This window comes from Rhinolophus sinicus, chromosome 3, assembly GCF_057876585.1.
Source record: "Rhinolophus sinicus isolate RSI-liver-muscle chromosome 3, RSI-T2T, whole genome shotgun sequence".
Classification (NCBI taxonomy): Eukaryota; Metazoa; Chordata; class Mammalia; order Chiroptera; family Rhinolophidae; genus Rhinolophus; species Rhinolophus sinicus.
The window spans coordinates 161,904,831-162,193,188 of record NC_142503.1 but is presented as its reverse complement, the minus strand read 5'-3'; the positions used below and the strand labels follow the sequence as shown (position 1 = coordinate 162,193,188).

The window sequence follows — 288,358 nt, the reverse complement described above, 5'->3', positions numbered from 1 at the left end:
GGCGCTGACGGGCGCTGCGGACACCGTGACTGCTGTTTGAGCAAACGCTGGGCACCACAGCCTAGTCAATGTGACACAAAATTAAACATCCCAGTACTGGAAACAGGGTGTTCAGTGATCAGCATTGTCTCAGCCACTGCGGGGAAATGGATATAAAGCCGAGTGTTCCCTGTCTTCAGTTGAGAGACAAATCTGTACTGAGTACCCATGAATTAACTATCAAGTGATTTAAAACAACAGAATGGAAGCCTCATGGCAAGGTACAGAGCACAGGGATTCAAAGCAGGTGCAAAGGGCCTGGAGAGGGGCAGGGCTCAGAGACAAAGGAGTAGGTGGGGTTTAGGGGTAAGGTTTCTGTTGGGCGATGGGACAGGAGCTTCTTCCAGATGAGATCCATAAACTCTTTCCTCTTCCCAGTCTTTTTACTCTTGGGGAGTTTAAAACAAACTGAGACACAAAACAAGCCTGGGTAAGTAGCATTATCTTATAGGGTTTTATGCCCCACTAAATGAGCACCCTTAGTTAATAAACCCAGCAGATTTACAAATAAGCTTTCATACTATAAAGGGCTACAGAATTTAATGTGTGGTTTACAGTTTTCTAATTGTCTTAATTATTTAAATATGTATGTGGGAAACTTTTGTTTGCCTTTAATATGAAAGCCACAGAATTCAATTTTTTAACTTCAGTATTTTTCAGTCTGTAAAAGTTTTTGGACCTTTGAATCTTTATTATGGCCCTATTATTTTATGACTTTGCCGTGGTTTTCTTAATTAAAAACCCAAGCATAATTTTAAAAAGAGAATCTAATCACTATATCTAATCACTAAAAAAGTTTAAGTCCTGACATTATTGCATTTAACTTAAATAAAACTTTTAAAAAGAATGACTCTCAGATGGACAGGAAGTTGTCATCAGAACAACTGGAGTAAAAAGAAGCTTATATTATTAAAGAAGCCCCTTTCAAAATCTCCGCTTAATCCATGTTAACTTTCCAAATTGTATTTGTAAACTCAACCTTAAAATGCAGGAAAAATTTTGGAGTCCCAGGCCTTTGACTCCTTTTGTTGCTGTTGTTAACACTCATAGCCCTTCCACAAGAGAAATAAAAGTTTACGTCTCTACAGGAGACATCAAACCCTCATTAAAATCTGCAGCTCCTTCCTATGCGTCAATAGGACTCACGGAGAAGTCTGCTTATATTACTTTTGCATGTGCAAATAGGGTGAAGCCTTGCCCTACCCAGTTCCTTGCATGTATTATTATTCATCTAACAATCATTTATTATCTCCCTATTAGGTGCTAAACTTTACATAAGTAAAGTTTGGGTCTCTTGAACCAAAACGAGTTAAGGAAGTTGATCAGCTAAGAGCAGGTGAACGCGTGCAGTTTCACAGGGAGCCCAGAGATGCCTCGGAGGACAGTGGGGCAGGATGTCCCCAAGGTGCTTTCAAGCGGCAGGCCTGGAAGTCATGGTGGCCAGATTTCACTGATCAGAAAGGGCATCTGTCAGGTACTCAGGCTACATTTGACACTTTAATAATACTCTCTTGAAATTCTCTCCCCTCAGCTTTTCTGATGCCATTCTCCCTGGCTCTCCTTTCTCTGGCTTCTCTCTCTTTGCCCAATTCCATGTCAAGGTGAGACCAGGCCGCCTTGGAGAGAGACCTCTCTCCTCTCATTCCACACACTCTCCCAGGGTGCAGTCGTCCATGCCGTGACTTCAGCATGGATGATGCTGAAGGCAGGCTGATGACTCCCAGGTCCCTACTGTAGCTCAGACTTCTCCAGTGGAGCCAGGACTCCACCTCTCAGGTATCCCTTAAGTGTCTCAAAGAAATCCCAAATGCACTATGGCCAAGACAGGACTCACAATGACCCTCCCCTACTCTCCTACCAGCTGCCAACATCCCTCTCCCCACCCACCCACCATGGCACCATGATCTACCCAGTTCTGCAAGGTGCTTCGTTGACTCCTCCTGCCCTCTCACAGCCCAGCACCACAAACATCTAGGCAGCCACCTAGCAGTGCTTCAAGACCACGCACTAAACATTTCACGGCCGGGTCTGATCCTTTCTATCCCATGCCTTACTTAGTTCAGGGCCACACCCTGCCCAGTCTGGATTACTCCCATTACCTGACGCTGTTCTTCCTAATTCCAGTTGTAGTCAGGCCTCTACACGAAAGGATCTTTCTAAAATGCAACCGATTTCAATGGTTCCCTATCACTGTCAGGATTAAGTCCTTAAACGGGGAGAGAGACAGAACGAGAGACAGAGGTGTGTGTGTGTGAGTGTAATATAAGCACTGGATCTCCATAGATAGGCCCCCCCACCTACTTTTCAAGGCGGAACAGTATTGCCAGGCCTCCTTCCTATGAGACCTCATGGCACCTCAGGCATATTTCTGTGGATCATTATGCTGTAATCGTCTTAGGTGCATAGACTCTAGAGTTTGAATGCCTGGGTTCAAATTTCAAATTATTCATTTATGAGTTACATGACCTTATGTTACTTAATATGTTGATGCCTCATTATCTGTATTAGTTATCTAGTTCTGCGTAACAAATTACCTCAAAATTTAGTGGCTTAAAACAACAACCATTTATAATCCCAGAGGTTGTTGGGGGACTGGGAATTGGGAGCAGCTTAGCTAGGTAGTTTTGTTTCAGGATTTCTCATGAGGTTGCAGTCAGGGCTGGGGATGCAGTCACTTGAAGGTTTGACTGGGGCTGGAAGATCTTTCCAGAATGGCTCCCTCACTTGGCAGCTGGGAGGAGACTTCAGTCCCTTGATGGCTGTTGGCAGGAGCGCTCAATTTCTTGCCATGTGGGCCCCTTCATGGGACTGCTTCAGTGTCCTTATCATATGGCAGCTGCCTTCCTCCAGAGTGAATGATCCGAGAGAGAGCAACAAAGCTATAACGCCTTTCATGACTTAGTCTCAGAAGTCACAAATTATCACTCCTGCCATACTTATTAGGTAGAAGCAAGCCATTAACCAGCCCACACTCAAGGGGAAAGGAATGAGGGTCTACTTTTAAATGGAAGAGCATCGAAGAATTTGTGGACATATTTTAATGCCACCATAATGTCCTCTTCTGCAAAATGGAGATAATAATAGTAACCAATTTATGGAGTTATGTGAGGATTAAATAAGTAAATACATGTGCTAAGGGTAGAATGGTGCACAGCACACCGTAAGAACTCAGTCAGTAAGTACTATTACTGCTGTCATTACCAAGTTTAGATCTCACCACTCTCTCTCTCTCACCAACTTCCCGCACAAGTCCTGTCTCCCAGGCTTTCTGAACTACTTGCAGTTCCCTGAATAACCAATGAAATCACCTTTGTGACCTGGCCCTCTGTTCTGCCTTCCTGGAAGACTCTCCTATTCCATATTTTCCTCCAACCCTTTGTGGGTCCTCCTTCAAGCACCCTACCAAAACATCTCAGGCTGGGCTAGATGCCCTGCAGCAAACCCCCCAGAGCTCCCATAGCAAAACACTTATCACACACACCTGCCTTCTCCTTCCCTAGATCAAGATGGCAGGAGTATCTACCTCTGGTAAGTATTCCCTCCTCAGGCAGGTCTTTGCTGACATTGCCAGGCCTCCTTCCTATGAGACCTCATGGAGCCTCAGGCATATTTCTGTGGATCATTATGCTGTAATCGTCTCCCACTAACACCAAGAGGGAGTATGTCTTATTCATCTTTGTGGCTTCAGGCACAAGTACAGTGCCCAGGACGCAGTAGGTATCCAACAGATAATTTTTCGTACAAATGGATTAGTATCTAAAACTTCAGAGAATACTTTTAATGTATGTACAGGAGGAAGAGGAATCACAGAAAAATCAATAAAACCGGTCAAGTACATCGTAAATCTCAGTAGCCAAGCTCTGGCCAAACAAGGACACACTATACTATCTGTCTGGGAGGCTCAGAATTCTGTTTTCTCAGCATCTACTTGTGTCTTCATCACTAATTAATATGAGTTAAGTTTAAAATTATAAATTTATGTTATAGGCTTATACCATCACTATGTTTATAAACTATAAATAGCTCTAAGAACTTTAAGAGAAAATAAAGCCTGTTCATTGTTTATAGCTTACAATGCCAAGGCATAGATATTTTCCCTGTGTTTAATACATTTTCATAATCTCTTGCCTGAAAGTTTAATTATTTCATTATCAATGCCGTGTTAATTAATCCATTATTTATTAATAATTATTCAATTATTTCATTATTTATTATAATTAATTAATTGATTAATTATTTGCTTCATTATTTTGAAAGTTTACTTATTTCATTATCACTGCCTTTGTACTTGTTAAAACAAGACAAATGTAAGAAGTTTGCCTATAAAAATATTGATGGCCAAAAATGGAATATGACTCATATCAAAGAAATAATTTTAAAACCAGACACAAAGTAAACCTTAACCTGAAATCTATTTTTCAAACGGGCAAACTGAGAGATGACTTTGTGACTTACCATTAAATCATGGTACACTTGATAACACAGGAATGAATAAAGTAAAACGTGAAATGTGAAGATGCATTGTTCACAGTGTAAGAAGTAGATGCCTTTAACCTCCTGTCAGGAATTATATGTACACCGAAGTCTTTCTTAGTCTGACTGTTACCCTCACCAAAGTTTTAATTTGAACTTGACTTACTGTGTTCTGTGAGGGTCCTGTTCTCCTAAGATGTCTTTCCACTTTTTGAAAGATGTGTTTTTAATGCATTTGTGGTAGCTTTCAAGAGCCAAGGTTAAGCTCACTAACGTTGGACTAAGAAGCAGTGAAGTAGGCCTTTTTGGATGAAGCACCCTGTCTGTGTCCCCTCAATCATGCCTTGTGGGTAGCCAGCTATGTATTCTATCCACTTTAAGGTAGGCCTTGCAAGGAGAGGATTCGAGAATCGTTATACACTAGAGTGTCTGCTAACATCTCCCTGTGCAAAACAGAGGAACACTCGTACATACGGCTGTTGTACCCTTCCAGATGTGTTCATGGTTGCAGCTGACACGAGACATGATTTTAGGAGTTCAGTAGCAGCTACTATGTCCCCAGCTCCAACACTTAAGCACTGCCTTCTGTGAGGCACTAAGAAAACAGAAGAAAACAGTGGCCTTCAAACTATTGGAGCTGGGTGCAAGCTTGAGAGATAAAGGCCCAGGAGTTTCCTGCTGTAAACACTGTTATAAAAGACTCTGAACAGAAAAGCATTTCAGAATCAGCAGTGATTTTAAATATATGGGAGGGGAAGCCAGATTTTCCAATGCAAGCATAATTTCAGATATTCTGCGCCTCTCTCAAATCATGACTAATTTTTTCTCAAGTAAACCATACATTAAACATTTTACAAAACAAATAGGGCGTTAGTCCTGGCTCTGCCTCAAACCAGAAATTTTATCTTAAACAAGACATAATTTCAATGACTCTCAATTTGTTCAGCTGTAAAATGAGACGCATGATCTTTAAGACTCCAACTTCAAAACTATGCAGTCTTGTGCTTATATAAAACAATACACAGCACCACCTAGAGGTAAAAAATAATAATTTTATACATTTTTATTCTAATTAAAAATAAACCTTAAGTCTAAAAAATATCAAGTTGAGGGGCGGCTGGATGGCTCAGTTGGTGAGAGCTCTCAACAACAAGGTTGCAGGTTCAATTCCCACATGAGATGGTGGGCTGCACCCCCTGCAACTAAGATTAAAAACGGTGACTGGACTTGGAGCAGAGCTATGCCCTCCACAACTAGACTGAAGGACAACGACTGATGGGTCCTGGAAAAACACACTGTTCCCCAATTTTCCCCAATAAAATTTTTTTTAAATTATCAGGTTGATAAGTTTTGTATTAACAGAAGTTGCCTGAATAAATGAATACAAATTTTAATAGCCTCTGTAAGATAGGGTAAACCTTTTCCAACATCTGAAAGAATTCTTAACTACTATATAAATTTAGTTCATTTTTTCCCCTACCATCACTGATTTAGGAGATCAACCATTTTCTTTGGCAATGCTTGATAAAATCAATGATATTATCTTAAGTCTCACTCTGAGGACCACAGATGTCATGGTTACTTAATAATATGATAGATTGTAGTACACAATATATATTGGGTATCCTAGATTAATTCTTTACCCTTTGGGGCTTTGTGGACTTGATGAAAACCATGGTCAAAAAATGTCTCTGTGATTAGAAACACAATGTCTTTCCCTGGCTTCCACTTCAGGGAAAAGAATGCCTGAGTTGGAAATGTGGGTTCCATCAGAAAATTCTAGTGGTGGTACACTGAACCTACTTGAACTTGAAGAAAAACTTAACCTATGAAAAGGTTTGAAATCTATAATGTCCAGTTACTGGTAACATCTAGATTGTCACAACAGCTTTGTTTCTATGCCGATGTTAGCAACAGCTTCCTCTTTATAACTCTCTTTGGAACTGCACTATTTTAACTTGTACTTAATAAACTATTCTGAGTGTGTTCTTCAGCTTCATCATATTCAACCGTCTAATTAAATTGGAAGCGCACCAACTGACACTGATTTTCTGATTGTCTTGGATTCACCCCTTTCCCACCCCAAGCGAGCTATAATGTGGTTGTTTGTGTGGACTGAGTGACACTACCTTGCTAGTGACGAGGAAGACACAATTCCTCTGGCAAAGGGGAATGTACAAGGTAAAACGGAGTTCAGGCAAATAAACGTTAAAAAATTGTTGTGACAAAGTTCAGAAAGTGTTGCCTAAGATCTGAGTTTACCCTTGACTGATATAACTTAGACTTAGAAACTGCCTTAAATTTGTATGGTCTCCAATTTCTCACTCATATTTTGGCAAATAGATTCCCTTTGGGAAATTGCATAAGTATAAATTGTTCTGAACAGGGAAGAGAAAAATGGACTAAAAGACTTCCTCAACTTTTTATCCTGAAAGTTTTCAAACATCCAGAAAAGTTGAAAGAACAGTACCATGAGCACCCATAAACATTTATCCATTGTTAACATTCTTCTTTACTTTATATTTATATATAAATATACATATTTACATATAAATGTACATATTTATATGTAAATATAATATGTATATTTATATATATTGAACATTGAAACTAAGTTGCAGATATCGTGACACTTAATCCTGAAATACTTTCTCAAGACTCCTAGATACAGAGAATATTTTGGCGGTTGCCAGGTGGGATGGGGGTTCGGAGGATGGGTGAAAATATGAAGGGATTAAGAAGTACAAATTGGAAGTTACAAAATAGTAAAGTACAGCATAAGGAATACAGTCAATAATATTGTAAGAACTATGTATGGTACCACATGGGTACTAGATTTAGCAAGGTGATCAGTTTGTATAAATGTCTCATCACTATGTTGTACACCTGAAACTAATATAATATTGAATGTCAACTGTAATAGAAAAATTTAAAAATTAGTGTAAAAAATGGTTTTAAATTTAACATCAAGGTGGAAAAGAGTATTTCATTTGTTTTATCAGGCTACAGGCCATACCAAATTTGTACCCAAATAAATTAAAGGGGGCCAATAGCAAATATCAGGTTTAGCATCTAGGCACTTTTTTTCATCTTTTTTGGGGTCACAGTATGTTTAGGACTCAGATTTACATAAAGATACAGATATTAATAGCAATAATATTTTGATCTTTTGAGTTATGGCAGGCTAATCCTGACAAGATATACACAGGCTATTGCAAAAGAGGTGATTAGAGTGCAACAATTTCAATCTAATTTTGGTAAACAATTTGATGAGTATTATCTGATAAGATTGTAAGCATTTATGTCATTTACTGGGACAAAATATTCTGATTCTTTGTCAGTTTCTTTTAGAATCTAAGAGACACATTTGTCAAAGAACTGTTTCAGAAAAGAAAAATGACTGATGATTTTTACCATAAACACTATAATTTTTATGACATGTATGTGAAGAATTTGAAATAATTCATAGTTTCCATGATAAATATTGATTACAGGAATCTAGTAAAGAACGGTATAGTTCTGCCTTCCAGTTGTTGGTTAAATCTGTTCAATAAGCCAACTTTTTGTAAGTCACCTGCCAGTATGTAAGGTGAACAATTGAGTCATTCACCTTATTTAGATTTTCACAGTTTGTTGTGATACTTTTTTTTTGGTTTTGTAAGAAGGAAAATTATTTAAACCTGAATTCAAAGAAATTCCTGCCAGTGCCTTCCTCTCAGCCAGCATCCATCTATTTAAAAGAGCAATTTTCAGTTACTTCTTTGTGTGATAAGGTTGCATAAAAAGGTTAGAATTAATAAGACTGTAAAATTGACTTTCTTTCTTTTTTTTTTTTTTTTTTAAACCATCCCTCTTGACAGACTGAGAAAGTAAAGAGGCACATTCTCTGGGGTAAGGTATCTTCAGGAAGGCTGCATGGAGGTAGCTGTGTTCAGAGTGTGGTGAGGTTCTGGTGGCAGTCTTGTCCACTCTTGCAGGTTTTCTGCAGGGTTTTTTTGCCCATCAGAAAGTTGGCCTCAATTACACAGATATCCGTACATTGTTTTCCAGTGAATGCTGTGCTCATGAAAACACTGACCTTTGTTCAAGATTTCATCACCAGCCATGAAGCATTTTTCAAATTAACATGTCCTCAGAAATATTTGAAATGTAGAGAACAAAGACCAACAGGACCGAATTTCACTAATGATCATGTAGAAGGCCCCTTAGCATTTTTTAGTATAGCCTTATACCCGACCCCCCCCAAAAAAAACTACTTTCCTTTTAATAAACTAGAATACAAATGTCATGAGAACAGAGACTGTCTAGGATCTGTTAGGATCGTTGCTACATCCACAATGCTAGCATACAGTAGGTATTTAATAAATATTTACTAAAGGGATATGTTGAATGTTTCAGCTCTTGAGGCAGCTGTTACCATGTTTCCCCGAAAATAAAACCGGGTCTTATATTAAGATTTGCTCCAAAAGACGCATTCGGGCTTATGTTCAGGGGATGTCATCCTGAAAAATCATGCTAGGGCTTATTTTCTGGTTAGGTCTTATTTTCGGGGAAACACGGTAGTCTCTGGGAAGACAATAGACAACCAGTGGACTTCTCAGTCCCAGCAGTGCCATGAAGTGGGTGCTTCTGCTCTACATAGCTATAACCTGAAGCATTTCCAGAAATCAGGGAGAAACAGCCGAACAGAACCTAACAGGACCTGAAGCTATCAGCAAAGTAAAATAGCAGGTGACTTACAATTCTCGGCCTGTACACTGTGTCACACCACCCACAGGACTGTGGGGAGCTCCCTATGACCAGGGTTGACACTAGGAAAACCCAGATCTACTAGGTGAAGGGTTTACCAGATATTAAGAATTATTTTCAAGCCTTAATAATGAATACAGTTTTCTGGTATGCGTACAGATAAATAGACCAAGTGAGCAAAACAGACAGCTCAGAGCAAGGTTATGTATGGATATTTAATATATGACAGAAGTGACATTACAAATCAATGTAAAAAGGATGGAATAATCAACAAACAGTATTGGGACAATAGGATATCTATATTGGAATAAATTTCGATCTGCACCTCACACCTAAATGCAAATTAATCCTAGGTAAATCAAGGACCTAAGTATGAAAAAAAATCACTTTAAAACTCTTAGAAGGACACATGCTACAACATGGATGAAATCTGAAGACATTATACTAAACATAATAAGCCAATCCCCAAGGACAAAGACTATATGATTCCACTCACATGAGGTACCTAGAGTAGTCAAATTCATAGAGACAGGAAACAGAATGGTAACTGTCAGGGGCTGGGAAAGAAGGAATGGCGAGTTAGTCTTTTAGGAGCAGAGAATTTCAATTTTGCAAGATGAAAAAGTTTTGGAGATGGACAGTGGTGATGGTTGTACAACAATGTGAATGTACTAAACCCACTGAACTGTACACTGAAAAATGGTGAAAATGGTCAATTTTATGTTATGAAATGTCTTCCATTTCAGTAATTTGGCACACTCACTTATTCAGACAGCCCCTCCAATCAATAACTAAATATGCTTAATTAACCTTTAAAATATTCTTTAAAACACCACCTGATGATTCTAACACCCCAAGCAAGATAGTTTTAAAGTGGGCCTGCCCTGGGAGAACGCTATGCACCAGGTAGAAGGATGCACAAGACTCTGAAGGAATTCACCTTCATCTGAGGCCTCACAGAATCACCACAAATAATTTTCTTTTTCTTTTCTTTTTTCTAATTAAAGTTTATTGGGGTGACAATTGTTAGTAAAGTTCCATAGATTTCAGGTGTACAATTCTGTATTACATCATCTATAAATCCCATTGTGTGTCCACCAACCAGAGTCAGTTCTCCTTTCATCACCATATATTTGTTCCCCTCACAAATAATTTTCAGGGAAAAGAGCAGCTTACAGTAAACAAAGAAAATCTATAATTATAACCAAGCACACAAGAAACAGGGCATTATGAGCAAGAACCAGCAGAAATGACAGCAGAAAAGGACTCACAAAAATTGTTATTAACTAAAGGAGTAGTACGGTATGCATAGTCTGAGATGCAAGAAAGAAGTGACAATTTACTGGTAAATATAGGTATAAAATAAAAATAATGACTTATGAAGTACTTGTAAAATTTGAAACACTGGAATTAAAATACCAGCAACAGTAACATAAATCAGGAAGAAGATAAATGGAGTTAAAGCGTTCTAAAGTCCTTATGTTACACCAAACATAAAGGCAATACTTAGCTTAGGACTTTGATAAGTTAATACACGTTAAAATTTCTAGCAACGACTAATGAATAGGAATAGTCTACTATAACTCCCAAGAAATGGTAAAACATGGAATGGTTATTCAAAAAAAACCCTCAATTAATCCAAAAGAATTCAATAAAGGAGAGAAAAAGAAATTGGACATATAGAAATCCCAAAAAAGATTTAAACCTAAATATATAAGAAACGAAATTAAATGACAGTGAACTAAATGCTCCAGTTAAAAGGTAAGATTGCCAGACTAGATAAAATTAAAAATCCAACGACATTTTCATTAAAAGAAAGGCATCCAAAACATGTCAGATAGAAAAGTTTAAAGTAAAAAGATATGTGGTAAATACATATATCATGCAAATACTAACCAAAAGATGGCTAGTATGGCCTATTAATATGAGCCAAAATAAATTTTAAGGCAAAAAGCACTACTAGAGATACAGAGGTTCAAAATTTTCACAAAGAAAACTCCAGTCCTAGATGGCTTACTAGGCAAGTTCTAGCAAATATTCAAGAAATAAATAATTCCAAAATGTTTCAGGGCTAGTGTAATATACACAAGTCCGAACTTTATAGGAATAGAAACAGAAAGGATAATTACAGGACAGTCTCGTTCACAAACACAGATGCAATAATCCTTAGCAAAATAATAGCAAAACAAATCAAGCAATTTATAAAAAGGAAAATCTAACATGACCACGTTGGGTTTATTTCAGAAGTACAAATTGGTTTCAAATAAGAATTAAAAAATCAATGTAATTTACTACATTAACAGAATAAAGTGAAAAAACACATACAAAATCTCAATAGATGCAGAAAAGCATTTGATGGCATTCAACATCTATTAATGACTGAAAAATCTTTGACAACTAGAAATAGAAAGAAATATGTATTCAACATTACAATGAAGCTCTTTAACAGTGAAGTAGGGCAAGGAAAAATATACATAAGGATTGCAATTAAAGAAACAAAACTCTCGGGGCCAGCCCGGTGGCTCAGGCGGTTAGAGCTCCATGCTCCTAACTCCGAAAGCTGCCGGTTCGATTCCCACATGGGCCGTGGGCTCTCAACCACAAGGTTGCCAGTTCAATTCCTCCAGTCCCACAAGGGATGGTGGGCTCTGCCCCCTGCAACTAAGATTGAACACGGCACCTTGAGCTGAGCTGCCGCTGAGCTCCCAGATGGCTCAGTTGGTTGGAGTGTGTCCTCTCAACCACAAGGTTGCCGGTTCGACTCCTGCAAGGGATTGTGGGCTGTGCCTCCTGCAACTAGCAACGGCAACTGGACCTGGAGATGAGCTGCGCCCTCCACAACTAAGACTGAAAGAACAACAACTTGAAGATGAACAGCACCCTCCACAACTAAGATTGAACAACTTGACTTGGAAAAAAGAAGTCCTGAAAGTACACATTGTTCCCCAATAAAGTCCTGTTCCCCTTCCCCAATAAAATCTTTAAAAAAAAAAAAAAAAAGAAACAAAACTCTCATTATTTTTATTTGAAAATGATATCTAAGTGATTCAAAATAATTAATATTTTAATTGCTGGAGAGAAAAATCAATGTACAAAGTTATTGGATAGAAAACTCAATAAACAAAATTTATGTTTTTCCTTTATACTAGCAACTGGTAGGTAGAAAAATAAGAAATTTAAAAGAACACCATTAGCAATGGCATAAAAGTATGAAGGCTTGGGAATAAATCTAACACTAAATGTTAGATTCTATGGAAAGAATTTTTAAAGTTTATTCAAATAGCAAAAAAGATCTAAATAAATATACAAGGATTGGAAGATTCAACGTTGTAAATACTGAGCTCCACTACTGATCATGAAGTAACTGGTGCAGAACTTGCTCTCACATTGTAAACAACTGGAAACCTGGACAAAAGATAAGAGACAACTGTTTTCAGGTATTGTGATAACAGACAGGGGAAGACTGATTTCTGAGAGAAACAAAACAAATAAAATGAGCCTCATAATTGCCCTAGCCTCCTACCTGGTGGCAATTTTGAGATTACAGCACAGAGAAGGAAAATGCAAACAAAGCACAGTGGTCTCACTAAGGTGAGGAGCTAGAGATTCAATTTTGGGGAGGGGAGGGAGCTGGAATTTGTGAACAAAGTACCAGAGAGGAGGGAGCTATACTGCGAAAGAGTTTCCAAAATCTGCACAGGGTCTCCAGAGTCTATGGCCAAATACTAATCTGCATACACATAGACTGAAATTCCACAAGACTGGGGTCAAAGAATTATCACCAAAGGGTGTAAACTGAGCAAATTCTCAGAGCACTTAGAGGGCTAGGAGATGTTTAAATTCTACCCAATCCAAGTGCAGTACCTACATCAGCCGTTGGGCAATCAATAGAAACCCCAGAGGGGTCAAGGCTTAGTATTAAACATAAACTAGCCCTAGGTTTTATATGCACACTTCTGGGCACACTCCAACAAAGTTTTAAATAATGGTCAAAAATGTCAAGTTGATCCACAACTAACCTAACCACTAACCTGTGTGCCAAAACAAACTTCAATACTCTGAAAAAAAAACAAATAACAAAATGCAAACACTTAACAATATAACATTTATAATGTCTGATATAAAAAAAATCACAAGACACAGAAAAAAAGCAACAAGGTGTGAACCAGAAAAGGGCCTGAAAAATGATATACATAACATAAAACATGCATGTTTAGAATATAAAAAACATTATATATAAAATGTCCATATATATACATAAAACATGGCACCAAATTTTCCGATAATGCAAAACTGATCACTTCATGTACATAAAATGTTCTCCCTGTGTTTTATAATCAAACAAAAACAACGTAAATATTAGTAAGTAGGGAAAAGGATATTCCAGTAATTTTGCTTATTCATGTGTATCAAACCTTTTTAAAGTAAAAAAAAAAAAAAGTGCTAAACTTTTTTCTCCCTATATTTCCTTTGGCTTTACCTCTTTCCAGTGCATTATCCCAGGGGTATGGATCCAGTGGTGTGCTGGATTTGACTCTTACCAGCTCATGAAAGCCAATTGTTAAATATTCAAGAATTTTGCAATCCAATTGCTAAACTGTTGGTAGTGTGAAACCACCCATTTTACTGGAAGTATTTACACTACAGAAATCGACAAACAGTGCAAATCAGGACTTTATTTCAGCATGCTGATGTACACAACTCTGTTTTCCAGTCTAAGAAGTATCCCATAGTGAGTCAGAAAACTATTGCCGACCCACCACCTGTTTTGGTAAATAAAGTTCTAAGCCTAAAATATTTACTCTCTGGCTCTTGACCGAAAAAGAAATGGCATGCAAAAGCTATATGTTGAACAGAACTAATAGTCGGACATGCCAAATAAAAATAAGTGATATTTTGAATGGAATTGACCAGAAACTTCCATCTTGAAAAAGTTCTCTTAATACATTTTTATACTCATAAAGCCTAAAGCCTAAAATCTTATAGCCATTTATTTTTTCTATAGTCTCATACATCTAACAACAGTATACATCGAGTAGGATAACCCAGAAAATATAATTATCAAACATAACTTTTCATTTTTGATTTATCTAAGCAGTTTTCTAGACATTTAATATTCTCTAATAATGTATATCCAATGATGATGCCATTCTCTGATTTCCTTGTTTCAAACGTCCTACCAACTATGGTCATATGTAGTTCTTGTTTGTATTTAATTTGATCCAACATTTGTATAAGAGAAGATTTGGCATAAACATTGAAATTCCCAATATCTTTTGAAAAATCAAAACATCTGGCAACATCAGGTCTACCTACATTCTTGTGACAAGATGCAGCTTACTCACTTTGGAAGGGATACACAAAATCCCAATGGACTCATCATTAATTTCTGATACGGAGAACATTCTCAACTCATTTATATTTCTCGTCTCTGTACCACCTCCTCCCATCTCCAAAGGCAACTGTTCTTGTCTTAACTTCTCAGTCTCTTTAACAAGTTCTTTTCCTTCATCCATCTCTCAAACTTTAGTATTTCCTAGGGTCTCATTTTTGGCTCTCTTCTCATCTCCTTTTATAATCCTCAGTAGACAACCTCGTCTATACCCACGACCTGAACCTGAACTACTAGGCCCAGTGATAAGGATTAAGAGCATGGACCTTAAGCTGGTAGGGACCACCAAGAATTTCAGAATCTTTTTTCTCTAGCCCTGACCTCATATCTGAACACATATTCCATATTTCTATCTACAGACATCTCCCAGCAACTAAGATGACATGCCCAATGCTAAACTATTAATCTTCTTCCCCAAACTAGTTCCTCGTGATTTCCTCATCTTGTTTACAGCATTGTAACCCACTCAATTATCTAAGACATACTCTTGGGATTCACCCTAGACTCTTCCCTCATGTTCATACCCATACTCAATTTTTACTAAGTCCTATCAATTCTATTCCATTAATATGTGTCAAAATACCCCCTTTTCATTCCCATTTGAATTAGTATTAGTTCAGACATGCCTCATCTTGGTGTGTATCTATAACAATAGCTTTCTGTCTCCAAGCTTCTTGTTTTGAGTCCCTCCAAGTAATTCACTGCCCTTGTTGCTGGCAGTGGAGTCTTCCTGAGAGTGCAGATCTGACGGGCCCTCCCCTGCTTAAACGCTTCCAGGGGCTCCCCACCCCTTACAGCATCACGTCTAAGTTCCTCTGCATGAAATACAGGACTCTCTGTGATCTACCTTCTGACCATCTTTACAGTTTCATTGCCTACCACTCCCCCAAATGTGCCTTGCCCTCAAATACCCTGCGCAATTTGCAGCCAGTTACTGAGTCTTGACCTTTTTCACCTCCATCCTTGCACTTTGCCTGAAATGGATTTTTCCCCCTTCTCCCATCTGCTTTTTAAAATCCTGCATAGATTTCAAACTCAGCTCAAATGCCACACCCTCCAGTTAAGTGTCTCCTTGTTCCCACCTCTCCTAGCGAATTCTCCACACTGTTCTAACGATTATTAGCTTTAGTAGAGGGAGACAGACAAGCCCATGACACTGTTTTTCCATTCATGGTGATGAGAAACTGTACCAGCTCCACTCTCTCATTTGGTTATATTTCAAGAATTCTTAAACGGGGCTCCTCAATCCCTGATTGCTTTTAAAACAGTTATTTATCACTTATAAACTACTCATTTCTCATCATAACTCACAATTAAAAGGTATTTTTATATAAAAAGATTTTTTAGCTTATTAAGTCAATATTTCTCTGCTGACATATTCTTAGAGGTCTACAAGAGGTGTTTACAGGAGGCCTGTTCATTTCACAATGTTGAAAAACACCATTCTGAATAGCTGGCTAAGATATTTATAACCATGTCAGTTTTCCTCCATGAAAACCTAAGTGACCAGTATAGAGGAAAACCCACCCTATCAACCTCATGGTCACTACAGTAGTTACGGTGCACTACTCGCAATCAGTCGCCTTTTGGGTACTTTAGAAGTCAGTATTAACAAAGTTGACACCTGAATGAAGTATGTCTTACGGATTAACGCTTCCTAGTTCAGAAATTTGAGTACAGAATGAAGTAGAGATGTTTAAGAAAGCAATCTGATTATCAGCATACTAATCTAAACTAATCCTATCAACCATAAAATAGGGCGCTATCATAGTGCAATTAAGAATTATATCACCATATTAAATGAAAATCTGGCCAAGTGCAAAGACTGGAGATCCTTTGGAGAGAGAGAAAAGCATTAGTTATAAATATATGTTTAACAATTTGAGTGTGAGCTCTACACAGGGTGGGGCCCTGGGCATCCCTGTTATCTGCAGAGGGCATCTCACTTGACCACTGTTGAAGTGGAAGCACGTTTCCCTCCTTCTCTATCCCTGGTAGCCAATGATAGAATCCAAACCATTCAGCTAACAAGAGGTTGGGAGAAAGCAGTGGGTGAAGCACACGTCAGGTGTTGCACCAAACTAACTAGCCAGCTAGCTAACTCACAAACCTGTCCCTACCTCCCACACATGAGAAGTGGGCCTTGCTAACACTTTGGAGTAACCCCATGTGGATAAAGCCTCAACCAACAAATTTGCCTTTTCTTCCCTCATCTTGATTTTTTTCTTGAAATCCCACTTCCTTCCTTTCCCCCGAAATTTACAGGTCCTATCTGTTCTGGGGTCTTTAAAATCCAAGGCTATTTCCTACTTCCATTCCAACTTTCCTTTGCTTGGTAAACAAACAAGGGGTCATTCCTGAAGTAGATATTTACTGAGGGCACACTGTGTGCCAAATACTGTGACCAAGAGAGGTTTACTTCCTTCGTGAGGGTGGTGCTAGACCCAAAAAGTAAACAGATAAAAGATTATAATTATAAATTATGGTAAACACCATGAAGGAAATTAATAATACTGGGGCACTAATTTAGATAGCATGGCCAAGGTAGTTTCTCTGAGGAGGTGATGTTTAAGCTGAGAGCTGGAGGATGAGAAGGAGCTAGGTATGCAACGGAAACTGCTCCCAGCAAAAGGAACAGCTTGTCTGAAGGCAAAAAAGATCTTGACCCATGAGAGAAACTGAAAAGTAAGGTTTGGCTAGAGCATAGTGAGAGAGGTGCATGACGCCAGATAAGTATGTATTAGAAAGAATGGGTCCAGCTCACAACAGGCCTCATGGGCTAACGTGGTGTTCAGCACAAGAGTTGTGGGAAGCGAGGAGGGCGACACAAGGTTAAGAAAGGCAGTAGACAGGAATAGAGTGCAAGCGGGGCCAAGGGACTGCAGCCTCAAGGACTGAGCCCAGAATCGGCCAACACATGGCTTTTATTAGTTAGGTGCGGAAGTAAAAGAAGTAAAGCTTGTCAACTCGAGATCTGTGAATCCCATACGTTACAATAGGAAACTGATTTAAGCCAATCACCCTTGCCTGCAGGCAGTTAAGTCTCAGGAATAGTAGTTCACCGAGGGATAAAACCTTCATGCATATGAATAGATGGAGAGTACATCATTGAATCACTTCCCCTGCAGGTTGTGGGAAGAAATGCAGCCACAGAGACAGATGCAGCCCTTCTTAGCAGGGGGAAGGTGGGGGGCTGTGCCCAATTCTATCAACCCCGTGAGTTCCCCAGATGGTCCCCACATGGCTGTGTCTGGCTTGGGTTGACCCCACCATGGGGAGTCGTACCCGTCTTTGACTAGCCAGCCATCTTTCCGGGGCCAAACAGGGACACATAAGGTGTAAGCACAAAAGGGAAGCAAAATCCCTGAAAGGATCTGTCTCACAGACTCTCCTTTCTTTAGGGGCAGGTACGAGGAGACAGACGGGTAGGCTGCTGCGTGGCAACAGGCTAACAAAGGAGTTTGACTCTTCAGAGCCACGGGACACCATCAGAGTGGGGATTTTTTTGTTTTGTTTTGTTTTGTTTTGTTTTTTGCTGGGGAATGACATGATCTTATTTAAGAGGATCACTGCCAAAACAATCTTGAAAAAGAAGACCAAAGTTAGAGCACTCACACTTCCTATTTCAAACCTTACAAAACTACAGTAGTCAAGATAGTGTGGTACTGGTATAAGGATAGACATATAGATCAATGGAATAAAATGGAGAATAAACCCTTACAGTTATGGTTAATTGATTTTCCATAAGGATGCCAAGACTACCGTGTTTCCCCGAAAATAAGACCAGCCAGACCATCAGCTCTAATGCATCTTTTGGAACAAAAATTAATATAAGACCCGGTTTTATATTAAGACCCATTAATATATTATGCAATATAACATACTATAATATCGGGTCTTATATTAATTTTTGCTCCAAAAGCATTAGAGTTGATGGTCCACCTAGGTCTTATTTTTGGAGAAACACGGTATTCAATAGGCAAAAAACCAATCATTTCAATAAATGATACTTGTACAACTGGATAACCACATGTGAATGAAATTAGTTAGACCCCTACCTCAACCATACACAAAATGAATTAAAAATAGTTCATAGGCCTAAATGTAAAAAATCTATAAAACTACTAGAAGAAAGCACAGGATTAAATCTTAGTGACCTTGGGTTAGGCAGTGATCTTAGACAACACCAAAAGGACAGGTTACAAAAAAAGATACATAGGATAAATTGGACTTAATCAAAATTGAGAACTTTTGTGCTGTATACTATAATACCATCAAGAAAATTAAAAGACAACCTATTGAATGGGAGAAAATACTGGTTTTGGGTGGCAAAGAAAGCCCTCTAGCAGAGCAAGAGATGCAAATGCTGGCAGTCAGGAAAGCAATCCCTATTAATATGAATAAGGCTTGAAGGGGTATGGACAGGGCACTAACAGTATCTGCTGCAGATTCCCAGACTTTTCAATAGGATTAGGCAGACCCCACTCTTAGCTTGGGTTTCCCAGAAAGTATATATAACCTGAGGCACAAAGCTTATGGACTATTGCTACTTTTAGGGCCAGCACTTTCAAGAAACCGGGGTAAGAAAAGGGGGTGGGGTGAAGCAGGAAACGACAAAGAACCACTATGAAACTGCATTATGGAGTGGGCCATCATTAAATGCCATTAATTGTTTGATCTCTTGGGATAGTCTTTAATAAGTCTTGAAAAGGTCTTGGACTGTTGTACCCAAAGACCCAAAAAGCACATGAATACGATATTTTAAAAAATGTTTGGTTTCTCTTACACACAGGTAGTTATTTGATCTCTGTAAAGTAAGACTCTCTTAGACCTCATTCATACTTCAGGTTCCCTTTAACCAAATCCAACTCATAATTGGTGGTAAAGGATAGCAGGGATAATTGAAATCCATGGAATAATAGCGACCATTTAGTAAGCACAAGGCAGTTTTATATAATGTCTCATCCTCACAAAGTAGCTTTTGTTATACGGATTTTATTAATGCCCAAACTGAGATTGAGTTAACTTAAGGAACTTGGCCAAGGTCACAAAACTAGTCAGTAGCAGACCAGGTTTTGGAACCAGGTCCTTTTTTTTTTTTTTTTAAACTCCAAAAACAATGCTCTTTCTATTGTACCATGAACCTTTTAGAAGAAATGATTGAGATTCCTAAATCTCGTCTTAGCCAATACTTTTAAAAAATGCCATTTATTTTTTTTAATAGGTCATACAAACATATGGTTTAAAAATTCAAGAAATGTAAAAAAGTATCCAGTGAAAACTCCCATTTTTACCCTGTCCACCAGTCACCAATTCATTTTTTCAGGGGCAATGTTACCAGTTTTTTATTTATCTTCCTCAAAACATTTAAGCTCATTTACAAATATTATTTTTTTACCCTTTTAACAGAAATTATATATCTACACACTGTTCTCACCTTGGGTTTTGTTTTTTTCACTTAACAATACATATTGGAATTCACATCCATATCTCTACATAAAGCTTAGCCAACACTTTGAAATCTCTCATCATTAGAAATGTATAAGATAAATTATACTAAAATGCATTTATTACTTCCCCTTCAATAGTAAATAGTAGTAGTATTGTTTACCACTGAAACAATAAAAAACAAGCAAAATGTTGAAGAGTCAGGCAACAGGAAATGGAGAAACATGAAACACACACAAGCCCAACAGTAGGTCCTACACAAAAGACCTTTCCTATTTTCTTTTAGGTTACTTTGGTGTTAACTCATCTGTAATTTTCACATGTGTTTCATAAAGTAACTTGTTACTCTTCCCTTCTGTAGTTTTTGTTCATAGGCATAGGTGAAATGTGAGTGCATAATTGTCCTTTTGGCAGCTAAGACCATCTGGCCCCAATATTCTGAGATGAGAAGATAAACTTTGTGAAAGTGAGTGGGAAACGTAGATTTGTTCTCCAAATTTCATAGTTCTGAAGTCTCTATCACACTATAGCACTTGATTGTATTTCATCTAGTAGTTTTCACTGGTTGTTTATGTAGAAAATTACATCTCTTAAGGCAGAGACCATATCTCACTCCATAGCAGGTACATGTTAGTAAGTACTGGAAGACAGAAGATAAATATGGCGATCCTTATACTTCCTACTGCATTGACAAGAGGCTAAGATAGTCGGTGGGAAAGGTGAGGATGAAAGTAGATTGGAATCACAAGGAAGATTTCTCAGATATATGTGCTCGTCCACTCCTACCTCAGCACTTCAGTCAGGGGGAGTGGATGGGAGATACATATTTTGAAAAAGCTCTTTAGCTTCTTATATTCCTCCATCCTCATACCTCTAATTCATAATTCTCACTAGTAGAAAGGAGAGGTACAAAGATAAGAGCAAATGTCAAATACCCACTTAAGCTGAAAATTATTAAATGATTAATTTTAAATGGAAGAAAACAGGCCTTCCTTTTTCTTTCCTCCTTTCTTTATGCCTCCTGTCACAGTAGTAGCACACAGGAAGGGCAGACTGTAATAGTGAAAGCTGCCCTCGCACATGATCTCAGAGGCTCACATGGCCTATTTTCGTGTGTCCCAGGTCTTCTAATGTGTTTGGTTAAAGTTCTTCTATCTTCTTTTTCTTATCTTCCTGAAAAATCCCCTCAGAAAGATCCTGGATCCATGATGTTAATGTCCACTAATATTTTCTAATTCAGCAGTTCTTAAACTTAAATGAGGCTCAGAATCACCTGGAGGGTTTGTTAAAACACAGATTGATGGAACCTACCCCCAGGTTTTCTGACTCAGCAGGTATAAAGTGGAATCCAAGAATTTTTCATCACCAACAAATCCCCATATGATGCTGATGCTACTGATCTGGGGGCCATACTTTGAGAACCACTCTTATTCTTCTTATTAGTTCCATACTTTCCACCGCAGGGTAGGGAAGAATCCCGGGAACCAGCCAAGGTAATTGGGAATGGCAATACCAATAAATATTAATAACAGAAGACTTTGCAATGCATGTGTAGGGAGAAGAAATGCTTTTTTAGCACAGTCGAGTCCAGAAGTTTCACTAGCATTTGCATGGGAGTTGATTTGATGTACAAATAGTTCTACTGAGAGCTCTTGACCTAAAATTCATCCTCCCTATGTGAGAATTCTCATTTAAAAGGGTGGAGCGGGGGTGGTGAGAGCAGAAGATTGCAACCCACCTTGATGTTCCTTTTCCCCAAACCAGCATGAAAGATATTTTGGATCCATCTACTGTTCTCCATCTTTATTGCCATGACCCTGTTCTGAATTGCTATCATCTGTCACCTAGATACTGCACAATCTCCCAGCAGCTTTCTACTCAAAGTGTGGGCCATAGACCAACACCATCAGTATCACCTGGGAGCTTAACAGAAAAGCAGATCTCAGACCTCCACACCAGAAACTTCATTTTAGCAAGATCTCCAGGTTACCCATATGCACATGAATATTGAAAAGTAATGTACCTAGCTGTTCCATCAGGTTTCACTTTTGTCCCCTTCCAATCCATTCTCTGCAGCTGCAAGGGCTGCTATCTTTTGCTTTTTAATTTACACTTTTTGGACCTTTTAAAAGAAATCCTTTTGGACCCCAAACCCATCAAATATTTTTCTATATGGTTTCCCAAGAGTTTTATTGTTTGCCCTTCTCGTTTAGACCTTTGATCTATTTGGAATTTATTTTAGTGCATGGTGGGAGGCTGGGGTCTAATGTCATTCTTTTAAATTATATTAATACTTTTAAAAGTCCATTCTTTCTTTCACTGATTTGCAAAACAAGCTTGCTACAAATAAAGTTTCCATATAGGTGGGTTCTGTTTGGATATCCTATTCTGCTCCATTGGTCAGTTTTCTATCCCTGAATCAGTATCACACTTCCTTAATTACTATAACTTTTTAATAAGGTAATCTGTAAGGCACATCTCCACATCTTGTTCAAGAGTATATTTTTGGCTCTTACAATATAACTTATATAGTTTGACAAGTTGTACACAGACACACAAAATTTCATTTGCATTTTTATCGGAATAGCATTAAATCTATAGATCAATTTGGGAAGAACTGATTTAAAAAATATTGAATCTTATAATTGATAAACATGATACATCTCTTCATTTCCTTAGGACTACAGTATTGTTGAGTTTCATAGGTATCTTTTACCTCCTGAGATCCATTATATCTGTTCTCCTTTATTGCACCTGTCTTCTGCCCGAGGTTAAAGAAAATGCTTTCAACATACCAAATTAAGGGTAATGCTGTATTTGGTAGATAACCTCTGTTTGCTTAGAAAGGTCATTTTTATTCCTTGTTTGTTAAAAAGCTTTTTAAAATAAAAATCATAAGTGTATTGAATTTTATCAAACATGTTTTTATCTAATATTAAACTAATCCTTATAATGATGTATTATCTCTTTTATATACTGTCAGTTTCCATTTTCTACCTGAACTCATTTAGGATTTTCACTACACGAATTTGTTTACTATGTCATCATTTTCCCTTCTTATTCTTAGTTTCCTTCCTTCTATTTTGTTTATTCTACTGTTTCTTTTCTAATGTAAGTATTAGGCTCTGAGCATTAATTTTTAGCCTTTCTTTGTTTCTAATAGAAGCCTTTAAGATAAGTTTCCCTGTAAGCTCTGTTTAGCAGGAGTTTTTCAGTTATAGAATTTCCATTCAGTTCTGTTTTCCTAGTTTCTATTTCTCTGCTGAGATACCCCATCTATTCACTCCTACTTTTAAAAACTCCACCTCTTCCTTTAAACACTTGAACATACTTATAGATGCTTTAAAGTTCATGCCCACTTATTCCAACATCTAGGGTCATCTCTATTTCTATTCACTATTTTGTCTCTTGATTAAGGGTCACATTTCCCTCCCTCCTGAGTTACTTGTCTAATAATTTCTTACTGTACATGAAACAATTTTGGCTGCTACATTGTGAGGAACTGTATTTATTGTCTTTCCTTAAAGAGTCTTGAGTTTCATTCTGGCAGGTTGTTAATTACTGTGATTTAACCTTGATCTTATTTTAGTTTTGTCCTTAGTTCTAGAGCATGGACCTTACTAGGGTTTCCGTTGAATTCCCAAGGCACTCAATAAGATCTCTCCATGAACTGGAATTCCACAATCTTCTAGCACTGGTATTTCTGTTAAGCTGTCAGTTCCCTAACAGTCAGTACTGGTAGGCCTCACATGGTCTTGCCTTGCACATGTACAGCCAAGCACTTAGCCATAGTTCTGAAGATAACCTCTGAGAGTCCCCTCTTCACAGCTCTGTCATTTGTCACAAATTACAGCTACCTCCGCAGCCCAAATTCTGATCTTCTACCTAGAAATACTGCTGCTTCCTACTTGGCCTCTTCTCTTCTACCTAGAAATATTGCTGCTTCCTACTTGGGCTCTGCCTCTTCTACCTAGAATACCTCTGCCTCTTCTACCTAGAAATACTGCTGCTTCCTACTTGGGCTCACCTCCCTGCACCTCACATCACAAGGCACTCCCAATTCAGAAAGGCAAAGCAAACATAAAGGTCACCCTGATTCTGTCTTTTATATATCTCTTGAATCAGTCCACTTTGCCTCCTCTTCTCTCCCAATCTCCTAATCCATTTCCTCCAATTGCTTGCTAATTGCTTTACCTACATATATTATTGGTGTGCCACCCTCTCCTCCATTCTGTACATAGTGCCTATAATGAGCTTCTAAAAATGCAAGTGATCATGTCACTTTCCTGCATAAATATATAAAACAAACAAACGAAAAACTTCAGTGGCTTCCCATTACTCTAAGAATAAAGACCAAATGCTTAATGAGGCCTCTGAGATCTGGATCCTGTCTCTCTACACTGTAGCCATGTTGGCTTTCTTTCCAGTACAGATTTCAAAATCAATTAAGCATAAAACACTTTCCCCTCTATTCTTTGCTTAGCCAACTCCTATTTTTCTTGTTTTAGCTTTGATATTGCTAAAACCCACTATGACCCCCCAAATAGGTAAAGTAACCCCCTGCTGAAAGCTCCCATAGCATCCTGCACTACTTCTGCATAAACTCAAGTCTATGACGGTCTCCTCTGCTCTATTAGGAGTTCCCTGAGGGCTGGAACTATGGCTATCTTATTCTGCTTTTTACCTCCAGTCTCTAGCACAGAGTTTGACACATGGTTGGATATTAATATTTGGTGAATGATCAACTCACAAAAAGAATGAATAAATGAAGGATGATTGAACAGAGCATTGGTGACATGATAGAGGAGTATAAAGCAAAGCTCTACTCCTCACCTAGAAATCTAAGGAAATTCTCCCTTGGGAGGAGGACTAGCAATTAACATGGGGAACATTCTTTTTGAGGGTACCATGTGTGGTTCTTTTTATTATTATTTGTTTTTCCACACGCTTGGGTTTCCGCCTGGAAGAACTAGGCTCAGGATTTTGAAGAACTAGGTTCAGAACGTACCAGGAAAATGTAGAAGAAAGATAATCTGTGTCTCCATTTTCCAGATGAGGAAATTGATGTTCAGAGATCAAAATTACTGTTTGTGGTCTCCAAGCAATTTGGAGACCTGTGAATTATAATGAAGCCTTTTCTGTGTTTGACATTGCAGTATGGCCACTCTTTCAAAAATGTTTTTATGATTAGGTAAGGCCTATGGTTAAACAGTTTGATACTAAAAATTAATCATTCCAAATCCTAAAAATGTTTCCAACTGAACGTCAGCCTGATGCAGTAATCCTTCCTTCCTGAGGTAATGACATTGTTCTCAAAATAGAGATTTTGCCTCACATAAAATAGATCATAACTAAGGTGAAATAAAATATGAAAACAAAACTTTTTATACACCGGGCTCCCAAGTTATCTATATCGTGTAAGTGCAATTCTCCCTAAATTTGTAATTCTCTTTTCTTTGGCCACAACTCTTCCAACATAGCTTCCCAGCAGTGTCATGTATTTCCCTTTAAACATTATGTTCTAGCTGTATGACTAACACTGACAAACTTGTCTCTGACAAGCATCTTCCTCACGGATTGAACAGCCTGTCACCACTTTCCCTAAACACAGGGTGGTTCTGCGGTAGGTGAATGATCTTTTAGTAACACTCCTCCTTGGTGTCTGGGCGTGACCTCACAATCTAGCCAAATAAGTTAGAGTTCAGTAAACTCTTTGCACTGAACAAGGCTGATTTCATTATTTTGCTTCAATCATAGTCATCTTATTATTGAACTCCTGGTCATCTTAAGGAAAAACTGACAAAATTTACTCAAAGTGTTTGTGCAATGTAGCCTAGTTCTATGGTAACAGAAAGTAAACTACCAAAAGAACAAATTTTTCAGTGGAAGAATCATGACAAGTATATAACTAAAAAAGGTCTCTATTCAAATTGTACTTCACATCTGGCCAATTACTTGAAAAAAAAACCTAAAATATGTTTGAATCAGGTCTCTAACGCTCAAAACTTAAATTGCTTGTGGGTATAAACTTTTGTGCAGCTTACTTTTTTTTCTTTTACATTCTCAAAACAGTAAAATGCTATAAGAACTGAGGTTAAATTTAATAAAGTCATCACTACATTTTACTTCTCAATCTATAATTTTTATAGCAAATTTATTATATGTTTAATCACTATAAAGGGAATGACAGAAAGGGGTATAAAAATTTTAGCAATTAAGAGCTTAACAAATAATTGGAAAGATCGGACTCACATAAACAACAATTGTGTATGCAGTGACAAACAGCAATCTCTAATCAAGTGCTAGATTGTACAGTAGCCAGAGTTAGTGAGGATGTTATTACAAAACATTGTTTCTGAGGAGGCAAATTGATAAAATCTTTTTATTTTTATTTTTTTAGGAAATTGAGAATATCTATTAAATTTTCTATCATTATTTTTCTTCTCCAAAATGCAGACATAAAATCTGGATGCAAGCTTTACAACCAGGGCTACTTTTGATACAGGAGAGCCCCCCTACTATAGGAATTTTAAGTCTTCTCTTCCCTAGTTTCTTAGCTCCCTAGTTGCTGATCTTAAAAACCTTTCAAATCAGTTTTTTAATCTTAAACGGAAGATTGTTCCTAGCCTGAATCATAGGAAGTCCCCTGCCCCCTGCTCCAGCCCATTCCAGGCCCAATTCCTGGGTGAACAATGCCACCTGAATGACTGGTGAAACCAAAGAAAAAGGCCACAGGCTCCATGAAGCTAAATACTTTCCATCACACAGCCACCTTGCATCTGTGGTTTGGGGTTCTGTTTCTTGGGTGAACACTTTTAACTGTTTAACCAAAATCTATCTTTCCTCATCTAGAGACCGATGGGATACAAATGATGCCCCAGCAAGACTTCTAGTATATCCCATCCAAAGAGGTCAACACAACTTTCCGGGCGGATTCCGAGACTCTTTCCCCTCATCTAAGATCGGACAGGGCAAGAGTTCTGTGAATCCCCGACAGGGAGGGACAACGGCCACATTCAGCAGGAAGCAACTACAAAAGACATCTCATGTCCCTCAACTTCCCATAGAAATTTATGGGGATCACTCTCTCAAGGGGGATGTAAGTCAGGCAGTTAGAGATAGGAATGGGGTCTCCAAACATTCCTACACATTCGATGCAGACTATGGAAAGCAACTGCCCAGAAGACCTCCCCTCCATGCCCAAATCTTTCTCTTATTTACTATAACCTTCAATCACTATGAGGAAGCTAAAGGATACAAGATATCTAATTAGATCAGACTGATCACTCACACCTGAGCAGTAAAGGCCACAATGACCTTCATTTCACTTCGGCCTCATTATAATATTATACATATGCCCAGAAGTTCGTTAATATTATTATAACAGACTGAATTCTGGGAAAGAATATGTGCATTTTAAAAAGATGAGGTAATAGTCTCCTGTCAATCACAGGTGCCTATCGAGTGGACCCACACCTGGAAAGGAGTAGCCCATTCTAGAAGAGAAGGAAATAAAAACTCCCAAGTTCTCACCAGTTGGCGCCATTTGAGCCACGCTTTTGCTCAGGCCCGCTTTTATCCCTTTCGAGTGTACTTTCTCTTATAATAATGATGCCTTTTGAGCCTCATTTTTGCTGAGGCCTGCTTCTATCCCTTTGGAGTGTACTTTCTCTTCTAATAAACTACTCTTTCACCACTGTATTTCTGTGTCTCTTTCAATTCTTTGCTCAAGACGTCAAGAACATGGACACCTCGCCGAGAAGGGTCTGCTCTCTGGTAACATAATTGAGAAGGGTCTGCTCTCCAGTAACATTTTTTGTTATTTTTTTATGGAATATTTTAAACATATACAAAACAGGAAAATGCATCGTCATGTACACGTCACCAAGCCACACTGATACTTTTATTTTTTTGGAATGCTCTTCCTCTAGATATTCACAAGGCTCACTTCTTTGTATCTTTCAGAATTTACCTCAAACACATAGAAGGGCTTAATAAATAGTCAATAAATGAATAAATATGTATTGATATGGGGAAATGTCCATGATATATTGCAATAAAAAAAAAGAAAACAGAAAAACTGCAACACAGTTTGGATAACATACCTTCCTGGGTGGAAAAGAGTGGATTGCAACAGAGGTATAAGCACTCACCAAATATTCTGTACTCCACTCTCCATATTTTCCAGCTTACATGCAGTTGGGCAAAGCTAAGGTTACTAGGTATGGCCAATAAATTGTAATTGGAAGTGGAGTATGTCAGTAATGGACTGAGGCAGTAAAAACTCCAAGTGTGATTTTATAGTCTCTTTTCACTGCTATAACTAAAGGGGCCATTTATTGCAGAATATGACCACAACATGGTAGAGTCTCTAGTACCCTGGGTCCCTGAGTGACTGCATGGATAAAACATCCCATCAATCTGTGTAAAAGATGCAGCATTAGCAACAAACTTTTGTTGTGTTAAGCCACTGAGATTTTACTGTCTGTTACTTCAACATAATCTACCCTATCCTGACTAATACCTGTACAAAAACTAGCACTTATTAAGCACTTACTATATGCCAAAAACTATGCTGAACACTTTACATATTCTTCTTAACACCCTCACCAAACCCTGAAAGCCAGTGCTATTACACTGAGATGAGGCAACTGAGGCAGTGTGAGGACAAATGATTTGCCCAAGACTGCCAGCTAAATGGAAATGCTGGAAATGGAACCTAGGCAGTCTGGAGTAAGATCAACCAAGCTATTAACTGGAGTTATTCCTGAGAGCAAGCTTATGGGATTGATCATTCTTTGTTTTGTATTTCTGTAATGTTACAAATTTTTAAATAATCGTTCATTACCTTTGCAGTAAGTAAAAAACAAACAAATAGATAAACTTTATGTTAGATACTGAAAGTCTATGCATTCAGAGATGGAAGTCAAGTGGCCACTGGAGCTTGGTGTAATCACGGAATGGTTAAAAATGACTTTCTACCATCTATAGGCACACCTACTTTTATAGGTGAATTCCTGCAAATAAGGTGAATCATATTATATTTTACAATAAAATTGGATTAGATTTCTGGAGGAAGAATACTCCTACATATTTTAACTTTTGGCAAGAAAGAAGTTAATAAAATGGCCATGCCCATAGCAGGATGAAGGTTGGAGTTCTAGGGATGTTTTGCAGGTTTTCCAACTTCTTAATAGCACTCCTTAAAAGAAAAGCAATAATAATAAAACTCCTTATAGGTAAAAGTGGCTTTATTAAATGTATATTTAAAATATTCTATTCAGTCATATTTAAACAAAATATATGTGGAGTGTACTTTCCGCATGACATATAATAATCAAATATACCTGTAGCTTTTCTGGTTGCTCAGAATATGAATTCCCCATTTTAGGAATTCAAAAATATATAATTCTTGACAGGAGGAAACTGAAAGGCTAAAATATTGGTTGTCCCAGACTCTGGGCAGACATGTCACCTGAGTGTAGTACTGTGATGGTGAGTATTCTGGGATGGCAATCTAACAAACATATTCTCATAGCATGACCTGTGGCTGTCTTCTTTGCTGCCTAGACTCTCTTAGCCTTTATTATTTTCTGAGCCTTTCCATTGATTCTATAAACTAACAATCCTTCCAGAGTTGGTTTTTTTTTTGCTTGGAAGCAAGAACCTGACTACCAAACAACTGTATAATTTGAAAGCACAATATCTAGGAGAAAATGAGCCACCTTTGAAGTACTGAACAACAAGACCTAAATCTATAATATGATAATAAATACCATAAAAGCACTTTGCCTAGATTAGAGATATTTTCCATACCTCTACATTTCTCCCAAGTTTGATCTTTTGCTTCCTTTCCAGGAATATCTGAGTATTTCCTAACTTCACACATAAATCTCCCTATCCTTAACTCCTATCTTTCATTTTTAAAAAAGTGGCATTATGTAACATTATCTGCTCAACAGTAGAAACGCTCTATATTTGTGGCTTAACGTTATAGAAAACAAATTACTGAACTATTTTATTAGCTTAATTTCAAAAGTCTGTAAAATAAAATATATCCTCATCTATTAGAAAATTAAAATTACCTGAGTTTCATTTGCCGTATGTAAACAATAATGCCCACCTTATTTTACAGTATTCATATGAGAATAAAATAATTTATGAACATGTTTATAGAATTATTATTTTAAGGTATGTCCCATATCACTTCAAATCTTAAGACACATTTACAATGCACCATTAGTTTACATGCCACTAAGAAAGAAACAATGTGGCCAATTAAACACAACAATACATGCTTCCATTTCACTTGGAACTTTTATTTAATAATAAAATAGCTCTTTATACTTAATTAGACATGAATTGTTATATCTAATTCTTGTGCAAACATTAAGTGGAAAATATGAATGAAATAAATTGGTTAAGGTATTCTTAGAACTTCTCATTGAGTCCAACATTCCTGAATCATTTCTGGAATCAATAACTGATATCCATGTATTTCCATACAACATCAGTATCTGTGACATCAAAAATGTTGGTGATATAGCATTTCTTGTAGGAATCCATAACATGTATTTCTGGTTTAAGATGACAATGTAAGAGTCTCCGAAACTCATCTCCTCCTACAGATACACAAAATCTACCTCTACATAAGGAATAATTCCTTCTTAATGAAATCCAGAAACTAGCTGAGTGAATCCTACACAATGGCAAACGAGAAAAAAACCCACATCGAAATGGGTAGCAGAGGCTAAGACACAAATTCACCATAAACCCCACACCCGGCGCAGTAACACACAACTGGGAGGAAACTCAAAATTCCCAGTTTCTCCCTGAGGAGCAAAGGGTACCTCATAGCTGGTACCACAACTTTAAGACTTCTACCTGAGAGAAGGGCTCCCAAAACATCTAGCTTTGAAAGTCAACAGGGCTTTAATCTATAAGACCCACAAGGCTATCATGAAATAAAACACAGTTCTGAAAGGGCTCACAGGAACTCACTATGGCTAACCTCCCAGAGCCCAGTGCAGAGGCAGCAGATCAAAAGGCACTCAGTCTTTCCATGAAAAATGCTATTTGCTTACCTTAGAAGCTTTGGCTTGAGAGGCGAAGGAATTTATGCAGATGTCTGGCACAACGGTTTTTGCATCTGCCACCCAGAGGATGCTCCTTGACTGCTGGCTTTGGTGGCCAACAGGAGTTACGTTTGCAGGTCTCACAGATCTGTAACAAATAACAGCAAAATAATTCTTAACTATCTATCCTTCCAGGTAGCAGTCTGACCCAGTCTTTCTATAAAAGAGGTTACCAGTTTATCTGAATAGCTGCAGCCTGACGGGCAGTCTTCTAATTTAACGCACATCTAAGGACCTACTGAATCCTCTCCAAAAATGGTTAGGCTGGCAGGCATCATCTTTGTGTTCTATCCAGCTCCAGGTCGCTGGTGTGTCTAAGAAAGGAGCTTGTGGACAGTAGCAAAAGAAGAAACAGTTCTTAACTGGCTAGCCTCCCCAGGGCTCAGTACAGAAGGAGCAGACAGAAATGCCCATCTCAAAGTCTTCCCCTAAAAGAGGTATATTGGCATGCTTTAAAAGATATTGCCTAAGGATTTGGCTTCCAATCATCCTGTATCTAGGTGCTGACTGAAATCTTTCTCTTTGGGACACTGACAGGTGTCAACCCTCAGCTACTGGGAGCCACTAAGAACAAAAAAGGCTGTTTGGACAATCGCAAAGGTTTGAGAAACAACCTAGAGCTAGGGGAGAGTAGAACTATAAGTTTCATCTCCTACATGAGACTATTCTTTCAAGACTGAGAGAAGTGGCTTTTTAATCTAACAAATAGATACAAACACAGAGAGTCAAAGAAAATGAAGAAGCAAAGGAATATGTTCCAAATGAAAGAACAAGAAGAAACCTCAAGAAAATAAAACAGATATAAGTGATTTACCTGATAAAGAGTTGAAAAGAATGGTCATAAAAATGCTCACTGAGGTCAGGAGAACAATGCATGAACAAAGTGAGAATTTCAACAAAGAGACAGAAAATATAAGAAAGTACCAAACAGAATCAGAGAGCTGAAGAATTCAATAAGTGAACTGAAAAATTCAGAAGAAGGGCTCAACATAAGACTAGATAAAGCAGAAGAAAAGAACAGCGACTTAAAGACAGGGCAGTGGAATATATCCAATCAGAGGAGCAAAAACAAAAAAGAATGAAAACAAATGAAGATAGCTTAAGGGACTATGGGACAACATCAAGCAGACTAACATTTACATTATAGGAGTCCTATTAGGAGAAGAAAGAGAGAAAGGGGGTAGAAAATTTATTTAAAGAAATAATGGCTGAAAATTTTCCTAACCTAGAAAGGAAACAGACATCCAGATCCAGGAATCCCAGAAAGTTCCAAACAAGATGAACCAAAAGAGATTCACACCAAAATACGTTATAATTAACTTGTCAGAAGTTAAAGACAAGTAGAGAATTTTAAAAGCAGCAAGGGAAAAACAACTTGTTACGTACAAGGGAACCCTTGTAACACTCTAAGCAGATTTTTCAGCAGAAACTTTGTAGTTCAGAGGGAGTGGCATGATATATTCAATGTGCTGAAAGAAAAAACTGCCAACCAAGAGTACTCTACCCAGCAAAGTTTTCCTTCAAAATTGAAGGAGATAGTTTTCCAGACAAGCAAACGTTGAAGGAATTCAGCACCACTAGACTAGCCTTCTGAGAAATGTTAAAGGTACTTCTTTAAGCTGATATGAATTAGTTACAGGAAAACATATGAAAGTATAAATCTCATGGGTAAAGATACATATACAGTTAAATTCAGAATAATCTAATGTAATGGTGGTGGTTAATCATTATAAATCTAGTTATGAAGGTTAAAAGACAAAAGTACTAAAAACTATAACTACAATAATTTGTTAATGTATGCATGAAATAAAAAGATATAAACTGTGACATCAAAAACGAAATGCTGGGGGGAGAGTAAAAATGTAGACTGTTAGAATGCTTTCAAACTTAAATTGTTAGCAACTTAAAACAGATAGTTATAAATATAGGATGTTTTATGTAAGCTTCATGTTAACCACAAAGCAAAATTCCATGACAGATACACAAAAGATAGAGAAAAAGGAATCTAAGCAAACCACTACATAAAATCATCCAATTACAAAGGAAGAAATCAAAAGAAAAAAGGAACAAAAGAATTACAAAAAAGCCAGATAACAATGAACAAAATGGCAATAAGTACATACTTACTTTAAATGTAAGTAGATTGTGTTCTCCAATCAAAAGACATAGAGTGGCTGTATGGATAATAAAACAAGAACCATCTATATGCTGCCTACAAGAAGATTCACTTCAGATGTAAGGACACATACAGACTGAAAATGAAGCGATGGAAAAAGATATTCTATGCAAATGAAACCAAAAGAAAGCTAGAGTAGCTATACTTACATCAAACAAAATAGACTTTGAGACAAAACTGTAATAAAAGACAAAGAAGGTCATTATATAATGATAAAGATGTCAATCCAACAAGAGGATATAAGATTTGTAAATATTTATGCACCCAACATAGGAGCATCTAAATATATAAAGCAAATATTAACAGACATAAAGAGGAAACAGATAGTAATAAAGTAGTACTAGGGGATGTTAATACCCAACTTTCATCAATGGACAGATAATCCAGATGGAAAGTCAATGAAGAAACACTGGACTTGAACAAGTTGACCAGACATTTACAGAACATTCTTTCCAAAAGCAGAATACACATTCTCCTCAAGCACACATGGAACAGCCTCTGAGATAGATCATAAGCTGCATCACGAAACAAGTCTTAATAAATTTAAGAAGATCAAAATCATATAAAGCATTTTTTTTTGGACCACAATGGTATGAAATTAAAAATCAACTACAAAAAGAAAACTGGAAAATTCATAAATATATAGAGATTAAATAACATGTTACTGAACAACCAATGGGGGCAAGGAAGAAATCAAAAGAGAAACAAAAAATACCTTGAGACAAACAAAAATGAAAATACAATATACCAAAATTTACAGGACATAGAAGGGAAATCCACAGTGATAAATGCCAACAGTAAGAGATCAGAAAGATCTTAAATAAACAACCTAAGGAACTAGAAGAACAAACTAAACCTAAAGTTAGTAGAAGGAAGGAAATGACAAAGATCAAAGTGGAAATAAATGAGAGACTAAAAAGACAATAGAAAAGATAAACAAAATTGGTAAACATTTAGTTAAGACTCACCAAGGGAAAAAAAAAGAGAGAAGACTCAAAATCAGAAATGAAACAGGAGACATTACAACTGATACCGCAGAAATACAAAGAATCATAAGTGACTACTGTGAACAATTATTCACCAACAAATTGGACAACCAAGGAGAAATAGATAAATTCCTACAAACATACAACCTACTACGACTGAATCATGAAGAAAACAGAAAATCTGAACAGACTGACTGAATCAATAAGATTGAATCAACAATAAAAAAACTCCCAATATCCAAAATATATAAAGAACTCATACAACTCAATAGCAAAAATCCAAACAATCTGATTAAAACATGGGCAGAAGATCTGAAGAGACCTTTTCTAAAACAGACATACAGATGGCCAACACGTACATGAAAAGGTGCTCAACATCACTAATCATCAGGAAAATGCAAATCAAAACCATAATGAGATACCAACTCACACCTGTTAGAATGGCTATTATCAAAAAGACAGAAAATAATAAATGTTGGCAAGGATATGGAGAATAGGGGACCCTTGTGCCCTGTTAGTGGTAATGTAAATTGGTGCATCCACTATAGAAAACAGTGGAGTTTCCAACAAAAAATAAAAGTAGAACTATCATATGACCCAGCAATTTCACTTCTGGGTATTTATCTGAAGGAAGGGAAATCACTATCTAGAAAAGGTATCTGCACCCCTATGTTCACTGCAGCACTATTTACAATAGCCAAGACATGGAAACAACCAAAGTATCAACAAACAGGTGAATGGATAAAGAAGATGTGGTATATATTATGGAATATTATTCAGCCATAAAAAGGAAGGAAATCCTGTGATTTGCAACAACATGGATGAAACTTGAGGGCATTATGCTAAGTGAAATAAGACAGAGAAAGACAATACTGTATGATCTCACTTATATGTGGAATCTTTAAAAAAAACTCAGATACAGAAAACAGATTGGAGGTTTCTAGAGGTAGGGATGGTGAGTGAAATTGGTAAAGGCAGTCAAAAGGTACAAATTTCTAGTCAATAAGATAAATAAGTCCTGGGATATAATGTACAGCATGGTGATTATAGTTAATACTACTGTATTATACATTTGAAAATTGCTGAGAGTAGATCTTAAAAATTCTCGGAAGAGAAAAACAAATTTGTAACTGTGTGGTGATGGATGTTAACTAAACATGTTGTGGTAATTAGTTTGCAAGAAATACATATATTGCATCATTATGTTGTACACCTAAAACTAATACAACGTTATATGTCAATTATATCGCAATTTTTAAAATTCCATAAAATAAAAATCATTAGAGGACACATCAATGATTCAAGTAGTTGAGATTGTCACCAGGCTACATTGGCTTCCTCAATGCAAGTAAACCAACAGGTAAAGAAGAGGACCACTGAACTGACTGGAGTGACTAAATTGGACTATTAAGAAGAAATTAGGTTCCCATTGTGCAAAGTGGGTAAGAAGGAGAATGTTTGGAATGCAGGAGATCTTTTGGAGTACCTCTTAGAACCTCTGTATTCTGTGATACATTTTATAATTGTTTCACTCTTACTAAATTATAAGGATTCTGTTGCTGTGGAAAAACTCATTGCAAACACAGGGCAAGAAGTCTGGTAAGAAAACAAGGCTATATATTTCTTAAGATTAGTGGTGTTTATCTTTATGTCATATATTCTTTTGTACGTGTAAAAACAAGGATGGATACAGAGGTGGGGATGCCATCTGCCTCACTCGTGTTTTAAGCTTTGAAAATGCATGAATCAGTAAAGAGTTAACTGAAATTTAAATCTCACAAGCAAAAATATAATTTCTGGCAGACTATATATATGGTGTTAAATTCTTTGAACATATTGTTTAAAATACTCTGCAAATTCAGCAAGTTGAAATGTATGCCACAAGGCAAGAAAGAGGAGTTACATAACTGGTACATTACTGAACATCTCTGAACCTGTTTCCTAATCAGTAAAATGGGTACATGTGCTACTTAGGTAAAATGCTTTGGAAATGGGAGCTCAGAGAAAAGTCATTTTTCTTCTCCTAACCCAGGATTTCTCAACCTCAGCAGTACTGACATTTCAGGCCAGGTATTAATAATTAAATAATTATTTGTTGTGAGGCGCTGTCCTATGTATTGTAAAACGTTTATCAGCATACCTGGTCTGTAACTACCTACCCATAATCCTTTATCATCTGGAGAAATGCCAGAAACACCGCCACCCGGGACATGAGGTTGAAAATGCTCCAGACGTTGCCAATTGTCTTCTGGGAGGCAAAATCGCTGCAGTTGAGAACCAGTGTCCTAATCCCATGTTCATCCAAAAAGGATTTGAGGGAGAAATAAATAAAACACCCTCGAAAGAATAGAATGTGGCCTCATGGAGGTTGGATTTGTGACTCAGAAAACGGGGGATGAGGAGCTTCAGCTGCCAGTGAGTAGACGAAGTCCTAATTAATAGATTGACTTAAAGAAAGGGGCAACGAGGGGCAAATGAAGAAGGCAAGAAGCCGAGCCTTTGGTCTCTGAGAATCTGAGGTTCACACTAGTCACCACTTACAGCACTTAGCTGACTCCTAAGTAGAATTAATTACCCTGAACTAACACACCGACGCCGTGGGGAAGGCCGTAGGGAGCAACGTCAGCTTCAGTCTCCCCGCCGCTGAGGGTGGAGTTCCCGGGACGTCTCCGCCCCGCCTCGCGCGCTGACTTATAGCCGCAGGCCACGCCTCTGTCACGCCCCCCGGGAAGCGTCCCCGCCTCCGCTCATCTGCTCCTCCGCTGGTCTGCGCGAGGCCGTGCGTAAGCGGGCGGGGGCGGGGTGGAGGCGTTGGCGCTGCCACGTCTTGGCGGCGGTGGCGGCGACGACGACTGTGGTGCAGGAGGTGGAGGTGGGGCTGGCCCTGAAGCAGGATTTGGATCCTGTGCTGTATACCCGGGTGGGTGAGAGTCCGCCAGGCCAGGAGAGAAGCATAAACGCAGACTGCGGGGCCTCTACGGGTGAGTGGGGCCGGGCTGGGGGTCCTGGGGACGGAGGTGGGCCTGCCTTGAGGTTAATCAAACAGGTGTTCCTCCAGCCCGCGGCGAGGTGAGTTAGGCCCTGGGTGGGTAGCGAACGTGTTCCGCTGGGGGAGCCGGGCTTATCCTTGCCAGCTGGGTGCACACGGGGTTGTAGAGCGCGGTTCCGAGCAAGTTGAGCGGACACGCGCCTGGAGCTGAGGTTAGGGATGATGGCCAGTGGTCCAGCCATGCAAGGGTGTCCCTGGCAGGGCCGGAGCAGCAACGAGGGTCGAAACTAACTCTTAGCTCACCAGGCTTTAGCGTGGGGGATCGAGACAATTCTCTGCCGGCATCGTTTCTGAACGGGCACAAACGCCCCGGGCCTTTTCCCGGCTCCTTTCCGAGCGCACCCCAGGGCGGTCGTGAGCCACTTGAGAACATGCTCCTGCTCTGAAGACCATCTCCTGCACTAACTAGATCGGGGTTTTCACTGCGGGAAGGAGGGACATCCTTTGTCTCTTTTCCCGGGGCTTCTACCCTTAGGAACACTGAGGACTGTGTGTGATTTCCGTTATATACCGTAGGAGAGAACGTTTATGTAAACCCATCTTAAATTTCATACAAAATTGAACAGGCGATTATGGGATTGATTTTGTTAAGATATCCACTCATCACCAAATCCAGGACTGGATCTCAAGAAATCCTTTAGCTTAGTTCTTTTTAGGCATGATTCGCTGACATTTTTTAGCATAGGGGAGACAGAGATACCTGCCTGGTACAATGATGTAAATAAAGGTTGGTGTCGCTTGAATATGGTATTTCCCAGATGGGAAAACGAGATACTAGCATTCTAGTCCAGTTTACTCATGTGTGTGTTAACCTTGGGGTCAACTCCTGAAAGCTCCACCTGCGTCAGTTTCCTCGTCCATAGACTGGGAATGCGTAGATTATAAAGATCAAATAAACGACCAGGAAATACTTTTTAAAAATTTCAAGTGAAGTGTTATTATGGCCGGGCCTATTGAAATCATCAGCGAATGGAGTGTTCTTTAGATTAGAATTTTAGTCAAATTATTATTGAAATTGTTATAAAATGTATGTAGGTGAACCCTAGTCTCAAACAGCACAAGTCTCCCTTTTGCCTATTCACCGTGTACTAAAGTAATGTAGTGAAGTCCCAGGAGTTCTTGAAATATATAAGAGTTTAGATTTGGCTTTAGATTATGTTTTTAAAATCTTTATATAAACTTTAAAATTTTCATTCCAAGTGTTTATTACTTGTTGCTCTCAGTTGCTTGCTTCTAGTAGCAGCTTCTCCCCATTTGTATTCTAGTTATACTATAAAGGGCTATAAAGGCTAGGAAAGCAAATTGTTAGAATTGTGTCCAAAGAATAATCAAGTGAATAAAAACCTGATGTGATTCTAATAAAAATTTAGTGTATGGTTTTTGTGATATCAGTTGTGGCAATTTGTGAATCTTTTTCTTACGGATTTTCTGAAATGTGACCTCCATGTAAGTCTTATACCTTTCGTTATTAATTCACTAGGCATTTATTGAGCTCAGGTCAGGCATATATGGGCCTTGTAAATGCATACTAATTTAGCAGTCAACAAGGAGAGGTTCTTGAGAAATACGGGTTTACTTTTTTAAATTAATCTAAAATATTTAAAATAAGACCCCAGTTTAAATGACGAAATTCATCTTTAAACAACTGTGCACTTACGTTTGCTGAAATTTCCTAGTTTTGCAGTACCTGGGGGCACCTTAAGATGGTAAAATATTTCTTTTGTAAATCAAATAAGTTTACCTATTTTGTTTTTTCTACAATTTTTGAAAATTCGGTGTCAGATCACATTTTAACTTTAGTTTGTTTGGCGTATTAATGGACACCAGCAGAATTTTACTATATGGGGATAGAATAAAAGAAGGTAACCTTAAGTATGGCTGTTTCTATAAAATAGCTCATAAAACATTTTGATATTTCTGATTGCCTGGTTAATGGTCTCTTAGTTCTATCCAGAATGCTTTGTTTAATGTATTTTGACTAGTTTGAAATTCTTATTTTCCAAATATTGGTTACAAGAGCTGCTTTTGACCTCTTTAACTTTTGTGCAATAAAGTAGGGAATTCATTTTCACTAGTTATCTTTAGTACTAAGAGTACAGTCTGGAATCATGCAGGAATGGCTGCATAATTTGTGGTAACCCATGCAAGATGAAAATGCAGGGCTCTTTGTCAAAAAACTATTAAAAATTTTAAGACAGGGCAGCAGAGAATTAAACCAAATATGGGGCCCTGTGTAACCAACTGCACAGGTGCAGTGACCATGCAACTGGCCCTGTTGCCCTGAACCCTAACTCTTCCTTATTGGCTGTTATATTGAGCAAGATGCTGTGCCTGCTTCCTGGTCTGCAAAATGGTGATAATAATGATATGTCTTTCTTATATTTTTAAGAGTTAACATATAAAGTGCTCAGTAAATGTTAGCCAGTATCATTTATTTTTATGATCATTCATGGAGTGGGACCATCTGGTTGAAAAAATGCACAGGAAAATATTAGTATTTACTGTTTAAAGTTCATTAGTTAAGTCTTCATAATCCTAGTTCTTCTCCCCTGTACCTCTCCCCTCTCTCTTGGAAATTATTTACCCTATTTTGCATGTTTTATAGGCTACATTTTATTGTAAAGTCAGGCTACTTTATAGGAAAAAGGAAGCTAGTTAACTTGAAATTGTCTTAATGTTCATCTAAATTCCCTTCTGAGCTTTCTTCATGGTTGCAACTGTATGTAAATAGCATGAACATCAAAATGTTTAAATAGTGTGTTACCTTGAAGAACTTAAATTCTTAATACTTTCTGGCTTCTGCATTTAATGTACACATTTTATTTTACTGATAAATACTTAATCTGTTTATCAGCATACCTGAAAAACGACCCATCTTTCAGGTGAGAGTACACACAAAACCATCAGGGGCCCAGTTATCAAGGACAAATACTAAAATGCATGCAGTAAAATTAACCTATAAAAAATCTGTTTCAAATGGACTGTAAGCTTGTTAAATTTGATATAAATGATTGTTTTAATCAAAATTTATTTCCTTCCTTTACTATTCTTAGAGCCAGGTGTAGTGATTGTTTAGAGTATAACATGATCTGAGTCCTTAAGGAGGGGAAAAAGAGAAAAAACCTCACAGTATTCTACATAATAAACTATGATTTTTAAAAATTTCTTTTTTCCTATCCAAGAATGCTAACTTTTAGTTAGCATTAACATAAACACAATAGACAACCTGTCATTCTTTTTGTAGCCCCTGTACCCAGCATAGTGCCTGACTCATTAATTTACAGGTAAAAAAAATAAGAATTTATAAACATGAATTTTAAATTAATTGCTTACTCAAGGATAGCTTGTCAAACACTTACAGTCTGCCGTGCACCATCACGTGCTTGTATACAGTAATCCATTCCATCCTTCCAGTAATTTCCACTTCATTTTACAAATGAGGAAACATTCTCAGAGTTTACCTTAGCCATGATCACAGTTGACATTCGAACACCCAACCCAGTCTGATTCCAGAGCTCATGCTCTGTCCATGCCTATGTTCAAATCATGGCTCCACCAATTTTGTGACCTTGGGCAAGTTACTTAACAGGTGTGTCTGCATTTCCTCATCTCTTAAATGGAGATAATAATCATCCCTACCCTGTAGAAGTGTTGAGTTAGTGTGTAAGTTATTTGCACAACGCCTGGAACATAAGTGCTGAACAATGTTAACTTCTGTTACACCACACTACCTTCCCAAAGCCTGTTACACTGCAGCATTACCTATATAGTTGCATCAGGTTACACAGGCAGAAATTTAATCAACCTTTAAGGAAAAGTTAAGAAGAGTTGCTTTTAAGTATACTGTAACTTATGAAATAGGGAACATCTGCAAGTTAGGTTACTGGGGAAATTGTTCTGTTATTAAATAGATTTAATTTTTCCTGTATTTCTTCTTTGTTTTATGGTAGTATATTATGGATGTATATCTTTAAATTCTTTTTTCGAAGAAGACCTAGAGGCAGGTATCAAATAGAATAGTTTCTTTAACTGGGTATAAGGATAGAAATGAAAGTTGGGGTTTGCTGTACAGTCTCCTAGTAATTGTTAGGAAAACTGTTTCTTCTAGGAACTCTGTGCTCCACTGAAGCGCTCCCTCCTGTTTTTATACTTTATGCATGTTTTCATCCCTTCTATCTTTATATTATTTAGTCTCAGTTTTATTAGACCACACCAAGTAAGAACCTTCCAATTTCTGAATGTTCAAAAGAGAGGAAAATACCATAATTGATCATTTTTCAATAGCATCAAAAACACTGGCTATTCTTTTTTTTAAAACTTTTATCTATTTAAGTGTGTTTTCCCATCAGGACCCATCAGCTCCAAGTCAAGTAGTTGTTTCAATCTAGTTGTGGAGGGTGCAGCTCACAGTGGCCCATGTAGGTAGGGATCAAACCGGCAACCTTGTTGTTAAAAGCACCGCGCTCTAACCAGCTGAGCAACCGGCCACCCCAACACTCGCTATTCTTAAGCTGCTTAAATGCAGCTGAGAAACTTACATTATAGTTTTAGCAAGTATGTTGTGAAAACAAACCCAGCAGATACTCTTAGTGTGAATTTATCATAGCTGAGACCAAATATTACAATGAACGCAGAGAGCAATTAAGTAATTTAAGCCAGTTTATCATGTTATTTTCAGTTCGTGGTTCATATAAAAAAAACAAGTTATATGCCCAATAAGTCTTCCTTAGTGGCAACTTAGACCAAAAATTTTATTATTGTTTTTTTAGCCCAATAATAAAAATACAATAATGTAAAAAAATATAAGAGCCCATGAAAACTCAGCTATTCACAGCATTCACATAGGTAAAAATCTTTGAAAAGACGTGCCTAAAGTGGGCTTTTAAAGTTTAAAACTTTTAAATTTAATCACTTGTTTACTCTTTGATAGTAATCATGCATTTGCTATGTATCTCTGGTTGTGGCATTTAATGTTAAAGATTCAGGACAGCTAAACTAAAATATGTTGCATATCTGTTAAAGAATTTTTCTAATTGCATTAATTTTTATTAAGAAATTGACTTTCTTGCCATTCATAGTAACATTACTTCTATTAAATAAAGTGCCTTAACATTTAAAATTTTATTTTAGACCTTCTTGCAAAGATGAAACCTGATGAAACTCCTATGTTTGACCCAAGTCTACTCAAAGAAGTGGACTGGAGCCAGAATACAGCTACATTTTCTCCAGCCATTTCTCCAACGCATCCTGGAGAAGGTTTGGTTTTGAGGCCTCTTTGTACTGCTGACTTAAATAGAGGTATGGACTTACTTAGTATACAGATTCTGGTTAGAACTGTAGTAGTTTATTTTCTCCACCAACATGATGATGGCGATAATTTTAAAAAATAATACTGACTTTGGATTATTTTTTGTATTTAATTTAAAAGTGACTGAGACCCTCAATTTCAGTATTTATGTGTCATGGCTAAGACCAGATATTACTGTGAAATATTTCAAAGGACTTAAGTACAGTACCTCTCCTTCCTATAAGAAGCCAAAAGACTTCTCATAAAGTAAAATTACAATGTATAATGACACATAAGGAAGAACCTTCTCTAAGAAGCTGGATGGGGGGAATGAGGGTGGGGATAATTGGCCTTGAATAAGATGCAAAAAGGTTTTGTCTACCTGTTGATTTTTTTTTTATATCTAAATTCTCCAAAATGATTTCCTTAAATTTTGGTAATCAAAAATCAACTTTTTAGTTTTCTTTTTGTTACAAAATCTGAAGAAAATAATTTGGGTCAAATTAATCATTGAGTTTGTAGAAATTAAGATTCTCAAAGTTCTAACATGTGCTGTTCACATTATTATAACATTAATGAAATTATTCAGGAATCTTTAAAAATTGTAGTCTCAACAGTTTTTTTATTTTGTTTAGTATCATATTTGGTCATTGAGAATCTTGCATTTTTAAGTAAAATCAAAGCACATACTTGGGAAAATTAGGCATCCCTTGCATTGAATTTAATGCAAATTACGTTGAAAAATGTACATGCTGGTTCTATAAACATTAGGGTTAGCACTATTCCAAAAATACTATGTAGGCAAAAAAATTAGTAAAACCTATTATTTGTTTTATGTAGTAATTATAGAAAGAATAATGGGTTTCAGTATAACCTTTTCAAATAATAGTTTAAAAATGATTCATTGTACTTTTGAAAAAATAATCGCCCATAATTGTACCCGCTTATTTTACACATTGCTTCATTTGACTGATACAGCTTTCATTTGCTCTTCTCATGACTTGAAATCTGTTTTTGCAAAACTAGGTTTTTTTAAGGTATTAGGTCAGCTGACAGAGACTGGAGTTGTCAACCCTGAACAATTTATGAGTAAGTACTACAGCCTCTTTTCTGCATGAAAAGAAATAAAGGGGAACCAAGATTTTCTTTTTGTTTAGAGCGATGTTCAGTGTATACTACTTATGTTTTTGTTCAAATAGCTGGAAATTACTCAAATGACAAATTAGCTATTTTTTGTCTCAAGTTTTTTTTCAATTATAGTTGACATTCAATATTGTATTAGTATTAGGTGTACAGCATAGTGGTTAGACATTTATGTAACTTACAAAGTGATCCCTAGGTAAGTGTTGTACCCACCTGAAACCATGTATAGTTATTACAGTATTTATCGACTATATTCCCTAAACTGTTCTTTACATCTCGGTGACTATTTTGTAACTGCCAATCTGTACTTCTTAATCCCTTCAGCTTTTTCACCCAGCCCCCCAATTCCCCTCCCAGCTGACAACCATCAGTTTGTTCTCTGTATCTATGAGTTTGTCTCTATTTTGCTTGTTCATTTATTTTGTTTTTTAGATTATACATATAAGTGAAATCATATGGTATTTGTCTTTCTCTGTCTGATTTGTTTCACTTAGCATAATACCCTCTGGGTCTATCCATGTTGTAACAAACGGTAAAATTTCATTTTTTATGGCCAAGTAATATTCCATTGTATATATGTACCACATCTTCTTTATCCACACATCTTTTGATGGACTCTTGGGTCTTGTTTTCTTATCCATTTAGCCACCCTATCTTTTGATTGGAACATTTAATCTATTTACATTTAAAATAATTATTAATAGGTATGTAGTTACTACCATTTCATTATTCGTATATCTTAGCTTTTCTTCTTATAGAAGTTCCTTTAACATTTCTTGTAATACTGGTTTGGTGGTTAACTCCTTCAACTTTTTCTTGTCTGGGAAGCTCTTTATCTCTTCTTTGAATCTAAATTATAGACTTGCTGGGTAATCTTGATTGTATGTCCTTGCTTTTCATCATTTTGAATATTTTGTGCCAGCCCCTTCTGACCTGCAAAGTTTCTTTTGAGAAATCAGCTCAGTTTTACGGGGGCTCCCTTGTAGGTAACTAACTGCTTTTCTCTTGCTACTTTTAAGATTCTCTCCTTATATTTAACCTTTGGCATTTTAATTATGATGTGTCTTGGTGTTGGCCTCTCTGAGTTCATCTTGTTTGTGACTCTGCACTTCCTGGGCTTGTATGTCTATTTGCTCCACCAGGATAGGGAAATTTTCTGTCATTATTTCTTCAAATAGATTTCTTCAAATAGACCTTCAGGCTGAGTGGCTGTGACCACAGCCGACATTCTGTTGTACTGGGGCTGACCCCACAGAGGGGGATTCGCTTTAGTGGGGCTCTGGCACCTGCCAAGTCCACCCTTTGGGTGTGTCATTTGTGGTGCTAATTGAGTGGTGCTGTGGTGTTGCCTGAAGCCAACCACCAGGTATGTTGGTTCTGGGGCCTCTTAGTGCAGGCTAGATCAGTAGCGGCCTATGCTGCTGGGCTTGGAGAACCTCAGAGTGGTTATGCTGTGAACTGAGGCTGGCTTCAGGCTGCTTAGCAAGAGGTACAGGGCACACCAAGGCCAGCTGCTGCTTGTTTGGGGACCTTTGAGAGATTTTTTAAAAAGTCGGCAGTGTGGACACAGGCCAGCTGCCTGTGTGGATTAGCCTCAGAAAGAGGTTTGGGCCAGCTGGATCAGTTGGATGAAGTGGGGTCTCAGAGAATCACCAGGGTGGGACAAAAGCAGTGTTAGCCAGGTGGATGAAAACTAAGATTTGGTGCCTGCCAGCAGTGTGGGAAGAGAGCTCAACAAAGGAACAATGGCGCCTGCTGGCACTTTAGTCTCAGAGACTAAAGTGCTGTGCCTGAAGCCAGACAATTCAGTTCCTCCTTATAGGTTCCTGGTGCTTTTCAAGCTGCAGTCCCTTCTCTGGAGCTTAAGCAAGTATTTGTGAGTGAATGAGTCTGTACTCAGCCTTGTGTGGGGCTAGAGCCCCTTGCTCCTCAGGGGGAACCCCTGTAGCCAACATACTCCTCCCAATTCTTAACTGCCACACTTGGATGTGGGACCAGCCTATTTTGCATCCCCACTCCTACCAGTCTTGATGTGGCTTCTTTATATCCTTAATTATAGGACTTCTGTTCAGCTAGTCGTCAGGTGGTGGTTCTGTAATTTAGTTGTAATTTTGATGTGATCATGGGAAGAGGTGAGCGCAGCATTTACCTACTCTGCCATCTTGACTGGAAGTCCAAATTGACTATTTTCTTATTTAAATATTTAACATGGCTAAACTGTTCTAGAATCCAAATGTAGTAATTACCATGTTTTATAAAATACTACTTTTAGATAATTACTGTAGCATAGAACCTAGGTGGCAGCTCTAGAGATGGTGTTTTATTATAGCTATTTCCTTATGTGGTTAGGTTATTCACAGAAATGTAATCACCAAATCAAAGATGTAAGAGAATATGTTGTATATATTTTGTTTGTTTATATTGAATTTCAAGATTAGCAGGTTATTTTACAGTGCAACCCCCCATCCCCTTAATATATGAGAGAATGGAAGTCAAGAGAAGTCAAATGACTCACCCAAGATCACAAGTAGTTATTGGTAAGGAAAGACCCAGAACTGTCCTGACTCCATGCAGTGCTCTAACAGTCATTTCCTATTTTCTATAATTTCTTCATTTCTTTCAATAGGTAAATTTGTTTTGTACTCTGTCTCACCCTCCTGAGTTGAAGATCATCATTTCCTGATTCTCATTGTTTTTCTACATAAAATTTATTTCTTCCTACTCCAGACCCCTATCTAGAATGAAACTGTTAGGCTGTTTTTATTCCTGCATTCCTCTTTACATGCATATCAGATTAGATGAGAAACCATGTTATTTTAACAATATAAGTACTAAAAATCAAACTTGAAAGTACTTATTCTGTCTTTGCTCCTATTTGCTATGTGATGTGGGGAAAATTACTTGGAAATAGAGACCAATTTTTCACCTACTATATTTCCCCCAAAATAAGACCTAGATGGACCATGAGTTCTAATGCGTCTTTTGGAGCAAAAATTAATAAAAGACCTGGTCTTATTTTAATGTAAGACAGGGTATAATATAATTAATATAGTATAATTAATATGATATAATACCGGTCTTACATTAATTTTTGATCCAGAAGATGTATTAGAGCTGATGGTCCGGCTAGGTCTTATTTTCGGGGAAACACGGTATTTCACAAGGTACTTTCAAAGGAAACAAAACAATTCTAAATTCTAAAAAAGTCAGGTAATCATGAAACACTTGAGATCACAAGGGGAAAACTGGAAACTACTTTCGTCAAATTATTTTGAAACCAAAGAGAATGGAGCCATGTTAACATTCTCTAGTTAAAATTTGTCAAGTATTGCTCCATTCAATTATCTGTTGAGTATAAAGGTTGAAGAAATCTATTTAAACTAAGTAATGATACATTGTCACAGATTGGCAACATCTATAATTTATTAGGTTGGTACAAAAGTAATTGCGGTTTTTGCAGTTTTTAACCTGTTAAACTGCAATTATTTTTGCATCAACCTACTATTTGTATTATAAGTGCTGTTCATCTAAAATAGCTGTATTAATCTTTGCTAGCATATTTTTTAAATGTATGGACTATACTTCAATTTATTGATTGTTGATACTTCAACTACTTGGTCCTTTTTAAAATAAATTTTTTTAGACACAAATTATATGAGTAAGTTACTATGGTGAAATAGCTTTAAGGATTCAATAATGAAGTCAGCTAATCCTAGTATTTTTATGGCATTCAATAAAGTTTAATGTCTAACACTGTTTTTCAATTTCCACAGAATCTTTTGAGCACATGAAGAAATCTGGGGATTATTATGTTACAGTTGTGGAAGATGTAACTTTAGGACAGATTGTTGCTACAGCAACTCTGATAATAGAACATAAATTCATCCATTCCTGTGCTAAGGTACGTGTTCACATTAATGCTTATGAGCTATAATGGACAGGAGTTTTCTAGCAAAACCTATATTGAGTTTCCATTAGACCAGGGGTGTCCAAACTTTTTTCAATGTTTTTCACCAAGGGCCATATTCGGTAAAATACACAAACAGCCGGGCCACTCACTCGAGGTGAGGTACGTATTGCCTCACCTGGTTTATTTAAGTAAACTAAATATATTTTTGGAATTTGCTGCGGGCCGATAAAAAATGGACACCCCTGCATTAGACAAATTTGTTTTCTCATTGCTTTTTGTTATAAAACAAGAGCTGTGTTGCCCTGAGTTATGAGGAAGAAACTGTATTAACAGTATGAAATATTTGCTAAAAATTGTTCTGTAAGGTATTAGATTTGGTATAGCTATAGAGAAACCAAGTTAGCATCAAGAAATTTGGCAGTAATGTTTAGAATCCTTAATGCTGTTTTTTTGAAAAACAGTACTTTTGATATACTACACTGACACAAATTCCCAAGTTTCCAAGTGGTAAAGGGTTCAGAATACTATATTCTTTCCTAATGCCTATAGAGCCTCTTCCTCCTCTATGACTCACATGAAATCGTAAAGAAAGCCTTGGTAATCTAGTAAGATAGGAACATCTGGAATGTTTTCTGTGAGTTATGAATTTTGGTGGGGTTTCTGTGCTAGAAATTGTATCTGGATGTCTAACATAAATTGCTGTTAGGCAAGGAGTAGGATGGTGCATACAAGAACATTCATGACAAGATTACATTTTGGGGATGGGGACTCTGAGGTTTGCTTTAGAACAATGGGGTGGGGAGGTTCCGGATATAGACACAAGAAGATTAGGCCACAGGTTGATTCATTATATTATTTCCTATATATTAAGATGTAAAAATGTTTGCATTTTAGTTTTTGTTAAGTTCAAGTTTACCATGCATTTTTGTCAATGAATTTTTACCAATCGTCACTTGTTGATTTAGCTAAAAACAAAACTATTTGCTTAGTCCTTTAAATATTGTAAATATTTTCAGAGAGGAAGAGTAGAAGATGTTGTTGTTAGTGATGAATGCCGAGGAAAGCAGCTTGGCAAATTGTAAGTAGGCAGAAACAAGGTAACCCTGGATAAATTAGATGCTCTTTGTCTTTCCATTTACAGCTTTTTGCCAAGATACCTGTTAAACATGTCTTCCTGCTTGAAGTACTTTTTAGGCATCATTAATTATGAACCCATTCTCACTCTGTAGCTTAGACTGAATTTAATGGAGAAATAAAGCATTTTTATATTAGTTTTACCATAGTTTGGAAATTGGAAGTGTACTATTTTACAGGCAATAATATCTTTAAGTTACTAACTTCTAGTAGTAGTCTCATACTGGTAGAAAACAAAGTTTTGGCCGAGTCAAGAGATTTCCCCATTTGTCATATCTAAAAATAGAAGGAAATGTTCTCAGTCTCTTAAGTTTTAGAAACATACACAGAAGGTGCTAAAAAAAATGTATACACATATTAAGAAAGGAAAAAACTATTAAAATTGTAATACTCAATATAGTATACTGATAACAAAAGATTAATACAAGTCATGTGTATACATGTTTTTGAAACCCCTGTATACTAAAAAAGCCTTCGCTGTTTAATCCTCTATACATTTACTGAAATCTTTTAAAACAAATGTAAATAAGTTTCATAGGTTTATTGCCTACTTTATTAGATGGAACTTGCTTTTTAACATTATCTCTACTGAGTTTTAAGAAATTCACTTAATAAATATTAAACACCTGCTATGTGCCAGATATTATTCAAGGTATTTGGGATACATCAGTGAACAAAACAGACCAATTTCTAGTATTCTAGCCCACTTCACTTAGTCACAACTTTTATAATTTTATAACTTCAATCAAGATGTTCTGTCTCCAAATTGATATGATTTTTAAGTCTATGCAAACATGAGAAAAACACTTCAGGTAAATTTTTGTAGCTCTTTTGTCGTATTTTTTTTTTTTACCTCTAAGAATAACATTCTTATACTGGATTTGGATTCTTTAAGGATTTGTAAAGATGTATACTTTTCTGCTTGTTTCTCTTTCATATTAATCAGACCAATTCAGAGTTAATCTGTTAGATACCATCACAAATACTGAAGTAGCTTTAAAAACAATAAAGAACAAAGCTATTATTTACCCATTTTATGTGGAAATGTTGACTATTCCTAAGTAGTTTGAATACATTTAGGGAAAAAATTAAAAAATAATCTAGGCCATATTTTTTAAAAGGCTGACAGTCTTTAGTGTTAATAGTAATCTTAAAACTTATTTTTAAAGAGGGTTTGGGTGTGTAGTATTTGTCCTATTTATTAACAGGCTGGAGATTATCAATTAAAGTATATTTGAAACAAACTGAAATGTTTTGGGTGATTTAAATGATTATGTTCTTACAATTTGAAATGCCACGACCTAAACCTATTTCTAATATAAACTTGAAATTTTATTTCATGTAATATTCATTCATTAAGTTACTAAAATTCATTTTTATTAACAAATGCTCTGTGCTTTTCCCCTCTCTTTTTTAAAATTTCAGGTTATTATCAACCCTTACTTTGCTAAGCAAGAAACTGAACTGTTATAAGATTACCCTTGAATGTCTACCACAAAATGTTGGTTTCTATAAAAAGTTTGGATATACAGTATCTGAAGAAAACTACATGTGTCGGAGGTTTTTAAAGTAAAAATCTTTTAAGAAGGACATTTGTCAAAGGAGCTAATGCAAGAAGGCTATATACTCTTCCTAGAGTTAAAATATTTTGCTGCAACCCAGTGACCTCTATAAAATACTGGATTGAAAAAACAATTGTAATACAACAAATATTAATGACATTAGATTACTTTGGGCTAGTGGGACATGCTGAGTTTAGATTACAAATGAATATTATAAAGAGGATGATTTTTAACCAAAGGACTATATTTTTAACTTGAATCTTTTCTTGCATTGTATTTTTCTAAAGTTTAGCTTAATTTCTTGGTAGTCCGAGTATAGGTAGTAAGGAGCTATGTATTTGCTGTCTGTATTGCTCATTTTTAAAAAAGCATACAACAAATAAGGCTGGTTCTTACCACATTCATAAAATTATTTTTGTTTCAAAGAAACATCTAAATACCAATTAGGGGTGTGTCATTTCCCACATATTAGTGAAACTGGATAAGTTATATATAACTAAATGTAGTCCAGTCCAACATTTGTTGATCCTAATATTGTATTGGCAAATAACCTGGTCAGCCTTTTAAAGTAGAAATAAAAATTAACTTGTAAAATGTGATGCAATTCAAAGTAAAACAATTTAAATGTACGTACATCTAAAAGTTATATATAATTCTAATATAAAGTACCACCTGTCTTATGTGAAATATAATAATTACTCATTTGTTTAAAATACCTAAGAGCAAATACAAGGTACTTTTTAACAATGATTTCTGATTTTTTCATGGGTGTCTGAAGCCTCTATTCTGAGGAACATTTTTATGAAAAAGATTACAAAATTGAGTGGAATATTTAAAAACGTTATCATACTGTATTTGTTACATTCTTTAAATGTTGATCGAAGCCTTTCTATTTAATGTGATTATAATGGTATTCTGGTTACTACCCTGTTTTGACTTTATTTATTTTAATTATTTTTTTAAGTTGAAGTAGAAATTAGATACTTTATTAATGGTTCTAATCTTTTGCATTCCATGTTACATTAAACCTGTTCTATGATGAATAGTCTTTTGTTAGAATCCTAATGTTGTCTGTGCTTTCTTTGAGTCTTCTATTGAACTCTTCTAGGTCAAGTCATGGTTCATAAAATTAGTTTTGTGTACTCTTTGTAAAATGAACTCGGAAAGTAAAGACCATTTATTTCTCATCTGTTTGACTCATACCTTCCTCAATTGGATTCTGATTTCCCTCCATGTAGTTAAGTTAGTTGGCTTTCTAAAACCATAGAAACCCTTCACCAATCAAGGGTGTATACTTATCTACTGATGACCTATGCAGATCAATTGATCTGTCGCTAGTGAAAGCAACAAAGCTAGTTTTGTCTTTACCGGAGTCCTATGACCTTGTTATGACAATAGCTTTACTAAGTACACGCCGGTAATTAAAAACCTATGTTAAAAAATAAGCCTAATAAAAGGCAAAATTAAATGCTTTATTACATTTCATACCACTGAACAATTTGAAATGAAACTACCTACAAGGTTGGTATTTATATAAATTTCTTTAAATAGTGTTCTTAGGTCTTATCTTAAATCTCCCCTCAAAGAAATAATTACAGGTAAGACCATATATTTTGTATTTGTATTTCACTGATTCTAAGATGTACATTTTATGATCAAGGGCTTGTCATAGTTTATTCAGCAATATTTTGCCTTTTAGTGGTATCTAAAATAATAGTGACAGCATCTTAGACTTGAAAAATAGTATGTAGGTAGGCTAACAGGAAGAGGATACTGTAAAAGCAAAAAGTATTTTTTTAATGGGCTGGAAACATCTATGGATTACTTACCCTTTCCTTCAGGAATGAATTCCCTCACTTCCAGCTCTAAACTTGATCTATTAATCCTTAAAAACATACTTGAGCTGAAATTTGGGCCTTGCATGGATAACTGACTGTATTTTTTTTCTGTGTGTGACCAGTGTTTTGGAAGATGTTCTTAAGTGCTTATCAATATCCAATGTTCACTTATCTGTCTTAATCTGTGGGAGTAAAACTAGGTTACTTCTACCTAGAAGCCAACAATCTAAGTAAAGTTCTGAGGCATAAGCAGTATAAATGAGCTTTTCAATCCTTTTGAGGTATAATGGCACAACAGTTTTAATACAACCACCAATCTTCACAAAATAATTTTAATACTTTGTGTCTGGGCTAGCAGCATCTTGCACTGTGACATTCCTATACATACATAAGCATTTTATACAAGTACAAATGTTAAAAGCAGAGTAACTTAAGCAATTGCCTATACAAAGGTAAGTAGACACTGTAGGTTATTTTTCTTGAATTATTTTTGCTGCATAGTAAATTGCAATTACATGTCAGTATAATGTTACTGATCTACAGAATACACTTTGAACTGTGAGGTATGGCAACTCCCTATAAGAGAGAGCTAACATGTAAACCTGAATATTTTGAGTGATTTTTGTTTTAGCTGCCATGGATGGGTAAGACAAAAAAAATCCAGCATTCAAAGACCCTAGAAACATATTTTTCTAACCAATAAAAAAAATAAAATCTTTTAGTAATTCTCAGCTATTTCCTAACATTTCCTGTTTGGGGCATTGTTGAATGGACAAAGATAAAGTAAATACTGAAGAGAAGCTTAGTTTGTTATGGAATCATGGATTAAGCCAGTTATTTAAAAAAAAAAAAAAAAAACCCGCCAGGTAACTGCTCATTTACTTTACATCAAGTTGAGATCCGTGTGTGTGTGTGTGTGGTGTGTGTGTGTATGCACATCTCAACTTTATAATTCAAGATTGCAGTTAAATACTTCTAATTCACTTGAATTACCATGGTAATAAGACAATTAGAAACCTTATATTTTGTTAAAAAGGACATGCTTAATATTTTCTGACATTACTTCTAAAATCAGATGAAGCACAAAATCCTCCCAAAATATATATTCTGCTCTAAACGTTAAGTGGTTGAGAGTTTGTAGCAAAAGTTATCGCTGTTTCACATTTCCACCAGAGTAGATACAAATAAAAATAACTGCTGTTTAAACATCTAATAGATAAAAAATAATAACAACATGAACCAATTAACTGAAATTAGGAGCTAAGAATACTACCATTCCAGTTTGAATATTTTCAGTATTTAAGTTTCATACTTTAAAAATGGACAGTAAAGCAGTTGTCCTATGTTTCGATGCAATTTCACTTTAAGTTCTGTGCCCAGATTACATATTTGATTTTTAAAATTGGGTGCTATGTCACTTATTATACATTATTCAAATATTCTAGAAAATAAATCATGATTGGTTAAATGTATTGTAATGAACTATCACAAAACATCAATGGAAAGAAAGGAAATACAGAAATGGAACCAAACAGAAGGAAGAATAGGAAGAGCTACCAGAAGAACTAGTGGAACACTGGGTGGAAGAATGGATCCAAGATAAAACAAATTTGCAGTGTTCTTATGTGAAATAAAGAACATGTTTTGTCCATGTTACTATTGTACTTAAGAAGATGACAGTCCCTTTTCCTAGTGTTTTGTGAGAGACAGTCTTTACAGTGCTGGGCAGGCACTTTAGTGACAACATACAAATTATAGTGGTTAGAAAAAGTGGAGAATTGCCAGCTATAAATTAATAAATAACAATCTATATTTCTGGCCAGACTACTAGAATGTGTATATTTAAGAAACTAATTTTAAAAATCTTAACTGCCTCATTTTAAAACCTAAATATACTATTATGAAGATTCTTTGAAGCAGTTTTTGCTGAAAGAAGTATCATCGATTATTAGATTACAAGAGAGATCTTTGCTGACTTATCCAATAGTGATCTATATACAGGAAAGCTGTGTTATCTGGCACTTTACCAACTGGAATTTCTGAACACTCAATGCAAATCTTGATTCTATTTGACAACCACAACAAATGACCTAATCACAACAGAGTACAAGACCACAATGGGATTAACAATATGCTGTTTTCATGGTGGTAAAATAGAGAAAGGCAAGGGAAATCAGAAGAGGAATACCACCTGGGTCAACAGAATTAACTCTTAATTAACAAAGCAATTTTAATTCATTTCTACTCTCCTGCTATGCTGGATAAAACGAGCTTTTACTGTATTATTACATTTTAGGAAGAAAAGCCAAGCAAGTAACTTGATGTAATTGGTTACCTTGCATAGTACCTCTTGGTACCAAGGGAACGTATGGAAATCATTCCCACTGGTAAAGCACCTCAAGAGAGGACTGAGAAAAGTGAGATAGAAAGGAATTTTGTTTGTGCGAACCTAAATCATCAACTATAAAAAGTTAAAAACTCACTTCCCTCACATCATACTTAAAATAGCAAAACTGTTTCTCTAGAACAATTTTTATGTATGTATATATAAATAGGGAGAAATAAGGATCCATAGAATGACTTAGCTGATGCAAATTATGGGGGAAATTTGGATTAACTCAATGTAAAGAACTGATTAAAACACTAGAGTAAACTAGTCTCCCACAAATCACTTACCCCAATAAATTCATCTTCAAAGAAAAGCTGCTGTCTGAGCCACAATCACCTCACAGAATCATTAAGACAACATAAAATTAAGGAGTAAATATTTCCAAATAATTTACTGAGGTTTCTTCAAGCCTCAGGCTTTCAGTTTAAACTAATTTATAGTTTTTAAAAAATTACAGAAAAGTGTTAAAAACTTTTCATTGTTCTACATACTAATTTAGAGGTCATAAGGATTTAGTTTTATTATTTTTAACGATGCAAGGCACTTCTTTTTAGGGCTTCATTTAGGAAAAAAAATAATGCTACACTGGTTTATTATATTCTATTTAAAACCACTTTGGACAAAGGAAAAAAAAACGGGCTAAGCAACTCTAAAAAGTACACACACAACATTTGGCTTTTAAGAAATGCAAAAAGGAAAGTCACTTGAAAATCTAAAAACTTGTTTTTGAGCATCTGGTATTATAAAGCAAAACATCTTTTGTTCATTAAACTTTTTTTCTATCGACTAAACAAATTAGGAAGATACTAGGAAAGGAAGCAGTACTTGGGTCATGTTAAAGTAAGGATGGCTGGCTGTCATGATTTAAAGATTAGTAATAAGGGATGGAGAAGTTTTAAAACAAGAACGGTAATTAAGCTACTTAATTATACTAAAAAAGAAATGTGGCAGATTCCTGCATTTTTTTAATGTTTCTGTAAGGGGCTCCATCATAAAACTGAACTGTAAAATTGTTTTTTTAATGTGATCTATAGAACACAATGAATTCTTAGCAAACTTTAGGAAATTCTCTTGTTATAAATTACCCAGATTTTATAAACAAATCCCCCTAACTTGCATTTTGTTTAAAGTAATAACTTTATATCATACAAATAAATTTCAAGTATGAAAAGTGCATTATTGCAATAATACCTCTTTGCAAGTCCAAAATTCTTGGTTTATAATAAAACTGTAAAGTGTTTTTTTTCTTTTTTTTTAAAAAAAAGGAGTAAAACCATGAGTGCCATCTATTATGGAAGTCCAACATCTTAAAATGTTGCTCAACAATTTGTAGAGAAACATGTCTGGAAGCAACATATAATTGAAAAGAAACTACTTGTGTTTTTACCATTTTACATTATTGTCTCTAGTATTTTCTCCTTCCCAAATAGAATTCACATCCTCTATAATGTTGCTGTTGAGTCAGCCATTCTGTGCAGTCGCCACTTGCATGCTTCCAAAATCATCATCTTCTTCATGTGTTCTCTTCAAACTGCCTAAAATTTATTGCATGAACATAACATATAATGGGAACTTAAATAAATGCACTTATTAATGTTACAGCTAGTAAAAGTCTCATTTTTAATGAAGTGTTACCATGTATATGCACTATGAAAATTCCATGACTAGATGTTTAGCAAACTTTAGTAAATTTTCTTATGAATTATCCAAATAACCCAGATTATCCCTCCATAAAGAGATAATGGAGGAAAACTTTAGGGAGCAATTAAACTTGTAAAGCAGTGCTGTGTTATCTGGCTAACAATGGCATAGCCTGAAACTTACGCCCTAAAGGTTGTGCTCAGTAATAATGTTAATTCAGAGGGCAGATTCCTACATGAAACTAAAGTCACTATAAGATTAATCAAATAAGGATAGAAATATAATACCAAGACAATGGAATAAAAAATAAAATATGTGGTATGTTAGTCATGAGGATAAATACAGCTGCTTAACTGAGTTTCAGATGAGGTGCTGCACTTGCATTATACTAAGGAAGCTAAGAGACGAATAGCTAATTCAAGGCAGAAAGTAAGACGGTATAAAGCTCTATAGGACTTCTGAATGACGGGATCACCTTTCCTTGAGGAGATGACACCTGAACTAAGTTTATAAGAATAGCTGAATGCGATGCTTTCTAGGTGGAGAAAAGACACACACAGGAAACCATCAGTAGTTCAGTTTTCTGGAGTCCATATATAAAGAGGAACAGTGAGAGATACAAATAAGATCAGAAGGGACTTTAAACACTACCTATGACCCCACCTGTGTTTTCTTCTGTAGGAATTAAGCCAATGAAGGTTTTTGTACAGGAAAAATAATCACAATTAGAACTATCTTTAATGAAAATAAGTCTGGCCATAATGTACAGGACAAACCAAATAAGAGTTTGGATAGGAGGCCAATACTGGCCTGAAGTAGATTGAGATTAAGGGTATTATGAAAGGGAATGAATTTTAAAGGTACCGAGGAAACAGATCCTCATGAATTTGGGAATGACTAGATGGAGGTGGCAAAGGAAAGAAAAGAGCCAACGACAACTAGGAAGTTGTGCCTCAAGGGTGGATATATAGAGCACTCACTACAGGCAGTGCAATATAGTGAAGAAGAGTGCTGGACTTGTGGATCAGATCACCAGTGCTCAATTTCAAGGTCCAACACTAAGGTATGTACTGTGTTTCCCCCAAAATAAGACCAGGTCTTATATTAATTTTTGCTCCAAAAGACACATTAGGGCTTACGGGGATGTCATCCTGAAAAATCACGCTGGGCTTATTTTCCGGTTAGGTCTTCTTATTTTCGGGGAAACACAGTATGTAACCTGCTCTTCCTATCTTATAAGGCTGCTGGTTCAAATAAGACTGAAATGAACTTTGGGAGACAAAAACCATAAATAAGTAAATTCCATGAGTGCTCTAGTAGAATAAAAAGAAAAAAAAACAAATAAGGGTAACAAAGTCTTAGAGAAGGAAGGTAAAAGTTAAAAGATTTTGAGAGTGTGCTCAAATCATTAACTTTGAAAAATGGGGGAGAGGAGCTCTCTGAAATAGAGAAGGGAGAAGGATTGAAATATTGATGGCAAGAGAAAAACTGAGGCAGCGGAAATGTCCCTGCCTTCAAGTTAAGAATCACTCTACTTAACTTGAAACACTTTCATTTATTAACCACCATTTATTTTTAATAAGATCACCTAAGTGTATTTTAGGGCCCCATCTCCAGACTCCTCTTCAATCTAAGTTGTAACACAGTTATACTACTTACAGACTTAAAATTAAACCAAGCAGAAATTTGATCTTCCAACCAGCATATTCTGATTAACTAGGTAGTATTATGCACACAGCAGATAGTATTTATTCATTATAAAATTAAAATTGAAATTATCTTAATTCAATAGTCTACTCATAGTTTTCTAAACAACTTACATTGTTTAGTGTAACTTGTAACAAGCAAAACATGCTGCTACTTCTACCTTTCATACCATCATCTTTCTCCCCACCAACTTTCTCAAAAATGAAAACATCCTTACCTGTGGTACCAGAATGAACAGATAAGGACCTTTCTATCTGGAGTGGTGACATCATCTGTATCGTTAATTTTGCTAGGTAGATGGCTTCATATTCCTAAACAAGATTTTAATTAACTTCAATATACATTTAAATTATTCAATACCCAAAACAGTGGTTAATGTGTACATTATTGGTATTCTTAATTTATACCAAAAAATCTGATACCATATTGTTGGAAGAGAAATGAAGGCTTAAAATTCCTATTTCAATTTCACACTTACTGATGAAACTAGAAATCACGGCAGACCAATAGCTTGCACTAGTGTATCACACTGAACTGCTAGTCAGTGTTCTCTACCACTGGAGCATTATAAGGTTTGTACGATACTATCACCACTATTAATCATTGTGATAGAATGAAATGAGAAAGTAGTAAGAAAAAAATTACAAAAGTAACAAAATTATCATGATTAGAAGAGAAGAAAAGCTAAGATAATCAACTAGAAAATTTTTCTAGAATCAGTAAAGAGTTTAATAAGGTTGCCCACTGAAAACAATAAACACCAGTAGCTTTTCTATACAAATAACCAATTAGAAAACATACTGGAAGAATTTCATTTATAATGGGAACAAAAAAATATCTAGGAAAAAATTTCGTTAAGAAATTTATTCTGTGCAGAGAAAATTTTAAAACACTAAAAGATATGTAAGTTGATTTGAATAAATGGAACGTATACTTCGAATGGAAGACTAAATATTTTAAAGTGCCATTTCTTTCTGACCTGTGAATGTAGAGATACTATTAAAAATGACTATAGGGCTCCTTCCAGTAAAGTTAACACCAAAAACTAAATGTTAAGAGCTTGCCAGGAAAATTCTAGAAAGAACATTGAGGGGATCTTGAGCCATACCATAAGTTATTCATGTAATAGTTTAGTATTTAAAATTGTTTTATACAGGTACTGCAATAAGCAGATAAATGGAACAGAATTTAATGTCCTGAAACAGACCCAAATATAGATCAGAATTTGGTATATAATAAAAATGGCATCTCAAATAGGCTGGCTAAAGACTCCCTTAATATACAAAGAGCTCTTACAAACCAATGAGAAAAAGACCAACCACCTTATGGGCAAACCATAAAGAATTGCTACTTTTATCACCATGATGACAATCATCAAAAAATTTGTCAAAATACTTTTGCTTATTGATATTGATTAGGGTATGTGGAAACAGGTACACCCTGTTTCTTGGTGGTGTAAGTTTACATTATTCCAGTCTTTTTAGAGTCAATTTGACAACATCAAATTTCAAATGCCCCGACCCAGCAATTCCACTTTGATCAATTATCTTATAGGTATATACACATCTGTATATTCGCACATACTATTCTGTCCAATATTGTTTATAATCATGAAAGGCTAGAAACAATCTAAAGGTCTATGTATAAGGAACTGGTCATATAAAATTGTGATATACACATATATATGCACATACATGTATAAAAATATTTTGTAGGTAGAGCTATACATGCTGTTTTACAATGATCTTCAAAATATACTATTAAGGAGACTGATTTTTCATTCTATTCTCCTTAGGCATTGTTGAATTTAAAATTTTTTAACCATAAATATATTATCACTTTTTCAAATACAAAAATCAGTTTAAAAAGAGACTGTGTTTACAGAACAGTTAAAAGGCAAAGAAACTTATAGTTAGCTTTGTATTCTGTAACTATGAAGAAGGAATAAAAAAATATTTTATGAAAATCAGGTAAAGACAGAGATACAACTTTTCTCTTTTAAATGAAGTAAAAGTAAATTGAAAACCAAAATGAGATAAAATTTCAAGTATGGTAACTGAGACAACCCATACTGTAATGCACTTGATGTCTCAATGTGAGATTTATTCCTGTTTTAACTAGATGGAATCAGCCAGAGCACATTCTTCAACCTATGATTTTCCTTCCTGGAAAAAATTAAACTAGTCAAATCAGATAATTAACAAGTTTATCTTATTGTTGTTTTTAGTGTGGCTTCCAGGCACCAACAAAATCTGAAACAGCATGGAAAAGATAAAGCATACAAAATAGATAAAGCTATTCTATGTAGTAGACTTAGAAATAAAACTCATATGCTCTCTGTATGTGATGAAAGTGGAGAAAAATATTGAAGAAATTTCTTATCAATTATTTTACCTTAGATTTAACTATGTGTCTTTAATCCTTTTTTGGTAAAGGCAGCTTTTAGGAAAATTCTTTTAACTAGATATGTAAACTTGAATAAAGAATCAAATTAGATGATGGCAATTTTTAAGTATTTACAAAGTAAATTCTATACCTAAATTACATGGACATAAGATTTTAATTATCCTACTTTCTGACTACTTTAAAGAAAAGAGAAGTTACCTGAAGTTGATGGACAAATCCAGCATTAGGATTAATACAAAATCTTCTTTCTTGAACATAAGCAAATGCATCTCTGAAAACAGAAAAAGAAAATTAAAGTGATGTTATTATTTCATAAATTAATTTCAATTTTTCCAGAATTTACCTAAAATAGGAAATCATAATCATACAGCTTGAACTCCACAGGGGTAGTGAGTTGCAGTGGGAAAACTAACAGCATGGTCAAACTAATCACAATCCCTCTGCTTACCAGCTGTGTGTCCTAGGGGAAGCTGCTCAACTTTTCTAAGCTTTATTTTTCTCATTTATAAAATGGGATTATAATAATACCTATCTTAGAGGGCTATTGTGAAGATGGGATATAAGTGTAAAGCACCTTGTATAGCATCTGTCACATAATACATTCTCAAAATATTATCATTAGTTAAACAAGAAGTATATGTACTGCCTTGTGTTGTTGTGAAACTTAGATAAAAGTGCTTCAAATAGTACCTGGACCATACAGAGACCCAATAAATGGGAGTTACTTTCACTATTATTACTGACAAGATACCAAATAATAAAGACAATATATAAAACAAAGTTTCCCAAACCTTGTTAATCTTTTTCAATTAAATAAAGCATTTGTATTCAAATAATATTGCTTTAAGAACTGATACTGTTAAGCAAACTTTTCCATTATAATTTCAACACAAAGACTACCAAAGAAAGTGAAACAAGCATTTGAATGTCTACTGTTGTCAGGCATGTGGATACAATGCTGAACATAGCTCAAATGGAGAGGGTAATGGAGAACATGGTATATGGACGGAGAGGTTAGTGGGGGCATATCATGCAAAGTTTCACTGGCCATGTTAAGAATTATTAAGGATCAGAAACCTTTGAGAGCATTGTGGGTTAAGGTGATTATACGATCAGATCAGATTTATCTTTTGAAAATATCATTCTGACTATAGTGTGGAAAACAGAACAGACTGGAGAAGGAAAAAAATACAGGAAACCAGTAAGAAGGCTACTATTGGAAGAATCCAAAGGAGACTCAAGTGGAGCTCGGATTAGGGAGATTAAATGATGAAGAGAAAGATAAAGAGACCGACACAGTGTATACTTTAGGACAAAACAGACAGGATTTAGGACAAAACAGACATGGATCAGTTTGGGAGATGAGTGAAATAGAAGGAGGTGTCAATGATTACAAGATTTCTAACTTGTACAAGACCATTAAATGCAAGAAGCTCTTGACGCCTCCCCCATCTTTTTTATCTATGCAGTATGCTTGGAAAAGATGATTTTGGCTAAGAAAGACTACACTGAATTGTGAATAGAAGCTAAAACAATTCCTAGGTAACTCTTCATCAAAATACTGTTAAGGGAAAAACATAATAAATTAGGTTTTTAAACAAGGAAAGCAACATCTGTATCTGGGAGTTTTTAAACTCGGACTAACCAATTCCCTTGTAAGTAAGTAGTGGGTTATTCTAACGCTAACTACCTTGGCTTCTTAAAATAACAACAGTACTAGCTCCATAAAATCACAAAATATTAGTCTAAGTATATAAGGTAGACAAGGTACAAAAGTTAAGAGACTGAGCATGGAGTGTAGGGCCTATCTAATCAAACATGACTAGATGACAAAATCAAGAGAATATTAACTTCAAACTCCCAAACCATCTCCACCAAGCTTCATTTTAATAAAAATTTAAACTGTGGCTAGGTTTCAGAATACTGCCTTACCTGTACTTCATTCCAAATGTTTCCATAATGTATGCAATAACAAAGGCAGCACTGAAGAGGGGAAAAAAATTTAGAAAAAAAAAACAGAAAACACAACTCATTAATTAAATACTAGAGAAGAAAAGATTATCTCTAACTTCATACCTCCTGGAGATCCCTGCATTTCCATGGACAAGAACTTTTCCTGAAAAACAAGAAATAATTATTCTGACAGAAAGACACCTGATTCAACAGCTAAACTATACTGAAACTATGTACTATGCCATAGTAAAATAAATCTTTTCTTATACATTTTTTTTATTTCATACATACCACCTGGATATTCATTAATATTCAAACCGTTACAATTATTTATACTAACTGTGTAGAGAATACAACAGACTTTTAGGTTAAAGAGATTTAAAGCTCACCCAGAATTTGAAAATAGTTCTATAGAGATATTTAAGAAAGCCTATGCAAATGAAACAAGAAGTCAGGAAAACACAAATTTAGGAAAAGCCCATTATATATAATTACAAGTTTCACATCCTGCATTTAACATGAATACTAACTAAAAACTAAACAAATAATCTAAAAGTAAACATTAGCTAAGTAAAGGAAATATTATTTACCTCCAGTTTGTAAGCTCCCATCAATAAACTCTTTAGTCTGAAGGCAAAGACAATGTGTTAAAATTAAATGCGGATTAACATAAGCATAAAATACATACATATGGTGAAACAAAATATATTGAAAATAATTTCCTGCTAATTTATATGAATAAAAATTACATTAATTCAAAAATTTCCAAAATGCTACAAATACGACTATTACAAGTTTAAAAAATTATACAGGAGCTAAAAATTAATTTGAATTTAATAAACTAAAAAGTGGGATTTCTCAAAATTTTGGAGATCATAAAAAGGCTTTAAAAATAATAAAAATAATAAAAAAATATACAATCCCACAATTTTCAGTCAAAACAAAGCAAAAGTTTTAGAACCACAAATAAAAGATCAAACCATAAATTTTAAATGATATTAAAGTATTGATACCTACCATGGGAAAAAAACGTATTATATTTTCAACTGGATTATCTGCAATATCCAAGACTAAATATCTGAAAATAGAATATTTTGTAATAAGCACACTTTCAGATAACTATGTATAAAAAAACTTTGAAATTTCTTGGCAACAATGGAAAGAATGCAAAAAAAATTTCAAAGTATTATATTCCCAAGAACTGGTCCATAGATTTTATATTGCTTACTTGAAGGCACAGCATTTAAAGCCTTAAATACCATTAATATTTCTCTGATAGTTTAGTATAAAAATTTTATCTGGTTAAAATAGAAGAATCACAAGTAGGAAGAAACCTTTGTCCAGATCCAAGTGGATACAGAAAATAAGTGACAAAAAATGCATATATTCCTTACTATTATTATTTTATTTCTACCAACTTCCCTACGACTAAAAGATTCTTCCCTGGGTGGCCCTGCGATACCTCCTTAGAACTCTACAGAAGACAATTCAGAAGACTAAAGTCTGAAAGAGAAGGAGCCAATCAAAATACAAGGCAGTCTGATGGAATCATGAGTCAAAAACATTCATTATTTGAACTAACCTTCAGTAGTGCAAAAAACAGCCAAGAGACCACATATCCTGGAATTTTATACTTTGGAAGACATTTAAAATAAGGCATTATTAATATCGTAGGCTTTTAAATTTTGCGTGAAACTTCCATTTCTAATCTATCCAAGATCAACTGTTTATTAACACAACTATAGGTAATTAAGTTATGAAATTAATTTTCAGTCAATATTGCTTTAAAAATTACAGTTCTTTAATGATCATTTAGGTGGTTAACAACATCAATAAATTCAGGGCTTATCAGAAAGAAGCTGAAGTTTAGGATCCAAGGATAATTCAATGTAAAAACTATAAATAAGGATTCTGATGACTGTATCTTAAAGTAATTGGGTAGACCTGTTATATAAAACATTGATTGCTTCAGGGGGATAAAAAAATTAATTCAGAGTCATACTAAAATATTTTACTGCATGCCATTTTGAATGTCAAAAACTCTAGTAGAACTGTCAATCTATAATCCAGTATTCTAAGTCTAAGGAAAAAGGGCTCTTCCATTAGAATAAAGAACCTGTACTGAGCACAGAAAACAAAAATTCTAAACAAATTAGCAATGTATAGTATGGCATTTTAAAATATTAACATTTTCATTTTAATACAAATTAAGTCTGTATGTGTGTAAACAATACACATGCCAGGGGTGCCAAAAAAAATGTATACAAGTGGACACTTTGGTCAACATTGCTCAAGTAGTAGTTCACCGTAATCGGAAGTGTCTGGACACTGATGGTAACCACTTTGAGCACCTCTTGTAATTGCAGAAGTGAAACGTGACTTGTATTCATCTTTTGTTATCAGTGTATATTGAGAATTACAATTTTAATAGTTTTTTCCTTTCGTAAAATGTGTGTACCTTTTTTGGCATCCTCTATATACAATAGAGAAATATTTAGAAGGAAATATACCAAAATATTAACTATAGTGTGTCTTCTGGATTGTGGAATTACGAGTGAATTTTTAAATATTTTTCTTGGTATCATTCTGGTTTTTCCAAAGTATCTATAAAGGACAAATATTTCTTTTACCATTAAAAAAAATTCAATGTTTTATTTTAGAATATAGACATTCCTTTTTTAGAACTAATTTTTATTTAATTGAGAAATGTGTACACATAGTCGAAAGTTTTAACAGTATAAAAATATCTGCAATGAAAAATAGGTCCCTCTACCATCCCAGATTCTGCATTTCCCTTCTTAAAAGCAATCACTGTCAAGTTTCTAGTCTGTTAGTCCAGAAATTTTCTATGCACATACAATATATATGCCTAATGTATTTATGTATTTTTAAACACATTGAGAGTATACACATGGTTCTGCACCTTGATTTTTCTTTTAATAAATCTTAGAGATTATTCCTTATCAACACACATAAAAATACTTCATTTTTTTCATGGTTACAGTATTCTAATATGTTCATACAATATATTTTATAGTGTCTTGTACTAATGGACATTCACCTTTTCATTTTTACAAACAATAAAGCAGAGTATAAAAATATTTTAAACACATATATACTCTTATAAAGACACAGAACATCTCTAGAATGATATTCAAGGAAGAGTTTTAATAGTAGCTGCCTCCCAGGAGAGAAGCTAGGTGTCTTGGTTTAGCGGAAAGAGACTTACTTTCATTATGTATCTTTTTGTACCATGTATACTTTATTTTAAAAATAAAGTTAAAATAAAGAACATTAAAAACCATTACATGTTTAACAGCACTCATTAATAAATGAGAAAGGCAAATTAAAACTACATGAATACCATTTTTACTCCAAGAGATTTGGAAAAATTTTAAATGTTTTATAATTCTGTTTTGGAAATAAACCAAAAAAGAGTCATTCTCATAACACTTCATTAGTGGGAATGAAAACTGATACAACTCACTGAAGGGGAATTTGCAACATCTATTGAAATATTAAATGCTCATATTCTTTGATCCAGCAATTCCACCTTACAAATTTATCCTATTAATATATTCACATATGAATTAGAATAACATATACAGGGATACTTCACTGTATGCTATATTAGCAAATTTGGAAAAAAGCTTAATGTCCAACAACAGGAAATGGGGTTGAATAAATTTTAGTGCAGTCATACAATAGATTACTATGCAACTTAAAAAGAATAACGCAGCTCTCTAAGTAATGATGTGAAGCAATCTCCAAAATACATACAATAAAAAAAGTCAGTATAAAAAAACCAAAGTTTATTTGTAGGAATATGCCTATATATGTAACATAACTCTGGAAGGATACGCAAAAAGAAGTTAACAATGGATGCCTTTCAGAAGGGCATTGAGAATCTATGGGGTAGGAATAGGAAAACCTACTTTTCAGTATACATTCTTTTGAATCTTTAGAATTGTGTATTATGTGCATGAATCATTTAAAATATTTTAAAGGACATTTATTTTTAAAATAATGCACCGTACGACCTATCTCTATAAAATGGTTATGTACAGAAGAAAGTCTGATATAATAAAATCAATTGGAAATAAAAACACTACATGTTTACACTTTTTAATAAATCATAGCAATAATTCTTACCTAAATGATTGTTGAAAGTTTGGTTTAATAAAGTTTGCTTCAATATTTTGTCTTATGCATATTATATGGGTTATTCCATGTTTCTGTAATATAGGAAGCTATAAAAAAGGAGAGGCAGGGGAAAGAAATAGTTTAAAATACAAAACATCGTCTTACTGTACTATACATAGACGTTTGAAAATACATGATTCAACATTAGAATACAGCCACATCTGAGGTTTAAGTACAGGGCATTAAAGCTAATTTTAAAATAATACACATGAAGTGATGAGCAATACATTTCAATGATTCAAGAGTAATACATTAAATGTCATCAGAAGGCTAAAAGGATTATTTTACATCTATAATTTTAGAGCTTAATAGGACCTTAAAGATAATTTATTTGGGAAACAATACTATATAGGATTAAAGGCATGGGCTTTGGAGTCATCAGAGCCCAAGCTTTATATCCCAGTTCTGCTAATGACCTGAGCTCTGGGGCTTAGTTTTCTCATGTGAAAATGGGGAAAACACTACCTATTCACTAAGTAGTTGTAAAAATTATGTAACATATAAGGTATCTGGCATAGTGCCTACAGCACATGTCAAGTGTTTGGTAGATAGTAGTTACATATATTGACTATAATCTTTTTTACTTTAGAGGGGATTACTAAGATATAGACAATTGTTCAACATCACTGATCTAGTTAATATCAGTACCAGAGCCCAAATCTCTAGATTACTTCTAGCCTCTCCCAGTACACTTTTTCAACTATGGGCCAGAACTTATACAATTCACAGAATCTAATTAAACCTTTCATGGTTTTAAATTCCACTGAAGTGAAAAAGAGTAACTTCAAATGGTATTATATTCTGTGGTGTATTTTGGTTTGAATTATAGAGTACTTTAACATGAAAATTCTAGAAAATATCAAATTTTTATTTGCAAGTGATTATAGGTCTCAATGAATTTACAGATGGTATGTTAATAGGTAGAATGTAAATTCCATGAGAACAAGGACTTTGTTCACTGATTCATATTAAGTATGTGTAACAGTGCCTGAACACAGATTTTCAGTAATTATCTGTTCAATAAATTACGAACAAATTATGCTAGCAAGAGGAATCAGAAGACTCTTGAGTTTTCTATATATTTAATTCCCACTATCTGCATTCAATAGTCCAGAACAGTAGTACTAATAATTCATGAGAGAAATCAAAGGATCATTTACATTTGTTATGAACCAAATGTTTGTGTCCTAAAATTCATATGCTGAAGCCCTAACCTCCAAGGTGGTGGTATTAGGAGGTGGGTCTTTGGGAAGTAATTTGATAGATATCTTTCAAGGTAATTGGCTTAGATAAGGTCATGAGAGTGAAGCCCCATGATGGAATTAATGCACTTATAAGAAGAGAAAAGAGACATCAGAGCTTCCTCTCTCTGCCATGTGGAGATACAGCAAGAAGACAGCCTTTGGCAAGCCAGGAGGAGAGCACTCACCAAAACCTAATCTTGTTGGCAACCTGATCTCAGACTTCCCAGCCTCCAGAAATGTAATAAATGTCTGTTGTTAAAGCCATCTGGTCTATGGGATTTTATTATAGCAGACTGAGCTAAGAAAATATGGTTTTCAAGAGTTTTAAATATTAATTTTTGCAGCAAATTTTCCTCTGTCTGGCACAGAGTTAAATTATCTGTATTTCCTGGGTATATCCTGAGTTAGGGAAAGAAAGGTAAGCATTTGGTGGGATTAATAATTAATCAATGTTCCATATGCACATTTATCCAACTTCCAAAATGAAGTCAACATTCATTCCTTTGTTTATACTTGATCTATGACATATGAAGAAGTTTTCATATATTAATGTAAGAAACTACAAGATGAAATATATAATTGTGGATAAAAACAAGCTTTGAAGGCACATTACACTATTACTAAGTAAAAACAAACCTTATGAAAATAGAACCCAAATGCAATAGCAGAGAGTCTTTTATACTGTTCAATAGATTTTAAATTATGTAAAGCAAATTATTATTTTATCATACTTACAAACAATAGAAGTTTTACAAAAGAAATACTTCACTAATTACAAAGAGTCTTAATTTGTCCCTTTTATTAAAATTGTACTTGAATGTAATAAAAGATAGGCTTAAATAATATTAGAAAAGGAGTTTATTCCCTAACATTTCTTTATCTCCATTATTACTTTTGGTTTTGTTATTGTTACGTATTTTTGGAATGATGGTATAAAAAGAAATATAAGTGACTCAGGGAGGGAAATAATCAAATTTTGCCAGACAAGCTTTTCCTCAGTCTAACAAGACCATGGTGACATTGAAAGGGAAGAGGTTTTGAAGAGATGGATCTGTAAACAAGTACTTATAATTTAATATGACAGATGGTATAATAGGTATATTTACAAAGTACAGTGGGAATACAAAAAGCAAATAATCTAAAACCATCTTCAAGACCAGTATTTTGTGAATACTACCTTGTTTGGGCAATAACTTTGTCTTTTACAAAGTAAGTCACACTTGAGTCTATAGTTATCTACCCTATCTTTTCCTTAATACCATTAAAAAAAAAAAAAAAAAAAGCACCCCACCTTTTCGACCTAGTTGTAGGCCATTAAAATGTTGAATAGCCGTATTCTGGGCTTTAATTGTATTTCATATTGTTCAGAGTTATGATTAGCAATTACTGATGTCTAATATTTTAGAGGGTAAATTATTAAATAAAGGTCCATTACCTGGTAAATCTTTCAAACACAAGGATTTCATGAGAAAAATAAAATATAAAAACTCATTTGTGATTTGTAGTGAAACACTTGAGAATTACTGGTCCAGTAAAATTTGGAAAGAGGTAAGTACTCCAGAGTGACACTTACTGTCAACACGCAATATTTGTGGACTCTTCCTCAAATACAACTCTTACTACTAAAAAATATTTATTCCAAAAAAGTTGATTAATAAAGTGTCTTGATGAGCTTAACCTAAGGTTCATACCTTGCTTTTCATAGCAGAAGAATATGGGCCTAAAAACAATCCAGGTAAAATTTCCTATAAAAAGAAAAGAAAAAAATATATATATATTTACCATCAGCAACTTAAATCTATATAAAATATGTACCATAAAAGTAGACTTGTAGGGTGTTTTCATAGTTGTTATAATAAGTTGCTAAACAGCTTGTTATTCACGGAGCATTTACAAGCCACACTGAGCAAATGACTGAGAAGAGAAATGCAGATGTGCTTTATATACCAAATGAGACAAAGTTTAAATACAGTTCTAAAAAGTCAGATATTCCTGATACTTGAACTTCCATAGTGCTTTTCCCCCCAGTTTTACTGACAATAGTGCTTTTATAAGCAGTTTGGGTAGAATTAGTACATTGTATTGTTGTCTTTTAGATTAATAAAATGTCTCTAATTTTACTTCTATTCTCTGCTATAGTCTAAAAATAGACATAAAGAAAACTGCTTTCAAAAGGAATAGAAATATTGTACCCAATTTTTCACATGTAGAAAAACAAAGTGACTCATTAGGCACATACATATATTACTATGTCCCTGGTTCTAATCTAAGGAAGGAAGAAAGGCAACAGTTGATTTCCCATCTTTTTAAGATACACAATTAACCTTAATTATGTTAATATTTAAAACACTTAGTAATGAACCTACAGATATGAGTCAACAGATGAGTCACAAAGGATTCAAAACCTTTGTGAAATTAGGTTATTTAAATATGATAACAGTAGTAATATGGGTCGACTTGAGTAAATAAAAAGATGACAATACCTGCATCTCTCGTCTCATAGGGTAGGTCCACTCCTTAAAAATGAGAGGAACACACAAGAATAAAAGTAAGTAACATTATGAAAAACGTCATCAAATTAAAGATTAAAGATGTGACATTCAAGTGTGTGGATTTTTAAAAAGCACATTCTATTTTAAGAATATTCTATAAAAACAGCAGATTCAATTGGCTTCAAAGACACCTGAAAATTCAAGTGACAAGAAACAAATAACTGGGCTTCCAAAATTATGATTATGTTACCTCATACAATGGATATAATAGTTCATTAATTATACAAATAGCTATTCCAAAAGTTTCTCCCCCAAATGATCCTCCAAGCAGAGATGTTAACTAGATTTTGTCATTCATGCCAACTCAAATCAACTGGTGGTAGATAGCTGTAGAGAAAGACTATGGAAGGAAAGAGCGCTGTGATCAATGAGCAATATCTGAGATGGATGAAAGAAGAATGGTATGTGACAGGTATTTGCTATCCCTGATCTAAACTGCCAGATGCTTATCAAACATATCTTAACTTTGGCTTAAGATTCTGTCTAGTTCACTTCCCTTTAAAGATACAGTTCAAGAATACCATAGATTTCATTCTGTCTTTGGAATGCAGACCAAGATAAAGAAGTTGGAAAGTAATGCAAAATGCCAATGGCAAAAGACAAAATATTTTAAAAGCTGGGAAAGAAAAAAGTAGTTAAAACGAATTGATATGAAGAATCAAATGTAGTACAGACAGCCCTAAATTGTGAATGGATTGCATTCCAAGTTTCTACCTTGGTTACTTAAAACTCAGAAATATAAATAGTAATTAGGTTTCTTAAGTTAAAACTAGAAGTTTCTTTTTTTAAACTTTTCATTTTGAAATAATTTTAGGATTATAAAAAAGGTGCAAAAATCATAGAAATTCCCTTTACCTTTTACCCAGATTCTACAAGTCAGAAAAGTATTTTTAACACATAAGGTATAAATGTTATACACTTGTAATAAAAAAGAAGACTCCTGATAGTCGATGATAGTCAGCAGGTATTCTTTTAAAAAGAAACAAAATACTTTTTATTTTTAATCTTGAAAAACGTGTGTCAGCAATGCAGAAGCAGACTATAAACCCTGAGAAACTGTCTACATAATAATAGATAAAATACATTTAAAAAAATTATCTTTAAATGAACAGGTGAACTAACAAGCGAATTTTGTCACTACAGATTAGTTTTGCCTATTTTTGAACTTCATGTAAATGGAATCACACAGCAGAACTATTTTGCATCTGGCTTCTTTCATTCAACTCATGCTGCGTATATCGGTAGTTTGTTCCTTTTTATCGCTGTGCAGAATACTATTATAAACCACAAACTGGAAGAAAATAAATGCAATACATATATCCAACAGAAGACTTGTATCCAAAATACATAAATACACATCAACAATAAAGTAGAGACCCAATTTTTAAAGTGGGCAAAGACATCACACCATGGAAGATATAAATGACCAATAGCACATGAAAAGGTTACATGATCAGTCATTAGGGAAATTCAAATTAAAACCACAAGATACGGTGTTTCCCAAAAATAAGACCGGGTCTTCTATTAATTTTTGCTCCAAAAGATGCATTAGAGCTGATTGTCCGGCTAGGTCTTATTTTCAAGGAAACACAGTAACCCCAAATAGCCCAAATGTTTTTCCATGATATATTCATACAATGAAATAGTACTTAGCAATAAAAAACAATCAACTTCTCATAAACACAATATAGATGTATTTCATAGACATTCTCAATGAAAGAAGCCATAAACAGTCAATTTTGTATGATTCCATTTACATGAAGTTCAAGAACAGATAGAACTAAAGTATGATTACAGGAATCATATCTGTTGCCTATTGTGGGATAAGGTAGGGATTGCCTGGAATGGTATAAAATAACTTTCTATGTTGGTAGAAATGGTCTGTATCTTGACAGGAGCAGTTCCACTGGTATATAATTATCAAAACTGACTGAATCACACACTTAATATCCATGCATTACACTCAATGTAAATTTTATTTCTATTAAAAAAGAGAGCATCCTAACACAAAAGACAGACTACATACAAAGGAAAGACAACATATAAAGACAATTGAACTGACCCTGACTTCTCAAATGAAAGAACGAAAGCCAGAAGATAGGTACATACATTCAAAGTGGTGAAATGAATCATTGTAAACCTAGATGCTCAGAATATCATCTTCCAAGAACAAGAATGAAATAAAAGACAATTCCATACAAACCAAAACAATTTATTACCAGCAGACTCTTATTAAAGGAACTTCTAAAAGATGTTCTTTGAAAGGCACTACTGTTTATTTTACTTTTCTACGAGTATTTTAGACACAGAAAGCCGACTTTGACTGCAAGTAGTCTGAGTCCGAGTCCATTCTCTTAATCACTAAACTGTACAGGCTGGCTCTCAATGTAAGAAGAACTATTATGGCAATATAGCTTACACTTATCAATATTTAAACAAATATTATTTAAACAATTTTTAAAGTTAATATTTAAATATTGCCTGTATAAAATAATTAATTTATGGGGATTCATAGAATAGAAATGAAGTACATAATTTCCAAGCCAATAGAGGGGAAAATGTGATTAAAGAAATTGTACAAACTGAATGTTTACCTGCTTCTTTAACTTACCAATATGTTATAATCTTTTTATACTGAAAAGTTTTTAAAGAACTTAGGCCAAAGACTGTCATTTTAGTCATGTTACCCCTAACATTGAGCATAGTGCCTGCTAGAGTAAGTACACAACAGGTATGCATTTCAGAGATCAATGGCATTAGATTCTATGGAACTTTTTTTCCCTTTTCTTTTAAAAAACAGATTCTTGAGAAGTCTAAAAGTCAGCCTTATCTTCCTGAAGCAATTTGTCAGAGCTGTGAGAAAGAAGAAAAATGATTAAAGGAATGTGTACTTTTGAGTTTACCTAAAATGAAATCTCTAAATTGTACATGATGAAAGAAGAAAAACAGTAAAATATACGTATGGAAATGGTGTACATGTATTTCAGGGAATACATGGCAATATGCCAGAAGGCATACTCAAAGCCATAGGATAAATATGTGCTTCTTTCTTGAATACCAATTTTACCAAAATGCTTTTTAGTATTTTCACTGGCCATTAATGAAACATTTTTATATGAGATCAAATATGAATATATGGGAGAGAATGCAAAATTTACCTGAATTTTTAAGTGAAACAAGAGGCTTCAAAGAAATTTTGAGCTTCCCATAAGGTTGTATGCAATAGAATGTGAAGAACTGTAGCTATATTTATGTAAGAAAGATTATTACAGGAGTAAAACGCAAGTTACATAGTAGTAGAGAATAAAAATTATTCCTAGTCACAGGACAGATCAGCACATAGTCTCCTTTAGTGATCATCAGGACTTGCTGTAATAAGCATGGATCCTTTGAAATCTAGAAAGCTTTCTCTCACAGAAAATTTCATTAGAATTAACTATTCCTGGTTCTAGGATCCTGTTCTCAAGCGTCTTCCCTAGCCCTGATTATTACCTACCTGCGTACCTACAGAACAAATCCTTAAACTTTCTTAGTCTACCAATCCTGCTAATGCCTTCAGCCTACTAAATTAAGATTTTAAACGTCGTTCACACTCAGTCTTGCTCTACCAGACAACCATCTGTCGGAACATGTCTCTAATAACAAAGTCTTGCCTGTATCACAATCTTAATCTTAGCCTAAAATGCATCACTTTAGAGATGGTAGTATGAATAGGGCAGACTCCCAACATAACTACCACTCCATTGTGAGCTACTATTGTAGTTCATTATTATAGAATCAAATTCCCAAACTTTGATGATTAGCCAAGCAGTCCAACTACATTTTCAAACCAAAGCAAGCCAGCTAAGCCGAAATATCCCAAGCCAAAAATTAATTCACAAGTGAAAAATCCTTCAATCATCAATAATAGAAGGTACCACATATTAAAACGTTTTTCAGCCTCTCTCCTTCCTTCTCATACAAATGCAGTTACATAATCTATAAAATTGTACTTAGGGGGTAGAAAAAAATGTTATAAAAATGTTCAAAGACCAATAAATAACTAAATGCACCAAAGAATATATGACAAATGGACCAAAGGACATAGGCTATAACCATGAGGTAAGTAAAAACTTAATTCTTATCATCAGATGGATTAGGTGGGTTGAAACACATAATTTTCAGAAATACCAAGGTAGATCACAAATTTTACATAGGTTGGGGGAAGCAGCCTGGGGCGGGAGGGTGGAAATGATCAGAATTCTATACCTGAGCTGGGACATTTCACAAAACAGAAAAATTAGTATTATAGTCTCTCTCCTCCAAAAAAATGTAAACCTCTCCAAAATAAGCCCTTTCTTTTTAGCTCCCACCCCTAGCTCAAGCTTTGCCTAAACCAAAGGACCAAAGGAGATGTTCACTCAAAAATTAGAGGGTTGGGAGGCTTATGGAAAGGCAGAGAGACATTTAAGTAAGATGATTCTAAATAAGTTATTCTTAAACCTGGCTGCCATTAGAATTACCTGGCTCCATCTCAGACCAATTAAATCAGAATAGGTGATGGTGGACCCAGGCAAGTCTATTTTTTTAAAAGCTCCTAGGATGATTCTACTCTACAGTCAGGTTTTAAAAAGCATAATTCTAAATGTAAAGGAGTTAGGAAAGGGATGCTCAGTCAGATATATTAAGCAATTCCTATTTTTGATTCAGTACTATGGGAATCAAAAGATAGAGGAAAATAGGGGTAAAACTTAAGTTGCTGAACTACAACTGAAATTATATTTCACATTCTATCTGCAAATAAAACATTGATTTTAGAATTATAAAAGCAACAGCCCTAACTATGCAACCAGTTTGTTTGAAAATTGGTACTGTAAGCTCCTTTTTCTTCCTCACATCTAAAAATACTATCATCTTCCCACAAGTAAGACTCTACTATCAAAACTGTTAAACAGAAAACTACAGGCTAAAAATGGTGTCACTCATGCTGAAAGACCATGATAACAAACCTAGATTTAATACCTGATCTAGCTGCAGCTTCCACCTCTCCCAGAAACACAATCTTAATCAGTCTGCAATTTCTTGATCAACACTAATACGTAATCTGCCTGCTAAGACCCCTGCCTTTCCCTACGGGAAGGTGTCCTTGCCTGAAATAACCCACTTTTTCATTTTCTTAGTCCCACCCTTCCATTTTGTACAACTCATCAGTTGCCTTCTAGTTGCTAGACGGGATGCTGCCCTATTCATTCATGAACCACTTAATTAATTAGATTTTTAAATTTGAACTTGGAATAACATTCTTATAGAGATGATAGGATCATCAAGCTATCATAGCTTGAACACATCAATCATTAAGAGCATTCATTACTTTACTACTTGAATTCCACTTTTACAAAAGCAAGATTTGGATTGTAATTTAGCTTTCCATTAGTGCTTCCTATGTGGAAGAGACTGCTGGCTGGTCACCCCAACTACGTTTAAGACCATGTGACACTTACCATATCGCATTGGAAATTAGAAAATTAACAGTGTTTTATTAGTCTATCATGACTAACTATATGGCCTATTTAGTGGTTATTTTTATAGTTTTGCCTGCATAAAAATCACTCATCGTCTTCTGTGGAAATGTTCCTACGGTTTTAGTGGGAAGGCTACCAATGATAAACTTTACTACTTAGCTAAGGAAGCAGGTATATGACCTAGGCCTGGGCCCTTCATTATATTCACCCCTTCCTGGCTATGGTGACTGATCAGAGGATGGGCACATGACCTGAGTGGGCCAGTCCTCTAGATTTTAAACACTGAAGCTTGAAGAGAGGTGCTTTTTTCCTTAATGTGCAGACTCCATAAGAGTATGAACCTGGAGCAGACGATTGCCGAACTCCATACCAGTGGAGAAGCCCAAGAAAAAGTAGAGACCTTGAGATAAAGCAGAGACAAGCATTGATGAGAGGCAGAGGCAGTTCTGATGCTTTATAATACTGTCTAGTTGAGTCACTGAGCTGCACCCCTAGCTTTCTGGATTTAGTTACTTCCTTTCTTTTTGTTTAAGCTAATATGAGTTTTGCAACAAAAAGAGAAGAAACATCCAATGCTATGAAATAAGGAACAAATTGGTTTTCAGTAGATAATATTTGTATTATTATCTACTAGGGTTTAAGCATTAGTACTTCTGTCCCTCACAAGAAAGAAGCTATATTCCCAGTAATATTTTATAACTTTTGCAGGGGTAAGACATATTAGATACACAATAAAAGAATAAATGTCAAGTCTGTAAACATTTTAAATTAGAACTTTTAAGATTAGAGCAGTGAAGAATTGAGTTGTATTAAAAAGAACAATGAATTAAAAATCATCAGAACAAAGTTCTCACTGTAGCTTGTGCTACCGTGTTACCTTGGCACATCATTATTCTCAGTAAGCTACAACTTCTTCACCTGAAAATTGGGAGTGCTCTAAATTATTCCATTGCTTCCAGTGTTGAAATTACTGAATAATTTTGCAAATATAAAACACACTCACTTATCCATATTAAACAAAGAACAAAGTATAAATTCATTTTTTAACTAACATATATTCAACTGTTTTTCCCTACTCGACTTTACCCCGAAAACATATGCAATTCTCAAGGAACACTACCTACCACAAGCAAAAAGATCCCCTCCAAACAAAAAAATGAGAACCCCAAATGAAGATCCTGTTATAATGAATATTTGTTATAAATTGAATGGTCTCTTAAAAATAGAGCTTTCTTTTCCAATTAATTTTATATTTAAAACTAGAAATTTTATATTTCTTTCTTGATCCCACTAAAGCGTAACTGAGTATTCTTGGCCTAATACTAATTTAGACTTTACAAAATTCTAATTTAGTAGTCTGCAATACCCTAAAGTATTTTAAACTTGCAATAGAGAAAACTCCATAAAAACGTTAGACAGGAAAGAAGTAAGGTGGGTTAAAAGAACACCAAATTAGAAATCAGGAGACCAAGTTACAAAGAATTTTCTCATTAACTTCCTTCCAAAAGGCAAGATTTCTGACTTAAGTTTTCAGATTCAAATAAGCTAGCTGTGTGATTTTATTCTGGTCATAACTTTGCCTCAAAAAAACAAACAACACCCACCAAAAACAATACAACTACTTTGGGAAACTTTTCGAAGGCACATTTGGAAGTTCAGGCCACGGGTCTATTCCACATGTGGGACCATGTGTCCCACAAGTGAGTCAATGACAGCAAAGATATCCCTCAAATTGAGATTAAAAATATTACCCTCGTATTGCTCTGACAATAAAAGGGGAACCTTACTCTAAGTCGTCGACGCGGACCCAGCGGGAAAGGGGCTGCTTTTTGCTGTCTCTTTAAATTAAGAGACCAGACTCAGACTCAGACTCAGACCCAGTCCCTCCGCCGACGCCTCGGGAGGGAAGAGGAACTCTGAAGGAGGGTTAAGAGCCGACAACCCCCCGAGCTGGAGGCCCCACCCGAGGTCCCGGGACGCCCTCAAGAGGCAAGGGAGCTCTTGTAGAACTAGAGGCTTCGACGGTTGGGGCCTGGGGTCGCTTCTCGGCCGAGGAGGCACAAGGGAGGCCTGTGCGTGGTAGACACCGGGCCGACTCACCTCAGCGTCTTCCTTGCACTGTGGGAGAGAGGGGAACTCCAGCTTCACGTCCTCCATGATCCCGGCCGGCGGGCTGGTGGGTGGGGTAGGAGTAGGAGTTATTCGCCAGCCCGACCCTCGGGCTGGCAGTGGCGGTGAACGGAAGGAGGGCCGGTGGACCCGAGGGCTGACGGACGGGCAGCGGGCTTACAACTAACACAGGCAGACCAAAGGGTCCCAGCGACTCCGGCGGCGGCGGCGACAGCGAGGATGAGGAACGTTGGGCGGCTCATACCCGGCCGCCATGCTACTGCTGTCTCCCTCCCCTCCGAGTCCCCGCGCCCCTCAGGCCGCCCAGGATCGGGCACAAGCACGAGCCCTACAACCGTCTCCCCTCCTTCCCCCCGCCCTCACCACGCCACCCCAGCCAATCCCAACCCACGCTCGCCTTTGGCCCGCCCCTCCCCCCCGCGGCCGCCAGGTGTCAGCACGCCGCCGCCCCGCCCCTTCGCGAGAGCGCAGACGCAGGGGGTGGGGCCTCGGAGGCGCCTCGGCCGGAGCTCACCGGTTGTGGAGGGGGTGGGGCTGCAGTAGGAGGGAGGGAACGACTGAAGGTCCTGGGAAAGACGGTGGGACAATCCAAACCAGTTCTGCCCTCACCAGACAGACGCAAATCTCCTTTGGCATAAGAATGGGCAAAACATAATAGCCACGAGTGTTGGCATCCAAAAGGAAGATCATAGTTTCCTCTCAGAATCCTGCGCAATCTGTGGTGAGGCTATAACCAAAGGAGTGATAAGTGAAGCATTCATCTTAAAATTATGTTATGCTACACAGAAAATGAAACACATCACTTTTAAGCAAATTGAAACGGTGGACTTAGGTATATGACAACTAGAAAATCTCAAATGGCAAATAGAAAAACTAAAATAGAAATGGAATCGATCGCTTACTCAATAACGTACATAATAACTAAAGAAAGATCTCTTTAATTCGAAGTTTATTATTTCAACATGTTAATAAACTATATGGCTTTAAGTATCTTTTAAAATTGAGTCAGAGTTAATACTATATTGTTAATAAAGTTTAGGTATATACATTCTCTGGGCCTAGGGAGATATTATTATCCTTTTTGTTTTTAAAACTGATGAGGAAAATCAAGCTTAAAAGTGAAAGAACACACACTTAAACATTAAAGGTCTGTACACCAAACTGATTCTTGAAAAAATCACCACCACCAAAGTAAACAGGCAAGAGAGTCATTTATTAAAGTCATTTGCAAATTACAATGGTAAAGTAAAAAAAAATCACATGGATATTTTACATAGACACCCCCCCACACACACACACACAAACATCCTATTTTATATTGTCACATTTATGAAATGCACTGCCAACATATATAGAAATGGAACTGTTCAATAACTTGAGTATTAGATGGCTAGCTTGAGTGAACCATTTTTTCTACCACTCTGTAATCTGTTCTCTATCTTTTAAAGTTATAGAAAAAGCACACTATACTCTGTTAGTAAGTTTTTAATTTGAAGAATGATTTTACAATTACCCAGGTCATATATTGTTTGTTTTCAGTGTTTATGAAACTGAAGTCGTTTCTTTTTAATAACACCTTTAATCTCAATTGATGCCCAATGATGATTTCCTATTGTAATTGTTAAAACTTTCATTGCCACAATATGAGAAAGAATTGTGTATAGGTAACAGAACTTTTGTTTTGAACATTTCTGACATCAACATCCCCTACATCAGACACTCTTTAGTCTGGTATCCATAGATACCTATAGAGTTCATGAGTGAGCTTGGGAAATAATAAATCTCCTTAACTTTTAATAAGTGCAAAATTATACGTATGTATGTATGTATTTTTCTGGGAAGAGGGTCCCGACCTTAACATTCTCAAAAGGGAACTATCATCTCACATAACTTAGGAAAACCAAGTCACATTTATTAGCAAATATTACTTTCAATCATAATCTAAAAAATTATGGATGCGTATGTACTATTTCAAGTAACTATTATACAGCCTAATCATAGTAGGTGAAGAGTAAATAAAGACTTTCTGGAAGGAGGAATATATAGATGTAGACATATAGACACACCTATATTAAATATAACATAGATGGTATATATGCTGTTATGAAAACAGTGTGGGTACTGTTTTAAAATAAAATTCAAAAGCCGACCATCTAAATACAACTTCACCTTGGTTATTAGTTTACTTACTAAAGAACCTAAAGGACTATAGTCAATGTATTCTTACAAAAGACAAGAATATATGTAGAACTGAATCAAACAGATTTTATTCAACTTTTTTAGGATGAGGAAAACAAATGATATAAAATAAGTCATAAGAAATGCTCTTTTAAACTATCTTAAACCATTTCAATGTTTTATAAAATGCTCACACAGCAAATACGAAAAGCTACAACATACTCTTCTTTTATAACTTCTGCTGCCATAAATGCAACATTAACAAATATACAAATTTCTTCTGTACCAATCTTAAAAGTAGAATTACTGAATTACTAATTCTTTGATGTTATTCATACACATTTATTCATACGCTTTTAATGAGATCATTGCCAATACATACATTATTTTCCTTAACTTTATTTTTATATTAAGCCAATGTCTGTCATGCATCTATCAAAATCCTTACAGTAAATTACACAGGTTTGTAGTCCAATTTAGACTCTAGTTTCTTAGAATCAGCCACTTTTCTGACTGCTTTCATGAAGTCTTCCTGTACTACAAAATCATGATCAGCACGAATTGCAAACATACCTGTGGAGAACAAAACATGACTGCTACATATAATATGTGAATTATTTATTATAAGAAACTAAATAATGTAATTCCATAGAGTAAATGTGAAGGAACCTAGATTTACTATTTCTGAATCAGTAATTCTGGTTTGTTAAAAATCACTGTCATTATTCAATAAATTCCCATAGCTATTGTGAGCATTATTTTCCAAAAGAAAAGCTAGAAAACAAAGAGACAATTAACTAAATATTTAAAATCCAGCTCACACAGTCTCTGTATTCAAGGGCATCTTGGAAAAAAACAAACCAAATCCAACTATCAACAAAATATACAGTTTAAGCAGTAGTTTCTTAATTCCACAGGCAGCAATTCCCTGGAAGGAAGGAGCACGTATATGGTTTGGGAAAATACAAAACACTTCCAGTTATTTTGATAGCTGTTACTTGTTAATAATCAAAAGTTTAGGGAGTAGAAATTTTAAAAAGCCACCAGTGAGCTTTAACAAAACTCAGTGCCATTATTTACATATTAAAATTACCCTATTTATGTACAAATTGACTTTCATATTCAAGAATCACAATTCAATTTTTTCTTTCAAGTTTTTGACAAGTTACTGGTCAAACACTAATTGACAAAGAGATAAGAGTTTTTAGTTTGTGTTTTTTCTTCTTAACATTCTGTAGTTGTATAATGGATGTAGGTCCCAGGTTTTGAGAGGATCCTGTATTTCACGAAAAGCTAAAACTGATAAGTTATCACTATCTACTAATTAAATGAATCCTACTCTTTTCATTAAGGATCTGCTTATATTTCTTTTTTACTTATGTAAAACGAGTGGGTTTGAGTAGAAAAGTTCAAGGGATACTTCCTATCTTCCCTTTCAAGATTTCTAATTATAAGGGTCTTGAAAATAGCCACTCTATGTTGTCCTCAGAAATCAGGTGAATGGAAATGACTTTTAATACTGAAGCTTTAAAATTTATTTAGAAGGCTACTACTAAGTTAGGTAAGTTATTTTTCCAAACCTTGTACATATGACTGTTTCCAAATCATTGTTTAGTGAATGAGGGAGTCTGAGATACATTCTGATCCAAAAATTATGAAAATCTCTGGATTTGAATGGAAAAGACAACTGTAACTGAATCTAGTGGGTTTTTACTTACAGAAAGATGTTAACAAAAAAGGCTTGAAGCATAATAAAAAGAAAACCAAAGAATTTCAGTATTGTCTCCAGATGTGAATGCTCCACCCAGTTAAAAAGCTAAAATTTGAATCCACACAGAAGTTATATAGCTCTTTATTAGAAACAGCTAAAAATAATTTTTTTTAAATATGTGAAAAATAAGGAGACTCATAATTTGATGGCATCAGCCTTTAAGATTATGACACTCTTTTTTTAGGATTTCAATTTCACTAAAGCAATCTTTAGATAATATTAGTCCAGTGTAGATTTTGGAAAAAAGAATGTCATAAATTACTCCAAGTAGTTCAAGCTACATGACAGTGTAGCCTTAATATTTTTCTTCGCTAATAAGTCTTTGGGAGCATGACTTACTCTAGTACTAAGTTTCTAGACCTGCTGATCTTTTGATTCAGATACTGAGTCACAGTATGCCCACAAAGATATTCCTATGGAAAAGCCATGCCTGAGGAGCCTCTTTAAATGCTATCTGTTGAATTTACAAGAAATGTTAATATAAGGCTAAAGGTGATACAAAAAAAAGGGGAAATCACATATTGTAACACCATAGAAATTAATTTTTTCGATTTTTGAGATTCTGTGTAAAGGACAAAGATTAAATGACCCTGGGCTTTAAAGAAGCCTCTTGGTACCAGAAATAAAAATAGAATCACACAACCCACAGAGAAAATTATATTAAAAAACTATTACATTTTACACAAGTTGCACGATCACAAATTCAGAGATCAATATTTCAAAGCTTACTATTGACAGATTAGTAGCAGGAAACACGTCATCCACTTTGCAGCCGATTCCTGTGGTGCTGACCCAGTCTCCTTCCAGCCACAGGTATGGCAAAGTTCTGTACAGTCTTGGCCTTACTTCAGGGGCTCAGTCTCCTATCACATGCATGTCTTTGCACATTCTGCTCTAAGGCATCCAGAGTGCTTAGGAGCTAACATACCCAAGGGCAAATCTTATCTAAGGGGAGATGAGAGCTGGTATATAAATGCCAGTCTCCCATTATTTCAGCCGGGTAATCCTAGAACGCATTTCTGTGTTTCTCTGAGGGTCTCATAAGAAATCAAACTCCCCTTACCTAGAGCAGCTATCTCAATGGTGCCGCCTTACAATTGCTTTCCCTTTTTCAATCTCAGTTGCCCCATTCTCTCCTGTATCTTGGAATCATTCCCCAAAAAACAATTACTCAAATCTTTGCAAAGCCCAGGCTCTGATTTTGGAAAAACTCAACACATTTTTAGCATATTAAACAAATCAAATCAATAGCAAAAATTGTACCTAAAAAAACCATACCTGCTTCAGTACAAACATTTCTCAGGTCTGCTCCGTTAAAGCCATCTGAAAGCTTCACAATTGCTTCATAATCTGTTTAGGAAAACATACTGGAAGTTAGGAGGAAAAAAGACCTTTTCTTGACTTATGCACAAATGGAAAATTTAAACTGAAGAGCTTGCTTTGAATTCGATCACCTAGGCATCATGTTATCATTTCACAATTATTAACAACCAGAAACTATACTTCTGCTAAGTAAACCAGCACCAAGCAGAAATAAACATACTTTTAAAACTTTAAAACCAAGAAATATCCTCAATATTTGAAAGCATCTTTTCTGAGATTTTATTAGATTTTAAAAGAAAATGAGGACTTGAGACAAAGCTTTGACCCTATAACAAAGCAAATCTGTCCAGCTTTAAACCAAATTCCAAGAGTAGCCAACTTCTATTTCTCAGTAGCTGGCAAGAGCACCCTTAATGAGCTTGAAAGCATCTTAATCTTTCCATACAGTGCAACAGTTATGCACAGGTAACTTCAGATATCTGTTAAGCTATAACTCATTAAACTGTGACCAGATCTTTAATTTGAATAAACCTAGGCATTCAAAACCAACTGTAATCACAATGGAATTTACTCTCATAAGCCAAATATAAAATATACCAAATATAGTCAGCAGACATAATTTTATCATATGGAATTTTCAAATGGTAAAGCAAGCATTGGGTAGCTTTTATGGTTTTTGTACAAGCTCTAAGTGGTGCGGTATCAGATCTATGATAACAGTGATTAACAAGTGATAATCCACAAGACAGACTTAAAATGCAGAACTTTGTATCCACAAGACAGACTTAAAATGCAGAACTGTTGGTTTGGGGTAGCAGTTATGGACTTGATATAGAACAGGGAGAGAAATAAGAGGCAGAGTAGGCTACTACAATATGAGTAACTGATGAGAAACCCTTTGTCAGACAATCTATTGTCAGGAAATCTAGAGTATGTCAATCTTTATTAGAAACCACACAGGTAATTGTTAGTCTTCATTCAGATTCAAATTAATTGTAAACTTCCTGAGAGGAGGGATTCCCTAGGTTAACATAGTATCTGGCACCTAGCAAAAGTTCAGTATTGGAAAAAACCTATAAATTGACATTTTTATTTCAGCTCAATCTTTCCAGCTCAAAACTCTTTTACATAAGCAATAAGAAAATTAGTGAGAGGCGATAGCCAAATATTTGTAATTATTTTGGACCATTAACTTCTACAAGGTTTTTAGAGCTGCTCGGTAATTATACTAGATTCCCATCTTCCCTCTGAACTTGCTTTCTATTTCACTTAGAAAATAAAAGCATTCAGAAGAAAAATTCTACAAGTTCCTGCCATATTTGAGAATCTGTCATCATCAGCATCCATATATTCTGCCTTCCCTCCTATTCTATGCTCATAGACAAGGCTAACCCCTTTTCAAGGAAAGTGCACTATAAATTTCTCACTCTCCTAGATCATTCCCATCAGCATAAAGAGAACTGTAAGTTCTTCTATCTTAAAGAAAACTGCCCCAAATTCTCATCTCCATTTCTGCTACAGCTCCATTTCTTCTCTTCTCTCCTTTGCTATAGAACTCCTTGAAAGAAATGTCTAAACTCAATGTCTCTCCTCCCAATCTCTCTGAAACACATTTGAAGTAGACTTTCATTCCCACCACTCCAAAGAAATTGTTTTTGATAAGGTCGACAATGGTCTCCACATGGTAAAACCAAAGGTCCATTCTCAGAACTCTTTCTATCTGACCCACTGTCAGCATTTGACAGAGAATTAATCCCTCCTTATAACAATTTCTTCATTTATATTCCAGGACACCTCTAGCTCCTGATTCTACTCCTACATGTGTGACTATACCTTCTCCGTCTCTGATGGTTCTTGATCTCAACTTCTTAATGCCAGAATTATCTCAGCTCAGTTTTTAACTCTTCTCTATCCACATTCACTTCCTCAGAAATCTCATCTAACCTCAAGACTTTAAAAACCATTTTTATGCTATTATCCACATTTATGTCTCCAGACCACCGTAATGAACTATTGATGCATACACAACTACTAATCAACATCTTTATTTGGATATCTAATTGGCATCTCAAATGCCAATTAAAACCTAATCTTTAAAACCTAATCTTTCCAGTCTTCCTCTATTTTTACTGATGGTAACTCCATCTTTACAGTTGTCTGAGTCAAAAAAGTTAAGTTTTCCCTACTTCTCTTTAGCTCGCATCCCACATCCAATTCATTACCAAGTCACCTCTATTTTCAAAATATATCCAGAATCTCATTATCTTAAAACACTGCTACCACCTTGGACCATGCCACCATCACCTTTGCCTAGATCACTGAAATAACCTAACTGATCCTCTTGCTTGTCCCTCATTGTGCAGCCAGAATCATGTTTTTTAACGTAAGTGAATTTCGAGATATTTACAGATGAAATGATACAATGTTGAGATTTGCTTTTTAAAAATACAGACAGAAGGTAAGGGGTGGGAGAGATTAAAGATGAAACATGACTGGCCAAGAGTTCATAATTATTGAGGCTGGGGGATGAGAACCTAAGGTTAGAAGTTCATTATATTTTATCTGTACGTTTATGTATTTCTAGTTTTCTATAATAAAAAGTTAAAAATAACAAAAAGTAGGATCATATCATTCCTTTGCTCACAATCCTCCAATGGCATCTATATCTATAAATAAAAGCCAAAGTTAATACATGATGGCCTCAATAAGGCTCTACACTATCTGGTCCCCATTACGTCTATGATTTCACTTGCTATTACTGTCCCATTTACTCTGCCACAGGCACTCTGGCCTCTTCGCTGCTCCTAGAATGTTCCAGGCATGCACCTGTTTCAAAGTTCTTACTTGCTGCTCCCTCTGCATGATTTCCTCCAAATATTCACATCTAGTTTCTTCATCTTTTCAGGTCATTGCTTAAAAATCACCTTCTTGATAAGGCCTTCCCCGTGCTTCCCTCTCCCCACCTCCACTTATATATTCATTCATTCATGCCTACTCCTGGCATTACCTAGTCCCCTTCTCTTGCTTTATTTTACTCCACAGCACATATCACGATCTAATACACCATATATTTTACTCACTTTATCTGTCTTTCCTGACAAGAATGTAAGTTCTATAAAGGCAGGAATTCATCAGTTTTGTTCATTGCTATATGCCAAACACTTAGAACAATTCCTAGCATAGAGCTGATGCTCAATAACTATCAGCCAAATTTAAAACCACCATGTTTGCTGAATTTAAAACCAGATTTGACAGACTATTAATGATATCCAACAGCATTTTGCTTAATTTACCAAATGCAAATATATATAATAGGTTATTTCCTTACCTATTTCACCATGCTTTGTAATGGGACCTGCATGGATTTTCAATATATCTAATCTTGCTTGTTCATTTGGTAAATCAATATCTGAAAACAAGAAATTATAAAAAATTATTTTGCAGTCAGTTTTTTGTTTGTTTTCTTAAATAAAGTAGGGGGTGAGGAGGAGATATGGAAAGAGAACTGAACATAGACAAAGGGAAATGGACAGCAGGTAAAGAAACTCAACTCACGTATTTTTCTATCTAATCTTCCTGGACGAAGCAAAGCAGGATCCAGTGTATCTGGTCGGTTTGTAGCCATGATCATTTTAACTCTGTGTAGAGTATCAAATCCATCCATTTGATTCAGTAACTAAGAATATATTTGTAAATAAAAACCATAAACAGATTTTACAAAACATCCCAACCATTAAAAAATACATAGCACACCCTTTATATGCCTAATATCATGAAATGTATTGCCTACACATAGCTACGTAGTGATGTAACTGTCAAAATGATCATTTTATGAAATCCTACTTTTTTCTCTCTCTTATATAAGGGGATTTACTTTCCATCCTCAAAGTTCCAAGATTATTTAACTATTTACCTTTTGATAGCTATTAGGTAGTTATAATAGTGTGAAGGTTTTCATCTGGTCAAGAATCATGTGGATCTGATTTTTAAGTTTTCTTCATACCATTACTTTTAAAAATAAAAACTAATAACAAAATCTCTTGTATAAAATGTTTATGGCATGCTGGCATAAAATGTACATTGGGATAACAGACATAATTATTTTTCTATAAATTTGATAATAAGTCCATTAAATTATCTTTTCAAATAATTCTACTATACATAGAAATAATGAAACAGTACACATATGTCCTTTGATTCCTAAAGTTTTCTGAGTCAATGTTGAAAAAGCTAACTGCATTCAACAAACTCTTTAAAATATAGCTAGCCTGACATGTCTATTTCTTTCCCAAAGTATCTGTTAGCTGACAACATATCAGTTACATGAATAAAACTAGTATCTGCATTTTTTAAAAAATACCTGTTTAAGGTCTAACAGACTCTACAACTAATTTTAAAACACTATATCTTCTGAGCAAATCAGTATAATTATGAAAAGTAATTTTCAAATATCCATTCTTAGACAAAACTGGACACTACATTACCTATGCTACCCAGTGCCTATTTGTAGAAATGGAAAAATATATTTGGGATCTTGCCATCACTTTCACAGAATTTGGAGGGTTGAAAGGCTTTATGTACATTCTAATATCCCATCATCCACCTTTTTCCATTATAAAAACTATTTTAGTTTCCTCACTTTCTCAGCAATAAAGCAAGAGAGGGAAGTGTTAGTGATTTTTAGAGCAGCCTCCTACATAATTATAACTCATTTATTGCCACAAGTTTTAATATGTCCATTACTCATAAAATGTCTTAACTAAAATTAGTGCAAGATCACGTTCACCATATAAGTTATACAATACACAGTTTAAACATCTGAATGGCTGTCTATTCAAAAGACATAGAAAAGCAGAGCTGTACATCAAATAGGAATTTTGTAGATACCCATTATTTTCTGTAGTCATTTTCTTACTCAAGATTGTGGTGGAGAAATGTGTTCATTCCTGTCAATATTTTCAAATTTCATACTTAAGTGTATTCTTCATTTATACCATTGTACATTATTTGGCTTTCAAATATCCAACGTTCACTTCTTTGTTCAATAAATGCTGATTTCTTTATAAATCCCATTTACCAAATCTTACCTCCATTAAAGTTCTCTGAATCTCTCTATCAGCTGAAGTACCCTCAGAAAACCGACGACCACCTAAAATAGTGACATGGTAACTCATATGCATTACTCTTCCCCTCTATAACTATCATTTAAGAAAAGAGAATATGACAGTTTCTGGGGTTAAAAACATTAAGATGAAAATTAAATAGTTAAGAATTCTATCTGACAAAGTTAATAATTTTGGTATAACATTTATTATTTTGTCAACGTCAAAGGTTATGTATTAAAATTGGTAAAACTTCATTAATAATTTTTTTAAAATATCCAATTCATTTTGCAACTTTATACAAGTTGCAACTGGAGGAGATGAGAAAAAAGTTTTTAGATTTTTTAAAAATTTCCTAATGCTTTCAAGAAAATTTTAAAATAAATTTTAGAAAGTGTTATTCTTACCAATAGCATCTATTTCATCCATAAAAATAATGCATGGTTGATGGTCTCTGGCATAATTAAACATTTCTCTGATCAAACGAGCACTTTCACCAATATACTTGTCTACAATAGAACTAGATACAACCTGATTAAAGGAAAAACATTAAGGTAAACATAAATAATTCAAATAAAATTTAATTTCAACACCTACACAAAGAATCTTCCCTTTACCTTTAAGAAATTGCAGTCCAGCTGGCTAGCAACAGCTCGTGCCAAGAGTGTTTTTCCTGTACCTAGGAATGACAAAAGAAGTCCTAATTAAATGGAAAGTAAAACAAACTTTCAAAAGCCTTTTAAAGATGTAATCCTTTAGATAGTAAATTTTGCAAAGCAGAAGCTAAATCCTAAACAGAATTTCCATTGAAAATTCCAAAGCACTTCTACTTTTAATATTAAAATTTTAAATTTTATTCAATATCCCTTGTAATTTTATTTAAAGCACACTGAGTAAAATAACCTTAGAAATATATCAAACCCTATTTACTCATAGACTACAATGGAAACTTGTTACATTAAAATCCATTGGTCTATTGTGCACACTAAATGGACATTTTACCCATACAAGATATTGTATATCAAGTATTGGTTATTTAGATACTACTGGTTCATTGAGTTATGAAAATGTTCGAAATGTTGGCATTTTTCATTATACAATTACAAAATCACATTTGTTAATATCTCCACCAATCCCATCTTTTTAAGTATTAACATATTAGAAAGCTGCTGTCAAGCTCACAGTGCCTGATTTAAGTTTTCAAAAACTATAATTTTTGCTTGAAAGCTCAAATTTTACCACTGGCTACAGATGGTGGCAGTTTTTCCTTTAACATTACAGGCTAACTTCATTCATTTTTGAAAAATGTGTACCAGATAACCAATAATCAGTCTGAATAACTAATAACCAGTCTGATAACCACAGATTATCTCTAAATTGTTCTTTCAAGTAAATCAAGTACTCTGTGAAAAGCAGCTAATTCAGCTAGCAACTCTAATAATTGAACAAGAGTTAACTATCCTAGTCAATATGCAACAGAAGTACTTTAGATGTCTTTTCTATTTCATCATACAGAATAAAGACGTTATTCAAGGATCAATATTCAACAAAATCAGTAATTTTTACTGCTTCACCAAGGACATTTTAAAAACTGGCATTTTTTTTCTAATACTGTAAGTGTGAGTGGTCAAGAACACAATGACCAATGGTACCACTCCATGCCATTGACTTAAGTGATTCATACTACGGCATGAGCAGTTTTACCCATATTGCTTTTGCACCATCAGCACAGATGCCAACACACTGAAAAAGAAGTAACATTTTGGTATTATGAAAGTAAGTTTTGACCTTGCAGACTCCCTGAAAGTGTCTCAGGGACACCCTAAGGTCTGTGAACCACATAGGACCATTATACTAGAATCATATGGCACCTTAAGATATACAGTAGGCACTTGAACAACATGGGTTTGAATTGCATGGGTCCACTAATAAACGCAGATTTTTTTCAATAAATAGTGTTTTTAATCCACCGTTGGGAGTCTGCACATGCAGAGGGCCAACTGTATATACTGATTTATGCCATTTTATGATTTAAGCATCCATGTATTCTGGTATCTGCAGGGGTCCTGGAGCCAATCCCCGAGGATACCAAAGGTAGTTACATTTTGGGGGAGTCAAACATGTGTGGATTTTTCGACTTGTTCAAAGGTCAACTGTATATCCTATGAGGCACAAGAGGAATAAACACGCTGAGAGAATAGTAGACATAACTCTTCTATCCCTTTCTTACTCTGACCAGAGTGGAGATTGGAACTGCTTACTTTAAATTTCCATCTTATTTTTTTATTCCTTAATTCATTATTTTATTAGTGGGGCAGACATACTTCAATACTGACCTGGTGGTCCATATAGTAAACAGCCTTTTGGAGGTATTATTCCTACACGCTGGAATAATTCTGGGTTTGTAAGAGGTAATTCTATCACCTAGAAAAGAAGTTGCATGGTTTTTAAACAGCTGGTAAAGATTTTGATGTACTTTCAAATATTTTAAGTAAAATATCAGCATAGTTAGGTATGCACATTGTAATTCATAATAGATATATGTAGTATTCCATGTTATGTAAAATCATTTATGTTAGAGGGTTTTCTTCAGGTAGATTTAAAATATCTCTCTTATCTAAAAATTTTTAAACAGTATTTTTAGATTAACTAATTAAAAAGTGTGTGGTTAACAAACCACACACTTGACGAGAGTGATCATTACACAGGCATGTAACTTGTCAAAACACATTTGAATTATACACTTTAAATCTGCATTTTATTGACTATAAAGTATGCCTCAATATAAAAATTATACTATAAAAAAATCATTTCAGCAAAAATAAATAAATCAAAAGATCTATACTATTTTGCATTTGGGAATACAACACAAAATAATTATGAAATGGGGATATTTTGTTAAATTATAATTGTTACTAAGAGAAAAGGTATATACAATTTTCATGTGTTGGCATTCTGTCATAGCAGCCTTGAAAGAATCACATATTCTGCTCTCAACGTCCTAAGGCTGATTCAAGGAAAGAAAATTGGAGAATAGAAAAATTGAGGCTATGAATGCCCAAGTTAAAGTCCTTATAGTACCCGGAATCTGTATCTTTAATAAGAATAACATGAAATTTAATGTATTAAACTCTAAAAACTACTGGCTTAGGGCTTAAATCAGATGATGTAAACCATTCTGACTATCCTCATTCATTCCTAAATATTTCCATCCTAAATTAGGATGAGAGCTATAGGACAATAAATTTGCTTTAAAGAGAATAATTAAGAAGCCATCTGTGCTGTAAAACAAGTTAATCCTGATTAGATTCTTCACCTAACAGTGTAAAAGATTTAAGCCACCCAAAAGCCAGTATTTTTCTTAAATGGCAGGAAACAGCTCCATCAAAATAAAATATTTAAGACACAGGTAAGTTACTGTACTATATGGGTGGGAAGTTCACACTTATAGGGATATGGGGAAAACTACATTACACGCGTTATCCAAATGTGCTCTGATCCAAGCAACCTATAATAATCAAAATCACAGATGGCATGGGCATTAGATTATATCAATTATTCTTAGTTTTTTCTTCTTTGTCAAAAAGAGCAGAATTTTTTTAAATACCACATTACCACCAAACTAACAAACACCTATAATTTTCACAGCTAGAAATTCAGTGCTATTCTTATCTCAGCAAGAACATTAAATGTATCATTTTCAGTAACCACTCTTTGGACCAAATAGTTTTTCATCCTCTTTCTCCCTTCATGAATTTTAAAACCAATATTATTTATTATTAAGTTCTGAAAACAAAGCATCAACTACCAACCTCTCTTAATTCCCGAATCTGTTCTGACAGCCCTCCAATCTCAGAATAAGAAACATTCCCAGGGTCTTCATGAGACATGTTATAAACCAGTGGATCCACCTCTCTTGGCAAATATCTGTAATAATAAGGTATATGTGTTTTTCTTTTAAAAGTTGTATTTTTCTCTCAGCCTACAAGTAAGAGTTTAAATGACTTGCTTATGTAAGCACCTACATGTGATTTTATAGAACATGTTTAAATTATTAGGAACTAGTAAAAGGGGCAAAGTGGCAAAATATTCAGTGGTAAAACACCCATATATTTTGGATAAAATCTTCCCTCTGTGAAAATAAAAATAAACTGAAACAGAATAAGAGACCTACCTCATGATAGTTAGTGTAGTCATATCCAAAGCAACTCTTGTTCCTGGTTTCAGCTTACTTTTGTCAAGCTAATTTTATAAAACAAAAGGAGTTAAATAAACACTTAAAAAGGGGAATAACACTCAAACAAGAGTATTATTATTTAGAAGCCAAATAATCAATAACCTTCAGAGAGAACATTAGTATTAGATTATAAACACCATGCTAACAGAAGAGCATAAAAGTTGTAATTCAAAGTTATTTCCATCTGCCCCCTAAAAGAATGCCCTTTTGTACATTCTCACTCAGCATGAAATGTGAAAATCAATCACTAATACACAAAATTTGAGGTGGTAATGGCTTTGTTTATGAAGAAGGAATGGACTTTAGTGTTTTACTTTCAAAGGCTCACTTTTTAATATAGTTTTGCTCATTATTTTGATTCAGACACTATATATAGTACAATGACTTCTGCAATTAGTACCAAAGCATTTATACAGAAATCTGTTAAGTGAACATTTTGGAAGACGGAAAGGGAAGCATTTTAAAGTTGTGCCCATTAGATTTATTTTCACAACTATAGCTTTTGGGGAAAATGTGTTACTTGATCATAGGAGATAAGGGGGAAATGCACTGTTTCCCCTTAGAGATTTTTATTAAAATGCTAAGAACAAAACAAAACAAAGCAGAAAAACAGCAGCCATCATTCATGCCTTTACTATATGCCAGACACTATGCTGAATGCATTACATTATACATTAGGTTGAATCATACTGAACAAATTACTGACATACTTAGGCAGAGTAACTTATTTGGCTAGAATTGGATAAAATCTATCCAATAGATTCACCTCACACTCAGGATGTTATTTTTCAAAACTAAAATTACTTTTTTCCATAGTTTAAAAAACTGCTTGCCAGTACAATTTCAGAATCACACAAATTGCTAGCCACTTTCCACAGAGCTCTAAGTTTAGGATTTAGTGCCAATTAAAATGAAGTAGAAACAAGCAAAATACTAGGTTTAACCTAATGGATTAAGCTAAAAAAATTGACCGTGAGGTATTTGAAAGAGCTAAACAGATCAATGTGAAGCTATTTCAACATTTACATTATAGGAAAGATATACTCTGGTTTTTCTAAGTTTTCCAGTTTTCGAATATTCTCTTGCTCTCATACAACCATGAATTATCTTAGAAATGCCAACTTTTGGCATCCAGAGGGCCCTGAAAGGAACATAAAAGTCCTTTGTCAGCCGAGGCATCTAATATTTTGATTTAGAAAATGTCATCTCACAGCTGTGCTAGGCAAAAATCTTAAGATTAGAATTTGTCCCTTGGTTAAATTCTATTCTACAGCCATACTGTGTTAATGTTTTAAAACCTGAACCTGATACAACAAATACTTGAAAAAAGCTCTTTCCAATAAATGTATAACTATGTTCCAAAAACACTTCCTAAAAATAGGGTAGAACATAAATTGGCTTCAGAGGCTACTAAATGATTCAAAGCCATTTGTTGGATTTTTGATGACTACAAAATGAAATGTGGAGTCATTTCAACTTGCCTATTCTAATCTAAATGAACTCATAAAAAACAAACTTAGGTTACAGTGAAGTCTGTAAGTAACATTTCGGAATGTTTAAATATAAAACTTAAGTAATTGATAGGGTAGAATCCTTTTAAGTTCCCTTCAAAAAACACATGAAAATAAAATGGTCTAAGAAATTTTCTAGTTCTAAAAGTCTTTGATTTTGAAGTGTATAGAGCTGACTGAGGCAAGGTGATACAGTAGAAAGTAAAGAATATCAGGAGTCAAAGCCCATGTTTGAGTTTAGGCTTTGCTAATAATTAGTTATATCTGAACAAATCACCTTTGGGAGTTATGGGCATAATGCCTAACCTGCTTACCTCAAGAATGAAATAACTGATATGAAAGTGCTTTTGTCAATTATAAAGCACTATACAGATGTAAAATGTTACCTGTCGACGACAACCCACAACATATCTTGGTCCATTTGTAGCTTTAACAATGACTAGAGAAAGAAAATGAAAGAACAAATTAAAAAATATTAATTAAAAAATAAATAGACCCACATCGATGGAAGGTTGAGTTTTATTTCTGTCCTCCAAGGAGACAATACATAGTTGAAAGAAAAATTAAGTCTATGCAAGACTAGCATCTACCTTCACTATTGTCATTAGAATAATAAGCATTTCAAAAGTTGGTCATGGGAGGGAGTCTGCTTTTTTTCTTATTAACAATCTAATCCACTTACATTTTTCTTCAGTTAATTGCTTAAGTACTTCACCCACAATCTAAGAAAGAAAGAAAAAAAGCATTACTTTTTGCCAACAGCTAAAAAACAAAGCAATTACCATCACACCCCAAACTCTATTACCTACCTGCCCAACACTTTGTAGGGCCTTCAGATCATTTTCAGACTTTTCATACTGCTTGGTAAGTTCTTTCAATTGTTCCCTTACTGAAATAATATAATTTGAACATTTTTAATCAAACAATAATCTCAGTGAGTTTCAGTTACTAAGTCTCACTTTACTTGTTTACTTAAGTCTATTTCACTTTACATATATTTTATCCATTGTATCAAACCACAAAAGAAATAACACTGTTAGTAGGTGACACGTTTAAAAACGAAATGTTACAAAGCATCATCTTTTTATTTTCTTAATCGGCAATACTCAGTCGTTCAAGGACATTTTAGGTTACATATTTAACAGATATTGACACTATGACACTTCTGGATTTGCGCCTACAAATCCAAATGATAAAAGTTGGACACTTCCTCACCTCTTCACCTATCCATATGGATTATTACTCTCTTTCTGCCCTAAATAAGGTCAACAGGTGCAGTGCTCCGCAATATTACATGGTTATGGTCTTCCTTTATTTAATTAAACCATTCAGGTTTCTCAGTGAAGGTGCACTATGAAAAACGTAAGTGCGCTTTTAGCTCAGGAGATTAAGGGAAACTTGTGTGCCTGACAGACGACAACTCAAAACGTGAGAAAAGACGAAGAGGGTTATTATGACCGATGGATTCCTTCTCACCCTCCGTGTCCTGCTTTCCACTCCACTCACAGGTCAACTCCCCGGGTCTCATCTCTTGCCTGAGCTTGCCTGAGACTCACGCCTCTTCCCTTCTCCGGGACTCTGCAAATACGGTCCTCCTGGCACCCCAACCTGGAAAACATCCCTGGCCCATTTCTTTCCCACGTGTCCTCCAGTCCTCTCATTTCCGTCTCAAAACTGGGGCTGTTCTGTCATCTGCACCAGACTGGGCCATTTCCACGCCCGAAGAAACTCAGCTACCCAATCTCAGGGCGGGATGACAAAGCGCCTTGTCCTCCGACCGAGGCCTTCCCATCTCAGGGTTCGGTTGCCGGGCTAGGCCAAAGGCCTCCGCTTTGTCAAAGACAGAAGCGGGTCCAGGCACGAGATTATGTGGAAAGAAAGGTGCACTCACACTCCTTCAGACGGCCGTCAATCTCCTTGTGCTCCAGCAGCTTCTTGCGGTAGTCCTGAAGCGCCTTATCTCTAGGGTCCGCCATGATGAGAAGCCGTCGCTCATAGGGGATGCCGGGAATGGCCATGGCGGCCAGGGCGGGGAAAGAGGAGGGGCGAGAGAGGAGAGCCTCCCTGGAAAGGCGGGTACGTGAACGACCCCGCCCCTTCCGGTTGGCCCCGCCTCTCTCTCCACCTCTCCGACCTCGGAGTCTTTCACCTAGAACGCTGGTGTGCACAAAAGGCCTCCGGCCACACTGGCCCCTGCAGGTTGGGCTGGGTAAAGCATGGTGCTGTAATCCTTATCTCCTGAGAGGCCTCGGTATTCTTAAATCACTACTGCTCTGGAACCATGAAAGACTTTGTAGTAAACTGAGATGGGAGTGAAGTACGGAATGTGCAGTCTTTATATATACAGCTTCGATGGCCTATCAGTATAACACAGTACTAGTCAAGATCTCCAGGTACAAAAGGAGTAGGCTATTTCATTCATTTATTCATTTGTACTAAGAAGATGATCTGGTGGGGAGATGAGAAAGAGCAATTTCAGAGTAATAAATACTATACTATAATGGAAATAAAGTATGGTGATGTTATAGAGTAAGGTGAGGAGAACAAATTTAGAACAGATACTGAGATAAGGAGTCAGCTGTGCAATAAACTGGAGAAACTTCCAAACAGAGGAAACAGCAAATGCAAAGATATCGGGGTAAAAAACAGCTTGGCTCATTTCCAGGAACAGAAAGGAGGCCAATGAGACTGGAAGGGGGGCGAATTGTGGAGATGTGGGGCCCAAGATAAAGATGCTGAAGTAGCCTTGAGTCAGGAATTGGAAGTCTGATAGAACTGCCTTTCAGATTTCTGTGCTTTTCGACAAATTAATCTCTCAGTACTCTCTAAAATGAGCATAATAATTGTACCTATCTCATAGCGATGTCATGAGTCTTAAATAAGATAGTGGGCCTATAGTTATCAACATGATGTCTGGCACATAGTAAGCATTCAAGAGAGTTATTTTAAATTACTTATTTTAAGGGTAGTGATAACCTCAATTTTTGTGGTACAGGTCCCTATTGCTGTACCTCTTCCCAGCGTTGTTCCTGGGGAGAATTTATTGTTGTTCCAATAAAACCAGTCAAATTCCCTAAATAGAGTCCCCTTGCTCTTATCTTATCCAGTAGTCCAGTGGTTTGAATTTTAATAGGTATATCTTATCAATATATGTAAAGTGCAAACTTACGTGAATTAAATTACCAAGGTCACATAAAAGATGTCTTCAATTTATTAGGAAAAAAATCTTATGTGCATTGTGAGAATATTCTATTCTGCTTTTTCAAATATAATGAGTATTGCAGTAGACAATAAACAAGAAAGATGGATTGAACAGAAATACTACCTTCTCCCACCCAGCTTCAACTATTCTGGTCAAACTAATCCATCCATTCCAAAATATATCACCTCTGACATCAAGAAGTAAAAAAAAGAGGTTGAGGCAGAGACAAAAAAAAAAAAAATATATATATATATATAGCTCCTTTTGGTTCAATTGAATAAATATTTATGGGCACATACTCCCTTGATCTGTGTTCTTTTTCTCTCATCCATCTGGGAAAATTCCAACTTCAGATGAAGCTCCTATCTGTTTTCCATTGTTGGTACCAGAACATCCCTGTTTCCTTTTTTATATGCACCTGTAAGACTGTATTCCTCTCCATCAGAAAATGTAGTTCAATTTGTAATTATACATTTAAAATAAATGAATAAATGTGAATATGAATAAATGTGAATAAATGTTTAGTGTCTTGGGGTGGCCGGTTGGCTCAGTTGGTTAGAGTGCAGTGCTCATAACACCAAGGTCACCGGTTCGATTCCCGCATGAGACAGTGAGCTGCACCCTCCACAGCTAGATTGAAAACAATGACTTGGCTTGGAACTGATGGGTCCTGGAAAAACATGACACTGTTCCCCAATATTCCCTAATAAAAAATTAAAAAAAAATGTTTAGTGTCTTTTCCTCCCAGTAGAGTGTATGCTCCAGGAAAACAAGGTCTCTGACTATTTCTTGCTCATTATTGTATTGCCAGAAGATGGTTATATATATAAATTATTGCGTGAATGAATATGTGAATATGTCAGACACTACAATAGGTAAGCAGAGACACAAAAAGACTAAGAAATGTCACCAGTACTGAAGGAACTTACAATATCATAGAGAAGAAGAGATGTGAGAAAGGAAGTAGGGTTATCTTGTTTTGGGGGAGGTAATTAAAAGTGATATCATAAAAAACAGTGATGAGATAGATTTAAATCTTCAAAAAATTATTTAAGGATAGTTTCCTAATCTAATCACCTATAATTTCACATTGATGGGTGCTGTGGTTTAAAAATATGTACACAAATTCTTTGGTATTTCCCACTTCAAAAAGTGGAGCCTAATTTCACCCTCTACTCCAGATCTAGCAAATTGCTCTGGACAAGTAGAATGAAGTGGAAGTATACAACTAGAGACTAGGTCATAAAAGGCACAGGGGCTTCCTCCTTACTCTCCCTTGGGTTATGCACTCTGAAGGCTGTCGTGCCATGAGGACACATTAACAGATCTATGAAGAGGCCCACATAGTAAGGGACAGCCAGCCAGCAAGGAACTGAGGCCTCCTGCCAGAAGCCCTGTGGGGGAGCCATCTTGGAAGCAGGAGCCTCCAGCCCTAGCAAGCCTTCAGATGACTGAAGCCCTAATCTTGTTTACAACATCATTAGAAACTGAGTCACACAACTGAGTTTAGCTGCTCCTGAATTGCTGGCCCACAAAAACTGTGAGATGATAAATATTTGTTGTGTTAAGCCATTAAGTTTTATGGTAATTGTTATACAGTGATAGGGAACTCATATTTTTCTAGAGAGAAACTGGGAAATAGTACCAGAGAGGCAAGTAGCAACTACTTTTGCTCATACATCAGCCACAACACCAGAGTCTTTAGAAATTTGTCATGCCAAATATCTACCCCCAAATACCTACCAAAATGCACTTAATTGAATGTGTCTATGGCTAAGCAGGAAAATGCTGAGGTAGGAACAGAAATTAGAATTTCTAGGCTTTTTGGAAATACTCTTCTTTAATCAAAGTAATGCACAAAGATAGTTTTAAAAAAGTACTACAGGTTTAGATTTTAAAAGAGGAGTCTACTGTCCCACCCTATTCTACCCAAGTCCCTAATTCCCTAATTCTTTAACTGTTTCTTCTATTTTTACCTCCATATTTCTAAATAATATGCTTATGCGGCCATTTCTTGATAGATCAATTTCAGGATTTATCTTTTGACTGCCTCATAAGGAAAATAAAGACTTATCACACTTATATCACTCCAGATCGCCTCTTTCCCTACCTTCATCCTCAATACATAAAAGATATACAAGCTTAGGTTAGATCGCTATCGAATATTTTCCTTAATGTGGGACTAGGTAAGTCAAGCAATATACTATGGTTACATTTGCTTTATTGTAAAACTGTTTTGAACTTATTGGAATTAAAAGCTGCCTCATTTTTAAATGTGCTTAGTTCTTTTTTAATCACTTTTCTTCCCAACCTTACAGCACCATTATAAAGTCCCTCTACATGTTTTTCAGAAAGTCAGTCATATCAAGTATTGCTACAGTCCTATGTTTTACCCAGAGACACTTCTCTTGGAGGCTTCCATCTTCTTGCTCTAATCTGGCTGTCTAGGGCTGTTGCATAGCTCTCTTCTAGAACTTCTTTAACTCCTCCCTTGTGTGCTATCTTCTCTTTTTTGATACCAAGATCTCCTCATTTGTGTTTACTCCTTTGTTTGTTTGGATCATATTCTCTCAGTAATTTTCTGAGAAATGATTAAAAGATGTACATTATTCTCTGTATCTAACAATATCTTAATTCTACTCTCATATTTGACTAACAGTTTGGCCAGCTATAGAATTCTCTCAGAATTTTGAAGGCCTTGCTCCATTGTATTGTAACTGCCAGTGCTTCTGTAGTTGCCTTTCTGATGCTCAATTATTTGTAGGGACCAGATTATTTTGGTTTTCTTTCTGAAAAGTTTTCTCTCTGTCAAGGGCATTTTCCACTCATAGAACTAGGCACTCAGTGTGCCCTACCAATCTAGATAGGCATCCTTCAGTTTTGGTTATTCTCTTGAATTATCCTCTCCTCTGTTCTCATGTTCTCTCTTAGTGGTACCCTTATTAGTCAGACTCTGTTCTCCTTGAATTAATCCTCTACTTTTTCCATGTCTTCTCATCTATTTCTGCCTTTGTCTTTTTATTCCACTCTCTAGGAAATTTCCTCAATGTTTCTTTTAATGATTCTTGTTGAAGCTTTTTATTTATCATATATTTAGCCTCTAAGAACTCTTTCTTGTTCTCTGATTGTTCCTTTTTATAAAATCCTGCTCTGATGTTTTTGACAATATTGATTACAGCTTTTTGTCTTTCTTTCTGTTTTCATCTTCTCTTTTGTTTTCTCAAAGTTCCTTTTTTCCTATTTATTTTGGTCTCTGGCTTTCATGTGGAGCCTTTCCTTAACAATCTGTTGAGCTTTGGTTTTTCTGGCCATAGAGTGAGTGAGGCACTAAAATAGAAAGGCAGTAGAATTCTGAGTGTGTGAGTAGGAGGAACCAGCTCTTTCCTTGTTTTTGATGCCACTGTTTATCAAAACAGTCGGAGAATTCTCCACCACCTTTTAGAGTGGGAAAGAAGGAGATCAGACGTGATGGGGGTAAGTGGAAAGCAGGTATATATAAGGTTTGCAATTTGGAGAGCTGAGCCTTACAAGTGGTCTGCTGGAGGCAGGGTAAGAGTTTTAACATTCAACACGGAAGGATTTCACTTAACCCACATTTTTTCATTTCAAAACTCTCTTTTCCTTCTCCCCTCTCCCTGGAATGGTGCTAAGTAAGAGTCCCTAGGTTTGCAGCTACTCTTGTTTCTTGACTGGATAATCCTGAACCCAAAATGTTTTCTAAATGAATTTTACGTAACTTTCTTTTGTTTTGTTTTTTTCTAATGAATCAACTGGTAGTTGAGCCTCTATTTTGTCATCAGTTTTCGCACATCCATAACTTTTATGAATTTTCTCTTTCCAATTCTATTGTGCCCTCTCCCCATCCACAATTACCTTTGTCTCAAATGATTTCTTTGCCTCTAAGCCTATAGCATTTGTTTGAATCATAATCACACATTGCCCCATGACATCTCATGCTGTTATTATCTTTTCAAGTTAGCTAATCTATTTGTAAGTTCATTAATTCATTCAGTAGTCATCTTGTGAAACACATACACAACGCTAAGTGTTGGGAACCTGAGACTACCAAGGCAAGTTCCCTACCCACCTGTTGAATGGGGGAAACCTATACGTAAATATATATTTCATTCCATGTGATAAGCACAAAGTACATGACCTAATCCAACCACAGAGGAGGTGAAGAGTTAGGGAGGTAGCCAATGAAGTGAGGGTGATGGGTATAGGACAGGGAAGAAAACATTTCAGGAAAGGAAACGGGATAAGCAAAGACACAGAGGCTGGAAACAAGGTCTATGTAGGATATCGTTAACAGTTCATTGACTACAAGGCAGAGAGGTGTTGAAGATGAAGCTGGAGAAGTAGGTGGGGCCAGGTCATGGAGACCTTGAATGTCATGCTGAGAATCTTGAATTTGATTCCTCAGACAACTCTGAGCATTGAAGATGTTAAACAGAGGTGTGACATGGTCAGATTTATATTTTTGAGAAACCAGGCTAGAGTGGAGACTGTTTTTTTGTGGGGTACAAGCCTAGAAGCTGGGTCATCAGTTAAGGAAATGTAGCAACAAATCAGGTGAGTGACAATAAGGGCCAAAACTAAGTCCTTGGTCATAAAGATGGAAAGGAGGGGATATATAGAAGACAAAACAAAACTGGAGGACTTGGTTTATCAATGGGTCATGGGAGGTAAAAGAGAGGGAGAAACTGAGGATGGCTTCCTGCTTTATAAGTGTCTAGATATGAATGGCGGTGTTGCCAAACATTTCTGAGAAAACCAGATGGATGTGTCCAATAGGCAGTTGTTGGGGTATGAAGCTCAAGGGGGCCATCTGAACTGGAAAAATAGATTTCGGAGTCATCGGCATGGAGGATATATTTAAAATCATGAGATTGGGCAAGTTTAGGTAAGAATATAGATGAAGAAGAGTACCGCACAAAGGATAGAATCTAGGAGGGAAGCTCATGAAGAAGACTGCGAAGTAATATCAGAGAAGTATAAGAAGAATCTAGAGTGTTTGGTGGACAGGAAATTTAATTGAAGGAGGAAGGAATTAGCATTGTCAAAATGCAGCAGAGATCTCATGGTGTCATGAAAATGTTCATTGGAGCTAGCAATAAGAAGTCATGTAAAGAGGAGTTTCAAGAGGGTGGAGTTGGAAACCGGATTTCACAGTGGGTTAAGATGTGAATGGGAAGTTAAGTGAAGCCAGTTACTATTTACAGCTTGCTCTTTCAGGAACATGAAGCAAATAAAGAATGTGAAGATAGAGCTTAGGTGGCATGTCTTCCCAACTCAGATGATCTCAAGCATCTTGAGAGAAAAGTGTAGCAATGTACTATGTGCACATTTATAGTCAATCATTATTTAAATAAGTAGATCTAATCAAATACCAGCACCCAAATTTTAGATTTTTACTTAGCCTTTCTTCCACTTGTTTGTCATAATATTCCTTTTGTTTGACCAACTTTGGTTCTTTAAATTATTTCTGCCCGGTCTATTCAATGCCAGAAAATGTTTAGGTAGTACTGGAAAGCTTCCCAGAGAAATCTTCATGTCCCATTTTGAGAAACTGGGCTCAAGCTGTTCCCAGTTTTGGTCATTAAAAACATAATAGCTGTTATTTGCACAGTAATCAGATTCCATCAAGAAATGCTGTGTACATTAAAGTCATGTAATAACATGACTAGTATTAGAAAAACAAGATTGTAACCTTATTCATCTCTAAAAAAATTAATGTTGTTTAGCAAAGTTATAATAGATGGGAGGCTGGACTTGAAGAAATAAAAGGTTGAACTCTGTACCCTGCGGGTGGTCCTTAAATAGTTATTGAATGACTAGTCAGTTATTTCATGGGCTCTAATACAGGTAAGATGGTTGCCAGAGCAGGCAGAGTTGAAGAAGTAAAGTCACGTGAAAGTCAACTCAAAGAATTCTCAGGGAAATGTCACTAATAGTTACACCACATGTATAAACTGTATTTTACACATTTTAAAATCTTTTACAAATCTGAAAGGAACAATTTTAATTATCAAGAAAACAAAGGAAGATCCAAGAATCCCACTTCTGGGTATATGTCCAAAGAAAACGAAACCATTATCCTGAAGAGATAGCTGTACTCCCATGTTCGTTGCAGTATTATTCATAATTGCCAAAGTATGGAAACAACCTAAGCGTCCAGCATTGGATAAATGGATAAACAAGCTGTGGTATACATATACAATGGACTATTATTCAGCCATGAGAAAGAAGGAAATCCTTTTGTTACAACAATGGATGGGCCTTTGGGGCATTATGCTGAGTGAAATAAGTCAGACAAAGAAAGACAAATACTGCATGATACCACTTATATTACGTGGAATAATAATTTTTTAAAAAAGTGGAACTTATAAAAACAGAGAGTACAAAAGTGGTTTCCAGGGGCTGTGGGGGTGATGATGGGGGAAATAGGGAGAGGTTGGCAAAAGGGTACAAACTTTCAATTATAAGATGAATAAGATATGAGGATCTAATGTATAACATGTAACTATATTTGATAACACTGTCTTGCGTAACTAAAATTTGCTGAGAGTTGAACTTAAATACTCTCACTAAGGTAGTAAAAAAAGGTAAATATGTGAGATGATAGATGTGTTAATTAACTCAATGGGGGGAATTCTTTCACAATGTATATGTGTATGAAATCACCATGTTCTACACTTCAAAAAACTTATAATTTTATTTGTCAATTATACTTCATTAAAGCTAAAAAACAGACAATAAAGTAGAAAAAAGTTGTCTTATATGGTAATTGTTTCTGATTACAAGTTTGCTAGAAATTTGTTCTGGGCAAGAGTTTAAGTCTTATGGCATAAAGCTTTCATCCTGGAAAACAATGACAATGCTAAACTCTTCAAAATTACAGGCTATTGCATCAGAGTGAAATCTAGTGCTGATTCATATTCAGGTTACTTCCTTCTGCAATTTTAGGTTTTATTTATTTAGTTTCCATTTTCAAATTGTGTCTCTCATTTTGATGGCCTAATAATAATTGGCCTAATAATCTTCAGATTATTAGTACTATGGCCACGTGAAAAATATTCATTTCTTTTACAAACATGAAGAGAAGCTCCTTGGTAAGATGTTTGGGTGCCAACAGGCATGTGTGAGTCATAATCCCTGCTTAAGGAGTTTCAAGAGATTACAATTCAGTAGTAGAAACACGAAGTAGAAAATATCAAAAGATTGTATACTAAATTCCTTGGGACGTCCGTCCCTCCACATGCAGTGACTGGGCCTTATACATCTTTATATGTCTAATGTCAAGCTTAGCCCAGCATAGAGTAAATTAATTGTATTGAAATTCATTTGAAGACTGGGACTGGGTGAAGAGGAAACCAGGAAGACCACATAGAAAAGGGAATGAGAAAACTGGGTCTGACAGTAGAGGGATAAGTAGGATTTGTATACATGTATAATGAAGAACTTTCCAGGTAAAGAGGGAGATTGTATTAATATGTACCCACATGTAGCATATTGTCGATATTAGAATCAGAGCTTCTCAATCCCTCCAGGCTCTCTCATGGTTGGAAGGCTTTTTTGTTACATGTCAGTTGGCTTGGCAGTGACGGACAGAGCATAGGCTATGGGCTTTGAAGGAAGAAATAATCTAAGTTTGAGTCTCACCTCTACTATACCAGATGATTTTGAATAATGTATATAAACTTTCTATGCCTATTTTTCTCAGCTAATAGAAGTGATACCTATTTTGAGCCTACCATGTCCTAATCTATTTTATTAAATGATGGTTTTGTTGTTTTTAAAAAGATAATTTGAAATATTTGAACTTTTAATGTATAAGACGTTAGAAAGCTTTCCAGTTTCACCTTTAAAATTTCTTCTTAAAAACAACAAAAACAACAAAAAGCTGATAGACTAGTCCCATGGCTGGGAATCAGAGAACATGGTTCTCTCACAATCCAACTCCCTGTCCCATCTCACCTTACTGGGCCAGTTTGCTTCAACCTTTGCTGTCCCATACCGAGACCCATATTTGACTATGAAATGTGGCTAGTTCATATAAAAAACACACCAGACTTCAGAGATAAAAAGAAAAAAAGGTAAAATATTTATAATTAATACTGAGTATATTTTGAAATATTTTGCACATATTGGGTTAAATAAAACATATCATTAAAATTAATTTCATTTTTTTTATTCTTTTGATGAAACTACTAGAAAATTTAAATTACATATGCAGCCCTGGTCTAGATGATCACTAACACCCCTTTCAGCTTTAAGACTCTTCCAGGGACATTGGGGACACGTAATTCTTATCGTGAGATACGAAAGGATTGGTTCGGAGTAGGCGCGGTGGGGCGGGGCCCTGTAGGAAAACACTGACCCCTTCGACTCGCTCTCGCAGCTGGAAGGACCCCCCGATTCCGGCGCGAGGGCTGCGGGCGGGCCAGCGGGGCCTTCTCTCCAGACTCCCGGGGTTAGGGGAGCAGGGGCGCGCGCGGCGGTCAGGCGGGCGGAACCGGGAAGAGGATTTGTTCGTCAGCCTCACGCGCGGAGAAGGAAGCCGACCCACGGCCCTGGGCTGCCGGTGCGGGCTCCTTGGCACGTCCGCAGGCTCCACCCGGCGGTGGCGGCGGCTGAGAGGCTGGAGAACCGAGGGCGGGCCTGGGAGGCGGCCCGGAGGTGGGGCGTCAGCGGGGGCCCGCGGGCGCGGGCTTCATCTGCAGACGCACGGCCTGCGCCTGGGTGCTGAGTTCTCCGAGGTGCAAGGCGACGAGTGGCAAGAGCGGCTATGGGAAGCCACTGGGGCTTCCTGATCGGCCTCCTGGGAGCCGTGTGGCTGCTCCGCTCCGGCCACAGCGAGCAGCAGCCCCCGGAGACGGCGGCGCAGAGGTGCTTCTGTAAGGTGAGGGGTGTGCGAGGTCGTGCTGTCCATCCCGGTGCTCCCCGCCTCCGCCCTGCGCTGTGTCCCGCGCGCCCCGGCAGGTGAGGGGCTGGGGGAGGTGGGAGAGGGCATCTTTGCATCTCCACCGGTCCGGCGCGGAACCAGCCTCCTGTGTTTCTGCTCCCTGGCCGGGGCTGAGTTCTCTGCAGCTCGCCTGGGTGGGTGTGGACGGATCTCCCATCACTTCCTATCAGGCGTGGGACGAGAGGTGTGGGTGCACCGGTATGTTTTTACGCAGTTGACTTATGCATTTTTGTTGGTTTTCCCTATCAGGAGAGGGTGTGCACAGTGTGCACGCACACTCAGTATTTGTTATTTCCGCAGAAGCTGGGTTTTTCTAACTTCTAACTTTTCCTGGAACTGTGTACGCTGTGCCTGTGCTGGGTGCCCTCGCCAGCCTTTCTGGCCAGGACAGGCTTGTGTGGGTGGGTGGGGGCTGCTGTCAGATCTCCTTGTCAGGCAGGAGAATGGCTTTCTGTGGCTTTTCTGTGTCTGAACCCAGTGCCTGGTGTCTCTGGGGTCGTGGCTGCCTTTTGGCTCCTTGCCCTGTGTGTCTTTACTGTAATGAGATTCTCTTACTGTGACATCCATATAACTGGTTTGAAATTGGGAGGATGATCCTTACTCCTCACTGCATGAATTTAATTACAGTGTATTAAGATCATTTCCTTCTGTTAGTAACAGATGAGAAAAAAAAAAAAACTTCCAGGTTTCTGCATCTATAGTAGCTTGTATTTTAATGTTATTACTGTTAAAATCATTGTTCAGTTGGCTTTTCTTTTGATAAAAATTACCCTTTATACAAAATCGAGGGTGAGCATTGAAATTGTTCCTTTGAAATGGATTTACTATTCATTTATTATCAGAAATAACATTTTATGTGTATTGGGGCAATACTATTTCACAAAGGACAGAAACACGTTAAATATTATGAGAGGAAATCTTTTTCACTGTTTTATAACCTTGGATTTTGTTGGTTTGCTGAGTGATTTGGGATTTGAAATATTATTTGGAAATGTGTTAGAGAAGTTGAAAGGAAGTTGCTGCTTTGCACCTAAGAGATTGAAAAGCTCCTTTACTTTCAGTGTTGCAAATGGCACGCAGAAAAATGGTCATTTTTCTTTTGATTACAAATATAACACAAAGTTTAGACATTTAAAAAAGTTTAAATATTTAATAAGTAAAGTAGAAACAAGTGACTTTAAAAAAAGCTATTTAGGACTTCCGGTCAAGATGGCAGAGTAGGTAAACGCTCTGCTCTCCTCTTTTCATGACCATATCAAAATTACAACTAAATTATAGAACAACCACCCTTGAGAACCACCTGAAGACTAGCTGAACAGAACTCTTACAACTAAGGATATAAAGAAGAAGCCACTTTGGGACTGGTAAGATGGGTAGAGATGCAAAATGGGCTAGTCATACACCCACGTGTGGTAGTTAAAAATTGGGAGAGATAGCTCAGTGGTGGAATTCCACCCCTGAGGAGCAAGGGGTCCCAGCCCCACACTGTGCTCCCCAGCCAGGAGCACCAATGCTGGGAAGAGGAGTCCCCACAACATCTGGCTGTGAAAAACAGTGGGGATTCTGGTTGGCTGCTGGACTCCCAGGTATTCCTCTTAAAGAGTCTGAGCGCAGACTTTATCACTGACAGACCCACTTGCTCTGAGCTCCAGCACTGTGCAGCAGCTTGAAAAGCATATGGGGAGGAACTGAATCTGGTGTCTGGGTGAGGGCTGGAGGGGCAGCTCTCTCTGCCATTTTATTTGTTTGCTGAGACCTTCCCAAACCCAGCCTGTAGGCACAGACAGGCGTCAAATCTGAGTCTCCATTAAACTCACTCCATCCTGGTGATTGCCTGAGAACTTGCCCCCCCTAACTCGCACAGAGGCCCAAACCTCTTTCAGTGGTTGTTACTCACAAGTGGCTGGCTTTGGCACATGCTGTGGGCTTTCTTAAAATCTCTGAAAGGGCCACAAACCCCAAACAAGCAGTGGCTGGCCTTGGCATGCCCTGTACCTCTTGCCAAGCAGCCCTCATCCCAGCACTAGTGGCAGCCAGCCTTGGTTCACAGGATAGCATGCTCCAGGCACCTCCAAGCCCAACACAGGCAGCTACGAACCACAGATCACTTTGTAGCTCCTACCAGGTGACCCTGGGCCAGGCACAGGCAGCAGCAGCCCCTCCCATAAGGCCCCAGAACTAACACACCCGATGACTGGCTTTAGACCACACCAGAGCACCACCCAATTAGCTCCATAAATGACAAACCCACAGGGTGGACTCAACAGGCACCAGAATCCCGCTACAGGGACTCCCATTCTATGAGGTCAGCTCCCACACAGCAGCTCATCTCCTGTAGTCATGGTCTGTCCTCACAGCCAGTCAGCCTGAGCCTCAAGTCCACCCACTGATGGGCCTACAGCCATCAAGGCTCAATTACAATAGGAGGGCACACACAGCCCACACAAAGGACACTCCTGGAAGCACCCAGCTCAAGGGAACAGGGAGAATGTGCCACTGGACCCACAGGACACCTACTACACAAGGCCACCCTGCCAAGACTGGGAAACATAGCAGGTCTGTCTAATATATAGAAACAAACACAGGGAGGCAGTCAAAATGAGAAGACAAAGAAACATGTTCCAAATGAAAGAACAGGACAGAACTCCAGAAAAGGCACTAAACAAAATGGAGGCAAGCAATCTATCAGATGCAGAGTTCAAAATATTGGTTATAAGGATAGTCAATGAACTTAAGGGGAGAATAGATGAACTCTATAAGAACTTCCACGAGGACATAGGAAGCATAAAAGGCATAGATACCTCAAAAAAGAAGCATTTCTTTTAGAAATGAAGAATATAATAACTGTAATGAATATATTAGATGGAATCAATACCAGATTAGATGAAGCAGAAGATCGAATCAATGATTTCGAAGACAAAGTAGTGGAACACACCAAATCAGAAAAGCAAAAAGAAAAAATAATAATAAAAAAATAAGGATAGTTTAAGAGACCTCTAGGACATCATCAAGCATAACAACATTTGCATCATAGGGGTACCAGAAGGAAAGGAGAGAGAGCAAGGAACTGAAAACCTACTTGAAGAAATAATGACTGGAAACTTCCCTATCCTGTCAAAGGAAATAGACATACAAGCTTAGGAAGTGCAGAGTCCCAAGCAAGATGAGTCCAAGGAGGCCCACACCAAGACACATCATAATTAAAATGCTGACGGTTAAAGACAAAGAGAGAATCTTAAAAGCAGGAAGAGAAAAGCAGTTAATTACCTACAAGGAAACTCCCATAAAACTGTCAGCTGATTTCTCACCAGAAACTTTGCAGGTCAGAATGGATTGGCATGAAAGATTCCAAGTGATGAAAATGCAAGTTCCTACAACCAAGATTACTGCACCCAGCAAGGCTATTGTTTATAATCAAAGGACAGATAAAGAGCTTCACAGGCAAGAAAAAGCTAAAGGAGTGAATAACTACCAAACTAGTATTACAAGAAGTGTTAAAGGGACTTTTTTAAGAAAAAGAAAAAAATATGAATAGTAAAATGGCAATGACTACATACCTATCGATAATTAGTTTAAATTTAAATGGATTAAATGCACCAATCAAAAGACATTGGGTGGCTGAATGGATAAGAAAACAAGACCCAGGTGTCCATCGATAGATATTTGGATAAAGAAGATGTGGTACATATATACAATGGAATATTACTTGGCCATAAAAAGAATGAACATTCTTTTTGCAACAACATGGATAGACCCAGAAGGTATTATGCTAAGTGAAATAAGTCAGACAGAAAGACAAATACCATATGATTTCACTTATATGTTGAATCTAAAAAAAAAAAACAAAAGAAGTTAACAAACAAGACAGAAATCAACTCATAGATACAGAGAACAAACTGATGTTTGGGAGTAGTATTGGGGAGCTGGGTGAAAAAGGTGAAAGGATTAAGAAGAACAAATTGGCAGCTACAAAATAGTCACAGGTTTGTACAGTAAAACAGAGGGAATATAGTCAGTAATATTGTAATAACTATATATGTTGTCAGAGTGGTACTAGACTTATGAGGGAGATCACTTTGTAAGTTATCTAAATATCTAACCACTATACTGTACACCTGAAACTAATATAATATTGAATATCAACTGTAATTGAAAAATTAAAAATAATAAAAAAGTTAGTTTCACTCCCCCCAAAACAAAATAAAATAAGGTATTTAGTATTGAAAGATGATGTCCAATATAACATTTTAACAGCATGCTAGAAATTGGATAATGGGATAAAAGTACATGTTGAGCTTTCCGAGTTTTACTTGTTGCCCTCAATAACCTTTTCAAATACCTGACGAAAATATGGGAGCTTTAAAATTTTTTCATTTATTTTTTTTTCTTCTGATTTATGTTTAAGCTTTTTTCCCTCTGATAGTGTTTTCAAGATTTAAATGCTCTCCCAACTCAAAAATCTGTTAAACCTCTTTCTTTCTTTTAGAACAAGAGTGGCTATCTGTTTTTCTTTTCAGGGTCAACTTTTTTTTTATTAGTTCCAGGTGTACAAAGCAATATAATAGTTAGACATTTACACCCCTCACAAAGTGATAACCCTTGCCCCCAATCTAATACCCCTCTGACATTGTATATAGCTGTTACTATACCATTGACTATATTCCCTATACTGTACTTCACATCTTTTCAGGGTCAACTTTTCTTTTTTTTTTTTTAATATACAAGCAGGGTTTATTAGTGATACATTCTCAGGGAAGTGAACAGGCCTAGCCTAAATTGGGGAGAGGGAGAAATGGGGGTGGGGGGTGGAGGGGGGGGAGAGAGAGAGAGAGAGAGAGAGAGAGAGAGAGAGAGAATGTGGGCGAGAGAGTTGGCTCAAAAAAGGGCCTCAGGGTCAACTTTAAAAATTAATAAATTGAGGGTCACATACTAAAAAACAATTTTAAAAGGAATTTAAAATGATCTACTTAAATAGATCTTAAATAGAACTTGAGAACACAGATCATCAATTGTAATTCAATAAGTGAAACAAAAGTATACTTTAGTTCTGTTATGGTCAGTAATAGAAGGCATGGGGGTAAGGGAAGAAAAGACAGTGATGAAGAGAAAAATGGAGACAAGCATATAGATATGCACACAAAAACAGAAGGAGAGAGAGAGAGAGATAAAGAAAAGAGATGGAGAAAGAAAAGATAAGGGGAGATGAATGGTCGAAAATATTTATTCAACAAACATTTATAAACACTGATAAGAGTGTTTGGAATACAAATATTACTATGGCGTTATCCCTGCCCTGAAGAGCTTACAGTTTAGTGAATAATATTCTTTGGGATTTGGGGAGAGGCAGGGATCCTGAGTGTTTAGAAAAACAAGTTAGAAAATAGTGTTAGAAATTAAATTAAAAACTAAAATTTCACCTTATGTTTGGAAACACAAATGAAAATCTTCTCTGGTTCTATTTGCAATGTTCAATTACTGCAAAGTCCTGTTGATTTTGTTTTGTTACTATTTAGTCATATTTCTTTTCTCCCTTTCTATTTCCAGTCCCTCTTACTACTTTGAGTTACTTACATAATCACCCCTCACCACATTTTTGCATGGCTACCTGGCTTGTAGTAGGGGCTCAGTTAAAAGCATATCAGTTCTTATTTGAGCTACAGCAGCATGTAGTTACTTACTCAACCTTAGAAAATCAGCGAAGTAAAATGTACAAGGACCTACAAATAATCAGATTAAATTCAACAAGCACTTATTGAGGTCTACAGTGAATGAGTTTTGAGAGATCAAAAAATGAATTAAGAAAATTAAAAATTTAGTCTTAATTCTTGACACTCCAGAGTTCTGAGCTGGTATGTAATTGGTATTCAGCAAGTATTAGGGAAATTATGATACAAGATGTGAACACTGCTAGCAGGAGTATATTCTTCTAATTATTCTGCTTAGCGAGCAAGCCATTTGCATGTGTTTCTGGAATTGATCTTTCAGATGGTTTGCCTCCAAATGAATCTTCAAAGTTAGTTGCTACATATACCTGTTAGTTGACATTAAATCCTACTAAAAACATTTTCACTGTATGTTGTTAAGATCTTTTGGTAACAGTAGTGCTTTAGTATTATTTGCTGGAAATATGTGAATAATTGTCTGGGACTTGTAAATCTTCCTTATATATAAAGCCTCCCGTCCCATTTTAAAAAATAATTGTATTAAAAAAAATTTTTTTTACACGGAAAATTGGGCTTTTTTCCCTTTTGGTGTACAAGTCTATGTATAGTTTGTGTAAACAACCCCATAATCAGGACCCGCTCTTTCTTTAAACCAAAATACGCAGTACTTGTAGTATTTGTTATAATAGATATGGGCTTGAAGTAAATGAAGACTTTTCAGAGTTTATTTCTCTTTCACAATTATTGCCTCATTATCTTTGATTAGAGTGAATGAATGTAACAGAACTTTAGTCCCAACTCATGGAATCCCAGGATGCAGTGTAAAGAAATAACTTCAGAAATATTGAAGTTCAGATATGGAGGCAGTATGGACATCTTTTTCATTTAAATTAATTAGAAACAAGCTTGCTAAAACATTTTGACTACATAGGAGTTCACAACCTTAATATGGCTAGTGCTGATAACACTCATGTCCACTTATTTAAGTGCAGCAAATCTCTATCAGGCTAATGAAAGGGAAGTAGCTCAGATAAGCCAAAATGGCTTCTTGGAAAATGTATTATTTCTCGTTTGGAGTGCATTGTAAATACATTCCACATACATGTATTTTAGCAGATTTACCTGTCTAGTGTCTTGTTTAGGTCAATTTTAAAAATAGTTTTCAATTTTTAGAGTGGCTGGACCATGGAAACACTTGATAATATGTTGGGTCATGGATAGAGACATGCCCAGGATTAAAACTTAGAGGGATCTTTGAAACAGGTTACATGGAGAGATGTCCATTGACTCTGAGTGCTTGCTGCATTCCATGCTTTTCTGAAGAAAGCATGTGGAACAAAGAGTGTTTCACATTGGTTGCTATACTTTGGGTCATTTAACAACAATTTAAAGTTATAGCAAGACCAAAACTTTAAAGAAGAAGTAGCTCTTAGCATTCATTCCATGTCCTTAGTATAGAATCTTTGGCATTTTCATGCTTTTGTTACTGAATAAATACTTTTCATGTTCTTTTTTATGTTCACAAAACACGATAAACTTAAATACAACTAAAGTTATTTGCCAAATAAAGTGCACTTTGAGCACTTTTAAAAGGTATTTCGTGTTTCATATGAGTATGAGGAATATATTCTTACAATGCTTTTGGAAAAAAGTGATAATCTGTGGAAGGACTAGAAGTTCTTGGTACACAAGGAAACTGAGAGTTTTTGTTTTGTCTTTCATTGCAAACTAAAGGATACCTCTTACTAGAGAATAGTGAACAAGCAGACCAGTGTTATCTTCTTTTCTCTTGCCTTTTATACAGTACTTTGGTATTTGGTTCAAACCACTCAGAACCAACGGAGAAAGTAATAGAGGCTCCTCTCACAGCTGACTTTTGGTTATCTAGTTCAATGTCCCATTGGGATTACAGATGTAAGATTTTTGGAAAGTTTTTACTGCAAACTTGACCTATTTTTTTTTAATTCATTAAAAAAATGTTTTAGGTTGCTTTGGGGAATAGTAAGATATTTTTCACTGGAGGCATTTGAGCAGTGGTAGACTAATAATAATGATTAACAGTTACTGAGCATTTTACTTTATGTCATTTTATTTTAATATCAACATTGAGATGGAAACTATTATTTTTTTAAATTTTGTATTCACATAAGAAACTGATGCCTACAGAGGTTAAACAATGTGGGTAAGGTCAACAACTAATAAGTAGTAGAGATGGGATTCAACCCAGGAAGGCCTGACTCCAGAGCCTGGATGCTAACCATTGAGATTCACTGTCTCCTCCTTGAGGGTGTATAGGAGGGGATTGCTGTGTTGCTTGACAGGCTGCAACAGAAGGTCTTCAAAGTCTTTCCAACTCTTAAGAGACTAGGACTTTAAACTAGGTGATGCTATGTCAGCCTACTTGGCCCTCATATCTACCATCCCTCGACAAGAGTCTTTGAATTGCTACCTGTTTGTTTGGGCCCCTACCCGTGTCCTGAAGCATAGAGCAGTGAGCTTCAATGTTAGCATGCATCAGTCACTTTGTGTGTATGAGGGAGTGCATTTCTAAAAAGTTCAGATTTCTATGGTATGGCCAGAATTCTGTTTCACTTTGGGAGATAGGTGTAGTAGTTATTGAGCAGCCTTAGTACATTCTGAAGCGCAGCATCACGTCATCCTTGTTACAGATCAGCACCCATCTTTTGGTCTTAGTTTAGGTAATATTGGGTCTATTAACTGATTTCTACCTTAGTCTTTTCCTGAGACTATTCTGGCCACATTCCTGGTTCTCTAATTTTTAGAACTGGGCCTGGAATCACACCTGCCAGACTTCCTGCCAGGGATCAGGTTCTGATACCTGCTGGCAGGTTTATCCAAACAGTTAGATGACTTAGATTTCCAAATATCTTCCTTTGTTTCCTTTGCTGGGCTTTCTCTATCTACTGAAACTCCTGCCACGCCCCATTCTACCATTAGCTGTCCTATCTGTTGTAGCTGGAAATACCTCCTACTTAATTTCTAAGGTAAGTGGCAGAAGATTTTTAAGTCTACCATTGTCCTGCCTTCTCTCCCTTTGAGGTCTCTAGGCTTGAAGCCACCTCTGGTCAGGATGCATCTTTCATTCCTTTCTTGTTTGGGGCCTCTTACAGCTTCCTTTGTAATTAGTATGTGGATTGGTAGAATGTTAGATGCAAAGGATTGTTGACCTCTGCTGCTTGCTTTCCTTACTCGGTGAGTGCATTCCTGCCACTTGAGCTTGTGTGGCCTGGGGCACTGAGTACCACCATAGGTGACATGGTAGTACATAGTTATGCTTTAGATAGTGTGATACTGCTCTCTAGTGAATGATAATCTCAGTGGACAGCATTCATTCGTTCATTCACCCACCCATTCCACAAATAACTATTGATCATTCACCGTGTACTTTCTAGAAGTACAGTGCTAAGCAGTGGGAATTCAAAGATGAACAAACATTATTTTTCTCTCAAGGATTTTAAACTCTAATGGGTGGGAGTCAAATAGTTCAGTACAGTGAGAGGTAATTCTAATGTAGGAGTATGTGGAATGTCATGGGAGCACATAGGAGAGGCAAGTTGGATGAGTGATACTCCAGGGGCAGCTTCCCAAAAGATATGATGCCTGAGCTTGAGTGTTGAAGATAACATTTTTACCTTAAAATTGAATTCCTCAGGAGGAGAAATGGGTATCTTTAAACCATTTCTCTCAAGTTTCTTGTGTGTTTTTGTTTTTGTGACTTAATGTCTCTGTCTGGCATGTGTCCCTTTGGCCTTAGCAGTCTTTGTGCCTGTTATTTGTATAATAATTTGTCTGCAAGGGGAGAAAACAGTAGATATTTTATGTCCTTAGAAGTTCTGCACGTAAGGCTCAAAAGAAAGAGGCGTGAAAAAAAATCGAATCATCTAGGTTAGAAGCACTTTTATTTTGATGGTACCCACACTTAAGGCTCTAAATTTATTGTACGCGTATACTCAGTGATCATTTAACAGGAAACAAGGACATATTTGCATATGAAATGAAAATAGTTATTACAGTGACAAATATGTAGATCAGATTACTAGAAACTGAATTAGTCCAAAACAAATAAGACAAGCAAATGGGTAAAAAAAAGCTTAGCTCTTGAATATTGCTGTCATCATCCTAAGTATTTTTATCTCTTAGGTGAAAAATTTTCATTACTGTTTTGTGATGCTCGGAAATTAAAGATAGCATAGGATTTTACCTATTCCAAAAGGAAAACATCTAAATTCAGTATTTCAATAAAGTATTGTTTCCTTCCTTACCATTAGATTAAAAAAATTGTTTTTTGTTGACAGCAAAGCAAAAGTTGTTTATAATGCAAATATACAGACCAAAGTATGATAAGGATGTCTTTTCTGTAGCATGCTGTATATATTTTTTTAAAATTCTATATTCTATTTATTTTTAAAAAAATCATGATGTGTTTTTTACTTACGTAAACCAATGTTTAATTCTGTTAGGTGTTTGCCTAACCCCAAATAAACATCTAAGAATTTTAGTTTCCCATTTGATAACATTATCTGATTATAATATGATTTTCCTTTGTATCTTTGTATAGGTACATTTAATAGTTTGATTTAGTAAATACAGTTAAGACATTAGTTTTAAGCACTGAAAGATCAGGATTCACTTTTTGGACAATTTGCCCCTTCAGTGTTGCTAATGATAAGTAATTTCTGAGCACCATTTCAAACCTATAAAAATGGTCATGGCCCAATATTTGTTAGATCTTTATAATGAATTACTATTTGTCTTATAAATTCAGTATCAATTCTTTTTATACATTCAACAAGCTTGTCTCTGACCTACACATCCTATAGGAAACTATAGTCAAGGAGAGACAGAGACAACTGAATTATAAGAATATAGACTCTCAGGAAAGCCAAGGATGGGAATACAAGTGGGCTTCCAGAAAGATGTGTGGAAGTGGGAGCTGGAAAACCCTAGGGAGTCTAGGTAGCATACGTTGTCTGTCTCCTATCTCTGCTTCTTTGTGTATCTTTTAACATCTTTCTCTGCTAACTGGCTCATATGTTCCTCAATTCACATGATAGAATATGGGCCTAGTTTACTGGTTTAGGCACAGGGAGAGACATCTCTCTCTCTTAGTCTCAATTCCAGATTCCTGGAGAAGGGACCATGACCTGGTTTGGGTCAAATGCCCACCCCCTGTCAGGCTTGGTGGGCAGGGTTACAAAGTGGCTGTAAGGGACCAAACTTTGGGTGTGGATGTGTCATTATGAGCTCAGTACACCCTACAAAAAAGATCCACTGCATTTCTCTAGGTCTATAGTAAGAGCAATAGCATTACTAGATTATTGCTCTACTCTATCTCAGAATGTTATATACTCAAAGATCTTTTGGGGAGGAAGGAGGATATGTTGTTTTTTGGGGGCTTTCATCATGACCATGTGAAGAAAAAGAACTCTGTTGCATCTAAGACATTTTGATTTAATATTTAATTTTCTTTTTAACAGGTTAGTGGTTACTTGGATGATTGTACCTGTGATGTTGAAACCATCGACAAATTTAATAACTACAGGCTTTTCCCAAGACTACAAAAACTTCTTGAGAGTGACTACTTTAGATATTATAAGGTATTTTTATTTTTTGTATAAGGATACTTAAAGTTTAAATGGATAATTACATTTTCTTTGGCATTACTAAGCTTCAAAATTATGACTTGACATTAAAATTGATTAAAATTAAAATTACTTAAAATTGATCAAGGCTATGTTAGGAAAATTCAGTTCATAAGAGTGAACCATGTGGTTCTGAAACTACCCACTGGATACTTTTAATTGCAATAACTGAGTTTTGCACTCAAGAGTTAGAAACTAGTTGGTTAAACTGAAGTCAGAACAGAAACTATTATATGTATTGTTATCAAAATCGTGACTTGTTCATAATTTTCTAAAACATCAGATTTATTTCAATTAATTAAAATAATTAAGAATTTTTGAGAAGCATGACTTTATTCGGACCTGTATTATTTTAACTAGTCACTTGTCATATTTTATCTTGAGATATTTACTGAAAGGGTTCAGAAAACCTGAACATTGGATTATGGAACTATAGTCTGAGTTCACAATTGTCTAACTGTTCTACTTTGTTAATTGTTACTTGCTTAAAATGAATTTGAGTTGTGCAAATTTGAGTTGATCTGAGCCACTTTGGCTCTTAGTTGCCATCTGTTTAGGGTTTGTTTAGTAGCAGTCTGTGTCTTTCTAACCAAGTCTACCAATTTACTTACATCAGCTACACATATATATGTTATCATTAGAACTTGACAATTGGTAAATGAAAGAAATAGAATAATTGCAGCCAATATCATGACCAGGTTATAGCATCATAACTCAACAACTGTCAATGATAAACTTTCTACATTTAGAGATTTTTAAAAACTTTTTTCTATTATTATTTTACAGGTAAACTTGAAGAGGCCATGTCCTTTCTGGAATGATATCAACCAGTGTGGAAGAAGAGACTGTGCTGTGAAGCCTTGTCAGTTTGTAAGAACCATGTATATATACATTTAAATATCATTACATCTTTTTTTCAAGTAATTGCAACTTTTTAAAAGGGGCCAATATGACTAAAGTAATATTTTAATCCTTAGGCTAAATATAATGTTAATATTTACATATTATTAAACTTACCAATATAAAACCTATTTTGAATTATCCTGCCTTCATAATAGAATTTAAATTTTGTGGTTAATATAATCTTTTACTTATTAGTAAGATTAATACTAATACGACTTAGCAGCTATTTTTGACTTTATGATGGTGTGAAAGCAATACGCATTCAGCAGAAACTGTACTTTGAATTTAAAATTTTGATCTTTTGGCTAGTAATATGCAGTGCCATACTCTCTTGTAATGCTGGAAGTGGCAGCAAGATGATTTTTGCCAAACTGCAGGCTAATGTAAATGTTCTGAGCATGTTTAAGGTTGGCTAGGCTAAGCTGTGATGTTCGGTAGGGTAGGTGTGGTGTATTCAATGCAATTTGCCTTAATTATACTTTTCAACTTATGATGGGTTTATTAAGATATAATCCTATCGTAAGTCGAGGAGCATCTATAGTTCTTTAGGCTTGATATTATTTTTCTTCTTGTATCATACCAGAACAAAGTTATGTTTATAGTATAATAAAATGAAATTAACCAAGGTAGAAACAAAATTCCTCCCTTTTTTTTTCTAAGTGTATTATTTTTCTTGGATTTCCTTGGGTGGGGAAGGGTTGGACAAAATACCTGGTTTTATGTAGGAATTCTCAGAGCATTAAGATTTGAAGAATTCTATTCTAAAAGCAGAGAATTTTACACTTTTCAATGTAGTCTTTTTTTCCCTTAAAAGTATACATTTTTATTTTACTATTTTTATTGTAATAAAATATATATAACATAATATTTACCATTTTGAGTTGTGTAGTTCATTGGCATGAAGTACTTATATTGTCATGCAATCATCACCATCATCCATTTCCCAAACTTTTTCCTCTTCTTGAAGTGAAACTTCCATGCTCATTAAGCAATAATAACTTCCTATTCCCTCACCCCTTTAGGCCCTGGGAACCACTAGTCTGCTTTTTCCCCCCTATGAATTTGACTATTCTAGATACCTCGTATAAGGGGAATCATTACACTATTTGTCCTTTCGTGTCTGGCTTATTTCACTTATAATAATGTTTTCAAGGTTCTTCTGTACTGTACCATGTATTAGAATTTTATTCCTTTTTAAGGCTGAATAATATTCCATTGTATGTGTATACTATATTTTGTTTATCCATTTACCTATTGATTGACTTTTGGATTGTTTCCAGCTTTTACCTATTGTGAATAGTGCTGCTGTGAACTTGGGTGTACAAATTTCTTTTGAATTCCTACTTTCAGTTTTTTGGGTATATACCCAGACCTAGAATTGCTGGATCATTTAGAAATTCTATCTTTAATTTTTTGAGGAATGCTATGTTGTCTTTCACAGGGGCACCATGTTCCATTCCCACCAGCAATGCACAAGGATTTCAATCCTCATCTTGACTAATACTTGCTATTTTCTGTTTTTTTTTTGATAACAGCCATCCAAATGGGTATAATGTGGTAGTATAATTTCGAGTTTATTTTTATGCATGTACAAGTGGCTGGATAGACCTAGCTAACATGTGGAATTAACGCAAACGTAAAATATTATTTAAGGGTATTTTGTCATTAGATGAATGAGAAGCATGTTTTTAGTTATATTGCTCTTCATAGAAACAGTATTGAAAATTGAAGTATTAACTTACGCATGAACGTCATTACAGTGATATTATCAATTTATATGTTTCATTTTACTGCATAAGTTCTAGCACTTATATTTAGTAATAGGAAAAATAGTTGGGAATATTAAAATTTACCAATAACTTATGCATTTGACTCACTAAAAATGCCAAAAATATGGAAGATACTTCATAAAGTCATTTCATTGCAATTATACATTAAATGGGCTATTATTAACATTAGCTGGAAGAAGTAAATAGTTTTACAATTATTACAAATTTGAATCTCATCTTGAAACAGCAATTATTTCTGATTGTTGTTAATGAAGTATAGAATTAGGGGACACCACCTTGAGAAGAAGATTGCATGGGGCAGAAAACCTGAGAGATGTTTAGTATCAAGTAATAGCTTATTGATTCCCAAGTGGACAGACTGAGGATGAGATCTATTTTATTGTACAATCTAGAGAAAATGAACAATTTTAGCATTTAACAAATGCTAAAAGATACATGTTTATAACTTTGCTTGAACTCATAGAAATGCTAAAAAAAGAATCAGGCGAAAGTTAGCAATTTGTAATGGGAAACTGAGACAGACTCTAGTAATTTCACCTTCTGCAGAACTGGGGCGGACTGCCTTTCATGCCAGTAGTCTGCCTTTTCCTTGAGCTGGTCTCACAATGAAGATAAAGCTTTTCCTTTAAAAAATAGTTAAATTATGTTTATCCACCAAAGTATATTAGTTTATAATTATACATATATATAACACATATATATGTATAAAACATGTAAATAAAAGGATTATAGTAACTACAAAATTTAAATTCTATTATGAATTATATATATATAACATATATAATTCATAATAATAAATATGTACATACTATATATGTGTATATACACATACATGGTGTGAGTAAAAAAATACAGTGAAGTTTGAAATTAATAAAAAATGTATTGGGAGGCCAATTGGCTCAGTGGTTAGAGTGCAGTGCTCATAACTCCAAGGTCGCCGTTTTGATTCCCACATGGACCTGTGAGCTGCACCCTCCACAACTAGATTGAAAACAATGACTTGACATGGAGCTGATGGATCTTGGAAAAACGCACTGTTCCCCAGTACTCCACCCCCCCCCAAATGTTATAATAAAAGACACATTGCCATTAATCCCCCTCAAAATACTCCCCCCCTCAAAATACTCTCCCTTGCTTCAAACACACTTATTCCATCGTTCTTGCCACTTTCTGAAGCAGTTCTGGAAGTCCTCTTTCATGAAATTTTTTTTTTTATTAGTTTCAGGTGTATAAAACAATGTAATAGTTAGACATTTCACCCCCCAAGATATTGCCCTTCTGATATTGTATATATCTCTTACAATTCCATTGACTCTATTCCCTATGCTGTACTCCATATCCCGTGACTATATATATATATTATAGTTGACATACAACATTATTCAGCTTCAGCTTCAGGTGTATAGTGCAGTGGTCAGGCATCTACACCATCCATGAAATGGTATCCCTAATAAGACATGTGCCCATCTGACACCGTACAAAATCTTTACAACATTATTGATTGTGTTCCCCAAACTGTCTTTCATATCCCCATGGCGATATTGTAGTTACCAATTTGTGCTTTCTAATCCTCTCCCCTTCTTTAGTTACACTATAATGGTTGCCTCAGTGTCCTGAATAGATTCAAAACGTTTACCTTGCATGGTCATTTTGACTTTGGGGAAGAGCCAGAAGCCTCAAGGTGCCAGATCGGTGAATAAGGTGAATGAGGACACACCATAATGTTTTTATTTGATAGAAATTGCTGTACCAGTGCAATGTATGACACGGAGCCTTTCTATTGTAACCACAAAATATGGTGAATGCTGCTGCCAAGTGCCATCCAATGGAAAGGCAGGGTCCTTCAACCTGCAAAGTGGTGCGTCGAACCTTAGTAACAGTGTGTGACAAGTTTCCACTTGTGTGGTGCAGTCAGTCGGGTGTGAGCTACGGTTGATAGAAGGTGTTTTATCAACTGTGTTTTAAACTGTGCAGTACGTCATCTTCCATCATGACAACACTGTGTCACACATCGCTTCTGGTATATGGAAATTTCTAGCAGATAAAAACATTATAGTGTGTCCTCATCCACCTTATTCACCAGATCTGGCACCCTGCAATTTCTGGATCTTCCCCAGAGTCAAAATGATTCAGGACATCGAGGCAGCCACGACAGCACAATTAAAGACACTCATGAAAGAGGACTTCCAGAACTGCTTCAGAACATGAAAAGAACAATGGGATAAGTGTGTTTGAAGCAAGGGGGTTAACAATGGGATAAGTGTGTTTGAAGCAAATGTTTTCTAGGGAGATTAATGGCAATGAGTCTTTTACTGTAATAATTTTTTTAAAATATAAACATTCACCATACTTTTGATCACACCTCATATGTACATGTACACACACACACACACACACACACACACACACACACACTGGTTGTTCGGTCTGTTTGGAGATCAATTCAATTAATGTATCAAAAAAATTAAAATGGTGCTTATCTTTGGACCTAGCAATTCTACTAGGAACCATGTTTCCCTGAAAATAAGACCTAGCTGGACAATTAAATATAACATAACGTAAAGTAACGTAACGTAACATAACATAACATAACACCTGGTCTTATAGTAAAATAAGACCCAGTCTTATATTATTATATTATATATAATATAATATTATATTATAGTAAAATAAGACCAGGTCTTATATTATAGTAAATTAAGACCAGGTTTTATATTAATTTTTGCTCCAAAAGATGCATTAGAGCTGATTGTCTGGCGAGGTCTTTTTTTCGGGGAAACATGGAATTTCACTACTAAAATAATTAAATGTTGAAAGATAACTGTAAAGCAGTACTGAATTTTGCAAAGGTGTCGATTCTGCTGAAATTAGTCTGTAAATTTGGCATGGTTTATTATATGAAAAAAATAGAAACTATCTAAGTTCCTTTTAAATGGCAGAAACCATCTAAGTACCTGCCTAGAAGAAGAATATACATTGACCCAGTTCAAAGTCTGGAAGGGTACACAATAAAGTGATTGTCTTTGTGTGGGTCCTTCCTTTTGGACAGGTGTACTCTAACTCAGGAATATGCATTGGGCACTGCAATTTACAGAGTTCTCCCACATACATCATTCTCTTTACTCACAGCATCACTTTGACAATAGAGAGATAGGTCCTGTAGTTAATAAGTGAACAATGCATAACTAAAAACTATTACCGTTTTCGTCTGAAAAGAACTAGAGCAGCTTCTTTAAAAAAAGATTGATTTCAAGACTGGACTAAGAAATACGCCAGAAAAGCTTGGAATATCTTGTCATAACAGAAGGCAAAAAGTGCTGCTAAAGATTACTGGGGTATTATCAAAATTACACAGGTACAAATATCAAGTCAGTACTTAGTGGGTCCCCTAGTGGCCAAATGTAGACTATTTGAGCATCAAAAGGAATAATAGCTAAGTAACTATTTCCATTTCCATGTTGTAATATATGATCAGCAATCCATAGAATAATTTGTTGTTGAATTTTTTGTTTACTTGTAATAATATAAAAACTGCCTAACTATTCTCAGTTAAAAAAAATTGTTAACTTCAATAACTTCTTTTTTCTCATAAATCATAGAAATTTAAAATAATTTTTAGAAGATAGAATAAATATCATATAAAAGCATTTTTTCTTTTTCAGGATGAAGTTCCTGATGGAATTAAATCTGCGAGCTACAAGGTATGTACACATATTTATTAATATATGTAGTATCTTGACAAAAAAACTTGAATAACTCTTTTCCCTTGCCAGCTACTACTCCACTTCTCTGCTCCCCTTTAGAGTGAAACCCCTTGAGACTTATTTGTACTCAGTGGCTCCAGTTCTTTTGTTCAACCTTTTATTATGGAAAGCATGAAAGAGAAATAAAAGTAAAGAAAAAAGCATGTACCCATCACCCAACTTCAGCAATTATCGATGTATTGTCTGTCTGTTTCATTTGCACCTCCCACTTCATTCTCCCAGTTACTTTATTTAAAGATTGTTATTGGGGATGGGGAATAGGACTTTATTGGGGAACAGTGTGTACGTCCAGGACTTCTTCCAAGTCAAGTTGTTGTCCTTTCAATCTTAGTTATGGAGGGCACACCTCAGCTCCAAGTCCAGTTGCTGTTGTTAGTTGCAGGGGGCGGAGCCCACCATCCCTTGCGGGACTCAAGGAATTGAACTGGCAGCCTTGTGGTTGAGAGCCCACTGGCCCATGTGGGAATCGAACTGGCAGCCTTCGGAGTTAGGAGCATGGAGCTCTAACCGCCTGAGCCATCAGGCCGTCCCTGAAAATGGTTTTTGAATAGGTCAGCCAGTGTAATCAAAGTTGTTATTTAGTATATAAATGTTTCAAAAAAGTTATATAATTTCAGTTATTTTAATGTTCCCTTTTATTCTTAAAAGTGTCCTTGTCTGGACAGTCATTTGCAAAGACATCCTAACAATAAGCCTATAATAAGCACTCACTATATATTTGTTGAGTGATTGAGTCTGTGGCCTCTAGCTTCCAATGTTGTCTTTCAGCTATGAGGTGGTGATGACTAATGTGTTGTGAAATGTTATGATCCATACTCACTTCCCCTGTGCCACATACACACCTCTGCAAACATATATAAAGGGATTTAGACATTGAGAAGAGATGTGGCTGGTGAAAAATGTATTTTAAAGACCTAAGATATTGGAATACTTTTTATAAGTCTTGGTAGGCTCCATGGCATTTTTACAATCATGACATTTAGTGTCGTATGGACCTTAGACTCACATGATCTAGTTCAACCACTTATTTTATAGAAGAGAAAACTGGTGCTCATTATTAGGCCATTAGAAAAGTGGGACATTGTCTCATGACTCATTGCCTAGTGACTTCCTTAAACTTCGGAGTTTATTAGTGAAGATTTTAGTAATCAGTTATTGGAACTATAATCTATTCTTTTTTGTGTGACCATAATAGTAAATTTGTTCTCCAACAAAAACAAGGGCAAAGTCGTCTATTTATTTTTTAGCTTCAGGAGCAATGTGAGGGCTTATTTTTTTTTTTTTTTTTTAAAGTTTTAAAGCCAAGGCGCTGGATGGTACCAGGTATAAAAGAATCTCAAAGAACTTCAAAATTCTTATTTTTAAGTTTTAAAAATGCTGTAAGTTATATTCTATTTATTCCACTTTTCATTTTAGTATTCTGAAGAAGCTAACAATCTCATTGAAGAATGTGAACAAGCTGAACGACTTGGAGCTGTGGATGAATCTTTGAGGTTTGATTTTTTTTTTTTTGGTAGTAGTAGTATTTTATGTTTTTTCATGTGAAATATTAACTTAAAAAAAAAAAGAATAACACTATTATCTTTGTTTGAAGTGAGGAAACGCAGAAGGCTGTTCTTCAGTGGACCAAGCATGATGATTCCTCAGACAACTTCTGTGAAGCTGATGGTATATGTTTTTTATATTATGCATTTTGTTTAAAATTGTACCTAAGAAAAAAACAATTCTTTTAAAATGAATTTTAAAAATTCAGTTTTTGTTTGGCAGTTCCTCAAAAAGCTAAACATGGAATTACCATGTGACCTAATAATTCAACTCCTAAGAATATACCAAAAAATACTGAATACAGGGAAACATTTTTTACACCCATGTTTATAGCATCATTATTCAAAATAGCCAAAAGATGGAAACAACCCAAGTGTCCATGAATGGATGAACGGTACACAGTGTAGTACATACACACAATGGAAAATTATTTAGTTATAAAAAGAAATAAAGTTCTGATACATGCTACAATGTAGGTTAACCTTGAAAACATTATGATAAGTAAAATAAGCCAGACACAAAAGGACAAATATCGTATGATTCCATTTATATAAAATAGCTGAAATAGGTAAATTGATAGATACAGAAAGTGGATTAGAGTTTACCAAGAGTTGGAGGGAGGGAGGATGTGGTGCTTTTCTAAGTTGTTACAGAGTTTATGTTTGGGGTCATAGAAAAGTTTGGAAACAGTGGTGATGGTTGCACAACATTATGAATGTAATTAATGCCACTAAGTTGTACACTTGAATATGTGTAAAATGGTGAATTTTATGTTATTTATATTTTACCACAATAAAAATGTTTAAAAAGAAAACTCAGTATTGAATGTCAGCTATACCTAAAAAATATAGTATATAGTCACGGGATGTAAAGTACAGTATAAGAAATATAATCAATAATACTGGAAAATCTATGTACTGTGTCAGATGATAGTAGACTTGTTGGGTTTATCACTTTGTGAGGTATATAAATGTCTAATCACTAAGTTGTTTTGTACACCTGAAACTAATAAAAAAAGAAAAAAAATGAAAATTCAGTTTTTGGAAAAAACTCACCTCCTGAGTTCCATAGTTCTATATATATATATACATACATATATATGTATATGTATATATATATATATATATATATATATATATATATATATATATATATATATAATTTTTGTAATATATATAGGCATTTTGCATAAATAGCTCAAATGTAGAGATTGTACAAACTTGCTTCTAATTTTCTTGCATTGGCTTATTAAATAGTTTCCTTAATGATAGTCCATGCTACTTTTGGAAAAGAGAATGATGACCCATGAGTTGTATCTACTACATCTAAAGCTAAGGCAGAGGGCTGGTGCTATTAAAATATAGGCACTCTAGAACCCAATAGAACTCTTTGATCAAGATTTATGGATTCTCCGATTCTTCATTTCCTGAGTGTTTTCCTTTTTATAGTGTCTAGCCTTTTAACTGGCTAAACAACATCAAATCAAACTGAGTTTTGGTATTCTTCTATGGCTCTTTTGGAGCAGATTAATAAACTTTTAAAACATTAGTGAAAAGAGTGATACAGATCATTTTAATTACAATCAAAAGAGGAAATCTGCAATTCTCTCCCCACACCCCCCAAAAAGGGGGAAGAAAAAGAGAAAGTACTTATTTTTAATTTTGTGGCTTCTTTTTGGGAAAAAAGAAGAGAAATACATGCTTTCCTTAATATAAAACATGGCCATATTTTGGCACATTTATATATATAATCCTTTATTCCTAATTCCAAAATCTGAAAACCCTGAAAAGTAAATATTTTTTTCCCTGAGTTTAGCATAGATTCATTCAGTGTGAATATTTATGTATTTCACAGTAGAAATATTTATGTGTTTCATTAAAAGTTGCTACCCTAGTCCCTGCTGGAGTAGTAGTCAATATATGTTGCATGTATTAATTTTCTAAAATTTGAAAAGTTATGAATTCCAAAACACGTTTCACCCCAGGGGTGCTGGATAACAAGTTGTGGACATACCAAGATTTAGAGTAGTAAAGGAAGGAGGTTAATAGTCTCTCAACCCCCTAATTTTGCCATCTTTTCCACAGGATTCTTTGGCCTAAACATTGCTATGTGAGATAAAATTAAACTGATAACAGGCAGCACATTTTTTTTTTTAGGCCTGCAACATTAGAGAAAGAATGCTATTAATAATACTTTAACTTCTAGGTGTTAATAAAGTATCCTTTTGAGATGACATGCATACATTTATGTAGCAAAGATTGAGAATCAATAATTCACTTCTTATATGGTGGAGTTTTGTGAATCACTTGTCCATTCGTATTTGTTTATTTTGTTAAAGGAGGTTGAATATTTAAAAAGAAAGGACAGCTTTATAAGGACTAAATAATTTATGTAAATGGTACATGAAGTTTAGAAGGTATTTTATAAATCTAAATTAGAAATTTGAGTTTTGACATCTGGCAAAATATGGTTATAGTAACTTCAAAGAAAAGAAAGTTGGGAGACATGAATTTATCATAAGTAAAATTATGAGGCAACTAGTGTTTATCTCTAATTAGGCACAATATGAAAAATTTAATCATTTCTTGGTGGTTAGTTTTCTGTCTTAAAATAGTAGATGCTGAGCATTATTTATATATTTTAAGAATAAGGGTCATTTTTATGAATTTATTATAATTTGCTACATTGTGCATTACTCTCACAGTTATATCTAGATGCTGTCACTGTGTTGCTTCTAGAAGCAAATTTCCCCCTAATTTATGCCCCCAATATACTGTGAATTGGGGTAAAAATAACTGAGCTTAGTTTTATTTTCGTCTTTTTTTTTTAATAAGTAGGTACTAGTAAAAACTTGATGGACTCTCTTGTTAGCATCTTCCTGCTGAGATTTTTGTCCTCGCCTTTGGTTGTGTTAAAGCCATTTTTGCCCACTTCCTCATTCTTTGTTGGTTCATATTGTTAAGCTTTCTAGATGAGTACAGTATTGCTGTACTATTAAATAATTTCCCAGAGCCACTGGGAAAGAGTAACTAGAGCCACCCTTTTTTTCTTTTTGGTTTTGAGTTTATAATACATATACAAATTTATAGAACATATGAGAAAGCAATATCCCACCATTTTTTGTGTTTTTTACATATACACCCATAATTGGCTTTTTTAAAATAGTGTTTACCTTTTCATTTTATTAGCTAGCCTTTTTACTTAAAATTTTGACTGTAAAATGTTCTCTTAAGAAACATTGTAAGTAACATCAGTATACCACTAGCTAGTATTTATTATTGTCTATGATTGTGCTAAGCACTCTGCACATATAAACTCATTTAAGTCTCACAGTAACACTAGGAGTATTATTATCCCCATCTTACAAATGATGGCACAAGGCGTAGAGAATTGACATAACTTGCCAGGGTTACGCAGTGAATAACTAGTGGGGCCTGGATTCTGACGCAGGCACTTTGACTCCGGAGCCCATTCTTTTAACTGCTCTGCTCTGTTGAGGTAGCTTTCAATTTTCCCTTTTATAAATAATGCTGACACAAATGTCATCCATCTTGCATATGACTTTTTGCATATCTAGGATTATATGCCTTTGGGACAGCTTTGTAGTGGATTCTGATGGTGCACATGTAAGAAGGATATATTTGGTAACAATGGTGTATGGTACTAAACTAACTCTTCTTCCTTTACCTTAGTTACTGATGAACTACTGCAGTTAATGTGGAGGGAAATGTATAGTATCTTCTTTGTCCAGAGAGCTTATGAAAATTGAATTGCCACGTTTCTTCGATTGTAAAATTCGCATATTCCTATTTTTGACCATTCCTAAAAGCTGCATGCTTTTCCACCAGTGTGTACAGTTATTGTGGCTGTGTTAGTTCTTCCCTCTTTTCCCTCTTATCTTTCTCCTGAAAAATCATCTTGAAATCCCTGAGGCATTGATACATTTGTGGTGCCTTAGAAGCAATGGAATACAGTCTTGTACACTAGCTTTTTAAAAGTAACTGAAGAAAAGAAAGGCTTAATAAAACATTTTGTTTTACAGACATACAGTCTCCTGATGCTGAATATGTAGATTTGCTCCTTAATCCCGAGCGCTACACTGGGTACAAAGGACCAGATGCTTGGAAGATATGGAATGTCATTTATGAAGAAAACTGTTTTAAGTATGTATAATTTTCATTTAGAAAATTTTGTAAGATTTACTTGTTTCTCTTTGTAAACAAATAAACAAAATCCTAAAGATTTAAAAGTACAAATCAAACTCACTTTGTTAAAGGTTGTATTGGGACATAGAAACGTACTTATTCATTAATCCAGTTCTCTTCTGGGGAAACATGTAGACATGTTTCAACAAATGATTTTTTCTTCTTTAAAAGACTTAGAATGGTATTAGACTTTTATGGGAGTATTGTAGGCACTTAAAAAATGTTTCTTGACTGGATTATAGAATCTCATTTTATAGATGAGGTAACAGAGCCAGAGAGATTTACTTCATTGTCCAAGATCATATAATTAGTGGCAGAGAATAGGTTAGGATATATCACTCTAATTCTCTTTTTGGTGCCTTATACTCCTCTTTTTGTGGCTATAGTTATTTTACCTGCTTTAAAGTAAAATTAATTTCAGAGAATAATTATAATAGCTAACACTTCTGAGCCCTCACCGTGTGCCCAGCATTTGCTTGCTAAGCATGTTACATACATTTTCTCCTCCAGTCCTTGCAATCACCCTGTGTTCTAGTTGTCGCTGTTTGCAGTTAGAGAAACAGGGATTTGGAAAGCTGATTTTAAGTGATTTGTCCATTGTCAAAGATGTAGTAAGTGGAAGAATCCACTTTATACTTTTAACCACCGTAATGGAAGCAGTCAATTTGATCACTGGGTGACTGACTGACACATGCTTCAAGTTTACCCATATGAGAGCTTCTAGGCTCTAAACAATGTGCTTATTGGTTTTTGGAAATAATTTGTGTGTGTGTGTGTGTGTGTGTGTGTGTGTGTGTGTGTGTGATTCTGTCTCAGAGATTAGGGGGAGAATTCTGGGAAAATCTTTGGAGTTTCAGATATGCAGATAATACAGTTCACTTTTTATAAGTCAAATATAAACATAAGAGATCAGTAAGTATGCTTATACAAATAAATGTCAGACTGTTTCTGTTTTGACTTGAGGAATTGCTCCAGTTTGGGACGTGGAGAATCTTCATTATTTACTCTTTTCTGCCATGTGTTTGATTTAAATTCTCTTGACTATTATTCAGAATGTTTGGTTTACTGACTTACTGTAAAGGTTTTTTTTTTAAAGTGTGAACTGAAATAGAGCCCAACTGAAACATTTGTTAGATTTGTATTAGTTTTATAGTTCTTTTCTAACTAATTTATATCATGTTTTCAACAATATTTCTAAAATATAAACAATGCATGAGGCACTAAATTGAGTATGTTCAATTATAGCATATATGTTCAGTTCTCAAAATGTCTCAATTTGTGCAAATTTGCAAAATTTAAATAATGGACATTAAAACAATCCCACACTTTACTAGTGATACTAATTAATATTTATTTTGAGATTTAAAAGCACTTTAGTGACATATGCACTCTATTTTTTCTTATTAAAAAATACCTTTTATTGAAATTATAACAAACTTGATTGTCACAGGGTAAATTGATATACCTAGGATTACCTAAGTGGAAAATAATCTACCCGGTTTTTTTCCTTTTTTATTTTAATGCTTGTATTGGATATTTATTTTTTTGCTTGTTTGTCTTTCAGTTAGGAGTGCACTTTGTGCCATACAAACACACATACATGTATAATATATATACACACATACTAGCAACTCTAGGAGAAGAGCTTGAGTGGTATTTTTAATTCCTTTGTTTGAAGAAGTGATTAGGAAATGACTTTCTGGCTGTTACAGTGGTAAAAGATCAGAAACTAATATCACTAAAACAAATAACAACCACCCTCCCTTAAAGCAATTAGAGAAAACTAAGTATTTTATAAGCTCCATAAAACAATTTGATTTGGGATATAGTCATTCAGAAACTTTCTGAGATAATTTCACTGTTACTTAAATGATTATAATATGATAGGTAACGTATTTATGTTTTATATTTTAATTCTTCTGTTTCTAGGCCACAGGCAATTAAAAGACCTTTAAATCCTTTGGCGGCTGGTCAAGGTGAGTTATTTATTTGCACTGTTATGTTATTTATCAGGTAGTGAACTTTGGTTAGAAGGAAAGGGAAAGCAAGATATGGGTTGGCAAGAGCATCTGAGATCATATATTTCTGTTGCTATAGAATCTATGCTTCATCCTTGCAGAGAAATTGGTGTTTAATATAGTTACTCTTCAGTAAGGAGTATTTTTGTAGTAAAGTGCAGAAGTTCATAGTATTAAACTATCATAGGGTGGAGATGAGGTTACATATGTATTCTATTCATTTTTACAGAATGTGTGTTCAGTTTTTCTGTTTGCTCATTTTCTAATTAAACGAATATGCAAAAAACTTCTGCCTCAAATCTTTTCCCAAACTTAAAATTATGGTATATATTGGGAGTCTGATTTCAAATTCACATGTCTTTATATCTCATTAACATTTTTCATTTTCTACTTACACTAAAGGTCTGGCCCTAATGCTTCCTTTTCCACAAAACTTCCCTGATGTTCCTAATTGGAACTATTCTCTCCTCCTTATGCAGTGATATTATGTCATCTTTTTTTTATGTCATGTTTTGTTTCTCATACAGCCCTTTTCACTGTCTAGCATAATTTTATTATTATTTATATATCTGTTGATCTACGCTAGTACTTTGGACATATGGGCAACATGTATTGGTTTCATCTTTTAATCTAGAGCCTGGAACATCACATATGGAGTAATTTGTTAAATAAATGATCGATGAATGTTGCCCTCCTCATTTAATGGTCTTGTCTACAATAGTGAAAGTCACGTGTTCCTTCAACAAATGACTACCCATCATTTAATATGTGTTAGGCACCATGTCGGTGGAGAGGGGATGTAAAATTGAAATTCACAAATCCTTTCCCAGTCTATGATAGGCAGTTATAATATCCCTGTTCTCTGAATATGTGCTTACTGATGAAATCTTTGATGTACTTTTAGCATTTTTTAAATTTATTTGAAAAGCTGCTGATCTCGTATGGTCCATAAACATAAATTTCCTCCAGAAAAGCAGTGAGATTGCATCATTCCCTAATGTAGGCACTCTAATCTTCCTTAGGTTAGAAAGAAGGAACATCTTTAAGCAAGGCTTTTGGTCTTATACAGAGTCACCTATGGTAACTCAGTGGAAACTATTGATTTAATATCAGATGAAATGCAAATTCCTAGACAAGAGGTGATCTTAACTATGAACTCACATTATGGTCTGATAAATTGATTAAACACCCTCTCTTCTCTTAAAGATAAATGGGAACGATTTAAATGTTTATCATTAGGGAACTGGTTAAATGATTTATGGCATATTCACATAATAGAATACAGCCATTATAAATGTTGCTGAAAATTTGTATTCATTTATATCAGTATGATTGATAGCACACTGAGGGAAAGCAGGTATCAAAGCATTACACAATATGTAAAAACATAATATCGAAATATCCATACACAAAGAAAAAGGACATTTACCAAAATATAAATGGTACTGATTTTTGAGCAGAAGGAGTTATAGATAATACTCTTTATTTCATCTTTTTTTTAAACATATATTTGCAATGAGCATATGTTACTTTAATAATCAAACAATGATGGCATTCAATACAAGTGGGCAAAATGAAGATAATTTTTCAATAATGAATGAGCAGCTGCATACAAACTGCTGAGTTCTGCATAATTTGAATCTTACACATAGTCTCTAAAAATATTCCTGAATAGAGTAAAATTTTATGTCAGTCTGGAGGTTTCAAAGCAATAATACAAATCTGTAGCAGAAACAATGTTACAGCTTTAGGATAAATAAATGTGGAAAATAACCATAAATCCTTAAGACATTTAAGATACTCTCAGATGATAGATTAGATTTTTCTCTCTTGTTAGTCCATATTAAATCTTCTATGAACTGAAAATACTCTTTATTTGGGCTCTTGGAGATGGTGCTGTTTAGTCAAATCAGGCGTAATTCCTATCAATCAGAAGTGTTTCACAGATTTTGCTTTGGTGGATGAACTGATGGACAAAAACTAACCATTATAAAAAGTTTTATTTTTATGAAAGTGTAGCATTTTAAAAGGAGCATCTGGAAGGAGTTTATGATAATAAACATTTTGTTTTGTTTTTCAGGGAAAAGTGAAGGTAAGTAGAGTTTCTTTATCTTACATTACATATATGAATTTCTTATATGTTCAGATGTTTATTCTCAAAATTTTTTTTTCTTTTCACATCTGAGACTCAGAAGAGGTTAATTTTCATTTCTTTATCTAAAATTCTGGAGGTAAAAGTACAGGTTAAGGGAAAATGACTGTGTCTGGGATCAGGCAGTAGAGACAGCCTGCCTCGCTCAGCTCTAATAATTCACTTGTGTATTTTCCACTGCATGTGGAAGGCAGGCATTTCCCTGGGCCTCTATCAGAGTAAACACCCTGTCTTTTACTGGTTAGACTCCAGGATCTGCTGGGTCTTATATAGGAAGGTTCTAGGCTTGATCAGGGTGTTGATCTATTGGCTTCCAAGGCTTATGCTGACTCTTTAGTGTAGGTATCATTGCCAACTCTTTAAATTAATTGTAGTACCAGAAATTTTAGCACATTTTCAGTTTACTTTGTCTTTTTGAGAATCTGTTTGCTTTATGATTGAGATCGGAATGATTTTGGTTATTTTTAAGGCCATGCGTTTAACAATATGAAAAGACTAAGCAGTACTTAGCTTTAGTCCAGCTAGATGAAATTGCTAAATATGAAGTCTTTCCTCTTCCTCAAAATTCTCTATCTTCTGAACATTATTTTTATGAATTGCTTTTGCATTATGTCTAAATAACAATACTAAAATCTGGTAACATTGCTATTTTATTATTGTACTGTATATTATAGTAATGGTAGCGGCTAAATAAAATACGGAATCAACTGTACTATTTGGAATTAAAATTTCTTTAGCAGTAAGATCATTTTTCCAAAGCTACCTCAGATTTTATTATTGTTAGTGGTGATGCTATAATTTTCAGTTTGAGTAACCTTATTCTACCTTGGTGTTCCTAGTTCTATGCCATATTCCAGCTACGTCAGAAGCTATTTTGGCTTTTTCAATACTATTTGAAGATCTCAACCTGTCTCTCTCTCATCAAAGACTGTTGACCTGTGGAGGCTGTCCTTAGAGAAAGTATCTTATTTATGACTATAAGTATTCATTTTGGTCAAACATGAAAAGGTTATCTCTGACAGTTGTCATAGTAGGTGATTATTTAACTGGATCACCATCAGGTCAAGTTGAGAATAGCTACTTTAGGATTATAAAATGAAATTGAAAATTTCATCAGCAGGCTGCATCTCAAACAATATTATAACTCCTGCTCCCTCCACCCCCTCACCAATTCATGGTCCAAAACGTGAAAGAAAAACCTAAAGGTTTTTATGAGGAAACACATCCCTTGTAATCCCACAACCCCCAAATAATTGATAATGATAATGGCTAAGACTACATGCCAGCACGCTTCTAAGCAATTTACAAATACGATTTCATGTAATTCTTCTAACAATTCTAGGAGGTATTATTTTAATCTCCATTTTATAGACAAGGAAAAATGAGTCCCAGAGTGGTTTAACAACTTAGCTAAACTCATACGACTTGTAAGTAGCAAATTTGTATTCAGATCAGGCAGTTAGGCTCCAGGGTGCATGTTCTTAGTTACTGCCTCATATTGCTTCTCTGTTAACATTTGACAATAATTATTATTTACATATGTATTTTTATAATAGATCTTTATATTTATAGTTTTGTATATTATTCCCATGTCTACTTGCTTCCTTAGCCCATGTCTTAATCAGCTCAGGCTGCTCTACCAAAATACCCTGGACTGGTGCCTTAAACAAAAGACATTTATTTTCTCACAGTTCTGGAGGCCAGGAAGTCCAAGATCAAGGTGCCAGCAGATTTGGTTCTTGGTGAGGGCCTGTCTCCTGGTTTTCAGATTGCTGGCCTTCTTGCTGTATCCTCATATGGCACAGAGAGAAAGAGCTCGGGTCTCTTCCTCTTTTTACAAAGACACTAACTCCATCAGGGGACCCCACTCTCATGACCTCAACTAAACCTAATTACCTCCCAAAGGCCCCACCTCCAAATATCATCACTTGGGGGATTAGGGCTTCAACACATGAATTTTAGAGGGGGATACAAACATTCATCCATAACAGTTTAGGTTTCTAGAAATGGATTTGCTAGATCAAAGGATAGGGACATTTCTGGCTCTTGATACATATAACCAGATTCCATTTTGTCATTGAAAGGATGTGCTAATTTACACTCCTTCTAAGCAATGTACCAGCTCGTTTTACCTGATCCTTGTCAGTATTAAATATTATCATATTTTTATCTTTACTGTTAAAAGTAGTTATCTCTATAATTTTAATTTGTATTTTTTATTACTAGTGAGACAGCAATTTCTGTTATTACCATTTGTATTTTTTCTTTTGTGAATTCTCTATTCATATTATTTGCTCATTTTCAATGGGCACTTTAGCATTCTTATTCTGTTTATGAGCTTTTTATATATTTAGGCTATTATTCCTTTGTTGTATTTGCAACATACATTGTGTCCACTTTGTTGTTTGCAATTTGCTTTTGTTTGTGAAGTTTTCTGACAAACAGATGTTTTAAGTTTTCAAGTAGTCTAATTTATTCCTATTCTCTTTGTTATTTCTTCCATTACTTTTACGCTTGTTTGGTTCATATTACTATAAGCAACTTTAGTCAAAAGAACTGTATACTACAATGTTGTCTCTAACAAATGCATACTTAGAATCTTTACATAGTTATAATTATTTCTTAGGCCTTTTTATATATTGTTTCAAATAAACATTTTCATGTATTGTCATTTTCCATATTCTTGTTGTTTTAAGTTTTATATTCTACCATGTTAACTAGTTATCTAGTATTCTATCATGTTAACGTAGGCATTATTGTACATTTTGATTATTGTAGGGTTTAAAAATTACATATAACCATCTTTCTATAAATTATACTCCCTTCCCTGCATTTGAGTTATTTCTTTAGAGCATAGTTCTACAGTTCTAATTATATGGACAGTGATCTTCTTTGGTCATAGAATATAAGTGATATTTGGTTTTCGTAACATTTCTTTGATTTTCTCTTTTGAAATATTGAATGGCATACAATACCATGAGTTATATACAAATAATACACCTCCAATTCCACTTTATAATTTTTATTTACTTTTCAAATTTAAAAAACTAATGAGTTCTTAATTTTCATAGCATGAGCTGTTATCAAAGCTTAGTATTTTTCCATGTATTGATTGACCATTTAAATTCTGACCTCCTATAAAAATACTTTATTCTGAAAGTTATGAGAGTAGGGCTACCGAAGGCAATGTGGAAGCTTTCTAAAGACTGAACAGGAGAGTGGGACCTAACTGTATCCATACCAAGAACACCTCTCCTTCCTTTGGAGAAATTGCAAATAAAATTTGGACCTTTTGTTAAACAATCTTTAAATCAGTTTGGCACGCATTTGCTATATTTAACCTTTTGAAAAATTTAAATTTTTGGCATTTTTACAATCTTGTGACTTATTTTTCTTTTAATTTCAGGGAACACTTTTTACAGTTGGCTAGAAGGTAATTGGAAACTTCTAAACAAATTTAAATGATAAAATTTTTCTCATTTTTAAAGATGTATGAAATTAATTTTATGATTTTACAAGTTTCATATATGAAATTTCTATTTCCAAATTACTTTTTTTAGGCCTCTGTGTAGAAAAAAGAGCATTCTACAGACTTATATCCGGCCTACATGCAAGCATTAACGTGCATTTGAGTGCACGATATCTTCTACAAGGTATGTCCCATTCACTTTTATTCACTTTGTCACACTTATTTTCAGGTATTCTTCAAATTTTTTTCGTATTCACCTGAATGGGAAAAATTGATCCTATTGAATATCAGGCAGAAAAAATTCATATTTAAATGTTACTAATCAGGTTTATAAGAAAGAGACACTGGAGCAGCTATAGGGTATAAAAGAATTGGAAGAAAAAAGGAAAAGTGATGCTACAAAGTGTCAAGATGACTTAGTAATGGGATTATCTTTGAGGTTCTCCAAGAAATGTAAATGGATTTCTATTACTTTTAACTGCCTTTAGATGTAGGATTATATTGCCTTGAATGTGACATACATCTTTGTAACTAGATCACATGGGTCACCGAATTTATTAGGTTATGCATATTTAAAATCAATCCTAGAGCAAAAAAAAAAAAAAAATGGTAGTAATCAGGAATATAGGACTATAGATACTATAAGGAAAAATTCAGCATTATCTTAGCTCTTCACCTTCTTTTAAGAAGCTGCTCAAAATTGTACATATCACTTTGGAAATGTTCTTTTGTTGTGGGAATTAAAATAGCCCCTAATAGCACAGTTTGTTACTCATTAGAAATTACTGTATCACAACTCTTTTATTTTTGTGCCAGCTTCAGGCCTGGAGTTTAATGGGTAAAAGTATTTTATGCTGTGCCTTACGCTTTAAGAATGTTATTGAAAAATTAGACCATGGTTGATTTTCATCAGTAACATATTTCTTCTGGAATTAAAGTATTTCTTAGACCTTAGAAAGAAAATATAGTAACTTTTTTAAATAATAGGGCTTGAAACTCTTTAGTAATTTCAGCTAGTCATTTTTTTAAATTGTGTATTCTGGTTTTATAAATATGTTTATATTCAGAAATTTGATTTTTATTAAACTTTGTTTCTCTGTAAAACATTTATTTTCCTTTTATGGGTGGGTTCTAGAAAATAAAATAATATAGAACTATTAAAGGCTAAATTATGTGAAACAGTTTTCTTGGTTATATTATATATTTTAAAATATAAAATGAAATTAAATTCTGTAGGCATACATAATGTAATATAAGTAAAATGAAACTTACTTAATTTTAAAATTCAGTTTTTAATATTTAATTCTTTTTTCTTCTCAGATACCTGGTTGGAACAGAAATGGGGACACAACATTACAGAATTTCAGCAGCGGTTTGATGGAATTTTGACTAAGGGAGAAGGTCCAAGAAGGCTTAAGAACTTGTATTTTATCTACTTAATAGAATTAAGAGCTTTATCTAAAGTGGTACCATTCTTTGAACGCCCAGATTTTCAGCTCTTCACTGGAAATAAAGTTCAGGATGCAGAAAACAAAATGTTACTTCTGGAAATACTTCATGAAATCAAGTAAATTATATAATAGAACGTATACATTAATAGAAGAGTGACAAGTGGTATCAATTTAAAGAAAGGAAAACTATTTAAAAAATAATTAAAAGCTATTTTTGCTTATAGGTCTTTCAGAATTGAGTTTTGTTTTTGTTTTAACCTGGTTTCTAAAAGGCATGTATTTTCAGTTTCAAGAGTCATTCTTTCAGTATATGATACCTGCATTATTTTTATATTTAGTTGAACAGGTTGGGTTTGGAGCCAAAATGCTACTATATTATGGGGTCAGCTTTTAGATTTGAAAAAGAATTTGTGTGGGGGACCAGAGTACTGATTTTACTTTACTTTTTACTCTATTTTAATTATATTATTCATCATTGACCAGCAAAGTGTTATATTAGCAGGACTTTTAATATTTTATAATTCATTTATAAAAATGAATATTTTGTAGGACTTTTAATATTTTATAATTCATTTATAAAAAGAATATTTTGTGTTTTAAAATGCAGGTCATTTCCTTTGCATTTTGATGAGAATTCACTTTTTGCTGGGGATAAAAAAGAAGCAAACAAACTAAAGGTAATTATTTCGTACTGTAATTTAATATTTAGCTACAAACTCTTATGCAGGTTTAACTATAGGCCCATGTTTTTATATACTTAACAATAAAGCTTAACATACATCCTTAAATTATATGAGAAATCAGAGTCGTAATCTTCCTTTTCCTCAAAAAAAGGAAGTCCAGTATCAGGTCCAACTTAAGATCTAGTTTGTGTTATGTTCAAAAGAACAACTGAAAATCTGTGTGTCACTGCACACTTTACGGATGGCTTTCATATTGATGGTCTCATGTAACAGACACTATAAATTAAAAGAGAAGGATCTAGAGCACAAGTGGCAGTATTTGTCCATCTTGGGCTGAAGAGAATTCTTGAAATGGTTTTGGTTAAATTGGAAAGACCCTCTTTAGGGAGGGGGGCCCAGTGATGTTTTGTCATTCATCTTACTCAGTGGGAGTTAAAGGCATTTCGGGAACCCAACACGCAGTTGTGGACAGAACAGAAGACTTCATACCCCACAAAATGGGGTTTGGTTTTTGTCTTGCCTCTTTTTAAAAAATGATTTATTTGTTTATTTACTTTTTAATTACAGTCGACCTCCAGTATTATGTTAATTTAGCTTACAATTTGCCTTGCCTCTTAATAGAGATATAACCTCAGGCAAGACCATCTTTGTGTATATTTGAATCAAATACTACAAATATAAACTATTACTAGGAAGATTTATTAAAAGCTCCCTATGTGCAGAGCACGGTTTTTGTCCTTAAAGGGAGAGACAGCTCCTATCCTCAGGGGATTTCTAGCCTATTTGGGGAGCCAAATAAAATTACATTACTCTTCTCTGTGACAAAGCTATAGGTAAGGAAAGACAGGTGGGCTTCGGGAGCACTGGGCTTGATCTGATTTTATCCTAATATTCATAGCAATCTTCCTCTGTTTCTTATTCTTTAATTCTTTCTGTAAGGAAAGAACCTGATTTTATGCAGCTTGCAAACAAAATACTTTTTGCACTCAGTTTTTTGCTGTTAGATAATCGTTATTTTTGACCTCCCATCCACCTCCTACTTAAAACATTCTTGCTAGAAATGCATACCTCAGTGCTTATATAACCTCCCCAAAAGCTTCCAGGAACTTAGAAGTGAGGGGGAAGATGCTGTAATAAGACTTTTTTTCCCTACTATTTTCAACATCTTCCTTATTTTTAGGATACTTCCTGGTTTATTGAAGTGTGTTTTGGCATCTGTTCTTTTTATATTGTGCAGATTAGAAATATTTCTCACAATGTTCTAATTTCATCAGAACTGAAACAGTCAAGTTAGATGTCTTATGGAGTTTAACAGATAATTTTTCTGATTCCTTTGACAAGAAGGGAGTAAAAAAATCAAGAAAACTTGTTAATAGCAGAGGTTTACTTTCTTAAAGAGAGTAGCTTATGGTGAGTGAACATCATGGATTTGAACAGTCACATTTATAAGTTCATTTTAAAATTTCATCTTGTTTCCTTTATACGCTATCAGTGTATAGTTAGAAGTAGAGGATTTGCATGAGAGAGTACTGTTTAGTGTTCAAATCAAAATAGAATAGGCTTTCACTTGAAGGCTTATAAAACATTTGAGAATTGGATGAGAATTGTTTTTTGGTCACTTGGTTTCATTGAATATAAATTACAGTATATAACCACAGCATGTTTGATTATTTTACCCACTGACTGTAAGTTTAAGTGTTGACCTAAAAATTGTACATAGACAAGGAGAATTTGATAACAATTTAGGTTCTGGTTATTTTAAGGATCATAAATTTTTCTAATCTGAGATAACTTGGGAATATACTCAGGTTATTGGACATTGATTGTCATTTGTGGAAGTCGCAAGGATTTTCTCCTCTTCTGATCTAGTAAATTTCTAGCTTATTAATTTAGTTTTAGCACATTAAGTTCACTTAAGCACTTGTGCTTGGTTTTAATTTTGCAATGCTATTTTGGCTATTGTAAGCAACCATGCTTCCTCTCTGTATATGCCATACAAATGTTTACTCAAGAGCTGCTACATTCACGTATTCAAATTAGCAAACAGATTTAAATACAGAATTTAGGCAATGTCTACAATGCAAGCACAATCTTTTATAACAGAGGCTTCCATCCTTTACAAATCTGAGAGTCCCCTGAAGGCCTTTCCTTATGACAGTGGTATTTTTAATATCTATTGATTGTCAAAATATAATTGCCAAAAGGCCACTATGCATTTTGTCACACTTTTAAAGTAAAAGTTGTATTTTATTGATCATAACATTTAAATCCATTTGGTAATTTATAGTACACACATGTGAGCTATTTTTTCTGTTTCTATACAATGCTTGTCTACATATGGATTTTGTAGGCCCTTATAATAACTGTTAACTCCTTCAGAGGTCAGCACCACATAGCATAGGAACATCTACTGTAGAGTGATTTTACTGCTCTGTTAGTGATAAAAGTGTGATTTTTCTTTAAGTTTAAAACACAAGTTTAGAGGAAGCTTCAAATCACCAAAATCTTTTTTTTTTAAAGTTTATTGGGGTGACAATTGTTAGTAAAGTTACATAGATTTTAGGTGTACAATTCTGTATTACATCATCTATAAATCCCATTGTGTGTTCACCACCCAGAGTCAGTTCTCCTTCCATCACCATATATTTGATCCCCTGTACCCTCATCTACCACCCCCCAACCCCCTTACCCTCTGGTAACCACTAAACTGTTGTCTGAAATCACCAAAATCTTAAGAGTATTAGCGTAATATTACTGGGTAAATATTTTTTAAAAGGGGGTTTAAAATTAGGATTACCTCCTAATGAGCTCAGTCCAATAGGTACAGAAACACAAGATATAGAATATTGCTAACATATGGTAATAATTAATAGTAATAATTTGGGTTTTATATTAATATAGAATTTATATTAATAAAGATACAAGATCTGGGATTAAAGATCTTGTACATGTTACAGCTGTTTCAAAGTCTCAAGGTGAATGAAGCATCTGGGGAAAGGCTATCCCCAGAGTGAATTGAGGTCTGCTTTAAATAGTGGTTGTCTAGTCTTTGCTGGTTCAGTCCCATTTTTAGATCTTTGGTTCTGTTCTCTTCTGGTTGGGCCCAGTGTGTGATTTGGCACATTAAAAAAAGAGAGAGGGAGGGAGGGAGGGAAGAAAGGAGGCAGGGAAGGGGAGAGAGAGAGAGAGAGAGAGAGAGAGAGAGAGAGAGAGAGAGAGAGAGAGAGAGAGAGAATGAGAGAGAATATGTTCCCCAAGTTTTAGGACAATTGGTATAATGGCTGTTCCATCTGAAATGTATGTCAAATCTCCTGCTTAAAGCACTGGAAGCTTGGGATTCCAGCTTAAGTGCAGGACATAGGGAGTCACTTGGAGGATCAATTTATAATTACCATTGGAATAAAAGAAGCATGTGTTCTTGGCTTCCCTTATTTTTTTCCTTATTCCTTAAGGACATACACAGGTTTTGGATGAGCTGGATGCATCTTGCTCTATTATAAACAATACCCTAGTGTTAACGGATATATACCTATTTATTTCCTTCTAAAACTTGGTGAAAGGTACATGGATGTTCATTATATTCTGTATATTTCTGAGTAATAATAATAATAATAATAATAATAGAAGATCTGATTGTTTTACCCAGTTAATACCAGAAAAAGGGCTTTAACTATTAGGAAGCCAAAGGTTTTTATTCTCTCTCTCTCTCTCTCTCTCTCTCTCTCTCTCTCTCTCTCTCTCTCTCTCTCTCTCTCTCTCTCTCTCTCTCTCTGGTAAATGATGCCATCCAACACCTATACCCCCCTCTCCCCATACTGGCATATAGTTAACAATCGTACATACAACAGAACACCTCAACTCAGTTACCTTTGTATATATTTGCAGATAGTTGAGCTTTGGAGTCAGACAGGCACGGGATCTAAGTTGGCTATTTACTACATTTGGGAATTTAGGCAAGTTACTTAACCTCTCTGAACCTTGTTTTCTTCAATTCATTAGGTACATATTATAATAATATCTCCTTTTGGATTTGTGGTGAAGAGGAAATGAAATTGTGTATGTAGATTCTTTTGTGTAGGAAGTGTTCAGTGAATGTTGACTTTAATTCTCTTTCCCTTTTTAGTCCCCTGTGGTGCCTTGTAGGCATATAGGAGGCACTCAGAAAGTCGTATTTGACTGTGAACTACAGCTTAATACAATTTTGTTAAATTGTTTCTAGGAGGAATTTCGACTGCATTTTAGAAATATTTCAAGAATCATGGATTGTGTTGGTTGCTTTAAATGTAGGCTGTGGGGAAAGCTTCAGGTAAGCCAATCTAGCTCAATCCTATTTTTCATTTATTCTTTGCAAAAATACTTTTCTGATTGTTCTTTTTTCCCTTATTTCTGTTATAGACTCAGGGTTTGGGTACTGCTCTGAAGATCCTGTTTTCTGAAAAACTGATAGCAAATATGCCAGAAAGTGGGCCCAGTTATGAATTTCATCTCACCAGACAAGAAATAGTATCATTATTTAATGCATTTGGCAGGTTAGTTTGAATGTATTGAAATTGTTTCTGCCAGCCAAGTAAGTCTAAAGCAACATGTATACTGTCAGATAAAACTGGGTAAGGAATATCCTTTGTAGTTAAATTATCCCACTACAGAATTCTGTGAGCTGAATAAAATATCTTAAATATGTCTACACATATAATCATTAGATGATATTCTTTGTTTTCATCTATTGACTTTTATAATCTGATTAATTTACTGATTGGACTTCAATATTCATCTTTCTGAATTTGTATGTTGTTTTCTAATTACTTAAAAGTAGATTTTTGTGGTGCCCAAATATTTTTTTGAAGGTCCTAGAAAAATCATGTTGTTTAATATAGGTGTACATGTGAAGTTTCTTTGTGAGTTCACCATTATGTAAAAAGGTTAATCATTATTTTAAAAGTTAATTTCATAAAAATAATTAGAAGATAAACTTACATTATAAAATTAAGTGTAGATCCATTTCCTTCTGGCCTAGCCTATGTAAAAAATGCAGAGATTTATAAAAACTATTATTTTCTAAGGACTGCATTTCTTCACTTAAAACAATTATGATTTAATATTTTGGGTTTGAAATAACTGACCTTCAAAATTATTCTTTAGTACACAGAAGCTTGACAGTTACATTTCATCAAGTAGTCTGCTACTTTTTTTTATGGAGAGCAGAGCTAAAGTACACTTAAAATAACAAATTTTGTTTTTCATAAAAATTAGTGAAAACAATTTGGTCACATATTTACTATTCTCACTCTTTAAAGTCCAAAAGCTGGGGCGGCCAGTTAGCTCAGTTGGTTAGAGCGCGGTGCTCTTAACAGCAAGGTTGCCGGTTTGATCCCCACATGGGCCACTGTGAGCTGCGCCCTCTACAACTAGATTGAAACAACTACTTGACTTGGAGCTGATGGGTCCCAGAAAAACACACTTAAAATAAATTTTAAAAAAGTTAAAAAAAAAAGTAACATTGAAATAAATATATATAAAGTCCGAAATCTATGATTTCTTTGTGTATTTACTAAATGTGATATATTGATTAGTTTTCAGTACTCATATAACTGCATACTTACAATGCATAGTTTAATGCTTATGAACTTTATATTTATATACTTTAAAATCTAAGCATATGAATATGCTTATGAATGCTTAAAATACCTAAATATTTTAGTATTTGTGTACTTTGTAATTCTATATTGTAAAACTTTAACATTAAGTTATGAGTAAAAAGAATTAATTTCTGGGCAATATTATCTTAGTTTTACCACATCAAGTTAAGAACTAAAGTACATCAAAATAGACTGTTTTATGCACCTTTAAATTTGTTGAAATAAATTACTTAATTTTCTTTCTGTGCTCTAAAAATGCAAAGTGAATAAATTACAGAGAAAAGTTATCTAAGATAATTTCTGAGTGAAATTTTATTTTTTTGTTACAGAATTTCTACAAGTGTGAAAGAATTAGAAAACTTCAGGGACTTGTTACAAAATATTCATTAAAGAAAACAAGTTGAAATGTGCCTGTTTCTGGACAATGAAGGTCAAAGAGTGGAATTTCAGTCAAAGGCATAATAACAATGACAGTCTTAAGGCAAACATTTTACATAAAGCTGTTTTTGTAAAAGGAGAATTATAGTTTTAAGTAAACAATTTTTTAAATTGTGTTAAATCTATGTATAATATTGTTGTGAGTAAAAGTAATACTTGATAATGTGGTACAATTTTAAAGTTTAATATTGAATAAAACCAGGATTATTAAATTCATATATGGTAAAACTAAATAAATGATGTTTTAAGTCTTTCAAACTAGAATTTTGTGTAAGATGTAATATAAGTAAAACTATAGCCAATGTGACAAGTGTTTAATAGAAAAATGCTAAGGAGGCTCATGAATAACCCATAATTAACAGCCTAAAATTTTTCAATACATTTAGAGTTAACAGATTTAGTAAATAAAAATACGGAATGTCCAATAAATTTGAATTTGAGATAAACAAGTAGTTTTTAGTATACGTATGTTGCATGCAAAATTTGAGACCTACTTATACCAAAAAATTATTCCTTATTTGAAATTCAAATTTAACTGGGAGTCTTGTTTTTATCTGGCAACCCTAAAATACACTGGTATGAAACAAACCACTTTTAGAATTATATTACTATTTTGATTGGCTTGTTTTGGTGTGCAGAAAGATACAATGTCAACTGAAAGGCAGAGAGGATTTCTAAACATTGTGAAAAGTTTAATAGATTTATATATTTATTCTCATAATACTTTACCTAATACTGAATAAAATTGGGGGAAAACTTTTTATTTTTATATAATTTCAAATTTACAGAAAAGTTTCCACGATAGTACAAAGAATTCTTTTACCCAGATTCACTAAGTCTTCATACTTGCTTTATCTTTCATACCATATATATATATATATATATATATATATATATATTATTTTTTCCTCAGTCATTTGAAAGCCAGTTACTGGCGTCATGCCCTTTGAACCCAAAATACTTCAGTGTTTAATACCAAATAATTTATTAAAAATGATTTTTTCAGAAAAATATTTAGCCTTAGAATAAGGAATCATTTAGAGTTCCAATTTGATGTTCTTTTTGAGTTCTGTTGCCCCTTTAATGCTTGATCCGTACATATACAGGGCATATAATTTTTGTTTTTTGTACATGAGATTCATTTCCTTTTTCTCCCTAAAACTAAACTGTAATTTTAGGAGGTTTTCATTAGTGGAAGCTCTTCAATCATAAAAATATTTGAAGAGGTTTAGGAATTTATATCACTTAGTAATTGCAGAGTAAAAAGAAACTGTATACCTCAAAATCATGTGCCTCTTTGTATGTCTTAGCTGAAATACTATGTTGCGATGTCACATTATTAATAAATCAGGGTTTACCTACATAATAGTTCAGAAATATCATTTTACACTGTTGTATAGTTTTTCTTCTGTGTCCCTAAGGCCTGGTATAATGACAAGCACATAGTGGGTATCCAACAAATATTTGTTGAATGAATGTATGAATATGTGTTCAGTATACTGTAAATGAATAATTGCAGAGCTAAGTTTAACAATATGTGTTGTTTCCCCCTTTCCCCCTTCATTTGAATAGGGCAGGAAAAGAAAGACATTAACCTATTAGTTAAGTCAATCTTCTTGGTGACTCAAAGGACTATGAAGTGAGCACCATATATAAAAGTTGAAAGACATTTGCAGTACTCTGAAAATATGATAGATGGCTTTAAACAGTAATTTTGTCTCTATACCTCTCTCTCATGCCCCCACCTTTTTTTTTTACATCTAATTTTGGGAAAGAATATTCCTACCTTCACTTTGTCATCTCCCACTTGCTCCTTAACTGAAATCTGGCTTTGGCTCTGTGCTTCTTAACAATCTCTTCCTTTGAAGTCTAAAATCCCAGTTCAGTTCATAAGGCATTTCTTATTTTACCATCTTTCCTGCATTTGACACTGTTGACAGCCCTTTTTTTAAAAATCATACCCCCTGCCCCCCGTTTCCTTATATTTCACTAGGTCTTCTTTGCCTCCTTTTGAGCATCTTTTCCTTTATGCCTTAAATGTTATCCCTCAGGCTTTCATTCTTGCTCTTTTAATTACCACCACTTCTCACTTTTGGGTAACTCCAAGTCAATGATTTCTAAACCCTTATCTTTAGCCCAGACTTCTCAATCCATCTCTCTGCTACGTATCTTTACTTGGTTGTCCCACGGACACCTGTGTCTTAAAACAATCATTCTCTCCCAAATCTACTCTTATGCCTATGTTCCTTACTCTAGTTAAATTCAGAACCATCAGCATCAAAATTCTCTAGGTTCACTTCTCTCCTCAATCTCCTTCCTATCACAGTCTAAGAGCTCTGGATTTTATCTCCATATCTCTGATACATGGCTGTCTTTCCATTTTCATTGCTCTCATCTAAAGTACTAACCTGCCTCTTTATATCCGTCTGTCTCCTATCTTTTGCTCTACTGTGCTACCAGAGTGGGTTTTTTAGAAGCACTCCAGTAGGATCCTCTGATGTGTATCTCCCAGTTCCCCTGCCCCCACCCCTCAGGTTCTGATAAGATGGGCTTACAGTTCTTTAAATGCACCATGGTCAGGCCTCCACACCTTGCATTCAGTGCCCTAGCCATCTTCCCCACTAGGAAAATTTCTATGTATCCTTGCCGGCCCAGCATAAAGCATCACCGCTGTGAAATCTCCCTTGTTCGAGGACCATATCTAAATTCCTTTTTTTGTGTCACCACTGTAATTACAACCTACCTCTATTGTGTCACTTACTGTACTGTATTGTTTTTGTTTTTTAAAGCCCCCCTTTCTAGAATGTGAGCTCATTAAGGGCAGGAGAAGGAACTTTATCTATTTTTTGCATCTCTATAGCATAGATTTTGGCATATGAACACTTAATAAATGTTTGTTGAATAAACTGCTTTTAAAATGACAACTTTGTTATATATTAGAGGTCATGCCTTCATCCAGATATTCTTTACAGCAAGAGTCAGTAGATGCCCAAGGATTTGTGGACTTTAGGGGGTCAATAAAACTCCTGAAATTACATTTAAAATTTGGTATGGTTTGGCAGGTTATGAAAGGGGTCGATTATGGAAAAATTGCAAGACCTCTTCTTTTAGGGGAAAAGGCAACATCACTGAGGAATTTCTTGAATAATCAAAGAATAGTTGTTCAATATTAAATTTATTCCTCTTTAAGAATCTAAGGGAAAGGAAAGGGGTATTATAAGTTATTATTTTTTAAACCATTTTATTTTCTTGTCATAACATTTTAAAGATGACAAGTTTTTTTGTTTTTGTTTTGTGTTTTTAAGGAGGGCGCCGCTCACAGTGGCCCATGCAGGGATCGAACCAGCAACCTCGGTGTTATTAGCACCACGCTCTAACCAACTGAGCTAACCAGCCACCCCTATAAGTTATTTCATACAAGGATTTCTCTTAACTTAATGTTTAAATAAACATCTACTATCTAATACCATATTGGTATTCTAAGGGAAAGTGTATGGCAATTCATATCAAATTAGTGTATATTACTAAGGGACATGATGTCTAGATGTAAGGATAAGCTCACTAATAGCAGACTATCATTTGTAATTCCTGATATTTTCTTTTCTTTGGTAGCACTGGGGTTCTTATCCTTTTATGATAGAAACTCAATCAGTGTACTCAATTAAGAGGGATTAAGAAAACCAGACCTCCAAATAAAAGCACAAACACTTTTATTTTCAACAGTAGTGTTTTGTTACAATTTAGTGAAACAACAAATAAATACATTCATTGGCCACAGCTATACTTTTACAACCAGTTTGAAACTGATTATATAGCTGAGAAACACTGTTAAACAATAAAAAAGGCAGCTATGCATAAAAAAGCCACTAGCTATAAATTACACCTTTCATAAAACTACGACCAGCTATAATGAGTGGTGAGAATCTCAAAATTAATGGCCATCTAAATGAAATGATAAAAACAAGTACTGCTAATCACTGTAGAATTACACACTTAAGCAATGAAATGCACTGTTCTAATCAGTGAACCAAAAAGGAAGGTTTGAAATTGTTGTCATGTGCTTCAGTGCAGGATGAACAGGGAATCGGTAGCCCTTTGATTTTATAAACAACTCCTTCTTTCGAGACCAAACCTAAAGTGCTCCTAGTGCTTTGGAATTTTTCAGCAAAAATTGGGCCAGAAGCTTATCTTTCTTTGTCTTTGGTGATGTGGGAGATGTGTATAAAGAGACAAATGCAAGAATTCAGGTACCCTAGTCAGTGATAAGAGTAAACTTATAAATCTCAAATTTGGAAGAATCAACTAATGCAGCTGAAAGAACCAAGTTATTTTACCTGAAATATTTTTTTAAAAATATCCTTTGTTTATCTGGTCAAATAGGAACATTACTTAGGGAAGCCTTACTAGAAAAAATTTACCTTATTTACTTTGAACCCCAAGGATTAACAAAAACAACTCAGATCTCTTCAGATAGCTCTAGATAGTTAGATACCTAACACTATTAGGAAAATAAATAGTTGGCATTCTGAAATCTAATAACTGAAGTTGTAATAAAAATATACTCAGTTAGATGCATGTTATGTAAATACAAGGTTAACTTCTGTACTATGCATTTTTAAATAATTTGGTTACAATAGGAGAAATTATAAACAAAACCCAAAGTAACATTTATAACTATAAGGTTATATTTCTGATTGAATTCAAAGTCATTTTGTATGATAACAAGAAGAAATTTCTAAACTTTAATTTAAAAAAAAAAAGAAAAGAAAAATTTATTTGGCTATGTACTATCTTCCCAAAAGATTGACAGCATTAAAAGTTTTATTTAGGGGCGTTATCGCATTTTGAGGGGTGTAAATGTCTAACTAGTACATTGCTTTGTACACCTGAAACTAAGAAAAAAACAGTTTTATTTATTCCTTGGGGTTTCACCTACTGTTATACTTTTGTGAAATTACTGCATCAATTATTTTAAAAGTTGAAAGGTATTTTAAGTAAGAGTAGAAATAAAACATAATTTGTAAGCAAAGTAGAAGACACAAAAGGACAGTTGGATTAATTCCAGTTCTGAAGAAATAGATTAGCTGACAATTGTATAAAGTTAGGCATCTTTGAGCATGTTGTGACAACTCCCCAGTGTCGCCTGTTCCCTTAGCATCTTGAGGTATTCAGCATCTCCTTCTTTCCATATAGACACTGGTAGAAAGTGCATTTTAAAATTCTCTCTTACCCTACCACATATATATATATATATATATATATATATATATATATATATATATATATAATTTTTTAAATTTGGGATAGGACATTCAAGACAGTTTTAATGTAATTCTAAAAGCATTCCAATATTGTTAACCACTGGTTTTATACTTACCTAGTTAGTACTTCACATCAGTTTGCTTATTTAGTCTAGTGCTAGAATTAATCTGAATTAAATTTGATTTGGCTTTGCCCATATACAAGATATAAAAATGTGAAAACTAAAGAAGGACTTGTCTTACAAAGTATTGCACTTGAGTTCACTGCAATAATGTATTATGATTTAATTTACCTGAGGACAGTCCTGATTTTTAGGTAAAATCAGCTATATCTTGTTTCAGCTAAATCAAATGTTTTTGAAAATGTATTTATGTTTTAACTTAGAATTATATATTTTATGATAACTCTTAAATGCATCTGTAAACTTGTTTAGTCCCAAGAAGTTTCTACCAAAATCTCTCTATGCAAAAACTACTATTGCTTTCTGGAAGAATCATGCTTAAACTACTACATATGTCTTAATCATACAAAATAATCACTTGACCAATTCTACTCAAAGTAGCCACATAATTTTCACTGATATACTTTCTTCTTGAAGAAATGACTGTGGCTTTCCAAAGAACACTGCTGGTCATCACTGTAAAGATTTCCTACTATCATTTAAAAAAAATAATTGAATAATTTTAGTTGGTATTTTACAATCATGCTTAAAAGAACTATATTCAATGATTACATGTTTTAATAGATTTTTTAAAAGAAAGATACATTTTTATGCCTTAATTCTGTGCACTGTTCACACAAAATTTTTATTGGGTAAGAATTCCACATGGAGTACACCACTGAATACACAGGCTTTGATTTTAATAGAAATATTGCCTCCTAATTTGGTGCCCAATGTAATACCCTATTGTGACCACTGGAGTATGACTTTGGGGACTGCAGTGTACTCTTTCAGAATAAAGATAAAAGTGCAAATATGCATTTGATGTTCCAAAGTCAAGATATTTGGAGGCCACCAAGTGCCTTAAGCTGTAATCTCTCTTTTATCCCACTCCAAACTTTCCATTTTACTTCACTTTACTACGAAGAGGTCGAAGGTAATAGCCATGTCCTCTGCTGCACAGGGCCACATTTCCAGGCGTTGTTTTTAGTTGCCACAGATAATGGAATGTTTATGTAAATAAAATTTAAATGCATTGAATATACACATTCATGAAAAACAACAGATTCACCACGTGGCAATGCTGTCAGTTTTGTGGTGTTACATATAAGCTATGGTGATTGTTCAAATCTAAATTACTACAAGTAAAGAGTAAAGGAGCAGTGTCTGTCATGGGTCCATTCAGGTGGGGAGAGGCTGTGTAACTGCTGCTGCCACACCCGGTCATGGTGCCATACCAGCCCAAACCTTGTGAATTTGATAAACTGAAACAACAACAAAAAAGCCATAGGATTGTGATCAGGATATAATAAGTCACATTGGCATTTTTAGTTTTCAATGAATTTTATAATATAGTATCAAATACATTGAAATATATTATTTGCCAAATAACATTACTTTTTACAAAATTTAATGACTTGTCTAATATCCTTGATTCTATGTCATATATTACAAAAGAATGTACTAGTTGAACTTGATTATCAGATAATAATAGTGCTTATTATGTACTAGGCTACATTCTAAATCATTTGTGCATACACACACGTAGAATTATGTACACACACACACACACACACACACACACACTCATTTAATCTTCACATCAATCCTCTAGGTTCTATTACAATTCTTATTCTACAGATGAAAAACAGGCTATAAAAACTGAGGTTAAGTAACTTGTCCAGATGAAGTGAGGATGATAGAAAATGCTGTATCAACTGAAAGCATTATGTAGATGGTATCAAGGCTTTCACTTTCCCCTGATACACAGCTAATGGTATGGATTTGCAATGGTTCTGGAATAAGGAGGGCCCAAGGAGATTTCCCATGGCATCTGAGCTTCCTAAGCGTTTTCTCTGGGGATATAAAATCATTATAATAGTATTCCTTTTCTGTTCACTAACCTCCACCAGCTTTGAACCAACAAGGGATCCTGAAATGAAATGGTACCATTTTACCCCCAAAGGCATTTCTTAAATAAAGGTGCTATATGGGCTTTGAGTCTGAACATCATTCTTTAGAGTACAGGTCCCACTATGCATTTAAATTTACTGCTCTAAGCTTCAATATTAAATGTTCTTATTTTTTGACATATATCACTAAATCAACTTTTTCATATTTGGGTTAAAGGTTAGATTTGTTCTTTTAAATCTATTTCATTATTAATATGGTAGCTCTACCTTCCTTCTCTTGAGCTTCCCAGTCTTGGCAGGTCATCATCACTATCATATCGTCTTGGATTGTCGAAAAAGTAAGCTCTGGAACTATAACTATGACTATTTATCATGCCAGCGGGTGCCTGTGAACAAAGTATTAGATAGCATATGAAGATTTACTTTTCAATTAAGAAAGGAGGCAGGGATTTATAATGTTTGTTAGTGTTAAACTTTACCAAAAATAGAAAATCAATATAAATGTTCCATTATTTTTAAAAATAAGGAGAACAGGCACTACAGAATATTACAATAGCATACCAAATTCTGGTTTAATCTTTGTGCCCGGAAAAACAGAACCACCGACCATGCTGGCACATGTTCCCACAGAAAGAGGACCATTCCAAATACTATATACTCTTCTCCACTTATGTCTTCTATATGAGCCTGTAAATAGAGTATGGCAGAGCAATTTTGAAATCTGTTTTATGTATAAGCAATCATCCTCCACGATTAACTTACTTCAGGTAGGATAAATTAAAACATATCAACTATAAGTACATAACTCTAAATTAATTTTTCATATTTTGTGATTTCTTATGTAATTATATTTATCCTCTAAAAATATAAAAATGCATTGATGTTAAGTAGGATAAAAAGCTATTAACTTTTTCAATGCATCAATTTATGAAAACATTTTTAATACATGGATAAGGTGGAGTGATAACATTTTTAGTCCCCATGGTCGGAAGAGGTTTATAAAATAGACTATTGGGTCCAGCTGCTCCATATACAAATAGCACTTACCCTGAGTTACACCTGTAGGGAACGTAACATGTAAGTCACTCGGCTCTTCTGTTATTAATACTTAAAAATATGCTTTGGGGCCTAAACTCCATATTGAATTTCTTTCTATTCTAGTAGATGTTGGGAGAGAGAAGTGGGAAAGGGAGTGAAGAGAATCTGCCAGATGGAACCACATATGAAAATTCCTTCTCCGTAGAAAGGTAACTGAAATTCTGATAAAAGGGGATTCCAGGATTCCTTAAATTCAGTACAAAGTTAAACTAATATAAATAAAGATATGTCATATAGTATGTAAAACTGCACTTTTATGAAGGGAATGGAGAATGCTGAGCAGTTAAATATGTATAGATAGAGTGCTAGGAATTATCATTACACACCTGGACACCCAAGGAACTATGAATGTTCTCCCATTATCAAGACTGATAATTCCAGATTGTCATAAAAGTCATTATTTAAACATGTATAACTGAAGCACATATTTAGGTTCTATATAGTTCTTAGGTAAGAGAATTAATTTCATCCTAGCAAATTAAAGACATATCCATAGTCACTAGATAATGAGAGGCAATCAATTTATTTAGAGATATTTAAATACCATCCTTAGTAAAATAAGTTTATGTCCAACAGATTTATGGCCCTATTCATATTATTTACAAAAAGAAAACAAAATACTCCTTTGGGAGAAGTTCTCTCTGAAGAATGATTTGAAGCACCACGTGTAAAATGAGGATTTTAAAAACAGAATTTTAAGTATGATTATTAATAGAAGCTAGAGATTCCATAAAATTGTAAGTCAAAGACTTAAAATATTCTCCTAGTTAAGGCTAACTTCATTATCCTGTTATTACATTGGCAATACATGGTAGGTACTTACCTTATCTGAAAGATTATCCCAGGCATAATTAAATGGACTTTCTAATGTATCCTGAGATATGGTGATCACCACCAAATTATAACATGCTCTTGAAGAGTAGAGAAGAATGACTACAGAGCCTACGACAACAGTCTGGCACAGAGACATACCCTAAAAGAAATAAAAATCATGATATTCTGCACATTTGTCATGACAAGCTATTCATCCACATACAATATATAGTTACCTCTTGCAATGCTCTCTTAGAAAACACTGAATGAGCACCTGTTGAAATAAACTATTATCTTGCTTTACAATTCCTATTCTTAGAACCACTTGTGTTTTAAACTACTCTGTTAATACAAGTAAGTTCCTTGTCAATTTCCCAATGGCAGCTGGAGGAAGACTTGTTCTGCCACAGTTACATTACTTCCTTAAGTAACATATGAGTAAACAAGTTGGCAAAAGATCTGAGCTATAACAGATATTAATCAGAGAGGTAGTTTAGCCATAGTGAGAAAAGAATGGGAAATAGAAGCATTAGTCCATTTGATACATTTAATTTCCAATAAGATACAAAATTAGAACAGAAATACAGCTCCTATGTTATTTGCTTCATTCTATTAGACTCTATTAGAGATATATTAATCCCCTACTGATACAATCATGTTGATTACAAAGTAATGTAGGCACCAAATGCACTTTCAAATCCATAACATTTTAATATGAAGGCTTTTCATTGTTTCCTAAATATAGAAAGCCCTTATAACTAGTGGTTCTCAACTGGAGTGTGTATATTGGAGAGGGGTGTGGTATCAACTTTTGCAAGGATCTTAACCTGGGGTCTGTATTTTAATACAATTTGTTTCTTTTGTAATCCTATTTATCTTATGCATTAAAAACATTATTCTGAGAAGTGACACAATTGCCAAAAAGATCCACTGCAAAAAAACACCTAATATGGTGTTTTAGAAGTTCGGGTTTTGGTTGTCATAATGATTAAAGTGCAATGATTGCATGGAGCACACGAGGGCCAAGGACGTTGCAATTCACAGGAGCGTTCTCCACATAAGAAAATTTTTCTCTGATATTCGAAACTTTCCAGTGTGTTTCTGGACATTCACAAAGATGAAAATCCTGTTTATACTGATCTCAGCTGAAACCTAATTCTGTTTTACATGTAAACAAAGTTCATGTTTGCATAGTTTAAATAGATGTCCAACATTTCTAGAAACACATATAACTTGTAAATTGAGGGAAATCTGTCTTTTGTTTTGTTCAGAACTTTGTAAAGAATGGTCAAATATTTCAGAAAATCGTGAAACTGACAGCAGTACAGCTTGTGGTATATAAAGGCACCGATGCAATTTGCACACCTGTAACAGTTGGCATTTGTATAACAGCTGTCCTACTCAGTTTCGATGTATACATACGTATGTACAAGCATCTGACTACACCACGCCTCAAAATTTACATATTGAAATACTTATTAATTAATTTCCTTTTTCTATTACAATAAGGGTAATTACACAGAATTTTTGAAGTTATGTGTGCAGGTAGGTTAAACACTCTATTAATTTCAGGATAGAAACAGGTTATTAAAAATGTTAGCTATTAGAAGGGTGCACTGAGTCTGTAGGATTGAGAACATTATTATAAATGACTTCCTTATAAGAACAACACATTTTAGAGGTAAATAAGAAGAAAGAGAACTAAAAGATGAAATATATATTTAAAAAATGTTGGGACAGTAACAGAGTGCCTTCTCTGAGCTAACCCACTACCATAACAAAAAGTATGTGTGAAAATAAATAAAACCCCAGCAAGATCAAAATCTTTTAAAATCAAGGCTAAAATTTTCTACAATGGGCATTTTTATTTTTGTGACCAAAAAATGTTGTTAATACAAGTTAATCTAAAACCAATTCTGATCCAATTTTAAAATAATGTATTATTAAAGTTAGGTAACCAGAAAAATTAGAATGCTCTAAGTATTACCATCCTTTAAAATAACCACAAGTTTATAGTCACTGCTTTATGAAATAAAATAAGATGTATTAAAAATACATCTTTTAATATGGAGAGACTCTGCTTACACTTGTAAATACTATAAACCCTTAAAAAAGAGGTTGTGAGAAAAGAGCAAAGACTTAGTAATACCAAAACAATAAAACAAAATAAAGCAAAATTGTAGCCAAATTGCATACATATAACAATGAAAGAAGCTCATTGATTTAGAACACAAATTTTTCCTGCAAAATACAGGATTACAAAACAAAAAAAACAGATCCGGCAACATGGAAAGAGTTGTCAAAAAGTTAAAGAAAATCTTCCTAAAAATCAATAGTCATAACAAATAATTCTACTCAGGAGTAATATCCTCAAGGAATGATTCTCTGTTCCTACATATCACTGGTTTTTAGAAACTTCACACTTGACAAGAAGAGTTACACCTCACTTCAGTATGCAGATCATTATCTCTTCAGTATGCATATTATTAACTAGAATTTAATATTTGTTTACAGGTACTTTTAGATTGCAGATAGTCAGAAACCTCAACTTACCATTCATTGAGTTTTGACAACTGTGTACATCTGTAAAACGCAAATATCTACCAAAATAGAGAACATTGCTATCATTCTAGAATGTTTCCTCACACCCCTTCCCTCAAACCCCCAGACAAAAATACTCTTATTTTTACCGACTTTGTTCTGCTTAATCTAAAACTTCATATAAATGAAATCATAGAATATGAACTCTTCTTTAGGTTTATTTACTCAGCATGTTTTGAAATTCAGCCATGTCATTGGAAGTATCAGAAATTAGGTCTTTGGATTACTGAGGTGGATAATTAGGGTGACCCACTCCTGGTTTGCTCCAGAGTTTTCTAGTTTTAGCACTGAAAGTCCCACATCCCAGAAAACTTCTATCTTGGGCAAACCAGGACAGTTAATCACATTAATTCCACTGTATGATTATGTGTTTGTTTATATGATAGTTTAATTGTCCATTTTTTTTCCTGTTGGACAGTATCTACGAATATTCTTATACAAACATTTTTGTGGACACATCCTTTCACTTATTTTGTTGGCAAGTACGTAAGAATGGAATTGCTGGGTCATATTTTAGGTATAAGTTCAGCTGTATAAAAAACTGCCAGATCTTTTTCAAAATGGATATATTAAGACTTCCAACAAAATATTAGAGTTCCAGTTGCTCCACATCCTAGACAACATTTGCGGTTGTTAATCATTTTAAGTTTAGCCATGCTGGTGGATGTGTAGGAGTTATCTTATTTTGGTCTTAATTTTCATTTCCCCGATGAATAATGATATTGTGCTTATTGGCCATTTGTGTATCTTCTTTGTGAAGAATCTATTCATATCTTTACCACTTCTAAATTGGGTTACTTTTCTTTTTTTATTATTGAGTTGTAATTTTATGCATTGAGATCTCTATATATGCTGGAAATGAGTCTCTTGTCAGATACATGTATTGCAAATGTTTTCTTGAAGTCTGTAGCTTGGCTTTGCATTTTCTTAATCTTCTTTTGTGAGAAATTTTAAATTTTAATTAAGTCTAATTTATCAATTTTGAGAAATTTTAAATTTTAATTAAGTCTAATTTATCAATTTATTCTTTTGTGATTACTTGCTATGACCTAATAAATCTTTGCCTTACCCAAGTTGTAAAGACGTCTCCTGTGTTTACTTTCAGAAGCTTTAGACTTTTTCATTTATATTTATGGCTATGATTTACTTTGAATTTTTTTTCTTAGTATGAGATGGAGTTAGAGGTTTACTTTATTTCATATGGATATTCATTTATTCTAGCACCACTAGTTAAAAAGATTTCCTTTTCATTTTGGATTGCTTTAACAGCTCTGTCAAAAATCAAAAGACCATATAAATGTGGATTGATTTCTAGGCTCTCTATTCCACGTATCTGTTTGTCTATTTTATGCCAGTAGCACACTATCTTAATTATTGTAGCTTTGTACTAACTTTCAAAGTCCTGTAGTATAAGTCGCCTTTTCCCCCATGATTACTTTCTGCACTGTTTAATACAATAGCTATTAGCCACATGTGACTATTTACACTTAAATTAAAAAGATCAATTCCTCTGTCATAGTAGCCACTTTTTAAGTGCTCAGTTGTCACGAGTATAGGTAGTTACCATAATGAACAGTGCAGATAGGGAACAGTTTCATCAGCACAGAAAGTTCTCCTTTTTAAGTATTTTAGGTCCTTTGCATATCCATATAAATTTTATAATCAGCTTGTCAATTTCTATTTTTTTAAGAAAACCTCATTGTAGAATTATGATTGGGATTGCACTGAATCTATAGTTCATTTTAGGGAGAATTGTCACTTAAACAACACTAAATCTTCCAATCCATGAACAATGGTCTTCATTGATTTGAGTCTTCTTTAATTTCTCTTAACAATATTTTGTAGTTTTTCAGTATAGAGGTGTTGCTTGTGTTTTGGAAAATTTATTTCTAAGTATTTTGGTTTTTGATGTTATTGTAAATGGAGTTGTTTTTTGAATTTCATTTTCCAATTGACTACTCTTGGTATATGCAAAAATACAATGTAATTTTATATTTTGACCTTGTATCCTGAGAACTTGCTTAACTCACTTATCAGTTCTCATAGTTGTTTAGTAGATTCCTTAAAATATTCTACATAAACAATCATGTTATGTACAATTAGAGACAGTTTTACTTAATTTCCAACTTTATATTTTTTGTTTCTTTTTCTTGTTTTACTGGACTATTGAATTGAAACGGTGAGACTAGACATTCTTGCTTTATTCCCAGTCTTAAAGGCAAAACATTCAATTCTTTGACTATGATACGGATTGTAGGTTTTTTTATTAGATGTCTTTTATCAGACTGAAGAATATTCCTTGTATTCCCTATTAATTGAGAGTTTGTTATTGTTATTTAATCCCATGAAGGGTGCTGGATTTTGTCAAAAGTTTATTCTACATCTATTCAAATGATTATTTCATTTTTTTCCTTTGTTCTACTAATATAGTGAATTACATTGATTGATTTTTCAAATGTTAAAGCAACGTTGCTTTCCTGGGATAAACTCTTCTTGGTCATGATGTATTATTATTATTATTTTTTATATATGTTGCTTAGATTCTGTGTCTCTAAGTATAAGGGATAGTAGTTTGTACTTTTAATTTGTTTTATAATCTTTGTTAAGTTTTGGTATCAGAGTAATGCTATTCTCATAATTTTTTAGGAAGTGTTTCTTCCACTATTTTCAAAAGCGTTTGTATAATACTGGTGTTATTTCTTTAAATATTTCAGAGAATTAACAAATGAAACCTGGAGTTTTCTTTGAGGGAGATTTCTGATAACAAATTTAATATTTTTAATAAAGGGCTATTCAGATTTTGTATTTTATCTACCAATTTTGTTAAGTTTTATTTTTGAAGAAATGTCCATTTCATCTAGGTTATCAAACTTACACACAGAGTTGTTCATGTAATATTCCCTCATTTTTCTTCTAATGTCTATAAGATGTATGATGTTAATCCCTCTTTCATTCAGTATCGACAATTTGTATTTTACTCTGCCCTTTTACTGCATTATCAAATTTGTTGATATATTCATAGAATTAACTTTTGGCTTTAATTTCTTTATTTTGTTTCATTGATTTCTACTTTCATCTTTCTTATTTCAGTCGTTCTACTTACTTTGGGTTTACTTTTTAAAAAAAAATTTTTTTCTCAGTTTTCCCCTGTGGTTTCTAAGGTTGAACCTTAGCTCACTGATTTTGTATCTTTGTTTTTTTATAATAGAGCATTTAAAACTATTCTATTCTCTTCAAGCACTATTTTAGCAGCATTCACAAATTTTGGTATATTGTATTTCATTATCTTTCAGTTTAAAATATTTTCTAATTTACCGTGCGATTTATTCTTTTTCTCACGGGTTATTTAGAATTATGTTGTATAATTTCCAAATATTTTAATGCTTTTAGATATCATATTGATATTGATATTAATTGCATTGTGGCCAGAGATCGCTCTCTGATTCCGCTCTTTTGAATATATTGATACTTGTCTTATGGTCCATTACATGGTTTACTTTGACCATTTCCTTGCACAGTTGAAAGGAATGTGTATTCTCCAGTTATTGGGGGTCAACTAGCTCAAGGTTGTTGATAGTGTTCAGATTTTCTGTCTACTGATTTTTTTTGGATTTTTTTTTATCAATTGCTGAGGACAGGGCATTAAAATCTCTAACTATGATGGTGGAGATTTTTTTTCCTTTTATTTCTATTTGATAAGTAAGTCATTTTCCCTTCTTTATTTCTTATATTTTGGCTTTATGTACACATTTATGATTTTTATGTCTTTCTGATGAAATGTACCTCTTTATATTTGGTAATATCCTTTGCTACCTGATGAAAAGTACCTTTTCATATCGGGTAATACTCTTTGTCTTGAGGTCAATTTTATCTGATATTAAAGTGCTTTCTTATGCTTACTGAATGCATAGCAAATTAGTTTCCATCTATTTATTTTCACCTTATATTTGTCTTTATATTTAAAGTGCATTCTGGAAGCCAGCACATAGGTGGGTCTTGTTTCTTTAGAAAATCATTTTGACAGTCCCTACTTTTTAACAGGGGTGAGTCCATTAACGTTTAAAATAATTAGTGATGTCTTTGGATTTAGATCTTACAATTTACTATTTGTTTTGTGTTTGCCCCTCTTGTGTTTTGTTGTTGGTGTTGTTTGTTGTTCCTCTATCCATAATTTCCTGTATCCTTTCAGGTTAACTGAATATTTTTTAGAATTCCATTTTAATCTAATGGATTTTTAATCTATCTATCTATCTATCTATCTATCTATCTATCTATCTATCTATCTAATCTATCTATCTGCCTTAAGTGGTTGCTATAGGGCAGCAGTTCTTAAAGTGTGGTCCAGGGACCTTAAAGATTAAAATCAATGTGATTTTAAAAAATACTAAGCTGTTATTTGCCTATTATACTCTCGTTCTTTTTTGAATGTATAGCACTTTTCCGGAAGCTACATGATAACGTAATGATGCCCATCCACACTGTGTGTACATGTGTATTCTTGTGTTTTCTAAATTCCTGATATAACAGAAATAGGGTATAAATTTGCACATGTCAGAGATTATTAACTCAGTTTGTTTCCTGTTACTTTTACTGCATTCTTGCTAGTTTTCTTTGGTTATACCTGCTGAAACATCATTATCATCCAATAAGTAGTTATTTTGAAAACCTAAAAATTTCCCTGTAACCCATATAGAAACACAATAGGTATACTTTATAGATTTATTTTATAATATTAAAGAATTTCCTCCAAAAACGTAAAAATTTTTAATTTGATAAACTCATAAATTAGTCATATTTTACTCTAAATTTAAAAATTTAATTTTTTCATATTAAATAATGGATTACTGCTTACAAACAGGGAGTTATTACTTAGTGGGTACAGAGTTTCAGTATGGGAAGATGAAAATGTTCTGGAGATGGACAGTGGTGATGGCTGCACAACAATGTGAATGTACTTAATGCCACTGGACTGTACACTTAAAAATGATTAAAATGGCAAATTTTATGTTATGTGTATTTTACAATAAAAAAAATCTTTCTCAACACATAGCTTCCCTGTTTACCTCTAAGATGCTGGGCAAGATGAAAATGTTAGAATTCTCTGACTCAACAAAGAAGAGAATCTACCTCACAGAAACTGGGTGAAACTGATTTCTTGTTTTGCTTTATCAAATGAAATGTAATGAAAACTATCTTTCAATGGGCTTTATAAATGTTAATAATTTACCGTATTGTGTCTTCTGCAACAGAACACTGTTGAATAGCATTATGGACCAAGCATTATTTTGAGACCAACATTCAGAGTTTAAAGCAAAAGAAAGTGAAATATTAAATACAGGGATGGCAAGAACTTTAAACACCACAAACTGTGTTTATAACTTTCCAAAGTGGAAATGAAAAGGCCATTCAACCATTTCACAGGCTAACTCATTATACTGCGTTGGCTGGTAAAGTACACACAATAGCTCAGAGACGAGTAAAGTCTTACATGGTTGACACCGCTGAATGCCTGCTGGATGGAAAGACCATAAAAGAAGTTATAGCATTGCCGTTTTCCAATAATAGAGAAGTTTACTGATTTAAAAATTTAACCGAAAACATAGTGATTTAATATCTTGTCTACGGAATTATATTTTTGCCTTACAAATAAATGAATCTGATGGAGCAGGATTAATTTTCTTTGTATTCATATAGTGTCAATACCAACTATTCATTCAAGAAGATAGTCTTTTATGTCAATGCCTGAGTAGAAATACAAGTGGTACTGAAATACTCAAAAAGTGTTGAAAACTCTTCGGATTGCTTATCCTGGGCCAACTGTGTTCACCAATGGTACAAAAGCAACGGTGGGTAAAACTTCTGCGCCTTAACACAAATCAAGGCAGTGGCACCAAACTATTGTATTCTTCACTACTATGGACTTCCAGTTAACAAAGAGTCAGTTTCACTTAAGAATATCCTTGATGTAGACACAGACAATAGTTTAGTGGTTACCAGAGGGTAAAGGGGGTGAGGGGTGGGAGATGAGGGTAAGGGGGATCAAATGTATGGTGATGGAAGGAGAACTGACTCTGGGTGATGAACACACAATGGGATTTATAGATGATGTAATACAGAATTGTACACCTGAAATCTATGTAATTTTACTAACAATTGTCACCCCAATAAATTTAAAAAATAAATTAAAAAAAAAAAAGAATATCCTTGATGAAGCGGTGAAAATATTAAATATTGACTCTAGAGTATATGTGTATTTAATACTCCGTGATGAGACATGCACTTAAAGCAATTCTGCTGCATATAGTTGCTGAAGTACAGTTGTTGTCGTGAGGAAAAGCACTTATGTGATTGTCTTGCAAGCTGAACTAGCCACATTTTTTTCATGAAATACTATTTTTTACTTAACAGATAACTATGGCAGACAAACAATGGTTATTCAGACTTGGTTACTATATTTGGCATACCTTTTTTCAAAAATAAATGAAATGAGCCTGTCACTTCAAAGAAAACACCTGACAATGATGAAATACGAACTTTCAAGTGAAAATTAGAATGTTTGAAAACTTGTAAGCACTTGTATCCACTGTAAGACTGGCAGCTTCCCAAAACTTAAATGCTTTTCTAATGAGACTGGTGGTGATATTAACAAATGTGATTTTTGGATATTGTCAATGAAATGTATCAACATTTTGAAAATCTGTGGCCACTCTTTTCCAACGATCAATGCATGGTGTTATAAAATTATTCAATGTGCAAGCTAGACCAATGGAGAGGACAGTAAGTTCACTAATAGTGTTTCAGGTTCCACATGACAACTAACCTTTAAGAAACCTCCACTTCAGAGTTTTGATGTAGTCTAAAAGAATACCCACAATTATCTGAAAAGGCTATTAAAATTCTCCTCCATTTTCCAACTACATGTATGTGTGAGGATGAATTTTCTTCACATACTGCAACCTAAACAACATATCACAACAATTGAATGCAGAAGCAGATATGAAAATCTAGCTGTTTTCCATTAAGTCAGATATTAAAAGAGATTTGCAAAATGTAAAACAATGTCCACTTTCTCACTGATTTACTTTTGCTTTGGAAAATATAATTATTTTTCATAAAAACATTATTCATGTTAGCATATAATGGATTTACTGTTATTTTAAATGAATAAATGAATATTTTTAGAATTTCCCAATTTTTATTTCTGATGTATATCTAGGTAGATTTATTCTACATAAACAAAAGCTCTTTGGGGTTCTCAATAATTCTTAGGAATGTAATAGGGTCTTGAGACCAAAAAGTTTGAGAACCACTGCTTTAGGGATTATAATACATATCCTTAACTGAGTAATAGTTACTATTATACCACTCGACATAAAAAATAAGAATCTTGCAACTATGTAGGTCCATTTTCCCCCATCATTTATGCTATAGTTGCTATAGTTGTTATATACATTATGTATATAGAGAAATATACATATATATCTACATATGTCTACCTCACATGTTATAATTTTTGTTTCTTATATTTTAAGAGATTAAGAAATTATATTTACCCACACATTTACTATTTCTTGTGTTCTTCATTCCTTCCTGAAGAGCTGAAAGTCAAGCTGGTTTTACTTCCCTTCAGTTGTAGAATTTTCTTAGCATTTCTTGTAGTGAAGATCTGCTGGTAACTAACCCTCTTAGTTTTCTTTTATCAGAAAATTATTTTTATTTCTTCTTCATTCTTTAAGAATGTTTTCACTGGGTATAGCTCTCAGAGTTGACAAGATTTGTCTTTCAGCATTTAGAGATATTGTTTCCATGTCTTCTGGCCTCCATTATTTTTTTATGAGAAGTGAGTGATCATTTGAATCAATGTTCCTTTATGTATGGATCGTTTTACTCTGATCTCAAGATTTTCTTTTATTTTTGGTTTTAAGCACTTTGACTATAATGAACCTAGGTAAGACTTTCTTTATATTCACCCTGTTGGGCTTAGTGAGCTTCATGAAACTGGAAATTTCTGTCTTTCATTAAAATTGGAAAATTTAGATCATATTTCTTCAAATATTTTTTCCCACCTCATTTTTTCCCCTTTTCCTTTGGGAATTGCAATTACATAATTAGGCCCTGAGACTCTGTTCATTATATTATCTTTCCTCCCTATCCTTCTCTGTTCTTCAGATTGGATAATTTCTATTGATTTAAATTCATTGACTCTTTCTTCTTTCATCTCCAATCTGCTGTTAAGCCCAAGTAGTGACTTTTTAATTTTAAATATTGTTTTTAATTCTAGAATTTATTTTTTATAGTTTCTATTTCTCTTGAGATTTCCTATTTATTTATTCATCCAAGTATATTTTCCTTTACACTCTTGAGCACATTATAAAATCTTTGTCTGATAAATCCAACATCTAGGTCATTTGTGGAGGATTGCTTCCAATGACTGCTTTTGGGTTTTGCTTTTTGCTCTTGAATATGTTAGTTTTCCTATTTCTTCATATATCTAGTAATCTTGGATTATGTTCTGGACATTGTGAGTGACATGTTTTAGAAAATCTGGATTCAGTTATATTCCTTAGACAAATATTGATTTTTCTTTTTCTTTCTCTTTTTTATTTTTATTATTTTTTTTTTAGAAAAAAATTAGTTTGGCTAGACTTGCATCCCAAACTGTCTCCCATGCGTGGATAGCAGGTGAAATCTCAGCTCAATTCCTTTATTCTTAACTGTGCTGCTTGGAGTCTGTCCTGTACATGTGTAATTCACGTATCAGGATTTGGCAGTTTATAATCAGAATTTGGGGTTTTCTCTTTCTGTCTGTCTTCTTCATGAGATTTCCCACTCACTTTCCATCTGTGGTAGTTACTTGAATTTTGTCTTCTGAATTCTTCAAGCAAATAAAATAGCAGATTTCTCTTCAGATTTTGACTGTCCCATGGATGGGACTTCCCGCTGGCTAGAAGCTGTAAAAAACAGGAAACTCACTCAGTGTCATTTCCTTCTTCTAAGTGGTTGTTCTCCAGTGCCTCCAGTGCTTTTTAGATTTTGTCCAGAATTTATTATTGCTATCTGTGGAAGTTTAGTCCAATAGAAGCTACTCAGCCATTACTTGAAGCAGAACCCTGCACATATTGTTTGGAACCATGTCACAAATGCTATTTCCTATTTGAATTAAAATGCCAAACTAAACATCAAAAATAAGAAAACAAAGTACTAGTTTCACTAGTAAGTTTAAGTATATATTTTGATAATTATAAGGCCTAAACAGTTTCAAAAATAGCTTCAGGAAGGTAAGACATTATGAAATTAGATCTCTGGTTCCTATGGCACTACCATTACGGAGTAGACGGTTTTGAATGGGTGGACCTTCTGGACACGGGAAAAAAAAAATCTGAAAATGCTAGTTGGTCTAGCAAGAGTCTAGAGTATAAAGGGAAAGCTACTTGAATGTAGCAGTAGATAAAAGTTATAAATGCAAGGTTGTAAGGGATGTTTTTTAATGAAACTAGCAACACAAGAACGAATAAGATTTGAGGTTTAAGAAATGGAGTACCAAAGGCAACAAACTAAAGAAGTGCCACAGCTTAAGATGGATAAAGTAAATCCCAGTAACTCAAGAAATTATAACAGAATATTGGAAAGATGGTAATCATGCTTATTACAGACGATGATGTAGACTATTTTTCAAACACCATCCTCCCAAAATTCTGGTAAGTCATATTTCAGGGTGGTAGAAGAAAAACACTAATAGTATTTTAATCTGTTTCTTTAATCAGAGCCTAAGTTACCATAAACCACTGCTTTAGTCTTATAGGATCAGCTGGTCTGCATGAAATATAAGAAATATAGTTTAGTTGAATGGTACTGTGTCTCTCTGCAAGATGCTAATGCTGCCTGCCATCCCACCAGATTAATTAATATGGATCAAAGGTTGAGTGAACATGGGGCAGAAAGGTTTACATAAAAATGAAAACTGTTAGAAGTCAGGAGAGAGAGAGAGAGAGAATGCATTATTTGCAAGTGGCTGACTAGGCTGGGACGCAAGCTAATCTTGAGTATCAGACAATGATTCCTTTTACACTCTTACCCAGATATAAAACTGTGCAGATCCCTGACTAGAGATATAAACCTAAAAGCTTAATGTTATTCCCACCCTGCCGTTGAGTGGTCTTTCATATAGATAATCCCAATTTGCCATTTTAGGGACTAAGCTTCTACCATCGGTTTAAACTGCTTTGTGCTAAGTTATTTTCTCCTTTAAAAATGATATGTCTTCTTCTATATTCTTTTGAATATTCTTATTTTTTCTGAAATGCAAATGAATATTAGAATAAAAATAATGGCATCAGTATGTATTTTAATGTTAAAAGTTATGTAATTTTGTAAAGTAAATACATTAAAAAGTACCACAGAAATCATACAAATGAAGGCAAAGCAAACCGCAATAAAAATAAAAAAAGCTTAATGGGAGAAAAAGACCAATACTAAAAATCATGTCAATTAATATAAGCTATTTGTTTACGCTATAAAAAGTTTGTAAAAAAAACCCAAACTCTGTAATATTTTGTCTAACTTAATGACACACATGAAATGTTAGCAATAGACAAAAAGTTAGGTCTGTTATGCACATGCAAATAAAACTGAGATTGTAATAAATGATACAGAATCAAAATATAATTTAAAAGGCTGTTACATAAGTTCAACAATATATAGTCCAAAAATTTCTAAGAAACACTAGTTAAATATTAGATAAAATGTAATCTGTCAAAGATGTCAACCTTTATCAAAATCTGGGTAGAATGGTACATAACTAAGGCAGACTAAAGAAAAATGAAAATAAGATATTTAAAAGAAAAATCCTGTTCTTCAGTGATTCTCATTCTTTTTTTGGATCACTGTTTCTTTTGAGAATTTGATTCCATATATAGGACCCCTCTCCAGATAAATTTTGCCAAGAATTTCAGGTATTCGAGAACTTCCTTAAGCTACAATGCCATCCCCTAGTACTCATTAGGATCATAAGTGCTAACATTTATAAGCACTTCCCAAGTGCTAGGCACTCTACTAAGCACTTTATATGCATTTTCCTGTAATCCTTGTAACAACCTCCTAACGTAGGTATTATTACTCTTATCTTCATAACAACCTATAAGATCAACACTATCATTTCCATTTTATAGATCAGGAGAGTGAAGCTTAGAGATGCTGGTACGTGTTCAATGTCACAGAGCCAATAAGAAGGAAAATGGGATTTACATCCTTATCTCTGGGATCCCAGGTTTCCAACTCTTAATCACTATAATATACAGTTTCTTACTAAAGGTCTTTCCAAATTAATTTTAAAAATTGATATAACTGAAAACAGAAACATAAATATATCTAAAAGTATATCCAATCTCTTTTCTATTTACACCACCCTCATTGCAAAGGAGAATTTGAAGTAGTTACAGAGATACACAAAAAATAAAAAACTAAACAGGGTATGTGTGTTTGTGTGTGTGTGTGTGTGTGTGTGTGTATGTGTGTGGTGTGTGTGTGGCGGAGGGTGAGGGGTGGTGGTAAGAAAGAATAAATTAGAGGTAGAGCCAGAACCAAAACTGGATATCATAAGGTCATCTATGATTGATGAGTCACATAATTAATTGCCTCTGAACAACATAGTAACCAGAGGAGAGAAGATTTGATCAATACTGTTTCACCTGGTATCTAACTGGAGAAACAGATCTTTTCTGGGGAACATGGTGTAGACAATATCCTTAACGCTATTATACAATGATTGCTTTAAGATATGTGTTTCTTACAAGAAACTTCTTAAATATTTCTTGATGTAGGCCAAAGTGTAATGTCAGAGTGTAGATCAGAAAAGACAATTCTATACAGGGAACAAGGCAGTCTTAGTACAAAACTTCGCAATGATCTGGATTGGACTGAGGGTAAGATGTAGAATAGGTAGGGAAATGGGCAGACAGTATATCCTTCAGGGAATCTTTTTGGCAATTAAGTTTTTGAATTTAACAGTTGAGAGTTTATTTTCTCTAACAAGAACCTGGAGTGTAGAAATTCTACACTGTTTAGTAGGCCGGATTCATATGCATGAACAAGCAAGCAGAGAATAAAACTGGCAACTTCTTATTGAATAGAGGGCCTGAACAGGACAGAAGTCTGAATTTTAGACTTCCCACCAAAGTGAGATGAAAGAAGACCTATATAGAGAGATAATATCTAATTCACACTGATGTGTAAATATGTCACGGTTGAGACATGTTCAAAATCCAAAGAGCAAATGCTCTTTGTTTTTGTTAAATAAGAACGCTGCTGCATTACAACAAGATTATGGAAAGCTGCCAAAACAGTACTTGAGAAAATATATTGCTCTAAATATCTTCATTAGTTTACAAAATACTAAATTAAGTATCTATATAAGAACATACGCATAGCCATGGAAAAAAGAAACCTCAAATAAGTAAGAAAATTAAAAAATGAAAGAGCAGAAATAAACGATTCAAATTGACAATAACTTATATTTTAAAAGCAAGCTAGAGTTGCTACTTTGAAAAAAGAGAACCAAATCATAGCACTGTTCTAGTTGCTAGAAGAATAAAATAAAATAAAATTCAAAGAGAATTCAGATAGAGTTATTTCTAAATTTTATTTTGGAGATGGGACCAAATTAAATTCCTGAAAGTTTTAGGGGGAAAAATTAGTTATGCCTTTAAAGTTGGGTAAGATAAGGACAGCATGTATAGAGCACTGGGAGAGGGAAGACATTCCTGTAAGATGAGACAGGGTAAGGATAAGGATATAGGGACAGGAAACATACTATATGCCATTTACAAACAAGGTAGGTCAGATTTGCTTGAGATAAATTATGGAGGATCTCATTATTACTGAATAAATATGTAGCAGGAGGAAGAGTGAAAAGAGATAAACAAAAGACCAAAGTCTGAGCTTTAAGGAAATGCTCTTAGGGATAGCAAGAAACAGTGTTACTGTGACAGTAGAGAAGGTAGTTGGCTCAACAGACATTTGTTGATTTAATAAGAGAAACTATATATTGTTATAGAAGTCAGAAAACAAAAATGAGCCTAGTGATTTTACAAGAAGAATGTGACAGCAAGATGATGTATGGAAGTTTATAATCTAGTTAGGAAGACCAAGAGCTACATAATAGTACAATGTAATACAAATAATCCAGTGTCTCATGCTGTATTTACCTTTATAGGTATGTATTTGAACATTTCTTTCTGTAATATTCCCAGGGAATTCTGAATCCATGCATCTTTTAAATTTAATACTTAAAAAAAAAGTCAATACTTTTCATATGATAGTTAGGGGAAAATGTTTGAAATAATTCTGGAGGAGTTATCAGATGAATTTTTCTTCTCAGATTGGCAACTTTACTATATTCAGATAACTTTTTCAAAGCAAGTGAAACCAAACTTAGAAAGTTTCTAGGTATCCAGAAAAGAAGCCCTTTAAATTTAACCACATCTATTTATGCTTTATCACTAGATAAGCAAGAGGTATACATTCTAAGGTGATATTACACTATGTGAAGATGCTGTTGCCACACCAAAAGATTATGTACCATAACAGTGACAATATTATTCTTAATACTTAAACTGAAGCCAGAATAATTAGCTAAAATATATAAATTTTAGGAATTAACTTTTTAGAATAGAAGTGAATAAAACAATTTTCCAGGTAAGATTAATAGGTTTGAAAGTCTAAGTCAGTCTTGCTCTCTCCTACCACCTCTCTATCTTTCTTTGTCTCTCTCTCTCTCTCTCTCTCATATCTATATGTATGTATTTATATAGATGTATGTATATATATTTATGTATATATTATATGTATTTGTATTTCTATATTTATTCTGCATTCTATTGATATGTTTAAAAAGTAAAATGACAGTCTCTGCCTAAATTTAAAAAGTGATTACCATACATTTAATTATAATACCATATTTTGCTAGGACTATAGTAAGGATAAGAATATAGTAATCTAAAAATATTTCACAGAACTGCCTGTTTAAGGATACAATCTTCCTTGTCTTCAGTGAACAGGCAATGAGGCCAAATGAAAGCAAGCTCGTGTGTTATGTATAAATCCGCCCCCCCATCTCCACACTTCTATAACCCCACACCCAATGACACACATGCACTATAATAATGACTGATCACGGCTCAACCACACTGTCAATCAACAACAGTAGAAACTTCCATGGTTTTTTATTAATAAGTTAGTATGTGGCTTCTGTTTGCTGATCCAAAGTATAATGAAAGGGAGAATCAAGGCATTTGTAAATTTAGTTACAAGACTAGCTGTTTCAAATTTCATATGAACTTCATATTATGGGGTGAAGCAACATTCTCTAAACCTTTATACAAATAAACACCACTTTACCAGTGTCACATCTTAACATTGCTAAATGTATGTAGACGTAACCCGGTAAATTTAATGGCAACACTGCCATCCTGACTGAGGAAATACTAAGTTGTTACTGTGGCTTTATATATAGACTATTTGTGATATATTGATATAAGTTCTGGTTTATTCTATTTAATTGGCCCCCAATGCAGAGGACTTAAGTCATAGAAAATACAGTATGCTCAGTATAAGCTTTTTTTTTTTCAAATCATTGTTTAGTAAGGGCCAAGTTTTGAATATTTTTTAATTTCTTGTGACCACTCCTTCATGCCCAAGACTGTACCTGTCATTGAGAATACTTTAAAAAGTTACAATTTTTCCATTAAAATATGCTTCATCTGATGAGGATTTGAAGTTAGATTTTCAAGTGAAAATTTAAGAGATACACTTACCTTTGATTCGAGGTAGACATTTGCTGATGACATTTTTGTAATTTTGCATATGTAACTAACTAAAGAGATGGCACAAAGAATAAAGAGGCTATCATTAATTAATGCTCGAACAAACACAGTCCATTTCAACTGATTTTCTGGGATATCTCCATGGACTAGCATTGCACAAGTCAAGTTCACCACTAAAAAGAGAAGGCTTGCCAATATAAAGCCCAAATGCAACAGAATTCTGAAAGAAAAAAAACACGAGTTTATTAGATGTTTATAAAACTAATGGGAAATTAAATTTATTGTGTGTAACTTTAGGTACAATAATTCTTTCAGTTTAAAATGTTTGTAATTTCATTAAATACAAATTTAATAATCATTTAGAGTTACTTGGGCTATCTTTGCTGTTATGAAATTAGTATCTAAACCATTTTCAAATGGCATTAGACTTTAAAGCATTAATTAAAAAAATAAACCAGTTTAAAATGGCATTAAACTTTAAAGCATTAATTTAAAAATTATTTCACTTGAATTGCCTTTACCAGGAAGAATAATATAGGACTATTTTAACACTAATTCAAGTAATCCTGAATTTTTCATTTTTATAACTACTAAGCATGTTTCCATTGATCTTTCCACTCCAAGAATTACCAGGCTTTTATAATGTCTGGAAAATTAATAAACTATATCTAAATTTAAATTGATCACTAATATTCATTTTAAGAAGAGAAATATGTTTTAAACAGTGTTCAATTTTATGAACTTCTGATTATTTACAGCAAACTTTACTTTCAGACATGACTGAAGAAGAACATAGGGATAGTAGAGGTCCAAGCGCTTGTCAATACTTCATCTTCTCATAAAGTTGCATGTCTCCTACGCATACAGAGCAACTCTGAAAATGAAATGCTTAACTACTTTCCCTTAAGAAAAATTAGACCACCTCATAAAAACTCTTCAGGTAAGGCATGGCTATCTGTATCAAGTAGCTGTAATAGCTATCTATCTGAATGTAACTCCAGTTCAGATACGTTTATACTCCAAATTAATATGACCCAGAAATTTATTTAGCATCCTAATATCTTCTATTTGGGGTCACTTTCAATAGTGGGAATCATAAAACGTTGTCTGCTTTTGGAAATAGTTTACACAAGGTACAGTGAAGGTAATGTGTAAAGCAATCTGAAACAAGCAATTTTTGTCAAGTGTACATGCAAAGTACAAAGATTTATTAGATGTTTATAAAACCAATGAGAAATTAAATTTATTAGTGTGTTACTTTAGGTACAATAATTCTTTCAGCTTAAAATGTTTGTAATTTTGTTAAATACAAATTTAATAATCACTCAGTTAGTTGGGCCATCTTCGCTGTTATGAAATTAGTATCTAAACCATTTTAAAATGGCATTAGACTTTAAAGCATTAATTAAAAATTTTAAGAAGCTTAGATCTTACTATTCTCTCAGATTAAATAATGAAAACAATAATTACATAGTTTGAAACCCAAACCAGACCTTGAAATTATTCACATATCCAGGGGTTTATAGTAGTTTAGGAAACTAAAGCACAAAGAGGTCAAAGGAGTTGCAGAGTTGGCAAGTTAGTGAGACAATTGGTCTGAAATCCAAGTCTCCTGACTCCATAGCTTAGCACTCCAATTTTTGAGGTTAACGAATACTGAAACTTTACTTATTTCATGGAACTATATAATACATTCTTGCCCCAAACAGCATAATCTAACTTCAGTGTTTTGTGGACCCTATGAAATTACATCTGATATCTGAAGCAGCATAGTGGCAGAGCAACAGAAAAAAGATTGTAGGTAGCAATGTGGCTGAAGGGAGAGTACTGTGAGTTACTCAGTTCACTTCCTATGAACTAATCTAATACTTGATTTTCTATAAAACTGCTTCTTAGCACCCTCATTCACCACACTCTTAGACTTTGAGAACTCTACTGTAAAAAAATTTAGATTTTGCTACTCATGAAACTTACTTGTATTTGTCAAGTTCAGTGGCACATCTGATTTTACATATAACCTAAAAAGAGAGTACAGAAAGTTTTGAAAGCATGTACTATAATATTTTTACATTTTTTTTAAATTGGGGAATATTGGGGAACAGTGTGTTTTTCCAGGACCCATCAGCTCCAAGTCAAGTTGTTGTTTTCACTCTAGTTGTGGATGGCACAGCTCACTGGCCCACGTGGGTATCAAACCAGCGACCTGGGTGTTATGAGCACGGCACTCTAACCAACTGAGCCAACCGGCTGCATGCTTACATTTGTTTTGACTTTGTGTTTCAAAGTGATACAACTACAAATAACAATAGATAACAAGTAAAATTCAAATGTTAACAATTGAACTACCATGAAGCAAAAATAGGCATGTTTCCAAAGGCATAAAACAATAAATTAATAATTTTATTTGTGAGAGTCTTAAATTTAATTTTCTATCTTTAAAATTTTGAACAGAATTCAGTTAAAACATTTGTTGAACTTTTAGTAAGAGCCAGACATTGTGTTGAGTGGCTTGCACCTATTCTGACCTTCATTATATCACTCATGTTTTGTCCTAAAATGGAACTACTTACTATATGAATATGGCTGAGTGTTCTCCAAAGATTATTTTCCCCTAAGATGAAATGAAGTAGTAAAAGGAAACAAGGGACCAAAAAATGAACACAAGATAATGAGCATATAGCCTATATAGTAAACTTCCTTTACATAGCCTTGCAAAAGCCAGGTCCTCAAATACTTGTTGAACAGTTAAGCAGGTAGGTAAGTAGAATTTGAAATAAACATGGTGAATTCTTAGAACATAGTGTGGAAGGTCTCAAGTCTTTACTCGTAGATTTGGACTTTATTACTTAGGTAATGGAAAGATATTGAAGGCTTTTATGTAGGCACTGCAAAATATGGAATTTCATTAATCTGGTATCAATATACAGGCTACTATAGAGGAATTACAGACTAGAAAGACCAGTTATAAGACTACTGACATAGGGTATAAACTTTGGGGGCCTAGAAAGAGGTAAATACAAAACACTATAAAGAAAAATAGTGTAAGTACTTGATGACTTACTAATTTCATTCAAATATTTATTGAGCACACACTATGAACGGTGCCATGGATTCATAAATACAGTAACTGTTTCTGCTCTCAAGGAGCTCAGCGTACGGAAGAAATAGATAAACCATCTATTTTGACACAGTGTCATATCAATGCAAAAGATGCTATCACAACATCTAGGAAGGGAGAAAGACTAATTCAGTCCAGGAAATGGTAAAAGGTGAAGGAGAAAGGGGAAAGACTGTATAAAGAGTTAGGGAGGACTTTTCAAAGAAAGTCACATTTAAGCCAAGTTATGAAGGGTAAATGAGTGTTAGGTAAATGCTCAAGCAAAGATAGCAGCCTATGCATCTACTCATATCTACTGTATTTTGGTTAACAGTACCACCAGCTACCAGAAGCTGGAAATGATGAGGAATCTGAAATATTATTCTACTAGTTTCTAAATTGTACCACTGACATCATTCTCAGATGCATGTTTTCTATGTCTCTACTACTACAGTGTGTTATTATAACAGCCTTTTATTGGTCTCTTTAACTCCATCTGCATCTTCAGAAGATAACTGCTCATTTTACTACTTTTTCTTTATACTCATCTCAGTTAAAAGACTGTTGTTGAGTTTAAGTGAGTCCACTCAACCACATTCTCAGGTTTTGAATCTGAAAAACTGATAGAATGAGGAGGGCTTGACAGACAAAAATTTTAAAAAGTCAGGTCATGGAATTTATTTTTAGTTTTAAAATTTATTACCTAAGAGCAAAAATATTGAGAAGGCAGGTGAGTTTTGGAATATAAGAAGGAAATTATAGTCATCTATAGAAGTGATAGCTGAAACAAAGTGGAAGACATTTGAGGGAACAAATATAGAATGAGAAGTCAACGTGTGATGTGTTCACATTTAATAGTCAGAATGAAAAAGCACAAAGAGTGAAGAAAAGACAGCTAGGCAAGGGAGAGTGACCTAAAAATCAGGTTATAGAAAACAAAGTAGTAGCACAGAGGTAAAAGGAGAAAAGCATAGTCCTGATTAAATTATGCAAAAAGTCAAGAACGATTAAAAAATCACCATTCATTGGGTTAATAATATGTCACTGGTATCTTGAAAAGAATAGTTTTCTGTGGAATGACAGCGCAAAAGTGCAAGAAGTTAATAGAAAGTAAGGAAATTAGTATAAACTATATGATATATATTTGAAGATAAGAGAAACCTGGGAAAATTTGTGTTGGGAGACAATTCTTTAGGAATATTGCACATTTCTGCATGGTCCAGATTTTTTGAGTAAAGTGGTTTGCAAAACAAACATCCTTGAAAATAAGAGAGGGTGTCTATCTTAAGGTCAGAAGGAAGATTTTTTCCCTGACTAGTACAGTAAAGATAGAGAACATTCTCCTCCCTTCTTGGTGAAAATTTGCTTACATTCCAGATTAAAGATACAGTGTTTCTTGTTTGGGAGTTCTTCTCCTGTTAACACACCCTGCTGCGGCCCTCACTGTTGCCTTATGGGAATTGGGGCCTGGGACCAGATGCAGGACATTGCTTTGGTTGTTGTTTTTGCCACGAGTAATAAATGGTCTTTTTCTCTGACCCATGGATCAGTGTATGTATATAAAACTGTGGCCGGCTAACATGTTAGTTTTCAGGTAAGGTAAAATCTCAGACTTTTCAGTTTCCAATTTAATAACCTGCTGGTCAGAAATGAACTAGAGAGGGTGAAATGGCAAATGGAGGAGAGTGAGAGAGAGGAAGGGAGAGTTCAATTGTCAAAGAAGGGTCTAGAAGAGGCAGGTTAGCCCTGAAAAGGAAGACACTTCTGAGTAAAGAAGGAAGAAAAGACAATTGAAGGAAAATGTGGAGGTCTGCAAGGAAAGTTTAAAATAATCTACGAATCTCTTTGTCAAAATAAAATTGGATGTAGCATGGATACAGACATTTTGATATAGAAATAATGGATAAGAATTTGGCAGATGGAGTCTATTTTTTTTCTAGTAAAATAGGAGGCAAGGTCATATCCTGGGAAGGGTTGATAGATTTAAACACTTGGAATATGGAAAACATTTGAAACACATGACTAGAAGTGTTGTAAAAGAATATACTGTATTGAGAAGCAGAGAGGGCCAGTTAAAGTCAGGCAGTTGACAGTGGATACAGTCAGCAAGATCTCCTGATTTAAAATTGAAACAAACTAATAAAAAAATGGAGCCATTATAAAAAGTTCAAATAACTAGGTTGCATTTCCATGTAATAATTTAGAACTCTAACATGTGAAATTAGAGAAGAAAAAGTAGGAGGGTGAACCATATTGGCATAGCAAAAAGTCAAAGGATAAGGAATACTAGATTGACCATTGATTCTAAGCACAAATGACATCAGAAGGGAGCTAATGAAGTGAGGCAAACAGAAGGAGTAAAGTCATTAAAACATAGGATGAGAGTGAAAAACACATAAAAGGATGAATTCAAGATATATAAGGGAAAAGAAAGACACTGGTCAGAAAGAATTGCTTCATTCAAAGCTGATCCAAGGGGTGGCCCTGCTGTTGGGTGGCTCAAACAGAAAAACTCTGAGAAGCCACTGAATTGGGAGACATTGAATGGGTTATCATTATGGGCTTTGAAAAAGATCTATATATTGTAACAGGAGACCAGGCCAGAAGAAAGAAAGTGCTGATTCACCCAGGAAAGTGGACGTTATTATAGCCAATGATGACCTAATCAGATGGCATGAATTTCAGAGAGATGGTGATGATATAACATCAGTAAGTACTGTTGGGAAACATAAAATAGGCTGATTGTTCTTCCCACAAATTGAGACGGAAGGTATATAAGGCTCAAAGTGTCATCTGGAAAAAGCTAGATTTCAGTGAAGGCATTTAAAAGGTTCAAATGAAGAAGAGAATGGAACAGGGAGGGAAGTGTAATACATAAGATTACAGGTCATGGAATGGGATAAATAATGGGTGTGAGAGGGAGCTGAACTGAACAAGGAAATAATTAAAGGTCAGTTATCATCCAAGATTTGCAGAATATGTTAGTTACAATGCATCACATAAACACAATCTGGTGCTTTAATTATATTTAGATTATAGTAAGATTAAAAATGATCTGATATTAGTAGATTCCAAGTATTTTTTTAGACTTTAACTAATAGGACATGATCCTGAATAAAAAAAGATTAGTAATATAAAAAATGTCAAACAATTATGTATTATTTGTTAAGACAGTGAAGGATAGTTCCTGAAACACACTTCATGTAATTTTTTGGGGGAGTAGAATGATAAATAACATACATCCAAATGATTTTGCTGATACCAATTTATGTCAGAGGGGTCTTATCTTTCCAGGTCTTTTATAGAAGGATATTATTCTTTATTGTAAAATTATGAAGAATTATATGGGTTTATGGATTGCAAATGGTTTTCATCATATAACCTACTTTTATCTTATGTACACACTAGTAGCCCCTAACTTAGAAAATACTGATTTAGAATTTTTGAATTAATAAAGATTTAAAATACTGTTTATCAGAATACTTTATTTTAAAATATTTAAATTATAAGTAATCTGAAATGATTTTTCCATTTAAAAATGCAGTCTTCCACATTTTATCTTCCTATTTAGTTTCTCAAATAAAGGGAAAAAAGATGAGAATATGACAAATATATTTTATTTGTAAATGTTACCTAATATACATTTAATTAACACAGGTATCCCAAGATTTGAGGAAGAGTTACACTGGAGTTGTATATCATTTGCTGTCCCCCATGGCATGTAGATCCATGTTGCTTGGAGATGGTAGGTACTAAAATACTTATTATTAATAGAACAGATGCTTTCCTATATAATTTCTTTTTGTCAAGTTGATTTTCCACACTTTTTTTGTTTGAAATAGAAACTCTATTGGAGAACATATCTATATAAAACCTGGAATTGATGCAAAAATAAAATGTGGTGAACATAATCTCTTCTCCATGACAGATAAGCATATATAGCCAACTATGTGGATTGTTTTATAGAAGCAGCTATCCATAGTTTCCATCTCAGTTGCTTAAGTTTCTATGGAGAGTAGTGAACCATTCCCAAGTTTACCATTGCTACTGTGTGCATATAAAACAAGGAGCCTTTTAGCTATAAATTGAAGAGCCAGAATTTTTTCAGATGTTCTCTATCAATGCCTATCATATATTTTATTTTTAAGAACTCTTTTGTTTAAATCTTCTAAATACTTTTTATTTATAGCAGTCTGTTCTTCTTTCTAGTACAGTATCTTTTTGTCTCTTGGGATAGTAATACCTTATTTTTTTTAAGTTTCTTTTCTCTGCTTTGTCTTGTTTTCGAGTTGCTTAAAAATTATTTTTACATATCCAATTTTGTTTTCACCTAAAACATCACTAGAACAATAGTAAAGGGATTTTCTTAAAAGGCATAAACCCATACATTTGAGTAGAATGGGAAAGGATACAATAAAATATTGGAAGCCAGAAAGTAGATGGATATGTGTGCAGAAAAGAGTTAACATAGCAGGCCTGAGACTGTTACCCTTAGAAAAGTCTGCTTGTAAGGTTGGTCCTTTGCTGGCATTTGGGAACTTGGATTTTCGGAGGATTCCCACTGCTCCCTAAATGATAAGTGTGTTTCACTGTGCCTAAACTGTTTGTGCAAACAGTATGGTTTATACTCAACATCTGCTCTCCTTCTGGGAGTTTGGAATTTTGGTATGTGTTAGGCAGAGAGTGCTTACATGACTAAACCCCCCATGGCACTGTTTCTAATGAGCTTCCCTGGTAAATAATATTTCACATGTATTGTCACAACTCATTCCAGAAGGAATTAAGTATACCCTGTGACTCCACTAAGAGAAGACTCTTGGAATTTTGTGCCTGGTTTCCTCTTTTCCCTTTGCTGATTTCACTCTAATAAACTTTAACCAGGAATATAACAACTGTGAGTCCTTCTAGCAAATCATCAAGACTGAGGGTGGCCCTGGGGACCCCAACACAATTTGTGATTACCCAAGAAAGATGAATCCCAAGCCAGTCGTGAGGAGGGTTGAGAACCAACCTGATTTACATTTCAGAATCTTCAAAAGGTAGAGAAACCAAGAGAACCAAGTATCACTGGAGAGAGGTGAAGGTGACTAAAACAGAGGTAGATAAAAGCTGTTTAAGAGCAGTTAAATCCCTAAACCTCTTTCCCTAGTCCATGTCCTGGGCAAATGCTTCTTATTCACCCTGGCAGATATCTGGTGTTTATTCTCTGGAGAGGCTACTCTGGCCTGGAGTATGAACGTTAGATGCCAGGCACAAGGGATAGTCTGGTATCATACTAAAAACAGGAAGATTAATGATGAATACCAAGTATAGAGATTTTCCCTTGCCTCAACCCTCTTCCTTAAATAGGTTCTCGAAATGCTATAAACTAGACCTTTATCCTCTGAAAGATTAAAATATTTTTCTCCTGAGGAAACTGATCAGCCTAAGAGGAGAGACCTGAATATGCCAGCATCGGGGGTTCCCTAACAAATTATCCAGCCACATGACTGTATATGCCTCACCTACATGCTTAGAGCTTCCATTCGTAATTCTAAACACAGCCAAGGATAACCAGATAGCTCAAAAGTTTTTAATGAAAGAGAGATCAAAACAAAAATAGAAAAATCTATACAAAAGAAAAAACTAAACAAATGAAACGCTACTCTTAATAGACTCAGAGAGATAAGAAAAGATGCTGCACTCATGAAGCAAAAATAAGATGTGATTAATAAAAAAAATCAGGGAATAAAAAAGAGCTAATAGAGATTAAACATGTTAGAAGAAATGAAAAAGTCAAGAGAATGGCTGGACGTTGGGAAACCCCCCCCCCCTCAAAAGTAGAGCACAAAGACAGATGCAAAATAAGAAAAAGATCTGTCTTATAGGTCCAACATACAAATGTTAGCAGTTCCAGAAAGAGAGAACAGAAAAAAGGAGAGAAAATCAATGAAAAATTCAAGAATGTTTCCCCAAACTAAAGGACATGCGACTAAATTGAAAGGGCCTGTACAATGCCCAGAAAAATGGATAGAAAATAGACCCATATGAAGAGACATCATTTCAGAACACTGGGGTCAAAAGAAAATCTAATAGTTTTTAGTAAGTATAAAAACAAGTAAAAGATCAAGAATCAGAATGGCTTTCAAGTTTCAATAAGAACACTGGAAGTGGAGCAACACCTTAAAAATACTAGGGAAAAATTATTTCCAACCTAGAATTCTATTGCTGCCTAAACTATGAATCAAATATGACAGCAGAATTAAAATATTTCAGACATAAAAAGCCTCAAAGGTTGCTTACCCTTTCTCAAGAAGGTACTGAAGGATTACTTCACTGAAACAAGGTATGCAATGAAGGATTAACTCAGCAGGCCTCAGTTGTCTAAGCCCTGCACATTCCAAAGAAAGATCTGGCCTTTTCCTGGCTCTTGGAAGATAATTTGTAAGCCCTTAGACTATCCTGCCTTAGACTAGGAGGCCTTGGCCACACCAAATAGACTATGTTAATAATATGAATTATGGTGAAGGCTCAGGACCACGTGATGATCGGTTTGACCTTCGAAAGGCTGGAGACTGAGTAACTAAAGTCAGTCATGAAGATACTCCATGCCTATATGACTGACTCCCCAATAAAAACCCTGAGCATTATGTCTCAGGTGAATTCTCCTGGTTGTCACACATTGTTGCTAGGAGAATAAGCGCTGTCTGTTAAGACTGCTGGGAGAGGACAACAGGAAGCTTATCCCTCATCTCCTGGACTAAGAGAAATCTTGGAGATTTAATTCAATAACTTAATTTTACAAATAACAAAGCTGAGCTTTAGAGATTAAGTGGATTGACCAGGAACACACAGGAAATTGAAAGGATTAAAACACAGGTGTCCTGACTCCTAATTGAAAGCTCATTGGGATCCTGGTTTTCTTTGATGTTTGTACACTTAGATCTTTGATGTTATACAGTTCAAGTTAATTCCCTAATGTTTAAGTGACAAATATTGCTTTATTAACAGTAGTGTCATCTATATCTTATAGCAACTACTTGTTAATTGTCAGAGGAAAGATTTGCACAATTAACGTGCCCAAGAAAAATATATTTAGAAACCAGATTATCTATTTAGTAAAAGGTAATGAAGGTAATGACCTAGAAGCAATTTAATACCTTCATTTTATGTTGCCTTGCAGACTATCAAGTACCCTTACCATACCCTTTACTTAACGAGAAGTGTATTTTTAAAAAAGCATAACTAAATTATTCAGGAATGAAATAGTAAGTGAGAAGAAAAGTTTATGAGATTTCATTATTGAAAATCACCCTGAAATATAACAAATTACTATGGACTGTTCATTAGTTTACTATGAACAGTTCTTTGAAGATAAATTAACATATATTACATTAAGGGATATAGAGAATTTATTTCTGAAACTGAGTTTCATACATTATAGATTTAGACTCCTTAGGAAACTGATTTAAATTGAATTTGTGCTGAAAGTGTGCTATCCTTTAAAGTTTTTCCAACACTAAATACCCCATTGTACATTACTGATTTTTCATAAAACCTTTTGTGCTTTTGAACTAGGAAGATAGCAGAACTGCTTTTTGTAAACAGAGAGTCAGACTCATTGCAAATGACTGATAATGGTGGAGAAAAAAAGGCAGAATGTTTCAGAAGTAATAGAATATCACACGGGAGAAAGAAGCAAGAGGAATGCTTACTTTCTTTTCATCTTGAGTTCTTAAAGACAGTAATAGTTTGAATGTAATCAATGATGACGATCACTCAAATAGCTTAAAACCACGGAATTTATAATGTGACAAAAAAGTTCCCTAGAGTACACAGTATCACCTTAAACTAGCCGAAGTCATTTGATCAGCAATTAGACAAAGTCCTAAAAAATAGCTGAGGAAAGAAGCACAAAAGTTTGATAAAATATTACTTAAGTATTTTTATAGTGAGAGACTGAAGCTTAAAAAAAAAATTGTAGATTATGATCAATATGCTAATGAAAAATTGCAGTTATAACTGAACTTTTGTAAAAAGATAGGATGTACAGATTTGGCATATCCAGCTACATCTTATTTTATAAAGCAGATGATCCTAGGTATTTAAGTTTTTATATTTATTTATAGCCTAAACTTTGATTAATTTTAACATGATACGTATAACTTTAAAATTGGCATTCATATCTTAGAGATAGAATTCACAGACACTATTAGATCTCAGAACTAGGCTGTAAAGTAATAATTTTATTTTTAAACCCTCAAATTCTAGGTTGACTTATTAGTGCTAGACTATTAGAATTAAATAGAATTAGTCTTGGATATCACTGAGACTAACCACTTTATTAATTAAACAACTGGCCCAGAAAAGTAGTGACTTGGCAAATATCAATTACCAAGTAGAATAGAATTTGTACTAAAACTCAGATTCCCAAACTTCTAGTTCAGGGCTACTGATGAAATTATACTACTTTAAACACACCCCTGAACAAAGTTAAAAATATAACAGGGACACTTAATTCATAAAAGTTTGTCTTTATTGAAAACAGATTAGATGAAAAGTTCTAACTACTTTGCTAAAAGTTAGAGATTCTGATTTTATTTGTGGAGATGGAGAGAAAGAAATATTTATTTTAAACTCCTTTACTTTATTGTGAATTTGCTCAACCATCCAAATCATTAAGCATTGACCACACATAACAGTGCCAGGTGCTTAAGAGCATGCAAAATTTCTTTCAAAATAAAATACTTTAGGCTGACCTAAAGCAATATATAGTGTAGTAGAGGAAGGCAGACATCAATGGTGAATCACATCATATATGGCACTTTCTTTATATTTGCTTAGACTTAGAACACCATATATTTCCCATAAGGTATAAATTACTCAGAATTCATTTTAACTAACATTGATGGGTATTAAATGTAATTCAGTTTGTCAGCTGGAACCTATAAAGACAAGATTGTGTTGATTTGTTTTATTTCTGTAAGGAAGATAATACAGAAGTAGAAAGGGGAGGAGAATATACAAATTAGTAGCCCTTGAGTTGGGTTTGACCCACAAAATGGTTTGTGTGGTTTATGCAGCGTTAGTCTGTAGTGTTTTTTAACAATACTTCAATACCCTGTCATTATTTAAAACTAGATTTCTTATTTTAACAATCCAAATTTCTGTTTCTCTTGAAAAATCAGGTGATTTGGCAACACCATCTTGCAGCTGGAACTGAATTAATATGGCTGTCCTCTTTAGATATGTGCTTGCTAGTTCACCATGGTAACCACCACTCCCTATTATCTCTCGAATGGTAGTATCCACCAGGGCCCTCCAGGTGTTTGAGTTTGGGACCCCTGTTTTAAAGCAAGCATTTTGTTCTTTGAGGGGGAGAGGGTAAATGGGGAAAGAGAAAGAAGGGTAGAGAAAGTTCTGCTGTGAAATTATATATTCAGGAATTACCCTACCCCGGGATATATGGGATATGGTGAACTAGGGCTTGGTCATTCAATAAATATTTACTAAACACGGAACGGTATTAACTAACTTAGGTACTAGGGATCTAGCAAGATCAGACTTGGTCCCTTTTCCTATAATGCTTTTCCTAGTAAGCTCCCACAAAGAAATCACACAAATATAAAATTGCAAACGTGCAAATGACATGACGGAAAGGGGCATAATGCTCAGAGAGTCTATAATTTTGGAATCTAATCTAAATGGAGTTGGGTGATTTTCTCAAGTGTCATACTGGAGCTAAGAGTTAACTAAGCAAAGAAGGAAAGAACATTCTAAGTAGAGGGAAAAGAATATGGAAAGGCTCTGTAGCAGAAGGAAATAGCAAGTCAAAGGACTGAAAGAACACTAATTGTGGCCAGAGACGTGAAGAATGAGGAGGAACACAGTATGGGATGAGGCTGGAACCATGAAGCACCTTGTAGTATGTACAAAAGAGTTTGTCTTTAGTCTAAGAGTAAGCAAAGCCAATGGAGGACACTAGGGGTGGAATCTTTGTTAACGAGATTTTTGTTTAAGGAGGATAACTCTGGCAACTGAGTGGAGAACAGACATGTCGGGAGCCAGAGGGTATAGACACAGCAATTAGGAGGCTAACTGCCATAGACTAGGCAATAGATGGTAGTAGGTTGGATGAGCATTGTGGGTGGGGAGAGGTGAATGGACTTAAGAGACGTTAGGCGGTAACATAGACAGGATTTGGTAATGGAGTAAATGTGAGGTATAAGGGAGAAGGCAGCTTTAACGACTCATAGGTTTCTGAATTATATAAATAAATAATTAGCAGTGAATTGCAGAATTGGGTAAACCAAAGAGGAGGATCAGGTTTTGGGAGAGACAGGTGTGTGGCGGGGAGGAGGAAAGATTTTGAGCTAAGTTTGGGACATGATGAACTTCAGGGTTTCAGATATCCTCAGGGAGATGTCAAATAGAATATAGAAAGCCAGAGCTCAGATGAGCAGGCTGTGTTAGGATCATGGATGTGTGAGTCATCTGATTTTAAGTGGCATGATGCCATGAATATGGATGCAATCACTTGGGAAAAACAGGTGGCCTAGGCTTAGGTCTTGAGAAACTTCAACCTCTGATGGCATGGCAGAGGCAGATGAGTTTAAAGAGAAGCTAGCTTAAGGTATTAAAAAAAGAAAATCCGTGACAGTGTGCTAGCCAGTGGAAGTGTTATGGATACAAATATGGAGTTAACTGCTGCTGAGAGACTAGTTTCGGCTAGGACTGAAAAACTTCTAATGAACTTGTTGACATGAAGGTCACTGTGAGCCTTAGGCAACAGCTATTTTGGTAGAGTGATGGGACAGATGCACATTAGAGTTGCAAGAGAAGTGAGAAGATGGTGAGCATGTGCGTGGTCACCCCTGAAATTTGATTATGAAGAAAGGTATGGGGCAGCTTTTGACTTTGTCAAGTCTCTTTATTCTATGTTTCCTATTAATCTCTATGTTCATCTCTCTTTTTTCTTTCCTTTAGGTTTATTCTATTTTTCTTTTTTCTAACATAAATTGGATGCTTAGTTCGTTAAATTTCCAGCTCTTGATTTCCATTGTAAACATTTAAAGTTCTAGATTTGCTTCTGCATGCCAACTTAGCTGCTTCATTCAAGTTCTGATATGTAGTATTTTTATTATCATATTCTAACTATTTTCTAAATTCCATTGATTCTTTCCTTTACCCACATGTTCATAAGTGTTTTTAAATTTTCCAAATAAATTTTCAGATTATTTTTGTTACTGAATTCAAACAATGTTTTGGAGTGAGAGAATGTAGTTTATGAAATCCCAATTCTTCGAAATTTAATATTAATAGCTAACAATCAACACTATATGCCAGGTACCTGTAAAGATTTTATATGAATTATATAATTTTTAGTCCTCACAATGATTCTACAAGTTGGGTCTCTTATTCTCATTTTCATAAATGGGAAAATAGGCACAGAGAGGTTAAGTAATTTACCCAGGTAAATTTATGAAGTTATACAGAGCTAATGTGATGGGGCCACATTTTTTTCTTCCCCACTTAAGATTTTACTCTTGGAGTAAATTATAAACAGAGCTATGTACTTCTTTTGGGAGGGGGTATCAATTTCATTGAGGTGTAATAAATGTACATATAACATACTGCATGCGCTTAGGGTATACAATTTGATAGGTTTTGAGGTATGTATAAAACCTGTGAAACCACCACAATAATCAAATACAGAATATTTCCACACGCATTAAATTTCATCCTGCCCTTTTGATGCATATCCTCCCTTCTGCCCCAGGTCCCAAGCAACTGGTGGTCCATTTTTTGTGACTATACGTTAGTTTGCATTGTCTAAAATTTAATATAAATGCAATGATATAGTGTGAGTTCATTTTTGTCTGGCTTCTTTCATTCTGCCTACTGATTTTTAGATTTACCCATGTTTTTGTGTCTATTAGTAGCTTGTTCCTTTCTTTTACTGCCGTGTAGTACTCCTTTGTATAGAGATACCATAGTTTATCCCTTTGCTTTTGATGGACATTTGGGTTAATTTTAATTTTGGGCATTGTGAATAAAGCTACTAAGAACATTCACATTCAAGTGTATGTATGGACATATGCTTTCATTTCTCTTCAGTATCCAGGGATATAATGGTTATGCTTTATGACAAGTCTATGTTTTACTTTTTAAAACTATCCAACTGTTATCCAATGTGGCTGTAAAACTTTATATTCAGTATAGGTATTCCAATTAATCTGCAACATTGATATTTGGTATAGCCTTTTTCAGTCTACATTTAGTAGTATCTCATTGTTGTAATTTTCATTTTCATGATCACAAGTGATCTCGAGCATCTTTTTATGTGCTTCTTGGCCATGCATATATCTTCTTTTGTGAAGAGTCTGTTAAAATATTTTGTCAGTTTTTACTGGATTTTCTTATTGAGTTTTAAAAGTTCCTTATATATTCTGGATAAAAATACTTTGGATAAAAAGTATTTATATTTTCTGGATAAAAGATACATGTGCTGCAAATATTTTCTCCCAGTCTGTGGCTTGCCTTTTCATTAATCTATTTTGCAAAAAACCCAAGCCTTTAATTTTGATAAAGTCTCATTTGTCAATTTTAGTTCATGCTTTTTCTTTCTTGTCTAAAAAATCTTTGTCTCCTCTAAGGTAACAAAAATTTTCTCCTGTTTTCTATAAGTTTTAGCTTTTATATTTAGGTCTATGATCCATAGCAAGTAGATTTCTATGGATGGTGTGAGGTAAGAATCAATAGGCTGTGTGTTTCTAGGAATTTATCCATTTCTTACAGGTTATCCATTTTGTTGGTATATAACTATTCATAGTAGTCCCTTATAACCATTTTTATTTCTGTGGCATTAGTTCTAATATTTCTTCTTTCATTTCCGATTTTTTTCCTTAGTCAAGTTTGTCAATTTTATCTTTTCAAAAAATTAACTCTTAGTCTCATTGATTTTTTTTCTATTGTTTTTTTCTATCCTCTATTTTGTTTATTTGTGCTCTGATCTTTGTTACCTCCTTCCTTCTAACTTTGGGCTTAATTTGTTCTTTCTCTAGCTGCTTGCGGTGAAATGTTAGGCTGTTTGTCTGAATCTTCCTTCTTTTTAAATGTAAGCATTTATCACTATTAACTTCCTCTGACTACTGGTTTTGCTGCATCCCATAATATTTGTGATGTGTTTTCTCTTGTTATGAGGTATTGTCTCATTTCCCTTTTGATTTCTTCTTTGATCCAATGGTGTGTTATTTAATTTCCATATAGTTGTGAATTATCCAGTTTTACTTCTGCTGATTTCTAGTTTCATTTCATTGTGGTCAAACAAGATATTTGGTACGATTTCAATTTTCTTAAATTTGCTAAGACTCATTTTGTGACCTAACATGTGATCTACCCTGGAGAAATGTCCACGTGCGCTTGAGAAGAATGTGTATTCTGCTGCTGTTGGATGGAATGTTGTGTACACGTCTGTTACTATTATGGTATTACGATTTCTCCCTTCAATTCTGTCAATATTTGCTTTATATGTTTAGATACTCTGATGTTGGTTGCATATATAATTGTTATTATCTTCCTGGTGGATCAACCCTTAGCATTATATAGTCTTTCTTTGCCTCTTATGACAATTTTGGCTTAAAGTCTATCCTGCTCTCTTTTAGTTACTATTTTAATGAAATATCTTTTTCTATCCCTTCACTTTCAGTCTATGTGTATCCTTAAATCTGAAGTAAGTTTTTTGTCATAGAGTTCATCTGTGGAGATTTCCTGCTGGTGGCTTCTCATTTAAAGGCTGATGTTGTGATCCTCGGATCCCTTGGGAAGGGCAAGACTATGCTACTACAGAGACCACTGACATTAGGAAAATGATGTCTCCTGATGGCTTTGAAATGTTCAGACTTTCCCAGAAGATCACTAATGACATTATTTATTTTCTTCCAAGAAATGCTGATATTGACCAGGTGGCATCCTTAGGGCCTAGAGGGCAAGTGGATATGGAACAAAACATTCTGAATAATAAATTGAAGAAAATCTCTGCTTATTTTGGAGACTTGATCTGAAGTCCAGCCTCTGAATCATAACTGTAAGGTGGTACAGGGACAAAAAGATAATTTAGTGGTCAGAACATTATTGAGATGAGACACTTGGAATTTCTTTCTATATTCACTGATATATTGTACCCATAGTCTTCTACCACTATATAAAATGGAAACTTATAGGAGATTAATGAGTATTAATGAAGTGCTTTGAGATCTTTGGGTAATATTAAGTATGTGTATTGTACATTAGGATAGTACGTGTCTGATTTGGAAAAGGTAGGTTTTCTCCTGCGCTTAAGTGTCAGGCAACATCTGTGTGTATGTTATGTGTGTATTTCTTTTTAAATTTTATGTTTTGGTTTAACATCTTTGTGTGTGTGTATATATAAAAAACAATTTTTTTTTAATACAGAGAGATACAAAGAAAACAACGAGTTATAGTCTATCCACCCATTTAACCCTTGTTGAAATCAATAACGTTTTGCCTCTAAGGGCAGAAACATAAACACAGAATAGTACAAAATGAAAAGTAAAAGTCTTCCACATCCATCCCCTACCCTTCATTAATCTATCTAAAGATAACCACAGCTAACAGTATTTTATAATTACTTTGGAGGGCAGAAAGGAATTGCAATAGACTCTAATACATTCCCCCACCACCACTGATGCACCATTCAATATGCCCCCCTTCACCTTTATACTTAATGTATTTTTTTACTAGTACATCTTCGAGATCTTTCCATGTCAGTACATACATACAGATCTACCTTGTTTCTTTTAGTGTCCATTTTGCATTCCATCTTCTGGATTTACCATAATTTGACCAGTTCCTATTGATGGACACTTGGGCTGTTTTGGGTTTCTTGCACTTATCAACTATTTCTATGCTGTGATTAGAGTGCATGATTCCCTCCATCCTTCCTAGCTCTGGGCATCATCAAGCATTTTAATTTGTTATCTCATGTGTGAGAAAAATGGTATCTTATTGTTTGTATGTGTTTCCTTAATTACAAATGAGATTTGAACATACTTTCGTATAGTTTGTTCTTATAAAAATTGTTTACACCTTTTAAACTATTCCTAGCTTTTACGATTTTTTTCTTTTGGATTATTCTTTTATAATATTTATGAATTCTTTCTTGTTTTTAGTAGGTGTGGCAAATGTTTTGCTAATTTGTTGTTATCCTTTGTGATTTACTTACTTTGTGATTTATTTTTTTGGTGATACATAAGTTTTAATTTTTATGTACTCATAAAAAAAGACTTCTCAGTCTTTTTTGTTGTTGTTGCTTCTGAGTTTACGTCCTTTTGAGAGATCTTTTCCACTCCCAGAATATAAATACATTTATCCAAGTTTTTTCTAGAACTTTCTGGTTTCCATGTCTTTGCTCCACTTGGAATTTGCTTTTCAATACCCTTTTATTTTATACAGTTAGTAAATTTCCATTGCAAACATAATGTGAAATATATTTTGTAATATGGTTTATATTCTTTTTCTATTAAATGACAATGAAAGGAAAGAAAAATAAAGTGAGTTTCTTGCAGACAACACTTAGTTGGGTCTTTTTAAAAAAGAAAATCCATTCAGCAACTCTGTCATTTAATTTGGGAGTTTATGCATTTAAAGTAATTATTAAAACATAATTATTGATAAGAAAGGATTTATTATTGTCCTTTTGTTGATCTTTTTCTGTTAGTCTTGTAGTTCTTTGGTCTTTTTCTTCCTTGTTGTCTTTTTTCTGTGTTTTGTTGATTTTTTTATTTTTGTATTGGTATGCTTTTATTCCTTTCCCTTTTTCTTTTGTGTAACTTCTATAGGTTTTGGGTGTGCATGTGTATGTGTAAGCTGTGGGGCCTACAAAAAATATCTTATAGTTGCGTGTATTTTAAGCTGACAACAAATTAAGTTCAAATGCACACAAAAACTCTACATTTTAACTTGTCCTTGCTAACATTGTTATTGTTGTCCTAATTTATATCTATTTATCTTGTGTATATTTTTAAATTTTTAAAGTTATTTTTATATATTTTTAACTTTTATACTAAAGTTAAGGGATTTACCCACCACAGTTAAAGTAATACAGTATTCTGTATTGTCTAAATATTTATCTTTCACAATGAGTTTCATATTTATACTATTGTTACTGTTTAGCATCCTTTTGTTTCAACTTCTATAACTCTCTAGCATTTCATGTAAGGCAAGTTTAGTGGTGATGAAGTCCTTCAGCTTTTAAATATCTGGGAAAGCCATTATCTATCGATTTTTGAAGACTAGTTTTACAGAATATATTATTCTTGGTTGGCAGTTTTTACTTTCAGCACTTTAAAAAGATAATCCTACAAGATGATCTTTTCTGGTCTGCAAGATTTTTTGCTGAATAATCTGCTTATACTTTTATAAGGGTTCCCTGGTATGTTACAAGTGTCTTTTTTCTCTCTGCTTTCAAAACTCTTTGACTTTTGACAACTTGATTATAATGTGTCTAGGTGTGAATTTCTATAGATTCCTCTTTTTAGTTTCCTTTGGATTCTTTGATGTGGATGTCCATTTCCTACACTAGCTTTGGGAGATTTTCAGCCATTGTTTTTTTTGAATAAGTTTTCTGGTCCTTTCTCTCTCATATGTTTGGGACTCAGTGTGGACCCTGGTCTTCCTGATGGTTTACTATAAGTCCCTTTAGCTTTGTTCATTCTGTTTTCTTTTTGCTCTTCTGACTAAATTATTTTCAATGACTTGTCTTCAAGTTCATTGATCCTTTCTTCTGTATGATCTGCTGATGAACCCCTCAAGTGAATTTTTCACTTCAGTTTTTGCATTCTTCAGCTCTATGGTTTCTGTTTTGTACTTTTTAATAATTTCTATATCTTGAAATTCTCATGCTTTGTTGAAATTGTTCATGCTTTATTATCTTGATCTGGGTTAGGATCTTTATGACAGTTTGAATTCTCTGTCAGGTAAATCATATAACTGTTTCATTAGGGTTTCTGGAGATTTATCTTGCTTTGTTTGGAACATCTTTGTCTAATTCTTCATTTTCCTTGACTCTTTGTATTGTTGTCCGTGCATTAGACAAAACTGACACCACTCCCAATTTTCATGGACTGGCTTTATACAGAATATCCTCATCAATCAGTTTGTCCAGAGATTCTTGGGGCCTCTACCAACTCTTTTCCTCCCTAAAGAGAAGCAGGAAGCAGTAGTTCTAGTTTGCTCGCTCTCTGTGGAGTTGGAGGAGGAGGGAAGCTATGTTATTTACCTGTTCAAATTGCTGCCCGTTTTCCGCCAGGTGGCTCGACTCTACTGGACCTGTCAGAGCTCCAAGTCTGGCAAGACAGAAGCATGACCTCTGAGGGGCCTCCTAGGAAAGGTTGGGGTGCTCAATGTGTCAACCAACCCCTTCCCTCCTCTGGAAGAAACTGAGAGCTAGGAGGTCTCTTCCCAATCCTATGGCAGTACACTGGGTCAGGGACTCTGGCAAGAATTTGTCCCTAATCTCCCCACTAGTTTTGGTGATTTTCATTTTGTTCACCTGGGCTGTAGGAGCCTTTCAATTAGTTTCTGGATTTCTCATAAAGGAAATCTGTTTGCAAATTGTTGCCAAATCAGTGTGTTTGCAGGGGAAAGGAGAGTCCATGGCTTCCTACTCCACCATCTTGCTGACAATCCCTTCCCCTCCACAAAATGGCTTTTATTTCACTCTCATTGTTGATAGTTTCATGGTAGGTAGAATTTTAGATTTCTGGATATTTTCTCTCAGCAACTTGATGTTTCACTGTCTTCTGAATTCCTTAGTTGTTAATGAAATGCCAATACTCAAACTAATTTTCACTCCTTTGTCAGTGATATCTTCTCTAGTTGTTTTAAAAATATTGTCTTTTGTATTTTGAGTTTTTACTCTAATGTGTTTTCATTTAGCCTGACTTGAATTTTTTGGGCTTTCTGAATCTGAAACTTGGTGTCATTCATAAATTGGGCAAACTCTAAGTCATTAACCTTTTGAATAATTTCTCTGAAATTCCAATTAGATATATATTGCACCTGCTCATTATACCTTCATTCTCTTAATTCCTTGTTCATATTTTCCTTTTTTTTTTAAATTCCTCTGGGCTGTATTCTGGGTGATATTTTTTCTCTCAGATCTAGTTCACTAATTTCTTTTTAACTACTTAATCTCTTGTTTAACCATCCATTTCAGTTTCTAACTTTAATTATATTTTTCTGTTTTGAAAATGATTTATTTCCAAATGTGCCTAATCAGTTTTGATTTCTTTATCACATATTAATATTGTTTAATTTATTCACATATTTTATATTATGCATTTAATTCTGACATCTTCAATCTTTGCAGGTAAGAGTCCTTAGTGTAATTTTTCATTTTGAGCTCATGTTCCTTGGAATTTTATCTGTCAGGATTCTGGGTTTAATGTATACTCCTCAACAGATAGATCACATTTGTTTTTTCCAGGTGCTTGAAGTTACTACCAAGCCAGCGTAACATTAAACTATATTTTCAGGTGGTTTTTTTTCCCTCTGAAGTCACAGAAGTGGTGTGAATTTAGGCTGCAAACTTGTGAGAGAATAGCTTGTTATGAATTTTCAGGGAACACTTCCTCCCTACCCCAATTTGTATCTCCTTCACTGAGAGCCAAGATAGGAAAAAATCGCATCATCTCTGAGGACCTGCTTATTTCCCCCCTAATCCACTGAAGAAGTATACTATGAGAATTCTGGCATTAAGCTGGGGGAGATGAGATCTCTGATTAGAACTCACTACAAGGTATTGCCTCTAATGGCACCTCCTCATATGCCCTACACCTAAAAATCAAAATATGTAACTACTTCTAATCCCAAGACAAACATCTGTGTGGTACTTTATCATTCCATATTCACTTCTTTTGTGTTTTTTTGCCTCTGAGGAATTTACTCAATTACCAGCTCAATCATTCATTGAAAAAGATTAAATAATCTTTGCAGCATTTTAAGGCATTTCTCTGAATCTTTGTTCAGCCAGATGGCCCTGGTTTCTGCTTTTATAAACTAGTAGATGAGGGTCATATGCTGAGTATAAAGGAGGAAGAGAGTTTGCTGGAGAGTGAAAAAGGCTTGAAGTGGTAGAAAATGAGAAAGCAAATTAAATAATGAAACACTTAATAAGCAAAGAGTTGATGTATGCAGGAAAGTTCATAGGGAGAGATCACCTGACGAGACTTTATAGCCCCTGGCTATACTATAGTCTCATATCTGATACATATTTGCCATATAACCTTGGACAAATTACACCCAATTTACTTCTACCTATATCATGGGGGTTATCAAGACAAGTGTTATAATGTGCTTTGAAAATATTAAATCACATAAAATATAAGGCATTGTAATCATGTCTTCTACCATACAACTGCATCATCTCAAACTCTTGTCTCATAGATTATCTCAGGAAAAACAGACTCAAGTTAATGGGTAAAACAGTTTAGGAGATTCAGACAAAAAGTTTATCATCACAGTTATGGATTAAAATCCAACATTGAACCAAAGCACTATTTCAGTAAATAGTAAATGAATCATGATGTGAGATGTATTTGTTTCATAGGTTTCTCTATGTAACAGAATTTGTTAAAACCAAATTAGCAAAACCCTAATTTCTATGAGCTATTTGCCATGATATAAAAATAATTTTGCTAAGCAAAATTCTGTATTATATTAAAGTGGTTTCATTAGAATTTTACCTATAGTAAAAATTAAATTTTTATCTGATTATTTTAAACCAAGATAATCTAAGAGAATCTAAGCAGTCATAAAATAGGCAATCTTTTAGGCAGGAAAAAAAAAAAAATCCAACAAAGTACACAAATAATATACCTCAAATGTTAATAAAAATTGAGTTAACCCCCAAATTTTAGATAGCCAAAAAATTTCTAGATTTTGGCCTTTTCAAGATTGTCATGTAATAATATGTTTACCATTGTTCTAGTTGCTATGAGATAAAAATATGATAAAATAAGTTCTTATCTTTAGAGGAGTTTCATTTTATAGGGTGATACTCCAAATATAGTATACTATCAACGCTCATTTTAAGTCCTTTTACTTGTTCCAATGGTAGATAGCATCCATTTTATCAAATACAGTAGCTCCCCTTGTCTGTAGTTTCAGTTAGCTGTGTTCAACTGTGGTCAGAAAATATTAAATGGAGAATTCCAGAAATAAACAATTCATAAGTTTTAAATTCTGCACCATTCGGGGTAGCATGATGAATTCTCGCGCCATTCTGCTTGGTCTTGCCTGAGATGTGAATCATCCCTTTGTCCAGCGTATCCACACTGTATTCCCTACCTGCCTGTGAGTCACTTAGTAGCCGTCTTGGTTATCAGATTGATTGTGGTGGTATAGCAGTGTCTGTGTTCAAGTAACCCTTATTTTACTTAATAGTCCCAAAGTGCAAGAGTTGTGATGCTGGCAATTTGAATACACCAAAGAGAAGCCATGAAGTACATCCTTTAATTGAAAAAGTATGTATGTATGGGAAAAAACATAAGTATATATAGGGTTCAGCACTATCCACCGTTTAAGGCATCTACTGGCGGGGGGGGGGGGGGGGGCAGAATGTATAACCTGTGGATAACAAGGGACCACTGTAATCTGTTTTAAAGACTGAAGTCTTCTGTGCTAAAAGTATAGAAGTGTGAACCTTTTTCTGGTAAGGTACATGTCCTATTGATCATGCCAAAAAAAGGTTCAATAGTTGTTTTTAAATTAGTATACAGGCTTTTATTCCCCCCAACTACTTATTCCTGGAGGTTAACTATATATAACCTCCAGGAATAAGTAGTTGTGGGGGGGAAAGTCTAATTATTTCAGAAAGGGCTAATTCCCCTTATCTCAATTCTATTCAAGTGTAACAAAAGAGTGGGTTAGGCAGTCTTAACTTCTTGAAAAAAAGAATTTGAGAAGAACCAGCAAAATGTGTTTAAAGTAGTAATGGTTGTTATACTAATGTTATTTTTATATTGCTCCATGGTTCTTCATAACTGAGTCTTTAGAAATTTAGAATATTTTTTAGTAAGAAATGAACATAACAAAAGCTTTAAAGAGATCAAAACTAAAATGAAATTGGTATTTAATATGACAGTAAAGACAGAGTGATTTGGTAATCAAGAAGCACACCTATTCAAAACAGACATAGGGCCTTTTGATTTAAAAAAAAAAATCAAATGTCAGTTAAGTTTTGTACGTGTAACCACATAGACTTTCCCTACTATTTTGCTCGCTGGGAATACGAAGAACTCACTGGGGAAGCTTCATTAATTCAGAATGATCAATGGAAAGTATACTTCCAGTTACTTGGAACTGATATAAAAATTTGAATTCAAGTACTCTTTTAAATACAGATTACTCTGGACTTTTTTCTAAAGAATAGGGAAATGATTTCTGGTTAAGACACATCTTTTTAAAACAGGATGAAAATTTATTCTTTTAAGTTGTGTTTTAAAACTGTTAACTTGATTATAAAAAGACAAGCATAGACAAACAACTTACACTCTTTTTAAGAGACACTGTAAAAGGCAAAAGCTTTAGTTCAGCTTGTTTCCAAATCTAGATTGAGTTCTACTGTTTTTTAAAAATTACATTCACAAACAAGAGATTCAATCAACAGGAAGACTTTTAGAAATGTAAGTTCTTCCTCACTAGCTTGGAATATCAGTAATCAGAAGTCTGAAAACTCAATCTAGCTATCATGCAATTTATACTGTAGAAGCATACTTTTAGAATTTTGAGCTTAATTATAGATGCTTTTTTCCGATTGTGATAGTGTTTAGCCACTTTGTGTTTATCTCAGGGTAAGAGTTATGATGGGGAGAGGGCACAAGGAAACTTTCTGGGCCACTGGGGATACTGTATATCTTAATCTGGGTGGTGGTAACATGAGTGTATCCATATGTAAAATTTCACCTAGCTGTACACTTAAGATTTATGCTCCTTATGGTATATGTTATAGCTCAAGAAAAATGTAAAAAGAGTGTTTAGCTACTTTATGAAATGCCCACCAACTTGCAGTGAATCATTAATATAATTGTATAAGTCAAAAAGTATAGAGGAAAAAGAAATTATCTAACATAAGGATTGCTAGTCAGTTTCAAGTAAATTAGCTATATCTGAAGCCAGGGTAAAGCTTCAGTGATGAGAGGTCACTGGTATCTACCAGAAAAGGTGTCAGGAAGAATGTAATGTATACGTTTAACTACAAAGAAGTTTTTTAAAGCTTAAACAACAACTAGAAGATCAGAACATCATCAAATAAGTGACATGACTACAGCATGCTTATTTGATTTACGATTACCCATGGTTATTTCTGCTTCTTGCTGTTTGAGTTTCTGTCATTGTACTGCTTGGATTTCCAAAGGATGGGGAATTCTTTAATTCCAAAGAATTAAAGTTAAATTCAAGTTGTTACTTAATTTCAACTGTTGTTTTTAGCGTGCTAAAAAGGTGAAGTTGTGACTGGATTTTTAAATTATGCATTCTACTTCCTATTTACTAAGGGAGAAGAGTTGGTTTATGTACGCAGGAATATAAACTTAATCTGCCTCAAATGTTTTCAGTTTTGCTAATAACTATGTTAATTCTCATCACCTCCAAAAGCCTTTGAGAGGATTAGCTGCAAGACCAATACTGTTCTATATTAGCCAGTATTAAGCATATGATGTCACTCTGTTTCCTCCCCTACTCAAGCTATTTTTTTTGCGAGAGGTGGGGGGTGGGGGAGGGGAGGTAGATTTTTGGGTAATTCTCAAAATTATGTGGCTTAAATACCACTAGCTGACACACATGATTGACAACCTTACACTCCCAAACCTGTTTGAAATGGGTCAAATACCTAAGGTTCGCAGAACAATGCAATCCAACCAGTAATTCCCCATAAAAGAGAAAGGGGGTGTGATTAGCTTCCAGCTATTAAGCAAGTTATTGCAGAAACAGTTTGGTGTTTTGTTTCTGAAATAGGTACAGGCTAAGCTAGTATTTTCTATTAGCTCAAAAAAAAAAGAAAGAAAGAAAAGAAAAGAAAAAAGACTAGGCTGTAAGAGGTAGGATAAATAGCCAAAGCATGAAGCAACTGGGGCAAACGTTAAGGGCTTTATGGAGGTCTTTCTATTGACCCTCAACATTGGTTATTGATCATTAACCCTGCTGGGGAACTATCGAACGGAATTTGTGTGAGGCTTATCGAGCCACAGGAAAGGAGATGCAGGAGGGAATATAAGCTTCTAATAAAAGAAACGCAGCAACAATAGCAGAGGAACAGCTCTGCCTGGTGACGTAATGGCTGGCAGCAGTCCAGCTTCAGCAGCGCTGCTGCTCCCTCAGCATCCAACCTCTCAACACAGTCCAGCTTCAGCAGAGCTACTGGGGCTGCCAGTTCTTGCGATGCCACTTTGTTGGTGGCACAAACACCTTACCATAGAGGGCCAGGACACCGAACAAAGGGTTGTCCTGCTGTTTTAAGTTGTCAGAACACAAACTCATTCACTCGTCTCCTAAACCCCTCAGTAACCGAGTCTATCAGCTGCTTAAGTTTAGGGCAAGAACACCGGCGCGTCCTCCAGGCGTGCCTCAGTTTCCCCAGGCTGGTCTTGGGTCCGCCTCTCACCGCCTCCCCCCACCCCAACACACCGGTCCTCAGCCGAGTTGATCCCGGAGGCCCCGCTTGCCCGGCCCCGCATGCCGGTCCTCCCGCCTTACCTCCGCCAGGTAGAGGTTGAGGAGACAGAGCGTGGAGAACTGGAGACAGGAGGGGAAGCAGTAGAGCAGCCAGTGGGGGAAGAAGTGCAGGTGAGCGGGCGGCCGGAGCAGGGGCAGGGAGCCGCTGAGCGAGAAGGCGGCGGAGAAGAGGGTGGTCCTGAGCGCTGCCCACAGGAGACAGAGGAAGAGGCAGAGGGTCTGGTAACTCAGCCGCCGCTCGCGGTACAGGAGCAGCCGCCACAGCTGCAGGTAGGCAAAGGCGAAGAGTGCGGCGTAGAGCAGGGCGTGCAGGACGCTCAGCGCCAACTGCACCGAGCCCGGCACCGCGGCGCCTGAGGCGGCAGCGACGGCGCCTTCGCCTCCGCCGCCCTCGCCGGGCGTCGAGGACTCGCGGCCGGCCGCGGGGGCGGCGGCGGCCACCGGACCCGGTACGGACACCCTCATGAGGGGGCTGAGGGACGGGCGAGGGAGCGCGGGAAGGAAGGGGCAGGACTCGGAGCCGCCGTCGAGGGGGAGAAGGATTTGTCCCTTACCCCCCACCCACCCCAACCTCCAACCCCAGGAAGCGCCGTGACAGGACTCGGAGCCCCGCGCTGAGCAGCCGCGGCTCCCTCGACCCCGCCTCCTCTTCCCGCCCCCCACCCCCCCGGGGGTCTCGGCTCCTCCTGCTGCGGCTCCGCTCGGTAGCTGCAAAAAACAACTCTCCGTTGGAGACAATCAGCTGAGAAACCCGAGCATTTGAGGCGCTCGCTCCGCACCGTGGGCTCGCGCCGATTGGCCCAGGCGGGCACGCCCCCTCCACGCCGCGCTCGGAAGCCCACGGGCTGCAGGACCCGTCGCTCCAGGGCTCGAAGATCTAATTGGGCGCTGGCTTTCCCCGCTTTCTCGCTTCCCTGCACTCCCCACCCACGTTGCCGATTGGCCCAGCAACTGCAAGGCCCGTTCGCACCGGCGGGGGGGACTCAGTTGTCGCCTGTCACCTGGGGCGGGTCTCCATCCGCCCCCCTGCGCGTCCCATTGGTTGGAGAGGTTGCACGTAAAGAGCACGAGGAGAGGGAGGAGCCTCAGGGATTATTTTTTTGCCCTGCAGGCCGAATCCTCCGAGTGTTGGCCACGGTAGGCGCTGCACTCTCGCTTGGGACAAGCGGGGCAGGGCCCCTCCCTCTGCTTCTTCGCAAGGCGGGAGTAGCCGACCGCGCGCAGGTAGGTAGGTAGCGGCGCGGGTCCTTCTGGGGCTAAGTTCTTTGCCTGAAGCTGTGGGGATTCAGATAAGGCGGCTCTCGCGTCGCAAGGGCCGCACCGCCGAGCTCTAGAGTTTGGCTTAGAAGGAACCTCACCTGGATTCTTCTGAGGGACGTTTTGGTTTCTTCTTTCATGACTTGAGCGGCGGGGGGAAAAAGTGAGCCCTCTGAGGGGAAAGCTGGTGGAATGAGTGGAAAGGTGAACCGAAACGCTAAGTAAGACTCTTCCCTCCCACGGGGAACTGTCCCTTACAGATGAGTGGTATTAGGGTGAGCTGGATGTCCAAGTGATCTCGGAGTAGGAGGAGCTTGGGTCTTTGAAAGTTAGAATTTGGAAACATGCTGTGGGCATAAGTTCAGGAAAAAGGCAGAAATAGAACTGCATGTCTTTGATGAATGTCCAGAGAGGAAGAAGTAGAATAGTCTGTGCTCCTTAAATTCCACATGTACTCCTTCAGAGCCTTTGTCCTGTATGATGGCGCCGTTCCTGAGGCTCAGAGATACAAAACAAATGCCAAATTATGATACTGTTAATAAGAGGAATAAATACATCCCCAACGTGTATTAAACTGACACATAACATTTGTTGACTTTTGTTTTTGGTGTTTGGTAATACAATGACCAGAATAGTGCAAAATGAAGAGAACATAATTCGTGTTCCTGGAATGAGCGGCATATCACAAATTCTCTGAAAGACACTGCTACATTTACTGTTGCAGCTGAGACCCAGCCTTTCCTAACTCACTATCCTTTACCCTAATGCTTTGCCCAAGAAGAGTGCTGCTACCTTCTTTCCTAGCTAATGAGCCACAGGAAACTTGAAAATTTATTTTGTACTTTAGTTTCTGGGACTGTAGTTCACCCAGGCACCAGATACTGGTGTGTTTTGGATTCTTTATAGGTGTGCTGACCGACTGATAGATGTTTAGGCCTCGGCACTGTTATGTGGATCTCTCTCACATAACATTCCGCTGAGCACGTCGTGCAGTTCAGCCTAGAGTAGGATACAACTTGCAGTAAGAAGTTGACAGGCCTAATCCAACAATGCGTTAGAGAAGGATCTCACGTTTATTGGAGGGTAAGAAATTCACCGTATGGCTTCTTAGAGCATATGGTTAGGGCAGTACACTTGTATTTGAGAGGGGACAGAGTGCTCATGGAAACAGCTAGTTAACTGATTGCAGTTATGCCCTTAAGCACATAAATTAAGCATGAACTTAGAGTTACGTGATTTGAGGCGTTTGTCCAAATCAGGGGAACCTCCTATTCTCTGGCATGATCTGTTTTTGTATCTTCCATAATTAATGAGGTGCAGTTTCAGGTCATGAATAGATTTTCACCATGAAGGCTTTTTTCTTTTTCTCCTATATTCTCTATTCAAAATGATAGTTTACATCTGGATAGTACCCATACTAGTTTTAGGTCTTTGCTTGTGAGACTTTTTATTCCATTGTCATTACAAGTCTGGATACCTGCCACTTTTCTCCTTTTTTTGGGGGGGTGTAGAGAAAGTATTTTTTCCCAACTGCTTTGAAGGGGCTATAAAGTGGAAAGATGTTGACTCTCTTTATTGTCTCCTTTGGGTCTTAAATGATAAGCTGTGATGAGATCTAATCAATGTTTTATTTGAAGCTGGTTCACTGAGCAGGTTCTGGTCTCCAGTAGCAGCATTAAACTATAAGTAAGCTAATTTTTGACAAAATATTCTTACAGGAACTTTGTAAGCATTATATACCCCCTTTGTTGCAAAATATGAAAGGTGTCTTTTCCCAGAAAATGATGCCCACAGATCATGGTATAATTTGTTACATGTTTACAGTTGTTATTTCCTCTTTTTCTTGAGAGGGAAAACCATTATTTTATGGTTAATCATAAGGGAAATTTAGGCCTGTAATGGGGAAATGAAACAAGGATCTTCTAGAAAAGCTTATTGCTAGATATTCTAAAATTTGAAATGTATCCAAATGCACAATGATTGAGTATTGTTCTAGGAGGACAGATTACTTTAGCACAGTGGTTTTTCAAATATTTAAACCAGAACTGTTTGCCAGGTATATACAGGACCCAATCCCAAAATGGGATTGCTCTAGCTGAAAAGGGACACTAACTGTACCACCTATCTACGGAACACCTGAAGGCAAATCCTTGCCAAATCCTTGCCCACTTCCCTCATTAGCAGGAAGAGCAGTGTTTTTCCCTTAAAGCACTTCCTCCTCATTGACATCTGGGGGCTCTCTCAGTATTTTGCTGCTGAACAAAAATTTTTGTTCCCCTTTGCATTTTATTTGCAAATGTATGAAATGGCTATAAAAGCTTTTAAACATTTACACTCAATTTCTGTGTTTACCTCATTGTAGACCAGTAACAGTTCACATTCTGGCACATATTCTAGAGTAGGGTTTCCAGGTGGGAATTCCCGCTCATTCTCAGGAAATTTTTTCTCTTTCCTAGTCCCAAATCCCAAAGGTATAAACTATTTTCTGTTCTCCACGATGAATCGTTTCCACAAAGTGACGGCCGATACTACCAACCACCTGGGTTCAAGGAGCCGATTTTCCCGATTTCCCGACCAACTTTTCTCGGGATTCGGGAATGGAAAAGTGAAAAAAATTCCTGAGAACAGGAGGGAATTCCTGCCTGGAAACCCTACTCTAGAGCATATTTCTTCTCCATGGTCCTTGGCTTTGCCCTGTAAAAGATCTTTTGTTTTTATTATCTTTGGTCAAATATGAAGTTGGCTTTGGAGAATATGAACTCTTTTTGTGGCTGAGCAGGTTTTTCAGCTTGCTTCCTGACTGTACAAATGGGGACCAAAGGATTGTTTTGTTTTGAACAGCTAGTCCCTTCGATGGTGGTTCTTTGAGTACCTTTCTCTGAATACCTCATTAAACACAACCAACAGCCCCTATCACACAGTACTTATAGTCTGTCTTCTAGCCTCTTCTCTCAGGACTATAAATAAGTTCATCAGCCACGCAAACCTATGCTCAAAAATTCATTAGGTACATGTCAACTCCAAATTATTGTATGATAGTTTCATCAAATGTTTTGTCACCCTTTGATATGGATCATTTGCTGAGCTCTTGTCTCTGATAAGTTTCCTTAGTAAAAAAAGTTCCTTGGGCCGGCCCGGTGGCTCAGGTGGTTAGAGCTCCATGCTCCTAACTCCGAAGGCTGCCGGTTCGATTCCCACATGGGCCAGTGGGCTCTCAACCACAAGGTTGCCGGTTCAATTCCTCGAGTCCCACAAGGGATGGTGGGCTCCGCCCCCTGCAACTAAGTTTGAACAGGGCACCTTGAGCTGAGCTGCCACTGAGCTCCTGGATGGCTCAGTTGGTTGGAGCACGTCGTCTCAACCACAAGGTTGCTGGTTTGACTCCTGCAAGGGATGGTGGGCTGCGCCCGCCTGCAACTAGAAAACGGCAACTAGAAAACGGCAACTGGACCTGGAGCTGAGCTGCGCCCTCCACAACTAAGACTGAAAGGGCAACAACTTGAAGCTGAACGGCACCTGAACGGCACCCTCCACTCCACAACTAAGGTTGAAAGGATAACAACTTGACTTGGGAAAAAGGCCTGGAAGTACATTCACCCTGTTCCCCAATAAAGTCCTGTTCCCCTTCCCCAATAAAATCTTAAAAAAAAAAAAAAAATTTCCTTCATTAGGCCCAGAAAGTTTCCTTGCTGCTTGACCTGAGCCAGTATTGTGGCGTTCTTATTTAAAAGGCAGCATCTCACTTTTAGTTTGTATACCAGTGAATGGAGATAAACGAGATTATTCTGCAATAATAACTCCTCAAATCTCAGTGGCTTAAGACAAAAATTGTATTTCTTCCTGTGTCACATGCTCATTGCATATCAGCTGTGGGTTCTCTTTGTTGTGCTGTTTCTGGGACCTATGCCGATGAGCAGCCACCATTTGAGCATTTTTAATGACTGTGACAGAAGAAAATAAAGCCTGGTATATCACACAGTAGCTGTTAAAACTTTTGCCTGAGACATACCACTTTTGCTCACATTTTGTTAGCCAGAATGTCACATAGTGGCTTCAAACTTCACTAGTTGGAAGTGCAGGAAGGTAAGTGTAATCCTACCTTACACCTGACAGGAAAACTACAACTATTTACCCCACACTAATGAACTACCACACCAAGGTCACATTTCTCCCAAGGTACTCATCACTTTGTTCTGATTTTCAGATTTTTGAAGCTTTAAGTACTGTTTTCTCTTCCATTTTCTAGTAACTGAAAAAAAAAGTCACCAAGTACCTTCTGTATCTTTGTTTTTACTCTGTTCTCACAGGTGTTCTCTTTTCCCCACCACTTCCCATCTACACTTCCCTTCTCTTTAGTTTAAAGTCTTTTTTATGACGAGACCATGTCTCTGGGCAAATGCATTTTATTTACTGTGCATGTGAAATGAACAGTCTTCTGTGGCCTCACAGGGGTAGATTGGATTAATATAAGTAGAAGCTATAGAAGATTTGATTATATACAGGTAATAACTTTTTAAATCAAAGTGGAAAGGTAACGCTGTTTAAAGAGTCAGATGGTTCTGTAAGGTTTCAAAAGTCCCCTTGGTGTCTTCCTCACTCCAATTTCTTATGCCTTAAAGGCAATTATTTTCAACTGCTCCCTGTTTCCGCATTGCTCTTCCTGTTTCTAAGAAACTTCACTTTTGATCTTGCGAAAGATGAATGGTTAGCTCTCTTTTATCCCTTTTCCCACCCTGACCACATGCTCCCTTACTTTCCGTCTCCCCATCTTCTCAACTGTGGTTGTCATGGATTTGGTTAAATCATTATTCAGTGTTTATTTTATTATGACCATGTAAACTCTATTTCTAACTGACCTGTGCAGTAGTCTCCACTTTGAGTCATTTCTTAATCAAACTTATTAAAGATGGAACAAACTGCAAGGTAACTATTGAGTTCTTGTCTCTCAGACTATGTAAGAATAATCACGAACATCTCTAATTGACCAAATGCACAGCCCTTTCACATATATAATCTCATTTGTCCAGTGAGATAGATGTCAGAAAGTGTTCAAGCATTAAATGAGTGGTTAGACCTTTTGGTGCTACAAAATACATTCTGGGGGAAAAGAATCATGTTAACCCTAATGGCCAAATTAGTGTTAAAACAACTGAATTGTAATCACAAAGACATGAAAAATGATATTTTATACTTGAATCTTTCAATTGTGCTTTTACTTAAATATTTTACCTTTTAATTAGGTTGGAGTTATTTCATTAGTAACAGATTTTGTATAGTTATTCTCTTAGGCTCAGGATGCATGCATTTTCCACCTCCACCCCCCAGACCGTAAAGAAAATCTTGGATGACCTATTTTAAAACATTCCCATTAATATAAAGTGGCTTTAAAATATGCCAGTTTAAAATGGCTATAATGTATAATCAATTTTAATGTCAAGGATACCCTTCAATTATATCATTAAAATTTTTTATATACCTCTCACTTTTTTATATACCTCACTCCTCATTCTACTTGAGTTTTTGAACTCTTGGCTCCTTATTAAAAATTGTTGGCAAATTTGTTCACTGTTTGATATAAATGAGCTTTAATGAAAAGAATATTAAGAAGTAATCATGAGTGATTAGCTCCTTTTTTAGGTATACCTGCTCCTAGGGAGAGATGTTATGTGCTTATTGATAGTATTGAAAAACCAAAGTAAGTATCCAGTTTAGTATAATTTTTCCCTAATGTTTCATTTTTTTATCATTTTATTCTTTACTGAAAAATTCTACCCCTGTCCTTATGAGTAATTTTCTGTTCTTTTTTCCTGTCTCCTGTTTTAAGATAGTGATATTTTGTTTGAAAGATATGGACTCTATTTGAAATTAAAAATTAAAACAAAATTCTCACCTATGACCTGTGGGTGTATCTTTACCTTCTAGAAGTATGATGTTTTCATACTATACAAATTTTCCTAAACTATTTTCTTTTAAACTTCGATAATACAGATTATCAGTAGAAAAGCTGCCTGAAAGAAGAAATTGTTTAAGATAAATTTGAAAGTAGCGAAACAGAAGAAAATTGACAGCAGATACAGAGGACAGCATGGAAGTAAGTACAGCATGAAAAGATGAGAGGAGGATATCTAGACAAATCTGAGTTCAGAAAGTGAACTGAATTAAAATATGATTTGAAAGGATATTTGAATTTCTATGCTGCATAAATAAAAGTCTTGAGCATTAAAAAATGCGTATTAAGAAAGAATGTTCTTAAGTAGTTTTAATATCTGTCTCCCAGGCGATTTAAAGTAAAAAGAATATAAACGTAATAGACATATATTTTGAGTGCGTCACTGCCATGTTAATGGTACTAAATAGCTATTTGTGTATTAATTGTAAATCTAATTGTAAATAGAGAAGGATGTAATGTCCAATTTAAAAAAATAGATGTTTGACGATGGACACTTGTCCCATTAGGGAGACCACCTCAGGGATAATATAGATGCCTGATCACTACACTGTACACCTGAAGCTGAAGCTGAATAATAATGACTGTCAACCACGATTATATATATATATATATATATATACCCATATATATATAGTACTTTAGTAATTTATAAATTTACTAGTAATACAGTACTTTATAAATTTGTTACATATATATATATATATATATATATATATATATATATATATATGTGGTTACAAGAAGTGGCGTACAGCATTAGGGATAGAGACAGTGGAAATGTAATGGCTGTGTGCGATGTCACAGGAGTAGTAGATAGGGGAGGGGAGTTATCACCGTGTGAGGGATATAAATGATAAATGTTTAACCATTAAAAAAAAGTAAAATAAAAATAAATAAATAAATAAATGGATGTTTGAGAATTAATTTTAGAACCCTTAAAAGTCATAATTAGCTTAACATACTCCCATACTGTCTATTAAACTTAAGATACTTTGTTTTGCGTGTTCCATGTTTTTGATAACCTTTTGTAAGTATCAAAAAAAAATTCAATAGTATGAAATCAATGTCATTATATTGTATCATAACCGCTCAAATTTTTACTAGAAGGAAATAGTAAGTATGAGCCAAATCATACATGTAGATGATGCCTTATATTACTTTTTTTTGTTGCAGATTTTACTTCATTGATTTTTACAACAAATTCATTCAGCAAAATTATGTTGAACACTTACTCTTGGCCAGGTATTGTTCAAGGCAACAGAACACAGAGCTGAGTAAAACAGATAGAATATCCTGTGCATATACAACTATAGCTGATGATGTCTTCCAGTTTCAATATATTTAGAGTTGGCATCTCTTTTGTCATGGTGTGCACTTTTTATAAGTCATCGGTAGACACTCTACCAGAACTGAGTCCTCAGAAATATTTCAGTACCTTGCAATCAGGAAAAGCCTCCTTAGCTTATTTTTGTCAAGCTGGTAAGTAGTCTTTATATTATGATTTTTGTGATCTTTCTATTGCTGTTTAATCAATATACTCAGTGAGAACTTATTGTTAGTGCTTATTGTTATTATGGGCTACAAAGCTGCTACTTTTTTTAAAAATTTTATTTTATTAAATTTATTGGGGTGACAATTGTTAGTAAAATTACATAGATTTCAGGTGTACAATTCTGTATTACATCATTTATAAATCCCATTGTGTGTTCATCACCCAGAGTCAGTTCTCCTTCCATCACCATATATTCGATCCCCCTTACCCTCATCTCCCACCCCCCACCCCCCACCCCCCTTACCCTCTGGCAACCACCAAACCATTGTCTGTGTCTATGAGTTTCTGTTTCTCATTTGTTTGTCTTGTTCTTTTGTTGCTTTTGGTTTATATACCACATATCAGTGAAATCACATGGTTCTCTGCTTTTTCTGTCTGACTTATTTCGCTCAGCATTACACTCTCAAGATCCATCCATGTTGTCACAAATGTTCCTATATCATCTTTTCTTACCGCCGAATAGTATTCCATTGTGTATATATACCACAACTTCTTTATCCATTCATCTATCGAAGGACATTTTGGTTGTTTCCATGTCTTGGCCACCGTAAACAAAGCTGCAATGAACATTGGAGCGCACGTGTCTTTATCTCTAAATGTTTTCAGATTTTTTGGGTAGATACCCAGGAGAGGGATTGCTGGGTCATATGGCAATTCTATTTGTAATTTTTTGAGGAACCTCCACACTGCCTTCCATAACGGCTGCACCAGTCTGCATTCCCACCAACAGTGTATGAGGGTTCCTTTTTCTCCACAGCCTCTCCAACATTTGTTACTATTTGTCTTGTTGATGATTGCCATTCTGACTGGGGTGAGGTGACATCTCATTGTGGTTTTGATTTGCATTTCTCTGATGATTAGTGATGTTGAGCATTTTTTCATATGTCTATTTGCCATTTGTATGTCCTCTTTGGAGAAATGTCTCTTCAAGTCCTCTGCCCATTTTTCAATTGGGTTGTTTGTTTTTTTGTTGTTGAGTTGCATGAGTTCCTTGTATATTCTGGATACTAGCCCCTTATCGGAGGCACTGTTTGCAAAAATCTTCTCCCATTCAGTTGGTGGCCTCTTTATTTTGTCAATGGTTTCTTTTGCTGTGCAGAAGCTTTTAAGTTTCATATAGTCCCATTCGTTTATTTTAACAAAGCTGCTACTTTAATATACTTGCCTGGGTTTGAATCCTGACTCTGCCACTTGACTGCTGTTTGACCTTGGTCAAGTCACTTAACCTCTCTGTGTGTCTTTTGTCATCCATAATAAGGAAATAGTACTTTATAAATTTGTTGTGAGGATTAAGTGACTTTACTCATGTAACTAGTTTATAGTAGATGAATACTAGGTAAAAATGAGCTATTAATATAATAACATCTGAGTTTTATTTAGTCATTTCTGAAAGCATACTTTTTGGTATTTTTAGCATGTAAATATTTAAAAAGTATTTTTAAACTTTAAATGTGCTATTAGTAATGCTTTAGTTTAACTTTGCTTTAGCTGTACCGTTAATTAAACTGAATTAACTAGTGTAACTTGAACGTAACTAATAATCGTAATGGTTTCATTTAAGTCTTCATGCATTAAACATACTATTCTTGGAGTTAGTAAGTGAAGTAAATCCACATTTCTGTTGGCTCTTATAATTGTGATTTGAAAATGGTATTTTAAGATCATTTTGAAAGTTTTGTGCATATGTACATGTGTGTTTTATATATGGTATTACACTTGGAAAAATAATGCCAAATATTAGGTTTACATTAAACATTTATATACCCTATTGTTTTAGAAAGGTTTTAAGGTCACTTACAAAGTTAAAATGTGCCATTATAAAGACATTAGAAATAATAATGAGGCTTTGGAAATGGGAGTATAAAATATATAACTAGGTATGTTTAATTAGTAATTATTTGTTGTTGTATACTGGTTGGGCAAAGTGATATATACCTTCTTCAGTTTGCAGCTTTGGATTTAATTAAAAAAACTCATTTTTCCTAAGGGGCAAGTCATTAAACATTCATAAAACATTTCTTATTTTAGATTCTCCAAGTACCTCTATATTTCTTGAAGAACTGAATAAGGCTGTTAAACCTCTCCAGGACTATGGAATTTCAGTTGCAAAGGTAGAAATATATTTATGTTAATAAATTATTAGTGACAAATATTTTACATTTGTATGACTTAAGACTGAGTATCTGAAAATGCTTATGTTGTTTCACATCTTTTTCCAAACTGGAAACATATTTTTTCTAACTTTTCTTTTTGCATAAGAATAAACAGAAGCACAGAAAGATAATTCCAGATTAATGTATAAATTAGTACGTATAGAGAAAAAAAAACTTCAAAATTCTTTAGCTTAGAATTCAATGTTATTTTGTAAAATATTCTATTGGGACTTGGTGTCATTTTTCAATCCTATGGTTGGGCATATGTTTTGTTTTGCCTGACAAATATATCATAATAGATATCCACAATCAATTGTTTATTAAGTTTCTATTAGCACAAATGGAGATACCAAAATTGAGGTAATTGAAGCATTTTTTCTTTTCTAAGTCTTTATAATTGCTTATGTTGCAGTTTCTCTCATTTATTTTTAGTATATAGTTAAAACAACCTAACTTGAAATTACGTATTTAATTTTTTTCTCAGAAAATATTCATACTTGCCATGAAGTGTTATGGAACATTTTTACAAGCATCATGGATTAGATAGCTACATGAGTCTTTCATTTAGTTTCAATTTAGAATTTGTACTTCAGAAAAATGAATGAGTAGTAACCCAGGGATTATTAAATTCTTTCAGATTAGTGTCTACCTGACTTTCTTTTATCAACCAACTTGTGGAGAATTTTTATCAGTTTATTTTAGCCAAACTGATGACATATGTGGGCGAGCAAGATCTCAAATACTCCAGAGAATAACAGTTTTTCAGTTTCTTTTATGCACTGAAGTTAAGGAGGGAACCTAAGGAAGATTACATGAAGGTGGGAGAAAGGAAGGTGGGGATCAGATTACAGTATAGCTAAGATTACAGTGCTGTCTTGAGGGGTCTGAAAGGGTGGTCACGTATTAGAGGGAGGTCTGAAAAGAGGCATTTCAAAGATGTGTTAATCTAGACGTACAGAAACAGTAGACAGGGCTTGCTTAAGGCAAAGATAAGCCTTTTACTAAAGAAATTATATGTCTAGGGCCAGAATACCCATGGTGACCTGCCCAATTAGGAATTTATGATCAGATCACACTGTGAGGTTACTTTTCATAGATCCCCTTTTTCTTCCACACTGTGTACATTTATTCTTACGAGTTCCATTAGCCTTCCTCCATCAAGAGATGGCTACTGTTATCTTGGTCTTTGCAGCTAAAGTTCCCAGGACAGGAAGCATAGAAAGTTAACTACCTAATCTTGGCTATTAAAGGGATACTGTTCCTTCTACCCACAGAACACTTCTAACACCAAATGTGTGAGTTTCACACACCCAGCAATTCTGACACTAACTACCCAGAGTTAGCACAGACCAAGCAGATTAAGGGCTCAGTGTTATAAGATTGCCCACCGCTTCAGATGCCAATCACAAAGAGTGTGTCCCCAGGTTACCTACAACTTCTATGGTACTTAGCTACAAATTGAGGCTTCTCAACACCCCTTCCTGAGATTTGATATTTTACTATAATGGCAATTCGATAATTTGCTTTAATGACTCACAGAATCCAGGGAAACACTTTACTTACTATTACTGGTTTATTTCAAATGGAAGAGATGCATAGGGCAAGGTAGGGAAGGATCTTGAACACAGGAACTTCTGTCCTGGGGTTGTTTTGGGTTGTGTCATCCTGGGTGTGTCATCCTCCCGGTACTTGGATGTGCTCACCGACCCAGAAGCTCTCCAAACTGTTGTTCAGGGTTTTTGTGGAGGTCTTATTATGTAGCCATGACTGGTGAAAGCCTTGGTCCTTGGGATTAACAATTTCCAGCCTGGAGATAGGAGGTGGGGCTGCAAGTTGAAAGTTGTAACCCTCATAATCATGCCTTTGCTTTTCTGAGGACCAGCCCCTATCCTGAAACCATCTAGGAACCCCCAGCCACCAGTCATTCATTAGTATAGAAGAAGACACTCTAAGAGTTTTAGAAGCTCTTCATCAGGAACTGGAGTTAAAGACCAAATAATACAATAAAAGATACTCCTAGTATTCCTATCACTCAGGAAATTACAGTGGTTTTCTGAACTCTGTAAGGAACCAGGGACAGAGACCAAATATATAACATGTCACGGCTGTATAACTTAAAAAAAATTTTTTTTTCAATTCTGTATGTATAGAGATCTCAGTTAACTTTGAACAACTGATTACACTCTGGAATGATAATGGCACTCATCTTTGAGGAGCTTTGAATAAAGTTTTAAAATGAAATTTAGAAATGAAATACTAGATTTGTATGACACTCAAAAGAGATAATCGTGCTGTTTGTCTGGTAACTAGTAAACTAGGAACTGGTAATGGTATCTAGTAATGAGTAGAATATTAAGGTTTACACCCAGGGATGCCCTTATGAACTAACTTAATTTAAGCTCAGTTTCACAGTTGAGAATGCTAAACTATGTGGAAAGGAGACTGTGGTGAATAAGACAGACCCGGATTGAGTGCCTAGCTCAGTTCCTGACATATAATTGGTACACAGTAAATGTTTATGAGATTAAAATCAGCTTACTGTATTTAGTCTTCTATTGGAAAGAAAGATGACTGAAACCCAGTCTATTTCTTTGAAGAGTTTATATCCTCCATAGGGAAGATAAAACAAATTCACAAACCATCATAATAACTAGGAAAACCTGATCATTATAATCAGATCATTAAAATGCTGTAGAGGTTAAAAGAAAAGACAACTCATATCTAATTATTGGGGTGGAAGATCACATGTGATATTCAAAAAGATTTCACAAAAAATAGCATTTTGAGCTTGTCTTCAAAAGTTAAGATTTTAGGAGGCAGAGGTAGATGAAGAAAACTCTAAAATATAAATGGACTAAATGTTCCAGTTAAGACAAAGATTGTCAAGCTGGGTGTAATAACCAAACTCAGTGGTATGCCATTTAGAAATGCATCTTAAACTAAAGGTTTCAGAACTCTTCAAAGTAAATGAAGGAAAAAGACATACCATCTAAATGATAACCTAAAGAAAGCTGGTGTAGCTGTGTTACTATATCAACACAGATATTAAAACAAAAAGCCTTGGAGTCATCCTTGACTTTTTGTTCTATCATAACCAGTCCATCAATAAGTCCTTTAGGTTCCACTGTGAAAACTTTCCAAATCTGGCCTCTTTCTGTACCTTCACTTTCATCCCCCACCTCTTGTCCAAACCATCATCGCTTCTCATCTGGAAAAGCACAATACCCTCCTAATAATTGGCATTTTTCCTTTCACTTTTGTCTCACAAAACTTTTCCACATGTAAGTCAGATGTGTCAGATTACATTACTACCCTCTCAGAAAGGCTTCCCATTACATTTACGATAAAATTGAAACTCCTCACTCTTGTGGACACTGATTCCTCTCTAATCTCATTTTCTGTCCCTCCACCGTGCTCAGTTTGTTCCTGACACACACTGGTCATCTTTCTATTACTTGAATCTGCAAGATGTGTTATTTCCATAAGGCCTTTGCGGCTATCTTCCCACTGCTTAGAACTCTTCTCTTCCACATATTTATATATCTGTGTGCATCACTCCGTTACTTCAGTTCTTTGTGCACATGTCACCTCAGAGAAGCCTTCCTTGATTCCTATCTAAAATGACTTGTCAAACCACTATCCCCTAAATATTTTTTATCTTTATAGCAGTTAATATGATATATTAGTTAGTTTTTTAAATTGCCTGTCTCTACTTTTAGAATGTAAGTTCTAAAGAGAAACATTTTTATTTGGACTTGACTGTACCCCCAGTGACTAGAACAGTGACTAACATGGTAGTTGCTCAAATATATATTGAATGGAAGAATGGACAAATCTATTGTCATAATGCCAACTACCCCCTGTGCTCTGACTTTTAAACATTCTTTTAAAAATGACATAAAATTACAAAAATTTACTCTTTTTGGTTATGGCTATACTCTGACTTTTAATTCTACTTCTCTATTCCTGATTTCTTTTCTGAATATCAGTTCTCCCCTTGTAGCTTTTTTTTTGAACAAATTTAGCTTCCCTAATTGTCATTCTGATTCCCTCAAACTCTATTAAAATTTAATTGAACAACAAAATCCATCTTTAAAATTTTTTTTTAAAAAATCCAAAACAAATGAACTGTTCTTCTAGAATTAGATTTCATAAGTTATATTGGTGGCTATCCATTTGCTCATCTAGTAACCTCTTCATTCTCTTTAGCTTCTTCCTTCCCCCACTCTATCCCATGCTGCACATACATGCTCAGTTTTCTCCTGAGTTTTACTTACTGTATTTGTCTTTGAAATCTCTTCTGTCCTTTTCTGCTTTCCTTTGGTCCCAGTCATCTTTGACCTATACTGATAAGATACTCTTTTTTTCCTAGAATTTTCCATCTAATATTTTCTTTTTAAAAATATTTTTATTAAAAATACAGCTAACATACAATATTATATTAATTTCAGATGTACACAGTTTTTCAACATTTATATACCTGAAGAAGTGATCACCTTGATAAGTCCAGCAACCATCTGCCACCATATGATGCTATCACAATATTATTGGATATATTCCCCATGTTGAACATTACATCCCCATGACGTACTTGTTTTATATCTGGAAATTTAGACCTCTTATTCCCCTTCTCCCCCGCTTTTAAATTTATCAATTATAGTTGACATTCAATATAGCATAGTGGTTAGACATTTATATAATTTCAGAAGTGATGTGATATTCTTTTAACCTGCCTTCTTATCTTTGTGCTCTCATGCCTTCTATTTTATCTTCATGTTGCTACCAGGGTTGTCCTTATATTTTTCACAGAGTCCTGATTGCAGGCTTTCATGGCTGTTATGGCTGCTTTAATGTCCTAAGGGACTCAGATTCGTTCTTTCTGTTGCACCATCCTTAGCAAGTGTTTCTTCTTGAAAGATTCCTGATGGTCCATGATTACTGCTGGTTTCTAGCTATGTTGCCTGTGTTTTGTCAGGAAGAAGTGAGAAGAGCAAAAATATCAGTGAACCCCCTTTTTAAGAGTATTCTAGGAATCCCAAACAAGTGATTCTTCCTAACATCACTTAACAATGCTTAGCTGTTGGGAGTCTGAAAAAGTATTTTCATCAGTCACTCGCTTTTAGTGAGGTTCTGTTAGTAAAACAGAAGGAGACGATGGATTCTGGGTAAGAAACCAGCAGTTTCTGCCATACCTGTGTTCAGGCTCCTGAGATGCTTTCATGGTCCCAACTTACCACTTACTGCTTTGCTTCCAGGCTTTTACTCAGGCTTTTCGTTCAGCTTTGTTTCCTTCTTTTTCTACCTGGTTACCTCCTACTTGCTCCATAAGATCGGATTAAATATAAACTCTCAGGTATAATTAAATGCAACTCTTAGGTGTTGAAAAAATTCCTTTTTCTGGTTACCTCAAGCACTTGAATAAGTGAGCAATTATAGGATACAAATCAGAAAGAAAAGTAAAATAAAAAATTTGACCTGGAAGCAAACTGTAATGTTTGATATTCCTTCGTGTTTCCCTAAACAAGAAGTGTTACCTTTTTATATGTACTCTAAACCTTTTTCTCCTTTCTTATTTTCCATATTATTTATTTTTTTATTAAATTTATTGGGGTGACATTGGGTAGTAAAATTATGTAGGTTTCAAGTGTGCATTTCTATAATACATCATCTGTAATATTGCATCGTGTGTTCACTACTCAGTGTCAGTTCTCCTTCCATCACCATATATTTGACCCCCTATCTTTTAAAGGTTAATTGTGTCAAAGAAGAAGCATCAAGATATTGTGGAAAAGAAAAGGATTTGATGAAAGCGTATTTATTCAGGTAAACTATTATTTTAAGTATGATAGACAAATGTAAAGCTGTACTTCTAGAATACTCAAGTATATAAAATATCACTAAGACAGAATAAAGATGTATTCAGTGGGGTGTCACATGAAGCTTAACAAAGATAGATTTATTATCTGCACTTTAGCTTCCTTATCTATAAAATGAGAAAAAATAATACCTCACAGGGTTGTTTTGAATATCACATGAGAATCTTAAGTAAACTCCCACTATAAATGCCCGGTAAATAAGCACATAGGAAAGTTAGTGTTCTGTGTAGATATGTCAGGCCCATATTCGGGTGTGAAACATACTTTATTTTTGAGGGATCTGCCAGTGTTCAGATTACAGATTCCTCTGCACTTGTGTCTGCCAATCTGTCTGAGGTTTCTCAGATTCTTTCCTCAAACCCTTGGGATTTGGCCTGGGAAGTGAGAAGAGATCCTGTCTCCTCAGGGACCTACTGCTGAGGATGCTTCTTTCTCTCTCCTACTTGTCTTCTTCCCAGCCCAGTTTGGGGAATCTGTGTGTATGTGTGACAGGGAGGTTGATAGGAAGCCCTGTTTGGACTCACGTTTTTTTCCAATCTTTTTGCTAAGCCCAGGCCTAAGCTTTTCAAAATCCAACATAGTTATTGAGTGTACCTTTAATAAATATTTGCGTGAATATTGTGGCCAGCACTCTGGTGCATGAGATAATAGACACAGGCTCTAACATCAAAGAACTTATAGCCTAATATATTAGAGGAACAAGTAAATTGGATGCTAAGGAAATATTTCTGTAATACTTTTTTGAACTTTTTACAGGGGCAACATATTACTCAGAGAATTCCCTACTGATACCTTGTTTGATGTGAATGCCATCATTGCTCATGTTCTCTTGTGAGTACATCCACTTCTTTACTTATTATTTATCTAGACAACCACAATCCGTTAAAATAGTTCAGAGTTTTAACATTGCATTTGTAGGCATCAGTTTCATACAAATTGCTAGTCTGTCTGTCCACATAGGGGATCTAAAATTTCTTAAATGGCAAAGGATACATAAACCAGTAGATACTCTGTAAAAATAGGAGATAACACAACATGGGTCATAGTATTGCTTTTCTTTCTTTTTAAAGATTTTATTGGGGAAGGGGAACAGGACTTTATTGGGGAACAGTGTGTACTTCCAGGCCTTTTTTCCAAGTCAAGTTGTTGTCCTTTCAACCTTAGTTGTGGAGGGTGCTGTTCAGCTTCAAGTTGTTGTCCTTTCAGTCTTAGTTGTGGAGGGCACAGCTCAGCTCCAGGTCTAGTTGCCGTTGCTAGTTGCAGGGGGCGCTGCCCACCATCCCTTGCGGGACTCGAGGAATCGAACTGGCAACCTTGTGGTTGAGAGCCCACGCTCCAACCAACTGAGCCATCCGGAAGCTCAGCTGCAGCTCAGCTCAAGGTACTGTGTTCAATCTTAGTTGCACGGGGCGGAGCCCACCATCCCTTGTGGGACTCGAGGAATTGAACTGGCAACCTTGTGGTTGAGAGCCCACTGGCCCATGTGGGAATCGAACCGGCAGCCTTCAGAGTTAGGAGCATGGAGCTCTAACCGCCTGAGCCTTCAGGCTGGCCCCTGCTTTTGCTTTTGATTGTACCTGTGGAGTGAGATTTTTATTAGTTAAGAAGCTCATCTTTGCTCTTCTGACTAGGATTTTTAAAGTGCCTAGCGTCTTTCTCACCGAGCCTGATTTTTTCTAGAGGCTATAGCTCTGTGCCTGCTCAGTAAGTGCAGGAACAGTTCAAATAATACCAGCACATACCTGAATATTTACTGAGAGAGCGTGAGTGAATCTAATTTAACTTCCTGGCATGGAGTCTTTCGGCCTGGGATCAGGCCTCCTTGGGGTTCATTCCTGCAGTCTCCCTCTGAATGAAGTCTAGTATTCTCTTTGCTGGCAGCGTTAGGAACTAAGATTTGTTAAGGACATGAGTTTACATGGACTTTCCCAGTTTAAATTGTTGTAGGTCTATTGTCCACTAAGACGTTTGCTGACATTATCTTTTTTTTCTGCTGGTCTGCCCTCTTTCTTCTTTACTCCAACTGGATTCCCACAAAGATAGGGTAAAAGTTAAATTATAGGAAACTCAAAACTTATAGGTGAAAAGTCATATTTATCACTTTGCAAATAGACACATTTAAACGTTCCAGTACTAATGATACAGTAATGAAAGGTCTTTAAGAAATCCCTGACAACTAAGGGTCCCAAATCCTGCAGACTAAGAAGCCAATTGTAAGGAATGAAAGAGGGTCTTTTGAAGAAGGAATTCCAAAGACCCTTAGAAGCCCTTTCCTGGGACAGAGAAGGGGTGGCTGTCTTGAGGTTGGGGATCATAAAAAGTTTAGCAAAAAGTCCAAGTAGTAGATATAATATTTGTTTTACAATAGATACCTGATGACTGTCTTTGACCTAGAAGTGAGGGCGAAAAAACAAATAAGATTCTTTGAGGGATGGGGGAGGGGCGACTGAGGTTGTCTTGAACAAGTTTTAACAGCAAACATCCCCCTTGGGCAACCTGATAACAAGGTGGTCTAGAAACAATTGGGCTTTAGATGTGGAGAGGCCATCAGTTCTGGGGACCCTGTTTTCTGAGTTGGCCAGCCTGTGGGGCTTGTGTTATGCCCTCCTGCTGTGGTGGTATCCTGTTCCTTGTGCTGTACTAATGTTGACTTATAGAACACTAATTCCACAAAGATTATTCCCCATGTTTCTGCTATATGCCAGATACCTATTCGGTGCTGGGGATACAAAACAGAATAGGATGTGGCTTCTTTTCTCTAGGAATTTAGCATTTTGTTGCAGAGACAGATATATAAACAAAATATTATGTAATAAGTAAAATATAAATATGTATGCATACGGGCTTACAGACCCACAGGGTAGGGAATAGTTATTTATGTTTAGAATGAAAGTGGATATTTACTAAGAGGGCTTCCTGGAGGAGGTGACACTTGGGATGAGTCTAAAAGGATAAATAGGAGTTTGCTTGTTGAAGAAATGGAAAGTGGGGAAAGCAGAAAGAACTGTGTGAGCAAAGGCATGGAGGTTAAAATAGTTTGGAGGGCATAGTTTTTACTGGAGTATGAAATATGAAGCAGGAGATGAGGGCGGGGATGTAGGCATGGGGTCAGATGAAGGGGTTTTTGTTTACTATGCGAAGAAGTTTAGGCTTTTGGGTGAGGAGTCCAGCTCCAGGTCAGAATCCTTGTGTCATTTTTCAGGCTTGACCATAGCTAATTACAAGGCTTTGCCTGGCGGGCTACATGGGGAAAGGTGCGTTGTCCACATCGTACTTGGATGCAGTTTTCTAGAGAAAATAGAGGTGAAAGACTCAGGACCCTCCCTCTTCCCAGTCCCTTAGGTCGAGCGTGCTGGTATGTACACCTGCATTTCTAGCCCAAGTCTTTATTCAGAGGCCTCATTACCAGGGGCCTCGGCTGAGGTACCTCCCAGGTACTTCTGTCAAGACCTCCTTATTTCTATTCTGACTCAGTCTCTTTCCACTCCTAGCCCTTCCCCCTTTCCTTAACCCCAGCTGACAAGTCCATATAGAGTCAGGAGCCTTTTGTTTGTGCTCCTTGGGGTGAGATGATTCCTTGCATCTGTGCTGTGCCCACCTGACCCTCGCCTGGGGACTGTTCCATGGCAGGGAAGGGAATGGAACATTCTGGAGCCGGTGCCTCCCTTTTTGCCTCTTGCTTGCACTGTTGCAGTAAATGAATAAAGGCTGGATTGTTGCTTTTAGTTTGGCTTGCTGTCCTTAATGACCACTACAATGCCTGATTGCTCAACAGAGGGTCGTAGGCAGCACGTGACAGTGATCAAAATAGTGCCGGAGAGCTCTTTCTAGTGGATGTGACAGATTTGTGGGGTCCAAGCACACAGAAACTATTGTGTGGCCGTTGCACAATCTAGGTAAGTAGATATAGCAAAAAGGGGATTTTCTTTTTAATGCTTATGAAGTGAAATTAACTGGACTTGGTAATACTTAATTTGGTAACAATCAGCAATACTGCAAATTTGAGTTAATTCCTGATACCTTCTTTTCCACCTCACTGTACTCCAAATTCTATCTGATTACCATCTGAAGTAAGCCAGGAAGAAGAGCAAATTTACAGAAAATAAGTCTAATTTAACAAGTCAAATGCCCCTCATACCTATCTCAAACAGCTGTAAGAGTTTGAGCCCCTAAGGAGTACAGATCTGGGTGTGTTAACATATGGGTCATCTGGGGAGTGTTCTAGAACAACACCAACACTTAAGGGAAGAAGAAACTGAGGCGGGATAGGGCGGGGGTGGAATAAAGGTCAAGTAGAATTCCAAAGAGGCAATGTCTTCATTTTTGTTTAAAATATAAGAAAACTGACTTGTGAAATGCAGTATTTAAAAAAAAAAGTTCAATAATGGTACTTTGAATGTTGAAGAACTGGGCTAAATAGGGTATTATGTCATCGCTACGTATACCTTGCAAATTACCATGAGGAAAAAAAGTGCCATTCAATCTGGCATCCTACTTTATGTGCTAAATCCATTAGTTTGAAATACCCAGTGTCTGGCAAGCAGTTTCTCTCTGGTGCTCTTTGCAGTTGTATACTGTTCCTAGAAATGGGACTGAACTGTTGCTTGATATCTTTTGCCCATTTTTCTGTCGTTTTGTACTTTATTCTTATCAATTTCTAGGCACTCTATATAAAGGAGACACAAAGTGTACATCCCTCCCCAAGTTTGTCATTTATCTTTGAAATTTCCCTTTTTTGTTCTTTTAAAAATTATCTGGTCAAATTTATCTTTTCTCTTTTGATTTTTGAATTTTAAGTTGTACCGAGGTCTCCCTTTTGCCATTGTTAGGCGTGAATTCACCTCTTTTTGTTTGTTTTTTAATCAATAGACATTGTTTTTAGAGCAGTTTTAGATTTATAGAAAATTGAGCAGATGGTACAGAAAATTCCCATATACTTCCTTTCTCCTCTGTACTCAGTTTCTCCTTATTGTTTTTATTTTATTTTTTTGTATTAGTTTCAGGTATACAAAACAACGTAATGAGTAGACATTTACACTCCTCACAAAGTGATAACCACCCCAAATCTGCTAACCCTCTGACATTGTATACACCTGTTACTATACCATTGACTATATTCCCTATGCTATACTTTACATCCTGGGACTATATACATGCACATACATATATATTTAGTTATATTTGACATTCGTTTCCCCTTGTTGTTAGCATTCAGCTTTAGTGTGGTATGTTGTTACAATTGATGAACCAATATTGACACATTATTAACCAAAGTGCCTATTTATATTAGGATTCACTCTTTGTGTTATATAGTTTTGACAAATGCGTATATATAAAGTGCTTATCTTTTTCTCTGCAATGTAAACAAATCCTTGCTTGGGGCAGGAGAGAAAGGTCTCTACCTCTAAATATTATAAGCCTTTGGCTCTGGGGAAGATAAAAAAGGTTTTATTATACTTTGGCTGGATCCAGAGCAAAGGAGAATGCATAGAATGTGAATAAGTGGAGAGAATCTCCATCCATGTGTCATGCCAGTTTTCATCTTCAGGAGGCTTAGATTGTATAGGAACACAGAAATCCAGGGAGGGTTGTCTTCTAACAGAGGCGTATATAAATATATATTTATGGCATATGTGTATATGGCATAAATATTTCAAGGTTTCACAAGAAATTAATAATATTGATTTACAGGAATGGCATGGGGAAGTTGGGATGGGGGAGGGAGTTGTTGGTAGACTTTGCACTCGTCAACTTTTTTGGTACTATATAAAAGTGTTACCAATTTGCAAAATAAATTAAATTTAAATTAAACATAAGAATTTGGGTTTATAGTCTAAAAATCCTTAGCTCTGTTTTCTAAAGTATGCATACCATGTTTCCCCGAAAATAAGACCAGGTCTTATATTAATTTTTGCTCTAAAAGATGCATTAGGGCTTATGTTCAGGTGATGTCATCCTGAAAAATCATGCTAGGGCTTATTTTCTGGTTAGGTCTTATTTTCAGGGAAACACGGTAGTCAAAACTGGTAGAATTGATTGGTTTGATAACTGAGGAAAATTTTACTCCCATCTTCTAGGTAGATTAAGAAGGGTAATATTTAGAAAAAGAAAGTTAAAGTAACAACTAATCTTTATTTGTTGATTGAGAATACCATATATCTCACCAGTCCGAGGCAAGTCAGTTAGAGATGTAAGTCATTATAACCTCAAATGTGATTGGATGGTTGTATGATAAATGAAGTCTGGATTTATTGAGCATTTGAGTCCCCCTATTCCTTATCTTTCATCGTGTGATCTGACCACTTTATCTTTTCTGATTGCTAGTTTTTCTCATTTATATATTATAATTGCAGCCTTATGAGATTATTATGAAGATCAAATAATATAAAAATACATTGTGGGTTTTACCTGGTGCTCTTTGTTAGTTGCCCCCCTTTTTTTTTTTTTTTTTTTTTTTTGGTATAAATGCAGGAAGTCTCATTTTACAATAAATAAATAAAAATTCAAATTCTACCTATGGTTCTGTTCACACACAGCACTAACAGAAGTGAGTTCATGTGAATTCATGCTGTGACAGTTGCTTGTGGTATTTGCCAGCAGTTGCAAAGAAAGGCCATTCTTCTACTCATTGTTAACTCCTAAAAATCACCCAATGATGCAAAAAGGAAAGATTATCCAGTACTGTAAGAAACAGTGAAATCTCATTAACTCTCCATAAAAATGTGGTGCATGGTATTCTTGTGACAATATTTTGTCAGAAAATGGAAGGTTTCTTTCCTTTTAAATTAACACACTACTTATAATAATATGGCCTTCAAATATTGTAGGAATTATTCTCAGCAATCATAATCTCTGCTAATATGTTATTCTTTAACACATTATTGCCGAGCCTGGGTATTGAGTCTTCAGGTGACATTGCTTAGAACCTCTGAGGAAAACTGCTCTTAGATGTAGCTTTCTCTAAAACTCCTAAACTGTGCTCATGCTGGTCCTTTCTTAATAGGTTTTGAGCTACTGCTCATTCTTTTATCTGTATAAGGTTTGTTCCTACAATGTTGTCAGATGGGTTCCTGTTTGATAGTGATATACTTTTTTACTGGGAAATTGTAATAAAAAAATCACTCGTCTTGAATTTGAATTCCTCACAGCTCTAGTTAATTGGTAGTAATGATTATATCTCCATACTGCCCTTTTATACAAGGTCCTTCTACCAGTACATAGCACCGTGCATGACATACATTAGGTTATCAAAAAGTATTGGATTGGTGATGAATGAATTTGGAAGCTTCATTCTTTTGTGTTAAAAATAGGAGGAATAGAAATCTTGTGTTATAAGCCCATTAGATTGTTTCTGGTGATAAGAATTTTATAAGTAAGCCAGTAGGAGAATATACTCCTATAATGTATGACAAAAAGACAAAGGCTGATGTTTGTGAACTTTATTATTTCTTGTACTTTTTCCTCCCCCTTTCTTCCGCCTCCCCCCACTCTGGTTCAAGCAGTTGTTTCTCAGTCTAGTTGTGTAGGACACAGTTCCCTGGCCCAGGCTTGCGCTGCCCCCTGGCTGAGGACCCACCCCGGCCCCATATTTCTTGTACTCTTAATTCACATTTCAGAGGTGGCTTCTACCTGCTCGTTTTCTTTTCTTTCTTTCTTTTTTTTTTAACTGTATTCATTTAGAAAATGCTTAATAAAATACTTTGGGATATTTCATTTTATACATGGATGTGACCAGTCACAATATAATTAATTTAGATAGAAGTAATTTTTCTGTCTCTGTGTTGTTCTCCCCACTCCCCATTTCTTTCTTTCCTTTTGTTTTGTCCTAGGGATTTTGCTATGGCACAATGAATGTAACATTTCCTTTTTATTGAGTGTTGTAGAATTTGAATAATGACAAATTTTTTTCTGGAAAAAAAAAAAAAAAAAAGCTGAACAGCCTGCTATTCTAAAAGCAGGGTCACAAAGACTTTTTGGTTCCTTTTTTTCTGACACCTACTCAGTTCTTGGCCATTTATCTTCTGTATCTAATGGCTGTGATAGGAAAGTCTCCGGAAAAGCATGCTAAGGATAAGGAAGGCCTTTCTGTGGCAGAAAGAGCTCCCAGGTCAGAGCAACCCCAGGCAGCTTTACATCATTAGAGCAAGAAAATCCCAAGGCAGACTTTTCTTTAACCCATTTCTGTCAGCATTTCTCCTCTTTGCGACTGGAGTAAAGGAGCACAGGCTTGTGCAGTGGATCCTAGAGATCCCTAGATGTGCCCATATTCTGGAAGTTAACATTAAAAAATATATTAAAGTTAGAAAGCCATTGGGAAAAATCATAGAGATCATCAGATTATGAATGTCATTAGTTTTGGTTATTATTACCTCATGGATAATGACGACTTAATGAGCTTTGAGACTTTAGGCAAGGCAATGTCTCTAAACCCCATGACCTTATCTGTAAAATGGAGTTAACGATAATACCGATCTCAGATGGTTGCCATGAAAATTAAAGAAAACATAGCGTATTGCTGAGAGTTCTTAGTTATAAATCCCAGAATCTGGGTCTGACCGGCTTAAAAAGGATTTGGAGCAGATATAGGAAATCTCAGGCTCACTAGAAAAGCTGGAGAACTAGACTCAGAGTTTATACGGCTCTGAATTATAGTCAAGATCATGACACGAACTAGCCTGGAGGGGACTGCTGCATTACTGTTGAGTGTTGGATGCCACAGCTTGCATCTCCCGTACTGGGGCTGTCATCAGCACTGGTGCATTTGAAGCCAACTATTGCTGCTACCATGTTTCCCCGAAAATAAGACCTAGCTGGACAGTCAGCTCTAATGCATCTTTTGGAGCAAAAATTAATATAAGACCCGGTCTTATTTTACTATAATATAAGACCAGGTCTTATATAATGTAATAATGTAATATAATATAAGACAGGGTCTTATATTGATTTTTGCTCCAAAAGACGCATTAGAGCTGATTGTCTGGCTAGGTCTTATTTTCAGGGAAACAGGGTATAGCTTCTTGAAATAATTCTGCACTGTTCCCAGTTCCTTACATCACGAGCTCCTGGTCCAAAATGTCAGGCAAGTGATTCTGGGTCATTAGCTATGCTTTGCAGCAAGGAACTTGGGAAAGCAAAGTTTACCATGATATTAGCTTTTGTGAGGGCACTCTGTCCTTTTATGAGGTGGGCTTGGCCACCACGAAGACTTAGAAAACCAGGCAAAAGAGAAGAGTTCAGAGCTGGGCAGTCTCCAAACTGATAAACTGCCACTAATAAAATGCTTAGTACTATGCCTGACATGTGGTAGGTACCCCCCTCCCCCGATGTGGGCTTTTTAAATTTATATTTGCCAGTCTTTATCTGAGAAGAAAGTGAGGGAAATTTCTTCTCCCAGATTTGATTTTTGAAGCACACAGATCCAAGCTGCTACAGCTTCATTAGGTAAATGGGTGGATAGAATTTCTAAGGTTAGAATTTACATGGAAGTCCAATTAAGTTGACTAGATGGCACCTCCCAACTGTTTTGAAGTAACTTAACGTAATTCTGGACTATTTAGCCAAAATGTATAAGCAACCAATAGCCCAGATTGCCACCGAGACTCCCTTACCTTTCATTAGCTGCCTCCCTTTCCACCTGGTTTCCCATTTACAAGAGTGTAATGTAGTTTAAAAGTCCTGGCCTTAGTCAGAAAGCCTGGATTGGAAGCTCAGCTTTACTAGTATGATCTGGTGCAGGTCATTTAATGCCTCAGACTGTTAAGTGTGTATGTGTTTTCAATAAAGATTATTCTAAGATTATCTTTGAAGGTTTAAATGAAAACGTGAAAATATATAGCACATACAGTAGTTAGTACTGCTCTGTAAATATTTCTTTAAAAAATAAAACAAGAGCCCTGGGAATTGTAAAAGATCAAGTTTTACATTTCCTTTAAGAAGTTGAAGAAATTCGTAATAAATAAGGCAATATTTAAGCCAATTTAATTTAGGTCAGCAGTTTCAGGGTGTCCATGAAATTGCAATACTTGTATAATAATACTAAGACATTATTTATTATTTGCCTTTTTCACTTTCATTCTCTCGTGAATGTAGTTTCCAAAGGCTATATGTGTTGTGTGATGTCATAACAAATTGCAGAAACAGATATAAAAATCCAGCTGTCTTTTATTTAGTCCAATATTAAGGAGATTTGCAAAAATGTAAAACAATGCCACTCTTCATTGAATTTTTCTGTTGGAAAATTTAGGTTTTTTTAAAATAAAAAGTTATTTATATTAATATACTATATAATGTTTGTTATTTTAAAAAGAATATTTTAAAATTCTGTTTTAATTTTTATTTTGGCAACTATTGGTAGATGTAACCTACATAAACAAAAGCTCTTTGAGGAGCTCAATAATTTTTAAGGCTATAAAGTTATCTTGAGACCAAAAAGTTTTAAGAACTGTAGCATTAGTGGAAAGTGCCATGTTTTCCATAAGAGGAAACCATGCTTGACTGACTTGCTGGAGATAATTGAGTCAACCTTTTTTTATTTAAGTATGTGGACTTGGAACAAGGTTCGAGAATCCTTAAAGTTTGACTAACACACACACACACACACACTCTCTAAATGAAATGAGTTGTTAGAAAATTTATATAAAAGTAGAAAATAAAGATTCTTTTGGATGAAGAAATATGATCAGTTAGTCTCATTTACATGTTGAAAAGATGGTTTGGAAGAATTAAGGTCAAGTTGAAAAATCACTGAACTAGGAGTAAGAAGACCTGTTTTGTGTTGTCCTGTTCCTGGCTCCTTGATTCGATAAATGTATTTTTGAGTTAAGTAAGCTTTTCAGTGTTTTGAACTTGCATTTCTTCATGTGAAGAATGGGAATAAATAATTCCCTACTTTTTCTTTTACTCATTCAAGAACTATGCACTGATTACTTCAAGTGCACTAGGCTCTGTTCTATGTTACTATGAATATAGTGATACAATATGCAAGGTCCCTGCCTCACACAAAGGTAACAGTTGAATGAGAGAGGTAGGGATAAACAAGTAAATATGTAAGCATTTATAAATTGTGGTAAGTACTATGAAGGAATCAAATAGTATAAAATAAAAGAGGAAAATGCTACAGATGTACTTATGTAGGCAGATGTACTCTCATACATCTACAGATGTACAGATATACAGATGTACTACAGCTACAAATGTACTCTCATACATCTCTGAGACCAGATGTATGAGAAGGAATAGCTTTCAGCAAAGAGAATGGTATGTGCAAAAGCCCTGATGTATACCTAAAGTGTGGTAGACATGAGGAATGGTAAAATAAAATGAGGTTGGAAAGTAGGCAAGGACTAGGTCATGCAGGGCCTTACAGGCCATGGTAAGAGGCCTGCAGTTTAGATGTTCAAAGGGCTAATGTGTTGAAGCTGAGAGATTTGTAAGGGATTATTTGGCCAGAGTAGGATGTTATCAAATACAGTTTAAATATATTGAGGTGGTCGTGATGGAGAATGAGCACCATTTCTCACAACTATCCCTGGTGATGTTCTTAGGGACAGACTAATGATTTAGAGAGTGATTTTAATTTAGTTTTAAAATGCTTAGGTTCTCACTACATTTTTTTATTAGGTTCTTTAATTCACTCAATAAGTATATATTAAGTAACTAAATTTATATCAGCTTTTTCTTCTAATTACATTCTGTGTTTATTTTAGTGCTCTTCTTTTTAATGAAGTGAAATATGTTACCACCCTGGAACGCCTTCAGAATATAGAAGACACTCTGAAAGGAAAAGCAAACATTGCATTTGCATATGTCAGAGCCATTGGAACACCAGGTATTTATTAACTTTTACTTTGATCTTTGCTGTGCTTTTGTGCTTGTGTGAGTATGTTGAAAAACAAAGTAGTTTATTTTGACCACAATCTTCATATTTTAAAATATATTTAAAGCATCTTTATATTATATTTTCTGTTTTTTCAAATGGGCCACATAGTATAGTAGTCAAACAAGAACTCTGGTGCTCTAGACTCTGCCTATGTTAGACTGACTCCCTGTTCCATCAGTTACTTATAGTATGACCTTGGACAACTTCCTTAATCTGTTTCATAATCACTAAGATGGTGAAAATAATTGTGCCTACCTTTAGTGTTACTGTGAGGACCCAGTAAGTTGAATAGTTAAAATGGTGTCTGGTGTATAGTAGCACTCCGTAAGTGTTAGCTACAACAGTTTTTATTTCCTTACAATCTTCATGATACATGGTTTAGTAGTTTATAGTATTCAGTAAATATTGTTGACTCAGTGACTTTCTTTTTAAATATTTTTGTATTTGCTGTTCATGACATTTGTATTCATTTTTCAAAAATCTAATTTTGACAGCATTACCTTGAATGTTAATATCTAATTTTGTCATAAAGAAGTCTATAAACACGTCATGAACAAATTATAGTTATGCTTTCAGGATTTTTACTTGTTAATGGTTATAATTTGGCCATGTTAATATAAAATGTTGTTAAAGAGATTTTAAAAATTGCGTATGCTCTATGAAAGAACATCATTTATTGGAAATATTAATTTTTGTAAGCATAAAGCTTAGTGGCTACACTGCATGCCAGTGAACTTAATACACTTGTAAAATAATACTCCACAATCATCCTGTTGTTATTTACTTTTCAGGAACCTCAGCTTATTGTATTTTGTCCAGAGTTTGTAATTGTAATCAATGAGAGGGATGAGCTATCATCGAGGGCTTACACTGCCATGGTAGAACCGGAACACCCTGACTTATATTAACAAGATCAATCTGACTTCTATGTTTGGAATAGACTAGAAGGAGCAATGGTAGAGTAAGGGAGAAAATTAGGAAGTTATTGCAGTAATGCAGGCACGAGTAATGTTTGGCTGTTTAGGCCAGAGTTTTAGCAGTAGAGATGGCAATACATTTTAATTTTAGTATTTTGGATGTAGAACTAACTGAATTTGCTAACATATTGGATGTGGAGTGAGAGAGAAATAGCAGAGACAAGGATGAGTCTGGGGTTTCGGCCTGAGCCACTTGAAAGGTGAAATTGCTGATAATTAATGAGAAAGACTGGAAATAATACAGTTCGCAGAGGAAGCTCTGGAATTCAGTATTGGACATCCTACTTGTGAAATATCCATTAGACATCTAAGTAGAGATATCAACAAGGTAGTTGGATATTACTAGTCTGTGTTTTATGGTAGGCATACAGACTAGGGATATACATTTGTGAGCTAAACCTATGAGACCAGAAGAGATCATGAAGGGAGTGAAGCTAAATGAATGGGAAGGAGAAGACTCAACTCGATAGATACTTCAGCATTTACTGGTCAGTGAGGTAAGAAGGAACCAATAAAGGTGACAGGAGGAATAGCCTGTGTGGTAGGAGTGTCTGGCAAGCAAAGTGAAAACAGGGTCTTAAGGAAGAGATAAGAACAATTGTGTCAAATGATGCTGAAAGGCTAATTAAGATAAGAACTGCCAAGTGGCCATTATGCTTGTGATGTGGATTTATTGGTGAAGTTAACAAGTGCAGTTTCTATAGAGTGGTAGGGGTAAATGCCTGATAAGAGGAAACAGGTAGAAAGCAATTGGAGACTGAATATAGAGACTCATTTGAGAAGTTGTGCTATTAAGGGAAAGAGAAAAATGGGTCAGTGAAAAATTTTTTAAGAAGCATTTTTGTATGTTGATGAGAAAGATCCAATAGAAAAGGGAAAATGTGTCATGTATGGAAAAGAGAATTACTGGAGCAACATCTTTGAGTAGACAAGAGGGGTGGTTCTTTTCTGGGAACACAGAAAGTTCATCTATGGTAATAGGAGGGAAGAGAGAGAGTATAGGCATTAATTAGGTTAGTGGGTAGATATGGTGCTGGGAACTTGTGGGAAATTTTTTTTAATTGGTTATATTTTCTCAATGAAATAGAAATAAAGTCATCAGATAGTTTGAGTAGAGAAGAGATTAGTAGTTGTTTAGGAGGCCTAGACATAAAGAATGGTTGCTGGACAACAATAATACTTGATGTCAGTAATTGTAAAGTGAGACCATTGGTATGGTGATACTAGCAGGTTTTTGTTTTCTTTTTCTTTACTCTAGCCGTGTTTACTTTTGTGGGTATAAGTACAGAATATTTGATTTAACCTGGATTGTGTTTTTAGCCAGATGGGCAGGGGAGTAATTATAAAGATGGACCATGGAATTTAAGCTGGGTTAAGAGGGAAGGGAGAACCTGACGGGGGTGACTGACAGTGACAAATGGTAGGATTATAGGTCCTGGAGGGTTAGAATTATGTCCTAGGCAGAGTGACCTAGTTGGATGGGTGTGTGTGTGGTGGGGGGTGATGCTGGAAATTGAGATTATGGAGGAGTTTGCAGTAATTAGTAATTACAAGGCCTGCAGTGGGACCATAGCAGTGAGTGGTTAAGGTAGGGTTGAAGAAAGCTCGTTCGCATCTATAAAGAAGGCCCAGGACTGAAAAGCTAGGATTTTGAAAGGATCATCTATGGGGATAATAAAATCACCAAGGATTATGACAGGAGTGGTATTGGAGAAATTGACAGTGTGACAGAAGCTAAAATATTTGTGTAGTGAGGGGAAGTGACCCCAGCTGGGGTGGTAGATGACCCCAATAAGGCAGAGTGGTGAGTGGAATAATCTGATGATACGTAACATAAGTGGTAGGAGGTTAGGTAGGGCAGAGGAAGGTAACTGCCAGGAAATGACAGTGAGGAGAAAAGGGAAAATAAATTATGAAAAGGAGGGAATCTTCAAAGAAGCACTTTAAGAAAATTTCCCAGAACTAAAGAATTTGCGCTTCTAAATTGGACAGGGCCCATTGAGTCCCAGCATAATGGATGCATGTAGAACCACAATGAAGCATCTCATTTTGAAATTACAGAATATTGGGAACAAACATTCTAAAATCTTCCAAAAGGAAAAAAATGAGCTTGCAGTTAAAGGGTCAAGAATCAGACTGGCATTGGACTTCTCAATTGTAGCCCTAGAAACTGAAGAAAATGGAGCAATCCTTTCAAAATTCTCAAGAGAAATGACTTGAACCTTGAATTCTGTACTCCATTATAGTTAGTTATGAAAGTAGAATAAAGACACTTCCAGAGAAGTGGTAGGTCGCAAAAAATGTGTATTCCTTATGTACTGTCATAGGAAGATGCTAGAGAATGTGAGCAAGAGGGCAAGTCAATCAAGAAAATATGGGTAACAGGACAAAGGACCTATCCCAGGAGAGAGAATGAGAGATTCCAAAGATGATGATGAAATGAGTTCTCAGGATAAAAGTGGTGGAGCAGGTCAAGTAGTAATAGTCCATGTTGGACATTTCTGCAGAACTGTCTCCAAGAAAGGAATTGATAGGATACCTGATGTATTTGAAGTATTAAGAGGGTTAGACAACTGTGGAAGAGTTTAGGAATAAATTAGGAAGAAATCTACACAAAAATAAAAAAGAGGTATAACTATAGTGGAAAAAAGTTCAAAAAAGGAAAAGTGTTCGTTTTATACTGTATGGCTCATTTGTAAATAGTATTTACTGAGTCATAACAATGTAAATACTGACTAAGGATCTAATAAAAATTGGGGCTATGTTGGGAAAGAACAGAGGGGATAGAAATATGTACATTTGTGGAATGGGGTTTTGGAAAAGAGCTAGTTTATCATCATAGTGAGAAGTCAGTAGATAATATTAACACTTACAAAATTAGGAAATAAGAGTATAAGAATGTCATTTAGAGACTTGGAGGTAAATACCCTCCAAAAAAAACAGTCAAAGAGTTGAAAGTATTTGTCCCTTGGAAATTAGAAATGGGGTGGAAGGTAGAGAAACTGTTGTTTTTCTTAATATGCCTTGTAGAATGATTTTTCTCTTTAAACTGTATTGAAAAATAAGTTGATTAAAAAAATAACTAAGCCAGAAACAATACAAGACATATATAATATAAAATATACAAAAGTTGTATGGTAGATTCGTATTCTCTTCCCCACTTCTAAGGAAGAAAGTATTTCGTCGTAGATTTTTCGTATGTTACACTCGTATTCTCAAGCATAACTAATTTTCTACTTCCTCTTACTTCTTCTCTTACCTTGAGTAGAATAGACTTTTCATAATTTCTTTAACTACCTGTATTTTCACCACTGGAATCCCTACAAAGGATTTTTTTCTTTAAATATGATGAGCATAAAATGGTGTAGGCAGTATTCAGAAAAGAAGTTTATGTAGAATCACACAAGCTAACTCCTGTCTCCCAACTCTCTTATCTCTTCTTCAGAGCACAGGGCAGTCATGGAAGCTGCTTTTGTGTATGGGACCACGTACCAGTTTGTCTTAACCACAGAAATTGCCCTTTTGGGAAGTATTGGGTATGTATCAGAGGCATAAGTCAACAATTGTAAGTTCACTTATTTCACATTGCTTGTTCAACATTTCCATTATACTTTCAACAGCGTGGATTTGTCTAAGAGGAATCATAAGCAGATGTGAACACATAAATGAAACCTGAAATCCCCTTCATTACTGTCATCTGTACTGAGGTCTGGAAATGAATTTATGCAGAAATGATTTTAGACTAAGGTGAATGAAGATAATGTGGATAAGCCACAGGATGTGATCCTGTGAGTGGCCAAGTGTATTTTAGGAATAGATCTTCCACAGTGATGAGATAGGTGATAAAATAACAGCTTTCATAATTAACCTCCAGAAATTCTTTCTGAGAGTACTGTAAGTTACTCTGTCATAATAATCTTACATATATGTAAGTACAGTTTTTGAACGGAATATTTTAGGTATTTATTTATCATTTTTAGCCTACTTTCCAGCTTACAATTTTAGGTAGAGGCCTTCTTTTGACTGTTGTCTGGGAAACCTAGGGTTAAAGTTTTTCTTTTTTTTTTAAATTAAAGTTTATTGGGGTGACAATGGTTAGTAAAGTTACATAGGTTTCAAGTGTACAATTCTGTAATACATCATCTGTATATCACATCGTGTGTTCACCACCCAGAGTCAGTTCTCCTTCCATCACCATATACTTGATCCCATTTACCCTCATCTACCACTCCCCTCCCCCTTTATTCTCTGGTATCCACTAAACTATTGTCTGTGTCTATGAGTTTTGTTTCTTTCTTTCTTTGTCTTTTTCCTTTGTTCCTTTCAGTTTTATATTCCACATTAGTGAAATCATATGGTTCTCGACTTTTTCTGTCTCATTTATTTCGCTTAGCATAATAATCTCAAGATCCATCCATGTTGTCGCAAATGGCACTATTTCAACTTTTCTTATGGCAGAATAGCATTCCATTGTGTATATATACCACATCGTCTTTATCCAATCATCTATCGAAGGACACTTTGGTTTCCATGTCTTGCCCACCGTAAATAAAGCCGCCATGAACATTGAAGCACATGTATCTTTACGGATAAATGTTTTCAGATTTTTTGGATCACTTTAGTACTTAAGGACACAAGGAATAAACAGTGTATTTTAAAGTCTTTAAGACTGGCTTTAAAATGCTCTTCAGGAAAATGAATTCAAAGCAAGGCAAAATAGTGATTGTGTGACCTTTTTATGCCATGCAAGAGTTTTTAATGAGTCCTCTTGCCGACCTCTCAGAAAATAATGATTATTTGATGTACCACACACAATTATTTAATCCCAGACATTTTACAACTTTGTAAATTTAGAGGTTAGTGCATAAAAAACTAGTAAAATGAAATGATTTTTTGGGGGGAGTGTGGAATTGGTAGGCAGAAAATAAAGTTCCTGTAGAGAAGTCATGTGTTTATTGCTCTGTATAACAACCACCATTCCTTTTCCATTAGTCTCTTCTTATTGAACTGTCACTCTGCTGGTTCCCTCATTAATGAGTTAAATAAAACTTTGATGCATGTTTACTCTGTATAAGAATTAATGTTTTTTAACAATTTGAGAGTTATGCTGATAGTACCATAAAGCTTTACTGTAAGTAGTCTCAAGATAAAATAAGCAGTCCTTTGGCCAGCTACTTTGTTACTCCCAACTGCCAATTTCCCATTTTGGAATGGGGGGAGTCTTGTTATTCTCCATGCCATGGTGATTCTGTTTGTGGCCTCACAGTTTCTCTGAAGGTTAGTTGTTTGTACTTTCTCTGCGTTACCAGCTTCTTTATTTTTCAGGTAATGAATAATTGCAAATAACAGTGACATGCTTAAAACACAACAGGTGGTTATTTATTGACAGGCTATATCTAGGTCCTATCATTTACCTTAAACATCCTGTTGAGCAAAATATAAATACAAGTATATATATATATATGCTAACCTATGACTAAACACAGTAGTGTTCTGAAAGGTTTTTTGCTTTCCTCCATTTTTAAAATGGGAATTAAAAAACGTACAGTTACCTGTTTTTCATATACTTTTGAGTATATGATATATTGAACATATTTGAAGTCTCATTCATTCATGGATAACAAGATGGTGAGTGGTGAGGACTGATGTGACAGGAAGGCCTGTGAATTCGAATACAGGAGTCCTATGACATCATTTCCACATGAGGTAGTTGGCTGTAACTTTGGGTTGTCTCCTAATGGGGGAGAGTTGAATGCGCTTTTTTTCTTTCATGTGTTCATTCTTTAACAAACATTTATTGAATGCTTTCTATGTGCTAGGCACTATTCCAGTTGCTGGGGCTATAACACTGGACGAGACTTGTATGTTATATAACTTTGGGCCTAACTGTGTTTGAAATTACATGTCAGTTAAAAAGGTGTACGAGGTCTGACAATTAAGTTCACGAACTTGCCACCGTGTGCTTATATTGGCAGCACTGTACAAACAGCTCAGTAAGGTTTCATAACCTTGGTATGTCAGTGTCTCAGCTCTGTTCGTGTTGATGTGTGGCGGTGTCTTGCTGAGTGTGTTCATCATTGTTGTGTGTTTTTGTGTGATGTCACAAGAATGTCTGAGCTTGAATTAGAGCAACAAACAAACATTCAATATCTTGTTAAACTTGGCAAGAGTAGAAGTGAAATGAGAGACATGTTAGTCCAAGTTTATGGGGATAATGCCATAAAGAAAATGTCAGTGTACAAATGGATTAAATGTTTTTCGGAGGGGAGAGAACGTGTCACTGATGAAGAGCAATCACGGTGGCCAGTAATGAGCAGAACTGACGAAAACATTGCAAAAATTCATCGAATTGTGCGTCAAAATCGTTAGCTGACTGAGAAGCATAGCAGACCAAGTAAACATTGATAGAGAAACAGTTATGAAAATCTTAACTGAAAATCTTGTACACCTGAAATCTATGTAATTTTACTAACAATTGTCACCCCAATAAATTTAATAAAATAAAATTTAAAAAAAAAAAAGAAAATCTTGGCATGAAAAATGTATGTGCAAAAATTGTCGCGAAGGAGGTCACCAATGAACAAAAGTAAAGGAGAGTCAAATTTTGCCAAGACCTTTTGGAAAGGCAAGATGATATTTTAGGTTGTGTTATCACTATGATGAAACATGGGTGTACCAATACAACCCTGAAACAAAGCGTCAAAGTGCACAATGGAAGTCAGCCAGTTCTCTACAACCAAAAAAGTTCCGTCAGTCCAAATCAAGAGCCAAAATGATGTTGCTAAACTTTTTTGATAACAGAGGGATTATTTATTATGAATTTGTACCAACTGGACAAACAGTTAACCAAGTTTTGGAAGTGCTGAGAAGCCTGCGTGAAAAAGTTAGATGAAAATGACCTGAACTTTTTGCCAAAATTTCATGGCTCTGGGATCATGACAATGCATCAGCTCATACGGCACTGTCTGTGAGGGAGTTTTTAGCCAGTAAACAAATAACTGTATGGAACACCCTCCCTACTCACCTGATCTGGCCCCCAAAGACTTTTTTCTTTACCCAAAGAGAAAGGAAATATTGAAAGGAAGACATTTTGATGACATTCAGGACATCAAGGGTAATACGACAGCTTTGATGGCCATTCCAGAGAAAGAGTTCCAAAATTGCTTTGAAGGGTGGACTAGGCACTGGCATCAGTGCATAGCTTCCTAAGAGTAGTACTTCAAAGGTGACCATAGTGATATTCGGCAATGAGGTATGTAGCACTTTTTCTAGGATGAGTTCACGAACTTACTTGTCAGGTCTCGTATATTGACAGATAGTAGAAGAGGTAGCATGCCATAGCGACACCAGAACTTTCTGCTACCTCCCCATATTCCCTTCTTAAAGAATCTGTGTATAGTCCAAGGAGGGTGTTCCCCTCATTCCATACATATCAGTCAATTAAATCAGAGGTGACTACCCTGACCTAGGGCCATTGGCTTACCTGAGCAATGAGATCCCCTCTCCCAGGAATTTAGAATTGGGCATAGGAAAACTGGATTAGACATTGTTGTGGCTCGCTTGCTCACAGGAATGTTTTGTCCATGTAGAAGAATTGTCTTTACAGAGAGTTGGAAGTTGAAAAGTCTTAATGGCAAAAGGAAGGTCTCTGAACTCTTACTCTTTAGATCCCTACATTTATTCTCTGATCCAATTACTTGAATTTCCTTGTATTATGTGAGATACTCTTCTAAACTTCCAGTTAAGTGTTTTTTTCTCCATGCCCCTTTTTGGTTTCTGTTATATATAACCAGATGATCTCTGATGAACTTTCCAACATTATTCAGAGCTTATGGTACAAGTTTCTGCCTCAGCTGGGCCTCCTGCTCTCAATACTTTCCTTCCAGTTATATGTGACTATTTCTGGTTCCCCTCAAAATGTTATGTTCTTTGTGCCTTAGCTATATTGTTTCTTTTGTCTGAAACACCTATTTGTCCTATCTTCTTGGAGAAGTCTTTCTCTCCATTACTGTTCTTAATCTCTGCGATGATCTCCCTAAACCCTTTCTTTCCTTCTGCTCCCAGTTTGAGGCAGAATGAAATATATCTTTGTTTCTCATAGCATTTTGTGTATTATAGCATGTGTAAACTACATTTTAATTGTTTTACTAAATATATCTCCTTTAAGCCCCTCATGGACCTGACTTATTTCATTCATCTTAGTCTTTTGTGTTTTAGCACAGGGCCTACCACAGAGTAGGTATTAAGTAAATCTTTGAGTGATCATTTCTTTAATCATTGAATCTATTAGAAATTACTTTATAATTAAATTGAAATCAGTGAATATTGGACCTGAGTTTAAGATGTATCAAAAAGTAAAATAACATTTAAAAAATAAAAATTTGCAGTATTTTGCCAAACCCTACTAATGCTATATGGAGATTTTTTTAAATACCATTTTAATTTTGGCAAATCTTACCCACTGTAAGTTTATTTTTGAATTTTCATATCGAAGGGAATGCCAAAACTCAAATTATAGCCTTATTTGCTTAGTTTTGTAATATTTTAGATACAAATTTACCAACTCCCACAAAGTGTCACATGGTTTCTATCTTAAGGCATGTTTTGGCTGAAGTTTATTCAAAACAGACTTGGATTTAAATTAAACCTAGAAAATTTGTTACAAAGCTTTATTTAGCATAGCTCTAGAAAAACTATATATGAAGATAATCTTACTGTATGTACTCAAGGTGACAGCCTTTTATTCTTTTAAAAATTATGTAGACCTGCCTGTAACCTAATTTAGAAGCTACCATATGAAAGAATTCAGAAAAATAATTGCTTATATAACTCACATGGTTTGTTAAAAGTATTAAGGTTAATTTTTTTAATATTCTATATCCTCTTTTTTTTGCCTCAGCCCATTTTATTTTAATGTTATACTTTTTTAGGCTTTCACTAAAACAGTAATTCAAAAGAATGAGACCTAAGACAAAGAGATTTGTTGTTATGTCTTTCTGGCTGGTAGAAGGATCACACATTGAACTTCAAGTGGGTCTTGCCCTAATTTGTAATTTGCAGCACAGAGGATATAGAATATGCACATCTCTACTTTTTTCACTGTAAACCAGTCCTGGACTTGACGCAGCAATGTAGAAGAACACTAATGGAACAGCCACTGACTACACTGAACATTTATCGATTTATTAAGTCAATGGAAGCACCACTGCTGGTATGTGTCTTATTTTAATATATTAGATAACTCATACATTAAATTTATTAAGTTTTGATTCATAGATATGCATTCTACTTAGATGAGCTATATATCTTTTCCCCTTTCCTTGGACATATGTCTTTAATTTAGGGGGGTTCAGGAGTAGTTCTTTATTAAAGGTAGAATAGAAAATCGACTATTCATAAAGTGATATTTTAATGTCTTGAAGTATTGTTATATTGAAACCCAAATAAAGCCTTGTCTAGTGGAAATATTCTGTGGTAGTTATAATGAACTGTGACCACTCTAAAATCACCAAGACCACATCATGGTCAAGAAAAGACCCCTCTTACAAATATTTTCATCACTATTTTAAAAGGTAGTAAATATTGGAATTACTATAATATTTCTGGTGCTCCACTTTCCTTATAAGCCTAGAAGAGTTTTATAGAGACCCAGTAAGTGATGGTGATCAGCAGAATTTTCTCTCCGAAAGTTTGAAGCGTTATCCTGAGCATGTGTAAGATCTTCAGTAGGCCTTTCACTCAGTACATCCTTCTTAAATAAAAATGGTGCATGTGAATTACATAAATAATCCAAACAGTACAGCAAAGTATAAAGAAAATAATTTTTTAAAGCCACCTAATCGCATCACTCAGAAATGAACTATTAGATGACATCACATCAGTCATCTGTACCATAAAGATACAAATAGAGAGATGAATGGATTAATGGACATATATTGCATTAGCTACTGTATAGTAAGAAGTATTATATTTAATCTTACTTGAATTTAATAGAAGAAAAAGAAACTGATATCAAACTAGAGGGATTATGGAACTTTTGATAAATCATTTCTTCAGCATTACAAGGCTCTTAGGGAAATATTGTCTTAAGTGTTGAAAATGATTATGAAAAACATTAAGAAATTAAAATCTTTTTTTTTTTTAAATGACATGTTTTCATTTTAGATAGTATTGATTTAAACCTTGATGTCAGCCTAGAAAGGCTTGGCAGACCAAGGAGCAGAGAATAGTAGACTCAGTGTTCCTCAGGGTTACTTAAGATCCCCAGAAAGAATCTTCCAGTCTTCTGCTGGAGGACAGAAGTCTGGCTGTTAGCATTCTGGAAACTCAGCTGTTCCTGAAGTCTCCCCAGATTTCTCCTGGTATGAGTTTGCTGCTCTCATGGAGTTGGGAATCTAGGGATCTTACTGCTTCTGCAAAGCTTTTATGTATTCCTCCTTTTTTTAGAGCCTTTCTGTGATTCCCCCATCTCACCCTACCCCATAATCATTTCTCTCCCAGTTCCAGAGATACCAGGCTCTGATAGTTCCTGAGCAATTTTAGGATCTGCAGTTATAGTTAAATTGTTTAACGTTCCCTCTCATGGCTTAGAGTTTTGCTTTGTAGAGGTAGTTATTACTCTATTCTCCACCTTCCAAAATTTAATGGCCTTTTCTCTTTTCATTTCTTCACATATGTATGTTTATCTCTTTTTAAAAATCCTATTGCTATAGTTTTCCTGGTATTTCTGGAGGGAGTGAAATTAAATGTGTATATTCAAGCTGCTGTCTTCACTCAGATGTTCCTCATTGTTCTGTAATTCTTATGTGAAAGAATGTATTCCTTAGTTATCTGTTCTATTTCATTTCAAATATCTATTTCTGTATTTATCAGTACTACACTGTTTTATTTGTTGTTTTTTTCTTTATAATATGCTTATTCCTTATGGTTGTAATTTTATGTTTAACTCCTTATAAAATTTGCTAGTTTTGTAATGCTTAAGCTATACAAGTACATTGGGAGCATTAAACTTACAAAATTATGAGACCCATTTCTGTTAATGTTGGATTTATTTCACAGACTTATTTTTCATTAATAGAATTAGCAGGGTTTAAATCCAAATGTTGGAATATTATTATCACAAGGTAAAGTCATTTTGTTCTTTTTTTTAAATGAAGACTGAAGTTGCTGAAGATCCTCAGCAAGTTTCAACTGTTCATCTCCAACTAGGGTTGCCACTGGTTTTTATTGTTAGTCAACAAGCTACATATGAAGCTGATAGAAGAACTGCAGAATGGATTGGTTGGCGTCTTCTGGGAAAAGCAGGCGTTCTACTCTTGTTAAGGTATCATCAACATGAAATATTCACTAGCAAAACACTAACATTTTTCTCAGTTTTAAATGTGGTAATCCATTGACTTGTACATAAACTCCAATCTCTAATAGATTTTAATATTGTTGGGACCAGTTCCTGAGCTGAAGTCTATACATTAATTATTAGCGTGATTAAAATTTAAACCTTTAAATTTTGCTAAATGAAAATGTAAGTTAATAAGGTAGAGACAGGAAGATTATTTGAGATCTCGTTCCCCGGCACATGTCGTCAGTCAGTTTGGCTCAAATAAACTCTTACAAAAATTGAAAAAAAAAAAGAGAGACTGGATAATCTGGTCTGTATTTATGTGTAAAATTTCTTTCTCACTAAATTGTAATTTTTTTTTTTTTTTTAAGATTTTATTAGGGAAGGGGAATAGGACTTTATTGGGGAACAGTGTGTACTTCCAAGACTTTTTTCCAAGTCAAGTTGTTGTCTTTTCAATCTTAGTTGTGGAGGGTGCCGTTCAGCTTCAAGTTGTTGTCCTTTCAGTCTTAGTTGTGGAGGGCGCAGCTCAGCTCCAGGTCCAGTTGCCATTGCTAGTTGTAGGGGGCACAGCCCACCATCCCTTGGGGGAGTCGAACCGGCAACCTTGTGGTTGAGAGTCCGCGTTCCAACCAACTGAGCCATCTGGCAGCTCAGCTGCAGGTCAGCTCAAGGTGCCGTGTTCAATCTTAGTTGCACGGGGCGGAGCCCACCATCCCTTGCGGGACTCGAGGAATTGAACTGGCAACCTTGTGGTTGGGAGCCCACTGGCCCATGTGGGAATTGAACCGGCAGCCTTTGGAGTTAGGAGCACGGAGCTCTAACCTCCTGAGCCACCGGCTGGCCCCTGTCATTTATTTTTAAATAAACCTTTTTTAGTATAAGAACTTACAGTTCTATTTTACATTGGCATCCTGGATGACTATTATTATTCAGATTAGCAATATAAAACATTTATTTCTATTTTGAAAAAGGGACTCTTTGGAAGTGGACATTCCTCAGCAGGCCAATGTGGTCTTCAAAAGAGAAGAGGTTAGTCGTTTTGTGTATTGGTCTACAATGTGTGCTTATTTAAAGAAAGTTAATACGTGTGATCCTAAAGTAATATATGCTTATTATAGAAAAATTCTGTAAATTGCCACTATTCAAAGATAATTGTTGTTAATGTTTTGGTGTGTTTTTTCATTTGTTAGTCTGTCTCTTTTCCCATATTCATGTAGATATGTAGATTTATATATGTAGATATATCTATATATCTACATATGTATATATACACACACATATCTATAATGAAAATTGGGATTGTACTACACTATACATCCTACGTTTCATCTAAAATTATATTTATTTACTTATTGTACTATGATACCTGCTTTTGTATATTGTTTTGAACATCACTGGTTCTTTCTTTTGACTAAATTTTTGGAAGTGAAATTTGTCAAAGGAAATGGGAATTTTTAAGGCTTCTGAAATACATTGTCAAATTGTCCTTCAGAAAGGTTGTACTTTTACTGGATAGGTTTGGAATTTCTTGTTTCTCATACATCTTTGCCAATACTGAGCATTAATCTTTGAAAAAAACCTTTTCTATAGACAAAAAAGTTCTTGTTTTTAATTTGCATGCCTTTGATTACTAGTGAGGTTGAACTTTTGAAGGTTTATTGGCCATTTATATTTCCTTTGTAAATTTTTGTTAATGTCGTTTATTTTCCTTAAGTCTTCAATTTTTTAAAATTATTAGGAACACTTTAATTCTCAACATCTAAATATTACAAACATATGCTAAAAAATTGATCGACATGTTTACAAACTGTCACACAGTTTACATTTAAATTGTCTTGCCCAAGTCTATGGCAGGAATACTGGGTTCAGCGTCAGAAGATTTGAATTCTGTTTCTTCTAGTTCTGGGACCAGATAAATGAATCAACTTCTTCAAGCTCAGTTTTCTCACTTGTGGAACAGTCATAACACCTCCCCTTTAACTTACAAGAAATTTTGTAAGACCAAATAGAAAAATACTTTAAAAACTGTAGTATTTTCAAATATGTATAGTATGTATAGTGTGGGGCTAGTATGCTTTGTTTTTTGGCCAGGTAATTGAAAGAATACTTTCTGAAGCCATTTTTTTTGCTAGTAGACAAAGATCTGTAAATATGAAGTTATAATCTTTCTAAGTTAATGCTGCTTTCCCAGTTTTGGTGTCTTAAATTATTAAAATATAACTAATTTTGTATAGTGTAAGGTAAGATAAGTTATATGTTAGATAGTTGTCTGGAAAGATGTTTTCTGTTAAGGATATAATTGGCTTTTTTATGAGTCTTTTTATTGGATTCAATGCAAATCTTTACTTTTTTTTTTTTTTACTCATCAGAACGATAATGTTGATTCTGGATTGTATAATCATCATTTCCCTCTTCTTTTCCTGTACCCCTGAAGGAAGAGGGTTTAAGGGTCCCTTAAAATTCTAGTAATGGTTGCACAGATAGTATTGTATACTCATATTACCACATCACAAAGCCTTATAATGTACGAGGTGTGATAAAATAATACAGTGAATGTTTAAATAAAAAAAATTTACTACAATAAAAGATTCACTGCCATTAATCCCCCTCAAAATACTCCCTCTCGCTTCAAACACATTTATCCCATCGTTCTTTCCACTTTCTGAAGCAGTCCTGGAAGTCCTCTTTCGTGAGTGTCTTTAGTTGTATTGTCATGGCTGCCTCAATGTCCTGAGTCATTTCGACTTTGGGGAAGAGTCAGAAGTCCCGTGGTGCCAGATGTGGTGAATAAGGTGGATGAGGACACACTGTAATGTTTTTATCCGACAAATTGCTGTATACTAGAAGCGATGTGTAACGCGAAACATTGTCATGATAGAGGATGATTTATGGCATACTTTAAAACACACCTCTCAGCTGTAGCTCACACCTGACTGTACCACACAAGTGGAAACTTGTCACACACACTGTTACTAAAGTTTGACATGCCACTTCCCATATTGAAGATGCTTGCCTTTCCATTGGATGGAACTCAGCAGTAGCTTTCACCATAATTTGTGATCACAACGGAAAGGCTCCATGTCACACATCGCTTCTGGTACGGCAATTTCTGTCAAATAAAAACATTACGTGTGTCCTCATCTACCTCATTCACGGGATCTGGCATCATGTGACTTCTGGCTCTTCCCCAAAATCAAAATGACCATGAAAAGTAAACATTTTGAGTCAATTCAGGACGTCGAGGCAGCCATGACAGTGCAACTAAAGACACAAAAGAGGACTTCAGAAAGTGGCCAGAACTATGGGATAAGTGTGTTCAAAGTGAGGGAGAGTATTTTTAGGAGTAGTAATGGCAGTGTGTCTTTTACTGTAATAATTTTTTTCATTTAAATATTCACCATATTTTTTTAATCACACTGTATAGTAGGAGTTTTAAAACATTTCTGTTAGTATTGTGTTAGTTTCTCAGATTTTCTTTTTCTAGGGCAGTGATTAGCAATATAGTGTTCAAAGTTTATGCTATAGAATTATACTTCCTAGTTCAAATTCTGCTTCTTAACTCTGGGCAAATTACTTGACTTATATATGTCTCCATTTTTTTTCTATTATAAAGTGGGGATAATAATATTTACTTTAAAGCGTTGATCAGTATATTAAAAGAAATAATGTAAAGTGCTTACATTGCCCAGGGCCCACCACACTGTAAGTGCGCCATAAATATTAACTAATATTCATTTATTCATTCATTAAGTATTTATTATGTACCTGCTTTGTTCCAGGCATGGTCTTAGGCTCTGAGGATATAGCAGTGAACAAAACCAAATTTTTGCCCTTATGGAGCTAATATGCTAGTTGCAGGAAACAGATACAAAACAAGTATAGGTAAAATGTCAGATGGTGTTAAGGACAATGGAAGAAAACACATTAAGGTTAGAGAGTGACAGAAGACCTCACTGATAAGTGACAATAAAGGAAAGGAATGAGCATGTGGCCATATGGGGAAGAGTGTTCTAGGCAGAGAACCCAAGTGCAGAGGCCCTGGGCAGAGCTTTTGTGTATTAGGATAGTATCATGAGGAATAGTGTTAATATCTAGGATCTTTCTTCGTATCTAGGTTTTTAAAAGCCCTTTTTATTTCTTTCCTAAATGTTTTATTATTTAAAAAATGTACTGAGAAGTAGAAAGAAAGATAAACAGCCATGTACCTACTACCTAGATTCAACAATTAACATTTTGTCGTATTTGCTTCACTTACCATTTTTTTCTGAAATATTTCAAAGAATGTTACAGATACAGCATTTTACCTATAAATATTTAGCATGAATCTCTAAAAATGACTGTAATTTTCCTATATATAATCACAATCTCCTCGCATTTAATGAAATCAATAATTTCTTAATATCATAGCCTAACCTCATAGCCAATCCATATTCAAATTTTCTCTTCCTAAAATTATTATCTATAGATGGTTTTTGGAAACCAAAATCCTATCAAGGATTCTGAATTGCATTTGGTATGTTTCTTACATTTCTTAACATTTTAGCTCTTCCTTTCCCTTTTCCCCCATGACAATGACTTTGGATAAATGAGGCCAAGTTTTTCCACATTCTGGATTTGTCTGTTTCTTTTTGCTGTTGTCTGCCTTGTTCCTCCGTTCTCTTACATTTTCTGAAAACTGGAAGTGAGATTTAATATCGCTTAGCTCCATCAAACATTTTGGTTAAGAATAATTCATAGTGCTGGCTTCTCTGTTCCATCTAACCCTAACGTGCTCGTCTGTTTCTCTCACATTTGATCACTGAGTTAAGGTGGAAACAGCTCTATCATAAGATGCATTTCCCTCTTTCCAATTAGCAAATAAGCTAGAGGTAGAAATGCAGTTAAAATCACAAGAGATACCAATACTCACCCACCAGAATGGCTGAAATTTTAAAAACTAACAGTACTAAATGTTAACAAGGATTTGGAGTTACAAGAACGTTCATATTTATAATAGTCCCCAGCTGAAAATAACATATGTCCGTGAGCAATAGAATGGATAAATAAATACTAATATATTTATATAATAAATACAGCATTGAAAAAGACTGAACTGCTTTTATACATAACAACACAGGTCAATCTAAAAAGTAATGTTGAACAAAAGAAGCAGTCACAAAAAAGAGTACAAACTGTGTAGTTCTGTCATATAAATTCAAAACCTGGCAAAATTTATGTGTGCTGATGAAAGTCAGAATAGTGATTACCTTTGGTGGGGAGGGTAATGACAGGCAAGAGGATAGCCTCTGGGTGTGCTGGTAATGTTCTGTCTCTTAATCTGTGTGCTGGTTATGTAAGTGTATTCACTTTGTAAAAATTCATCAAACTATACACTTACGATTTATGTTCTTTTCTGTGTGAATGTTACACTTTAATAACAAAGTTTGCCACAACAGTTTCTATGTATATTTGAAACAAATTCAGTTTGATTTTGATTCCTCTTCCTTTTAGCTCTGTTATGTTTCTGCAGGAATAAAAAATTGCTTGCTTTGAATATAATATTAAAAAGATGAATATATAAGATACCAAAGAATAAACACACTTACAGCTCTTTTATAGCTTTATTCTAATGTGTAATTGCAGTCAGGGATAATTTACCAAAGTAATCTAGTGGTTTAAAATTTCATGTTTTTAAAAAATGTGGTAGTTGGGCATTAGTGAAAGAAATTTTAATAATCTCAAGTGGAATAGAATTTGGTGTTCTTAAAATACTTGGGGGGCAGATAGTATTTTTATGTTTATACCTAAATGGGCAATTGAGCTTGAGTGGGATTATTTTAAATGTAGTATTATTTTGAATATTTCTGTGGAATATTCAAAATAATTTTGATTGGCTCTGTTGCAATAAAATTGTATATATTTCCATTTAATATTGAGGTAGGACTTACCGTTATACATGTGATGTTTCAGACTTCAGTATAATGTAATTGTGACAAGAAGCAAGTGAGACTTTCAGTTCCTCCTCTTTTGCCATCTTTTTCAGTTTTGTACACTCTCTTTATATAAAGTATGCTTTGGATACTTTTCATAGTGACCGTGGAGTTAATTTCCTTTTATTTTTGTTTAATTTGAAAATTGAAGTTCAAAGTATTAGTTTTATTTTCATCTGAAACAAGTAAAACACTTTTATATAAAAATGCTTTGTGGTATTTTTTTAAAATTAATGTTCTTCTAGGGAATGCCCGTGGAATATTTGGTGTTACATGATATTGACTTAGTAATATCCCATGTGGAAAAGAATATGTACACTGAGGAAGTACGAGAAGATGAAGACGATGACATAGAAGGGCCAGATACGGGTAATGTGTTTTGTGATGCTCTCCTCCCCCCATTCCTGCCCAGCATCCATAAGGTCAGTGAAGTTTCAACAAATGTATTCACATTCAAGATTATGAAGAAGTGTGAAGAAATTTATTTTAAATCACATTTTATCAAGTTGATTAGGTGAAAAGATGTAAGAATGCTCTATTTTGTTTAGTATAACACCTTTCATAGTTACACGTCAGCCTTCTAGCTTTCCACATCTGTGCTTTTATCTTCCAAATCAGTTTTCTCAGTTCTACTGGCCTCTCCATGTTTAAAAATGACCCAGGAGCCATAACATTTTATTCTTACTGTTCGTATTAGGAAGTGAAATTCTAACAAATATTGTTGTATTTGTAGTTGTAAATAAACCTGATTGTTAACAATTATAGAGAGTAAATTTCAATAACATTTTACTACTTTTTAACATGTTCTTTTTTTTTCTTTTTATTGCTTTTATTGCTTACATTTTTGAAGCATTCTGTAGTTTTCAAGGCTATTCCCCCACACATTATTTATTTTGTTACCCTCTGAGTTAGCCGATGTCACCTTCATTTTGTAGATAAAGATTCTTTGTTTTAGCAGAGTTAAATGATCTGCCCAATCACACAAGTGGTATGTGGTGGATCCTGGATTAGAAATTAAGCATTCTGACTTGAAACCTTATTTGCGATCATTATCATTCCTGATACTTCTTTCATAACATCAGACCTAGTCTGTAATTGCTCCTTTACTTTTCTCGCTTCTTCACTAATCTATCTAATATCTCTGAGCGATTATGTCTTGTTCATTCTTATATCACATTTAGTAACTACTTGAATGTTTTATGTAGTACTGCTCGTATTATTAACCCCAAGAAGGAAGTAATTTGCATATTTTTTAGGAGGTCCATCATTATTATGATCAGAATCTATATTATACATTTAATAGGGGCTCTGAGCTTTATAACTGTTAACCAGTAACCAGTTTCATAGTTTGAGGTAAGTTCTAGTTCTTTTCTGATACGCAGAAGTTAGAATTGCTTGTTGTTTAAGCCAGCGTTCTTCTGCATAGCATAATTACCTAAACAGATCGGTGTTCTGGTCTCTTGCTCCCTGCTTTATTCCTATCATGGCTCATACATTCCAACCTTCCAAGTCAGGGGAACCGCCCAGTGTCATTTTAATAAGATATCTGTCCTCAGTGAGAGTTGCTTGTTTCAAGATTTTCTTGTTTTCACCTCCCCAATTGCTTCCTGACTCTCTGCCCTTAGTTTGCACTATGGTGCTGTCTTCTCTTTCTTCTGACTGTCTATCTGCCTTCTTTCCCCAGTCTAGTTCTAACTTTTGTTTTATAACTCTGCCTTTTGTTTTTTGTTTTTGTTTTGTCATTTGTTTTTGTTTTGGTCTTCCTGTCTGTAATGAACACATTGTGTTGATGTCGTCATACACATATACATAATATGAGAAAATAATTAAACATGTATGGCTTAAAAGAGTGTGTATATACTGATGGATAGGTCAAAGGTATACCCGAGGAGTAAGTATATTTACAAGTGAGGGTACCTTATTAAGAAAGAGAATAGAAAAGGGGGAAAGGCAGTGTTGAAACAAGATAAGAAAAGAAAGGATAGATTGGGAAATAAGAAAGGACTAGCAGGAAAATGGAAAAAATACAGTAAATAAGAAAATAGGCCGTTACTAATTTGGGTATTGAGGGCATAACGTTTTAGTGTTGTAGTGCAACATAAAAAGTTGCACCTTAAGTACCTTAAAGTTAACATAGTGCAACTTTTTTGTTTCACAGATTTGAATACTGAAAGCAAAAGAGTTATGTGATTGACTAGCATCACATAGGTGAAAATTGCTGAGATGTACTGAAATTCATATCTAGTATTTTATTTTATAGTATTAGAAATCAAAAGGAAAACACTTTAGTTCTCCGAATGCATTGTCTTCCTTCTTTCCTCCCTTCCTTTCTTTTTACTGTTACTACAGAGAATTGTGAATGTACCAGAGATACAAGAATTCTCCTTTTAAAATTAACATAATTATTGCCATTATTACATCTAAAAAAAATTAATTGTAATCTCTAATACCATCACCTATCCAGTAAGTATTTGCATTTGTAGTTGTCATGCTCTTTCATGCCACTGTGCCTTTGCACATTCTGTTCCCTTTGTTCTCGTTGTCTCCACTGCCTTCCTTCACTTCCTACCTAAGTTTTATTTTCTTTTAATATTCAGCTAATGTCAACTCTTCTAGGAAGCTTTGGCTCTCATCAAGTTAGATGCCCCTTTATTGTTACCATACAATCTGTACAAACTTCCAACAAAATATTTATGAATTCAAATGTGTTTTTTACCACACGCATGGATGGATGGATGGATGGATGGATCAATTGGTTGGTCAGTCTATCTCTCTAAATTAACAATAGGTTTTTACATATTCAGAATCCACCATAACTTGATGCACTTAGAATAAAATCCAAAATTCTTGGCTCATATGGTCTCTTATGATTCAGCCACTGATACCCTAGAGTTTTCTCATGCCATTTATTCCTTCAACCTATCTTATTTTAGTCAAATTTGCCTTCCTTCTCTACCTAGTATATGGTAAGCTCTTTTATGTCTCAGAGTCTTTGCATATGTTACTCTTTTTGCCTAGGACATACTTTCCTTGATTCCCTCCCTGGAAGACTTTGGATCTCCCAATCTAACTCACCCTGTTATAATTTCTCACTGTATCCTTTTCCTTTATTAAACGGATCACAATTTATAATTATATATTTATTCAGTGATCAGGTTATTGTATGACCTTTCTGTAAGTGGGAGCTCCATGTGTTAGGGACGATGTCTATCTTGTTTACTACTGTCCTTAGTGTCTGTCACAATGCTTGTCACATAGTGCAGTTAAGTAAACACTGTCAAATATGCACGGTAGAACCTTTTTGGATTATAAATTAACATTTTATTAGAAACAAAATAGAAATATTCATATTATTTCTAGATGTTTAAATGCTCCTGGACTTGACTAAAACTTCATAATTTCTGAGTCAGGAAGCATGTCAGAGTCATTTAGGATAGGAAGCCAGGCAACTAGAAAGTTATCTAAATATCGTGTATTTTAACTAATAAAATAGTGTGAATTCAAAAGTTTTTATAAAGTACCAAATTTTCATATGCTCACCTGGAAAGAGAACTTAAATATTTTTAATTATACATTTATATAGACATTGATTTCTTTTCAGACACTTTAGGAATTCAAGACGATGAAGTGGCAGAAACTGTTTACAGAGATAGGAAGAGACAGTTACCGTTGGAACTCACAGTGGAACTAACAGAAGAGACATTTAATGCGACGGTAACGGCTTCTGACAGCATAGTGCTTTTCTATGCTGGTTGTGAGTATGAGCCTTTAGAAGAGACTATATTACATATTGGGACTTTTAAAGTAGGCACATTTTATTTTTGCATTCTATATATTGTATATTGTATGTTGTAGAGTGACACAGCTTTCATATGTCCCAGGTAGATTGCACATAATGAAACATTTACTTCTAGCTAATTTCTGGGGTTGTAAAACTGATAATATATATCTGACTTACAAATTGAAGGTTAATGATTAAACTAGATGTTCAACTTATTAGTTTAGAAAAATTGTGATTCAAACTAATGATTTCAATATATTAGCAGTTCTTACCATTTTATAGGAAGTATATTGCTTTTATTTTCAAATAATAGCCCTTCAGCTATATTCCTTGCAATATGAATGCAGAAAATTAGTTGCCTTTGGAACCCTCTTAAATATTTGGATCAATATTGAGTACTGTGTACTAAACTACTTATTAAGAAATAACAGTTTTGGGAAACTCCATAATCTACAAGTTTGTTATGTATAAATATGGATGCTTTGGATATATGCATGTTGTAATATCTGTTGAATTTTTTATTTTAATGTAGGGCAAGCAGTATCCATGGCATTTCTGCAATCCTATATCGATTTGGCAATTAAATTGAAAGGTATTGTACTGTGGTGTGCATGCTTATTTTCCTGACTCTGAGCTGTAGCTGTTTGTAAAACTGGGTCATGCTAAAGATGAAGAAAACTGCATAAAATTTCAGGTTATTATGTTTTTGTCTCCAAGGATAAGTTAATGAACCGTGAGTTTCAAAAATGCTCAGAAGCGTTCATTTTGATTGTCTTCATGGAACTGTCTTTAATAGAATGTAGAGAGCCCATGTATTGAGTACTTGTGGCTGCACAGTTTATCCATAACCTTTTTTGGCTAAATTCATTCATTCAGCAAATGTTTGAGTACCTACTCTTTGCTAGTTACTATTAAATATTAGGAAATAAATACTAAATACTAATAAATAAACATGTTACAGACAAGACCCAGTCTTACAGTCTAATCAAGCAGCCATGATCTGTGATCTTGAAAGCTATATGGTTAGCTCCACATGGACTAGGATATTTTTTAATAGCTATGATCTTTTTATTTTGACTATTCTATGAAATGTGATCTAGTGATAGGCAAGTAGGAATCCAAGGAATGGATTTGAACTCAAAATGTCTGTGCCATCATTCCGGCAAAGACATGGGGAGAAGTAGAGAGGCCTGTTAGTACGAGAGAGATGATGGACTAGGATAATGTTCTGTAATCATTTGAATAAGACAGAATGTATCATGCCTCTTATCTGTAGTATGATTTTCTCCTGTTTTTCATGTAAATAGAAGCTATTATAATTAAATAGGCTTAGTCTTGGCTACTCTAGAAATGTACCCACCATTTAGTTTTGGGGGCACTAGTTTACAGGCTCTTTTATTATTTAGTAAGTTCTTTATGGGCAGGTTGTGTGCCTTATAACTAGCTCACTGGACTTGGTGTATTGCCATACAATGCAGAATATCTGGATTTTAATAATTGTTGAATAAATGAATAACGTAATGTAGGAGAATTTCATAAATTTTGTTTTAGTAGAAAATGTATACTGGTGTACAATTTATTTATATACCGGGGACTTTTGTGAACTCAAGAAATTGATTCCTGAAAATCAACCCTAAGTACGAGTATAAAATGCTCTATAGTAATGAAAACATCAAGAGATTTTAAAAAGCATTTTGAACCATTTCTCTAACATTCATTTCCTAACCACATTCGATTCAATTTTTGGTTATTTCATTACCCAAATGAAGAGGTAGTAAAATTTTTAGGTACTGGGATTATTAATCTTTTTTTTTTTTTTTTTAAATCAAATCCTGTTCTCTTTCAGGTTATCCTTTGTAGTTGTAATTTATGGACAGATTTAAGTTTCTTCTTTTAGGGTCTCCAGCCTTATTGGAAACTTATTAGAAGAAAGGAAAAGGAGGGGGGTAAAATATAAACCATAAAGAAATAGTAATTGGATAATGTCCCTGAATAATAGAATTATCCCCTCAGCCCATTTGGTTAGTTAGCAAATGAAAATGGAAAAAGATTCCCTTACTTTCTTCTCTGTTAATGACCAAATAGAGACTACTTGACCTCTGAGTGCAAGGACTCTGAGTTTTATGTGTTTGTAGAATAAAACAGCAGATTACCAACGTAGGACTTGATTTCCTTTTTCATGTAATATGTTCTTTTTTCTTTTTTTAAAAAAATTTTATTGGGGAAGGGGAACAGGATTTTATTAGGGAACAGTGTGTACTTCCAGGACCTTTTTCCAAGTCAAGTTGTTGTCTTTTCAATCTTAGTTGTGGAGGGCACAGCTCAGCTCCAGGTCCAGTTGCCGTTGCTAGTTGCAGGGGGCAGAGCCCACCATCCCTTGCGGGAGTTGAACCGGCAACCTTGTGGTTGAGAGTCCGCGTTCCAACCAACTGAGCCATCCGGGAGCTCAGCGGCAGCTCAGCTCAAGGTGCCGTGGTCAATTTTAGTTGCAGGGGGCGCTGCCCTCCATCCCTTGCAGGACTCCAGGAATTGAACTGGCAACCTTGTGGTTGAGAGCCTGCGCTCCAACCAACAACTGAGCCATGCGGGAGGCAGCTCAGCTCAAGGTCCAACAACTGAGCCATGCGGGAGGCAGCTCAGCTCAAGGTGTCGTGTTCAATGTTAGTTGCAGGGGGCAGAGCCCACCATCCCTTGTGGGACTCGAGGAATTGAACTGGCAACCTTGTGGTTGAGAGCCCACTGGCCCATGTGGTAATCGAACCGGCAGCCTTCGGAGTTAGGAGCATGGAGCTCTAACTGCCTGAGTCACCGGGCCGGCCCTCATGTAATACGTTCTTTATCAGTAACAACTCTTAGTAATTCGATGTCAGATAAATGGACTTTTGGAGGTTCAGGGGGCTTAATGTAGAAGTGAGTAGTATAGGTAACTATAGTGTTTCGTGTCTGTGTTGAAGCCCAAACTATAAATTTGTAAACTAGGAAAATATTGTAATACTTTGTTCATTTAGTCCTCTAACCTTTCACATGGACATCTCTTAGTCCAAAACCATGAAGAATATTTTATATTCAGTCACAAGGGGGCAGCAAATGTCAAGTTTTTATACTTAAGTAATATCTGTAGCTAACAGAATCTGGTTTTGTTTTTTTTTCCTTTGAATTAGGAACCCCATTTGAAATTACTGCGTTGATAAAGTATGTGGGATATATACTACAAGCATCTTAGAATATTAGACTATTCCAGTTGAAAACATGCTTAAATACTGAAACCATTTTATAGGAAATAAAATAAAAATGTTAAATTGGTAACTTTAATATAGGTGGCCTTACAATGTTTAATGACATGTATCAATATACTTTTTTCAGTTATAAAGATAACATCTGAGTTTTCAACTTGGAATTCTGGGACAAAGAAATAATAACACTCTTAGCAGAGGATGCTTATTGAAGGGAAAGAACTACATTTGTAATAGTACACTATTTCATACTTGGGTAGCAGTATATAATATGATACTCTGAACTATGTGTTAGTTCATAGTTTCTAGTGATACTATGAGCAAGTATCACTGGATATTTATTGACTAAATAAAATAAAAGATTAAGAGAACTTTGTAGAGAAGTCACATAGATCTAATTTTAGAAGGAATAAGAATTTCTTGTTTATATGCTCATACAGTATTTGGGTATTAATATACTTTAGTATAAAAATTTTTAATTTGTTCATGAAGAAATATCAGGGTACATTCCACAATTTTTTATTGGATACATACTATGTAATCAACATTGTGATAGGCAGCAGGAATATAGTGGCGAATAAGACAGACTATACATTCTGCCTGTGTTATCAAACAGATCACTAATACTAAATCTAGTGATAAGTTACTGCATCTAGGCATAATCTAGAATTGTTTATAATGTAAAAATGAATTTTCAACGTTAAAAACTTGGTGACAAAATATTAAAATGTTGCATTTCATAATTTAAATCATATAATTAGATTACATCCTAAATTAACATATATCCTAAATTGATATACAAAGATTCCTTCTTTGATCTAATGTATTAAAGTTTCCTCTTATTAGAATTTATCCCATCATTTCTCAGCTTAATTGTGTGGTGCTTATTTTATTTGGTTTTTGATCTCTTTCCACCTATTGATATACATAGTTTGGAGAACTTTACTTATATTATTATAGAACAAGTAGGAATTTCTCTTTGGGATCCACTATGTGTTTTCTTAGGCTGAAAAGAAATTATAATATTTACTCAGGATGGATACCCCTAGTCCTGAATGAGTTTCATGTGTGTCATTTATTCACACACATATTTAAGGTGTTTCATGTACAAGGACTGCTCTAGACACTGAAAAATCAGTGATGAATAAAACAGACACAGTCCCTACTCTCAAGAAGCTTTCATGGTAGAAACAGACATTAATCAGATAACCACATGAATGAGTATATAATTACATAATGAGTTCTGTAAGAGCAAAGGAACCTATTGTAGATCAGGTTGGCTAAGGAGGCTTTTTTGAAGTAGTCACTCGTGCGGAGAGCTGAAGGGATGAGAAAGACCAAGCTCTGCAAAGGTTGGTTGGTGGGAGTGGGCTGGTAACAAAACAGATTTCAGTTTTGAAATGATATCTCTACCTTCAGTGTGGAGTCATATTGAATTCAGGGAGATGAATTAGAAGCCTGTCATAGTTATCCAGGGGAACTAATGACTGGCGTAGTGGCAGTAAAGAGAAACGGACAGATAAAACAGATATTTAAAATGTGGGTGGTAAAATTGAAAGGATATGCTGATTGATTTGATTAGACATGGGGGAACTTAGGAATGGGGAGGCATGAAAGATAATACTTTGTTTTCTGAGTTGTACAGTGTATTTAGGAAGGAAACCATAATTCGGTTTTAGACATACTGAGTTTGAGGATGTTTGCATTCAAAGGGAAATAGAGAGGGCAATAAGGATACATGGGTCTGGAACTTTCGGGAGGAGCCTGGGCCAAAGATAGAAATTTAGGATTCATTAGATTGTTGAAGGTTTTGGAGATTGCCTAGCAACTGGGAGTGTAGAGCAAGTAGAGGAGGGAGCATAAACTGAGCCTTGAGGAGCAGCAAGAGAGGTGGGGAAAAAGCCACTGGTGAAGGTGTTGCAAAAATCAAGGGACGAGAGTTTTCAGCAGCGATGTTTCATGCTGCTGGGATGTTAAAATAAGAATGGGATATAACAATATTGACAATTCTCCGCAACTGAGTTTTCTACATTAATATTTATAAAATGTTCACTTTCCTTCTATTTAGGCACATCCACTATGCTGCTGGCTAGAATAAACTGTGCAGATTGGTCTGATGTATGTACTAAGCAAAATGTTACTGAATTTCCTGTTGTAAAGATGTACAAAGAAGGAGAGAACCCAGTATCTTATGCTGGCATGTTAGGAACAGAAGATCTCCTAAGATTTATCCAGCTGTAAGTATTCAGCTTCCCCCTAACGTTTTTAAACTTTTGGGTCTCTAAAACTTTTAATTATAGATGTTGTTGACACACTTTGAGAATAATAGAATTGAGATCACAAGATAAGCATTGATGAGGAGAGCTTACTCACATTCCATCACTTTTGGGGAGATAGAATAGGTGTGATTTTTTGTTTTGTTTTGTTTAGAATAGTCTGCCTTTATTTTGTCAGATGTTTATCCTGAGAAATATTTGCTAAGTTCAGTATGTTTTATTTTTTTACAAGTTGAAAAATACCTTTAAAAATTAATTTTGAATATAGTTGTATATTCATCTAGCAGCAGGATTTCCTGTCCAGTGAATATAACATCTGTTCAAGAAGCAGAAGAATATTTAAGTGGGGAATTATATAAAGACCTCATCTCCTATTCTAGTGTGTCGGTACTGGGACTTTTTAGTCCAACCATGACAACAGGTAAGCAGAATTGAACTTTTAAATTATGCAATACATAGGTAAAAACTTGCTAGTTGTTTTTTTTTTTTTTTGAAAGAATTACTGTCTTTTTAAATTACACAGAATTCAAATGATAGAGGATTTTGAAAATACAGAGAAATTTGAAGAAAAAATAATCTATAATTATTTAGAGTTGTTAAATTTTGATGTAATTCCTTCCCTCTTTTTCTGTGTACCCATGTATTACATATTTACTCGTATATGTATTTTAACGTACTTGGGTTAGTACTGTGTATCTAGGTTAGTTTCTTGCTGTTTTTGTTTAGCTTTGCCTGGGTGCATTTTGTTCCATGTGAGTAGTAATATTCTTCAGAAATACTATGGCTGTATAATATTTGATAGGATGAGTATACTGTAATTTATTTAACTATTTACCAACAATATTTATTGTTTTCTTTTTGTCTTTTTGCTCTCTGTAATGAAGATTTTTATTATGAATCTTTGTGTCGATTTTAGACTAATGGATATAGATTCCCAGTACGGGAATAACTTTGTCTTCTATAAAATATTTGCTATATGTGTTATTCTTTTTTATTCAAATGGGGTTTTAGTACTTCTCTAATGAATTACTATGAGATTTTTATATATTATGGATATTAAGTTTTTGTCATTTCATTGTAATTCTTTTCCCCAAGTTTGTTGTTTGCGTTTTAGCTGTGTTTAACAATAATTTTATATGTAGCAGTTTAAAATTTGTTTTCAAATTTATTGATTTTGAGATTTCTTTCCTTGCTTTTAGCTGTAGAAAATTTCTTGATCATTATAAATTAATATTCACCTGTATTCTTGATTTATTTGTATTTTATTATTCTAATTTATATTGTCTTTTTTGCTTTGAATATTTTTCCTTTTTAAAAAATTGTGATAAAATACACATAACAGAGTTTACCATCTTAACCATTTTTATGTGTGTAGGTAATTAGTGCTAAGTATTTACATTGTTGTGCAGCTAACTTCCAGAACTTTTTTATCTTGCAAAACAGAAACTAGGGAAACTGCATTTTTCCCTAGCCCCTGGCAACTACTATTCTACTTTCTGTCTATAAATTTGACTACTCAAGATACCTCATATAAATAGAATCATACAGTATTTATCTTTTTCTGACTGGCTTACATCATGTAGCGTAATGTCCTCAAGGTTCATCAGTGTTGTAGTATGTGTCAGTATTTCCTTCCTTTTAAAGGCCGAATAATATTCCATTGTATACATACAACCCATTTTATTTATCCGTTCATCTGTTGATGGACACTTGGGTTGTTTCTACCTCTTCGCTATTACGAATAATGCTACTGTGAACATTGATGTACAAATATTTCTTCAGGACCCTGCTTTCAATTCTTTTGGATATATACCCAGAAGTGGAATTGCTGGGTCATCTGGTAATTCTATTTTTAATTTTTTCAGGAACCACCATACTGTTTTCCATAGCAGCCGCAACCATTTTACATTCCAACCAACAGTATCCATGTTCTCACCAACACTTATTATTTTTTGGTTTTTTGATAGTAGCCATCCTAATGGGTGTGAGGTGATGAGTCATTGTGGTTTTGATATGCATTTTCCTAACTGTGTGATGATTAGTGATGTTGAGCATCTTTTTATGTGCTTGTTGGTCATTTGTATATCTGTTTTGGAGAAATATCTATTCAGGTCCTATGCCCAGTTTTTAATCAGGTTGTTGTTTTTGAGTTGCAGGAGTTCTTTATATATCCTGGATATTAACCCCTTATAATATATATGATTTGCAAATATTTTCTCCCATTCACAATCACTCTGTTGATTGTGTCCTTTGATTTTTCTTTTTCAAAAGTCTTCAACTATTTAGTTATCATCATGCATGGTGTGATGTTAGGGGCCAGCTTTATTTTTGTCTAAATAGTTAACAATTGTCCTTTTTTTTTTTTGGTTCCACCATCCCTTTTTGGGATCCACCATTATCATATTAAATGCACATCTATGTGTGTATGAGGTCGGACAATTAAGTTTGCAAACTCATCCTAGAAAAAGTGCTACATACCATGTTTCCCTGAAAATAAGGCCTATCAGCTCTAATGCGTCTTTTGGAGCAAAAATTAATGTAAGACCTGGTATTATAGTATAGTATAGTATAGTATAGTATAGTATAGTATAGTATAGTATAGTATATTATACTTGGTCTTATAGTAAAATAAGAGCGGGTCTTATATTAATTTTTGCTCCAAAAGACGCATTAGAGCTGATGGTCTGGCTAGGTCTTATTTTCGGGGAAACACGGTAAGAGACCAATAGAAGGAACAGTGTACTTGATTATATTTCTACACAAATGATAAAATTTACATGTAGTTATATCTCAAAAAAGTCAAAAGTGTAATGTTAAATTATATATGAGTAGTTCTGGTGTGCGAGAATGATGTAATCTTGACATGATACTTTTTAATGTTCCTAGCCATTTCAATCAGGTATTAATTCCTCTTATTTTTCGTTGTTGTTATTTTTTTGTCGACATTCATATGATAGTTGCTGGACTTTCAGATCTATTGAATGAGAAAATGTAGAACAATAAAAATAGAAATGAATTATGAATTCGTTAACATTTTTATGTACATTTGTATTTTACTCATAAAAGCTAACTACTAACATTAACTGAGCTCTAATTTGTATCAGATATTGATTTGTTGTTTATAGAGATGCTAATGGTTTGAAGAGTAATATAATGTGAATTCTATGAGGGCTGCAATTTTTCTTTTGTCCACTGGTGTATCTGCCAGGTCCCTCTACTGGAAAGTTACTATTTTTTCTTTTGTAATTAATAAATATCTTATGGGGTTATCATTTTAAAACTCTGTACATGTCCCGTTTCTCATTATCCTTTTACACTTCAGTTTTAAAATTAATTGCCTGAAAAAGTTATTACTATGTTGGTTGCCAAGTAGAAAATTTCTAATTCCATTACACTTTCTATATTTATTAGCTGTAAGAGCTTTCCCTTCTTATTTGTTTATCAGTGTGAAAGCCTGAGTTCTTATTTTATTCAGTAGGTTATTGCCAGTTACTATCATTAGTTTGCTCAAATTTGGTCAGTGGGAGTCCCTTCAATATGGCTTCTATGTCTTTTGACATGTCTCCACAATTCTTTGAATATGTCCTCTTGGCACAAGATGTTCCCAGCCCCATTCCTAGAATCAGCTGTTTCTCCAAGGAGTCCAGATTCCTTTTAGTGGGACATTGAATTTAGAAACCAAGATCTATGGGTTTAGAAGTGCTTTTGGTTACTGGAGTATTATTATTTCTCAACCCTTGCTGACAGAGTTAAAAAATAGGTGTAGTGTGTGTGTGCGCGCATGCATATGTGTGTAAATATAACTTTAGTAAAATGTGATAGTGGAAAAAAGCAATATTGCTAAATTAATGTATTCATTTTATGCAATTAAAATGTTTTTTGTTAAATAAGTAAATATTGTAGGTCACCATGAATATTACATCCCAAATATATTTATAGTGGTTACAATTTTTTATTTAGATAACTGATTATGTCTTTATATTTGCGGTTGCCCTATATTCTGACATATACGCAGTTTTCACCAAGGAAGAGAATATGCTTGATTTTGAACAGTCAGAGGAAAATTTATACTTTGATTTAGTGGAAATGGTTATGCATCTGAGATCTACAATCTTAAATGCTCCTATCCCACAAGTAACAGGATTTATGAACAAGTGGATTCATGAAGAGACTCTCAAGAAACATTCATGAGTAGAGAGGCTCTGTATGCTGAAATTATATGGAAATAATAGTGTAACTTTCCAGTGTTACTTTTCAAAAAAGAAAAGAAGTTGAAACAGATTCCATTATGTGATTGTTTTAGATAATGATCATCAGTTATCGACCAGAATTTAGTCCTCTTTTCTGTTGGAAATGAAAGTATAGGCACTCAGTCCTTTCTAGTTGCTTAGTTTTCTTTTGAATCTTTTCTACTTTGGTGCATCACAGGCTAAAGACAATAGTTTCATAGGTTACTAGTCTTGATGTTCACATCCTGAATATGGTGCTGTATGCTAAGGTGCAGATCTTTTGGGTTCAGCATGCTCAAACTGCTAGGTGCTTTATGATTCAAACCTTCCATCATTGTTTTTGTATTTGAACTACTATGAACCTTTTGTGCAGCAAGCTGAGCCATCATTTGGCCTTCACTTGGCGAGAATACATCATTTATACAAGTCCACCCTGCTCTTTTCTCATTAACTTACAACTGTTTAATTCAGACTTGCTTTTTGGTTATATGATCATCATTAACATGATCCAGAATGTGCTATTATTTATGAAAATGTATTCAGAAATTTATAGAAGTAATAGTTTTAATTTCAAATATCTGTATCCTACCAAATGAGAAAAGACGGATACACAAGTTAAGCAAAGTTCAAAAGTAACAAAAACACATTACAGAAAATACAGGAAGTAAAAAAAGACACAAATCTCTTGCAGTTGCAGAACCTTAACACAGACAGTTAGAGGACTAGAATTCCTAGTCTTCTATTTCTGTCTATGCATATAGGTACTTTTAGATGTGATTATAATGTGGATATCATTCCACATACCTGCTTCTTTTTCTAGGCTACATATAGGACAGTTGTCTCCATTTACCTTGCCTTAAGGTAAGGAAGCAAATATTTATTCAGTAACTGTATGACTAACGTGCTATAAATCTTATAAATTACATTTAGAATACGTTTGTTTAGGGAACCATAGTTGCAGTATATCAGTTTATATTTCTGTAGTAATCAAATGTCACTAAAAGAACACAGATTTATTGTAGACCCAGTAAGTTATATAAGGTCTGCACTTAAATATTTATCTTTATAATTAATTAATAACAAAGCACTATCATTAATAAATCTGTTCATTGAATAGCACACATAATTTTAAAGATTTCATATTTTTGTCTTGTCTATGTATTGATAGCCAAAGAAGATTTCACTGAAGCAGGAAAGTACCTAAAAGGATGTGTTATCACTGGAATTTATTCTGAAGAAGATGTTTCGATATTGTAAGTTTATTGGTCTTCTAATTTTAGGAAGGAAGAAGTTTGCAAAATAATATATTGGTTATCTTTACACAGTTGATGAAAATGATAGGGTAGCAATATAACTAAATTTTAAATTTCCTTCTAGGAAAATCTGCGAAGTACCACTTGGTTATTTAGAATTTTTAGATATTGTTTTACTTTAATCTAGAGCCCCCATATTACTTCATCTTCCTATAGAAATTTACCTCTTTGTATTCTGTTACCTGCAATTCTTATTCTTTGGAGTTGTCATATGTTGGGGGGGAATTTTACTTCTTGAGTGTCAGGGTTTTGATTTGCCACCAAGATATATATAAAAATCAAAGTTTTCCCATTTTTCCAGATTTCTCCCAGAGTTTTTGTTGATGCAACTACACCTGATAGTTCTACCTAATTTTAAGTTACTGCTAACATACACTTAATCAGTGCATTTTTAGCCATTTAAGTTGCTTTATTTGTAGAATTTGGGGTTCCTGTGAACTACCAAATATTTTATGAAGGACTGAACTGAATGAAGGACTGAACTGAAAATTTGGGACATTATGATTAATACTCACTGCATTCTACATTAATGGCTCATTTTTAGGTGCAAGTGGAGTCAAGTTCATTAGTTTGTCTTTCTTACCTTTTGACTATAATATTCCTAATTGTAATTTCTGAGCTCAAATCTTTCAGCCTGAACACTGGTGACATATGCTTTTGATGATCAAATTCCTGTTCTATCCATGAAATCAATAATTTTTTAAAAAGTAGAATACCGAACTCCAGATTTTTAGGAAATATGAGACCCATTTACCTGACACATGGAGAGTCACCCACTCTCTTCTCTGCTGTCACTGTTCATGTAACTATGGCCCAAACAGCTAGACCAGGGTGTGTTTTGTTTATAACCAATTGGTCAACTAAGCAGGTCCTGCAGCTAATCGGAAGATTGGTCTCTCTATTAATGCTTATAATACTATATAATGTCTACACTTTGTTCTAGCATGAATTAAATTTTTATATGCTATAAATGTGACTACTTCGCTGGCAGTTTCACACAGAGTTAGTGATCTTCTTTTAGGTTTAGTTAGCACAAATAGTGGTGGGAGGGAGCAGAGTTGGGCTCTGTTTTAGTGGAAAGAGCAGACTTTGTATCTGGAGTACCTCAGTTTGAATTCTTTCTCTTCCATTTATCATTCTGAGTCCTGGTTTCCTCATCTGTGAAAAAGGGGTGATAGTGGCTACTTTATAAAGCTATTCTGAGGGCTAAATGAAAACTTAACTGAAAGCAACCTATGTAGTCTCTGCAAATAGTAGACTTCTTATAAGTGCCGATCTTGCTCAGCAGTATGGTGAGCAGTTCAGAAAGACAGAGAACCATTCAGTATGTTTCTAATCTTATTTAGACAAGTTCTTGATAAGTAAAATGTCTAGAAAAATAAATATGGCTAGATTATTATCTGTTGCTTTCTTTTAACCTAGGTTGTCAAGGCTCCAGAAGATAAATTTGTCTGTAAATTGAGTTCATTTTTTTCTTGGTTATAGGGCTTCCCATTTGCTGCCTCCCACTGTGACTTCTTGGCCTCATTGTTCATGTTTTTGATGACTTGCTATATATTGGTTGAAAATTTAATACTATATTTCTCCATAGGTCAAATAAATACACTGCAACTCTTCCAGCCCTGCTGTTAGCCAGACACAAAGAAGACAAAGTAGAGAGCCTTCCATTAGCAAACACCCATGCGCAAGACATAGTTCAAATAATAACAAATTCATTACTGGAAACATTTGTGAGTATATTTTACAATAAGGATATTATTTGAAATAAGAATATCTATATCAGTTAAAGGTCGTTTATTTTAATAGGTGATTGATCTTCCAGCTTTTGTTGGCATAGGGCATGATGTTTGAGAGCTGAGGAATCATTGGGTTGCTCTGTTTTATTGTTCACGCATTGTGCAGACAGCTTCTCTAATCCACTGCCAAAAGTTTACATGTCTTTGGATTATTTTTATTACTGAGACTAGTGTGGCTGATGGCCAGTTGAAGGTCTTAATCTAGGTTGAAAGTCAGCGTAAAACACATGGCTTCCAGAGAGTCAGACTGCTCGGCTTTAAAACCTTGTGTGATTCCTCACTGGACTTAGGGTAACTTCTCTGTGGTCCGTTTCCACTTGTGTAAAATGTAGGTGATAGTGGCACCTGCTGCAGAGAGTTATTGTAAGGACTGAGTGAATTATGTGTACAGTGCTTGTGTTCAGAGTTTGGCTCTGGAAACATTCAACAAACGTTAGCTGCTATTTTATTATTTATACAGTTTTAGAACAAAATACTGACTTATCAAATGTCTTTTTCAGTGCTTACTTTGTATAACAGTGGATTCAGGGCACACAGGATGTAATCTGCCTTTCTTGATTTCAGTTGCTTTGCATTTATATTAAACATAACTAGATTATTATAAATGTATGCTTTTTTACATTTATAAAGTGACGTAAGGAGCACTGTTATCAGCTATAAATACTAAACAAATATCCTCATTTTTATGTTGTCATGATGATCTAAATCACATTACATTTTAGTCTCAAATAAATGACTGTATCTTAATTAAGTCTTTTGTACCTTGGTTCTGTTCCCTCACCACCACCCCCACCAATTAAAGTCACAGGTTATAATTAATGAAATCATTAGTATTTTCAGGATGTAGTTTTCTAAATTATTTACGAAAGTAACAGTTTTGTCTTTAACAACATTTTATTAAATGACTGTTTGGCATATACATAATGTAATATTTTTGGAATTATTATAAGCCTTTAGCTATTTTTTTTCCAGATAACACAGAAAATTATGAAGAAGAAAATTAGAATCAACCATAACCTCTTTAATCAAGTTTAAATTTGGGGGTATATTTTCCCAAACTTTAAAAAAGTCTGTGTGTGTATATATGTATTTGTCTTTCTATATGAAGAGATATTTTCATCAAGAAATGATAGGCATATTGATTTTTTCATATCTGCATAATATTCTGTTGTACTAAAAAACACTATTTAATCAGATTTCTGTTGATAAATATTTAAGTTGTCTTTAGTTCGTTTTGTTTTACTCAGGAACCACCCTTGTTGATAATCTTCAGGTGTTTCCATGATTATATACCTGTGATAAATTCATAGAATTTGAATTGCTATTCCAAAGGGTAGGCATATTTTTAAGGCTTCTGATACTTATTCCTGTTTTGCCTGACAGAAGATTTGTATTATTTTACTCTTTTTTGCCTAAAAATTGGTATGTCATTTTTTTTCTTTAAGATTATATTCTTTAAGGCTGAGAAACTTTGGGCAAACTTAACTTTCAAAATCTGTTTATAGTTTAGACAAACATGGTGAGCATTGTGTCAGTGTTCCAGTTAACAATGTTTTGGTTTCAGTATTCAACTAAATACTGAACAGTTATAATAAACATTATTTTGCTTTTAGTTCATGACCTTTCTGTAAATTCTAAAACCCTCAAGTGGTTATTAAATTTCTTAAAGCTGCTCTGTGTCAAAGGTTTAAGTGTAGAGCACGTAGTGACAGCAGTAGCCATCTAGTAGCAAACTCATCTCCTGGCCTGCACTTAGGTTCCTTCATCCCGGCAGGAAAGAGGAGTGGATGACCAGATGGTAAACGTTTTTTATATGGCTTCAGATTTTTGTTTTAATGAACCTGATGACAAATTAATTCAGGTAAATAATACCCAAATCTGAAATAATGATAATTCACTACATAAGCAATGGTATATCCAAGGCTGTCATACTTTGAACTATTTATTAGGAAATATGCTTAGTAATTGTCTCAGATACATTGAGTTCGTTTTTTTATGCTTTTATTATGAATAAGAGTACCAGATCCTACACTAGTATAGCCTCTTATACACTCAAGTAGCCAAAGGTCACCTTCCAGTTACCACATTTGGTAACATTTTCTGTATCTCCTTAGCTTCTCAGTAGCAATCAAAACTGTTAACTATGCCATTCCTTCTTAAAAATCTCTTTTCCTCTGGTTTTTGCAGCTTGGTCCCTTCCAGATACTCCTTCAACCCTCAGACACTCTAGAGTTACACCCTCAAACCTTTTTTTTTTTTGCATGTTCTTTCTTTGGGAAATTTTATCCATACCTATGAATTCTACCATCATTATATACCAGCTGATGATTCCTAAATCTGAGTTTCTGATCTTAACTTTCCTTCTGAACTCACAGAACTCTGTCTTTCCTTCCTGATAGACAGAAACTATAGGAAGGAAGAGCAGAGCCCATCTCTGGTCTGTCATTCCACAAATTCATATTCCAGTTGGTTATCCTTCTAACATAGGCCTTACCATGTTAGTCATTGGATACAAAAATCTCAGTATTCCCAGGAACAAGAAAATCTGTGAAGTCATTTTTCCATCTGGTTTGACAGTTACATTTGCCTCTTCATGCCTAAGTCTGACATATTTCACTTTCACCGTTCCCCAGATATTATACATGCCTTTCCACCTCTCTGCCTATCCTCATGGTGTTCCGTATATCTGGAATCCCTGCTCTAGCACACATCTCAGTCTGTCAAGATCTTATTCCTTATCCAAGGTCCAGATCAAATATCACTTCTTAAAATCATTCATGAGCTCCCCAACCTTGTTTTTAGCTTAATTTTGAGCCACTAGGTTTCCTTATTGTCATACATTAACATTTTTATTGGTTCATAGCAGTTTGTATACCTGTCTCCTCCACTAAAGTATGAACTCTTTGAAAGCAGGGTAAATATCTTGATTCTTTTTGATTCAATACCCAGCATAACATCTTGAACTTTGTAGTTCTCAATAAATGTTTGAATTGAGCCGTGGTAAGGAGATGTACTGGCTTGATAAGATCTGTCAGTTTTAGGAAGGGCATATAACTCACGTAGAAGATTAAAGATGATACTTAACAAAAGAAGACAACATAGGGGAATTTGCAGAAGGAGTCTAAGATTTAACTCATGAAAGAGGGAGGTGTGAGATTTGGAAAGAATGTGAAGAAAATAAGAATTGGCAGAGTAAAGTGGCTTTGAAAACTAAATAGGGAAAAGTAGGTGGCAGATTTTTTTTTTTTTAAAGATTTTTTTTTTTTTTTTAATTGGGGAAGGGGTACAGGACTTTATTGGGAACAGCGTGTCTTCCAGGACTTTTTTCCAAGTCAAGTTGTTGTCCTTTCAATCTTAGTTGTGGAGGGTGCCGTTCAGCTTCAAGTTGTTGTCCTTTCAGTCTTAGTTGTGGAGGGCGCAGCTCAGCTCCAGGTCCAGTTGCCGTTTTCTAGTTGCAGGGGGCATAGCCCACCATCCTTTGCGGAGTCGAGGAATCGAATTGGTAACCTTGTGGTTGAGAGGATGCGCTCCAACCAACTGAGCCATCCGGGAGCTCAGTGGCAGCTCAGCTCAAGGTGCCGTGTTCAATCTTAGTTGCAGGGGGCGCTGCCCACCATCCCTTGCAGAACTCGAGGAATTGAACTGGCAACCTTGTGGTTGAGAGCCCATGCTCCAACCAACTGAGCCATCGGGGAAGCAGCTCAGCTCAAGATGCCGTGTTCAATTTTAGTTGCAGGGGGCAGAGTCCACCATCCCTTGCGGGACTCGAGGAATTGAACTGGCAACCTTGTGGTTGAGAGCCCACTGGCCCATGTGGGAATCGAACCGGCAGCCTTCGGAGTTAGAGCATGGAGCTCTAACTGCCTGAAACACCGGACCGGCCCAGATGGCAGATTTTGATATTTGAGGATATTGAACCAGTACTGTATTCAGAGGTGGTTGGCACCATGAAAAAAATAAAATTGTTAATTGGGATTTCTAGTGTGACCCATTGAAATGTGAAGCAATGAATGGGTGCCTAGGTGCTAGTTTCAACTCTTCCTCCTATTATCTTTGTGACTCTAGCAAGTCAGCTTCTCTTCATTGGTTTCCTCATCTGTCAGCTGGAGATTATTTATCTAATAGAGGATGATTTACTCTAGCTCATGGTTATATCCAAAGATGAAATAATAGATAGGGAACTAAAAATGAAAAATGGTAGAAGGCTTTAATATTTTAAGTCATAGCTTTTTTAATCCTAAATATATTAACATTGATGCTCTTTCCAATTCTTGTTAATAACACATTGTCTTTTACAAATATGTAAAAGTGGTTACTCTCTTTTAATAAAGAATAGAAGTGTAATTAGATTTCTTATTTTTAAATTTTAAACCCCAAGGAAGCAAGAGACTTTATTAGTTTTTGCACATTTTTTGATTATTTTAATTATGCTAAAAATCCATAATACTGAAACAAAGATTTTATTTTTATTTTAAGTAGTCATAGATGTTAAAAGATTATATCTTTAAAGCTCAGCTTATATATATTTTTTCAAAAATTTTATGTTAGACAAAAAATGTATCAAGAATTTTGTTTGTCATGTGTATGATGGCTAATCTGGTCCAGATTTTAGCATAAGAGATTATTAGAAGTGTTACAGCCTTGTAAAATAGGGAGCACCTTTAAGTTAATTTATTTTCAAATTCTATTAGCAGTTTTATTTTGAAAATAACTAATTCATTATTAAGATAAATTGGGCTTAAAAAAACTCTTGAGATTTATAGTTATTAGTATAGCAATCTCACTTAAATAAAAATTTACATTTACAAACTAAAATTGCATGAGGGACTTGAAGATTATTTTCTATTTTATGGATCATCATTCCCCATATTGTTGGGTTTTTTGTTTTTGTTTTTCCACAGCCAGAAATCACTGTAGAAAATCTTCCCACTTATTTAAGGCTTCAGAAACCATTACTTGTTTTATTCAGTGATGGCAGCATAAACCCTCAGTATAAAAAAGCAATGTTGACACTGATAAAAGAGAAACACTTGGATTCACTTACCCCTTGCTGGTTAAATCTGTAAGTATATGTTTATCTTTATAATGTAAAAGGTAAAGAAAGTATAATTATTACATTTTGATTAGGAAATGATACTAACTCTACCTTTGGAGTTAATATTTTGGGACTAATGTATATAACATTAGGATATTTTTAGTAACTAAATTCCCTCAGGTGGTCTAAAATGATCTTGTTTTGATTGAATTCTGTTCTACAATATTTTTTCTGTATGGTATATTTTTCAGCTTCATTGACTTATAATTGACAAATAATTGTAAGATATTTAAAGTATACATTGTGAAAGGATTCCATCTAGTTAATTAACACTTCTATCACCTCACCTGTTTACACAATCATATATATATATAATACAATGGGATAAACACACACACACACACACACACGCACACACACACACACACACACCTATACACCTACACACCTTTATCCATTCATAATGCTGCAATGAATATGGGAGTGCAGATCTCTCTTTAATATCCTGTTATAATGTTTCTTGGATGTATACCCAGAAGTGGGATTGCTGGATCACATTGTAGCTCTTTTTTTAATTTTTTGAGGAACCTTTATACTGTTTTCCATAGTGGCTGCACCAATTTACATTCCTACCAGCAGTGCACAAGGGTTCTCTTTTTTAATTCGTGCTTGCCAATACTTCTTATCTTTTATCGTTTTGATGATAGCCATCTAACAGGTTTGAGGTGATAGCTCATCATCGTTTTGATTTGCACTTCCCTGATTATTAGTGGTGTATTGAGCATCTTTTCATGTACCTTTTGGCCATTTGTATGTCTGCCAAAATGTTTATTTAGTTCTTCTGCCCATTATTAAATTGGGTTGTTTGTTTTTTTTTGAGTTGTATGAGTTCTTCAGTTATTTTGGATTTTAACCCTTTATCAGATATGCTTTGCAAATATTTTTTTCCGTTCTGAAGGTTGACTTTTCATTTTGTTGCAGTTCCACTTGTTTATTTTTGCTTTTGTTGCCTTTGCTTTTGGTGTCATATGTAAATATTTTAAAGTAATTATTTTTCTGATTTTAAAAAACATTCCTGATTGAGGTCCATTGAGAAAATTTTTGCAAACAGGAAAATAAATATTGTGATATTTTGACATTTTTCTTCAGTTTCTTTTATTACACGTCTGTATTTTTGAAATGTAGCCTTAAAATGTTACACAAAGTTTTCAGTGCATTCACCAACAGTACTTCCTGGTATGTTTTCTAGATGTATGGATTGTGTTAAGTAACATAGTTCACATATATACACACTACCCATTCTTTAAATTCATCAGATGAAAGACATTTTAATTCATTTGAAACATTACCAGAAAGGGGCAGTGTACATTTTTGCTGTGAAGAGTTCATTAACAGTATAATCTGCTTGACATAGAAATTTTTCAGGTAATTATCTTTTTAGGGTTCTCAGAGTAAAATAGTATTTTCTGTAAGGGGGAATGTGCTGTATTAGGAAAACTAGATACGTTAAACTTATAATTTCCTTGTATGAACATAAGTTTTAAAATATTTTCACCGATAAATTAATCTCTTTTTCCTGAGCAAAGACAATTTTATTTGGGAAAGAAGTATTTATTATAAGTATCTTAATTTATACTTTGTAACCATTTTATTTTTGAATTGATATGTGATCAGATACTTGGCTAAACTTTGGAAGGAGCCTATCATGTTAAGCTAAAATGGTCAAGCCTGTTTTTCATTAAAGCTCTCATTGGCTGCCATTTTTTCTCCCAGGAGAAGCACAGTGCCCCATGTTAAAAGAAACCTTTCAAGACTGATTACTAATAACATACTTGTAGACCTCATGGTTTTTAGGACATCTTTTCATAAAATACACTAAACTGGCATGGTACTGTATTTGAAGATTAATGTTCTACAAACTATTATTTTCATTATTTTGTTATAGAAAGAAATATTAATTAACATGTTCAATTGCTCCCTTTCATAGAAAGACTACTCCTGTGGGGAGAGGAGTCTTGCAGATGTATTTTGATGTTCTACCTCCCCTTCCTCTCCTTGTTGTGGTGAATCTGCATTCAGGTGGCCAAGTGTTTGCATTTCCTTCAGACCAGACTGTAACTGAACAAAACCTTTTATTGTGGCTCAAAAAAGTAGAAGCAGGTCTAGAAAGTCCTATCAGTAAGTTTTCTGTTTTGTTTACTGCACACAGTTCTGTATTTTGTTTCATAGGTTTTCAAACTTGAATTATAGCTAATGAATGCTAGAATGAGTTGAATTGTAATAGTTATAAGTATCTGAAATGTTAACATGCTGATAGCATTGACCGTGGGACAGCCTCCTCCTATGTGGTAGGTATTACTACTCATAGAAAATACGTATCATTGTATTAAATTTAATAATAGCTAGCATTTATTGAATGCTTACTGGATATCTAGTACAATGCTAAATGATTCACATGCATTTTCTTATTTAATTGTCACAAGAATCATATGAAAACTAGATACATTAAGCTTATTTTATACTTTTTGAAGAGTTACCTATAGGAGAGTTAAGTAACTAGTTACAAGTCATATAAATAACCAGTAAATGAGGAAACTTGGATTCCCACCTGGATCTTTTTTACTCCAGAGCCAAAATTTTGAACCACAAGAAAATAGATCTTGGCTTAGAATTTATGATGTTGGCTGATGACATGCCATAGTTTCTACTTTGCTAAAACATATGTGAATTTATACTTGTGGTATAGATGCATATGTTAAATTATTACAAATATAGCAACAATAGGCCTGTGGCTGTAATTTAATTAACATTTAATAACCTAGATCATTAGTATATTGAGGAAATAGTGTGAAATTTCATGTAATGAAAAGTCTCCTAAGGTGCTATCCAAAGATTTCGTTATTCAATATCAGATAAACTATATTATAATAACATTTTGACACTGTTCCATGATAGAATCCTGAAATAAGGGATGTATGTGTGTATGTGAATATATATGTTTATATTTGCACATACAGTTCTGGTGTACAAACTCCAATTCAGTGTTAAATTGTCTTTCAGCCAGCGTGCATAGTGTGAATTTAATCATTGTGTATATTTGTTTATGTTTAATCAGATACTTGAATTTATTTTAAGTGTCATTGTAGCACACCTGTTCTTCCCAGGTGGTCTGCTTCATTTCTGTTAAGTTAGGCAGTTTAACTAAATGATGTTTAAGTAGCCTGTAGATGGTATTTTTATATTGAAATATAATTCACATACCATAAAATTCACCCTTTTAAAGCATACAATTTAGTGGTTTTTAGTATATTCACAAGACCGTGCAACCAATACTACTATTGAATTCTATAATAATTTCATCACCCCAAAAAAGAAACCCCATCCCCATTAGCAGTCATGCCCCATTCTCCTCTCCTTCCACCCCCTGGAAACTACTAATTTACTTTGTCTTTACGAATTTGCCTAATCTGGACATTTCTTATAAATGCAATCATTTACCATAGGTTTCAAAGGATCATCCATGTTATAGCATGAAAGCAGTAATACATTCCTTTTTATGAATGAATCATATTCCATTGCATGGATAGACCACATTTTGTTTCTCTGTTCACTAATTAATGGGCATTTGGGTTGTCTCCACTTTTTGGCTGTTAGGAATAACGCTGCTCTGAACATTGATGCCCCTGTTTTATAGCTGTCAAATACACAGGTGTGTTACGCCAGTACCACACTGTCCTCAATGCTGCAGCTTTGTAGTAGGTTTTAAATTTGGAAATTTGATTCCTCCAACTTTGTTCTTCATTTCCACGATTATTTTGGCTATTCTGGGTAGTTTTAGATGATACTTTTAAGTCTTAATTTTCTGAGATAATTTTAGTTGAATTAAATTGACTATTTTAAGTCATAATCTGGAAAGAGTCCTTTCTGTCGTTATCACTTATCACTGACTTCTTCACTCTAGCCACATGGCATAGGGTTTTTTCAGTTGTAGCTCTTTAACTCTAAAGATAGCCTGTGTTCACTACTCCATTTGTGTTGCTATTTTATAGAATCAAATGCATGTTGTCATTTTGCAGCTGCTGTGACACAGGGGCCCCTTGGACTGAGTAAGTCAAATAAGATTATATGCAGGTAGGGCCAGAGTACCTCTCAAATGGAACTGCTTTTAAAAGTGGTAATGTTCAAAGACACACAAATCTGAGCTTATGACCCAGCCTTCTTGATTACTAACTGTGTGGCTCTAGCATGTCTTTGTTTCCTCCTCTGCAACCGTAAAATGAGATTAGTTAAGGTCCCACTCTGACTACGTCCATATTTATTTTAAAAATAGAATAAAATAATGTATGCAAAAGTACTTTGTAAAGTGTAAAATCTGAAGTATTATCGTGATTCATGTAAAGATTCTTTCCTGCAAGGAGCATCCTTGGGGGCTTTGATTCCTGAACTCAAACCATTGCCAGGAGGAAAGAATCAGAATTACTCTTCTGAGTTTCCTGAGAGACTGGTATATCTTCCATGAAATTTTGCATGAAATCCTTTGCCATCTCATTCTTTGAGGGGTTTTCATTATTTCTTTGTGTCACTGCTCCTGTTCTTAAGTTATTCCTGCAGCCTCTGCAGCAGGGAAGAAGCAAACTGAGCAGTATTTGTCTGTATTGGATCCTGTTTTATGTGTTGGCAGGACCTGCTCTCACCCTTCTTTGGGAGATGGATCTGAGATGGGGGTCTGGCAGCTACTCTTGGAATAGCCTGAATCTGTAACATGGTGCCACAGGTGTCTGCCTCACCTTGCTTGCTGCACATCTTCATTTCTGTGAAATTGTGACCACTGGCTATTTTTATTTGAGATTTACACTTAACTTTGGTCAAGTTCCCTGACCTATTCAGACCTTATTTTTCTCATCTATAAAATTGGGATAATAATTTTACTTACAACGTGGAGTTGTAAGGATTAAATGGATAGTAAAGGCTCAATAAATGTTAACTATTATTATCACTACTAATTCGATAATAATGTATTTATTACCCATGTATGATTTGGGTACAGTTTTATTTGTAATTGAAAACAGTAAGGTTTTTGTAGTGTTCCCTTAGCAAATAATTAGCAGAATTGTGATGTCCAGTTTTAAGCATTTTGTGATCATCTCAGACCACTAGGCTGCAGTGTCTACTTTTAAAAATACTGCTAAATATGTGCTATGGTTTAAATTAAACTTTTCTTTAAAATATTTTAATAAAGATACATCTGCATATTGCAAACTACAAATAGTTTTTCTTATCTCCTACCTATTCATTATGTTCAAGAAAATATTTTATCTACTTGTCACTTTTGAATCTACTAACCTGGAAATAGTCATTTGAAACATCAATTACAGTGGTAGCCTAAATTTAATACCCTGCTGATGTTCCAGGTACTAGGATTTTGTGTAATTGACTCTGATTGAAGAAATTATGTATCAATGAGTGTAGATATACTGTATATGTATTTATGCAGATTTTTGTGCTTTAATCTGCTTAGGAAATTAGAATTTATATGAATTTCATAAGCTTTTAAATATATTTATTTGATTTATGAGAGATGCTTAAGTTTGTATTTTATGAGCATTTATGTTTTCATGTAAGTTCATTTTTTCATATAACATTCTTTCACTAGAATTTATTTTTAAAATGTTTACTTTGTAAATTTCCATATGTAGTTTTATTTCTCAAAATAGTATTTTAAATGGACAACTAAATTCTAAAATTATTTTGTAAGATCTGTCTACTAAATGGAGAAAAGTTAATTTATCTCATATGTTACCATATATATTACCATGATTTCAAGCCTAAATCAGTTTTCCTTTTCTAATGACCAATGTTTTAAAATAATGTTGATTTACTACCAGGAAACCCATCTAAGAAATTGTTCAATGCCTGTCTGTTTATAGTACAGTTGATTCCATAGCAATTTTTAATTATTCCTGTCATGGTTATTTTTATAAAATGGACTTATTTTCATAAAAGTGTGTGCAAAGGATGTTAATCAAAAGCCTCAAAACCAAAAGTGCTTTAAAATGTAAGGAAATACTTGTCTAAATAATAAAATATGAAATAAATACGTATGTGCCAAAAATTTTTTTGGAATGATTCAGTGCCACATCTTTGGGATCAAGACAGGGCTAGGGAAGGAAAGAAGCAGGACACTTTGTCATTTTAACCTGTACCTGTGTGGTCATCTCATAAACATATTGCTATTTTCTAAAACCTCAACAAGGGTTAACTGGCAGGGAGATTATGGATGTTTTGCTTTCTTCCTATTAATACTAGCCTTTATTTAGAATATAATAGCTTGCAAATATAATACAAAAAAATGAAAATGGCTAGTAATGAGAAATGTATCAAGTTTCTTAGACAATGTAGTAAAAAAAAATCTAGTTTTGCTTAGATAAGTAAAACTGATAGTCTTCTACAAATATATTTTTCAAAATAAAACATTTTCTAGTATATGTATATGATGATTTTATAGTCTGTTCATCTTTAACCCTTGATTACACCTTTTTTCTAGCAATTTTACCTGCTCAGGAATGGAAACCTCCTCTTCCCGCTTATAATTTTCTACATATGATGGATGCTGCAGCATCTCAACATTCCAGTAGGAAAAGTCCTGAGTGTGTGAAAGAAACTGATGTTCAGGAGAATGATAAAGAACAGCATGAAGATAAATCAGCAATCAAAAAAGAACCAACTGAAACATTGAGAATAAAGCACTGGAATAGAAGTAATGTATTTAAAGCAGAAAAATCATTTAGGCATGATAATAAAGAATTATGATGCTCAAAAGTAAGCTGATTTCACGGGACTGGGGAAAGCTTTCCAAAGTCTTTTTGGCTCATTTGATAGACTTAAGAATTTATTTTATTAAAAATAATACTAAATCATTTCTAGACCGGTGCTGTTCCACATAATGTGAGTCATATATATAATTTAGAATTATCAAGTAGCCACATTAAAGGTGAAAACGAGCAGGTGAAATTAATTTTAATAATATATTTCACTGAGTAAGTATACCCCAGATAGTTCAGTTAACAGAAAAATGAGATAGTTTACGTTCTTTTTTTTCATATCACGTCTTCAAAATCCAGGGCAGAGAACATATCTCACTTTGGAGCAGCCACATTTCAGGTGCTCAGTAGCAGCAGGTGCTCAGTAACTACTACTGTATTGGACACCTCAGCTTTAGACAAAAACTGGCATAATTAATTCAGTTCTGGCCTGATATATTTTGAACTAAAATATAAATGTAATTCTAGTTTAATCATAGTTGACTCCACAGTGGAATCATACACCTGACAGTTGTATTTGTTTTATTGTAGTGATGATATTAAAACCAGTGCTTCTTAACCAGGGAGCAGTGTTGCCTCCTAGGGGACTTTTGGCAATGTCAAGAGACATTTTTGATTAGGGATGCTGCTGGCATCTAGTGGATAGAAGGCAGGGATACTGCTTAAACATCCTATGATACATTGGACAGCCTCCCACAACAAAGCATTATCCTGCCCAAAGTCCATAGTGCCCAGGTTAAGTAACCCTGTGTTAAACTAACCCATGGCAGCACGGGCTCGCTGAATTTTCTGGTTCTGCTCAGTCTGAAAAAAATCTTGGATGTTAAAGATAAATATTAGGTGGTCTTATTCTCATTATTATAAGCTGGACACAATCTTATTTTTTTCTTATAAATTCTCTTTATAATTTTAAAAAGTAATGCAATAACCCTAAAAGGACTTAGAAATGTATCTGTAATATGTATTACATAGATCACTACATATCACAATATAACATATATTGCATTATGTATATTGTATATTCTGTATATATAGAGGTATATTATATAATAGAATATATGATGATTCTCATATATAATATATAATTCTCATATATATAAATAAATGTATATGAGAATCTTAAAATCTTCTCTTATTTATACATAGTATATTGCTAAATTTCAATCTGAACAGCAATTAAACATTCTGACATTTTCCTCACGAAAAGAGAAGCTCCTTCATCTGAACCATGTGTGAAATCTACCTTATAAGCTTTGGACAAATCAGTTGGTCTTCCTAGGCCAGTGGGTCTCATTTGCATAACGAGAGGGCAGGATTAGCCAAAAAATTAATTTTTTATTCCTACAGAATTTACTTGTCAGACTGATCTGTTTGTAACAGTTGTCTGTCTCATTTTTGCTCTGTGTAGTTTTTGAGACATTTGTTGAGAACATCCAACTTGGTGTTCCACTATATTTCTCCTTATAATTTCTATTTGGTATATGTTGTTCTTGAAATTTCCCTACATATGGTTTGCCTAGTATAAATGACTTTCATGACTGGAATTTAAAAAATCATAAACCGCTAAATTTCAATAAATTTGTGACATGGGTCATTTGCTACTCTCAGCACCCCCTCCTCGATTTTTTTCCTATAGCATGTGTATTATTTCAGTTCATTATCATTTGTTTTTATTTCTAACATTAGAGATAATGCGAGTGAACTCTAAATATAGTTTGTAATAATAAAACATTGTCAGCCTAACCATTAAAAATTGCTGATTAACTACAAGCACATAGAAACATGAAATTGATTAGTCATTGTACCATGCAGTTATTATTAACACATGTTCGTTTAACAATTTTGAAAGTATATGGATTTCATGTACCTCAAAAGTTTTCTTTTTCCTTGGTCATGCCCTCTATTGAACCACTTACCCTGTATCAGTTGTGTTTCTTTGGTTGTAAGCAATACAGATTCAACCCTGCTTAACTTAAACAAAATGAGAATACAGTTGTCCCTTGGTATCCCCCTCCCTGCGGTACCAAACTCTGAGGATGTTCAAGTCCCTAATATAAAATGGCATAGTATTTGCATATAACCTGTATTTGCACATAGGCTACAGTGGGGGACACGTATGCCTACACGTCACTTCATTCATGTGGATTCAGCATAGTGCTTGGCATGAGGCAAATTTCATTTTGCTTTTTGGATTTTTTTTTTTTTTTTTTTTTTTTTTTTTTTTTTTTTTTTTTTTTTTTTTTTTTTTTTTTATCCACAGTTGGTTGAATCTGTGGATGTAAAACCTGTGGATATGGAGGGTCGACTGTATTGGGTGATTCACACAACTGGAAGAAAAATTAAGCCATGCTTTGAAAAGACAGGAACCAAGGATGTTCTGGGACTAACAGCTTAATGATGAATCATTTCCAAATGTTTTTCTATCTTTCATGCTTAGGATTCCTGGGACAGTTGATTACGGGAAGAGTAAGCACTTTAATTGGCAGCCCTAACCAGACTTTCACAATGTAGAAGAGGTAAACCAACCCTCACAAAAGAATCTAGATTCCATTTACCAGAAAAAGTGAGAGTGAATGTGGAGGGGAGGAAAAGATGTGATTATGGAGAGGTTGTCCTCACAACACCACTTAACTGTTCTTCTGTCTATCCTTTGTATCCTTTTCAGGTCTTTCTGTCATATCTTCCTGTCCATTTTTAAGAGCTTCAAAAGCCCTCTCTCTACCCCAAGTGGTTGTAGTTTTCCTGTGTGTCCCCCTGATTCTCAAAAGACTTTTTGGCTAGTGCATATATACATTTTGCATTATCATCGCTCGTGAATCAGATTCTTTCACCCTCTCCTGCCTCACCTATACTGGAAGGTAAGCATCCTGGTCCATAGCTCCTAGCCCTTGTAATGAAATATTCCATGAGTTGTTTTTCCAAAATTCCTGGAGTTCATTGTTCAAACTTATGCTTCATTTAAAAACTAATTAAACGTGTATACTCTGAACAATAAGAGTTCACAGATCAGTAAGTGCCTATCTTTGGTAATAGAAAGTAATCAAACAGGTATACCTTGAGAGCTGTGTGCTTCCACTTAATATGTAGAAACCTGCAAGAGAATGTTACTCCCATCCTAATAATAAGGGAAAAAAATCTTAACTTTTTTTATACTCATCAAAGAAGGCAACCAAAGGAACTGAATTCCAGAGCGACAAGCCCTTTCAAGACGAAACGGTATACACGAACTGTCTCACTTTTGGCAGTAGGAGAGAGCAAACCTTCCTTCTTGGAAGGCCCAAGCAAAGATCCACTGCCTCTGGGGCAGGGGTAAATGTAAATCTCTCTTTCCCTAGGGATCAGCAGGAAACCTCTTGGGCTGGGGATCCTGCACCAATCCCAAGCAAGATCTCCTATTACTGGGAGAAGTGCAGGGACATCTCTCCTGTTCAACAATTGTGAGAAATAGCCATGTTTAGCTGCCATGGGGGTGGAGGTAGAAATTCTGAGAAGGCACCACGCTAGGGCTGAAGTGCACAGGTCCTACCTAAGCCTGAGAATGCGCCAGGAGAATCAAGAACTTCTACCTCCACCCATCATCAACTCAGTATCCAATTACAAGCAACAGAAGTTTACCACTTTGGGAAGCACAAGATTATGGAATGACACAGTTAAGCAGGACTTGCTGAAAGCTGAGAGTGGAGCCAGAAAACAAACCGTCTGGCTTCCAGATCCAGCTCTAAGCATGAGGTAATAGCATGCAATCCCTGGAGGAACATGCAGACTGTGGTGAACCAAAGGTAAAGATAACAAAATCCAAACCCATTTTGACTATATTTACTCAGTCCCCCACACTAATAACCAGGTGTAAATATTATCTTTATTATTCTCCAGAAGATGTGGTATTCAGTCTGAAATTCTAAGACTAAAAAAGAAAAAAATAACAAAACAATCCATTGTCAAGAGATGAAACAAATGACAGAACGAAACTCGGAGATCACCCAGATATTTGAACTATAAGACAGAAACTTTAAAATAACTAGTGTGTTAAAGGATTTAGTGGAAAAGGTGGGCAACATACATGAATAGTTGGAGAATTTTGCCTGTGATTGATAACATGTCATTACAAATGAAGAATGCCTTTGGTGGGCTCATCAATACACTTGGCACAGCAGAGGAAAGAATCTGAACTTGATAAGTCAATGGAAATTATCCAAAAAAATACAAAGAAAAAAAATATAAGGCAATTCAAAAGCTGTGGAATAATACCAGTTTAACATACAAGTACACGTAATTGGAATTCCAGAAGAGAAAACAGCAAAGTACTTGAAGAGATAATGGCTGAAGAATTTTAAAAAATTGAAGACAATAAATCACATCTAAGATGCACAGAGAAGCCCAAATATGATTAAAAAAAAAGAAAAAAGTCCACCCAGATATATCATAGCCAAATTACTAAAAACCAAAGATAAAGAGAATATATTGAAGATAGCCAGAGCAAAGAAAGACATTCCCATTCTCTTGCTTGCTTTCTCACTTTTTTTACAACCCTTTTAAAAAATACAAAAGCCATTCTTACCTCTGGGGTCATACAAAAAGAGGCCATGGGCTGGATTTGGCATGTTGGCCATAATTTACCAACTTTTTGTCTAAGGCAAAAACTGGAACTATGTACTGTGAGATTCATACAAATTTAAAGGTAAAATCTATGACAATAACCAATGTCAATAACAGCACAAAGAATGGGAGGGAGGAAATGGAAGTATACTGTAGTAAGGGTCTCACTTTGTGAAGTGGTATAACACTATTTAGAGGTAATTGCAATAAGTTAAAGATGTACATAAGCCTTTAGCAAGCACTAAAAGTAAAGAAGATAACTAGTCAATAGTGGAGGTAAAATGGAATAAAAGAATAATCAAAAAGTAGGTAAGACAAAGACAATACTGGCACAAATAGGAAGCACCTAACAAAATGGTAGACTTAAATCCACCCATATCACTACATATATCAGTGTAAATGGTCTATACACCCCACTTAAAAGCAGAGGTTGTAGATTAGATTTTAAAACTAAGAGTTATTCTATATACTGTACAAAAACAAATCCCAAATCTTTAAACATGAAAATATAGATAGGTTAAAAATAAAAGAATTGGGCCGGCCCAGTGGCTCAGGTGGTTGGAGCTCCATGCCCCTAACTCCCAAGGCTGCCAGTTTGATTCCCACATGGGCCAGTGGGCTCTCAACCACAAGGTTGCCGGTTCAGCTCCTCGAGTCTCGCAAGGAATGGGGGACTCCGCCCCCTGCAACTAAGATTGAACACGGCACCTTGAGCTGAGCTGCCTCCCGAATGGCTCAGTTGGTTGGAGCGTGGGCTCTCAACCACAAGGTTGCCAGTTCGATTCCTTGACTCCCGCAAAGGATGGTGGGCTGTGCCCCCTGCAACTAGAAAACGGCAACTGGACCTGGAGCTGAGCTGCGCCCTCCACAACTAAGACTGAAAGGACAACTTGGAGCTGAATGGCACCCTCCATGATTAGGATTGAAAGGACAACAACTTGAGTTGGAAAGAAAAGGCCTGGAAGTACACACTGTTCCCCAATAAAGTCCTGTTCCCCTTCCCCGATAAAATCTTAATAAATAAATAAATAAAAGAATGAGAAGAAATCTTGCAAACACCAAAAGATAAAGTAATAGCTATATTAACATCAGACAAATAGACTTCAGAACAAGAACTATTAGCAGGGATAAAGAGGGTTATTACATAAAGAAGTCAATTCATCAAGAGGATGTTAACAAGTCTAAGTATACATGTTTCTAAAAAGATCTTTAAAAGACCTACAAGGAGAAATAGACAAATCTATTAAATAGTTGGAAACAACATTCTGTCAGTAATTGATATAACAAGTAAACAAAATCTATACATCTCAGTAATTGATATAACAAACAAAATCTATACAGATATAAGAGGCTTGAACAACAATCAACTTTACCTAATTGACATTTGTAGGACATTCCATTCAACAACAAAAGAATATACATTATTTTTCAAGTGTACATAGAACATTCACTAAAGTAGATTATATTCTGGGCCATACAATAAATCTAAACTAATTGAAGAGATTGAAATCATAGAAAATTTTCTCTGGCCACAACAGAATTAAACTGGAAATCAATTAATAGATAACCTGGAAATTTTCCAAATTTTTGGAAATTAACATACTTATAAATAATCTTGTGTCGAAGAAAAAGTCATAAGAGAATCAGCAAAGTTTGAATGAATGAAAGAAAATAACTGAATGAAAATAAAACCCAACACATCAAGATGTGTGACACAGCTAAAACGGCTATATATAGCACTAAATACTTAGATTAGAAAACAAAGATATGAATAAAGTATTATCTTTGGAATCTATAAGAAGAGGAGCAATTTAGGCCCCAAATAAGAAAGGAAATAATAAAGGTAAAAGCATAAAGCAATGAAATTGAAAACAGAAAAATAGAGAACAATTAATGAAATCCAAGCTGATTTTTATGAGATGTTCTATAAAAATGATAAGCCTGTAGCCAGAGTAGTCAAGAAAAAGACAGATAAATTAGCAATAGGAAGAGAGGGAACATCACTACAGATCCTATAGATATTAAAAGGATGCTAAGGTAATGGGAATAACAATGTAATAAATTTGATAAATTAGAGGTGGGCCATTGCCTGTTTTGTAAATAAAGTTCTATTGGACTACAACCTCTCCCAATTTGTTTACATATTGTGTATGACTGAATAGTTTCAGCAGAGACCATATAGCCCACAAGCCTAAAATACTTAATATCTAGCACTTACTAAAAAGTTTGCTAACCTCTGACTTAGGTGAGTTAATCAAATTCCTTAAAAGATCTAAATACCAGATCTCACTCAAGAAGAAATAGGTAACATTAATTACCCCGTATCTATTGAAAAAACAAAATGGATTTGTAGTTAAAACCTCTCCACAAAGCTCCTGGCCCAATTGGTTTTACTGGCAAATTCTACCAAACACTTAAGGAAAAATAATACAAATTCTACACAAGGTCTCCCCCTCACTCCCCCCCCCAAAAAAAAAAAAAACAAGTGAAGAGGAAGATATACTTGATCTGTGTTACCCTGAAACCAAATCCAGACAAAGACATTACAAGAGAAGAAACAACCAATATACTTCATAGATATGCATACAAAATCTTTAACAGAAACTACCAAATCTAATCCAACAAATATGAAAAAGATAGTACATCATGACTAAGTAGAGTTTATATTGAGGATGCAAGGTTAAGGTTGGCTCAATATGTCAGGCTTACTTCATTAACATTTTAGAAAATGTCTGCCAAATACGCAAGTCTAAATAACCATAGTTTGTTCTTTCCAGTAAAAATGGTGTTCTATGGAAAAAAACAACAACAACAAAAACTTGGCTAGTTTAACTCTCAATGCACACATTACTTTTTCTCAAGACAAACATACTTTGGGATAACCACAGTGGTTCTTTGCATGCACTTTCCATTTTATCACTTAGCATTAAAAAGACATGTACCCAAGATTCAAATTTTAATCAAGACAATCAAGTTAGTAATTTTACTGCTTCATCAGAGATACTCTTAACTAACATTGGATTTTTTTTTCAATACTGTGTCATAGTGACTACTAAACCTGCTGAATTAGGGGAAAGAAAAAAGTATGATGAAATTAAAATCATAAGACATGGAGAAATTGCTCTTTTTCAACAGTCAAATCTATTAAGTCAGCAAAAATTTTTTTTCACATTTTAGAAATATGGGAAAGTCATTTATCTTGACAATTGTGACTTTACAAACACAGACAGATCATTTGCGTTTTCCCAAAACATAAATTGCATGAAACACTGTGGGAAATGTAAAATACCAAAATAATTTGTATTTCATGGTTTATCTTTGAATAAAGAGGGACTCTCTAGATTAAAGACCTCTTATAAATAAATTGATTAGTTTAATTTCTCTACACTGATTCGGTGGACAGAACCTAGGATGACCATTATGCTCACACCATACATAATCCCCTCCCCTTGAGTGGGTGGGACCCGTGGCTTCCTTTCGACTAGTAGAATATGGCAAAGACAATGAATGTCACTCCCACGATTATATTACAGTATGTATATATAATACTATATATCCATCTTGCTAGCATACAGAGGTATTCTTGACTGACTTAATGAAGTAAGAATCCTCTAAGTATTGCAGGTGGCCTCTGGGATCTGAGGGAGATCTCTGGTCAGCAGCCCACAAAAACTTGGGGCCCTCAGTCATATAGCCCAAGGAAACAAATTCTGCCAACAACCTGAATAAGTTTGGAAATGGATTCTTCCTCATTGGTGAGAATGTATCCTATGAAATCATGAGCAGAGGACATAGTAAACTCATGCCTGGATCCTGACTCAACGGAAATTGTGAGATAAAAAAATGTTTAGAATTGTGTTTGGCAGTGTGACTAAAACATAGCCTCCTTTTTCATGGAATTTACATTCAAGTGCATGAGATAGAAAATAAACAAGTAAATACACAGTTAGGTGATGATAACCGCTATGAAGAAGAGTAAGTCAAAGGGAGATATGGAGTCGTATGGGAGATTTTTCTTTTATAGGAAATGGTTAAGGAAAAACTCACTGGTAAGATATTTGAGCAAAAACTGAAAAAAGGAGGGGACAAGAGAGTTCTTGGTGAGAAAGAAAATGATCCAGACAAAGGGACTAGCAAGTGCAAAGGCCCCAAATTGGGAAAGTCTGATGTGTTTGAGGAACACCAAGGAAGTCATTGGCTGGAATGTGAGGAAAGAATAGTAGAAAATGGAGATGTAGCCAAAGGTCTTAATCATTCAAGTCCTAGTTAGCCATGGCCAGGACCTTCCTTTCTGAGTGTTGGTTTTGAATGTCCAGGACAGGGATGTGATCTGATTTTTTCAGTCAGAGTGATCACTTTGCTGAGCTGAGAATGGACTGTAGGGATGGACAGAGGAGGCAGAAGAGTTAGAAGGCTACTGCAACAATCCAGGTGAGAGCTGAGGGTATGGCTTGGCCTAGGATGATGAAAGTAGTGAGGATTCTGTATATTTTGAAAGTATAGCTGATAGATTTGCTGATGGATGAAATGTGAAGTATGAGAGAAAGAGACAAGTCAAGGATGACACCCAAGAAGTTTGGACTGAGCAACTGAAAGATTGGAATTACTATCAACTGAGAAGGATAAACAGTAGGAACAGGTTGGGATGTGAGACAGGGATTCAGGAGTTTAATTTTTACCTGTTAGGTTTAAGATGCCTATTAGAAATCCAAAAAGCAATGTCAAGTAGTCAACAGAATATATAAATCAAGAGTTGAAAGGAGAGGTCTGACACGGAGGTGTAAATTTGGGAGTTTCCAGGGTATAGGTAATATTTAAAGCCACAAGACTGAGTGAGAACACAAGGGAATGAATGCAGGTAGAACAGAAAAGCATTTCAATTACTAAAGCTAGGGCATGACAACATTTAGGGGTCAGAGAGATGTGTAATTAGCAAAGGAATCTGGTTTGAGCCAGAGAGAGCAATTTGGGAGTCCTCAGCATGTGGATGGTGTTTGAATCCATGGGATTGGATGAGATCACCTAGCGAAGGAACGTAGCATGAAAAGAGACTGAATCCTGGGGATTTTAAGCAGTTGCCAGAGAGGTGGAGGGAAACCAAGAGAATATGCTATCACCATAGTGCCTTTAGGCAAGAGGTTTGAGTATCCCATGAAGAGTGAGTATTCACTTAACATCAGGTAAGGCTGAGAAAGCAAGATGTCAAAAAAAGTGATTTGGCAGCTAGGGTCACTGGTGACCTCAAAACAAGTAGTTTCAGTGTACAGCTTGTGGGGAGAAGCCAGATTGGAGAGGGTTGAGTTGTGAATTGAAAAGAATGGAAGAAGAGCTACTGAGTGGGCAGCTCTCCAGACATGTCACCATGAAGGTAAGCAGAGAAATGGGCAGTGGCTAGAGGGGCATATGAAGACTGGGTGATTTTTTGGGGGGATGGGAGGTACTTCAACATAGAAGGGGATGATTAAAAGCAGGAAGTCCTACATAAAGGGGGTGGGTCTGGGACCCATCATTTAGGCAGAGGGATTGCTTTTCCATAGGAGGAGAGCCACTTTCTTAGTGGTAAAAGGAGGGAAGAAGAAAATGGGTGTAGACACAGGTAGGTCTGCAGTTAGTGACAGATAAAATAGACTTTCTGCCTAATTCATTCTATGCTGTCCATGAGGTATACAACAAAGTCATAAGCTGAAAATGACAGGTCAATGAGGTAGGAAATTTGAGGAGAAAAGAAAAAGTGTAGTCACTTTTGAGAGTGAGAAACTAGAGAAACAAAGTAGCTTGATGGGCTGTATTAAAAGCCCGTTTGAGGTTGAAGCATGAACTTAACATGAATTTACTCTGCCCTGTGATGTGATTTTTCTCCAGCTGTGTTCAACTATCAACGTACTTGATGGCAGAGAGAAGACAGAAGCTTGAATTTTTCCAGCTTTGTCAAACTTTGTCAAGCAAACATGATGGGGTAAGAGTGAGAGAATAGGGGTAGGTGGCAGAAAATGAGTAATTGAGAACTTATGTTAGCAAGTGTCTAAATGATGAGCCATGGAATCTAAGTCAGACAAATAGGTAAATAAATACAGGAAGGGTCTAAATAGAAAGTAAGAAAGTAGCAACATCAATGCATTGAAGATCACGATATGGTTGATGAACTAGTGTTCTTTCTAGAAGTTGTATTTGGAATTTTTTAGCCTGAAAATGTTAATACATTTCTAAACACCTGATTCAATTCTTCTGTGATTGGTAGAGTTCCCCTGAAGGAAGCCAATAGGAAAGAACTGCTTCCATCAGAATTTTATTCTCTGTGGAGTGTTGGATGTGTCTGGCTTTGTGGCCACGTCAGTCTTGAAGGTCACAACCAAGATTGGTTGGATCTTAATAATAGCAATTTCTGAGTCAGAACTCCATGTTTCTACCTTTCTCTGCCCTCATCCTGCAGTGGCAAATTCTAAAGCACCCAGAAGATCTTCCTGTTCTATCATTACTAAAGTTTATCGGGGGTATATTAATATTGGCTCTCATATCATTTCCTCTTTTGTGGTTCTAGCTTCTCATCTGATCCAATCATTGTTCTGAAATAAAGGAGAGAGTAAGAAGGTACTTTCTTCCCATTTCTGTTAAAATTTTGTTTACTAAACCTGCACATAGATTTTGTCTTAATATAACTCTTTTCTTGCAGATCTTTTATTAAACTTGTTCTTTCAAAATAACTCAGCTTTTCTCTCCCAGAACTTTATTTCCCATTCGTTGAGGTATAGACAGTAGGCAGCCAGGTTGAAGGCAATACAAGTGATACCACATTGAGTTCTTCTCAATGGTGTTTCCCACCACATTCAGGAATTGCTACCGCAAATGGTGACTTGAGCTTTCTTTCTCCCAGAAGGTGTGCTTTCTGATTATCCACTGCAGATCTGATTATCACATTTAAATGTCATTGTCCTTTTCAGTGCCCAAATTAAAATTTCCGGAGTAGATATGCACAAAAGAGATCCCTGCTCTATTTGAATTTCTTTTTTCTGAGTTGGAAGACCAGTCCAGCTCCATGTAAGCCTCTATGTAACACTATTTGCTGGTACTAATGTAATAGAGATAATACTTTGGGGACAATTTGGCCAACTGTTAATTGAAGAGCCCTCTGACATGTCCATGATACCATTGAACCAGAATGTTGTCTAGGACATCCAGAATCCACCAAAAGTAGGCACAAATCAAATGCTTGAAGATGACATGCAATTGAAAATAACTACTATGAAATGGTTCTAGGAACATGGCAGTGTATGTCATTTGCATCAATCCTGTTACTGAAAATCTAAAATGCTAGATAATTTTTAAAAATGTTTTTCAAAGGATTAAGGGACTGACAAGAGATTTAAAAAAAAAGTTACCAGGCCAAAATCTAAGTGAATGCAGGAAATTAGAGAATTCAAAGAAACACTTTAGGTGCTTTTCCCTAAATGCCTTTTACAATGTGCATCAATTTGAACTTCGGCTTTGACATGGGGACAAAAGTCAAAGCCAAAGGCTCATCCACGATGGAAAGTTGGAACTCCAAATGGCTACATCTGTGAGATACAAGTGAACTGGGAAAAGCAAACAAACAGACAACCCAAAACCCTTCTCTATCTCTGCATACTCAGCTACTACAAGGAAAGATGTTTTGATGCTGTGTAAGCAAAACAAAAACAAAAAGCAAAACCATCCTGAGATCCTGAAACTATAACCAGCACTGGAGAAGATTTGCAAACCAAATTGATATAACCTACAATGTTCCAAAAAATAACCTGAAGTGATGAATTTAGTTTAAAATAGTCCCAAAGAGCTTCTGGAACTAGGAACCTGGCAAAAACACATCCTCTCTGGGGAAAGTGACTTTCATACTAGGCCTCAGAGTTCCCTGAAATAACTTTCTTCAGAACAATGATACACATGTAGTCAAAAACAAGCAGGCAGACAAGGAAAAACCAAGCATGCTACAAATGAGAACGTGCATGAATTAACAGCAAGAACATACCAAATAAAGGCTTTAGACTTTAAAATTATGAGACACACAAAACAATTATGCTTGCTATGTTTCAAGAACTACAAGGCAAGCTTGAACATACCTGTAGAAAATAGGCAACTATAAAAAGCACCAGAACTAATTTGAAAAAGAACCAAATAAAACTTTTAGAACTAAAACTACGATTACTGAAGTTAAAAATTCAAGTTAGATACAGTTGAAAAGAGAGCTAAGTAGAAGCTAAAAGATATAAAATTATTCAGAATATACCACAAATAGACAAAAAGATGAGAAATATAGAAAAGAGATGAAAAGTCCTGGGATGGAGTGAGAAAGATTAACATATGTGCAATAGGTGATCTAGAAGGAGAGGAAAGAGACAGAATAGGGCAGAGATGCCAGGTGAGACAATTACTGAGAATTTTCTGGGGTGATGAAAGATACCAATTCACAAATTCAGAAGCTTATAAATTCCTAAGCAGCTTAAATAAAAACAAATCCACACTAGACACATAGTGAAACTACAATACATCAAAGGTCAAGACAATCTTAAAAGGTGCCGGAGAAAAAGACAGATTGCATTCGAGGAATATGGCAGCCTGTGTCATAAAAAGCTGATAGACAAAAGCTGAACCAGAAGACAGGGGAATGAAATCATCAACAGGCTGAAAGAAAAGTAATTTGTAACCCAGAATTTTACATCCAGTGAAAATATTTTTCAAAACAAGGAGTAAGATAAAAACATTTCAGAACAGCAGAAACAGAGTTTCCATCGGCAAAATAAGGAGATCCAGGTTACATACTTCATGTGGAAGGAGCAAGATCCCAGATGGGAGGCAGAGAAGCAATGGGGATGAGTGGCAAAGTGGTGAGTAAGCAGGTAAATCAGAATGAGCACTGAGTGCATAAAACAAAAATGTCGTGTGGGGTTTTAAATAGCAAACATGATGAAATCACAATATACAACAATAATATGCAAGTAAGGAAAGGAGTCAATAAAGTCAATGTATTCTAGAATCCCTGGGACAAGGATAAAGTTATTTTTAGGTTATAAAAGGCAATAAGTACGCATTTTGTAATTTCTAGGGTATCTGCTAAAAGAATAAAAATCTTTTGAACTATG

At 35.1% G+C, this 288,358-nt stretch overlaps 6 protein-coding genes and 2 long non-coding RNA genes across 18 annotated transcripts; 4 read left to right on the top strand and 4 right to left on the bottom strand.

The window, feature by feature from the left end:
* Nucleotides 1-12,484: 12,484 nt before the first annotated feature.
* Nucleotides 12,485-36,756, bottom strand: LOC148758687 (uncharacterized). The gene is made up of 3 exons (XR_016020883.1): nucleotides 36,558-36,756; nucleotides 31,186-31,324; nucleotides 12,485-12,666 (listed from the first exon to the last, which is right to left on the bottom strand). It is a non-coding gene; the product is annotated as an uncharacterized LOC148758687 (long non-coding RNA).
* Nucleotides 36,757-37,160: 404 nt separating this feature from the next.
* Nucleotides 37,161-51,670, top strand: GNPNAT1 (glucosamine-phosphate N-acetyltransferase 1). 4 transcript variants are annotated; one of them, XM_074327468.2, is made up of 7 exons: nucleotides 37,161-37,379; nucleotides 42,578-42,745; nucleotides 43,761-43,823; nucleotides 46,331-46,414; nucleotides 47,651-47,778; nucleotides 48,804-48,865; nucleotides 50,347-51,670. In XM_074327468.2, the coding sequence occupies exons 2-7, from the start codon at nucleotides 42,592-42,594 to the stop codon at nucleotides 50,492-50,494; spliced, it is 639 nt and encodes a 212-aa protein (XP_074183569.1). In that variant the 5' UTR covers nucleotides 37,161-37,379; nucleotides 42,578-42,591; the 3' UTR covers nucleotides 50,495-51,670. The 4 variants fall into 4 exon arrangements, with proteins under 4 accessions (XP_074183569.1, XP_019581275.1, XP_074183570.1 ...); XM_019725716.3 differs by lacking the exon at nucleotides 46,331-46,414 and having other exon boundaries at nucleotides 37,198-37,379; XM_074327470.2 differs by lacking the exon at nucleotides 48,804-48,865 and having other exon boundaries at nucleotides 37,246-37,379; nucleotides 50,347-50,527.
* Nucleotides 51,671-52,595: 925 nt separating this feature from the next.
* Nucleotides 52,596-78,406, bottom strand: STYX (serine/threonine/tyrosine interacting protein). 3 transcript variants are annotated; one of them, XM_019725715.3, is made up of 12 exons: nucleotides 78,208-78,406; nucleotides 78,018-78,090; nucleotides 70,348-70,380; nucleotides 69,556-69,609; nucleotides 66,570-66,667; nucleotides 63,435-63,495; nucleotides 63,008-63,044; nucleotides 62,541-62,580; nucleotides 62,397-62,447; nucleotides 60,663-60,735; nucleotides 58,276-58,369; nucleotides 56,068-56,245 (listed from the first exon to the last, which is right to left on the bottom strand). In XM_019725715.3, the coding sequence occupies exons 2-12, from the start codon at nucleotides 78,072-78,074 to the stop codon at nucleotides 56,172-56,174; spliced, it is 672 nt and encodes a 223-aa protein (XP_019581274.1). In that variant the 5' UTR covers nucleotides 78,075-78,090; nucleotides 78,208-78,406; the 3' UTR covers nucleotides 56,068-56,171. The 3 variants fall into 3 exon arrangements, with proteins under 3 accessions (XP_074183567.1, XP_019581274.1, XP_074183568.1); XM_074327467.2 differs by lacking the exon at nucleotides 78,208-78,406 and adding an exon at nucleotides 76,259-76,317 and having other exon boundaries at nucleotides 78,018-78,153; XM_074327466.2 differs by having other exon boundaries at nucleotides 52,596-56,245; nucleotides 78,018-78,383.
* Nucleotides 78,407-80,292: 1,886 nt separating this feature from the next.
* On the bottom strand, nucleotides 80,293-96,219 carry PSMC6 (proteasome 26S subunit, ATPase 6). The gene is made up of 14 exons (XM_019725705.3): nucleotides 96,061-96,219; nucleotides 94,979-95,058; nucleotides 94,852-94,891; nucleotides 94,556-94,608; nucleotides 92,596-92,663; nucleotides 92,234-92,348; nucleotides 90,758-90,845; nucleotides 89,039-89,100; nucleotides 88,829-88,952; nucleotides 88,407-88,468; nucleotides 86,875-86,995; nucleotides 86,648-86,728; nucleotides 83,275-83,346; nucleotides 80,293-80,798 (listed from the first exon to the last, which is right to left on the bottom strand). Exons 1-14 carry the CDS (start codon nucleotides 96,185-96,187, stop codon nucleotides 80,680-80,682), a joined length of 1,212 nt encoding a protein of 403 aa, XP_019581264.1. The 5' UTR covers nucleotides 96,188-96,219; the 3' UTR covers nucleotides 80,293-80,679.
* Nucleotides 96,220-105,595: 9,376 nt separating this feature from the next.
* ERO1A (endoplasmic reticulum oxidoreductase 1 alpha) lies at nucleotides 105,596-148,640 on the top strand. The gene is made up of 16 exons (XM_019725704.3): nucleotides 105,596-106,273; nucleotides 117,498-117,617; nucleotides 118,449-118,532; nucleotides 124,018-124,056; nucleotides 125,536-125,612; nucleotides 125,714-125,787; nucleotides 129,707-129,827; nucleotides 131,799-131,845; nucleotides 133,968-133,979; nucleotides 137,446-137,472; nucleotides 137,600-137,692; nucleotides 138,829-139,075; nucleotides 139,567-139,636; nucleotides 143,862-143,948; nucleotides 144,038-144,171; nucleotides 145,608-148,640. Exons 1-16 carry the CDS (start codon nucleotides 106,160-106,162, stop codon nucleotides 145,666-145,668), a joined length of 1,407 nt encoding a protein of 468 aa, XP_019581263.1. The 5' UTR covers nucleotides 105,596-106,159; the 3' UTR covers nucleotides 145,669-148,640.
* A 769-nt stretch (nucleotides 148,641-149,409) lies between these two features.
* On the bottom strand, nucleotides 149,410-199,857 carry GPR137C (G protein-coupled receptor 137C). 2 transcript variants are annotated; one of them, XM_088797338.1, is made up of 8 exons: nucleotides 199,234-199,857; nucleotides 174,357-174,400; nucleotides 172,374-172,602; nucleotides 166,398-166,514; nucleotides 154,973-155,122; nucleotides 153,613-153,738; nucleotides 153,319-153,437; nucleotides 149,410-152,403 (listed from the first exon to the last, which is right to left on the bottom strand). In XM_088797338.1, the coding sequence occupies exons 1-8, from the start codon at nucleotides 199,675-199,677 to the stop codon at nucleotides 152,226-152,228; spliced, it is 1,407 nt and encodes a 468-aa protein (XP_088653464.1). In that variant the 5' UTR covers nucleotides 199,678-199,857; the 3' UTR covers nucleotides 149,410-152,225. The 2 variants fall into 2 exon arrangements, with proteins under 2 accessions (XP_088653464.1, XP_019581262.1); XM_019725703.3 differs by lacking the exon at nucleotides 166,398-166,514 and having other exon boundaries at nucleotides 199,234-199,816.
* Nucleotides 199,858-200,235: 378 nt separating this feature from the next.
* Nucleotides 200,236-276,256, top strand: TXNDC16 (thioredoxin domain containing 16). Of its 5 annotated transcripts, none has more exons than XR_016020882.1 (21): nucleotides 200,236-200,436; nucleotides 206,458-206,560; nucleotides 207,593-207,898; nucleotides 210,000-210,082; nucleotides 215,874-215,947; nucleotides 216,757-216,831; nucleotides 227,706-227,827; nucleotides 232,301-232,391; nucleotides 237,916-238,066; nucleotides 240,012-240,178; nucleotides 241,168-241,225; nucleotides 246,411-246,534; nucleotides 249,767-249,919; nucleotides 250,479-250,538; nucleotides 255,248-255,416; nucleotides 255,740-255,876; nucleotides 260,853-260,937; nucleotides 262,589-262,727; nucleotides 267,695-267,855; nucleotides 270,058-270,176; nucleotides 274,373-274,510. XR_016020882.1 is itself a non-coding variant. In XM_019725701.3 (21 exons), the coding sequence occupies exons 3-21, from the start codon at nucleotides 207,736-207,738 to the stop codon at nucleotides 274,636-274,638; spliced, it is 2,466 nt and encodes an 821-aa protein (XP_019581260.3). In that variant the 5' UTR covers nucleotides 200,239-200,436; nucleotides 206,458-206,560; nucleotides 207,593-207,735; the 3' UTR covers nucleotides 274,639-276,256. The 5 variants fall into 5 exon arrangements, 4 of the variants coding, with proteins under 4 accessions (XP_074183574.2, XP_019581260.3, XP_019581257.3 ...); XM_019725701.3 differs by lacking the exon at nucleotides 270,058-270,176 and adding an exon at nucleotides 269,816-270,006 and having other exon boundaries at nucleotides 200,239-200,436; nucleotides 255,743-255,876; nucleotides 274,373-276,256; XM_019725698.3 differs by lacking the exon at nucleotides 270,058-270,176 and adding an exon at nucleotides 269,816-270,006 and having other exon boundaries at nucleotides 200,243-200,436; nucleotides 274,373-276,256.
* Nucleotides 276,257-276,973: 717 nt separating this feature from the next.
* LOC148758686 (uncharacterized) lies at nucleotides 276,974-277,649 on the top strand. The gene is made up of 2 exons (XR_016020881.1): nucleotides 276,974-277,165; nucleotides 277,315-277,649. It is a non-coding gene; the product is annotated as an uncharacterized LOC148758686 (long non-coding RNA).
* Nucleotides 277,650-288,358: the final 10,709 nt, after the last annotated feature.

What these genes read in the sequence shown, in the direction of transcription:
- STYX (XM_019725715.3), bottom strand. Translation starts at nt 78,074, where the DNA reads ATGGAGGACGTGAAGCTGGAGTTCCCCTCTCTCCCACAGTGCAAGGAA. An exon ending in AACTTTCAACAATCATTTAG is followed by an intron (nt 63,496 to 66,569) that starts GTAAGAATTATT and finishes TTCTATTTTCAG; the next exon opens with ATATTTAGTCTTGGATATTG. An exon ending in AATGCAGGGATCTCCAGGAG is followed by an intron (nt 62,448 to 62,540) that starts GTATGAAGTTAG and finishes TCCCCTCTTCAG; the next exon opens with TGCTGCCTTTGTTATTGCAT.
- TXNDC16 (XM_019725698.3), top strand. Translation starts at nt 207,736, where the DNA reads ATGATGTCTTCCAGTTTCAATATATTTAGAGTTGGCATCTCTTTTGTC. An exon ending in TGGTCTTCAAAAGAGAAGAG is followed by an intron (nt 241,226 to 246,410) that starts GTTAGTCGTTTT and finishes ATGTTCTTCTAG; the next exon opens with GGAATGCCCGTGGAATATTT. An exon ending in CATAGAAGGGCCAGATACGG is followed by an intron (nt 246,535 to 249,766) that starts GTAATGTGTTTT and finishes ATTTCTTTTCAG; the next exon opens with ACACTTTAGGAATTCAAGAC.
- PSMC6 (XM_019725705.3), bottom strand. Translation starts at nt 96,187, where the DNA reads ATGGCCATTCCCGGCATCCCCTATGAGCGACGGCTTCTCATCATGGCG. An exon ending in TGGACTGCAATTTCTTAAAG is followed by an intron (nt 88,953 to 89,038) that starts GTAAAGGGAAGA and finishes TCCTTTAATCAG; the next exon opens with GTTGTATCTAGTTCTATTGT. An exon ending in AAATGTTTGTACTGAAGCAG is followed by an intron (nt 80,799 to 83,274) that starts GTATGGTTTTTT and finishes TGTTCTCCACAG; the next exon opens with GTATGTTTGCAATTCGTGCT.
- ERO1A (XM_019725704.3), top strand. Translation starts at nt 106,160, where the DNA reads ATGGGAAGCCACTGGGGCTTCCTGATCGGCCTCCTGGGAGCCGTGTGG. An exon ending in ACTACTTTAGATATTATAAG is followed by an intron (nt 117,618 to 118,448) that starts GTATTTTTATTT and finishes ATTATTTTACAG; the next exon opens with GTAAACTTGAAGAGGCCATG. An exon ending in GGCTGTGGGGAAAGCTTCAG is followed by an intron (nt 143,949 to 144,037) that starts GTAAGCCAATCT and finishes TTTCTGTTATAG; the next exon opens with ACTCAGGGTTTGGGTACTGC.
- GNPNAT1 (XM_074327468.2), top strand. Translation starts at nt 42,592, where the DNA reads ATGAAACCTGATGAAACTCCTATGTTTGACCCAAGTCTACTCAAAGAA. An exon ending in TACTGCTGACTTAAATAGAG is followed by an intron (nt 42,746 to 43,760) that starts GTATGGACTTAC and finishes TTGCAAAACTAG; the next exon opens with GTTTTTTTAAGGTATTAGGT. An exon ending in GGAAAGCAGCTTGGCAAATT is followed by an intron (nt 48,866 to 50,346) that starts GTAAGTAGGCAG and finishes TTAAAATTTCAG; the next exon opens with GTTATTATCAACCCTTACTT.
- GPR137C (XM_088797338.1), bottom strand. Translation starts at nt 199,677, where the DNA reads ATGAGGGTGTCCGTACCGGGTCCGGTGGCCGCCGCCGCCCCCGCGGCC. An exon ending in ACTGAACTTGACAAATACAA is followed by an intron (nt 172,603 to 174,356) that starts GTAAGTTTCATG and finishes TTTTTCTTTCAG; the next exon opens with AATTCTGTTGCATTTGGGCT. An exon ending in AAAGATTAAACCAGAATTTG is followed by an intron (nt 153,438 to 153,612) that starts GTATGCTATTGT and finishes CTTTGTTCACAG; the next exon opens with GCACCCGCTGGCATGATAAA.